The sequence below is a fragment of the Schistocerca gregaria genome, chromosome 3 (genome assembly GCF_023897955.1).
Source record: "Schistocerca gregaria isolate iqSchGreg1 chromosome 3, iqSchGreg1.2, whole genome shotgun sequence".
Classification (NCBI taxonomy): domain Eukaryota; kingdom Metazoa; phylum Arthropoda; class Insecta; order Orthoptera; family Acrididae; genus Schistocerca; species Schistocerca gregaria.
Window position 1 is genome coordinate 848769325 of NC_064922.1, and position 231241 is coordinate 849000565.

Below are 231241 nucleotides of genomic sequence, written 5' to 3' on the forward strand. Positions count from 1 at the left end.
CTTGAAGTAGCTCATAAGACTGGCATGGAGTGTTCAAGGGATAAATACATTCAAAACACAGTTGTACATATGTGTAGGCAGATCACAATCACTCCATGTTCTATCAAACAAATTAAGAATCTAATTAACACCTTCAAAATCAGAAGAAACTGTCAAGGAGTTGATAATACCTGAAGCACTAAAATCCTGTTCTTCACATATATGTAATGTTTTCAGTAACATGCGTAATTCATCACTATTGTAGGGGATGCTTCCAGACAGACTGAAATACACTATTGTCAGGCTCCTGTACAAGAAAGGCAGAAAGACAGATATTAATAATTACCAACCAGTTTCACTATTTGCTTACTTCTCAAAGGTACAAGAAATGATTGTGCATGCAAGAATCAAAATGCACCTCTTTCAAAATAAGATACTTTGTCAGTTTCAATTTGGGTTTCAAAAGATTTCTTCCACAGAATACACAAATTTGCAATTCATGAATCAGATTATATGCAATTTAAATGATAAAATATTGGCAACTAGTATTTTCTGTGACTTGAGGAAACCTCTGATTGTTCAATTCACAGTATTCTCGCTGAAGATCCCAAATATTATGGTATCAAATATCTTACTGGTAATTGCTCTGTATACATTTAGTATTCGTATGTTTGCTTTTAAAGTCCTGTGTCACATATTCACATTCACGGCACACAATGCACATTTTAAGTAGTGACTAATGCAATATGATGGCTTAAACCATTTTAACCCTTCATCTGTGAAGACAGTCCAAGATCGAAACCGGTAGAGGTTTGGGTGTAAAATAAAAACAGTTGATGGTTCAAACATACATTTTACAATCATACTAAAAGGATGCACAGTGCCGCATTAAGAACCCCAAGAAGTGTGCACAATGGAAGAGCACCTTCAGAATGAGGAGTAGTAACTACAAGTGTACCATAGAGATCAATATTGGATCTGCTCTTTTCTTGTATACAAATAACATCAAACAAGCAGAAATAGTTTCCTTTGCTGATGATGCAACTATTATAAACAAGCTTAAAGGAATAACTTCCCCTTAAAATGTAAATAAGCAATGAAAAATTCAAGATAGAATGTAATAATATTACAAGAAGGAAAGTTGCTACTCACCATAGAGTGGAGATGTTGAGTCACAGATAGGCACAACACAAAGACTCTCACAATTAAAGCTTTTTGCTATTAAGGCCTTTGTCAACATTAGACAAACATATGCAAACACACACACTCAGTCAAACGCAACTCTCTCTCACACACACACACACACACACACACACACACACACACACACACGCACACGCACACGCACACACAGTCTCAGGCAACTGAAACCACACTGCGAGCCACAACACCAGTTCATGATAGGGGTGGTGATTGGGTGGAGGTGAGGAGGAGTCTGGGGTGGGGAGAGGGAGGGATAGTATGGTGGAGGGCAGGAGATAGTGGAGGGGTGGGTGGGAAGTAGCGGAAGGTGAGGGAAATAAAAAGACTGGATGTGGTGGTGGAATGATGGCTGTGTAGTGCTGGAATGGGAACAGGGAAGGGGCTGGATGGGTGAGGACAGTGTCTAAGGGAGGATGAGGCCAGGAGGGTTACAGGAACTAGGATGTATTACATGGAAAGTTCCCACCTGCACAGTTCAGAAAAGCTGGTGTTGATGGTAAGAATTCATATGGCAAAGGCTGTGAAGCAGTCATTGAAGTGAAGGATATCATGTTTGGCAGCGTGTTCGGCAACAGGATGGTCCACTTGTTTCTTGGCCACAGTTTGTCGATGGCCATTCACACTGACAGACAGCTTGTTGGTTGTCATGTCTACATAGAATGCAGCACAGTGGTTGCAACTTAGCTTGTAGACCACAAGACTGGTTTCACTGACTGTGAATGAACATGATGTCCTTCATTTCAATGGCTGCTTCACATTCTGTGCCAGATGGATCCTTCCCACCAACACCAGCTTTTCTGAACTGCACAGATGGAAACCTTCTCTGCACTACATCCTATGTTTCCGTAACCCTCCTGGCCTCAACCTTCGTTAGTCACTGTCCTCACCCATCCGGTCTTTCCCTGTTCCCATTCCAGCACTACACGGCTGTCATTCCACCAACAAACCCAGTCTTTTTACTTCTCTCCTATTCTGCTATTTCCTGCCCCCCCCCCCTCCCCTCCCCGCCTCTCCTCTGCCCTCCGTCTGACCTGCAGCACTTCACTGTCCACCACCCCCACCATACTACCCTTCCCCCTCCCCACCCCCGCCTCCTCCTTACCCCCACCCTGTCGTCACTCTCATCATGCATTGGTGCTGCTGCTTGCAGTGTGGTTTCAGTTGGGTGAGACTGCAGTGTTGTGTACACTAGTTTGTTTGGGTGTGTGTGTGTGTGTGTGTGTGTGTGTGTGTGTGTTAATTGCCAAAAGCTTTAATTGTGAGAGTCTTTATGTTGTGCCTGTCTGCGACTCAGCACCTCTACTGTATGTTGAGTGGCAACTTTCCTTCTGCTAATACCGAAAAGATAACACACAATACATGAATTCTGTACTGCACAAAGCTGACTGTACCATTTGAAATAAAATGCAAGGGGTAAATCAATAAATGAAACAGAATATTCAAAATTCATGTGTGTTTATACTGATAAGAACTGGAACTGGAAATCAAATGTTACAGATCATCTTAAACATCTCAAGTTTGCAAGACTGGCCAGGCACAGTGAAAAAGCACTGCTAGATATTATAAAATACCAGACTAAGATAAAACAAAAACACACACACACACACACACGTTCATCCATTCATAATTCACACATACATGACAACTGTCATCTCTATGTGATAAAGCCTTATCGGTCTGTTTCCAGTGTGCTTGTCTGCCCCTCAGTACCTCCTTTATAAGATGAGGTGAACAGTGCAATGGAGTATCTGAGGCCAGTCTTTCAAAATAACTTCAGTAAAGTGGAAATGACACTCACTTCTCCCAAAAAAAGTAGCATCCGTCATGAAATCCTTATAATCTAAGTATTGTAGTGGGTATGATAACATACCAATGAAGTTAATCAAAGAGTGCTCTTGGACATCGAGTTCTATCTTAAGTTATTTATGTAATCACTCTCTTATCAGCAGAACATTTCCAGACTGCTAAAATATCATGAAGTTAAGCCTTTTTACAGGAAGGGGGATAAAGAGATACCGTCAAACCATCAACCAATTTCACTTTTGCTGGCTTTCTCACAAATATTTGAAAAGGTTGTGTTCAAGCATCTCCTTAAGCTGCTGACTGAAAATAATATATTGCCCAAGCCACAGTTTGCTTTTCTTAAGGGTTCTGATATGGAGAAAGCTATTTACACTTACAGCGAGAATGTACTTAATTCATTAGATAATAACTAGAGACTACTGGCATTTTCTGCAATCTGTCAAAAGCCTTTGACTGTGTGAACCACACCATTCCCTTAAGTAAATTAGAATATTATGGTGTCACTGGCAGTGCTTCGAAATGGTTTGAGTTTTATGTAACAGGAAACAAAGGGTGTCGTTGCAAAATAACGGGGCAGAAAGCAGTCAGTCTTCATCTGATTGGGAATTAATTACATGTGGTGTGCCTCAAGATTCCATCTTGGGTCCACTGTTTTATGTTGTGTACATTAATGACCTCTCATCTCTTACATTGCCAGATGCTAAGTTTGTTTTGTTTGCAGATAATACAAACATTGTAATAAGCAGCAAGTCAAATAAATATTTAGAAGTAGATGCTAATCAAATTTTCACTGGCATTAATAAAAGGTTTGAAGCTAATTCACTGTCATTAAACTTTGAAAAGACCCACATATGCAGTCCAGAACCTATAAGAGATTTTCTTCCAGCACTTGTATAACATATGAAGACCTGCAGATCAAAGAGGTTGCCAGTGTTAAATTTCTGGGATTAAAACTCGATAATAAATTCAGTTGGGAAGGGCATACCAGAGAACTGCTTAAGTGCCTAAACAAGTCTGTATTTGCAATCAGAATGATGTCAGATGTAGGAGATATAAATATAAAAAAAACTTGCGTACTTTGCTTACTTTCATTTTATTATGTCATTTGGGATTGTATGCTTGGATAAATCACGAGCAAAAATTTTTAGCATGCAAAAGTGAGTAATAAGAATTCTTTTGTAGTGTAAATCCAAGAACATAATGTAGAAACCTGTTCAAGGAACTTTGTATTCTAACCATTGCTTCTCAGTATATTTATTCCCTAATGAAATTTGTTGCAGGTAATACCAACTGATAGATCAACACATAGTATCAATACCAGGAATAAGAACAATCTACATAAATACCTAAAGTCTCTTACCTTTGTCTAAAAAGGGGTACAACATTCAGTAACACTCATTTTCAATAAATTGCCAGCAACCATTAAAAACTTGGCTTCAGATAAAGCACAGTTTTAGCAGAGTTTGAAAGATTTTTTGATAGGCAACTCATTCTACTCTATAGATGAGTATCTTAAAATATACTGTTGTTGTTGTTGTTGTTGCTGGTGGTGGTGGTGTTGGTGTCTTCAGTCCAGAGACTGGTCTGATGCAGCTCTCCATCTTACTCTGTCCTGTGCAACCTTCTTCATTTCAAGTACCTACTGCAAGCTACATCCTTTTGAATCTGTTTAGTGTATTCATCTCTTGGTCTCCCTCTATGATTTTTACCCTCCACACTGCCCTCCAATACTAAATTGGTGATCCCTTGATGCCTCGGAACATGTCCTACCAACCGATCCCTTCTTCTAGTCAATTTGTGCCACAAACTTCTCTCCTCCCCAATTCTATTCAATACCTCCTCATTAGTTATGTGATCTATCCGTCTAATCTTCAGCATTCTTCTGCAGCACCACATTTTGAAAGCTTCTATTCACTTCTTGTTCAAACTATTTATCGTCCATGTTTCACTTCCATACATGGTTACACTCCATACAAATACTTTCAGAAAAGACTTCCTGACACTTAAATCTATACTCAATGTTAACAAATTTCTCTTCTTCAGAAACGCTTTCCTTGGCATTGTCAGGCTACATTTTATATCCTCTCTACTTCGACCATCATCAGTTATTTTGCTCACCAAATAGCAAAACTCGTCTACTACTTTAAGTGCCTCATTTCCTAATCATTATTTTCATCATTGCAGCAACACCAGCAACTGTTACGAAACTTTTTTTGAATGAAAAACACATCACAGTTGCACTAATTATGTTTATACTAAATCTTACAAGCATAATTATGTTTATACTAAATCTTACAAGCATAATTAGTGCAACTGTGGGCTGTTTTTCATTCGGAAAAAAAAAAAAATCATTTCCTAATCTAATTCCCTCAGCATCACGTGATGTAATTCGACTACATTCCATTATCCTCGTTTTGCTTTTGTTGATGTTCATGTTATATCCTACTTTCAAGACAATGTCCATTCTGTGCAACTGCTCTTTCAGGTCCTTTACTGTCTCTGACAGAATTACAATGTCATTGGCAAACCTCAAAGTTTTTAATTTTTCCCCATGGATTTTAATTCCTACTCTGAATTTTTCTTTTTTTCCTTTACTGCTTGCTCAATATATAGATTGAACATCATCTGGGATAGGCTACAACCCTGTCTCACTCCCTTCCCAACCACTGCTTCCCTTTCATGTCCCTCAACTCCTATAACTGCCATCTGGTTTTTGTACAAATTGTAAATAGCCTTTTGCTTCCTGTATTTTACCCCTACCACCTTCAGAATTTGAAAGACAGTATTCCACTCAACATTGTCAAAAGCTTTCTCTAAGTCTACAAATGCTAGGAACATATTTTTGCCTTTCCTTAATCTATTTTCTAAGATAAGTCGTAAGCTCAGTATTGCCTCGCATGTTCCAACATTTCTACGAAATCCAAATTGATCTTTCCCAAGGTCGGGTTCTACCAGTTTTTCCATTCGTCTGCAAAGAATTTGCGTTAGTATTTTGCAGCTGTGACTTATTAACTTGATAGTTCAGTAATTTTCACACTTGTCAACACCTACTTTCTTTGGAATTGGAATTATTACATTCTTCTTGAAGTCTGAGGGCATTTTGCCCGTCTTGTACATCTTGCTCAGCAGATGGTATGTATCAGTAGTTCTAATGGAATGTTATCTCCTTCTGGGGCCTTGTTTCAACTTATGTCTTTCAGTGCTCTGTCAAATTCTTCATGCAGTATCATATATCCCATTTAATCGTCATCTACGTCCTCTTCCTTGAGTGAGAGAGAAAAAAATTGGCAGTCTGCATGCAAGAATGATCAATCATCAAAATGTGAGTGATTGGCACATACGTAACTTCCAAACTGGCTCTGGACTTCCATGCACGACTTCTATTTTGGAAAAGTCAATGGCACGAGTAAACTTCCTTGAAACATCACCATTTAATTTAAAACTCCCTGGGTGTACCCAGCACGTTTTCTTCAAAATTTATCTGTAGAACCTTCTGACTGAATTTCAAACTTGGACTGAAAGCTATGAATGCATTATGAACCTTTAAATTGTATATTTGTCTAGAAATGTATATATTCGTTGTAAATAACTGTCTAGCATTTTCATGTGTTATCATACAATAAATAAATAAATGTGCCTATCTGGCACTTGATGCCTTCTACATATACTGAGTAGCAATCTATCCTTTTCATATTGTTGAAAATAGAATTGGATACATAAAAATACTTAAACTCTCCAAGTGGTGGCAGGAGGAAACACATATAAAAGTTACAGAAATGTGCAAGCTTTTGGAGCCAGTGGCTCCTCCTTCTGGTAGAAGGGTTGAAGGAAAAGGGAGGTGGTCTCATCCCAAGTGGTAAGTCTCTTCTGGCCCAGGGTCCTAGGTGAGTTTCCATAACTCTACTGTTTCCTAAATCTCACCAGTCCTTTTTCCTTCATTCAACTTCCTTTCCCTTCTTCAGTCAGAAGAAGAAGCAACTGGCTCCAAAAGTGTGCACATTTTCATAACCTTTGTATGTATTTTCTACTGCAGCCACTTATTACACGTTTTTTATCTAACCAATAATAATTTCAAACTCTATTATTCCATCTCAGATTTTACACTGTTTGAATATTTGATATGAAATTTATTTAGAATAGTGTGGCCGCTAACACTGTTATTTACCTTGTACTCTGTATCTGTTTCTCTGTATTGTTTTGAGTTGCTATGAAACAATAGATTTAATATTATAATGAATTCAAAAGTACTGTAAATCTTATGACTATGAAAGTAGTTATAAACACAAAAACTGACTTTTTCCACGTCCTGGCAAGTTAAACACAGTAGAACTTATTGAATGTGAAATAAAAATAAATTATTTTGTTCGTATTCACACTGATATCTTAGCAAATAATGAAAGCACTGAAAAAGTTTTTGTGATCTATCCCACAGCAAATAAACTGTATAAGAGGTGTACTCTTTAGAGTTCAGAATGAGTTTTAAATTCTGATGCAAAATACTATAACATGCTGCTGGTAGACATGAGGCTGGAAACTGGAAATGCTCTGATAAATAAGAGAGTACTTTGTTAACCACTCCTTCTACAGTTTAACAAATGTTTGGACTCAGGCATGTAATTTCTAGTTAACACTAGTGTTCATATTAAACAGTTTTTAACTTCTCTGATATACAAAAAGCCAATGATGGTCTGTGAAATTGATGAAGTTACATCAGCGCTAGATACAGGGAGCTCAGCAAAGGAGTCAGTCATTTAAAAATTAAAACAATGGGGACTCCAAGTTGGAATATCAACAATATTAGTAAAAGGATAGATTGCTACTCACTGTAAGGATGATTCACTCAGTTGCAGACAGCACAATGAAAAGATTTTTTTGTTGTGCCTATCTGCAACTCAACGGGTCATCTTTATAGTGGGTAGCAATCTATCCTTTTCTTAATATTGTTGATTTCAGAATGAAATACTTCGAAAACTAAGATCAATATGCATGTGCAACAAACTGTTTGTTTACTGTGCAAGTTGAAAGAATTTTATACAGAAGTTTTAAAATATTTCAAAAAGCTGCCAGATGGTGCTATAATGACAATACATAGTTCTTATAAAAATTGTGCAGTAGCTCAGAGCAATCAGTTCCATCATTGAAACATGACAGGAGGTTAGCATACTGAATAAAGAGGTTGATGAAATCTTATATTCCACTAAACAATGTGTTTTTCTGGTAAATGGAATGCCACAGGTTACAACACAGTCCTAGGGCAACAAGGCACAATTTTCAAACATGATGTAATGTTCCAGAAGAACCAAATTCCAGCGGACAGGCCGTGTGGCTGATGATCCAATGGAAAGTGCTGGTCCCAAGACAAACTGTGGTTAATCCTGAAAATGTTAGCATGATTTCTGGAATTATTCAGCAAATTCCACGAAAATCCATCTGAAGAATTGCAGCAGAGGCTGGTCTGAAGCATTCCAGCAACCAGAAAATATTGAAACAGAGCCTAATGTTTCCATTCAAAATCCAAAGTCACCAGGCCATACTTGTACGAACTATGTGACAGAGACCTAACTTTGTGAAGCAGGTTTTCACAACTGTTGACAAAGGATTCGATGCTGGCTACATCTGGTTTACAGATGAGGCACACTTCCACCTGAATGGAGCCAGAATAAACAAAACTGGCAATTTTAGGGTAATGAAAATTCCCATTTGCGGCAAGCAAAACCACTGTATTCTCCCAAAGATACACTTTGGGCTGTGGTATACAGCAGAGGCATTACTGGCCCTTTTTCCAATGCGAGAAATGATCACTAGTGAACATTAACTTGAAATTTTGGAATACTTTGTCACCATTGGAGGATTAACAAGACAGAAAATGGTTCATACAAGTTTGGGGTAGATTACATAGCATTGAGCACGTGTTTCACTTTCTGAATGAGTCCTTTGGGAATAGAGTCATTGCATTGGCAGGGATCGATCGGCTTCCATATTCACCAGATCTAACTCATTGTGACTACTTATTTGGAGGACATTGAAAAACACTGTCTACCAGAGTCATCCAACTCTCCTGTTGAGACACTATGGGATGTAATGGCAAATTTCATTGTTTGCCTGCATCTACTCTGTACTGCAAGTGGTGGACATTACATTTTAAAAAGATTGTGATGTGACTGCAAAGTATGCTTGCAGAGCACGAGTTTAATTGCACGCACTGATACTATGCAAGCTACACAGCCTACACCAATATCTGTTAGCACTTTTTTTAAAACTATTTTGAAACTTCTGTATAAAATTCTTACAGCTTTCACAATAAACATACCTTTTGTTGCACTTGTCTATCAGTCTTAATTTTTGAGATATTTGATTTTGAAATCAGTGACAACCTCATTGAGATAGTAGATAAAACATCATAGAGCAGGAGGAAGGTAAGTGCATTTTCTAGAGCCACTGCCCCCTCCCCCTGCCCAGCCCACGCACACATCTTATACATATTTTAACTATTTGTATGAGTAAATTAGCTCTATTCATAATTTGATTTTACAGATATAGGACAAAGTGGTTGTTTCTGCCTGTTAATGTATAATATGACTGATTCCACATCCATGAGGGCTCTCCTTCATGATGGAATTTGTGGAACATGACATGTGAATGAATGAAATGAGATATAAATGAATGAAGGGCTTTCATAGATTAGAGAAGTGAACTCAAATGGGATGAGTGTTAACGGAAAAAAAGATCAAACAGGAACAGAAATCATATTTCAATGCACTGAAAAGGGGCAGGGGTGTCCTACTCAGAGGTGGTGTCTTCAGTGCGAAAGAATATGTAAGTCTCATTTTGAATAGTGTACTTCCAGGTAGCGTCAATACCAATATTACTCGATTATTGGTCATGAAGTGGAACCAAGAAGAGCAGTAAGCTCTTCAGGAAACTGTCATTTATTACAGTACATGGAAAATCATGATCAGATATCCTAAATGAAGATAATAATTGAACAAGAGGTAGAGTAAGTTCAAAGTAAAATCTAAATTCTACTCACAGAAAGTGGCTAAAAATGAATAGTCAGGTGTTTGAGATAATTTCAGTATAGAAGATGGCAGGACTGGGAGACCAGACATTGACATAATCATCATCATCATCATTGTCATCTTGAACAGGTTCCAACCCTAGGCTGAATCTGTTTGGAACATAAGCCTCACCAGGTAGTTCTGTTTTCCCATCACCTTTCTGCATTCACTCTGGTCCCGTACTAGCCTCTTTTTTTCAACACACTTATCCAAGCGTTTCTGCAATCTATCCCTTGGTCATTCTCTTCGCCTCTCTATTGCATGTATTTTATTGGGAATCGTCTTGTTTTTCACTTGCTTTAAGTGCCCACACTACTTCAGCCTTGATGTTTCTATCCTGCTCTGCAAGGGTTCCTCTTTCACTGTTTCCCTTGCCCTTTCATTCTTCATCCTATCTCTCATTATTATTCCCATTTGGCTTCTGACGGAATGTATTTCACATGCCTCTAATCTGCTCACATCACACTAATTTCTATATATTACTTTTTTGCTTTTTTGTGGGACGTCTTTGTTCCAAACCAGGCTGCTAACACTTTAAAGGAATGCTTTACCCATTTGCGATGTTCACTGATATCTTTCTCATTTCTGCCATTTCCCGCTACCATGCTTCCCAAGTACTTGACACTTCCCACTTCCTTCAATCGTCCATCTCCTATCCTTATTCAACTAGTTGGTCACGCTTGCTTTCTAGTTGTAACATGAATTTCAAATTTGTTTACATTACATTTTGTTCCATACTGTCTCTCAGTTTTTTCCCAAGCATCTAGCTGCTCCTGAATCTCATCCTCCCTGTCTCCCCAGATCATCAAGTCATCTGCAAACACCATTGCTTTCATCTTGTATTCTCCACTTTTTTCTGCCACCTTAGTCATAATCTCATAAAAGACCACAATGAAGAGAAAAGGTGACAAAGGACTGCGCTGTTTCATACCACTCGTTTGCTGGAATCAAGCTGTCCTTTCATTTCCCACTTTCACAAAACTCGGACTTCCACAGTATATCTCAAACACACTGCTTGTTGCCTCTTTTTCCACTCCTTTCTTTGTGTTGCTTCCCAGACCTTTCTTCTTTTTCTGTATCAAGAAAGGCCATCACCACATCTACACTATATTCATAGCGATGCTCCTGAGGCTGCTTCAATGTGTATACGAGGTCAACAGTTGACCTCCCAGGTCTGAAGCCATGTTGTTCCTCTCTCAATTTCTTCTTGAGACTTATTCAGTTTCTACTCTCCAGGATCTTTTCGTATTCCTAGGCAAAGTGCGAATCTCCTGTAGTTTCTACACTAGGGACTAGACGTTGTTTACAAAATAAATGTGTTTCAATATAACACAGTAACAGGGAGCATATCCTTGAGAAAAAGGGAGTAATGGATTGAAACATTTTGTGAAAAGAGTTTGTAAACCCTTGTTTGTAGCACTACACTGTTTCAAAAGGGGGATGGAATGCTGTGATGTGGAGGGTGTGCAAACATCAGTGAGTCATGCATTTATTGCTTATAATTTGTACATTTGGGAGTCAATAGCCGCTCACTGAACAAGATGGCACAGTGTGTAAGGAACTGGACTCACTCAGGAGGAATGAGATTCAAATCCCCAGACGATCACCTATATTTAAGTTGTCTGTGGTTGTCCCTTTCTTACGAACAAGATCATACTCAGTTTCATTCTTTCTGTATTCTCATTCAGTTCAAGCTTGTGACCTTCCACCACTTACCATATCACTACTGAAAAGTGCATGGCAGGGGGTACTTCCTAGTGTAACAAATATTACAAGGTCTTCCCATTCTACTCTCAAACACAGTGCAGGAACAATGTCTGCTTAAACACCTGTAATTAGTCCAATATCATTTACTCTGTTCATATGAGAGTGATATACCGGGGGATGAAATATAATTTTGGAATCTTCACTTAACACTGGTTGTCAAAACTTCACAAAGCAGGGTAGTTGACATCTATCTTCAAGCTTCTGCCATTATATAATAATAATAATAATAATAATAATAATAATAATAACAATAATAACAATTATTATTATTATTATTATTATTATTATTATTAAATTCCAACGTGATCAGTAAATATCAAAGTTTTTATTTCTTCTCCATGAACCCTAATACTCTCTCCAAATCTGTCCCTGGTTTCCTTCACAGTGTGATTGTTGTACAGACTGAACAGCATAAGAGAGAGTCTACAACCCTCACTCATTTTTCAACCACTGTTTCCCTTTCTTGTCATTTGACTCACAACTGCAGTCTGGTTTCTCTAAAGGTTGAAAATAACCTTTTGCTTCTTGCATTTTATCAATGACAATTTATTTCATTCCTCACTAAAAATGCACATAATTTTCTAAAAGAACTGTGATGATGATAATTACTGTTATTATCACAGGTCTTTGAGGAAATTATGTGCATTTTTAATGAGGAATGGAATAAATTATCATGATAAAATAGAGGGAGCAAAATGTTATTTGCAACTTTTGTAGGAACCAGACTGTAGTTGTGAGTCAAAGGACACAAAAGGGAAGCAGTAGTTGAGAAAGAAGTGAGAGTGTTGTAAACTATCTCTCATGTTATTCAATCTGTAAAATGATCAGACTGTGTAGGAAACCAAGGACAGATTTGGAGAAGGTACTAGTGTTCATCAAGAAAATGAAAACTTCGAGGTTTACTGATGACATTGAAATTCTCTCAAAGAAGCAAAGAACTTGGAAGAATAGTTTAATGGAATGGATAGTCTCTTGAAAAGATGTTGTGAGTACCAAGAAAAGGGAAAGAAAGGTAATGAAATGTAATGGAAATAAATCAGGCGATGCTGAGGGAATTGAATTAGAAGATGAGGACCCTGAGAGTAGTTGATGGGCTTTACTACTTGGGTAGGAAAACAATGGACGATGGCAAAGGTACAGAGCATGTGTAATATGTAAACTGGCTATAGCACGAAAAGCTTGCCTGCAATAGAGAAATATGCTAAAATTGAATACAAATTTAAGTGGTAGTAAGTCTGTTCTAAAAGTATTTATCTGAACTATAGCCTTGTATGGAAGTGAAATATGGCTGGTAAAGAGTAAGGATCAGAAGTGAAAGGGAACTTTTGAAATGTGGTAATACAGAGGAAAGTGAAAAACTAGATTGATAGATCAGATAACTATTGAAGAGGCACTGATAAAACTGGGGAGGAAAGACCTTTATGAAACAACTTGCTTTAAAGAAGTAGTAAGATGAGAGACCATATCCTCACTCATCAAACAATAGTTAATTTGGTGATGGACAGAAGTGTGGAAGAGTAAACATTGCAAAGAGCATACAGTTAGTAAACTCAAATACAATAGTTACATGGAGATAAACAGATTTACACTGGTTAGGATAATGGGAAGATCTAGTTCAAACCAGTCTTCATATTAACAACTTGGACAAATAAGGAAGAAAATATAAATATTGTTTCATTAACATGCACAGGGAAGAATGTTTGCTTTTGCTTTGTGCTCTTCCCATTGTCTATTATTATTTCAACTTTTAGATGTGGTATAAAAACTGGTGTTCCACATACAATTATGAACTTACCATTATTAAAATGAGAGATATATGACAGTTATAGATTATTCTGCGAATACAGAAATTTACTTCAAGGGATATGATACTGATCACTGTAAATTACAATAATGGCTTAAGTACTCTTTTTCTCTCAGTTTTCATTACTGGTAATAAATGTATATATCTTATAAATAGGTAACGACAGTTGAAAGTGGCAGTTTACATACAGCTTCATCTTCACACAAACCAACAAATCTACATCCAACAAATCTACATCCAACAATATTGTGAAAAGGACAGATTGCCACTCTCCATGTAGATGAGACACTGAGTCACAGACATGCACAATGAAGATCCTGCTACACATTTCAGCTTTTGGCAAAAAAGCCTTCTTCTGAAGTAGAAAACACGCACTGCTTCAGAAGAAAGCCTTTTGGCCAAAATCTAAAATGTATAGCAGTATTTATGTTGTGCTTGTCTGCAACTCAATGTCTCCTCTATACAGTAAGTAGCAATCTATCCTTTTCATGATGTTATTATTTCATCCTGAGTTTATGAAGGCAATATGATGTTGATTTGTCAGCAGACAAATTGCAGAAATTGAGCTGCAATTTTAACAAAGTAATGTAATAAAAATGGGCACTAGTCACTTGAGAAAACGCTCAGTTCTAGATTTGTTAAAATATTCCAGCTTGCGGTGACCAATTAGAAAGCAACAGAAGATATTTCTGTGCAAGAAAAAATGGTGGAAAAATGTGAACACCTTTAAAGCTTGCTTTCATGAGGTCACCTTTAATAAGAGTCAGTGTAAGATCTAGGCAGGGAGACCATGCAGCACAGCCTGTGGACATTAAAAACCATTTCTGTAAACTTTGTTTATGTAAACAAAACTGTTTCTCTCTCTTTTCTGTAATAATGCAATACAGTTCAAACTGTTTGCGAATGTCACTGTTATTTTGATCCTTAACAAAGTGCCAAAGATTTGTTGGTAAGTACTCAAGCTACCAGAACCAGGAAAGAGAAAAAAAATTATATTTCACAAATCTAAAAAATATTTTCAAACATGAAGGAAATATAGTGCTTCAGCTTTCATCATGATGCTTAGTAAATATTCATTATTAATTATTTAGACTGTAATTGAAACATAACTCGTAATTTATGTTTCTGAGCCCACTAAATTGAATTTCCAACCACTCTGTGAAGAAGCTTGTACAGTTTACAATAACAATCTGCACAGTAGATAAATGTGCAATACAAAATAATTTCATTACATACCACTCCAAAAGCTAGGAAGACTGAAGACATTACATGGCAAATTTAACAAAACACTCACTAGTACACACTACTTAATTACTAAAACAGTAATACTACAATATGCTAAATTATCTTGAAATAGATAACTTGAAAACTATGGATCAGGTCCCTGCAAATATATAACTGTTATCAGACCACCTATGTAAATACAATTATCAGAGAACATATGGATAAACTGGAAAGTTTAATTATTTCTATATTAATAATATGAATATTCTATTCTTTGTACGTATATGAAATGGAGACCAACATATCCCATCCTGACTGGCTTCAGCGATAAGTGTAGTTAAACTTGTCAAATTAGGCTGAAACAGTGAGCTCTGTATCAAACCCAAACAAGTGTTCTGTTACTATGGTAACAAACTCTGTAAATATTGTGTTGATAGAGAGAAAATTCTCTCATGTTTCACATACATGTGTGTATTCATTCTTTTTTAATAGGTAACAGATATTGGTTTCATGTATTAATTCAAACAATAAAACTGTTGTGATTATGCCAGTTATAAAAGTTGAAATAAGAACATAACAATTTTTACTGTCATGCTCAGTATTTTATATTTATTCTGGTTTAAATACACTTGTATTGAGCAACTGTTACTAAATTACACTGCAAGATGTATTGTTAGATTTTGGCAAAAGATAAATGCAAAAAACAAATCTTTTGAATGCTGTTTCCTCAAATTATACCTATAAATACTTTACTCAGTTACAAATGAAGTGAAAACAGATTGACAACTACTGCTGCAGTGTTGATAAATAATCCAGCAAGTTGTAAGTCACTATTTCTATATTTGTACAAAGGAAGTTAACTTGTTATTAATTCTCTAAGGACACATACTGCAACCCAACAAGTATTCAAATCATTTGGTGTGCATTTACTGGAAATACTTCATAAACAATCATAAAAACCTACATTTATTTTATTACTAAAAAAAATTGCATATTTGCTAATTGAGAGGTGTATATTATATTATGTTAATGAATACTGTATGCATCCCTCCACTTCTCATTTTAGTTAATCTTGAATATAATCTCTTTCTTCACATTTTGTGTAAATCACATGAAGAATGTTAGTCTTGCAAACTTTGCAGGAGAGCTTCTGTGATGTTTTGAAGGTAGGAGATAAGGAAAAAGTGGCAGTAGAGGTGTGAGAACACATTGTGAGTCATACTCGGGTAGTTGAGTCGTAGAACATTGCCCACGAAAAGCAAAGGTTCTGAGTTCGAGTCTCAAGCCGCATACAGTTTTAATCTGACAGGAAGTTTCGATAATCATGTTGTTCACAAGTTAAACAATGGAAACTCCAGGGAGGAACATCAACAATGTAAGAAGCTTGCTACTCACCATGAAGATGACATGTCACGTTGCAACCAGGCATACTTAAGACAGTTGTGCCTATCTGCAAATTAACGCTCTTTTATTACATAGTTCACAAGCTAATACATTTAGTTTACTTGGAAGACTTTGCCTGCTTGTACGGGATTTATATAGCTTATATAGTGCAATGCAAAAAATTCAACAGGGGCCCCTGTAGGCATAAGGCTACAAACTGACAATCGCTGCAAATTAATGGGAAAACAAATATCACTTACTAGCCATCCTTCTAAGCATTACATGTTTATCTACAGTCAACAATAGAAATGCTTTGTCAAAAGCAAGAAAAATAATCATTTTCACTGTTTTCATCATATTGTTCCACAAAAATCAAGTAAGTAGGGATATAAAGAACAATATATTTGGTTTAACTGATGAAGCAGCAGCTTTCCTCACAAGTTTATAGGTTCAGTTATATGTTACATAAGTGCAGACAGATTGCACCAGTCAAATGATGATAAATTGTTAATACAATCTACAGAATTAATACGAGAGTTGCCCCTCTCTGTTATACTATACCTTGACTTGTTCCACAACCCTGAAATTCTTCTTCATGAAGAGATCTACAGGTTGCCATAAATGAAGTGTCAGGGACTGTCAATTTTAGAGTTTTGTTTCCTTTTTTTTTAATGCACTCTCTCTCTCTCTCTCTCTCTCTCTCTCTCTCTCTCTCTGTGTGTGTGTGTGTGTGTGTGTGTGTGTGTGTGTGTGTGTGTGGCCTAACTGTGGTAAGTAAGGTTGATTGTGGTGACAGTAGTAGTAGTAGTAGTAGTAGTAGTAGTGTGGGGACAGGAGGGGGTAGCAGGGTGGGATATGCAACACCTGCTTTCTTTGGGATTGGAATTATTATATTTTTCTTGAAGTCTGAGGGTATTTCGCCTGTCTCATACATCTTGCTCACCAGATGGTAGAGTTTTGTCAGGACTGGCTCTCCCAATGCCGTCAGTTGTTCCAATGGAATGTTGTCTACTACCAGGGCCTTGTTTCGATTCAGGTCTTTCAATGCTCTGTCAAACTCTTCACGCAGTATCATATCTCCCATTTCATCTTTATCTACATCCTCTTCCATTTCCATAATATTGTCCTCAAGTACATCGCCCTTGTATAGACCCTCTATATACTCCTTCCACCTTTCTGCTTTCCCTTCCTTGCTTAGAACTGGGTTTCCATCTGAGCTCTTAATATTCATACAAGTGGTTCTCTTTTCTCCAAAGGTCTCTTTAATTTTCCTGTAGGCAGTATCTATCTTACTTTCAGAAATGACTTTCTGACACTTAAATCTATACTCGATGTTAACAAATTTCTCTTCTTCAGAAATGCTTTCCTTGCCATTGCCAGTCTACATTTTACATCCTCTCTACTTCGATCATCATCAGTTTTTTTGCTCCCCAAATAGCAAAACTCCTTTATTACTTTAAGTGTCTCATTTCCTAATCTAATACCCTCAGCATCGCACGACTTAATTCAACTACATTTCATTATCCTCGTTTTGCTTTTGTTGATGTTCATCTTATATCCTCCTTTCAAGACCCTATCCATTCTGTTCAACTGCTCTTCCAAGTCCTCTGCTGTCTCTGACAGAATTACAATGTCATCGGCGAACCTCAACGTTTTTATTTCTTCTCCATGGATTTTAATACCTACTCCGAATTTTTCTTTCGTTTCCTTCACTGCTTGCTCAATATACACATTGAATAACCTCGGAGAGAGGCTACAACCCTGTCTCACTCTCTTCCCAAGCACTGCTTCCTTTTTATCAATTAAATTCAATATTTCTTCTGTTACCCAAGGATTTCTACTAGCCCTCGTCTTTTTACCTACTTGATCCTCTGCTGCCTTCACTATTTCATCCCTCAAAACTACCCATTCTTCTTCTACTGTATTTCTTTCCCCCATTCCTGCCATTTGTTCCCTTACGCTCTCCCTGAAACTCTGCACAAACTCTGGTTTAGTCAGTTTATCGAGGTCCCATCTCCTTAAATTCCCACCTTTTTGCAGTTTCTTCTGTTTTAATCTACAGTTCATAACCAATAGATTGTGGTCAGAGTCCACATCTGCCCCTGGAAATGTCTTACAATTTAAAACCTGGTTCCTAAATCTCTGTCTTACCATTATATAATCTATCTGAAATCTGTCAGTATCTCCAGGCTTCTTCCATGTATACAACCTTCTTTTATGATTCTTGAAGCTAGTTGGCATGTAAACTTGTACTACTGTAGTAGGCGTGGGCTTCGTGTCTATCTTGTCCACAACAATGCGTTCACTATACTGTTTGTAGTAGCTTACCTGCACTCCTATTTTTTTTTTATTCGTTATTAAACCGACTCCTGCGTTACCCCTATTTGATTTTGTATTTATAACCCTGTATGCACCTGACCAAATGTCTTTTTCCTCCTGCATTCGAACTTCACTAATTCCCACTATATCTAACTTTTACCTATCCATTTCCCTTTTTAAATTTTCTAACCTACCTAGCCGATTAAGGGATCTGACATTCCACGCTCCGATCCGTAGAACACCAGTTTTCTTTCTCCTGATAACGATGTCCTCCTCAGTAGTCCCTGCCCGGAGATTCGAATGGGGGACTATTTTACCTCCGGAATATTTTACCCAAGAGGACACCATCATCATTTAACCATAAAGTAAAGCTGCATGCCCTCGGGAAAAATTACGGCTGTAGTTTCCCCTTACTTTCAACCGTTCGCAGTACCAGCACAGCGAGGCTGTTTTGGTTAGTGAAACAAGGCCAGATCAGTTCAGTCAGTCATCCCGACTGTTGCCCCTGCAACTACTGAAAAGGCTGCTATCCCTCTTCAGGAATAATTATCCCCTCCAAAAAATAAACACATGAACAGACAAATAGACACAATTTAATTTGTACTTTACTTACTATTTTTTCACTGAAGGTATCTCATGTGCATATGGGTTCGATATTCTGCACAGGATGCTTGCACAATAGGCCTTACTTTTGTTATTTCTCTTTCACGTAATCCTTTTTCTTTTCTACACTCTTTCTTCTCCAGATCTCCTCAGGGTGTGGTTTTGTTGTTGTACATGTAAAAGAATTCTTAGATGTTCTTAGTACCAATATTAACAAGAAGTTCATTGCAATTGCTACCCAAGTGAAGCTAACAAGTTTTGTTTGATGTATGAAACTTAGGAGCAGCATATTATTGTGTGTCATATACCAACTGAGGATACATACTGTTTGAAATCTGCAACAAGCACAAACAAATAAATCAATATTTGATTGATCAACTCTGCTCCTCACTAAGACACCACTTCTGCCTGTAGGCCACATATTCTTGTCCTTCCCTCTTAATATATTCTTCCCATGTGGAAGTTTCTTTCCTTATATTAAAAACAAAGATTCCAAGACTTACCAAGCGGGAAAGCGCTGGTAGATAGGCACAATAAATAAAACACACAAACACACACACAGAATTTCGAGCTTTCGCAACCTGCGGCTGCTTCGTCAGGAAAGAGGGAAGGAAAAGGAAAGATGAAAGGATGTGGGTTTTAAGGGAGAGGGTAAGGAGTCATTCCAATCCCGGGAGCGGAAAGACTTACCTTAGGGGGAAAAAAAGGATAAGTATATACTCGCGCGCGCACACACACACACACACACACACACACACACACACACACACACACACACACACACACATATCCATCCATCCATACATACATACACAGACACAAGCAGACATATTTAGAGGCAAAGAGTATGGGCAGAGATGTAAATCGAGGCGGAAGTGTGGAGGCAAAGATGATGTTGAATGACAGGTGAGGTATGAGTGGCGGGCAACTTGAAATTAGTGGAGATTGAGGCCTGGTGGATAACGAGAAGAGAGGATATACGAAGCAACCGCCAGTTGCGAAAGCTCGAATTTTGTGTGTATGTTTGTGTGTCTATCGAACTGCCAGCGCTTTTGTTTGGTAAGTTACATACTGCCAGCGCTTTTGTTTGGTAAGTTACATACTCTTTGTGTGTGTGTGTGTGTGTGTGTGTGTGTGTGTGTGTGTGTGTATATATATATATATATATATATATTCCACATGGGAATGGTGCGTAGCGTTCCCGCTTCCCACGCCCGGGTTCGGTCCCGGCGGGTTCAGGGATTTTCTCTGCCTCATGATGACTGGATGTTGTGTGATGTCCTTAAGTTAGTTAGGTTTAAGTAGTTCTAAGTTCTAGGGGTCTGATGACCATAGATTTTAAGTCCCTTAGTGCTCAGGGCCATATATATCATCCAGAATTAAATAATCAGAAACTCTCAAGAACACTGCACCTCCCTAATTAACAACAAAAGGAGCTTATTTCGTGAGAATGGGAAGCAAATCATTTCAAATTTAATAAGTTGACCGTTAAGCCATTACAGGTTCTCACGAACACTTGTGGAATTTCCAACTCTGCTCTGAAATGATGTTGTAGACAAATTTAAAAGTATTTTATGGGAGTATTATGCAAGTTAATATTACATGAAATATTAGTGAAAATATCTTTTAATAATGTTTATTTAACATAAAATAGACTATTAAAATGTAACATATAACAAGACTTCTTAGTTTCTATCCCAATTATAAAAAGCTTATAATAATTTTGAAATATTTTTCTCACATAAATATACCAGTTAATCACAGAATACATCTCCTGTCACCTCAAATTTGTCTGTAGAAAATGTCACAGAATATTGCTTTTCCAGATTTGTCTGAGGCACTAATGACACTGCTGGCACCCTCTTCGAGCCACCTTTAGATATGCAGCACCTTCTGTGTGGTAGGAGTTTTCATGTATAGATCCACTGTATATTATTGAACAAATAATAACGAACTAGATCTGTTGTATTGACTGGTTCTCTATGAGACTTCCACATTTAAAAAAAAAAAAAAAAAAAAGACCTACAACTGCAATGTCACATGATTTAACATAGATAAGTACACTTACCACACTAATAATGCCTCACTGTGCGAATAACACATTTACAAAGCAGCCACATGACAAACAACAATAACTCACTTCCCTATAAATGAGTCTTACAACCTTTATAATGAATTACAAAATTACAATACGTCTATTACACGGCCCACGTTCTTAGTGCTATAGATGATGACACATTGATTCTTATCACATTTTCATTTTGATAAAAAGAGTGAACAAATGATCTATGGAACAAACTAATCAATGAGACAGCAAACATGAGACACAAGAAGAGTCTTCTTGCATTCAAAATGGCCTATCATCATCATCATCATCATCATCATCATTTATTGCACATACAGATAAACAGGCCATTTAGGCCAACGGTAGAAGGCAAAATATACAAATACATAAACATAAAGCATAACAAAATGATCAATGCATCCAGTCCACAAATCATGAGTAAATACTCACAGAACAGTAAAATCACAAAAATTGATTACATATACTTGCCCATTTGATTTCAAAGAATTATTTCATTTTTTGTTAGGTGACTGCAATTACTATCTAAATTCCTGATGATATATCAATAAAAGCAACTAGTTTTTGAAAATGTATTGTAATTGGTTAGATAAAAAAATCTACTCAGGAAGTGGCAGCAGGAGAACACATATACAAAGGTATTAAAGTTCAATCCTTTATACGTGTGTTCTCTTGCCACTGTTTGGTGAGCAGACTTTTTATCTATCCAATTGCATTATAAATTCCTAGGGAAATATATGTGAAGAAAATACTGTGTGATGATATCTGCTTCAGTTCCAAGAAGTCTACACATTAGAGTCTGACGCCATAGAATGTATCATGCTTACATAAGAACAGCATAAAATAAAACACACAGATAATTATCCGACAAGTAATACTGATGACAAATGGTATTGTTTGCTACAACTAAGAACCTTTAAGCTTCTACAATTGTTTCACAAGGCACGTATATTTTTTTCCATACAGTGTATGTAATTCTGATGATAAACTGTTGAGCAAATGCATTTATCATTATACATCAGAGTAACAGTTTGAATGAAGAATAAACATTAATAGCATATGAGATAGGAAAGTTCAAGCAGACACTGTTGGAAAAGGGTTGATATAAATTAATATAACTTTCCAACTCTTTTACTTCACACAATTGACTAATTATTTCATCGATTCTGCCACCTCACCATGGGTGTTTTGGCATGAGCATAGTTATATAACCAAAAACCAGTCACCAAGTAGAAATAAATAATGATTTTACCTGTTTTAAGATAATGTTTTGATTATCAGTTACTGAAAGTTCAAATCCAAAGACTGTGTGTTGCTCAAGTATTTCCTCTGGTCACTAACCAACCTTTGTTATCTAACAATACTGTACGACATTACTACCAACTGATAAATACTGTATTTCATTTACCTTTGTTGTGTTCAAACTGTATGTGCTAGAATGAGTGCTGGAGCAGAACAAGATCCTTCTGATAGCACTTATGACTCCTCTTAGGAGAACAAATTCACAGTGCACATTGTCCATAGGAAAATAGCAAGAAAATTGTAGCTAGGAAAGGGGTGGGGGGTGGACATCTGTTTGAATTGTAGAGGAAGAACAAGATTTGCCTGCAGTCAGATGGATGTAAGTTGCAGTAATTATGCAAAGGTGAACACTGCTTAGGACAGGCTAGCACAGAGCTTATTCCCTCTGTCACACTCCTCTTTCTGTAGTAGTTCAGAGTTTATTGTTAAATCAATTTCAGAGTATATGGTGATACATGTGTTCAGAAGTAGATGTAATGTGGAGTTCACATGAAGTTTAGAGATATCTGTTTATACCTATCAATTGATAATGGTCATAGAGAACAAAATCTGTTGTTTATGTTAAGCCACACACAGAATGTCCCAGGAGGAATGGTCATTGTTCAAGAACATGAAACGAACGATTATTCAAAGTGCAAAAGCCTAGTAAACACTGACTTTAAAATGCATACCTTAAGAGCTATGATCACTTGTCTTTCACATTAGCAGAGATGAACATCTCTTCTACTGAATAAGTGCCCATAAGTCTTAAGGTATGCACTTTAGAGCCCATGTCTACTGGACTTTTTTTTACTTCGATGATCTCCCCTCTCATATCCTGAAGTACTGACATTTCCTCTTCGTACACCCTGTAGACATCTGTCTAATAACTGAACTCTAATAAAGAATGTCTGCACAAAAATGTGACTGCAGTTACACAAGTGAAGGACATAAAAAGAAGTAGTAGCTAAGAAGACGACCATCGTAAACGAATTTGGCGGCGACCTGGGGAGAGGTCCCATTCTTACAATATTCTGGAGAGCCACAGCGGTGTTACTCCTGGTGTCAAGGTGTGGGAAGCCAATGCGTATCACTTCAGGTCATGGCTGGTAATGATTGTGGAAACTCTGATGGAGACCATAGATTACTGGTGGGATAATGGAAAATGAATCAGTGTGTGAAAAATAGGAAACAAAAGAAAATGGTGATGATACAGGATTAGAAACTGAAGGAGAGAAAGTGCTGAGAAGTATGGAGAATTAATCACACAAAAATTTCCAAAAGAAGTTTTCTGCAATGTAGAAAAAGAATGGAGTTTATTGAAAGAGACTACTCGAAGCAACACAAAATGTATGTGGTAGAACATCTGGAAAGGAAAACTTAAGACAGGCAAGTTGGTGGGATGATACCACAATCCAAGCAGTTAAAAGAAAAAACTGGAGCATGGAGAAAGTGGTGGAAAATTAAAAATGACAAGGACCATAAAAGATATATAGAGAAAAAGAAGACGTACAAAGAAATAGTGGAAACAGCAAGGAAAAAGGCAAAGAAAGAGTTTACAAAAAAATTGAAGAAGATGTAAACAGCAATAAGAAAATGTTCTATAAAATGATGAAAAGTAAAAGGAAGGCTTCTGAAGTACCAGTAAAGATGGAATCAGAGGATGGTACTGCAATTGAAGATCCGGGGAATATAACAGATCTCTGGAGAGAACCTTTTAAGAAACTGTTAAACGCTGAGAAGCAGGTACACGAGGAAACAACAAATAGTGGTGAAATTGAGAGAAGTTGGGAAGCGGAAGTAGGACAAATTACTCGGGATAAAATGCAAATAGCTGTGAAAAAGATGAATGGGGGAAAAGCCCCAGGATCTGATCAAGTATCAGTGGACAAGATAAGAGCAGCAGGTCCAATGGTAATGCAGTGGCTGCAAAGAGTACTGCCAGGTGACGATTGGCAAACAGGAGACATGTTCCCATCTTCAAAAAAGGCAATAAAAGACTATGTAAAAACTACAGAGGAATAACCCTAGTGAGTCATACAGCCAATATTTTTCAAAGAATTTTACTAAATTGAATAAGTGAAAAGATAGAAAAGGACCTGAGTGAAGAACAGCATGGGTTTAGGATAGGAAGAAGCATGATCTACCTGATATTTTCTATCCGTCAACTGATGAAAAAAGTTGGGAGTATAAAAAAAGGGTGATAATGGTTTTTATAGACACAGAAAAGGTGTATGAATCAGTTAACAGGGAAAGACTCTGGGAAGAAATGAATAAGATAGGTGAAGAAGATAGATACATTAAAGACAATATACAGAGGACACAACTGTAGAATTAGAACATCACTGGGGAACTCTGAATACTTCTAAATAAGACAAGGACTTAAACAAGGAAGTATTCTATCCCCTGCACTTTTTAGTGTTGTGATGAATGGAATGAATAGGGCAGTTAAAGATATAGTAACAGAAAAAGGCAAGTAGATGATTTTTGCAGACGGCATGGTGATATGGGGTGATAAAAGAGGTAGATGTACAGTTACAAGTTGATGTGTGGAAGGTAATAATGAAAAGATATGGATTAAAAATAAGATAAGAGTGAAGTAATGGTATTTGGAAGAGACAAAGGGATAAACAGGAATATTACTTTGAATGGAGAACCCCCCAAAGTGGTAGACAGTTTCACTTATTTAGGGAGTGAAATGTCTAGTGATGGAAAAATAACCAACGAAATTAATGGGAGGTTACGGAAGGGAGGCAATTTCTACTGTCGGCCGCTGTGGTTGAGAGGTTCTAGGCGCTTCGGTCCGGAACCGCGCTACTGCTATGGTCACAGGGTTGAATCCTGCCTTGGGCATGGATGTGTGTGATGTCCTTAGGTTCGTTAGGTTTAAGTAGTTCTAAGTCTACGGGACAGATGACCTCAGATGTTAAGTCCCATAGTGCTCAGAGCCAGTTTCTACTAAACAATGAAACACCTGATTTGGAATAAGGAAGTTTCAGAAAAAGCAGAACTCCTTATGTATAATAGTTATTATTTCCCCATTGTCACCTATGGAGGAGAAACCTGGACAATGACAGAAAGGGACTAAAGCAGACTGCAAGCAGGGGAAATGAAATTTCTCAGGGCAGTTAAGGGAAAAAACAAGTATGGCCAGAGTAAGGAATGTAAATATTAGAAAGGACCATAAACAAGAAAGTATGAGAAAAAAGAGATTAAGATGGCACACGCATATTAACAGGATTTGTGGGCAGAGACTTCCCAAAATTATGGAAGAACTAAAGATGGGTGGAAAAAGACCAAGAACACAGTGGAAAAAGGGAATGAGAATATCTGTGGAAAGGAGAGGTGTGACCTGACAGCAAGTGGAGGAAGAAACATGGTTGGGGGACTGAGCCAAATGGAGAGGACTCGTCAGCACCCAGACCCGGCAGTAGCTGGATAAAAACAAACAACAGGTATCCAGGATGTCAAGCACCAGTTCACCAACTGAGAGGCAGCTTTGCACAGGAGAGAATACAACGGCATTACAACACCCTTCCCAATTGAATCAGTGCATTCATCCAGGCCAGAAGGGGTGCAATGTCATATTGATAAGTAGGCTCATGCTGACAAGTTCTTAGTAAACTAGAATTGATTTTATAATCACTGAAATAAAATCACATATCCTCTCAAGCCACAGAGTTATTTCTTTTCCTCCTCCCCTTCTGGTTGATTCACTTCTTTCGTCAGGTAGGATGCAACTAAGTTAAAAGGGGACAGAATAGGAAGGGAAATCCCCTTACTGCCGACTGATACACATGAGAACTACCTCAGTTTTCACAACTGCTAAGTTGTTTCCTTATGGAGGATTAGAAAGGAATGCTAGAATTACTCAAACCCTAGGATGAAAAGGCGCTACCGTCTGTGACGTTGAGACGAGACAGTTGAGAGGAAGGTATCAGAGATTTGGATAACATTGAAGACAATGTTGTTTTTGTCCGAGTTAACCACGCACAACTCAAGACATGCCCTCATGGCTTCAATTCTGCCAAAACCATTTTCCTACTTTTCATACATCACAGACGCTCCTATACAGTAGAGCTCTGCTGGATTAGCAACTGCTGAAGAAAGCATATTGTGGAGAAGTGGCTTACTGTTAGACACAGCCAATGCATTGTTTCCAGTATGTATCTTTCAGTCTGCAGTCAATTGGGTGCTAGGTATGTTTTCTCTCTTACATAATGCAAATGATTTTGCTTAATAACGACAAGCCTTTAATTAGCACTTTTTGCCTTCTTTACTGATCTGAAAAAGATTGCTAACAATTGAAACTGGTTATTAGGCTTATAGTAGTCATTGTTATGATTAATAATTAAAATTATTATAAAATAAATAAAGGATATACCAAGGAGTGTGTTACACAACAATATTGAAGACAGCACGACCAATTGACAAAGTAGAGACCATGAACACTAAGGTGTACCACAGGACTTAAGTATTTTACACCCTCTAGGTGCTGAAGGTCTACTGAAAACCAAAGCAAACGTGAAAGTAATTCCAAGGGATTACAGTACAATGCAATCAAATTTTGGACTACAATGAAGTCATTTAAAAGACAAGTAGTGACAAAGAAAGAATAAATATAGGAGTCTGTGTGTAAGGCATACAATATGCTCCACAGATAAATTTTAAGAAGAGAGTTTTTGAAGAAAAAGTTAGTATTTTTAATCTTAGTAAATAAAACCTGTCTGTTTCATTACTTTTGTCTCAATCTTGTGCTGCAGGACACAACAATATACAGACTGATACTATAAATTCTCTTTTAAGAAATGTGTTTACTAAAGTTAGATATACATTCTGAATGTTCACAATGTAAATGTTCACAATCTAAATGTTCACTGGAGAAATGATAGTTTTATGGATCATGAAAGTCTTTAACAAATGCTGTTAAAAGAGAAAATGGCTACACAACATGAGCAAATTATTCTATTTGTTCTGGAATGAATACTGATTCCTTTCAGTGTTTTAACTTGAGGGTATACAAGTCTTTAAGACAGCGTAACAATAATCCCAAAATTGTATTCTAAATTCTTAACCTGGAACCAAAAATAAGTCAGGCATCAGAGGGCCATCGTTTAGTATTAATAATATAAGTGACATCCTGGACAAGAAATAAGAGCTCTTATATTGCTTTTTAGTGTATTTACAGGACATGGAAAAATATTTTGAAAAAGGAAAAAACAGCAGAAAAATCTATGATGACTTGCACAGAATTTGGATTTTTGTAACAATGACCCTTATTTTAACTGCTGATAAAATGGAGACAATGCACATAATGTAGTTACAGTATGTGAAATAATGAAGATGAAAGGCAACCCAAATTTCTCAATACTGAGTTAGATTCAGCTTTCTCGAAAGTTTCCCGAAAATATTTTGCAGAAAAGTTATGTAATGCATATAAAATGTTTGAGAACATCCTTATTTTAATGTAAATAATGAATTCAGGATGTAAGCTTAAAATCTGAATGAGAATGGTACAGAGTGGCTAGACAATAACGGTGGAGGATGAATGTAAATTATAATCACCACCATAATAAAGTATTGTGAGAAAAAAGTTACCCTCAAAATATTTTGTGCCTGCACCTTCCCATCTCACTTGGAAAACAAGTATAATATCACAAACACTGAAGCACATTTTTTTCTGTCAGTGGACTTCATACTCTTTAATACATTTCTGTAAACACTTCTTCTGTCCAGAAATAATGTGTTGTACATTAAATTTTTTACCTGAATTCCTTTTTGGCACACTTTTCACCTCTCCAAGAACATGTAACAAGATAAAATAGTTTATATGCTGGAACTTGAGGTTAACTTATTTTGAATAGTTTAAACACAAGAACATGAAGTACATACAGAACGAGAGTACAAACACTGAAACTGCAAACTCACAAATCAAATTAACTTTCACTTTTAGAAGTATTTACAATGTCTTCTCATTTCATCGAAACCTTTATCACGAGCCCTCATCTACTTAAACACAACACAAATGGAATGTTTTTATTTTCAGCAGCAAGGCAAATGTTATCAACACGGGCCTATCAGAGACAACATTTCTGTCAGAAGCATAACCTGCAGTATTCCATACTACGAGTTCTTGAAAATAACCGTATCAAGATATGCCTGCATGATCCACTGCATTGTACAAAGCTTTATCCTCTTCTGAGTATACACATACAGCCTCCTACTTCCTCAGATGCCATTATGTCACTGGCGGGACTGCAGCAGCTGCTCCTCTGGGTCCAGTAGGCTGAGTGCAGCCCCTACCAGGTGCAGGGATCCCGTGACCAGCACGTGGCACGGACCCAGAGTCCTCACGTGGGACAGCGCGTCCTGCATGCAGTCCAGCCGGCACACACCTGTCGTGCACAGTGAGAGCCACGCCTCGCAGTTGTGATCGCAGCGCTCCAGTTGCTGTGCCAGTGTAGTCATCAAATTAGCTTGGTCTAAAACAAGGAAACGACAGTCAGAAGCTGATGCATAAGGTAGAGTTCACTGAAAATACAATTGGATCCCAAATGGGGACATTTATGCACTGAGCAGTAAAATGAAATTTTCTGAAGGGTAAAAACTGGACAGGTTTGATTGTGGTTGAGTCAAGAAATACTGCTACTGCTGTTAGAATAGTATTTATCACATCAAGATCATCTAATTGCTACAATATACACCTTACCAGATTTGACAATTTGTTGCCATCTCCAGTTGTGATAGTTAACCCACAAACAACTTCATCATTACGAGCAAAAACTCAAGTTACATGCATTCTGAACATTGTGAAATGGCATAAAAGATGTCAATAAATTATACATTGTGTTGTTAAATGGTACAAATAGATATGATGTATAATTCATTGACATATTTTGTGCCATTTTATGAGATTCAGAATGCATATAACTTGAGTGTACACAATATGGCAAAGCTGTTTGTGGATTAATTATCACTCCTGAAGATGGGAATATACAGCAGAAACCGATGATACGAATATTGTAATACTTAGACTGTCCTGATGTATCAAATTACTATATAAACAATGATCTACTTTTTTTCTAAATGCGAGCATTAATCCACGAAGTGATGTTATGAAAGCTTCAGTTTGTAAATATATTCCTGATGTGGACCCATAATACATTTCAACCTTCATATCATGTATCTGCAACAATACAAACGGAGACACAAATGCTTAAGTTCTTATTAAAATGCCTACTTCGCCCACAATGGACCACAAACTGTCCGCATATAAACAAAAACTGACAGCATAACATCACAGTATATCTAATGCCAAAAGGATGGCAGTGTTTTGAACAGGACGCAAGATAATGCTCAGCTGAAAGTCTTCAGACTACTCACAGTCCAACAATCAAGTGATTTAGAAACAGTAAGTAAGTTTGCACTCTTTAACTTAAGGCATAGACGAAGCAAATATCTCAAGTGAGAAGACTGGTATGGAGGTAGTGCATGAGCAATTATCCTCACTGTAGGCAGTGAGCTCTCTTTACTGAGTCATTGTAGGTAGCACCTTCGATGGACCAAAAACTACTTCGTCATTCATTCTGGCATACATACAACCCAAAGACAGAATCTTTACTCAACCCACAGCCCAAAACATTATTTTAAGATAACCACTATACAGAACTGGTGCAATCTTTCTAAAGTGCTACGTGGAGGGTTTTCTGTTAGTCTTTACTTGAGGAAAAGTTAATTTCCTGTGCCTGAAGTGAGCCAGGAATGTCATTTTATGGAAGATTAGTGTAACACAAAAGAGTGAGATGGTGTCAAAACTGCTGCAGTTTTCCTCGTGAAGGAAGGAAGGAAAGACAGAAGAAAGGGAATTGGGGGTTTAATTTTTTGTCAGTTACAGGTGGAGCACAAGTTCAGGGAGGACAGGAATAGGTGAGGAAATTGGCTGTACAATTTTTCAAATAAACCCTTCCAGCACACAATTCAGTGAAACAATGGAAGATCTAAAGAAATATCTCTATTTACAATCAATGATATGAAATAAACGCCTAAGTGTGAATTTCAGTCAGCAGTGACCACCTTCAAATCTGAATACAAGCACAAAGCAACGAGATGAAACATGGATATGCCAGCATAATCATGTAAGGTAACAACATATGCACAGTGCGATGATGATAAAAATCATGTGTGTTCTAGGACTGTTACAAGCATACGAGATCTGTTCGAAAAATTCCTGAACTTTACCTGCAAAATTTTCTATGCTTACCTTTTACTTTTTGTGCACTGTTTCCTTCGAAATACTCTCTTTGACAATTGATACTCTGCTCCCAATGCTGTTTCCACTTCTGGAAGCAGTATCAGTATGCCTATTGCTTTATCTCATTTGTTGCTGCAAATCTTCATCCTTTCAACAGGGTTTTCCAACTCTGGAAATAAAAAAGTCCACCGGGGCCAGGGCTGGAGAGTACGGAGGATGAGGCAGCACAGTGATTTCATGTTTTGTGCAATAATCATGCATGACTCACGAGCCATGAGACGAACTTGGCGGTAACGTGATGTATTCCATGATACTGTGTCAGGATTTCATGAATGATCCAACTGAAATGTTACATTCTTCTGTAATCTCTCGGACAGTCATTCTTTGATTGGCCCACACAATTTTGTTGATGTTCCTGATATGAATGTCATCAGTAGACGTCAAAGGGCATCCTGAATGAGGGTCATCTTTAACTTTAGTCCGACCATTTCCAAACCATGTGAACCATTCGTAACACCGAGTACAGCTTAAGCACTCTTCACCGTATGCTTCCTCTGTCATTTGGTGTGTCTCTGTAAAGGTTTTCTTGAGTTTTGTGCAGAGTTTAATGCAGATGTGTTGCTGCTCTAACTCTGCCATCTCGAAATTCGCAAACTGTGTAACGCAACATTCACTCAATACAGCAGTGAACAATAACTAACAGACATACAACAATGAAACTTTTGACAGTTACACATTAAATACAGGTGTGTGCAGGTATGCCATTCACATTCTGCTCCAACACACCACTGATACAAAATTACGAATGTGTCAGAATTTTTTGAACAGACCTCGTACATTACAGAGGCTACCTGCAATTCTAAAATGTTACTTAGTTAAATGTGTCATAGATCATTTGAACGATTCTTTTATCAAAATGATATTGAACATGTTAGTTTACAGGATACATACACATGATTAGTATTAACATCAATGAACACATTATTTGTAGTTCTTGTCGGGCAACTGGATACTAGTTTAAAAGTCAATGGAATAGAAAGTGTTCTCCAGTAGAAATGATTTTAACACTTGTTTCGCACTCTGTCAGACATGTTATGTTAATGGGCAAATGCACAGAAGTGAGAATGTGCTGTAAAATCTTCAGTGTACACAATGATCAATATTTTTACAATACTAGAACAGTGACTTAGACACTTCCATGATTTAACACATTTATGCGCCTCAGCAACTAACCTGATGATGAATCTACTGTTTTGCAGACAAGATTGGGGCAGAATATACACAAATCAAAGTTGCACTCTGTTAATGGTGCCAACAGTTGCCCTGCATCTCTATCACCAGTTGCATTGAAAATTAGAACCCGTTTTGATGCATCACTGAAACAAAGAATTAGTTTTTAGAAAATCTGACAGTAACAGACTGGGAACAGAATTACATTAACTGTAGCACAATAAATAAATGACATACAATAGTGACAAGTGGACAGTACTAACTGAATTAAAGGCAAATTAAACGACCAAGTGGGTTGGGAAATGGCAGATAGAAAGGGAGAAAATTATATAGTGTCAAGCTGTTTTCTGGAGATCAGTTCACAGAAATGAAATTAGAAATTTTAGTCACTCAACCCCAGCATAGTTGCTGATCTACTTTCGGAAGCCAAGGCATCATTTTTGTGGTTACACTTGTCAGCTACAGAAACACCAAAATTTCAACAGAATTCTAAAATCTAAATAGCACTAAAATTTCATACTGTGCATGAATCTGCTTTACCGTGCTGATACAATAACACAACAGGCAAAAAAGAGCTTTGGAATGAAGTGCCTTGAGAGAACAGATGGACACATAATGTGGTATAACATGCTGATAAAATTTAACTTATTTTCATTGGAAGCACGCCTTAGTAAACTATCTCCTTACTTCAATTTAGTAACTTCCCATTCCAGTGTGAAAATAACAGTGGCATTCTTATTTTCATTGAAAAACTATATTAAACTAGAGTACACAATTAAGGAAAATCTATAAAGCATCTGTCGAAACAAGAACAAGACAAAAATTAACACACACCTAAAGGATTTCAAGCTTGTAGAAATCACAAATGGTAAAGATAGAAAACAGATGAAAACAAGGTTATGATTATGATGAATTTTGCAGGTGGTTCATTAACAACAACAAGAAGGAAAGGATAGGTTGCTACTTGCCACATAGAGGAGGCACTGAGTAGCAGACAGACACAATGAAAAAGAATCCTTGAAATGTTCAGTTTTCAAACTACATCCCCCATGAGAAGTAAAAAACACACATCCACACAAGCACAACTCTCTCTCTCTCTCTCTCTCTCTCTCTCTCTCTCTCTCTCTCTCACACACACACACACACACACACACACACACATATTGCTATTGTCATCTCCAGGTGCTAAGGCACGACTGCAACTGTATCTGAGGTGAGCAGCAACCTTGCTGTGGTAGGTGGCACAGCCTCACCTATCAACCCTATCCTATCCCACCATATCCCTGCATGCTCCCACAGGCACCACTATCATCTCCCCCACCTCCCACCCTATTATCCTTCCTCCTTCCCACCACACACCTCTTCCATGCCTCCACTACCAACAACAACTAGATTAGTGCTGACTTCAGTCACAGTTGCTTTGGGCCTTAGCGCCTATAGACTGTGGCCACGTGAGTGTGAGAGTTGTGCTTGTGTGAAGGTGGGTGTGTTTCCTACCTCTGATGAAGGACGTAATCTAAAAGCTAAACATTTCTAGCATTCTTTTTCATTGTGCTTGTCTGCTACTCAATGATTAGTAGCAACCTATCCTTTTCATATTGTTATTCCCATATGAACTTTCCATAGGTGGTTCAATGCTAGAGAATACTAAATCTCCTTCGTTCCTTTATCATTTAAAATAAATGCGTGGGCAATTCTGTGGGTAGGAAAATATAGGGTTCTTTGGCAATGTACCACTCTTGAGTTTATCTGTATCATGATGAGGATAGTATGCATGATCTTGTGTTTACACTTGGTTATGCATGAACATCTATCAACTTAACAATGACAACAGCAATATGATGCAAACAGTTTCTAAGTAATGTAAATTAAGTTCGTCACTTATTAATATACTGTTTTCTGGACGCATCACTTCTGTACAGTGGCTATCATAGAAAGAAGATTCTATGGGGAGGGGGTTGAGTCAATGCAAACATTAAAACAGAAGTAGATTAACACTGTGTTTTGGGCTGGAGCTTGAATCTTTTGCACCCAAGAGTTCTACTGATTGAGCTATCCAAGTATGATTCACAACCTGCCCTTACAGCCTTAGTTCCATCAGTGTCCAGAGATGACAGTGGCCGTGTGTGTGTGTGTGTGTGTGTGTGTGTGTGTGTGTGTGTGCCCCTCGAGAGAATAATAATTCTCAAAGATAGGATACAGAAAACAAATGACTTAGCCATGGTCTAGGAGATTTTTTCCTGAAAATGTTTTCACTTCACAGCAAAGTGTGCACTGTTTGAGACACAGCTTGCACACAGTTCCAATCTTCTACTGTCTTGATTCATACCTTCACTCACACCCATATTCCAAAAAATCCTTCTTTCTAAGACTGACACAATGAGCAGAACTTGTGCATCCATAAAACAATGTGTAAACAAATGATGAACTTAATTCGTATTTCCTAGGAAATGTGTGTATCATATTATTGTTATCATTATTATGTTAGCTTTTCATACTTGTAGAAAGTTGTAAAACTGTTAGCTTTCAGGGTCGCAGGTTGCTTCACACACAGGAGAGGAAAGGGTAGGATGAAGAGGGATAGTAATGCTCAAGGCCACAAGACAAATCACCCAGGATCCCGATGATGATGACGACGACATTTTCAAGGCACTCAATGGCACAGTTATCAGCATCCTTGCAGAATATGAGATAAATGCTTAGTGAGAATAAAGTCTTTCCTCAAAAGCAATCTTCTTGGTATAATTGTCCATTGGACATGCCAAGAAACTTCAAGACTCTGGTAATGGCAAAAGATGCTTACTAATATATTACAATGGATAGTAAATATCATGCACGAGAGTGTGAATGTGTATCTGTTGATTTATTCCCTATCCTAACAGTTAGGATATAATCATACTCCATAAAATGACAATTAGCAGAAAAAAATGCTGCAAGTTATTTCCTGGGTACAAATGTCTTGCTGACTACTAATAAAAACTGAGAAAGATCCAGGTACTCAGAGAACAAGTAAATTTTGTATAAGTTAAATACCAGGCTATTACAAGGGCTTCAATAAAAGCCTGAAACTCAGTTAATAATGTATATCAAAAGAGAAATCAACAAACAGACAATCAAAATTGTAAAACTCTGATTCACATAATCACAGCTAGTTTGGTTACTGAAAAAGAAAGAGTGAGCCAGTCACTCAGAGATACATTAGCTTACCCAATTGGGACAGAACTCCATACAACACAAAAAACCTTAAACATTATTTTCCACACCTGTCTCATTGTTATTTAAACAGTAGACAAATTGTTATCAAGAAAACTGCAGCCTTCTTGGCAGATTACAAAATGCGATCAAGTAAGCTGTGGCATACCGACAGCAGTATACAACAAGCACTGCACTCCGGTGGTTTTTCCTGCCAGAGGTAATGCATGTATGAAAGAGGACTGTGCCCTATTTGCAGTTGTTTCCAAGTCACTTCTTTCCATTTGTGTGGCTGGAACAATGTTCACCATGGCAAAACTTCAGGCCTCACCTGGCCTTAATTTGTTATTTTATATCTGTAAGCACACTTTCTCCCACCATGGCTACTGAGTCAACTGCCATTAAGGGATCCTGGTTGCAAACTCTAGATTTTAAATTTGTCCACATTTTCAATCAACTACCATTTGGTGAACAGTGCGTCTTCTAGTTACATTATGTGTATTTTCAATTCTGAGAAGACGTTAATTAAATGTCAAATTTCAAAAGATACAAATAATTATCTAATTCCAACACAGATCATGACATTATACTTTAAAAGCACACTTGAGGCTTTTCCCTGCATCATTTCACCATTTAATTTTAGCTACACATGATAATCCTTTTGTTTTCATCCAAGTTTACCACATTTTCAAAATCTTTCACCAATTGCCAAAAGTAATAACATTTTAAGAAACTAGCAAACTGTTTTAGAAATCTGATTACTGTCTGTATAGCAAGCCTGTCAGGGTGTTTCAAACATACTTTTATGATCTTTGGGCACAAGCTCCTTACATCAAAACGAGAAAAAAATTTCATATAAACCCATATCCAAAAATCCTGAATGTCAGAGTTATTAACGAGAGTTGACTTTCATCACCTTCCACGGAAATTTCTTTACATTCGTCTGTCTTCAATGTGTCCATTGTGCACCTGTAATAGTGAGTTAACTGCCTTTGGTGTTGTGTACTGTTGCACTGCCGAGACAGGACCTGTAGCATCACAGACTATGGATCAAGGAATACAGTGCGTTGCTCATACACCTGACTGGGAAGTTCTATGGGCTGCTGAAGAAGAGTCAAGTATTAGTGCGAGAAAAATAGTGCTAGCATATGCTACATCTCCCAGTTCAGCACGGAGAATACTTCAGGAGCATCTCACGTATCCGTGTGGCCTGCAACATATGCAGGGCCTTCAGCCTGGGAATAAACAAATTTCCAAACCAACACATGTGGACCAATTGCAATCCTCATGCTACAGTACAGGTTAGACATCAACATCGTTAAAGATTAATGTGTGGGGTAGAACTGCAGGTGACTGGTAAGGTCACATGTTTTCCCAGCACTTCTTATAGAACTTTTCTCTGGGGACAACTTAAACAACTGGTCTATGTGGCACACAACAAAGATACAGAAACTTAATGACATCTCACGGAAGTTGCAGTATCAGCCCTTATCGGGTCAGCCGCACTTACTAATATGTTCGCCACGAGTTCCACCACCGCATTTCCTACAGCCACCCCCGTGGCACGAGGATGCTGACACACACAATTGTGCCACTGATGAGGAGATGCAAGTGTCCCTTCTTTGAAGCTTCGGCAACAGGTGTACTCGAGTCTGAACATTCATGCACTGTGCCCATTTTGTGTGTTTGCCAGTCGAATAACATTTACAGACTTTCATAGTGACCGCAGCTTGATATCTTCTGAATAGACATTGCATTGAAAGAGTGACAGTTTTATTAATATTTTTATCCGTGTATATTTCTACATTCAAATCTACTGTTCACAACTGACGCTGCAAATACAGCAACAAAATTATGCATTATTTTTTCTATTTGATATTAGACATAGCATAAATTAATATCCAAATTCTTTGATCATGAATGGCATCCACATGCAACAAGATATTTGTCAATTTACACAGTAGTATGTCACGTAAAAGGTTAAACTTCTCCAAATTTTCACTCAAAAAGAATATCTTATCACTAAAGAAGAAGTGGACTGTGGCAAGAAGAAAGACTGCAGCCCTACTGAGAGCTGGCTTGGTCACCTGACTACGTACAGTGCCATCCATTTAAAGCAGGGCATGTTGTTACAAGGCTGCTGCTAATAACATTAACTTTACTGGCTTTGCTTTCACCTTTATTAGGTTGGTTACAAAATAGATAACAAAGAGATAAATATTGATTTAATTAATATACAACATGTGTATATGAATTTATTTATTATGTTATGATTTACAACATTTAGAGTGATACTTACCATATGAACACTGGTAACAGAAATTGTTCTTGCACCTTGAACATTGTATGGACAATTTCTAATAAAATGAAGGGGAGAACATATGTCATCAACATTCCACAATATTGGTTTCCCTATCTTAATTTTGCAGCAAAAAAAGCAGAATCTAATGAAGTCAATGGTCTTTTGTCGCACACACAGTTAATTTCTTGGAGGGGGGGAGGCCAGTATGACACTATACAAACTGAAATATCTAACCACTGCTAATCGTGTGTCTGTTTTAATGGATTGTACAAGAACTTCTCTTGTCCAATTTTGGAGGATGGTCTCTCCTGTATGAAGACACATCAGTGTGAATAGCTTTAGTGAGAGACAGCTGGCTCCTAAAGTTACATCACTATTCAGTCTGTTCTCTGATCTCAATCCCTGAACAACCTGTTGTTAGAGAAACTGTTCTCTTCGTGAAAGATTTTTTTTAAAAAATGTGCCAGAATGAACAATTTATTATGTATAAAAGAGATGATACAGTTCAATAAAAAAGGCAAACTACAGTAGATCTATACAAAAACATGAGGCACCAGAATTATGATGGATAGTGTCACAGGTGCCAGTGCACCACCTGTAAGGAGAATGAGTGTATGCTGTCACTGCCTCCTCTCATTTCTTGAGCATAAACACAACAATGCTACCACTCAAGTCTGCTTTTCCGAGTAATAGGTACACTACGTGATCAAAAGTATCCGGACACCTGGCTGAAAATGACTTACAAGTTCGTGGCATCTTCCACCGGTAATGGTGGAATTCAATACGGTGTTGACCCACCCTTAGCCTTGATGACATCTGCCACTCTCGCAGGCATACATTCAATCAGGTGCTGGAAGGTTTCTTGGGGAATGGCAGCCCATTCTTCAAAGAGTGCTGCACTGAGGAGAGGTATCGATATTGATCAGTGAGGCATGGCACGAAGTCGATGTTCCAAAACATCCCGAAAGTTTTCTATAGGATTCAGATTAGGACTCTGTGCAGGTCAGTCCATTACAAGGACGTTATTGTCGTGTAACCACTCCGCCACAGGCCGTGTATTAGGAACAGCTGCTCGATCATGTTGAGAGATGCAATTTCGATCCCCAAATTGCTCTTCAACAGTGGGAACCAAGAAGGTGCTTAAAACATCAATGTAGGCCTGTGCTGTGATAGTGCCATGCAAAACAACGGGTGCATGCCCCCTCCATGAAAAACACGACCACACAATAACACTACCGCCTCTGAACTTTGTAACATTACGTTGGTTTCTGCCAGAAGGTGACTAGCTCCACTGTATGTTGTTCTTGGTGTACTCACTTTTAATTCATGTGATGGCAGATTAATCTGATCACTAGATCCCTCACATACTGCTGAAGAACCAGTATCAGATGTAAATTTTAGAGACACTCCTATGTGTGTAAGCTGTTGCTTTCCTGCTGTTCATGAATGCTTTCTCTTCAAAATGAGCACCACACAGGTGTCTGTTGTGCAACTATTCTGGGTTCATATCCAGCAGTCTGACACAGCCTGTAATGACAACTGTCTACCAGAAAAATCAAAATATAGTTTAAATTTCATTAATAACTTTAAAAGCTCAAGCAGTGTTAGCTTCATGAAAAGAAATCTTTATCATGAATTTTCTAAGAGTTCTTTATTTTCAAGCCTTATTGTACTAATTTGAATACTTTGATTCCCAGATCATTACATAATTCAAAACACATTCTTCAAGAGACTGTTGTACATTACATTTCAGTCTTTCACTTCTGGAAATGTTATCTCTACTGCAAGAATATTTTAAGCCTGGTTAATAGTAAATGCTGATTGCCTTCTGTCATGTGTAAAAGGTATGCAGGTGTTAGCAAACTACATTCAGTTCACTTGCTATCTACCATTCATCTGACGTTTCTGCAAGTGATTCCTAACCTCTTCTTGTATGTGACAGTACTTACTTCATAGTGAAACAAATTCTGTTTACAACATGTTTTCCCTTTAGTTCTTACTTGTTTCTTAGTGGGAAAGAGTCCAGTAGCTAATGCATAATCTCAATGTTCGCAAGCATTTGCGCGATGAAATTCTCATTTTGTTGTGTACCCTTCCCTTCACTGGAACAGACACCAAGTAATAGATAAAAATGGCAGAAAACACTAACAAATTGGTCAATTTGAACAAACAAGCATCAGTGAATCAGAATTCTATCAGGTACGTGAAGTGGGTGAGCGTTAGAAAATACTCCTTCATGTCTGGTACTCATTCACTGCTGTTCACTCGTCTGCAGCTGGTTGTTGGCCTTTTCATGTAGCTTCAAAGAAAGCTGCTTTGACACTGCAATCACAAAAAGTAGTCTTCTGTTGCAAACTAATTAATTTTCACTGTGAGTAATTAATGCTCTGTTTTTAAATTTCCTCCTCAACTATAATGAGGAGCCAGTGGAAGGCATCAACTGAAAAATGTATAAAGTTTTGGAATGATGCTAAAGAAGGTTACAGCTGCAATTCAATTTTAAGTGTATTATTTTGATGTGTTTCACAATTATGTAGGAATTCAGAAATGTACATACCTATTTTCCTATTCCATTTAGCTTTCTTCATCAAAACACCCGGCAAAATAAATCTATCTCAACATCAAAGATTTACATTGTAGCTACAACTAGTGCTGCTATCATGTGAAATTTATGTGATGATTATTACCAGTGGGGGAATGGGTGGGGGGAATTTGCAGCATCAGTAGAGTTAGCACGCTATGCTCATTCCTTCATGTTCTCCTCCCATCCATCTAGAGTGGACACTTGTCCACAAGTACAAATGACTGCTAGTGAACACTGGCAAATTGTAAATGGTTGTTCACTTGTGTTTACATCCATTGGCTGGGCTGTAAATGAGGCTGTACACTAGTTCAGTCAAGTTCACTCCAGCATACACTAGGCTTTACAACATGGAAATGATGTCATATAATGATTTTTCCTTGGCTGGGTCCCATAACCATTACCTACTTTTTAAATGAAATCATTGCTGCCATTTGACAGTGACTTTTATTATTCATTTATTTCACTATCACAATTTTACCTGTAGAGCTATTTTCAAGTGCAATGTGACAACTCAAGTACTGCTCCTTAAATGTTATAACATTATGCCTTGCACTTAGTTACACATATGTTTTACAGGTTTCAGTTCTCACCTTGTACCTGAAAATGGCTCTACAGCCAAAATTGCAATAGTGAAATAAATAAATAAATTCAAATTACAGCAATGCTTTCAGATTAAAATGCAAGATAGTTCTTGTGCAGGTAGTGTAATTGCTGCAATAGTTCAACATGTAAGCTCAACATAAGACAGAATTGAGTGTGTATGGCTCTTTATTAATTCTTACTTGTAACTAATTTATTTATTCACCTGAATTCCCAATCCACTTACATAACCTTTCTTCATGTTTGACAAGACATCAGAAATTTTTACTCTTGACTTGTCCGTCTGCTCCTTCTACAAGTGTGCGATGCTGTCGCCACCTCGAGGCTTTCACCGCTGAGGGTTGTCTGTCAGAATAGGTGCTCAATCAATCTGTTTATTACCTGATCTGGGGTGTCATAAATCAACATGTGTTTTAAGGAAATTTAAGTTTCAATAACAATAAAAAATACATAGAAGTTCGCAATTACATTTGTAACATGCTATACAACAAGCATAAAGCACAGGCCCGACTTCTCTTGCTGGCATGACTAGAAGACCAATATGGCACTTATACCTTCTATGCCTCACCAGCTGCTACAAATACCTACCTGACAGAAAATGTGAAGCACCCAAAAGACATGGTTAGACATCAGCGTAAATTCACACACATACAAATCATCATATCTAAATGAATATAGCTGTCATTCTCTCTGCCAGGCAGAATGGTTGCCAGTGTGAGTTCGTACTGTTCATGTTTGGTGTTGTTTCCAGGCCTGGTAGGGTATACAAGGAATATCCATAGTATTACATGATGTGTGATCACTGTGAAGGACACACGTTGCCACATACTTGTGTGAGGCAGCATTATCAGCTTCTGACAAGAGTTTTACAGAATCCTCACTGTGGATCTCCTTTTAGCCAGCTGGTTGAAATATGCAATATATAGATTTGTGGGGCATTCAGATGCAACAGTGGCCCGAAGTTGGACCATGTGGTAATGTGTCGGCAAGCATACTCATTGTCAAGGCTCTGGTCGACCACGTCTGACCACAAGGAAGGATAGGCATATTGTGTACCAAGCACATCATAACCCTTTCAAAACTCTGCTTGCCACCTGGGAACAAGTAATGGAGTCTCTACAAACATACTGTGTCGTCCTGCACCTTTGGTTGGAGACTGGCAGTAGACGGATTATGAAATTACCGTCACATGCTTAGACTAGCATTTACAACACAAACAGCTGCATTTGGAATGGTGCCATCACCAGGAAGCACGGACTGTTGATGAACAGCATCACACTGTGTACAGCGGTGAATCGCGTTCTGCACTACCCTGGATGACCGCAGCAACATTGGGAGATGTCCCATTCTTCCAACATTTTGGAGAGGCACCTTCGTGTTACTCCTTGTATCATGGTGTGACTCAGGTCACGGCTAGCAGTGACTGAGGGAACTTTTGACAGCACAACAGAATGTCTATTACCTAACACGCTACAATAACGTGGACCATTTCGCCCACACATGACACCTGCCTTGGTGAACTGTGCATCATGTTGAGGTATTCCCCTGGCCAGTAAGATCACCAGAAATGTCCCCATAGAACACATGAAGGACGACCTTGGACATCAACTGTGCCCCAATGCCAGTGTCCAGAATATCAAGGATCAACTACAACAGTTGTAGGACAGCTGGACTCAGGAGAGGATACAACAACCTTATGACACCATTCTGAAATGAATCTTTGGATGTATCGAGGACGGAGGGGGTGCTATGTTATACTGATAAATCGGCTCATAGAGTCAAGTTCTTTGTAAGTTTGACATGACACTGTAATCCCTGCAATAACATCACACTCCCTCTCAATGTGTGAAATTTCATTTCGGATTCTCCTCCTCTTGTGGATGCTTTTCAATTTTTTTGTCATGTAGAGAAACTAGGAAGCTGCAGCAAGTTGTGCACCTCCTCATACATTTTGAAAGCTTTTCGCTGTTTCAAAATAGCAATCTAAATATGAATGGAAGAGGAAAGGAAACGACTGATAGTGGTACAAGATAGGCTACGCCCACCGCACATGGTGGTTGGTGGAGTATGTATGTAGACGGAGATTTCAGTAATTTCATAAATTTCAAAACTTCAATGAACTTTTCTTACCTATTTGAACAATAATGACCTCAAGTTATGCCTTCTACTTGGTACGCTTAAATAAATATCATTGTTTCAAAAAATATCTGGCTGAGGTGGCTTTTGTAACTGGGCCATCTTCATGCTGCACCTCTGAACAGTAGGTTCCTTTCTTGCCTACGAGTCATCAACTCACATGCACTAAGAAACAAATTGCCTATTACAGCAGCAGTACCCCTAACTTCACTGTCTGCTAGTTCTCCATGACATGGCTCGCCCCACAACCAACAGTTTAATTTAGTCCTTTCATAAATGAACCTTATGGTGCAGTCAGAAACATAAGTAATTAGGTGTTTACAAGTAGCCAATAATCACAACAGTCTATCTAAACAACTAGTAAAAGTTAAAACTGTGCACTTTCTCAGAAAATAAGCTGCTAGCTGCTCAATTTGTAGCATACTGCCCATGAAAGTCGCACATCCTGGTTTGAGTCCTATTCTGGCACACAATATTAACTTATAGGGACCAGAAAAATGTTTTTATTTTTTGGGCAAAATCTATGTCATTTTTTGCTCAATTTGGTGTAATTGTTTCACAGTTTTAGTATTATTTTCTAAAGACTTGTATTCCAAGTATGTTCTTTATTTCTGTCTTATTTATACCTAACTGTCACATTATATTAAAAATAAAGATTCCAAGACTTACCAAGCGGGAAAGCGCCGGCAGACAGGCACATGAACAAAACACACAAACACACACACAGAATTACAAGCTTTCGCAACTGGCAGTTGCTTCGTCAGGAAGGAAGGAAGGAGAGGGAAAAATGAAAGGGTGTGGGTTTTAAGGGAGAGGGTAAGGAGTCATTCCAATCCCGGGAGCGGAAAGACTTCCCTTAGGGGAAAAAAGGACAGGTGTACACTCGCACACACACACACACACATATCCATCCGCACATACACAGACACAAGCAGACATATTTAAAGGCAAAGAGTTAAGGGCAGAGATGTCAGTCGAGGCGGAAGTACAGAGGCAAAGAAGTTGTTGAAGACAGGTGAGGTATGAGCGGCGGCAACTTGAAATTAGCGGAGGTTGAGGCCTGGCGGATATCGAGAAGAGAGGATATACTTATTGGCATCACTATCTCATTTATTTCCATTATTGTAAAAGGAAACCATGTTAAACCTTTCAAATACAATCCATTGAAGAATAGTAACTCTGCCACCAGACAAAGCTGAAATTTTTTTGAAAGAAAGTATTGTCATAACGCCCAAGTTCTCTTGTGAGAGACAAAGCCAGCAACCCATGAACACTTCACTATAAAGTGAAAAATGCCACTCTGAGCCTACATTTACACATAGAAGCCTCCATCACAGAAGTAGACATTTGAAGTGTCCACAATAATGACCACATCTAAAGCTGGCATGGAAAACCGCTTTTCCACTAGATTCCGAGTTAAACTGTCACATTGGATGGTTTTTGTATTTATACTTGCATTTAACAAAAATCTGCAGTTTCTCTGATGCACAACAGTAAAGATCAGCTGCAACTAGCGACTTAGTATTGAAGCCAGCTTACTCTCCTTCAAATATTATTCCACTGTTCCACATCACTCTGCACTCAACACAACACAACACAACACTGAACAATCAAGCCCAGATTTTAATTTCAACTCAAGTTGTTTATTGCTCACCATACATTAATATAGAATTACTCACTACAAATAGCAAATATCACACACTTTTAAGCTGCTCCCTACAACAATGCATAAGTGTTGAAGGTGCGAGAAGTCAAAAATACTCTCTCGACTTAGCTACAGAAATTTTATAAAACCACACAACATGATGTTAGGTTGCTGCATTAGCTTGTGATGGTCCTCATATGTTTAACAAACACAACAGATACACATAAATAGAGACTTTAGTCATCAATAACATATTCTCCTTCACTATTTACAACAGCCTGCCAATGCAGGGGTAACTTTTCTATTCCACAACGGTAGAAATCATGAGGTTTTGTGGCGAAGAACTCTTAGAGCTATGTTCAGGTCACATTTTCATCTGGAAAGAAGTTCCTTGAAGGGTATTCGATAGATAGTGGAAAAGGTGAAAGTCTGATGGCACAAGATCAGGTGAAATATGGTGGGTGCAGAATGACTTCCCAACCTAACTCCTATATAGTGTTTTTCATCAATATAGCAGAAAGTGGGTGGGCATTAATATAGAACAGCATCATTCACATAGTGTTTCTACCCATTGTTCTTTGACTGCGACTGCATGATGTCTCAGTTGTTGACACCTCGATGAAACAATTCATTGTACAGCACATTGTTACTCTTCCACCAGATGCATAACATTATCTTTTGTGGATGTGCGCAGATCTTTGTATGGGGAGTTACTGCTTTTTTTAGGCTCAACTATTCCTTTATTATCCTTATGTTAGCATAAAGACACCATTTCTTATCACCAGCAATGAGGAATAGTCGGTGTGGTTCACAAGCGAATTGATGACGAGCAAGCAGACACACACACAAGACCACACTCTGATTTTCATGATTTCGGCTTTGAGCATGCGGTGCCCATGCACCCAGTTTTTGAACCTTCCCCACTGCACGCAAATGGTTCATAATGGTGGAATGATCACAGTTCATCACATTTCCCAGTTCTCTACTACACTGACATGGATCATTGACAATAATTAATGTGATTAAATGATCTCCATCAAGCCCCACAGGTATTCCTGAATATGGAGAGTCACTAATGTCAAAACTATTCTCCTTAAAACAAGCGAACCATTTATTGCTGTGTGTATTATCCCCACACATAGCGCAAATCTTTCTGGCTGCCTCCACTGCTGGCATCCCTCTCTTGAAATCAAACAGAAGAGGGTTCTGATTTCTCCACCTAGCACTCCCATTTTCTGGCATCAACAGCTCCACTCACTATTTCAAAATGACAAAATGTAAACTCAAATAGTAGTAGTGAACCACAAATAAAAAATGACAATGATAAATAAACCCATTAGCAATTGGAATAACACTAAGCAAAACAAAATCTCTACAAACTTATGCACCAACCTAATAGTATAGTAACATTACCTGCAAAGATTCATACTGTGGGTAGGCACTTGTGTTGTTTCAAGGTGACTGGTTGCCTTTCCCTAATTTTATGTATTGTTCTATCCTGGAATTTCCTACATATTGTTCCATCCAGGAATCTCCACTATTGCTGATCTTTACATACACTACGTACGGCTACCTACAGCTCAGAATGGAGTTCCATATTCTAATTGAAATACCTACAACACGTTTCCTGTAGACGTAAGGGCGAAAACTGAAAAGCTCTAAAAACGAAGTAAAGTCATACATCTTATTGACAATTGTACCTATAGTTTACCAGACTGTTTAGACACAGTACTGTAAGTTACAGTAAATCCTAACTTTCATGTTTTACTTTTCATTTTTACAGGTTGAATCCAATCCCTACAAACAAAATTTTGGAGACTGTTCAGGGATACTTTCACATAAGTAACCAGCTGTCTCTGGTAGCTCATCACAAAGTAATTGCATTTAATTTGATTTCTTACACAGCCATGCAAATGTTGGCAGTATGCACTGTGTGTCATGTTTGGGAACAAACATGTTTCTTTCACTCACAGTACTTGATGTTGTCCTCAAGTTTTCATTCAGTAATGCCCAGTTCTATCTAAGGTTTGTGTTTCTGGCAGTGTTAGTTGTGTGTTGACAGTGATACGCTACAGTATGGGTAGTTTTACTGATGAAGTATTGGCCAATATGCATCTTGTGTCTGGGTTCACCAAATGCAATGGAAGAGGAGAACAACAACCCCAAACTGAGAAGTTCCCACAGGGGCGGCAACTGAATCAGAATACTTCCCAAGTGCAACGTTTCATCAGTAAACCTATCCTTATTATTGTCAATGACTGTTAACATACAACTAACACAGGTGGAAAGGCAGTACTGAGCAGTACTGAATAGAATTTGAAAGCAAAGAGTGAAGTGGGCATAACTGTTGTCACTGTCAAATGGAGAAAGTTTCCTTACAAAATCTGCAATGCAAACAACCGACATTTGCACTGTTGTGCAGATATTTCCACTACAATACAGATATCAAGATAAATGAGGAGCAAGATATTAAATGAGATACAATTACTCTGTAATAGCGAATACTACATATCAAAATATTCAGGAAATCTCTCTGAACAACCTCCAGAATTTTGTCGGTGGAGTTTGGATTCACCCTGTGTAAACATTTACAGTGGTCTCTGAAATCAGTACAGCTGCATAAATGTTTCATTCGGTGTGTCAGATAAAAACAGCATCTGAAAGTGGCACCGGCTTTTTTGAAAGTATCTGCTTGTGTTCAAATCTTTAACTATTCACGTAACTTTACTTGTTCTACACAGGCTCTTCTTCGTGACGGGAGTTACAGAACATAAAGTATGAAACAATAATGAAAGGAGTAGAAATTTTCTATCTTGTCCACTAGTAAATTGCTAATGTTGCATTAATCAACTTTGTTACTGCTTTTCACTTACTAATCTGGCTCCTTGGGTGAAACATTTCGGAACCACTGGGAGCAGAGAGCCATGCTTTCAGCTGTGTGGGCTCCATCCAGGAAGAAGGAGATAGGGGGCACCCTCAGTACCTGCATCCTGCCCGGCCACTGACACTGCGTTAGACCCCGCTCGGTGCTGCAGGAGATGGCAAACGTTGGAGCGACTGGCAGCATTGTTGACTGCAGGATGGCTGCAAGCAACCGAGCAAACGAGTAATGTACAACGTGGCTGAGTGCACCAAACTGCAGAGTTTTATTATAATTTTTTATACTCATTACAAGCAATTTGTTTTTGGCACATTGAAGAGTACACAAGACAGGTTTTTCACCTTCACTCAATCTAGTCTGTTCTGAGGAAACAACAACAACAACAACAACAACAACAACAACAACAATAAAAAATAGAACAAAATTATCAATCAAACTTTTCCTGCACGTATCACAGAAATAAAAATGACAAGACATGGATAGAAACTTTCCGTTCAAAGGAAAGATGAAACCTTAGCAACAAAAATGTGAAAAACCAACTACTCTAATTAGTTCTAATGGACCAAGAGATCAGAATGAACCTTCACCTCCCATGAATTGCAAAGAGTTCAAACACAACATCAACTAAGAATCAATAAGCCTGTTGGATCCTATAATAGGAAAAATCATGGAATTTGCGCATGAAGAAGCAAAGACCTACACAACACAATAATAAACAGTCTCTTCATTGTTCCTGCCTACACCTCAACATGTCATTTTTACAGTGAGTACTAATCTATTCTTTTCCTAATATTGATGATATTCCAACCTGGATTTTTCATTATTTGAAATGGAATTTCAATGATGCCTGGGTCCACAACCTTAGTGCAGTTACTGAATCAAGCTGTTGAAAGTACTTATTACAATTGTAAATCGGCGTTTTGCCACAGTCAAGCATTCTGGGACATTAACCCCTTGCTACAGATGTCTTTGCCGCATTCTGTAACGAGTGCTGCTCTGTTGTCAGCTGACAATGCTACCTGCACTGAGAGACCACGTGTGGGCCACTCCTGTAACTGGTTTTCCTGCACAGCCTGGCTCTCCCTTGCTGAATATTTTTGGTGCTGGGTTTGACAAATTTGTTTGCTGATCTGGGTTTCGCCACTATTGAAACAAAAAAAATACAGTTACCCTGACAGTGAATGTTTTTCATTTAAATGCTCCTCTAGAAATCCAATACTGCAGAGATAAACACAAAGGTAAGTAAATATTGTTCCCTGCCTCAACATTACATTTTTCCCGTAATTTTTAGCAGAATTTTAGTAGCTTGTTATAATAGCAATGTGTTGCTTCAGAGTAACTTCAGTAATTTAGTGTTCTTGCTTAGTTTCTCTTCCATGATAACTGCTTTCCTCTAAATATCCCTCACTCTAATAACCCAAGGGAAGGAGGAATCTATCTGTGATATTGCTCTAATACAATGGCAGTCACTGCGAACAAAATAATGACTTTTTTACTTCACTTTCGTTGATTGCATTTCACAAGCCGTCTTTGACAATTTCACGTACAATTTCTTCCATGTATGATAATAAATAAAATGCTTTTGTCACAGGAGGAGGACAAATTGGCTGCCTGTAGTGCAACCACTGTGTTTACAGTACGACTGTAGCACATCTCCTACTGTCCAGTTTAACAGCCAATCAGACAGTTCCTATAATTTCAATTTACTTTTTGTGCATCAAAAATGGATGACTATCTTCAACTGAGCTTTCTCTGATGCAGTGCTCTGTAACTCTTAGATTTTTGATGGGAAGTCTTGAAATAAACACTGTAAAAGTGGAAAATTCAAACGTTTCCTGTTTGTCTGTGCTAATGCAACAGTACTCCAAGCAACTATTGGGGAACACATGTTTCTGTACTGGAGAATTCTTTGTACATTAAGAACATAAACCCAACAAAATTTCTCTAGGCAACCTCCAAAACCATATGTTTCCAAATACTTTCTACTGGTGTCCGAATAATAGTTGCATATTGGGTATAGGCTGTCATATATATATTTTTTACATTTAATTTTTGTACTTTGTGCACTAAATAGATATTACGGCATCTGGAACCTATGATGGTTTTTGTGAGCATAGTAATTCACCTGGAGAGAAGTTCTGAAGTCAGGCTATGTAAGTGTTCAGGGATTTTTCATGCCTTCTGTATATACGAGGGTGAGTCAAATGAAAACCTTAAATTTTTAAAAAAATATTATTAATTGTGCAGAAGTGGTACAAATCTGTATCACTTTTCAACATAATCTCCCCCATGCTCAATGCAAGTCCTCCAGCACTTACAAAGTGCATAAATTCCTATAGAAAAAAATTCTTTTGGTAGTCTGTGCAACCACTCATGAACTGCATGGCGTACCTCTTCATCGGAACGGAACTTCTTCCCTCCCATTGCATCTTTGAATGGTCCAAACGTATGGAAATCACTTGGGGCAACGTCTGGTGAGTATGGTGGATGAGAAAGACACTCAAAATGGAGATCTGTGATTGTTGCAACTGTTGTGCGGGCAGTGTGGGGCCTTGCATTGTCATGTTGTAAAAGGACACCTGCTAACAGCAATCCACGTCACTTTGATTTGATTGCAGGCCGCAGATGAGTTTTTAGGAGATCTGTGTATGATTCACTGGTGACAGTGGTCCCTCTAGGCATGTAATGGTCCAAAATGATGCCTTTTTCATCCCATGAGAGGGTCAGAATAACCTTCCTTGTAGATTTTTCTATTCAAAACTTCTTTGGTTTTGGTGATGAGGAATGGCACCATTCCTTGCTTGCTCCCTTTGTTTCCAGTTGGTGGAAGTGAACCCAAGTTCCGTCCCCAGTAACGATTCTTGCAAGGAAGCCATCACCTTCTCGTTCAAAGCACTGAAGAAGTTCTTCACAAGCATCAACACGTCATTCTCTATATTCAAGAGTCAGTTGCCATGGCACCCATCTTGTAGACACTTTGTGAAACTGGAGCACATCATATACAATGTGGTGTGCTGACCCATGACTAATATGTAAACATGCTGCAGTGTTCTGTGGAGTCACAACTCATTGGACCTAATATGGACGAGGAGTATCTTCCACTGAAATCACACCACTTGCAGACTTCCTACTCCATTTGTAGACTTGCTGCTGTGACAAACATGCATCACTGTACTGAACCTTCATTCGTCGATGAGCTTCCATAGGTTTCACACCTTCACTACGCAAAAACCGAATAACAGAATGCTGTTCTTCCTTGCAAGTTGCAAGTGGGGCAGCTATCTTTATACTGATACTGTGACACTATGTGTGCACCTGCACTATGCTGCCACCTACAGGCCATTCTGCACGCTGTTTGTAGCACACTTACCAACTTAGAGGATAACGGCGCAAAATTTCGATTTGTTATTACAAATTTAAGGATCCTCCTTTTGGATCCAGGATTTGAATCAGCACTAGAAGTTAAAAATATATTTTTATTTTGTTTTTGTTTTCATTTATTTTTAAGCACATTTTACTCTAATGTCATTTTTCCTGTGCTATAATCACGGTTAATAATTTTTTTTTGTACGATGGCACAACATGCAATGGTATACTGCATGTTCTGCATTCATTCATAGCACATTACTCGAAGCACTTTCTGTTTGGAGCAAACAGCACATATAAGCATTGACATACTCTTCTTTGGAAGTTCACTCTCAATAATATTTCGAAAATGCCTCCCAGTAGACTGTAGGGGATTACCATCATTAAAGCACTTTTATTGAACAACTTTCCTCCTTTCTGTGGGATAAGCTTCAACAATATCTCTTACCAGAGATTGACGTTTTTTGCCCTGTTACTACGTGATGGAGAGCACGAGTATTTAAAATGCACAAGGTGAGCAAGTGCAAAAATAGCTTTTTATACCACTTCGCCATCTTCCACATTGATCTGAGTGAACTCAGTAATATATCAGTATAGTTAATTGTCCCCATCGTCTAGTTATAATGTGTAACTCACTGCAGTTTTTTGATTCTTACATCTGTCTTTCTTTTAGTCTTTTCCGTCTGAAATATTTCTATAGTATTACAGGTGGTCAATATCCATGTTTCTCTTTTTGTCACACCTTTTCAGGTCAAGAATTATACCAGTGGACATAAACTGGATGTCTCCTCATTTCAGCTGTGTTGCGCTAATGCCACAAACTTTCCCCAAATTCTGGAAGCCAATTTCTGCAGTTAGACCTGTAAATGCAATAAAATCCAGAACATAACCAGTCCAACAGTCACACAGCGCAAATATTTTTATTCAAAATCTACTGCTTTTGGACAAAATACACTGTTTGAAAGATAATCACCCTTTACATAGCAATAAGCTTTCATCAATGCAGAGCTTCTGATATGGATGAAACGCACTCTGGAATGTTGTGTGAACTTTACCCTTAATGTTTCTAATATTGAATAACCTGTCTCCTTCATTGTTGGTAAAGTTTTCACTATAATGAAGCATTTAAAAAATTAAAATAAAATGGTCTCTGAACACAATTTTGCCGAATACCAGTGTGTTCAAGAGTATGTCCTTGTACCAACAGTCACTAATTTTCAGCTTTTTCATATGAGCCATAGGCAGATAAAGAGCAATGAAGGACTAGAGTTCCACAAATTCCATTTCTTTCCATCTTGAGAGATGAAAATGCACGAAGCATAATTGCATTGGTTTATCAGTAAAATCTGCTGGTTTCAATTGCAAAAGATTTCATCAGACCTTCTGCTAACTATGTGGGGGAAAGTGTCATAATACTGGAATTTTGAGCTAATCCAAACTTGTGCCCTGGCACTGAATTGCCAAACGCGTGCACAAATGGATGAAAATCACTTTTCTTCCAGTCAAACGTGTCGCTAAAATGTTCTCTTTTTCCACACATTTTGTTCCCACAACCAGAAAACTTCAGGTTCTGAAGAATTTTCATGTCTTGTAGGGACAGACGGACACGTTGGTCAGCAGATTTACTTTGCTCACGACTGTTACTTCGAGACTCTGTAGAAGAGTCATCTTTCAAAGATTTCACTCTCACTGTTGCTTCCCATTAGAATCTCCACAATTTCTTCCTCCATATAATCACGACAGTGTACCATTTTCTCAATCCAAAATGAAGACGAAAACAGCAACACAAATAAGATAACAACAGCTAATGCACTACACAGACTAAACATTGGAAAGCTACCGAGGACTTGGGCAGAAAATGCAGCTACTTGGCCACTCTACCCAGCCATTGGGTGCTTTGCACACTAATGTGTCTGGAGCAAACAGACCTTAGCAGCAGCCCATCTCAACAAATCGGGAGCAGAAAGGTATTGGCAAGTTGGCGTGTGTACACACCTTCTAAAGCACCTGACGGGAGGAACAATGGCACACGAAAACACGTTCAGAGTATCTGGGGACAGCAGCAGTGGCACATGTTAGCAGATCTAGAGCAGTCAAAGGTTAACCCAGATCTAGAACATTATAACCTGTTGGAAAACAGTTCACAGCAATCAAACCACATATGAATGGTGGTATAAGTATACTCACTGTTCCACATACCATGTGGGCATGAGCCATGTCATGCTACATGGTTTCATGCTACATGGTTTATGTCAAGATGAAAAAAAGTGCAATATAATTCAATGAACTGCTTCTAGCTTTTAGATGGGAAAAATTTAGACGAGAAAAAAATCACATTCGATGCCATTTATGGTAACATCTCAGTCCCTCACATGGTGTTTGGGACTGTGGGTATATTTATAAAACCATATGTATTTGGTTTCAGACTTCTCCAGCACCTCGTCTGAACTGCCCCAGCATGTAACAACTATATGTTGTAGAGTAGGCTTGAACATCCCACAATGCTTGATAATAACAAAATGTCAAAACTGTAGTTGCAGTAAATATTTTTAACAGCAATTTGTAGAGTGACTTCATTCAATAAAGAAATGGATCACAGGTAAAAGACATCTGATTAAGTGCAGGAAGGGAGGGTGATGTCATCACTGAGACACTATTTTGAAGAGTTTGACAATTTCTATTTTTGGAGACATTAAAAATTGCCTGAAACACTGGGAAACACTGACGAAAAGAAATCAGAACACTAAGGAGGAGTTGAGGAAAATAAATGAAAGTTGGTACGCATATTCCTACATCTGAAAGATGTCTATTCAAATTTTGATTCATATAACAACGAAAACAATCAATTATTGATAAAATTATTTACCTGGATAGATAAAAAATCTACTCATCAAGCTGCGGCAGAACACACAAATAAAAGACTGTTGTGATTGGCAAGCTTTTGGATGCAGTGGCTCCTTCTGCAGGCAGAAGGGTTGAAGGGGAAAGAAGAAAGGTGAAGGAAATGGACTGGTGAGGTCTAGGAAAAGGGGTAGATTTTGGGAAAGTCACCCAGAACCGTGGGTCTGCGGAGACTTACCGTATGAGTTGAGAAGGAAAGACTGACTGTTGGGGAATGCATTGGACAAGATTTGAAAACCTGAGAGCTTAAAGGTGTATGACAGGGTAATATACAGGGCAGAGATTACTACTAAAACACCCTGCTCGAGTTAATAATAGTGAGAAGCTAAGTGCACTGTATGTAACAGAGGTGGGAGGGGGGCGGTGAAAAATTAACGGAAAAGACAATGGACGATGTACGAAATTAAAATGGAGTGAAGCAAAGAGTAGTTACAGTGAAGGAAAGCTTTTCTTCTCATCCCATATGGCAAGTCTCCCCTTGACCCGTGGTTCTGGGCGACTTTCTCAAAATCTACCCCGTTTCCTAGACCCCTCCAGTCCTTTTCTTTCACACTTCTTCCTTCCCCTTCAACCCTTCTGACTGAAGTAGAAGCCACTGGCTTCAAAAAGCGTGCCAGTCACAACAGTCTTTTATTTGTATGTTCTGCTGCCACTTGGTGAGTATTTTTTATCTAACAAATTCCGCTTAAGTCACATAAGAGTGGTGCTAGTAGTGCCACTATGAGGATGCAAGTCAGGTTTGCTTTAAAAACACACTGTAACGATTGTGACCCTCAGGCTACATCCTACGTAAGCAATGGAAGCAACCAACAGTGCGCAACAGCTTCAGATGACAAAATACAACTGCAAGTACGGTTACAGAAGGGTCCTAGGTGAGTGACGTCCGTGGTGCTGCCTGTCCTCTGCTACACCTTGTGATGTTTGAATTTACTGCAGCACGCACGACAATGAGAGCGACAGCTACGGGTCTTCTCGGCAAAGTACTGGATCAGATATGCTAGCTGCTATGAAATACTTATCATCCAATTTTAAGAAAACTATTTGCCAAAAGAATTTGATTCTTCTGCATCTTACACATTGCTAATTGAAGGACAGAATTTATTTTCATTATTCATCATAGTAACTGTACTGCATGAAGCTAAGTAAATGACCGCATGAAATTTTTAAGACTGCACAGGCCATACATTATTGCATATGAAATGTAGCCAACATATCGAAACTGTACTTAAAAGGTGAGAGAGGAATAATCTCTTAGATATTGGTTGTTACATCCACAGATGGGGCGCCCACAATATATCCGAATTGCTTCATGTGCATCAGGAATTGTTTCCTGTGCTTTGGGAACCAAGTGATCGTAGAAATTGTGATATTTCATAAATGGTTCAAGATACTGAAACGAGATTTTTTGACAAAGCCAGCACACAGAAATGACTTATTCTGTTGTATGATTAACACGCGAATAGTTTTGGTGAAACGATCAAGCAGAGAAACAAGACTCCCTATAAACTACGCAATGAGTATTTGTCCGAATTTACATAGCCAAATAAACAGAGTGGAATGGACAAGTGGAGTATCAAAGTGACCAGTGTGAGGTCTAATATTGAAAGAAAATATTTAATTGCTTGAAAGTAATCAGGATAATTAAGGAAATATTAATTGGCAATTTGAGAAAAACAAGTATTTCATGAACAGCTGCTGCTAGCTATGTAAATGAAGAGTCAAAAAGTTCATGTCTTCAAGGTCTAGCTATCTTGTGTAAGAAGATAAATTGTTGTGATATTTAACTGTCAAAAAGGCTTCCTTTGAATTAAGTGCTAAATTTAGGAATTTCGAGAAGAAGTCAGGAAGGCAAATGAAGCATCAGTAAGATCATGCTTTCTGAATGAAACATGAAAATATAAAAAGAAAGAAAGCAGTCAAATATTTTTTGAAATGATTCTTCTAAAAGGAAACAGATCTGAGAAATATTTGATGTGCCTTTGAATGATGCTCAAAATCATGTACAGAAAATGAGGCGCAATAAATATTTCTCTCATGAGTGGTATTTCTTACTTTTAAACAAAACATTTGACTTTATTTTCAAAAAAATTGTATGCTTCATCTATGCAGACTGTTCAGATTAATTGAAACGCTTGGCCTTAACACTGATTCCTGATGAATTATGTTTCGAACAGTCAACTATCAATAATAGTTTATGGTTGTTCACAGTGTTTCATTTGGAATTTAATGTGTATGATGTTCTGGGATGGGTGTGAACACACTTAAAGATAAAGTACTTTGGGAAGACCTTAAAATATACATTGAGATGCAATGTAAACAGTACAAATAAAACTTAGTAAACAGCATTGGTGACAGGATTGTAACAGAGTCAGTTAAAATGTGAGTTGGGGGCAGGATTGAACCTGGGTCCCAACAATGATCCTGACTGCTAACATATGATGCTACCGTCACACCATGCTTATCTTGTACTAAAGGTCACTCATTCTTCCATATTTACCCTAGATAGTCACACTTCCGCATTTATCGGCTGTTAAAAGTTCTCAGTCATGTAAGAAACATTTGTTTTTAATTTCTTGATGAGACAGTCAATGTCTCTCTGCTCATCCATGTATTTTCAAATAATCTGTCTGGTGATCTTTGTAGTTGATGAAATAAATTATGAAATCCTCTGAAGATCCTCCCTTCATAAATAGAGCTCCATTATTGCCTTATTTTCCTAAGCATAGCTTACTCTCAAGCTACAATATTCTACATTTTAGGGCACTGTTTTAGAGAAATGCCTGGTTGACTCTCGTAGCCGTCTTGTACCGGGAGATCATCGCGCACATGCAGAACACCCGAGCATATTGCCCAATGCTGCCCCTTGTTGCTGGAGTGTCATGTATCCAGGCGTCACCTGCTGTCAGATGGTGGCCACAAGAATGTACGGTTTCAAGAATACAGGACTCTAGTTGGCTAAGTGGCACTACTAAGAGGAAAGACCATCACGTTTGGTGTACTGCTCTGGTGCGTCATACTGCATCTGCAGCAGCAATATCAGCAGCAGTTGGCACCACAGTGACAACAGACAGTTGCAAATTGCTCACTAGTTAATACAACATTAGATGAAATTACCATTTTTTCTACTCTTTTTGGACAAGCTTAATTTCTCTCAACAGGTCATCCTACCCTTCCTGGTATCACTGAGTTCAGAAGAAGAAATAGGTGATATGTTTCCAGATGTTATTCTCTCGGTAACCTTTCGATCTATAATTTCTCGAAATTGTTCCTTCAAACTAATTACAGTTATAATATCAGAGTTAGCTATTTTCTCTTCGAAATTTCTTTCCATATTATCTACCAGTGTATTGACACCTGTAATTTGCAATTGAATGACTGGAATTAATTCATTCTGCTTATCTACACTCTCCTTCGAAGTATTCACCCCTGCCTTACATCATAATACTTAACATTGTACACGTTTTCAAAAGACCCTAACTTTTCAATAAGTTCGGATTCTACATTATTACATTTGTTCTCAATGTTAAGTTCTAACCTTTTCAATAAATCTTGAAAAGTGTCCCCCTGTTTCTGACTAAGATCAGTAAACATATGATTTATATGAGTGGTCAAAGAATGTGTCAAGTCGTTCTTTAAATCTACTTTTAAATTCTCTACTTTATTCTATTTTGTCTAAAACTGACATGGTGAGACCATGGCTGTATACAATTAATGTAGGTTGATTCTTACAAAGAAGAAAACAGCAACCAGCCACTATTAATACTGCTATTTATTTAAGTAAATAGCGCCGTAACCGGTTTCGAACTGAAAAGTTCATCTTCAGACGGCTGTTCACAATATTTATAAGACGCACTTTACATAATTATCAGTTTTTGATATTTACGCTTCCACTGCAGCGAAATATTCTTGGTGTGTTGGTGCCCTACAGTAGAAAACAGTGTTATAAGCATCCTATGTGAACATACTAACCTCCAAACGATGAAATGCAGAGTAAACAAATATGTGAGGTTAAGTGGTTACAGTACTCACATCGAAAATTCCGCGAAATTTTTTTGCGAAGTTGCAGGATTGCATTTTTCAAATTCTACTTTATTACTTACAGAATCAAACTAAGTCTTCAAAGCACCCATGCCTTCACATAGATTACTAAATTCTTTGCTTTGAGAGTCAACTTAAGCATTTAACAAACCTAAATTTGTCGTTTGAATATTTACAGTTTCACTCTATGCATTTAAAGCTTCACTCTGGGTATTTAATTGAGAACTTAATGAGTTTAACTTAAGACTCTGAGCTTTGATTAAATTTATCAACTCAGCCTAGTCAGGCTATTCTTTGTCAATTTTCATGGCCATAGCCGGTCCCTGAGTTTTCCCAACTTCTTGTAAATTTTTCATACTTTTAAATGCTTTAGCTCTTGTAAGCATTTAAAACTAACTTTAAATATGATAATTACACAATAAAAGTTCACTCAACAGTATCTTGTACCACTTCATACTAAAGTAATCCAGTTTTGTTTCACGCTTCACCCGGCATACAATTCGCGTTGCGTAGGTGAGTGGATGTGGAGGCAAGTCAGCACAAGGGAACAGCAGCTGGTGCTGGTGGCGTACGATGTGTGTTGGTTTCCGAGTCTGCATCCCCCGTGATATGGGTGAGAGCTGTATACTCTCCACACTGGATCTTCTTGGTCGAAGCATTCTATGCATACTTCTTCTTAGACAAATACATCAAAATCTTCTTTGCTGTTTTTGCGTTGTCAATTTTTCAGTTCTTCACCGTATTTCCATTTAATTTTGCTCCATTGGATACTTGAACATATTCCAATTTTCATCAAGTTACCTTCCATTCAGAAAGCTGTTGCACTCAGCGACTGTTATATTGATTTGTAAATTATAGATTGCACTGATCAGTCATCCTTTTTAAATTTTATTGTGCAGATCTAGATTTTGGCTAGAAGCTATCCATTCTCAATGCACTATTGTTTTCATTCAATGCGTTGAGAGAGAAAAATAGTGCATTGAGAATGGCTAGCTTCTAGCTGAAATCTAGATCTGCACAATAAAATTTAAAAAGGATGACTGAATGCTGCAATCTATAACTTACAAGTCAATATTGTAATTTCTCAGAGTAATTTCCTTGTCTTATTATGTCTGGTTGCTACGGCAACACGAAACCACTTCTTCTCTCATTTTTGACTTAAAATTCCTGTTTTCTCGGTCCTTTCACACAGGTCACCACGTTCTAATGACTTAAAGTGTGAGTGTGAATCTGGGTTATATCAGTTTATTCACCAAACCATCTTCCACTTCCTTACGAGGTGACTTACTTGGAACTTGCAGCCACTCTTCTTTACTGGTTAGCTGGCTGCTGGAAACCCTCTTGACTTCTTCTCCGTCGAATAACGCTAGGTACAGGAATTTTTTGACTCTTTCTACTTATGAAATAAGTAGACAAAAAACTTTACTTTTTGTCTATTAACGATGTATTTGCCCTCCATACACAATAAAACTCTCAATTTCCACATAAATATGTGAATTCCTGTAAGTTTCTCATACAGCCAAATGTCAGAAATAAACTGATTTACAGTTAAAAGAAAGTTGGCTTAGATACCATAACTTTTCTTAACATGAATCAGGAAATAAGTCGTGCCTACAGCACAGCAACCTTACGTAAAGAGTTTTCAAGAGTTCTTTTTCAAATGTCTTTGTTTTAATAACAATAGTCAGACACAATAAGCACAGAGCTGCATATAAACTCCAGGGTTCTTCCTTACACACTCACTAAAACATCTATGCACTGCCTGACAGATACTTGGCGGTGCCGTTTGTTCTCCGCATCTACTTTCTTCCTGTAACTTATTTTAAACCTGCACACACAGACATGTGACAAGTAACATCCCACACTCATATCCAGAACATCGTGTGTTCGAGATGGTAGAAGTCTGAGTGATTCTAGAATTTACACAGAAATTCTCAAATCATTACACACCCTGTGACTTCTGAGATGTCAAGTTAGAGCTCATCGGATAACAATGTGGAGGTCTGTCGTGTTTCCTGATGAAAGCTGGTTCTGCCACAGTGCCGGTGATGGCTTGTGTGGTGGTTAGGAGGAAGCCAACTGATGGCCTGCAACCAACCTGCCTGCAAGGTAGACACACTAGACCTACACCTGGAGTTACAGTTTGGGGTTTAATTTTGTATGACAGCAGGCGCACTCTCGTGGTTATCCCACGCATCCTGACTGCCAACCTGTATCTCAATCTGGTGATATCAGTGCATATCGAACAGGTAACTATAGTGAAAACTAATTTGTTAAATGAAAATAACTGCTTCATTCCTAATACACATTCATGCTGAACCATTCTCATAAGACACAGGATATATAGAAATATCATACAACATTACTAATTAAAGGACAATTACTATAACAAAACATAACAATTTATTTCTGAACATGTACCTTTACAATGTGAAACATTCTGAGAGTTTGCCAAAAAACTAAAATCTCAAGTCAAAGACTCACGTGTTCACATACCTGTGGCTGGTGGTTTGGTAACCATTCCCAGACAGATTGCTGTCAGCTGCAAGGCAAGGGAGGCATTAAGCTTTTGCACATCCACACTCAGGTCTGGCACCTTACCACATGGCCAATTGTATGCTTCCAGTGGAGGTGCTTCGAACAGTAGACACTGTCATCAAAAAAATAAAAAATCATGGTAAGTTAGATATTCTGAATGCATTACATGGAACAATCTGAAACAGTCATTTCATTACTGTAACTACTTTAAAAAGAAAAATATTGAAGTGTAATCAGCAATTAAAGTCATAGTTATTTTTACTGGCCTCAACTCGGTCTATGATAAAGCATGAATTGAGTGATTTCTAGCCAAGCCCACAAGGGCAATCAAATGTAAGCAAACATATACTTTATTCAAAAGTGTACCAACTGAAGGAAAAGCTTAAGTTACACTTACTGAGGAAGTTAAAAAGAGAATAATGATGAATAACGGTTTACTGCAAGGATCAACACTGTGCCCTCTTGTTTAATTTATAAATACCAGATATGATGAAAGTGTCATCTCATAAATACATATTGTTTGTCCACGTTAAGCTGACGACTGGAACAGTGGCTTTTAGGAACGCCCATGCCCCCACATTACGGCTGCCAAACGGAGAGGAGTGGTGGTGGAGGGGGGGGTTCAGCATTGGCTGCCTCCAGTGCTGGCACAACTACCGTGCGTGACATGAAATCGGAGGTAGCACTTGCGGAAATATTGCCCACTTAAATGACACTTCCGTTGGATCAGAAATCACCTAGTGTGCTGACATACTCCTTGCTCGAGAGTTTTACCTATAACTTATGTGTTATTTATTTACTGCAAATAATGAAACATGAAAGTAGATGAATGTACAACTTATGACACTGTCAACTGAAAGTTAAGAACTGATTTTTGGAATCTGTTTGCACATTGCATTTATTTAACACAGTGCAACAGTAATGTTTACAAAGTGAAATTAACTGTGCTTGAAAGAACTGTCAAAATGATGTTAACTAAAGAATATGGTCATTTGTGTTTGGTTCAAGACCATCACTGTTTGATTCCAGATGATCATTATCATCATAGCTTGAGGGCATGGCATTCATGAGAACTTAATCAATGACAATTTCCATTACTCCATCTTGTGTCCAATACTCTTGCACCAGCTGCTGCACTTTCCTACAGTAACCTTGCCAGTCCTGTGCAGTAACTGAAAGGAAAGCAGCATTAATAAGAGTCTGCAATTTTCCTTCCACATGTCACCAGTGACATTGTGTTTTATTTTGGCCCATGCCAATTCTATCGGATTTAGATCACAGTTGTAGGACAGTAAACACATTATTCTGTGGCTTCAGCTCTCAGCAATTTTATTCATGGTTTGTTTTCCTTTCTAGGTAACGGTTCAGTGTTGTTGCAGTTTATTTTTCCTATATTTCAACTACTATAACACTGCAATCCTGAAATCATATTTATAAGGCATTCTGTCAAACGTTTTGCTGTGATATGGCACATTATCCAGACAATAGCAGAACTGGGTGGAATATAGGAACCAACATATCTGCAAACAGCCCCCCCTCCTCCATCTACACATCCAGTAGTTTCATCAACTTCAAGAAATTTGCAAGTTAGTGAAAACAATTTCTTGCATGAAATTTCTTGACAGACTATAACTATGTGCCAAGTTGGGTTTTCCACATTCGAGTCCCACCTTGGCACACAGTTTTAATTTGTCACAAAGTTTCAAATCAGCACAAATTCCGCTTCAAGGCGAAAATTCGTTCTAGTTTCTTGCATCTTGCAGAAAGTACTTGCTGAATTTTTCATTTGTGGAAGTTTTTCCCAAACTTACGGAAGTTGTGTGTGTTCAGTGGCAATGCAAAAATGTCAGTATTGAAAATGAGAATGGCACAAAGACAGATGGGCCAAAACAAATGTACCATTGGAACCCCTAAACACACACAATTGGCACCACCAGTCAAGGAAGTGTGAAATGAGTTTACCAATCAATTTGTTGCACCATAAGTGAAAGCAGAATGGCAGTATAGATGTCTTTTAATTTTAGCTGATTTTGTAATGTTAGCGTAAACATAAATGCATTTCACATATTGATAAAAGTAGTAAATACTGCTTGCAAAAATTGAAGGGTAATTAAAGGGCAGTCTCTTGGTTGAGATACCACTCATCATTTTGGTTTCCTATTATCAAATATTTAATTATACAGTAGACAATGGATATTCAAGATTTGCGTATGACATCCTCAAATTTTTTAATCTAAGCAAAATGTTCTGACTTTAGTTAACTGAACAGTGATTCTTGGTAACATCATTATGTACTCCTCTAACACTTTTTCCTACTCTCTTATTTTTGTGTTTCATGATTTTTATTCATTTATAATAATAAGACAACAGTAAAGACTGCTTTGGTTTTTAAGAATAACTGCACTTCTGCAACAAGTACTTGCTGAAAGTTCCTGAAATAAACTTGCCAAGTGACTTCAACAAGTAAACTTGAGTAAGATTTTGTTGTACTGTAAACACAGTAAGTGCTTACATAAGTTACTTGCTAGTAAACTCAAGCCTCTTGGAATACTTCGTGTCTAGGGGCAGCTTGATGTTGGCAGCAGACAAATGAATATCTTTCAACTGGTGCTGATTTTCTCCTATGATTGTCGATATGGAAAATAATCAGTACTAACATAGGTAGCAATGGCGCATTTCACAGTCCTACATAATGATGGCGCAATTCATAGGCCTAACAATTTGCATCGGGGCAGAGAGAAAATGGAAATCTGCATGTTACTTGTCGTAAGCCACCTCTGTTTGACTTTTCCATGATTATTCATGTAACAATAACTAAAGAGATAAATCATCACTGACAATACAGAAAGAAGCACTACAGGTCGTATTTCCTCTGTGAGAATACTAATGAAGAAAAGCTAGAAATCGAACCTCATTAGGATATTTATTGACACAGAAACATATAAATTGACCACAGACAGCAGATCTGGAAATGCTTGGAAAATATACATGTACCAATCTTTCTGATCAATAAGGCGACAATGTTATTCCAGAGATGCTAAAGTGGTGTTCAGAAAGCAGATGGAGGATCTGAGTGGTTTCAAACACAGAGAGGATTTCAACAAGGAAACATTTTATCACCACTATTTATCACAGTTTGAGACAGAACAATAACTTCAGTTTCACAGAAAGCAGGTGCTGGCAAGTGTAAATATTGCTGAATTATCAGTTTAATATGTCATTTGCAATACACTAACACAAATTCTTTACGGAAGAAGAATGAAAAAACTGGTAGCTAACCTCAGGGAAGATCAGTATGGATGATAGAGAATTGTAGAAACACGAGACAACAATGACCCTACAACTTCTCTTAGAAGATAGGTTAAGGAAAGGCAAAGTTACATTTATATCATCTGTAGATTTACAGAAAGCTTTTGACAATGTTGACTGGAATACTCTCTTTGAAATTGAGAAGGTAACAGGGCTAAAATACAAGGAGCGAAAGGTTATTTACAACTTGTACAGAAACTGTATGTCTGTTACAAGAGTCGATAACAGAGTAAGCCTTAATTAATTTACACTGAAAAATTTGGAATATAGATACAACCATCAATGACACCTGCCATCACGCAACTGCCCATTTGGGTCACCACACTTGGTGAAGCCCTGTGCACCATCAACTGCACACCACGCAATTCGTGATTCAAGGAAGCATGAGTTAGTATGATATCATCACATCACTGAAGGACATAGGCCTTGTCAGACAGATTAATGGATGAAACTAAGTCATATGATATAAAATAAATAGGTAACACTATTCTTTAACAATTTAAGCTAATTAAAGATGGATTGATTTTTTATGTTATACAAAAAGTAATTACAACTTCACCGGCTAGTTTGAGGTGTGGATGGTGGGTCATGTAGGACTGGAAGAGATGAAGCCGAACAGAATAGGTTTACATCCAACAATAATGAAAGTATGCTGTTCTAGAAAGGATAGCTGCTATTAACTTCTAATTTGTTTTTTATTCACTTAGCGGCCCTGAAGCAACAATGCTTGGATCAAAATATTACTAGCCTACTTATATTAAACTTAAAGGGGCAAAACAGGAGGTCAAACAAATACTATTACAATCCAGATGATTCCTCTGATGCTTTGCTGTTTAAAATACTTGAGAATCTCAGTGATGAAGACAGTATCTGCAGTGAAGTAGAATGAGAAGATGAGCTGGATTTAGTCCTCGTTCCATCATGTGATGGAAATGATTCTGATTGTGATGATGCTCCTAGTAAGGACAAAAGACTTGTTATTTCAGTGATATTGATAAAAGAGTTCATTTGCAGCCAATGGAAGTACAAGCCATTTCAGAAGGAAACAGAAATGATGTTGTGAAGCCTGTGGCAGAAAGCAACAATGGGAATAACAACACACCAGAACAATCTAAGAAATCTAAAACAATACCACGAAAGTGGATATCAAAGGAACTGAATACCCTGAAAGTTGGCAGTCAAGTTTATTTCTTGGATAATATATCAGAGCCTTTTCTTGTGGCTGACATGAAACAGTCTCATAAGATGCCTGCAGATATATTCACAGAAGTTTCAATGAAAAATTTGTGAAATCCATTTGTAAAGAGACAGTGAAATATGCTGCTCTGAAAGGATATTTATAAATTCAAGTTTCAGTTGATGAGATATACAAATATCTGGAATTCTTATTCTTTCCGGTTACAACCAAGTCACATTTAAAAGAATGCATTGGGAGACCTGTAAGTAATTCATTCAGCAGAAACAGGTTTGAATAAATCCATCGCTTTCTGCATTTCAATGATTACACAACTATAGATCCAAGTAATAAAGCTTACAAAATTGATCCTGAATTGTAATGCCTCAACACCATATTTTTGTAACTTTTTCAGCCATTAGGATGTCTGTTCTCTTTAGATGAAGCTATGGAGCCCTACTGTGGGCATAACAGGGTGAAACAAATTCAGGGAAAAACATAATTGTTACAGGTACAAATTATGGTGCCTTGCAACATATGAGAGCTTTCGTTGTGAAGTTCAGTCCACATACTGATGCTGGTGACAAGGAAGAAGAAAAAACATAGGGAATTTCAATTAGAGAAAAATTCTGTGCCATTTTTCTTCTTCCTCATGCTGCTGTCAGTGTTGACAACTCTCTACAACTCTTGAAACCACTGTTCATGCATGAATTTCACTGCATTGGCACTATCCTAAGACGCAGGATTGGGAAAGCACCACTGAAGGGTATCTACAGAATCAGGTACCGGTCCAAGAAATAGTACTGGGTGCTTTTTAGATTCTGCCTTAATGGTAACCTTGTCAGTATGTGGATGCTGTATAGAAAGGTGAAGAACATACATTTGTTGAAGTATTGTAACGTAGCTATTTACGTAGCTAGGAATGGATAAACCTCAACAGCCCATGTCAAGATCCAGAAAAGGTGTATCAAATTATATCCCCAGAGAGAATGCTGGGCACCTAGTGGACAAAATTCTCACTCAAAGGAGATATGAAAATTGTGGAAAATGCACTCAATTTCATTGTATAAAATGAATATCTCAGGTAAAAATTGTGCAAACCTTAGAAAATTTTGCTGATATAATGTGATGTTGGGCTTCATTCAGATTCCCCCCCCAATACCATTAGTGGCTGAATTACAAATGGGGAAATCAGTAACATGTCAGTCCTCTATGAATAAAGTAAGATTTAACATTGTTTTCTTGGTACACAAAAAATTACAATGTGCTACTAAATTGTAAATGTTAATGTTTGGTGTATGTTTTACCACATACAAAATAAATCTGTGTACAAATTAAAAAAGTAATATTTTAGTCACTGATACACACTGCTACTCTCAAATGAACTACTTTGACCTAACTTCATCATAATCAAGAACAAGAAAGTAGTTTTGGGGATTGATGGGTTAAGCAATACCTTTTACATGACCCATCTGTCACAGGATCTCTTAGGTTCTGATGTGCCTACACAAAAGATCCCAAACCTGGATTTACAGTAGCTACTGCCAGGCTTTCTACTCTGCACACCTCGTCAAACCTATCAAGTTTAAAGGTGTTGCTTCGACAACCCCAGTTTTCATCATTATGTCCGGCAAAGGGATGATAGACCTTATTATGTGACAAATTTCTGCTTGACATATCTACCTATCCCTGAGAAACAGGGTTCTTAACAAATGGACAGTCACGATTCTTGATTAACAGGGGGTACCCTATAAGTTTCAATGAGCAAGTTTGCGAGCATCAAAATATGTATCACCAGTATCTTTTGATTTCATTAATGTAAAAGCTTAAATTTTCTATACCACAACGGGGCTGCAGAGCTAATAATATGACATAAATTTTAATTTCATACCCCTACCAGTTCCTGAGAAAAAGGAGTCTCACACACACACACACACACACACACACACACACACACACACACACACACACACACAGAGAGAGAGAGAGAGAGAGAGAGAGAGAGAGAGAGAGAGAGAGAGAGAGAGAGAGAGAGAGAGAGAGAGAGAGAGAGAGAGAACAAAGTGGACTTCCATTTCTAGAGCAAAGTGAAATCTACTGAAGGATAAAGTATCCAATGAAGTTAAAGTAACCATGTTATGACCTATGGGCTAGTACACATGTACCTTCATAGCCACAGAAAAGAAATTCATCAGCCCCACCAATTCAGAAGACTGAGAAAGACAGGAGGAAAAATGAAATAAAGGGGAATGCATTTCTTATTAATTAAGCTTGCGAGGATAAGGACCTTTATGAAAATAGAGACATGTAGAACAGCAATTAAATATTTCGACACATTAAGTACAAGTGAAAAGACCAAAAAGGAAGGCAATGAAACTGTGACTTAAGGCAGTGAATTTATGTTAGGTAAAAATGAGCTAAAACCGAGATGAAATTATGGACCAAAAATTATATAATAATATGAAGAAATGTTAAGCATTTGTGCACCACCCCTGAGAAGCTGGAGTTGGGAAGTGATGTTGACATAGTATTTTGCAATCTACACTACATACTGATGTATTTAGTTTCTCAATAGTGTCTTGTTTTCCAGCAAACAACATTCGCTGATAGTTTCAATTTCTACTTGACACAGCCATTTTAGCATTGTAACATGACCATGAACACAACAATACAATAAATGAGTTATAATTACAGTCAAACAGTGGAGCTGGTAAATAAAAATGATCACTAATGGAAGAAATAGTTCTGGGTAGTATCCAACCACTTAACCAAAGAACTTATTCCAAAAGCAAGCCAATTTCTTCTCTCTTTTGTGTGTGCCTGTCGACAACAGACTACTTCTGCTATTCAGCGAATGGTCTCCTTTACTCATAATAATAAAATGTAATATGATAAGCTATTTTACAGTCATATCCACTACTACAGTAGCAACTGTCTTCTCAACATCAGGTTCTGCAGTGGTGGTGCCTCCACAGTGATCACGTGACGCAAAAATGAAATGATTGTATGGCATTGTTGGCCAGGATATCCCAGTAGGGTTCAGCTGCCAAGTGCAAGCATTTTTTGACCTTGAGGACCCTGCCTTAGCTTGGGGAGAGAGGAAGCTGAAAAACCGCAAAGTTGTGACATTTTTCAGTGTTTTGTCTATAGCTTTTCTCCATGCTTTGCACAACAAAAAGCATTTAGACCTTTCTTGTTACTGTAAAATTTTCTATAATTTACATTGGTTAATTACAATCTTATAACAAATACTTACAAAGAGAGAGAGAGAGAGAGCTTTGAAGGAACAGTACACTTCCAAAAATTGCAAGAAGAAGTCAGTGTGATGATAATGAACATCACTATCCCATACACTGCTGCATATGATTGTGTTGCCATCACAGATGAAGACATACATATCCCAGTATTGCCGATGGTTTTAGCCTCTTCCCAATATAACACCTATTTCCAAAAGAGTGGGAAGAATGCCCAATTTGACTCCCAGCATTCTGTACTTGTTCGTGTTCACATATCAAGCTAGTGTGACACTAGTAGAATTCCCTGTAGACAAGAGAATACAAAAGTTGGCACCATTTATGACAAAAACCTTACCCTGCCTGTCTTTGTACTTTCGAATAGTCTGACCCAACATCGTGCCACATTTTTGAAGCAGGAGAAAGGCTTCTTGTGACCTTGTAGGGTGGAGATATGAACAGAGATACACTGGACAATTTTCTAAATCTGGAGCTAAAACCGAAATTCCAATTTGTGAGACTGATGCCTACTTGAACTGTGCAAAGTATATCGTTCTTTTCATACCTATCTGCAATGAAGAATTCCATCAGTTCATGACTGGACACTAACAAGAGAAGGGTGATCACCATAACAAAATGCAACTTCAGATTCCTTACTGAACATCATTTCTTGAGAAAGGATGTAGAACAGGCAATCGTAACTGCAAAAAAGCAGGACTCCGGTACTCGGCAATTGGCAAACATTGTTGTGGCCACGCATTCGAGAATTCTCCCATGCCGGACATTTATGAGGAGGATACAGAGAGGGATTATAATGAAGGGGAAACCCTAGTTGACAGCATCATCACTGAGGAAGAAACTGATGGCTAATTTGACTTTGCATGTGGGCCAATGAGGTCAAAGCATAAATTTTGTGAGCTTCTGTACGCAATTACATATTATTTTCATTTGTAATACTTTTCATTTTTGAAATATGCTATCAGCTGGTGTTCTTGGGATTGTTAAACTTTGACCATTAGAAGCGTCTACCACAAAAAAACCTGTGTTTTGTGACTTTTTTGGACAGATTTACAGAAATGAGTATCCCACTAGGGTTAGGTCTTCATGTTAAACACTGACCATTGCAGAGACCTACCACTATCTTTTTTTTAAAAAAAAAAAGTTCTAATATTAAAATTATAAATCTAAAACCTGTCCTTTTTGCTTAAGTTTATGATAACCTGAGCATTCTGCCATTCCTTTGAAGCATGATATTCTTGGTAGCATAGTGTAAACATGCATTTGACTGGTGCAAATAGCAGAAAAATTATATGCTCTACAAGAAATGTCTGAATGTTTGTTGTTGTAAGACGTAAGGCAAAAAATTTATAGAGAAAAACTGGAAAAATTCCCATCTGATAAGGTGGCTTGGTCATTTGTCAAACTATAGTACACATGAAGGATACTGTCCAACTGGTTGGTGACCCTAAAGCAATTCTTCATATAGGTCTGCCAGTAAATAGAATGGAGATGCCAAGACAACAGAATACGGAAACTACAAGTGTGCTAACTTACTCGCTTCTCCTCTGCCCGGGACTGCAACACCCTTATGGTTTCCTGTGGTTGCCCAGGCACCGTCACAGCAACCGCACCTTCTTTCATAATTCCTGCCTTTTGCCAAGCAATCTTCTCTAGAGTATCTCCCAACAGGCTTGTATGATCAAGACCGAGAGAAGTAATACCTACTGCTTGGACCTTCCTGAAAATAATGAATTACGGTTGGTGGATTGTAATTGTGATGCAAAACTGATATTGTACGACAACACTGTTTCAATGTTATGCACAAGTTAGCTCTAATATTTCAAATTCAGATTTACCAGACAACAGAACAATTTTTCCTTTTTTGAGTTTAAAATGGATATGGCCATTAGGCGATCTATTCTAAGGGTGATGATTAAACTTGCAAATACATAAGCAAGTAGGAAATCTTAAAATGGTTATGTCGTTAAGGAAAAACAAGACACTAACAAAGAAATGAATTTAATTTCATTGGGTCCACTGTGAGTGAGACATCCATATGGGAATTTTCCAGCTACTGTTTAATTTATTCCAGTAAAAAGGTCAATTTTTTCATTCAGCTGTATCACACAAGACAACAAATTGAACACCAAATAAACTGTGGGGTACGGCAGTATGGAGGATCTGAATTTGTTGCTGAAATAAAAGAAGTAAATGGTACATAACAACAAGTAACTGAATAGTGCAGCAGTATTTCATTAGATAATTGCCCACAGGGAACTTTTGACAATGTCCACTGAAAACCAGCAATAATGAAACTGATAATACAACAGTACAAATTGTAATTTATGAGGACAAGTCAGTAAGTAAAGCCATTTTTTCTGCTCCACAGTGTCACAGGAGTGACTCAACAGTAACATGCATTAAGCTCACTTTTGTATTGACGTGTTAGGTGTCTTGGTACAGAGACTAGTTCTACCCATAGTGATTTCAGAACATGTTATTGTAAGTGCCCCATTGCCTATAAATACCAAGGAAGAAACCTACATCTACATATATACTTCGTAAGCCACATTACAATGCACGGTGGAGGGTAGCTTGTCCCACTACTAGTGGTTACCTTTCGTGATCCACTTGCAGATACAGAGAGGGGAAAATGACACTATACGTCTCTATGCAAGCCCTAATTTCTCTTATCTTGTTTTTTGTGGTCTGTACGTGAAATGTTCCATGGCAGCAGTAGGATCATTCTGTGTCAGAATGCCAGTTCTCTAAATTTCTCAATAGTGTTTTGCAAAAAGGATGTCATTTTCATACTGGGTATTCTCATTTGGACTCACAAAGCATCTCTAATACTCATATGTTGACCAAACCTGCCAATAACAATTCAAGCAGTACACCTCTGAATTGCTTCAGTGTGTTTCTTTAATCAAACCTGGAAAGGATCCCAAGCACTCTAGCAGAATTCAGGAATGGGTCACACTCGTTTTCTATATGCGGTCTCTGTTACATTGTCCTAAAATTTTCCCAATAAACTGAAGTCGAACATTCATCCTCCTACAGCCAACCCCAACTACTTGCCCCATTTCATGTCACTTTGCAACGTTACACCAAATAAAACGTTTATCCATTATGCATGTGGAACACTGCGACTGTGATGAATAAAGATTTCCAGAAATGTCTACTACCAATTGCATTTTTTAATTCTTAAACTTCTCAATATTTTTTTCTTCCAATTTTTATTTACTATTCTCATACTATTTGTCATCTCATTTATGTATATAGAAAACAAAAGTGGTGTTATCACACTTCCCTGGTGCACTCCTGATGATACCCTTGTCTCTGATGAACACTTGTCAGTCAAGTACACTGTACTGGGTTCTGTTACTTATGAAGTCTCCGAGCCATTCAAATACATGGGAACCTAATCTGTATGCTCAAACCTTCGTTAACAGTCTGCAATTGGGCACTGTGCCAGACACTTTCCTTGAATCTAGGAATATTGACTCGGCCTGTTACCTTCGTCCATGATTTGCAGGACAATGTGTAAGAAAAGGTAAAGCTAAGTCTTGCACAAACGATGCTTCCTAAATCTGAGCTGATATGCACACAAGCTTTTCCACTTAAGGATATTTATTATATCCAGACTTTGAATATGCTCAAGAACTCTGCAGCAAATCAATGGCAAGTATATTCCGTAATTTTACGGGTCCTTTCTTATACCCTTCTTGTGTGCAGGAGTCACCTGTGATTTTTTCCAGTTACTTGAAACTCTGCACTGGGAGGGAGATTTGTGATGAAAGAAAGTCAATTAAGGGGCCAATGTCGAAGAGTGACCTCCATAAGAGTAAATTAGGATCCCATCCAGACCTAGCGACTTATTTCTTTCCAACTCTTTCAACTGATTCTCAACACCAGGGATTCCTATGTCCTCGATATGAAATTCTGTATGACAGTCCAACAACGGTATGTCCATATGATACCACTGTATGTATTTTTTTTATGTAAATTTTGAAACTTTGCCTCTGCTTTGGCAGCCTTCTATTGTCACAGCAGACTGGTCAACAAATTAGTGAGTAGAAGCCTTTGACCCATTTAATGACTATGTAGGACTAGAATTTTCTCAGGTTCTCACCAGGATCTATCGCTTAAGTACGGAGGTGCACCAATATTTTTATAGAGACACAAGTTGCTACTAACTTTTGCCTGTAGACATTTCAGCATCCTTTTTGAACCAGGAATGCAACAATCTCAGATTCCTCAGAATTTTCCGAATTTTGTTATTAGCCATGGAGGCCCTTTTCCATCCTTAATATACTTACTTGGAACGTACTTCTCAAGAGCTGATTTACAATCACTTTAAACTTTGCCCGTAAGTCCTCTGCATCCAGCATATTTAAATTAAATGATGTTCTTTCACAATCTAAGTAGGGAATTAACAACTACTTCTTGACTTTTTCGAGCATAAAAGCTCTTCTAGCCCTCCCAATAGATTTATAAACTTCAGTAATCATTGTCTTTTGGATTTGGCATGATTAATTTAAGGGGTGGCCAGATGCCATTCCTGTCACCACCCCATTAACCACCACCCGCGGCCCCCACCTCACTCCGCCCCCATTCACAGGATCAAATATCTATATCCCAAATGTTTGGATATAGTGTTATTCAAGTGTAAGAGAGAGAATGTTTTCTAAATGTCACTGAATTGTGTAAGCGAGGGGGGCCTTGGGTGCCAGTTCAGTATTCATATAGTCAGATGTGGGGAAACTGCTTCAAAGCCACATACAAGCTGACCAGCACACCAGCCCTCGTCGTTAGTGCAATGGGGTGATTTGATGCAGTGCCGGTGTACCTGCCTATTGTGCTAATATACATATAGCTATCCAGGTGGGTTACATCATTATCACCAATCTCTCTCTTTATACTGACAGTGTCAATATGACTGGACTGATTGATTTTCTGTACTCTGAAAGGACTAAAGAAGCAGATTGTTTGCAGAATGGGACTGTAGATTGGTGATAGCTGTCTTAGTGAACAAAACATTTACTAGTGACTACACCGCTTTAACAATTAAAGTATCTGTTTGGAATGAAAAGCTTTCAGATGAGTCATCCATTTCGAAAATGGTCAGGAACACTGAACTGACATACCTAAGCGAATGATTAGTGATGTCCATTGTGCCAGAACTGATGATATTGCACATTAACTGAACATTACCCACAGTACAGTATTTTCACTCACCCAACAATTTCGGAACTATTGAAAAATTTGTGTGCATTTGCTACCACTTTGACAGACAAGCACAAACAAACAGGAATGTAATTTTGCCACTTTCAACATGCTCTGAAGAGAAATAAGTCTTTCTCATTCACATAGTCACCACTGATGAGACATGGGTCTATCACTGTGAACTACAGAGTAACTGGCAGAGCATGGTATGAAATCATCCATTTTCAACTAATGCAATCTGATCATTTCATCAATCTTCACCTAAAGAAAAAAGTTCTAAGGCCAAACTTCTGCAGGAAAGTTGATCACAATGTTTCAGGTTATGAAAGGTTCAGTTATGATACATTACACTCTCAAAGGTCAGTTAGTGATTGGTAACAGCTACTGTAAACTACTGCGAGATCTGAGAAGCAAAATCAAAATGAAGAAAAGAGGGGAAACTTTCAGATGGTGTGACTTTGCCTCAGGATGATTCACGTTCTCATACAGGTGGAAAAACAACCCAGGGCATTTAAAATCTTGGTTGTGAGGTGCTGTATCACCAACAGTACAGCCCTGACCTCACTCCAAGTGATATGCACCTTTCTGGTTTCATGGAGGATTACTTGTATGAACCTTTGTGTGAATCCAAGTTGCTGAGGTTGTGGAGGTGGTACATGAGTGGATACACACAATGGCACAGAACTTCTGCCAGTGCAGAATTAGGAAGCTTGTCAAAAGATGGACCATTGCAATGTAGGTTTTAAAAAAATCCAAATACCTTGCCTTCACTTTTTTACTTGTCACATATTTGTTTTTCAAAGTAGTTTCAGTTACACAATGTTTCAGTCAATCATTGTCCAATGTTCCCTTTGAAACACTCCAAGTGGTCCTTTCAAATCCAGGTCTCATATCCTCAGCAATTTCTTCAGTTTTAATCTCAGTTCATGAGCAATAAATTATAGTCAGTGTCTACATCTGCTCCTGTAAGTGTTTAGCAGTTTAAAATCAGCTTCAGAAATCTCTATCTCAGCATTACATAAAACATCTGATATTTCCTGGTCCCCCTAGGTATTTTCTAGATATACAACCTTCTTTTATAATTCTTGACCCAAGTGCTAGCTACACCCTGTGCATAATTCTGTCGTGTGGCTGCCCCTTTCATACCTCCTTCCACACACAGCCTTGTTGTTCTACCACTTCTCCTCCTGCTATCAAAATGCAGTCCCTCACCCCAATTATATGGTTCTCTCCCTTATTTTACTGAATAATTTCTTTCATTTCACAACATATTTGTTCAATATCTCTACTCTCTACATGGTGGAGTTGGCTCCATGTCTACCTTTGCTATGATAATTCAGTTATTATGCTATTCAGTATAGTTCATCCATTTACCGGTTTCCTTATTCATTATTAGACCGGCTTCTGCATTACCCCTATATGATTTGATGCTGATAACCCAGTACTCAACAGCCTTAATGAATTTTATTCCTGCCACCACACTTCACTAACTCCCACTATATTCAACTTCAACTGGTCCATTTTTCTTTTTCAAATTCTCAACTTACCTAACTCATTGGGGGATCTAACATACACCACTTTCACAAGCAGATCATCAGATTTGTCTTAAGATAAGTAAAAAGACAACCTAAAGAGGAGGAGGAATGGGAAAAAAAAGTAGGAAGAAACTGTAGGGGCTGTGACGGAGGTGACTAATGCAAGTTGAATCCAGAAGGTGGGCACAGAGAGATTTGAATGTCTCCTATATCACATCAGGATTTTTTTCCTTTCTTTCTTTCTTTCTTTTCTCTTTTTTTTTTTAATTGCGAACATTTTAGGTTAGGCTTTACTGTGATTGTTGTTGACATTAAATGAAACAACAAGAATACTATTACCAGTCACTGTTTATTTATCTCCACGATGTGTTTCAAAGGTTTAAACCTCCATCATCAGGTGGATTTACATTTGTTAGTATGACATTTGTGTGTGTGTTGTGTTACAGTTTTTTGGAGAAACTTATGGCACTGTCTAGTGGAGAAACAAAATACTATTTCAGAACATGGTTTTGGGTTTCTTTTGTCAAAAACATATAACGGTAAACAGTGGTCACAGGTACCTTTCACTGTCTTAAAACACCACAAGTATACTGTCATATTTTGTAAGCAAATGTAGCATATGGAAACAATTGGGAGCAAGGATTGTATAGCAAAAGTGAAAACATTATAACAAAGAGCAAAGAATATACATCATTACAGAATAAATTTTAAAGAATTTGGAAGTGTTTGTTTTGAGGTGCCGAATACATGCGTTGGAATAAATATTTCAGGTGGTATATAAATCTGATTTTGACAACTCAGAACAGCTTAAACTTCATACTCGTTTATACAATCAGGTTAAATGTTACAAACTTTAAGTACAATAAGCATATTGGCTAAAGTGGTAAGATTATACACAAATAAAAATTTTGGTTGGGATTCATATATAGATATGAAAGGCTAGAGACAATACCAGAGAAAGAAAGTTGCTACTCATCATATAGCGGAGATGCTGAGTCACGATAAGCGCAATAAAAAGATTCACACAATTACAGCTTTTGGCCATTAAGGCGTTTGTCAGCAGTACACACACACACACACACACACACACACACACACACACACACACACACACACACACACAAATCCAACTTGCACACGCATCTGCAGTCTCAGAGCTGAGACCACACTGAGAACAGCAGCACCGGTGCATGATGGGAGTGGCGGACAGTCAAGTGCTGCAGTTTAGATGGAGGGCAGGAGAGAAGGTGCGAAGCGGGAGGCGGTAAGTAGCGGAAAGGAGAGAAATAAAAGAAATTAAAAGACTGGGTGTGGTGGTGAAATGACGGCTGTGTAGTGCTGGAATGGGAACAGGGAGGGGGCTGGATGGGTGAGGACAGTGACTAATGAAGGTTGAGGCCAGGAGGGTTAAAAGAACGTAGGGTGTCTTGCAGGGAAAGTTTTCACCTGCACAATTCAGAAAAGCTGGTGTTGGTGGAAAGGATCCATATGGCACAGGCTGTGAAGCAGTCTTTGATGGGATTGATGATGTCAGTAACTGGACTGGAGTAGGTGGTGGTAGGAGGATGTATGGGACAGGTCTTGCGTCTAGATCTATTACAGGGGTATGAGCCATGAAGTAAGGGATTGGGGGAGAGCCAGAGGGAGAAAAAGAGAAAGTGAGAGGGAGAGAGGGTGGAAAGAGTGATTGTATGAGAGCAAACTTTACAAAGCAAGGGGTCTTAAGATTGCATCTGTTACATGTAATAACTGCCTAAAGGTTGGGCTAATACATTGGTTAATGCTTTAAAATATGCAGATGGTGTACAATTTGTGCCAGTAGTTGATGTACATATAGTTTCAAACTGACAAGGGGTACAAGCTGTTGGTGTGATGATATATCTATAAATAAGGTCAATCTCTTGTACACTCGGCGGCTGTCATGGTAACATAACTAAATATTTATGGTAAATATTAATGTGTGTGTGTGTGTGTGTGTGTGTGTGTGTGTGTGTGTGTGTGTGTGTGTGTGTGTGTGCACTGCAATTTTAATCACATAGGTAGTTGTAGTCGAATTAAGTCGGGTGATGCTGAGGGAATTAGATTAGGAAACGAGACACTTAAAGTAGTAAAGGAGTTTTGCTATTTGGGGAGCATAATAACTGATGATGGTCGAAGTAGAGAGTATATAAAAGGTAGACTGGCAATGGCAAGGAAAGCGCTTCTGAAGAAGAGAAATTTGTTAACATCGAGTATAGATTTAAGTGTCAGGAAGTCGTTTCTGAAAGTATTTGTATGGAGTGTAGCCATGTATGGAAGTGAAACATGGACAATAAATAGTTTGGACACGAAGGGAATAGAAGCTTTTGAAATGTGGTGCTACAGAAGAATGTTGAAGATTAGGTGGGTAGATCACATAACTAATGAGGAGGTATTGAATAGGATTGGGGAGAAGAGAAGTTTCTGGCACAACTTGACTAGAAGAAGGGATCGGTTGGTAGGACATGTTCTGAGGCATCAAGGGATCACCAATTTAGTAATGGAGGGCAGCGTGGAGGGAGACCAAGAGATGAATACATTTAGCAGGTTCAGAAGGATGTAGGCTGCAGTAGATACTGCGAGATGAAGAAGCTTGCATAGGATAGAGTAGCATGGAGAGCTGCATCAAACCAGTCTCAGGACTGAAGACCAAAACAACAACAACAAGGTAGTTGCTAAAAACAGAGATGATAGTATTGTAAATATTGTAATAAATTGTTCACATTTAGGGTTAATCTGCCCAGTCAGGCAATCAAGGCTATTTTTGAGTAGCAAAACAGTGCAGGAAGCCTCGACACAGCATATTCTTTTCAATAGAAACTGTCTAAAAAATAACGTCATTCCAAATTGTGTCAAGACTGACGTCAAAACAAACACAACATTGTTGCATTGGAAAATGCACGAAAACTCGGAGTGAAAAACGAACTGAAAGAGCTTTTTATTAAAAAACAAAATGTTCAACACACAGCTTTACAATGCAGATTGGATTGCTGCCTAGTATTAACTGAACGAAAGCTGCTAATTGTTAGCTATAAGCTGATATTGTTAACAAGAAACAACATTAAAGAATATATTATATATATATATATATATATATATATATATATATACATATATATATATATATATATGCCCAGCGGATTAGTGTCGAGGTCCAGTGTGCCGACCAGTCTGGGGATGGTTTTTAAGGTGGTTTTCCACCTGCCTCACTGAAACGGGCTGGTTGCCCTTATTCCTCCTCAGTTACACTTTGTCAGCCATTGCTGCGCAAACACTTTCTCCCTGTACACGTACAACATAATTACTCTACCATGCAAACATGGGAAGAGTTACCAAAAATATAATACGATACATCATATGCTAATGAAAATAAGCAAAATAGACTACTTTTCATGACGAACTGTCACTTACTTCAAAAACTCCTTGTATAGCAAAAATGGCAGCAATAAGTCTTTTCACAAGATCCTGAATGGGGCTTTCCATGACAGTTTACTATCAATCCGAACACCTAGAAATTAGAACTGTTCCGTTTCAGTAATCATATACCCACTCCGTGAAATTAAAATGTCGGATTTTGTTGAATTTTGTGTTAGAAACTGTAAAAACTGAGTCTTGCTGTGCTTCAGCTTTAGTTTATTTTCCACAAGCCATGAACTTATGACATGAACTGCACTATTTGAAACAGTCCCAATATTGCACACAACATCCTTTACTACCAAGTTAATGTCACCAGCAAGCAGAAATATTTTAGAATCACCTGTAATACTAGAGAGCTTATCATTTATATAAGTAACAGCAGACTGGCAACTGTGCCTTCAGCTGCCAGAAACTGCAGTCATGTGTGATAGTTTGCACGTGTGTGTGTGTGTGGAGGGGGGGGGGGGGTTCTACTTTTGGCAAAGGCTTTGTTGGCCGAAAGCTTATTCTGTGACAGGCTTTTTGTTGTGCCTATCTGCGACTCAGGATCTCCGCTATATGTGTGTAGCAACAATCCTCCTCATAATACTGCTAGAGAAAAGAAATATTTGCAACTAGTAGGACTTACCTTAACACATTAGTACAATCATATTCACCACCTATACCGACTTCAACAATTGCTACATCCACCTTTTCATGTAGAAACACATTAAATGCCATTATTGTCAGGAATTTGAAGTAGGGTGGCATATCAGTATCACTTTCCTGAAAACATTCATACATTTAGTTCAAAATGTGCAGTCACAGTGTTATATATGTTTATTACTTAGTGACACATTTGCATTAGACAAACAAGGCTCTTCAAACATTCACTTACAGGAGACCTGATATTTTGTTTCTAGTGTAACCTCACATATATGCATTTCTGAGAGTTGCTGAATACACAAGGTAACGAAAAGGAATTCAAAAATTTTATATAATAAAACAGTCCCAACCACATAAAAATGTTTATGAATTTTCTAGTGTCCGAATTCGATCACTGTTTTAATTATCATCTGACTGCTTATTCTGTGATGAGATTAACATGAATGAACTTAGAGGAATGTAAACTACAAGCACAAAAATAAAAAAAATAGCAGATAGGCAGCTGTGCCCATGGGAGTCTGCTAGATGGCATATAACCACTGTTGCATGACAAGAAATTTACATCGCTTAAATGGTGGAAGCTCTGCCCAGAGTCTCCAGCCTACATCACTGTCAGTCATTGGCCATAAAACACATTAAATAAAGTCTAAATACAATTATTTGTGGACAATATTTACTTCCAGACCATACGTATATCAAAAATACAAATGTGTCTTATCAAACCATAACATAAAACTTAAAACTGAGAAAAAAGAAAAAGAAAAGAAAATAAGCTATTAATGTATAAGAATATGCACGAGGCCTTCTATGGGCTTTGTGTGTAACAACCATTAGGCAAAAATGTTTAGCAGGAATCCCACAAAATAACCATGGTAACATTCTGAAGAGCTATGTATTACAACTACACATCAAAGATACAATCTTTGGCCTACAATCTTTGGATCACCAGTAATCAAGGTTCCATCATCAACATCAATATGTTGCTGCTACCAATCAGAAAACAAAATAGTTATTCTACTTTGAAAATTATTTCTGTCACAATTATACTCAAAAATTAATGTGGCCTTTAACTACTAATAGGAGTTACAAGCAAACAATAGCGAGATATAAAACATTAGTGCCCTTCTATAGGGACAACTGCATAATGTATTTCAGGTACAGATGTGAGAAAATATTACTTATACTCGTGGTAATCATATGAAGATTCATATATTCCTATTCTTAGTATTATGTACAACATTAGATGTGAGGTATTAATTATCCCCAGAATTTACAATTATGTTTAAGACATTAAAAACATTCAAGAACATTAGTCGAATAATACAAAAATAAACTGAAATAAACCTTACACGTTAACATCAAATGTCCACAATGGCAACTTAAACATACATTTGGCAATGATGATTAGGAAAATGCACCACCAGAACTCCAGCAACATCATTATACCCTCATAATACACTAAACGCTCACCTGCTATTCCATCTTTGTTTATGCAAATGTTACACTATGATTTGTAAAACGAAAATAAATAGTGTTGCATCAAATGTAATAGGAGTGAACTAGTCCTTTTGTCAAAATTAATATTTCTGAATAAACAATGCCTTCAGAATGCTAACATTGGCATGCAACGGTATTTCAACATTCCAATCAGTATTTAGACATTAGTCACTAAAACTTTGATTTAAATTGTAATTAGCTATAGCACAAAAATGCGAATATAGAGTAATAAAGTGGTCTATTAGTGAACCTATACCTCAACTTAACACAGTTGTTTATTGAAGTTATGTCAGTCTCATGATATTAAATAAACAAAAAAAAGGTCAGTAATTAAAGTGCTCAGGACGTTGGCTATTAAAACCATTACCAAATACAACAAGGATATATTCACACGGCACTTTTGCCACAATAAAATATCAAACCTATATTAAAACAGACGAGCAAGGAAACCTAGAGTAAATCCTCAAAGAGATTGAAAAATAATTTTTCTCTGAAATCTAACTGTTTTATTAAGTAATGATAGTCTTTTTCTTTTATGATGAACACAAATTTCTAGTTTTTCTTTGACACTATAGTAGATAGACCAAGTGAAAAAGTTTATAAATAAGTGCAAAGTTCATATAGTGTAGGCTTAGTTCTTTGTTTACTTTTGTTTCATCACAAACAATACAAACTTAATTGTTTCTATTTCTATTGAAGTTATGAATTAGTATCCAAACTTTAGGTCTGAACTTTCTAAGAAATTTAAGATTTTGAGTAGACCAGGAAGTTAGTCTTGTTTACTTTAGACTAAAGCTGAAATTTGTTTGGCATGAGTGAGAAGTGTATGATTTGCATAGCACTGTTAGTTCTGGGGTGTGGTGGGAGGGTTGTTGCAGTTTCTTTCATGTGGGTGACTGTAGTGGTGTGGGAATTAGAGAGATAAACAAGGCTTATAGGTTTTGTAGGATTTGCTATAGAGATAGGCAGATAGTGGAACAGGAGGAGGAGACTGCCGGTCTTCAGGTGGAACTAGATAAGGCTGGAAAGGTTAATGGGGGGGAAGAGAAAAGAGATGGGAAGTGACAACAGGTTATAGAAGAAATAGGAATAGGACATTCTCAGACAGTTTTGTTGTTAATGTGAAAAACATGTTTGATCTGTTGCCACAGTTGGAAACTGATGAGCCCCAAGTAGATGTAGGAGTAGACAAGATGCAACAAACTTTTGAAAAGTGAGAAATAAAAAATCAGAAAAAGATATGAAAAAAAAGAAAGTTTTGTTGTTAGGTAATTCGGATGGTATAGATGTTGGCCAACTGTTGCAGGGTGACCTGGGGTCAGCTTACCATGTCACAAGTTTTTTTTTAAACCCAGAACAAGTCTGGGTCAGGTGATAGAGGATGCAGGTTCACTTTGCAAAGACTTCACAAAGGAAGTTGCCATGGTAATAGTGTATGGGGCGGACAACAGCTCAGACAGGAACACTAGGTATTAGACTGAAAGTGACCTAGTAAAGATACCTTCAGCAACAAGACACACTGGTGTTGGCCTTGTATCTGTTCTGAGGAACCATGACCAGCCTCATTTAAACTCTTCTGTTAGGAGAATTAATTTAGAGGTGGAATAGCTGCTTGGATCAGATATGGTGTCTCATATCGGTGTGGTTCCTGTTGACCGACTATCAGTAGTTTTGATGATATTAGGCATGGCCTTCACCTCAACAGGAAAGAGACGGGAAAACTGTCTTGGCAAATAGCAAATAACTTAAGGTGGGGAGGGTGGGGGGCACTAGCTTATGTGGTAAAGAAACAGTGGTTACAAGTGACAGAACAGCATATATTTCAGGGTATGAAGGGCAGGACCAAAAGATGTTCAGAGACATGTTGAAAACGACATACACATTGTTAAAACAGGCAGCCAGAAAGCAAATTTTAATGTACACAATTCATGAAAGCAGCTCCTAACCAAAACTGGAAATGTTCAGAAATTGACAGAAAAATTAGGTTTATCCAGTTGTAATTCAGCCAGTGCACAAAATTAGTTACCCTTATTGCATCAGAATATCTGAGGACTGAGGGGTAAGCTTAATGAGTTGCTTACCATGATTTGTATTGAAGAATTAGAGTTGAGCAAACCAGTTTAATATACTCTGCCTCTCTGAACAGTATGTGACCACTGGTGCAGATATGTTAAATGTTAGAAGTTAGCCTCTTACTTCTGTAGAGAAAACATGGAGAAAGGAGGAGCTGCCACATCTGTCAGAAACCATTTTACTTTCAAGAATATTGATATTATTAAATTTTGCTCACAGCAGCACTTAGAAGCTTGTGCAACAGAAGCAGTATTTCACAATAAGTCCTGCATAACAGTAGGTATATACAGAGCACTTTCAGGAAACTTTAACCTCTTCATAAAAAATCTGGAAGCTCTGTCATCACACCTTACAGTAAAAAACAAGGAAATATTGGTTGCTCGTGATTTTAATGTGAATTTATTGAAATTTCTGTCAATGAATATTCATTGCAATTAATCACACTATCATTTGATTTAATGCCTGCTGTTAACTTTGCAACCAGGATATGTAAATGCTCAAAGACTGCTACTGATAATATCTTTGTAGACAAATTTAGGGAAAAAGTAGTTATATTACGAAACAACTATGAAAGTTACTTCCTCACTTGAAAATTGTTTTCTCTCACAGATAACTTAAATCAAACAGATGCATACAAATAAACCACTGATTACACAAAGAACAGAGATATCATTTGAGACAAAAAGGAGACTGTATCTACTGTCTAAGAACAGCTCTGATGTCAACATTGTAACACATTACAAAGAATATTGCAAAATATTGAAGCAAGTAATCAAGAAATCTAAGCAGCTTCATTATGAGAAAAAACTAATTACATCAGACAACATGACAAAAACTACATGGAATCTAGTGAAGACAGAGACAGGTGGGCCAGAAAGAAAGAGGAACAGACACCTCTAAAAATAAACGAGACATTCTTAACAAATGCATATAGCGCTGTAAACCTCTTAAACAAATACTTTGTCTCCATAGCTGACAGTTTGGGCTTATCAGGTTCAGTGCACAGTGCAGTGGAATATCAGAGACCAGTCCCTACAAATAACTTCTGTGAAATGGAAATGACACTAACCACTCCCAAAGAAATAGCATCCACCGTAAAATCCTTAAAATCAAAGTTATGATATCGTGTGAATGAAGTTAATCAAAAAGTGTTCATGTCGATTGAGTTCTATGTTACGTTATTTGTGTAATCAATCTTGTATCAGCACAACATTTCCAGACTGACTAAAATATGCTGAAGTTAAGCCTTTTTACAAGGAGGAGGATAGCAAAATACCTTTGAACTACTGACCAATTTCACTTTTGCTTGCTTTTTGAAAAAAATATTTGAAAAGGTTGTGTTCAGGCTCATCTGACTGCAAATAATATACTATCAAAGTGGGTTCCTTAAGGGCTCTGATATTGAAAAAGCTATATACACATACAATGAGAATGTACTTAACTCATTAGAGGCTACTGGCATTTTCTGCATAGGCCTTTGACTGTGTCAATCACAGCATTCTCTTCAGTAAATTATAATATTACGGTGTCACCGGCAGTGTTGCAAAATGGTTCGACTCCTACCTAACAATAGAAAACAAAGGGTGTCATCATGAAATACCTGTGGAGTAAGCACTTAGTCTTCATCTCACTGGGAATTAATTACATGTGGTGTTCCTCAAGGTTCCATCTTGGGTCTGTTGCTTTTTCTTGTGTACAATAATGATCACTTATCAGTTATAGAGCCAGATGCTAAGTTTGTTTTGTTTGCAGATGATACAAACATTGCAATTCTTGGCAAATCAAGTACAGATTTAGAAATGGCTGTTGATCAAATTTTTAACATCATTAATAAATGGTTTAAAGCTAATTCACTTTAATTAAACTTTGAAAGACCCGCTACATGCAGTTCACAACGTGTAAGAGATTTCCTTTTAGCATGTATGTAACATATCAAGACATGCAGATAGAAGAGGCTGACTGTGTAAAATTTCTGGGATTACAACTCAATAATAAATTAATTTGGGAAGGGCATACCACAGAATTGCTGAAGCACCTAAACAAGTCTGCACTTGCAGTGAGAATGGTGTCAGATGTAGGAAATATAAAAAAATTCATACTTTGCTTACTTTCATTTATTATTTCATATTGGATCATATTTCGGGCTAACTTGTCAAAGTGAAAAAAGTTTTTAAGAGTGCAAAAACATATATAATGAGACCCATCTGTAGTGTAAATTTAAGAACATCATTCAGAAACGTGTTCAAGAAACAGCGTATTCTAACCACTGCTTCTCAGCATACTCCTCAATGAAATTTGTTGCAAATAATATGTCCCCAAGACCTAAAATCACTTACCTTGGACCAAAACGGGGTCCAATATTCAGGAACACATGTTTTCAATAAATTGCCAGCAACCATTAAAAACTTGGTTGCAGGTAAAACAGAGTTTGAAAGACTTTTTGGCATGCAACTCCTTCCACTATATAGATGAATACCTTAACAGGGTCTGTAAGACCAATTTACGTAAAAATGTCTGCTAGATTTCAGTTTTGTCAGCATTTGACCACAACAGTCAAAATTAGGTATTTTGTGTATGATGAATTTATTAAAAGTGCATAACTATGTTTCATTCTGACAGTGTATTAATTCTGCAAATACTAGCAGTTCCCATTTACTGTAATAAATCTACATATTTTGACAATCTCCTGACAAATGATCACGGAAGTGAGTATTATGTTCGAATAATCTATGTCTTATGTCATACTTTCTGACACGGTCCACACTTGTGAGAAACATCTCATTTTTGGGTCTACAAAACAAAAACTGAATGTAATCTAATTCCTAATGTTTCTATTTTCTTCTTGTCTGTTCACCACCATGCTCTGTTAACTGCTCATCACTATTCGCAACACCACTATTCCATCACTGTTAGTTTTCTGACACTCAAAGCGAATGCCTTGGAGTGTTCTCAACCTCTGATAACCCTCCAACATCCAACTGTTGGCATTGTTGGGGCTGAGAGGGTTGGCTCTCCTCACAAATCTGGCGCAAAGAGATGGTCTTCTTTGTTCTCTGAAGTGTTGGTGGTACTGGAGGGTCTCTGAAAATGAGCTAGTGTGCTTCAATGCAACTCTGTGACAGTAAGACTGCTTGTGGATAATGACTTTGTTTGTTTCCTGAATTCATATAGTCAAGAATGGTGCCGATAATCATGCCCTCGAATGCCCTAAAATCAACATAGTCCTTGGCATATGAGTTTCAAGTAAAAAGAGAAATAATTGAGGGAAACATAAATTGGTTGCTATGAGTTGCTCAAGTAAATTCCACAGTAGTATTGTGCAAAACTATAATACCAAAACCAGCTAGGAATTCTTTTTATAACTCTAGCACTTAATAAACTTGCTCTCTTATAAAAGGTATGCCATGAACAGAACAGGGTACAGCCAACTGCAAGTGGTGGCTGATGTTGGTACTAACGATGTCTGTCACTTTGTATTGGAAGAGATTCTCTCTGGTTTCGGGGGATAGCTAAAGTGGTAGGGGGATAGCTAAAGTGGTAAAGACTTGCTTGCAAGATGAAGGTGGAGTTAACCATCTGAAGCATCATCAGCAGAACCGACAGTGGTCCTTTGGTAAGGACGTAGAGGATTTCAGGAAATCACAGAAAGGGTGTCAGTCCAAAAGGGCACCCAGCAAACAAAGTACAAAGAAGATCTAGCAGCAATTTGTATCTACATTGATACTCTGCAAGCCAATATACAGTGCGTTACAGAGGGTACCCTATACCACTACTACTCATTACCTTTCCAGTTCCACTTGAAAATAGAGTGAGTGAAAAACGACTGTCTATATTCCTCTATAAGGGCTCTAATTTCTCATATCTTATCTTCATGGTCCTTACACGGAATGTATATTGGCATTAGTAGAATCATTCAGCAGTCACCTTCAAATGTCGATTCTCTAAATATATCAATAGTGTTCCTCGAAAAGAATGTCATTGGTACTACAGTTGTAAATTGTCACAGCTATGTTCGGAAAGAACCAGACCTCCAAGCACTGACAGAAAGCATTAAAGCTCAAATGATTATAGGTATGGAAATAAGTTCAGCGGAAATTTTTACAAAAGGTCTAACCGTGTTCAGAAAACATAGATTAAATTCAGTTGGTCATGGAGTGTTTATTGCTGCCAGAAGCAATGAAATTGAGGTAGATAGTTACTGTAAGTTAGTATAGGTCGAGGTTATGCTTGGCAACCAGAATAAATTAATAATTTGTTCCTTTTACGAACCTCCAGGCTCATACAATACATCTGCTGAAGATTTCAGAGGAAACTATAGTGCCATTTCAAATAGGCACCCCACTCAAACAATTACAGTTGGTGCTGACTTTTAATTCACTTTTGATATGTTGGCAAAATATATGTTTAAAGTGGGTGATAGGAATAAAACATAGTCCATAGTACCGATTTCTTTCTCACAGAATTATTTTGATGAACTAGTTCAGGAGTCCACTTGGATTGCGAAAACATAGTTCACTTCTTAGCAACAAATATGTTGTTGTTGTTGTTGTTGTTGTTGTGGTCTTCAGTCCCGAGACTGGTTTGATGCAGCTCTCCATGCTACTCTATCCTGTGCAAGCTGCTTCATCTCCCAGTACCTACTGCAGCCTACATCCTTCTGAACCTGCTATGTGTATTCATCTCTTGGTCTCCCTCCACGCTGCCCTCCATTACTAAATTGGTGATCCCTTGATGCCTCAGAACATGTCCTAGCAACTGATCCCTTCTTCTAGTCAAGTTGTGCCACAGACTCCTGTTCTCCCCAATTATATTCAATACCTCCTCATTAGTTATGTGATCTACCCATCGAATCTCCAGCATTCTTCTGTAGCACCACATTTCAAAAGCTTCTATTCTCTTCTTGTCTAAACTATTTATCGTCCATGTTTCACTTCCATACATGACCACACTCCATAAAAATGCTTTCAGAAACAACTGCCCGACACTTAAATCTATACTTGACCTTAACAAATTTCTCTTTTTCAGAAACGCTTTCCTTGCCATTGCCAGTCTACATTTTACATCCTCTCTAATTTGACCATCATCAGTTATTTTGCTCCCCAAATAGCAAAACTCCTTTACTACTTTAAGTGTCTTATTTCATAATCTAATTCCCTCAGCATCACCCGACTTAATTTGACTACATTCCATTATCCTTGTTTTCCTTTCAAGACACTGTCCATTCTGGCCTACTCCAAACTTTTCTTTTGTTTCCTTTACTGCTTGCTCAATACACAGATTGAATAGAGTCGGGGAGAGGCTACAACCCTGTCTCGCTCCCTTCTCAACCACTGCTTCCCTTTCATGCCCTCAACTCTTATAACTGCCATCTGGTTTCTATAAAAATTGTAAATAGCCTTTCGCTCCCTGTATTTTACCCCTGCCACCTTTAGAATTTGAGAGAATTTCAGTCAACATTGTCAAAAGCTTTCTCCAAGTCTACAAATGCTAGAAACGAAGGTTTGCCTTTCCTTAATCTTTCTTCTGAGATAAGTCATAGGGTCAGTATTGCCTCACATCTTCCAACACGTCTACGGAATCCAAAATGATTATCCCTGAAGTCGGCTTCTACCAGTTTTTCGATTCATCTGTAAAGAATTCGTGTTAGTATTTTGCAGCTGTGACTGATAGTTTGGTAATTTCACATCTGTCAACACCTGCTTTCTTTGGAACTGGAATTATTATATTCTTCTTGAAGTCTGAGGGAATTTTGCCTGTCTCGTACATCTTGCTCACCAGATGGTAGAGTTCTGTCAGGACTGGCTCTCCCAAGGCTGTCAGTAGTTCTAATGGAATGTGGTCTACTCCCGGCACCTTGTTTTGACTTAGGTCTTTCAGTGCTCTGTCAAACTCTTCACGCAGTATTGTATCTCCCATTTCATCTTCATCTACATCCTCTTCCATTTCCATAATATTGCCCTCCAGAACATTGCACCTGTATAGACCCTCTATATACTCCTTCCACCTTTCTGCTTTCCCTTCTTCACTTAGAAATGGGTTTCCATCTGAGCTCTTGATATTCATGGAAGTGGTTCTCTTTTCTCCAAAGGTATCTTTAATTTTCCTGTAGGCAGTATCTATCTTACCCCTCATGAGATAAGCCTCTACATCCTTACATTTGTACTCTAGCCATCCCAGCTTAGCCATTTTGCACTTCCTGTCGATCTCATTTTTGAGACGTTTGTATTCCTTTTTGCCTGCTTCATTTACTGCATTTTTGGATTTTCTCCTTTCATCAATTAAATGCAGTATCTCTTCTGTTACCCAAGGATTTCTACTAGCCCTCATCTTTTTACCTACTTGATCCTCTGCTGCCTTCACTATTTCATCCCTCAAAGCTACCCATTCTTCTTCTACTGTATTTCTTTCCCCCATTCCTGTCAATTGTTCCCCCATGCTCTCCCTGGGGTGCAAAATTCTACCAGGTGGCTTCCTCTTTCATTTCTTAGCCCTAATCCATATTCACCTACTACATTTCCTTACTTTTCCTACTGTTGAATTCCAATCACCCATGACTATTAAATTTGTGTCTCCCTTCACTATTTGAATAATTTCTTTTATCTCATCATACATTTCATCAATTTCTTCATCACCTGCAGAGCTAGTTGGCATATAAACTTGTACTATTTTAGGAGGCATGGGCTTCGTATCTATCTTGGCCACAATAATGTGATCACTATGCTGTTTGTAGTAGCTTACCTGAATTCCTATTTTTTTATTCATTATTAAACCTACTCCTGCATTACCCCTATTTGATTTTGTATTTATAGCCCTGTATTCACCTGACCAAAAGTCTTGTTCCTCCTGCCACCGAACTTCACTAATTCCCACTATATCTAACTTTAACCTATCCATTTCACTCTTTAATTTTTCTAACCTACCTGCTCGATTAAGGGATCTGACATTCCACGCACCGATCCGTAGAACGCCAGTTTTCTTTCTCCTGATAACGACGTCCTACTGAGTAGTTCCCGCCCGGAGATCCGAATGGGGGACTATTTTACCTCCAGAATATTTTACCCAAGAGGACGCCATCATTTAATCATACAGCAAAGCTGCACGCCCTCCGGAAAAATCACAGCTGTAGTTTCCCCTTGCTTTCAGCCGTTCGCACTACCACAACAGCAAGCCCGTTTTGGTTAGCGTTACAAGGCCAGATCAGTCAATCATCCAGACTGTTGCCCCTGCAACTGCTGAAAAGGCCGCCTCCCCTCTTCAGGAACCACACATTTGTCTGGCCTCGCAACAGATACCCCTCCATTGTGGTTGCACCTACGGTACGGCTATCTGTATCGTTGAGGCATGCAAGCCTCCCCACCAACGACAAGGTCCATGGTTCATGAGGGGGAACAACACATAACCATGACCAAATAGGGATCACCACCACAGATATAGGGATTAGTGACCATGAGTTGGTTGTAGCAAGACTGAACATTGTAACACCCAAACCGCAAAAATTCACACAAAATACATCTAATTACAAAAAAGCAGATAAAAATTCTCTCGAAACCTTCCGAAGAGACAGTCTCTAATTCTTCCAATCTGACTATGTAAGCATAGTCCAGATGTGGTTTGAATTCAAAGAAATAGTTTTTACTGCAATTAGAGATGTACACAAAATAAATTAATAAGAGATGCCACTGATTACCCATGGTACACTGAACAGATCAGAACAGAACACTGGAAAAAAGCATCCCAAATTTAAAATAACACACAATACCAAGATTGGCAAAGTTTTACAGAAATTAGAAATTTAGTATGAACTTCAATGTGAGATGCTTTTAATAGCTTCCTCAATGAAACTGTCTTGAAATCTGACAGAACAATCAAAGAGATTCTGCTCATACCTAAAAAACACCAGCAGCAAGAGGCAATCAGTATCTTCCTTGCACAATAACAATGATGATGTTACTGATAGCAGTGTCACTAAAGCAGACTCATTCCATACTCTTTTCCAAAATTCCTTCATTAAAGATGATGAAGTAAGTACTCCAATTCGAATAAAAAACAACTGCCAACATGAGTAACTTTGAAGCAGAGATCTTGGGCAAGGCCTCTGGTCCAGATTGTATACCAGTCAGCCTCCTTTCAGAGTAAACTGGTACAATTGCCCCATACTTAATGATCATATACAGCTGTTTGCTCATGAAAAGTTCTGTACCTAATGACTGATAAGTTTCACCAGTCACAACAACAGCAAAGAAAGGAAATACCAGTAATCCACTGAATTACATATCTATATCGCTAATATCTATATGCAGTAGGATTTTGAAACAGTCTGTGTTTGAACATTATGGTGTACCTTGAAGAAAATGATTTACTAACAAGTAGCCAACACGGTTTCAGAAAATATCGATCATGTGAAACAGAACTCTCTCTTTATTAAGTAATGAGGGCTATCAACAGGGGGAAGTCAAATTGATTCCATATTCTTAGATTTCCACAAGCTTTTGGACATCATTCTTCACAAGCAACTTCTAATCAAATTGTGTATCTAAGACGTATCATCTCAGTTGTGCGACTGTATTAGTAATTTCCTGTCAGACAGAACATAGTAATCAATGAAAAGTCATTGAGCAGAACAGAAGTGATACCTGGAATTCCCCAAGGAAGTGACACAGGCGCTCTGCTGTTCCTGATCTACAAAAACAATTTAGGAGATAATGTGAGCATCCTTCAGATTGTTTGTAGGTGGTGCTGTCATCTATTGTCTTGTAAAGTCATCAGATGCTCAAAACCAATAGCAAAATGATTTAGTTGAGATATCTGTACGGTGTAAACAGTGGCAATTGACTAAATAATGAAAAGTGTGAAATCACCCACATGAATAGTAAAAGTAATCAATTTAATTTTGATTGTACGATAAATCACACAAACCTAAAGCCTGAAAGTTCAGCTAATTACTTGGGGATTACGATTATGAATAACTTAAATTTGAACGAACACATAGATAATGTTTTGGGGATGACAAACCAAGACTCTGATCTTTTTGGCAGAACATTTACAAAATGTGACATGTCTACTAAAGAGACTGCTTACACTGTGCTTGTTTGCTCTCTTCTGGAGTATTGTTGTGTGGTGTGGGATCTGCAACAGAGAGGATTGACAGAGGACACCAAAAAAGTTTGGGGGCAGCTTGGTTTTGTATTATCGCAAAGTAAGCAAGAGAGAGCAACAGATCAGATACGCAAACTGGGATGGTAATCATTAAAATAAAGGTGTTTTTTGTTGCGGCAGGATCTTCTCGTGAAATTTCGATCACCAGCTTTCTCCCCAAAGTTTGAAAATATTTTGCTGGCACCCACCTACAGAGGGAGAAACCTCTGCCAAGTACTTAACTGTGAAACACAGAGTAATCATGTAGATGTTGATGTAAATAATAATACATAATGGAGACAACTTCTAAACACTTTTATTTCCATTCTCATAGTATCATTACTGTTGTGGCCTTCAGTTCAAAGACTGGTTTGATGCACTTCTCCCCATTAGTAAGCCTCTTCACCTCAGTATATCTACTAAAACCTACATTAATTTGAACCTGCTTACTGTATTTACAGCTTGATCTGGTTTAGGGGAAATATTGTAAAATTTAACTAAACGAAGAGATAGGACTCATCCTGACACACCGAGAAATGGTTAATTTGGAAATGGAAGGAAGTGTGGGAGGTAGAAATAGTAGGAGATCAAGGTAATTAATAAAATTCACAGTGAATGTAAGCAAAGCCAAGAGATGAAAGACTGAATATCACTTATTATTAATGTACCTGGCTGCTCACTTGGTAAGAAAATTGGGTGAGACAGCCACTCTGCTACACATTGATATTTCCTCTTAACACCTCAGTGAGGAGGCTATGGTTATCAACAGTGCAAGTTTCAGCTTGCCCAAGCTGGCTCACCTGGCAAGCTGAGTTCCACAGGCAGAGGGCTAGCAGGAGAGCCTACTGCACTGTGCCCTTCCATCACACCATCAAGCACTCTAACCAATTACCTGTGTTGCGTCTCACTATGCGTCTTGTCTGCAACTGTCCAAAACTTACGGATAGAAAATATGACTTTGGTGTTATGTTCTATTTGATTCCTACTGTGCATCAATGGATTATTGCATTGTGATTATCAGTGGTTTCATCCTATAAGATGGCAATTATATTAATTCTGTCATCGTATGCTTCATTTTCACTATTTGGAAGTAAAAAAAAGAAATATTCATATTAATGATTTATAATTCTGATTGCTGCCATATACCCATATAATGTCTGGAACGAATAAAATATGAATACACTGGGGCTACACTGAAGCATGGAGGCTCTAACATTCACTGAACCCATTGCCAACCTGCCCCTGCATAGTTATGGAAAATAAAAAAATAAAAAAAGGATATGTAAGGACTTTGTAGAGTGATGTGGTGAGTGACCAACTCAGCGAGTTCATACAGGCCAGCTAAGCAAGTCAACGTGGCCAGACTGCCCAGTGAGTTGCACTTGACTGCAGAGTCTTCAGAACCACACGCATGGGCCTGTGAACATACACACTGGGCATGTGGAAATCAGCACCATGTATAACTTTGGAGGGGCCACAACAAAAAGGCTGTTCCATTCCCAACAAATAAAACCTGCCTAGTAACAATTCTAGGTATACATGTTGCACTGCACACATTGCATGCTGGTTGGTATTCCTGTGTAATACTTTGGAGATCGAGCCCGAGCGTAGCTCCGACCACAACTTTGTGTTACAAAGATCGTGCCCGAGTTTAGGTCAGGCCACAATTTTCTCAATGCGCGAGCCACTTACTTCATAAAAACTGGACTGATTTAATATGAAAACAGTGTACAGATATCTTGCAAACTGTCCCTTGAGTGTTGCTGCCTGCTGTTGTCAATTTCTAGAATTATTTCGAGAGAAACAGAAGGGAGCATAACAGCTGCTGTCATGAATGGCAGAGCCAACTGTGATCACGATGATGTAATTTCGTGTGCGTACTCATTCAGTTTCTCAATTTACTGTAATTCTGCTATAAATATGTCGTGTATGTTGAGTGAACGAGAAATTTTTGGAAGCTCAAGAGGAAGAACCTGCTCAATAACCAACCTTGAAGCTTTTTCTTGGGAGGATAGTTATACTTTCTATCAGTATTTTACAGTTTATAATCTATCAAAGAACTAAAGTAAATATGAAAAAAGGAAACTTGAACTCTGATGGTTTTTTCAGTATGTGTTACTCTTAAATTACCTATGTGCCAGCAATGTTTTTAAATAACAGCAAAAATGGCCAGTTTCCTAGGCCCAATATTCTTCTAAGTGGCTGGTCTCCAAAGCGTTAAAACAGAAGCTTTGGGTCATGAAGCAGTGGCCTATTCTGTGTGTGCTGAGCACCACTTACTTCCATCTACACTGTGGGAGCTTGTGAAACTAAGGTTATATTACTCATAATTTCCCCCCTTCTTCTGTGACAGGGAATGTAAAACAATTGAATGAAACAACAGTATCTTCAGAACACAATAATGAACTTAGTTTCGTCACTTTAAGTAGATACTGCGATAACTATTTTACATCATTACTACATATAAAAATTAGGATATGCAAAAATTTCAAAGAAAATAATCAAGATGAGGCCATTTTAACTTACCTTCTGGAGATGCAGTTTATTATAGACATTCCAGAAGTGTTGCGTAAAGTCTTCTTGACTGAGGGGCTTTCCATTAATTCTAATCCTCTCCCGCACCGCCACCAGATGAGGCGATGAGAAGAAGCCAGTTTTAAGTCCATACTGCCTGAGAAGTGAATCACAAAAGGCACAAACAGACCCCTTCCCCTTTGTACCAGCCACATGGATTGCTTTAAGCGTATCTAGCTGTTCCAAAGTCACACCAGACCTGTAAAGATCAGAGTAACTGGTCACAACAAGTTTAATATACATTTAAAGTAATGCCAAAACATTGTCTTAGAGAGAAAAGTGTCATCATTGGTGACAACTTCAAGAAATCTTGATTTTAGCATATGGTCTCTCTCTCTCTCTCTCTCTCTATCTCTCTCTCTCCCTCCCTCCCCCCCCCCCTCAATCTTTCATTTACTGCCTCTCACTAAGCTACAGATCGTAATTTTGTTTAATTCCATTGCTTCTTGTTTTTTGCATATTTGTGTTTCTCTCTCTTTTCATCCACCATCCTCCTCTACCTCTTACTAGCCCACAGATCATACTTTTTTTTCCAATTTTTGTTGTGTTTTGCATATTTTTCTTCTTGGTGAAGCATACATCATGCTTCATGCAGCACGTCATGCCTACTAATGAAAATCATATTTCTTGTAAGTACTGTTCTGGAGCAATCAACAACCATAAGCAGTTTCAAGGAGTGCCTCGGAGCAGTGGGAGATTGCATGGATGATGATGATGATGATGACGATGATGATGATGATGATGATAAAGAGTAGCATGTAAAAGATGAATGTAAGATCTTAGTTTATAATTGGCCATGGTAACGATTTGCATCACAAAGCTTGAAATTATTATCCAGCTGTTTTGCTGTATAATGTTCTCCATAAGTAACAGTTGTACAGTGGATTAAGTCCAGATACATTAATCAATATCCACTGAAGATTCTATTCCATTTCCTGTAAGTACATTTTATCATCCCTAAAATCAATCTGTAGAAGGTGTACATTGCTGAAAAGAGGAAATCTGGAGATATCCAATTCAGCTGTAGGAGAAAACAACATTAATTCCTTGGAGCCATTATAGAATGGGAGAAGATATTCAAACACTTTTCAATATAAAATGTACCAAGATGTCAATGTACCAAGATGTGGTGATGTGTAACTCCTGTAATCGTTTTCTTGTGATACCTGCAATATCATGGTAGCTGGCAAGTTCACTTTCAATACATTCACATGGAACACCCAATTAGTTCATGTAAAGGTCCATGGGTGTCACTCACTACCAATATAATTTGTCAACACTGTCAAAAGCACTGTGGATTTCCAAACATGAAGCCCGACATTCTGGCAAAAGCTGTAACGGCAAACTATAGTTGCTGTGGTTGTTACTTAGAAGCGTGAAATGGCAAAGCCCACAAGCTCCACAGACTTACCTCAGCACAAATCAAACCAATGAGTTTACGAAAACCCTTATGCCAAAAAATATATAGGTTTTAAGATATAAGCTCAAATTTCAAGAGTAAGCCCTTGAAATCCTTACATTAACTGAGACAAAAGAAAAATTCAGTTGAGAAAACTACTAAAGTACAAAGGGACACAAAACTCCAAGTACTGCAAATAAAAACACCTAAAACTATAAAGAACAACAATATAGGGAAAAAGATAGATTGCTATTTACCATGAAGAAGGCAAGTTAAGTTGCAAACAGGCACAATTAAAAGACACTTACACATCAATTTTCGGTCACAATCTTACCAGAAAAAGGAAGAGAAATACACACCCATTCATTCACACAAGCAAACACACCTCACGCACACATGAGCACCATCTCCGACAACTCAGACCAGAATGAAAGTGTTGTGTGGAACGGAAGCAGCAATCTGGAGGTGGTGGGGAAAAGGAAGGGATAGCAGTGTACAGGTGGAGGGAGAGAAGAGCACTGTGTGGTGGAGTGTGCAGCGACTTTAGTCTCAACAGGTGCAGCATTGGGAGGCTGTGGGGCAGGGAGGTGGAGATGGGGGAGGGGTGGACTGAAAAAGGAGAGGAGTGAGGAAACATGGATGGATGTGTCGGCAACGTGTGGCACACAAGGAGGGTAGAAATTTAGAACAGGGAGGAGATGATAGGACAGAGGTGGTGGGAACTGTTGGGTAGAGAGTGTGCTGTGTGCTTATCTGTGTGAATGAATGTGTGCGTGTTTCTCTTTCTTCTTCTGACAAAGATTGTGGCTGAAAGCTAATGTGTAAGTGTCTTAACTGTGCCTGTCTCCAACTTGACGTGCCACCTTTAGACTAAGTACACAAACACACACACACACACACACACACACACACACACACAGCCACTGTCGTTTCTTAGTGCTACTTTCTCTCTCCTCTCCCCTTTCACACCACCACCTCTCCCCCTCCTCCCCAGCACAGCTTGCCAATGCTGCATCTACCCGTCCCTATCACATCCCTGTGCACCACTCCAACAGGCAGCATTAACGTTTTTCCATCCCCTAGCCCAACCCCTATCCTGCTACCTTTCCCCCTCCCCATCCCATGCCTCCTCCACAGCCCCACACTACCCCCATTCCAGTTATGACTGCTGCTCACCTCAGACACGATTGCAGTTGGGCCTTGGTGCCTGTAAAAGGCCATTGACACACAGTCAACACAGATTTCGAAAACATCTTTATTGTAAAACACAATTAGCTCTTTGCTCGCATAAAGTGTTGAGTCCTACTGACAAGGGATTTCAAATTGATTCCACATTTCTAGATGGCTTTGGACACTATACCACACAAGCAGCTTTTAGTGAAATTGCATGCTGTCTCAGTTATGTGACTGGATTCGTGATTTCTTGTCAGAGTGGTCACAGTTCTCGTAACTGACAGAAAGTCATCAAATAAAACAGAAGTGATTTCTGGCATTCCCTACGGTAGTTTTATAGGCTCTTTGCTGTTCATTACCTATGTAAATGATTTGCAAGACAATCTGAGCAGCTGTCTTAGGTTGTTTGGAGATGACACTGCCATTTATCAACAAGTAAAGTCATCAGAAGATCAAAACAAATTGCAAAACGATTCAGAAAAGACATCAGCATGATGCGAAAATTGGCAATTGACCCTAAGTAACAAAAAGTGTGAGGTCATCCACATGAGTGCTAAAAGGAATCTGATAAATCAGTCAAATCCAAAGGCTGTAAATTCAACTAAATACCTAGGAATTACATTTATGTAAAACTTAAATTGGAAGTAACACACAGAAAATGCTGTGGGGAAGGCTAATCAAAGACTGCATTTTATTGGCAGGACAGATCTACTAACAATACAGCCTACACTACACCTGTCCGTACTCTTTTAGAACACTGCTGCGTGGTGTGGTATCCTTACCAGATAGGATTGACGGAGTACATTGAAGAAGTTCAAATAAGGGCAGCATGTTTCGTATTATCGCAAAATAAGGGAGAGAGTGTCACTGAAATGATACAGGATTTGGAGTGGACATCATTAACGCAAAATCGTTTTTTGTCATGGCAGAATCTCCTCATGAAATTTCAATCACCAACTTTATCATCTGACTGCAAACATGTTTTGTTGATGCCGACCTACATAGGGAGAAATGATCACCACAATAAAATAAGGGAAATCAGAGCTCGCATGGAAATATATAGGTGTTCATTTTTTTTTTCTGCGCGCAGTACGAGACTGGAATAATAGAGAATTGTGAAGGTGATTTGATGAACCCTCTGCCAGGCACTTAAATGTGATTTGTAGAGTATTAATGTAGATGTAGATGACACGACAGTGGCCATGTGTGTGAGAGTTGTGATGACAAGAATTTTTTTACAAACAATGAAGAACGAAGTCCCAAACCCGAATGTTTCTAGCATTCTTTTTCATCATGCCTGTATGTGATTCAACATCTCCTTATGTGGTGAGTAGCACTCTATCCTTTCATTGTTTTTGTTTTACTATTTTAATTGCTTCTGGCTGCAATACACCAAATTTTGCTTTTGAAAGTAAGTACTGGCCAATTACACGGATTCTTTGTAATTTCTCAATACATATTATGGAAGTCATACCTGAAACTATTTAGAAACTTACTTTATGAGGGAATCCTTCAAATGAAATCATTTCTCCATGTACTTAGGAATAAAATCAATCTTCCCAACATGATCTTCATCCCATTGAGTCTGAGGAGCAGATTTGAGTACTGGCATTGAGCTTCACAGAGAAAAACAAAGGTATCTTTATGGAGAGCTGTGACCCACTTTACAAGTTATTAATTCCCTGCAACATACCTGTTTCCAATTAATCACAATTTGTGGGTAACTAACATACCCCTTAATATGATATTCACAAGGGATGCACAAGTTAAAAATATTTTTGTCATTACTATGTACGTGATATATAATTTATTTCTGAATGCCAAGGCGTGAATCAGCTCCTTTGTATACTGTTAGGTATATAGCTATTAACACATTTCTTACTTAAAGGAAGCAAAAAGCAGACGCATAATACCTCAATGTCGCAAAAACTAATCAAGTTCATCACTTAAGAGATCTACAATGACAAAGTCTTAATGGTCTTTGGCTGCTCTTGCACGGCATTGCCCACCTGGCTGAATACCTGTAGGAGGAATTAAACAAACTTATGATTTAATATCCTGCTGATTACACTTAGAGATGAAGCACAAGTTCCAAGTCGAGATACAAACTGGTCATGGCCTTTCAAAAGAATCATCCCGATATATGCTGTAAGCGATGCAGGAAAATTGTGGAAAATCTAAAAGATGATGGTCAGGTAGGCTTTAGAGCTACTGTCCTTCCAAATATCAAAGAGCATTTTAGTTAAAGAGAACACTACATTGCCTTACTGGGGCACCTCCCATTGTCACTGCTGCTTCGTTCATGTCTCCTCAGGTTAGCAGATAATATTCATAAATTCTTCCTCTCTATCCTAACCACTCAGTCTCTAACAGTTTTTTTTCCCTCTCTGCATGCTGCTCTCTCATTTTTTCCCAGAACAACTCCCACTTTTGAAAGCAATAAGATTGTGCTCAGTGGCATTTCTCTCACCTTTTATTGAATTATGAGGGCATCATAAAAATATATTCAAGGGGCAAGGGCGGCAGCATTTTGAAATTGCCATTTTACACATAGGTGAGTCAATAAGAGAAGATATCTCACACCCCAAAAACAAAATTTTACAGCATACAAAAGAATCTCATTACATATCAAACAATTTATAGTTACCCACTCAATATTGGTGATACAGGTAGGTTACTACAATACCTGAAAGGTAGAGATGTATTTCACTAAATTTCCTTTTTATAATATTAATTTCATTATTGATGTCATTTTTTCAACTGCAGTATTTTAAGTTATTTGCTCATATGACTAAACATAGAAAGTAGCCAAAAAATGGTAAAATTAGAAAATGAAGATACATACAACCACAGAGGATATTTTTATTCATATATTTTCAATGATGTCAGGTTCAAACTAAAAATTAAAAATCTGAAATAAATAATCATCAGAGCAGCTACAAAAATAGTGATTAACATTATTAGAAATTAATAGTCACAAAATGCCATATGTTAACTCTTCTCAACAGGGTGAAAAAAGCTATCTAAGCAGTGTTTCTGAAAATACTTTGAACAGGTATTCATTGCACCAAAACAAAAGGAGATCAGATAACCAAATGCCAAAAATTTCTCCATTGCTGAGTCACAATGAACATTTCAGACTAGACCAAGGTCAAAATTCAAAAACAGAAACTTGCAAAAAATAAATAAACTTCATGTTGACACAATATCAATATAAGTCAATCTGCTGATGCACATATTTGCTGTATCCTAGATGACAAATTGCTGTTATGTAGAAATAATAATATTTAACATTCACGTATGTTTGAAATTAGTTTATCTTTTAACAAGTCATGCATCTAAATGAAACACGTAATGCACTTTTACTAACTACTGTTGGCTATTCATTTTTTGTGTAAAGTTATATGAATGGCAATTAGCATGAGATTGTATCAAAATTCATTTCATGATAAAAGACAGCCACTTCTATTTATCATCATGTTGCTGAGGTAGCATCTGTTACACAATAAATGAAGATCTGTACCAGCAAAAACTGCTTGTATACCTGACCACAAAAAACGTATACTAAGAGGAGCCAGGTACCAGTACATGCCACACCGCCATACCATTTGATACACATCTTAGTAAACATTAATAAAAAGCATTACAGCTGTAATTCAGGTATGTTTAATACATCACAAACTGGTTTTGTTCTAACTGAATATCTTCAGGAGATTACAAATTCACCAACAGTCTTTGTAACTAGTTCCCACAAAGTGGCAAAAATGTGCTAGTATCATGCCTATAAATGTCTGATCACCAAATTCAATGCTAAATCGGATATTGTGGAATATGATGAGCACATTGTGTTGTGTTGTGTAAGTAACAAACATACCTAGTGCAGAAAGACCTGGTGAAATTACCATGGACAAAAGCATTTGACACAATTTAGAAGTGTTGGGAGAGCTGTATGTTTCTGCCTAAGCAAGCAGAGGATATTTTGGGTATTTGGTATCAGTTGTTGATCTGCAAACTTTTAAGTGTGTCTTTCATTAGTAACAAATGATGGAAACATGTTCATAAATGACATTACGTTTGGGAGAGAGAAGACCTTTGTAAAGCTTTAGAAATCTACAAATTTACACTGCTTAACAGCACTACATCACATTATCACCATCCATTTGGCAGCCATGGTATTAAGAAAACCATTTGTCGCTATTGTTATTATTATTATTATTATTTTTCTTTCTTTTCTCAGATGTTATGTCTGGTCAAAAATGGAAAGTGACGCGGACCTTGATCAAGCGTGACTTCCTTTTAACTGTAGGGAATATGTTACATTGCATTTAGGAACTTTCGGGTAATTGAACATGTATCAATAATTACAGATTTCTGTAGTTGTATACATAAGTTTGGATGTAGCTGTATTGTGTTGATGTACTGGTGGATATTGTGTGGTATGACTCCTGTAGTTGATAGTATAATTGGAATAATGTCAACTTTATCCTGTATATTTGTTATATTATTATTATTATTATTATTATTATATCATCATCATCATCATCATCATCATTACCAATACTACCACCATTGTGGAAAATATGAAGGAGAGAAATGTGTAGCTGCCTACACAGTTTCCTTGTTTACTATGTACAGGCCATCACAAAACAAGACCTGTACCAGATAAAATGTTAACCCAGAAAATAACATGTATTCCAGCACATAACTTAAGGTATTTTATCAAATCATACATTCCAAATTCAAAATATTGAAAAGTAATATCATAGCATCTAGCAAGAATTTTGTACCTTTCTCACCTTATTAAATACTTTTTCGTGTCTTCAATGTTCTGTCTCTGTTCAGAATGAGTTCGTGGACCTTTCTTTCTGTACTCCTGAAGTAATGCTGCACTTGTCTGCAGAGAATTTAGGGTCTTCACAGCTTCCTGTGCAGGAAATTCAAGTCCAATAACATAAAAACAATACCACTTATTATTAAAACAGAAACAAAGAAAGACACCAAGAGCATAAATCTTACATCAAACCTATTCCGTACGTTGTGAGATGCCTCTGTTTCTTGTCTGCACACCATTATAAGGCAAATGAAAGAAATAAAAGCATCATATCACTGATTCAAAGTACAGCACTCGGAGGAAAAAACGTCACTGATATCAACAGTTGTGTAATTGATGCCCACAGCTCCGTCAAATATCTTATCATGTATGACATAATAACAACTGACAATGAGTGATCACACGGACTGGGATTTACATGAAAGTAATTTTAGATAGAAGCCAGCAAAAAATGCACACAGTGACTACAGTAATACGTTACATATTTTTGCAGAGTCATGTAAATAACTATCAACCTCTGCTCACTTTTAGCATTTAGAGCTGCAACAACAGTAACTTTGCACAATGTATATGCTGAGGCTAGTTGTCACTAATATGTAGAGTGTGTTATTAGCTTTCACAGGCTGTTTTAAAATAAAAAATTCTCCGCTTACACAATAAAAGCCAAGTGAATTATTTCAAGTCAGTTTCAACATAAACTGAGATGTCAGTTTACTATTTATTCAACATAGAAAATTATGTAAATCATCCAAATTTGGTTTGAGCTGGGAACAACCATTGAAATATACATGGTACTAACACTATAGTCTATATAACTTTGTCAACTTTCGAGTTACCTAACACAGTTAAACCAGATTATTACTTGAGTCACTGTGTTTCCACTGTCACTAATTTTGACCTTTTTCTCATTGTAAATCAACAAGTATTTTCAAAATCTGACGGTTAGCCACATGCTCATCTGTAAGTAGAACCATTAGGCATTTATTTCAGCAGTCTGTCTTTAGTCATCAATATGTTAACATCTCTGCTCAAAGTCTTGCATCTCCATGTTGTTACCAATCGTTCAGGTTGGACAAGAGTCCTCACCTAGCGCCAAGCTCAGGAACACCTATGTGCAAACGTCTTAAAGAATCTGTGGTTAGTGTTTACTCACTTAACAACTCTGGACCAAATGTTTTACTAAAACTTTAGTGGCACACTCTATGAGCAGTTAAAAATTGGCAATCATCATTTAATTGTGTTTGTGGGCATTTAAATGTGTGATTTTAAGTTCTATATTGAGATTGTTTAATAAGTACTTAGCCCCTGTTTAAATTTGTTAAATGCAGCTGCTAGCCTGTGTTTTCCCAACACAATACAAAATCAGAAGAATGGTCATTCCATGGTAACTCTTGTTACAAAGTGGTGTTTATATTGTAAGTTTTGGACAATTAACAGAAGGAAATGTTTCTATTAAATATTTTTTATACCTCAAAACATACTTTATACAGAATGCTCTGTAAACCTATATCACATTAATTGTTACATTACTATATTTGTAAAACCAAATCTCACAATTATTCTTGGAAACTCACATTACATTTCCAAGAAAAGGCTTTTGCATGTGATAAAGAAAATACAAAAGTATGCTCTGTTTTATGTGAACATTTCTTGTAAGTTTTCCACACAATACCAGACGATCTTATAAGTATTTTAACAAAGTTCCAAACATTTAATCTCCAATAAAATAAATATTGAAACATAATGAACAGATAACATGCATTACAATAGACTGTAACTCACGTTACATTGTCATAGATCAGTCAGACTTGAAATAACCATGGGAATTTAAAACACTGGGAGGGTTCACTTTTCTGACAAGCTTATCTTTCATTCAATATATCTCATCTTTAATTTCAGGCCACTTCCAAAACTTCCCATCTTTCATCATAACATCAGCTTTAAACTCACCATTTTCAATTTTAGTAACATTACCAGGAAAATATAAATTGTCATATTTTACCACCATCCAGTCATCTACTTGTATATCTAGTGATTTTTCTGTTCTGTTAGTGTTTTCCTCTGCAGCTGACGAAGTAGTGTGTCCTACAACTTCAGTATTACAGAGTTCCGAGTGAGGAATTTTAGAAATGTTCAAGAAAGGCTTGCAGTTTTTGATTACGGCTGAGAGATGTAGTTTCTTGCTTCTTTGGCTAAAGTCTTCTTCACCCATAAGAACTGCTGTCACATTAGAAGAATAATTCATCAATGCTTTTACAAAATCTGATGCATTGCTTACAACACATTTCCTGTTTTTCACACGAGACCAAACTTGGCATTTGACAGCCCCACCAATTCCATTCACTGGCCCCTTCCCATGAGAAGTTGCAAAGTACTTCCATGTAATTATTTTGGCACAACTCTTACTTAGAACTTTTATAGCCTCTGCAATATATCTGTTTTTAAACTGGGAAGCAGGACCATCTGACCAAATTGTAACTTCACAAATACTTTTTGATAGTTCAGGAAATCTATCAGTGTAGGGAATGACAGTGTTTTTTGTGTGTTCCAGATTATCAGATACGAACTTGTAGGGATGAGAAGTGCCAGAATGCAAAATCATGACAGTAAAAATACTAATTTAATTCTGCTGCCAATGTGCACTTTGCATTTCATCTTGACTTACACATGTAAAATTTTCAGAAAAATCAGTTTGCATCACGGCAGTTAGCATCACACAAGGCAGTGATTTCTTATCATTCTGATAGTACTTTAATTGTTCTCTCTTAAAGAAGAAGTGCTCTAAAAATTTAGGTCCCATGGTAAGAATATGATCAATAGGATTCTGAAATGTACCTTCTTCCTCTGCTTTCAAAATTCTGCCATCGCTCTCCTGCCACACAAACCATTTCATTATGTACTCGCACGCGCGCGCACACGCACGCGCGCGCACACGCACGCGCGCGCACACGCACGCACACACACACACACACACACACACACACACACACACACTCACACATAGTATGTAGAGGGGAGGCCTCAATCTCCGCTAATTTCAAATTGCCGCCACTCATACCTCACCTGTCATTCAACATCATCTTTGCCTTTGCACTTTCGCCTCGACTGACATCTCTTCCCAAACTCTTTACCTTTAAATATGTCTGCTTGTGTCTGTATATGTATGGATGGATGGATGTGTGTGTGTGTGTGTGTGTGTGTGTGTGTGTGTGTGTGTGTGTGTGTGTGTGTGTGTGTGTGGGCGCGCGCGAATATATACCTATCTTTTTTTTTCTCCCTAAGGTAAGTCTTTCCGCTCCCGGGATTGGAATGACTCCTTACCCTCTCCCTTAAAACCCACATCCTTTCGTCTCTCCCTCCTTCCCTCTTTCCTGAAGAAGCAACCGTTGGTTGCGAAAGCTAGAAATTCTGTGTGTGTTTTATTTATTGTGCCTATCTACCCGCACTTTCCAGCTTGGTAAGTCTTGGAATCTTTGTTTTTAATATATTTTTCCCACGTGGCAGTTTCTTTCCATTTTATTTAGTACATAAATCAAGACGTTTAACTGCCAATAAATCTTTACATTTCATGCACTTTCTGAACCAACAATCGGCTATAGGCTCTGCACATAGAAAAAATTCTGGCCAGTTCTGGTGTACTCAGATATTTGAGGTACTATGTTATGAAGAGAGTTAATAGCACAGATGAAATTCTCGTGATATCTGCAGACATATGTTGTTTGGAAGTTTATTGGCAAGCATGACATGTAATGTACTTTTACCAATCACTTTGCCATTTCCTTCACAAAACACTGCATGGGCTTCTTTCAAAGAAAATATCAAGTGTCATACTTGCAACTTACCCTTATCTTTCTCATCTTTTACAGTCACAACATCTTTGCATCCAGAGGCCTGTCTGCTGATGTCATCCCTTTCATAGAATTTTCTCATTGCACTTATTATTTCATCACTTATTTTTTGTTTCGAGATTCTTTCTGCTTCTAAAGGTTCAATAAATGTATGATACAACATTCTAATAACACAATTTAGTTTTCTGGGTGATGCTGGGAGTGCACATTACACTTTTGATATGGCTTTTCCCAATTAAGACCGATTTTTATATGGTGGAGAGGCAGAACTACTTGATGTAGCTGAAGGTGCTTCCTTTAGCCGCTTCCTGTACTTGGCAACTCTTTCGATAACATTCCATTTCCTGTCTGCAGCAATCCTTTCTTGTTCTCTTTTGCTCCAACATTTTTCCTTTTCGTTTTTCTTTTTCCTGAATTTTTTCATAGTTTCCTTGTGTTTGATTTTATACTCTTCATATGTGCCTTCGTCTTTCAATTTCTGCCTTCTTCTTCTTCTTCTTCTTCTTCTTCTTCTTATCTTTTCAGCTGCACTTAAAGGCATTCTGCAAGAATTGCAAATTGTTGTAAAGTAAAAAAACTATTCCCTATGGGATTTTATGTGGCATATGGAGATAAATATACATTAAATGTGTTGAAATGACAGGGAAGTTATCTGGGAAAAAGTTGGCAATGAGTAATAATTTCACGTGCCCTGCATTCACTGGGAAGATTAAAAGAGTTCAGAAAAGGAAGTTATGGAGAATTGCCTACATTCAGAAACACATTTAACACTAATCAGTACAATTCTCTCCTCCCAGAAAAAAAGCACTAATTCAAAGGCTTCTGTAATCTCTCTTCCATAGTTAATAAATATTCCTTAATGTTGACACATTTTCTGCCAAAAAGCCACTTTGACAAATGTGCTCTAATAGACTTGAATCAACTATTTCTTCACATAGAAACATCAAGGAACACACATGCTATGGATAGTTATGAAAATTTTCCCAGAAGCAAGAGTTTATTGAAAGACACGTTGGAAAAAAGAGCAGCTAATCTTGAAACTTCAGCATCAAAGAGTTATCACAATCCTGAGCGGCTATTTACATCACATTGCGGGTCATAATTTAATTACAATACAGAGTAACATTCACCACTAAGGCTCTGTGTGTCAGAGGAGATAGGCAAGGTACACATTTCACTATGAGACAGTCAAGACACTTGAATGTGGAGTGTGGGTGCACACCTACTCAGCCAGCAACCAATGATACATCCAAGGGAAGCAGTCACATAATTCATTGATGTCAATCTTCCCACACACAGATGCAACTTGACAACGATCCACAGTGCCACCAGACAGTATCCCGGGCATCAATAGAGGTTGCTGGCCCCATGGACCTATTTTCCTCTATAGGCCACATGACAAAATGGTGCCTACAGTATCCTGGCACCCGGACAGTTTTTAGAGTGGCTTTTGAGCCCCAACGGGCAGTTCAATCCGAGTGGGCTTCCTGGACCAGAGCCGTATGCAGTAGCATTCTATTAATCAGGAACTCACAATGGAGCTGCCGCATCGATGTCTTCAGTTCCTGAGCCAGTGATCACCTAGTGGACTTGCAAGAATTTAGATATTTTTTTCTATTAGTGCTACGCTGGATTTTCTGTGTTCCGTCATACTGAAATTCTGATCCTGGTGTGTCCTTCAGGGACAAATTCACAACTATCACAATACTCTTTGGACTGTCCCATCAGGACCTGAATTTTTGCTAGTAGTGCGCTGTGTATTTACTAATTAGTGACATTTTCAAGTAGTAGTTATGTTCTAAAGACTTTCAGTCTTCAGTCAATACTCATGTTTATTCTTTATCCAAGATGTGACTGTTTCGTTTAGGCCTTCAGCCTCCATAGAACTGCTGCTGTTATTTCCATATTCATGAAGGGACTTTCTTTTAAATACTGTTTGTGCATATTTGAGAAGAAATCGTCTTTCTAAATTAATTACTCCTTAAGTGGTACTCAACACACATCAGATAAATTGTATTCTTTCTTGTTAATTAAATTTGTTCTACCAAATCTTAATGAACATTTCTTGTCTGTCAAACCAGGCAGATACAACAGGTCACTTCACCCTTGAGCTACAGTAGAAGCACCCACACAAATCCAGCAGAATTATGCATAAATTCTAGTGATAACAATTACTAAATAAGTTATTAAAAACCAAGGTGAGCAAACAGCAACGCTTTACTCATACTGAGTTTTCATATTTGTAATACTATTTACTACAGAGAACTTTTGGAAGATAAACAAATGAGTCAAATTAATGTAACGAATGTCAATGGAGGTGGCCAATCTTCTACAAACGTGCTCTATGTAACCTAGTGAGAAACTGTTCGGTGTGGTCATTAAACAGCATAGCTGAGGACTCGATGCTGTTAAGCCATAACTTGTTATCGAATTACAGTTTTGTACTTAAAAGTAAAATAAATGTTAAGATTGCCTCACGTGACATTTGATGAAATATTATACAACTATCATGAAGATATAGTGATTCTACATACAAAAGTTGCAGTGTTCAATATACTCATAGTGATTAGGCACTATAACCATAGCACTGACTTACAGATTGGTCTCACACGACACTAATTTTGCCATATAGTCAGACAGATGTGTTTGTTTAACACAGGTGGACAAATAAGATAGCTCATACTTTTCTTATATAAAAACTTAGCATATTATTGTAGTGGCAATAATAGCGATCCCATTTACTTTCATTGTAGAAAGTAGTTATGTTATAAGCTGCAACCTTAAAAGAAGAATTACAGTGGGAAAAACAAGACAGCTTTTGGAGATTTAAGCTGAGCAGCTCTCTCTTCCTACATCAGCAAAACCACTGAGTACAGATTTTTTGGGATTTACTCTCACATTTAATCCGTCACAACCCTTCATAAGCAACTTAATGTAGGAAAGAACTTATGGAATTAGCATATTCATATGCAGTAACGTATCACAGCAGGAATATCCCATTCTGTTTAAAAGTCCAGGAAACACAATAACTAGATGAGAAGATTGGATTGCAATCAGGCCTTCCCAGTAGTGAAAATACACTATGTGATCAAAAGTATCTGGACACCCCCAAAAACATTGGTTTTTCATATTAGGTACAATATGCTGCCACCTACTGCCAAGTACTCCATATCAGCGACCTCAGTAGTCACTAGACATCGTGAGAGAGCAGAATGGGGCACTCCGTGGGACTCACACATTTCGAATGTGGTCAGGTGATTGGGTGTCACTTGTGTCATACGTCTGATTGTGAGATTTCCACACTCTTAAACATTCCTAGGTCCACTGTTTCTGGTGTGATAGTGAAGCAAACCGAGGATAATGGCATGTAGTCGAATTAAGTCAGGCGATGCTGAGGGAATTAGATTAGGAAATGAGACACTTAAAGTAGTAAAGGAGTTTTGCTATTTGGTGAGCAAATTAACTGATGATGGTCGAAGTAGAGAGGATATAAAATGTAGACTGGCAATGGCAAGAAAAGCGTTCCTGAAGAAGAGAAATTTGTTAACATCGAGTATAGATTTAAGTGTCAGGTAGTCGTTTCTGAAAGTATTTGTATGGAGAGTAGCCATGTATGGAATTGAAACATGGATGATAAATAGTTTGGACAATAAGAGAAGATAAGCTTTCGAAATGTGGTGCTACAGAAAAATGCTGAAGATTGGGTAGATCACACAACTAATTAGGAGGTATTGAACAGAATTGGAGAAAAGAGAAATTTATGGCACAACTTAACTAGAAGAAGGGATCGGTTGGTAGGACATGTTCTGAGGCATCAAGGGATCACCAATTTAGTACTGGAGGGCAGAATGGAGGGTAAAAATTGTAGGATACCAAAAGATGAATACACAAAAGCAGATTCAGAAGGATGCAGGTTGCAGTAGGTCCTGGGAGATGAAGAAGCTTGCACAGGATAGAGTAGGATGGAGAGTTGCATCAAACCAGTTTCTGGACTGGAGACTACCACAACAACAACAAAAACAACAACAGTGAAGTGGAAACATGACGGGACATGTACAGCATAAAAGCGTACAGGCCAAACTCGTCTGTTGACTGACAGACACCGCCGACAGTTGAAGAAGGTCGTAATGTGTAATAGGTAGACATCTAGCTAGACCATCACACAGGAATTCCAAACTGCATCAGGATCCGCTGCAAGTACTATGACAGTTAGGCAGGAGGTGATAAAACTTGGATTTCATTGTCGAGCGGCTGCTCATAAGCCACACATCGCGCCGGTAAATGTCAAACGATGCCTTGCTTGTTGTAAGGGGTGTAAACATTGAACGATTGAATAGTGGAAAAATATTGTGTGGAGTGAAGAATCACGGTACACAATGTGGCAATCCGATGGAAGGGTTTGGATGTGGCTAATGCCCGGTGAACATCATCTGCCAGCATGCGTTGTGCCAAAAGTAAAATTCAGAGGCAGTGGTGTTATGGTGTGGTTGTGTTTTTCCTGGAGGGAGCTTGCACCCGTTGTTGTTTTGTGTGGCACTATCACAGCACAGGCCTACACTGATGTTTTAAGCACCTTCTTGCTTCCCATTGTTGAAGAGCAATTGGGGATGGCAATTGCATCTTTCAACACGATCAAGCACCTGTTCATAATGCACAGCCTGTGGTGGATTGGTTACACAACAATAACATCGTTGTAATGGACTGGCCTGCACAGAGTCCTGACCTGAATTCTATAGCACACCTTTAGGATGTGTTGGAACACCGACTTCGTGCCAGGCCTCACCGACCGACATTGATACCTCTCCTCAGTCCGGCACTCCATGAAGAATGAGCTGCCATTCCCCAAGAAACCTACCAGCACCTGACTGAACGTATGCTTGCAAGAGTGGAAGCTGTCATCAAGGCTAAGGGTGAGCCAACACCATATTGAATTCCAGCATTACCGACAGAGAGCGCCCAGAACTTTTAAGTCGTTTTCAGCCAGGTGTCCGGATACTATTTACCACACAGTGTATTTATGAGATTACACCAAACATGAAAATACATTCAGAAGCATCCTGAAAGTAAAGGTGATCTTATTAGTGAGCATGTGCCATATTCAGATACAGAAGGATGTACAGGGTGTTTCAAAAATGACCGGTATATTTGAAACGGCAATACAAACTAAACGAGCAGCGATAGAAATACACCGTTTGTTGCAATATGCTTGGGACAACAGTACATTTTTAGGCAGACAAACTTTCGAAATTACAGTAGTTACAATTGTCAACAACAGATGGCGCTGCAGTCTGGGAAACTCTATAGTACGATATTTTCCACATATCCACCATACGTAGCAATAATATGGCGTAGTCTCTGAATGAAATTACCCGAAACCTTTGACGTGTCTGGCGGAATGGCTTCACATGCAGATGAGATGTACTGCTTCAGCTGTTCAATTGTTTCTGGATTCTGGCGGTACACCTGGTCTTTCAAGTGTCCCCACAGAAAGAATTCACAGGGGTTCATGTCTGGCGAATAGGGAGGCCAATCCACGCCACCTCCTGTATGTTTCGGATAGCCCAAAGCAATCACACGATCATCGAAATTTTCATTCAGGAAATTAAAGACGTCGGCCGTGCGATGTGGCCAGGCACCATCTTGCATAAACCACAAGGTGTTCGCAGTCTCGTCTAAGGCAGTCTGTACCACCACAAATTCACGAAGCATGTCCAGATAGCGTGATGCAGTAATCGTTTCGGATCTGAAAAATGGGCCAATGATTCCTTTGGAAGAAATGGCGGCCCAGACCAGTACTTTTTGAGGATGCAGGGACGATGGGACTGCAACATGAGGCTTTTCGGTTCCCCATATGCACCAGTTCTGTTTACTGACAAAGCCATCCAGGTAAAAATAAGCTACGTCAGTAAACCAAATGCTGCCCACATGCACATCGCCGTCATCTATCCTGTGCACTATATCGTTAGCGAATGTCTCTCGTGCAGCAATGGTAGCGGCACTGAGGGGTTGCCGCGTTTGAATTTTGTATGGATAGAGGTGTAAACTCTGGCACACGAGACGATACGTGGACGTTGGCGTCATTTGGACCGCAGCTGCAACACGGCAAACGGAAACCCGAGGCCGCTGTTGAATCACCTGCTGCACTAGCTGCGCGTTGCCCTCTGTGGTTGCCGTACGCGGTCGCTCTACCTTTCCAGCACGTTCATCCGTCACATTCCCAGTCCGTTGAAATTTTTCAAACAGATCCTTTATTGTATCGCTTTTCGGTCCTTTGGTTACATTAAACCTCCGTTGAAAACTTCGTCTTGTTGCAACAACACTTTGTTCTAGGCGGTGGAATTCCAACACCAGAAAAATCCTCTGTTCTAAGGAATAAACCATGTTGTCCACAGCACACTTGCACGTTGTGAACAGCACATGCTTACAGCAGAAAGACGACGTACAGAATGGCGCACCCACAGACTGCGTTGTCTTCTATATCTTTCACATCACTTGCAGTGCCATCTGTTGTTGAAAATTGTAACTACAGTAATTTCGAAAGTTTGTCCGCCTGAAAATTTACTGTTGTCCCAAGCATATTGCAACAAACGGCGTATTTCTATCGCTGCTCGTTTAGTTTTTATTGCCGTTTCAAATATACCGGTCATTTTTGAAACACCCTGTAGGTTGCAGTAGGTACTGGGAGATGAAGAAGCTTGCACAGGATAGAGTAGCATGGAGAGCTGCATCAAACCAATCTCAGGACTGAAGACCACAACAACGACTACGTGCCATATTCATGCAAAAGGACTTTCAAAATTGGCACAGATCTCTTGGGGCTTCACCTGGTCCTCATCCCAAGAAGCCACCTTTCTCATGTTGGCCTCCATTTTAAGGATGGCGATGTCAGTACCTATGTGCCCTAAAATGAGAAATATCCACCCCACTTTTCCCTCAGTGGTGTTCTGGTGCCCTCCCAACCTAAGCAATATCCCTGCCCGTCGCTACTCCATCTCTGCTTCCAGCCCCTTGCTCCATGGCTCATATCCCGCCGGCAATAGCCCTTGATGAACCTCCCCACCCACCCACCCACTCCGGTACGATCACAGGCATCTCTTACCCCATCAAAGCTAGGGCTACATGTCGAAGCGGCCCATATATAACCTACCAACTAAACTCCAGCGACTGGGTTCCATTATACATGGGCATGACAAATAACAAGCTGTTTGTCCATATGAATGGCCACTGACCAATCGTGGCTGAGAGAAAGCTGGACCAGCCAGCTGCAGATTATGTTGCCCAACACAATGTGTTTCCTTTCAATGACTGCTTCACAGCCTGCATCATCTGGATCCCTGCCACCAACACCAGCTCTCCTGAACTGTGCAGGTGAGAACTCTTCCTATGACAAATCCTTTGTTCCTGTAAACCCCTGGCCTCAACCTTAACTAGTCAGTGTCCTCTATCTACTTTCCCCATTCCAAATTCTCACTGCAGCCCTACACATCTTCAGTCTCATCTGTTCACCTGTACAGTCCTTTCTCCTTTTCTGTTTCTCTCACCTTTCTGTGAAGACAATGTGCTGAGTCATTGTAAACGCCATATCTGGGCTGGTATTCTAACAATCTTACTGATTTAAGGATTTTCATTCTAATACCCCTAAAAACTTGTGGCGTTATCTGTGAAGTAGTAACAACATGAATCATCATTTTTTTGACCACCTACAAATAGCTATGTGATTTGAGGCTTTCCCGGAGAATATGCCGCTTCAATGGTTTGCGAGTGTACTGCTGGATCGGATCATCAGATGTCCACAATATTATGGAGGACAAGCTTTTCCCCATCATCAGATGATGGTGATGGAATGAAATGTCTGCTGCGAGTTCACGATATTTATACCTGCCAGTCCAAATCTCAAGCGTAGCCAACCACGCCACATGTTCAGTGGTTGGAGTGTGTGAATCTGTGACAATGGAGGGGAAAGTCTCAGTTACCTTCCAGATGCCATCCCTGTTGCAGCTTGTGTCGAGGTGTCACAGTTTGCTTCAATGGAGCTTAGTATAGGCTACCACGCCTTGCTGAATTGGAAGCCAATGACCCTGTTGATTAAACTGTTAGCCACAAGAATTTCAATTGCTTCTTTGAAAATGTAGTCTCAAAATTTATCAGTGGTGGCCAGGACTTTCACTTGCTGATACTTCATTTGATGTCCAATTGCAATGTGGCATTTTGCTACTGCACACCTGTGTATATCTTAAGCCAATGCAGACAACTCTATATCTCCATGCTTCCTGCTGCCACCATCCCTCGCATAATAAAGCAAACACTTAGTACACGAGCCAGAATCCATCTCATGTGAACAAAGTTGGACGATGCAGCTGCGGCACCCGATATTCCTCTTCCACAAGAATGACTACAGCAACTGACAAATTCAGACAACTCTGTGATGAACAAGCCCCAAGAACGACACGGAAGACAAAAACACGGAAGAAGAAGATGACAAGACTGCTTTCATATGTTTGGCAAAAACACCACATGATACCAGTTTTCTGTCCACCAGCAAAAACATGAGCTTTGTTAGGGACAGCGAGAGATGACTTAAGTCTTAAGAAAGTGGGGATGTACGAAAATATGTATGAATGTAGAGAAACTTATACAGGAGAAATGGTCCACAGAGCTGAAGACTGGTGTATAGAACATGGGCGCCATGCCTAATTACTGCAGCCCAACAAGCCTGCAATAGCAGAACACTGCATTCAAAATGGACATAAAATGAATTACCAGCAAACGAAAGACGTGGCTACCACCAGTAAATTTTGTGATTGCATTTTCGAAGAAGCAACTGAAATTCATATGACTGATAATTTAGACAACAAGTACACTAACTTCCAATTGAGCAAGGCATGAGAGCCAATACCATGCTTCATCAAAACATAGCATCACACCCTAAGCGAGACGCATGGCATGTGGAAAGCAACTGGGACTATCTCCCCCCCCCCCCCCCCTCCCACCCCCACTGTTGCAGCTGCGCAGACCCCCACCAAGAGCACAGTGAGATCTGAGACATGGACTTTCAACGACCAGATTCGGCATTACACCCAAGAACCCTGGAAGCACAACAAATAACTAATTTTTATTTTCTAGTATTTTCCTTCTAATAGCTGGAAGGAACTTTGTTGGCATAAAGTTTTTCTGCCATACAACATTAAAGAAATTCTCATTTATGTAAAACCAAGATATTAATTTTGTGTGTTTGTGTGTGTGTGGAGGGGGGGGGGGGGGGGGGAGGAGGGTAAGGAAGGTTATGTTTTAATACCCCAACATTGGTGGAAAATGTCAGCAGAGTCCTTTTCCTTAATCTATTTAGTGAAATCAAGGGAAACCTAAATCAGGGGTTTAAATCTTGCTAGCCAATATGCTAACACCCTTGGTATACATTCAAGAACAAGGATGAGATGACAAATAACATCAAATATCTGGTTGCATTAAATTTAGAGACTTAAGTGGTGATACTTGTATTTGCATCACACAGTGGTGCACACATGTTATAAGTTTGCTGACTCTATACAGGTCAATATTTGTTCTGCTTGCTCCAAATACAACAGGCAAGAGTAATGGTCAGAACCTTACCTGTTAAAACACCCAAGCACCACAGCGGACAGATGAGATTGTTGCCATTTGGAACCTTAGTAGGTTACAACATTACTACCTGCCAATGACAACTCATCTTTTATCTTTTTTCTCTCTCTTGAATGAACTAACAATTCTGAATGTTTTAATTATTATTGTTTACTGGCAGTTCTTGGAATTTATTCTCCTGAAGTAAGTGCTCACCAGCCATTATGTTTTTTTTTTCAGTTGAATTTTCCTTTTTGTCAGATAATGTTTACTGTATTTTGCTCTAATTACTTGAGTGTCACACATCGCAATGTTCCAGCAAATTCTTCTTGCTCATTTCTCCTCTAGCACTAAGATGCATTTTGTACAATGTCTGTTATTGTGGCATATAAAACTCTAGTCCTCATGACAAAATGTGTTCTGCAGAAAATTCGTTCACAGAATTAACGCAAGACAAATAAAAGAAAACAGAATCCGAACTGCTACAACAGAGGCTCAGGATGAGCTCTGCCAAAGATTCTTCAGTACTTCTGAATCTCATCGTATTACATATTTACCATGCATAGAATTTATTTACTACTATCTATAAATCTTCATAGTTTTCATGAAAATTCATGTATTTGTTCCTGTCCTACAGCTGGGAGAAGTAGGTTATTTATTGCCTTGAATTCCAGAACAAATTTGTTTAAAAATAAGGTACGTGGATGGATGAGAACATTAAAAGGACTAAATGCCAACAGAAGCAGATGGTCAAACAGTGATAACACTAAGCAGTTATATGTTAGTAATAAACTGCATGGAAAAAGAGGAATAACTATGATGGTTAGGAAGCACAGAACTAACACTATTAATGACTTGATTTAAATGTTTAAAAGCGATTATAATGTAAAAAAACGGATATCAAACAATGGAAAACTACTAACTAAAAAACAACACACACAAACTTGCATGCAATTTAACAGAAAGAAAGAGTTCTAGCATTAACTATGTGAGTTAACATCTACAAAAACCACACAAGTGTACTAGTCACTGTAAAACATTAACTTCGTAAATGGCTAGTTTGAGTTTGACATGCTTCTTACTCATTAGTACTCGTAATTTATTCCCCATGTGTGGATTGGTGTACACCCGTAACACGTCGTGCTGGTTTATGGAAGTAGATCTTTGCAGGTTCTGTTAATTGGAATAAAAAGAGAAATAAATTTATGTACGAAGTGAATAATATGTAATTTACTCTCTGACATGCTTGACATTACATGTCTTCTTGACACTATATTTCAACAATGTAATTACTCCTCCTCTTCCTCCTCCTCACCATCACCACCACTCCCACCAACACCACCATCAGGTGCCTCCTGACATACACTGGAAAGTGTTCTCCCCTTAGTATGTGCTTATTAACTGTTTGAGCAAAGTTACGAAGAACCCACAGGTAGGCTGCTTTCTCCAGTGGCAACAAATCTATTTATGGAGCACTTTGAGGACAAAGGTTTGCAGCTGTCCACATGTAAATCTAGTAATTTTTATTCCACTATGTGGATAATACTTTTGTCACATGGCTACATGGAATGGAGAAATTAATTGGGTTCCTGCAACACTTCCACTCATATGGTACCAATATACTTTTCACTGTGGAACTAAAGAAGGAAAGACAGCTATCTTTCTCAGGTGTCCTTGTCAGATTGGACAGTTCACTTGGCCACAGCCTACTTCACAAGCCTATGCACAGTGACCTATGCCTTCATGCAATGAGCTGTCATCTTCCGTAACAGAAGAACAATGTTCCTTGAGCTTTGGTCCACAAAGCACACAAACCTATAAATCAATGAGATACTGAATTATAACATCTACAGGAGGGTTTTTCAAAATAATGAGTATTCCGCTCATCTAGTCAAATGAGCACTTTGGCATGATGTTACCAAAAAGGGGACAACAAACAAGGAAATCCAAAGACAGAGATATAGCTCCCCTACAGGGGTGTGATTTCAATGAAAATCACTGGAATTCTGAATAAGTATGGCATTAGGCACACAGCTTGCCCACTGAATAAGACAAGCAATTTACTGGGAAGTGCAAAAGATGACACAGGATTACACAAGCCTGGAAAGCATTCTGTGTCCATGTGTTGTGTCATGAATCAGCCAAACTACCTGGAAAAATGGAGACCCAATGTCTGGAGCAAAAACACCACACACATTTCCTGCAACCAAGCAAAAAAACACTTCTAAAGATTCCAAGATCCTGGAATGGTCTTATCACAGAGGCAACTGAAATGAGATTAGCCACAAGTTCAGCACAGCCCAAGATCCCACCATACAATCAAAAGAAGAGTGGAAGTGGACTCATATGAGCTCAAGAACATGAGAACTGGCTCCTATCAATCCATTTGAATATCAATAACCATTCATAGGAACACACTGATGGACCACAAACACTTGAGAACAGTCTTCTTAGGGAATGCCAGTGGGTGTTAGGGAAGCAAAAAGGCAAAAGAAGGAGGGAATCAGTGGATATAAAGGGGACAGCAGCTTCCTCGGATGAGCCAATACCTCAGGCAGCATCTAATGATAATCATGAGTTACACTGTTGAAATGTTGTGCCAAAAGGACATGACATCCTGGCTGCATAACTGATAGACACTTATGTATCGTCAATGGCAGCAGAACAAGGAAACTTACAAAAAACACTATACTCTTCTGTCATACATAGAGATTTCACTCTGTGAGACTTCTTTTATTTTAAATGTGACATAGCAAAAGACGGAACATCTCATTCCATACAATAAAATTCATTTTTAGTGTAGACTAAATATTTCCTGGTGCCCCTTTCCTTGTTCTGTTTGTCAAAGATAAGTAAAGCTACAAGTTATGTCACTTGCGAGAGAGAGAGAGAGAGAGAGAGAGAGAGAGAGAGAGAGAGAGAGAGAGAATTTAAGTGTTAGGATGCCTTTTCGAAGGTATCTGTCTTGAGTATAGCCTGTCATAGTAGTGAAATGCATATGATAAACATTTCATTTAGGAACAGAATGGTAGCTTTTTTAAATGTTGTGCTACAGACAAAAGATGAGGATAAGATGGACAGACTACGTAAATAACTGTTAAAGTGGATAGCACTTTCTTTGCTGATGATGCAACCATCATAATCAAGACCAAAAGACCTTCAACAACAGAATGAGCAGTAAATCAAATATTCAGATGTATACTCAATTAGTTGGCAGTACATGGCCAGTCACTTGGAAAAAAAATAGTGTTATTCTGTTCTATAGAAGGCGAAGTACACAGTCAACAATGATAACTGAACATGAGAGAAATGAAATATTTAAACTTGACTGTGCATGATTTCTAAGTGTGTATTTTGAGCATTGTTTAAATTGTAAATCACATATTACAGATTTTCACAAAATTTGCTCTGTGTGAATTGTTGATTTTAGAGTTGAAAGGATTACTAAATTATCTTACTTAGCATACTTACATTCATTGATGTTATCTATACTAATAATAAATCTGTAAAACTGCCATGTCTGCCTGTCTCTTTGAACAAGCTAATCTTCAAAACTACTAGACGAACTTTCATGGGGTTTTTGCAGGTATCTTGAGTGTAGCTTTGGGCACCATACAGGCTTTATTTCATCAAAATTGGATCATGCAAAAAGATGTCCATACATATTATAAAACTGTATATATGTGTGTATGTATGTTCCACATCACATCTGAAAGCACTGTCTGAAAGTATTAGACAGGTTGCAACCAAACTTGGTGGGCATATCACTTACTGCCCATAAAGAATTGCTGTGGGGGTAAGAATCACCTACCTGTCAAGGGGTGGTGAGAGGAGGCAGAGGCAGGGGTGAAAAAGAAGTGTAGACCATGATGTGTAAATACTAAGATTTTATTCATCCACATGGATCTCTGAAAATCACATTTATCGAATCAACTTCAGAATAATTCTTTATTATTCCACTTTCTAACAGTGCCCACAAACAACAAACACCTATATCTTTCTGTGCGAGATATGATTTTCCTTATGATTGTTTCTCCCTATATAGGTCAGTGTCAACAAAATATTTTCACATTCGGAGGAGAAAGTTGCCGATTGAAATTTCGTGAGAAGATACTGCTGCAGCAAAAAACGTCTATCTTAAAAATGTGCACCCCAAATCGTGTACCATGTCCTGATACCCTCCCCCCTATGTCGCGATAATACAAAACGTGCTCCCCTTCTTTGAACTTTCTCAATGTACTTCATTAACCCTATCTCATAAGGATCACACTCCTTGAGCAATACTCCAAAAGAGAACTGAGACAGGTAGTCTGTTTAGTAGACCTGTTGCATCTTCTAAGTATTCTGCCATTAAAACGCACTCCCTTGTTCGCTTTCCCCACAACATTTTCCATGTGTTCTTTCCAATTAAAGTTTTTCTTAGTTGTAATCCCTAGGTATTTGGTTGAATTTATGGCCTTTAGATCTGATTGATTTATCATGTATCCAAAGTTTAACGGACTGTTTTTAATACTCGTGGATTACCTCACACTTTTCATCATTTAGGGTCAACAGCCAATTTTTGCATCATACTGATATCTTTTCTGAATCTTTTTGCATTTTTTTTATTTTCTGATGACTTTACTAGACATTAAATGACATTATCATCTGCAAACAACCTAAGACAGCTGCTCAGATTGTGTCCTAAATCGTTTATATAGGTAAGTATTTGAGAGCAAGAGCACTTAATTGCCTTGCAACTAACTTTACACGTAATTTCGAACCTTTATGAATCTTTTATTTCACTGTCACTCCCCACATAATGATGAAAGGAAATTTTTTTCACTTACTGCATTTTCGCATCAGTCATGATGTTTTAATTTATTACCTCTTTACCACTGACTGTATTAGTGAGACATTTTGCAGACAGTGTTCATATATATCACTGAATGTACAAGCAAAATTATATCATTTTACAGCACACAGTTCAGGATATATGATGTCATAAACACTGTTGCATGAAAAATTGTTGTATCATGCACAACATTTAAATTTATCATTACTAACCCAATTAACCGATTTCATTGAAATTTGGCAAGGAGATACCTTGAACCCTGAGAAAGAACACAGGCTACTTTAGAAAGTGTGTAGTACAAGATGCTTAGTGATTTGAAGAATATTATACAAATTAGGGAAAAAATATTTACTCTCTCGACTTTTCAACTTCATCATATTTGTGGAAATGCTTTTAGTGGTTGATATATGGTAAGGGATGTGGTTCAAAGTAATAAATACAATGGTTATACAAACTTCAACGTGTTTAATCCATATTCCCACACTACTTTAATAGCATGAATCATACATGCGCACTCCTGCCCATGCCCCTCTGTATGCAGGGGGGAGAGCGAGGACCACATCACGAGCTATGCTTACCCAAACAGAAACATGAGGGCAGCTGATGTTATTGCACATACAGTGGTTCACTTACTCACCATTACTCATCATAACAAAACTACTGGTATGTGAACGCAGCTGCCGATAACAGCTAGTATGGAATAATTTTCTGGGCCAATCCAACATGTAGACACAAAGTATTCATGGCATATGAATGTTTTGCAAGGATAATAAGTTTTGTGTACATGCTCAAACTTCACGTAGGCAGCTGTTTAAAAAATTACCACAACAACAGGCTAACTACAGATTTACTCTCTTATGTGGTTTGCTGTGAAGAATTGGGGACAAATTGAAAATAACGGATGCACTAATAAATAAAACACTAGAAACAAAAATGGCCTCCACTACCCACAACTTAAACTTACTCTTGCATGGAATGGAGCAAAATATGCACCCATAAAATATTCGATCACTTCTCTTGGGTGTTAAGTGTGTTATGAAATAAAGTTTTAAAAACAAATTTAAACTCTTTGTACTCGATGACAATGACAACAACAAGAACAACAGAGAGACAGACAATACTATGAAAATGAGAGATGGCTGTTCACCATATAGAGGAAACATTGAGTTGGAGACAGGCACAACGAAAAGACAGCTATACATTAAGCTTTTGAATGAAAAGTCTTCTTCTATAGTAGAAAACACACATAGGTGCGTGCATGCATTTTGTGCTTGTATGAATGTGTGATTGTTTCCTACTTGAAACGAAGGCTTTTGGTCATAAGCTTAATGCATAGCTGTCTTACCGTTGTGCCTGTCTCCAACTCAACATCTCATCTATATGGTGAGTAGCTGTCTTTATTCCATCCAGCACTTTTCATTGCTAGGTATGTTGACAGACTTCTTGTTTCATCATGTCTCCACACTGAGATCATTCTCAAAGTTTCAGGATATGTCATCAGAGCTATTTAAACAAACTTGCTGCATGTAGTTCAGAGCCTGCAAGAGGTTCACACTCAGCATACAAGGAAAATATGAGGATGCGCAGATATAAGAGGCTAAAAGTAAAATTCTTGATATTAAAGCCTTATAATATGGCAAGGAAAGTGTTTCTGAAAAAGAGAAATTTGTTAACATCGTGTATAGATTTAAGTGTCAGGAAGTAGTTTCTGAAACTATTTGTATGGAGTTTAACCATGTATGGAAGTGAAACATGGACAATAAATAGTTTGGACAAGAAGAGAATATAAGCTTTCGAAATGTGGTGCTAAAGAAGAATGCTCGAGACTAGATGGATAGATCACATAACTAATGAGGAGGTACTGAATAGAACTGGAGAGAAGAGAAATTTGTAGCACAACTTGACTAGAAGAAGGGATCGTTTGGTAGGACATGTGTTGAGGCATCAAGGCATCACCAATTTAGTACTGGAGGGCAGTGTGGAAGGTAAAAATCATAGAGGGAGACCAAGAGGTGAATACACTAAGCAGATTCAGAAGGATGTAGGCTGCAGTAGGTACTGGGAGATGACGAAGCTTGCACAGGATAGAGTAACAGGGAGAGCTGCTTCAAACCAGTCTCTGGACTGAAGACCACAACAACAATGACAATGGATTCACCGCTACTTGCATACAACAGAACTGCTGAAATAGCTATACAACTTGACATGAATGTTGTCAAGACACAGGTGCTTCAACAATAAAAAGCTTTATACGTCATTTATATTCGTTCCAAGTGTTGTAAGTTATCATACTTTGGGATAGCTCAATCAGCCAAGCAAGTACAACAAATTATTTTTAGTCTGAATTCAATAACATTTAGCACAAGCCTGTTCAGAGACCTGAATAAAGTAGCTACTGATCCTTACTACATTTAGTCCTAAGTGAAAACTGTCACAAGCAGCATTTATGCTTCAAATCAACAGCTCAGTTCACAGACTCAATACCAGGAATACAAACAATCTTCATATCAACAAAGCCACTCACTTTTGTTCATAAAAGTGTCCATTAGTCAAGAAGATTGAATTTAAATAATTTCCCAGATGCAATCTATATAGTTTGCCACCAATCATCAGCACTTAAGCTACTAACAAAATACATTTTAATGCTACTAACAAAGAACATTTTAAGAGGAGCATAAGGAATTTACTGGTTGCCAACTTAATCTATTCAGTGATAAATTTCTTAGAAAAACTGATATGTTTTGTAGTAAATAACAATACACTTAACATGAAATTACGCAATACCTGACTTCGGCACAGCACCTGTGCAATAAAGCAATTTGCATAATTAAGCCTTTAAACTGTTTTTAGTTTTGGTAGTCATTGGCTACAATGGTCTAGGAATATCTGGTGCCCTTTATTGTTGTTATTGTGATCTTCAGTCTGAAGACTCGTTCGGAACAGCTCTCCATGCTACTCTATCCTGTTCATCTCCAAATAACTACTGCAACTTACATCCTATTGAATACTCTTACTGTATTCACCTCTTTACCCCCTCTACAACTTTTAACCCCCCACCACCAATACTAACCTGGTGATCCCTTGTCTCAGAATGTGTCCTGTCAACCAATCCACTCTAGTCAGGTTGTGCCCCTCCCCAATTCTGTTCAGTTCCTCCCCATTACTTACATGATATACCCACCTAATTTTCAGGATTTTTCAGTAGAACTACATTTAAAAAGCTTCCTTCCATTTCTATAATATTTCCTGCAAGTTCATCTCCTCGAATAGACTGTCAACATACTTCTTCCAACTACCCCTTCTTTGCTTACGACTTTTTTTCCATCTGAGCTCTTGATATTCACACAGCTACTTCTCTTTTTTCCAAAAGCCTCTTTAATTTTCTTGTATGCAGTATCTATCTTTCCCTAGAGAATTAGTCTTCTAAATCCTTGCCTTGGTCCTCCAGCCATTCCTGCTTAACCATTTTGCATTTCCTGGCGATCTCATTTTTTAGACGTTTGTGTTCCCTTTCATCTGCTTCATTTGCTGCATTTTTATATTTTCTCCTTTCATCAATCAAATTCAATATCTGCTATTTTATCCAAGGATTTCTATTAGGTCTTGTCTTTTTAACTGTTTAGTACTCTGCTGCCTTCACTATCTCCTCTTTCACAGCAACCCAGTCATCATCTACCATAATCCTTTCCCCTCTTCTACTCAACCATTGCCTATTGCTTCCAATAAAACACTAAACAACCTCTCGTTCTATCAACATAACCATGTCCCATCTCCTTAATTTCCTAACTTTTTTCAATTTCTTTAGTTCCAATCTACAGTATATTACCAATAAATTGGGGTCAGAGCCCACATCTGCTCATGGAAACATCTTACAATTAAAATTTGGTTCCCAAATCTCTGTCTTAGCATTATATAATCAATCTGAAATTATGCTCTGTGCAAAATTCTAAGAGGCAGCTTCCTATTTCATTCCTTTCCCACACTCCATATACACTTACAACTTTTTCTTCTTTTCCTATTCCTAATATCTAGCAGCAGTCACCTGTCACAACTAAATTTTCAACTCCATTAACTATCTGAATAATTTATTTTACCTCATCACACATTTCTTCAATCCTATGTCATCTGCAGAGCTAGTGGTATGTGTTGGCTTTGTATCTATCATGGCTACAATATTGCATTTATTATGCTGCTCATAGTAACTTAGCCATATTCCTATTATATTATTAATTATTAAACCTAATCCTGCATTACCCCTATTTGATTTTGTATTTATACTCTTGTATAACCTGACCGGAACTCCTGTTCCTCCTGCCACTGCACTTCACTAATTCACACTATATCTAACTTTAACCCATCCATTTCCCTTCCTACGTTTTCTAACCCACCTGCCCAATTATGGGATCGAACATTCCACATTCCGATCTGCAGAACACCAGTTTTGTTTCTCCTGATGATGACATTCTCCTGAGTAGCCCCTGCCTGGAGATCTGAATAGGGGACTATTTTATCTCTGGAATATTTATCCAAGAGGCTGCCATCATCATTTAACCATACAGGAGAGTTGCATTGTCTCATGAAAAATTACAGCTGTAGTTTCCTCTTGCTTTCAACTGTTTGCACTACCAGCACAAGCAAGGCTGTTTCGGCTGACGTTACAGAGCCAAATTGATCATCCAGACTTTTGCCCCTGCAACTATTGCAAAGGCTGGTGACCCTCTTCAGGAACCACACATTATATGGGCTCTCAACAGATAACCTCCTGTCGTCGTTCCAACTGCTGTACAGCTATCTGTACTACGGTGGCACGGAAGCCATCTCAACAGTGGCAAGGTCCATGGTTTAGCATGTATAGATCTAAGTGTTAGTAGTAAGCTTTTTGATTACCGTGTAGGTTAATTTTCTTACTCAGTACCCTTGAGTGCTGTCTCATTTAAAATGTGTGGAAAGAATATTAGTGTATCAGCTGTTTTGCAAATATGTATTACATGTTTTTGTTTTTCTGACATGTTGCACATCCTCAATGATGCCAACTACATTGAGCACTGAAACTGTAATGACAAGCAGGTGGAAATTTAAGGAGACGGGACCTGATAAAACTGAAAGAACCAAAGGTTGTAGAGTGTTTCAGAAAGAGCATTACAAAACAATTGACAAGAACAGGGGAAAAAATACAGTACAAGAAGAATGGGTAGCTTTGAGATGAAATAGTGAAAGCAGCAGACGATCAAGTAGGTACAACTGTGAGGGCTGGTGGAAATCCTTGGGTAACAGAAGAGAGATTGAATTTAACTGATGAAAGGAGAAAATATAAAGGTGCGGTAGATGAAGCACACAAAAAGGGATACAAACATCTCAAAAATGAGATCGGCAGGAAGTGCAAAATGACTAAGCAGAGATGGCTAGAGGGCAAATGTAAGAATGTAGAGGCACATATCACTTGGGGTAAGATAGATACTGTCTACAGGAAAATTAAAGATACCTTGAGAGAAAAGAGAACCACTCGTATGATCATGAGCTCAGATGGAAAACCCATCCTAAGCAAATAGGGGAAGGCAGAAAGGTGGAAGGAGTATACGGAGGGTCTGCACAAGGGAAATGTACTTGAGGGCAATATTACTGAAATGAAAGAGGACATCAATGAAGATGAGATTGGAGATAAGATACTGCATAAAAAAATTGACAGAGCAATGAAAGACCTAAGTCGAAACAAGGCCCCGGGAGTAGACAACATTCCATTAGAACTACTGATAGACTTGGGAGACCCAGCCCTGGCAAAACTCTACCATCTGATGAGCAAGATGTATGAGACAGGCAAAATACCTTCAGACTTTAAGAAGAATATAATAATTCCAATCCCAAAGAAAGCATGTGTTGACAAGTGTGAAAATTACTGAACTAACAGTGTAATAAGTCATGGTTGCAGTAGAAATATTGGAACACACAAAACAACACTGACCCTATGACTGAGCTCAGAAGATAGGTTAAGAAAAGGCAAACATACATTTCTAGAAGTATGTAGACTCAGAAAAAGCTTTTGACAACGTTGACTAGAATATTCTTTTCAAATTCTGAAGATGGGAGAGGTCAAATACAGGAAGAAAAAGCTATTTAGTATTTGTACAGAAACCAGATGGCAGTTATAGAGTCGAGGGGCACGAAACGAAAGAAGGGGGTGAGCCTATCTCCGATGTTATTCAATCTGTATATTGAGCAAGCAGTAAAGGAAACGAAAGAAAAATTTGGATAGGAATTAGAAATCCATGGAGAAGAAATAAAAACCTTGAGGTTTTCTGACGACATTGTAATTCTGTCAGAGACAGCAAAGGACCTGGAAGAGCAGTTGAACAGAATGGACAGTGTCTTGAAAGGAGGATATAAGATGAATATCAAAAAAAGGAAAACGGGGATAATGGAATGTAGTCAAATTAAATCAGGTGATGCAGAGGTAATTAGATTATGAAATGAGAAACTTTAAGTAGTAGGTAAGTTTTGCTATTTGGGAAGCAAAATGACTGATGATGGTCAAAGTAGTGAGGATATAAAATCAAGACACAATTGCAAGGGAAGCATTTCTGCAGAAAAGAAATTTGTTAATATCGAGTATAGATTTAAGTGTCAGGTAGTCTTTTCTAATAGTGTTTATATGTATTTACTGTCGATGTAGAGTTTGTTCATTATTTTTTTTTGTATTTATGCTCATACAATTTAGTATGTAATGAAGGTCTGTATTGAGTAATCATCGTATTCTAAGTTTATAAGGGAATTATTTCTTGTATAAATACCCATGGTGGTGTTCCTTGGAAAGGAGACACTTTTTGTGATTATACTGAATGCGACATTGCAACTGCCAGAGACTGACAAAGTGAAACAAACCACATCTCCAGCTACGTCAGAGACACTGACACTAATTGGCGAAACACGTATTCCATGACTTGTTTTAGTCATGTCAAACTTCCACCTTCATGGTATAATCACCCACTGATGCGGTTTATGTACATAAAGTGCACCTTTAAAAACATTTCATGATGAGCAGCTAGATAACAGATGCCCATCTCAAATCTTCGTAAGTTACCAGCTGGTATTTGCACAGTCATGGTAACACATCAAGATTTGTCATTGCAGACACTGCCAGAAATGGCTGATGAAGTACTGAAGCACCAGTAGGTGCTAAAATTGGGAGTACGACTGATAATGGCCACGGAACAAGTGTTGAAGTAGCAAGCATCAACACTACCACTGAAATGCGTATCATGAGTGCTGCTGTGGCAAGAAAGGAGGAAGGAGTGAAACAGTTAGAAGATCAAATCATACACTTGGACTGGAAGCAACCAGCACAGCTATGAGCATGCTCCTGAGCGTGGACAGAGCACTGGAAAGATGAACGGCATAGATTTGATACAACTACTGACCAACAGCTCTGATATAAAAGACATTTAGGAGATGCGGCCCACCATAACAACAGTATCTGCTGTTACCGAAACGCCGTACACATACGTTAGAAGACACTGACGTTTGTCATCAACAATGTGTGTGTCCGCAAATGAAGGACGAGAGACACCGTATAAATGCAACACTGTCGGCACTGCACTGGTGACCGAGGTTACTTGTGTACAATAGCATCTCCAGAAATATTTCCTTGTAGATTCGGGTCTGAACAGAGTGTCTACCCCAAATAGCTGAGAGTTGTGCATGCTACACCGACACAGCATATCCTCACCAATGCAAACAATCCATGGATGACACTGGATTTGGGCCTTCAATATGAGCCTACCTGGATATTTATTATACCAATGTCACTGGCACCAAACTCGGAGTAGATCTTTTGGCTCATTTTCATCTATCAACGGATTTAGTCAACCATAATTTAATTACAGTGAGCTGCAGTGCCAATCTGTCAACTGTGTCATCTGTGATGGTAAATGAGGAGCCAACTCTGGCTGTACACCAGTGCACATGATGCTGACCACAGGTCAAAACGTTTTCTAGCCGACAGAAACCATTATTACAATAAATGATGGCAATCATTCTGTCCACATACTTCAAGAATTTGCACCACTCATCGATCTGACCACATCTGGTGGGAAGTGTCACCAGTCGACAGTGCACCATATCCGTACATCACCTAGACAACCTGTTGCAACTAGTCTGCCACAAACAGGGCTCAAGGAGCTTTTGAAAACAGGTACTGTGACTAGATCTGATAGTTCTTGGGCATCCCCATTCCACATGTTGTGCAAAAAACAACAGCTCCTGATGACTATATGGGGAATACATGGAACTCAATGCATCTACATCTACATCTACATCCGTACTCCGCAAGCCACCTGACGGTGTGTGGCGGAGGGTACCCTGAGTACCTCTATCGGTTCTCCTTTCTATTCCAGTCTCGTATTGTACGTGGAAAGAAGGATTGTCGGTATGCTTCTGTGTGGGCTCTAATCTCTCTGATTTTATCCTCATGGTCTCTTCGCAAGATATACGTAGGAGGGAGCAATATACTGCTTGACTCTTCGGTGAAGGTATGTTCTCGAAACTTTAACAAAAGCCCGTACCGAGCTACTGAGCGTCTCTCCTGCAGAGTCTTCCACTGGAGTTTATCTATCATCTCCGTAACGCTTTCGCAATTACTAAATGATCCTGTAACGAAGCGCGCTGCTCTCCGTTGGATCTTCTCTATCTCTTCTATCAACCCTACCTGGTGCGGATCCCACACTGCTGAGCAGTATTCAAGCATTGGGCGAACAAGCGTACTGTAACCTACTTCCTTTGTTGTCGGATTGCATTTCCTTAGGTTTCTTCCAATGAATCTCAGTCTGGCATCTGCTTTACCGACGATCAACTTCATATGATCATTCCATTTTAAATCACTCCTAATGCGTACTCCCAGATAATTTATGGAATTAACTGCTTCCAGTTGCTGACCTGCTATTTTGTAGCTAAATGATAAGGGACCTATCTTTCTATGTATTCGCATCACATTACACTTCGCTACATTGAGATTCAATTGCCATTCCGTGCACCATGCGTCAATTCGCTGCAGATCCTCCTGCATTTCAGTACAATTTTCCATTGTTGCAAACCTCTCGATAGACCACAGCATCATCTGCAAAAAGCCTCAGTGAACTTCCGATGTCATCCACCAGGTCATTTATGTATATTGTGAATAGCAACGGTCCTATGACACTCCCCTGCGGCACACCTGAAATCACTCTTACTTCGGAAGACTTCTCTCCATTGAGAATGACGTGCTGCGTTCTGTTATCTAGGAACTCCTCAATCCAATCACACAATTGATCTGATAGTCCGTATGCTCTTACTTTGTTCATTAAACGACTGTGGGGAACTGTGTCAAACGCCTTGCGGAAGTCAAGAAACACGGCATCTACCTGTGAACCCGTGTCTAAGGCCCTCTGAGTCTCGTGGACGAATAGCGCGAGCTGGGTTTCACACGATCGTCTTTTTCGAAACCCATGCTGATTCCTACAGAGTAGATTTCTAGTCTCCAGAAAAGACATTATACTCTAACATAATACGTGTTCCAAAATTCTACAACTGATCGACGTTAGAGATATAGGTCTATAGTTCTGCACATCTGTTCGACGTCCCTTCTTGAGAACGGGGATGACCTGTGCCCTTTTCCAATCCTTTGGAACGCACTGCAGGCACAACTTCTGATCGTTACCCTGCACCTAACGTTACTGACTTTAATAGTGCCACTGCTCATGCTCAGGTGTTTAGTGTGGTCAATTGTACAAAGGCATTTTTGCAAATTCTGGTGGTGCCGGAGGACACTAAGAAAACTGCTGTAATAATGCTTTTTGGGCTTTACCTACACAAATGTATGCCTTTTGGATAGAGAAATATCATGTACACATTCTTGTTCTGTTACATGGATGATATCCTCATATTTTCACCTTCTGTTGAGTAGCATGTGGTCTTATGTGATGTGACTCACTTTTGGCAGCTTTTCCAGTGCCTGCAAGAGTATGGCATAGTGATTAACACCACAAACAGTGCTTTCGGCAAATGAGAGGTGCAGTTTGTGCGATATGTAGTCTCGTCAGCCAGTCTGTCACCCCTTCCTGGACATGTGGCAGCAGTGCAAGGTATGGTTGGTTGGTTGACTGATTTGGGGGAGGGGACCAATGTGCGAGGTCATTGGTCCCACAGTATTAGGGACGGATGGCAAAGGAAGATAGCCATGCCCTTTCAAAGGAACCAGAAGCGATTTAGGGAAACCACAGAAAACATAAATCAGGATGGGCAGATGCAGATTTAAACTGTCGTCCTCCCAAATGTGAGTTGAGTGTCCTACCCACTGTCGTCCTCCCAAATGTGAGTTGAGTGTCCTACCCACTGTGCCACCTCCTCGGTTGCAAGGTATGTCTTTGCCGACAACCTACAAACAATTGTGCAGATCATGTTACATTACTATCAGCTACACTTTCCAGGGCTGGAAAGTGAGCAGGAACCACTTAACCACGCCACTCTCAGGCAAGCAATTGGAAGAACTTTGACAAGTGAAGCAGCATTTCGGAAAGTCAACCAGTTTGGCACAAGCAGCACAGCTGGGTCTCCTGCAAATTAGTGTCCTTTTGGCTCTAATGGTAGATGCGAGCCAAAATGCAATTGATACAGCACTGCGACAGAGTGTGGATGGTCAATGACAACTGCTCACCTTTTATTCACAGAACCTTACACCGCAGCAGAAGAAACTGGGTTCAATCAACAGGGAATTTCTGGTGTTCTACACTGCCATTAAACAATTTTTACATGTAGGGTACTGTTCAGTTTTTCGCACATTCAAAGGATCATATTTGTGACAACTCGCGATGATGTGGAACATGTCAGGCAAGTGACAGATGACCTCAGCAGTTTGGTCCCACAGGAACTTACTACTACGTCAGAAAACAGAGCTTGTACTGCAAGCTCCAAATAAAAACCTTGTTTTCAAGGAGTACTGAATCAAAGATATTCCAGTTGAACAGTAATGCCAATCCACGTGTAGTGCAGTCATTACAGTGGTGAACCCACATTTGTGTCGCACAACAATTACTTACATAAAAACATTTTTTAGCATCATCTGCCTGTATTAAATATTTTACATTTGAGGGATTTACCATTTGGCAGCAAGTGTGCAGCCATCCAAAGCCACTCAACCAAAACAACAGCACAATAAAAATCAATGTGATGAATCCATTTTTACACGCTCCTAAAAAAACATCAAGGAATGTTGCCACATTCAACAGCTGTGCCACTGGCACATTAATGGTGGTGAAGAGTAACTTGAATCACCAGAACTCAATGGGCCCCAGGGCCCAATTAAGTTCCTGTCTCTCAATCTGCAAGTGAGACTTACGAATTATTTGGGAATAAAGGGGATGACTCACCAAAAGGAAGAAGTGCTGCATCTTCAATAAGCACAGAAGCAAAAGGTGCAGAGCATTGCCAGCTTTCGTAATGAACTTCCTTTTTCAAGCTTGTAGTAAAAACATGCATGCACACGCACGCACCGCCCCCCCCCCCCCCCCCCCCCCCCACACACACACACACACTACTGAGAGGGAATGTCAAGCCAGTGAGTTAGCTTAGGCTTAGGCCAGGAAGGTTATGGGAGCAAAGGATGTGCTGTAAGGATAGTTCCCATCTGTACAGTCCAGAAAATCTGGTGGTGGTGGGGAGGATCCAGATGGCATGGGTTGTGAAGCAGCCACTGCAATCTCATATGTTGTGCTCTACTGCATGTCATGCCACTGGGTGGTTCACCTTGTTTTCAGCAACAGTCTGGCAGTGGCCATTCATTCTGGTTGACAGCTGGTTGGTTGTCATATCAATGTAAAACGCTGTGCAGTGATTGCAGCAGAGCTGGTGCATAACATGGCTGATTTCCCAGGCGGCACAGCCTCTGATGGGATAGGATAAGCCTGTGACGTGGTTGGAGTAGGTGGTGCTGCATGGGTGGAATGGGCAGGTCTAGCATCCTAGTCTTCCACAGGGGTATGACGCCCATGTCAGGTGACTGAGGGTGGGAGTGGCACAGGAATGGACTAGGATATTGTGGAGGTTGTTAGATGGGCAGCGGGACGCCACTTTTGGAGGGGACGGAAGTATCTTTGATAGGCTGTCCCTCATTTCAGGACATGATGATAGATAATCAAAGCCCTGACAAAGGATGTGGTTCAGTTATTCCAGTACCGGGGGGTATTGGGTGACAAGAGGGGCACTTCTTTGCAGTTGATTCTTGGGATGGATGTGAGGATCAGGTGTGTGTGTGTGTGTGTGTGTGTGTGTGTGTGTGTGTGTGTGTGTGTGTGTGTGTGTTTGGAGAGAAAGCTGTTTGTGAATTAGGTCTGGAGGGTATTGCCTGTCTGCAAAGGCCTTTGTGAGACCTTCAGCATACTGGGCGAGGGAGTTCTCAACACTGCAGATGCACCTACCATGAGTGGCCAGCTTTTATGGTACAGATTTTTTGGTGTAGAAGGGGTGGCAGCTGTCAAAGTGCAGGTACTGTTGGTGACTGGTGCGTTTGATGTGGAGTGAGGTGTGGGTAGAGCCATCTGAGAGGAGGATATTGACATCTAGGAAGGAGGCACAGTGGGTGGAGGAGGACTATAGTGAAGTGGGTGAGAGAAGGTGATTAGGTTGTGGAGGAATGAGGATAAGGTGTCCTGGTCGTGGGTCCAGATTATAAAGATGTCATCAATAAACCTGAACATAGTTATTGATTTGGATGTAGTTGGTTAGTCGTATGAGGAATGAAGTGGTGGGTTTGGAATCTGCATAGCATTGGGGGAAGTAGCATACAATCGTGGCAAGGCCATGGCCATGAGGGGTGTTGCTGTATAGGGAGGCTGCATCAACAGTGACAAGTAGGGATGCATGAAGTAAGGATATGGGGATGGTGAAGAGTCAGTGCAGGAAGTGGTTGGTATCTTTAATGTGAGAGGCTAAGTTTTGGACAAATGGTTGGTTATGTTTATCAACGAGGTCCGAGATTCTTTCAGTGGGGGCATTGTAACCAACCACAATGGGGCACCCAGGATTGTTAGGTTTGTGGATTCTGGGGAGCAAGTAGAAGGTGGGTGTGCAGGCTGCTGTTAGGGTGAGAAAGAAGATTTATTCAGGGGAAATGTTCTGGAAAGGGCCTAAAGATTTCAGCAGTGATTGGAGGTTACGTTGGGCTTCTGGGATGGGGTCATTTTGACAGAGCTTGTAGGTGGAGGTGTCGGACAACTGGTGAAGGCCTTCTGCCAGGAAGTCACTCCAGTTCACAACAATGGTGGAACCTTTGTCTGCTGGGAGGATAAGGTCAGGACACATTTCTAGGTTGTGTAGGGCAGTGATTTCTTCTGTTGAAAGGTGGTTTCTCTTAGGGAGAGACCTGGGGAAGCATGGTGAGGCCAGATTGGAAGTTACAAATTCCTGGAAGGTTACCACGGGATTCTTAGATGGGACTGTGGGAGCGTAACACTTGGATGGTGTTATGAACTGGGACAGGCAGAGTTCAAAGTTGGGATCAGATTGGCTTTGGTTGGAGGAACTGGTGGCAAAGAAGTGTTTTCACTGTAGGGAGGGGGAGAAGGAGAGTGGGTCTTTCACAAGTCCAACATGATTAAACCTGGGAGCAGTGCTGAATGTGAAGTCTTTGGAGAGGACAAACTTCTGTTGGAGCTAAGGATTTTTGTGGGGAGGTTAACAACAGCGTTCTGGGACTATTTCAGCTCTGGATTTTGTGGAGTATTGGTAGGGTATTACAGAGGATGCGGTAGCTTGAAAAGATCAACTTGGCACGGTCTGGATGCTATGAGGGGTTGGGACAAGGAGGAACACTGTGTGTAGGATGGGGGTTGGATAGAGGTGCCCCAAAGCGGGAGAAGCATATCAGCAGGCTGGGTAAATTGCGGAGGTGGTGTCTGGAATATTCTTCCAGTTGTTGGGGAGTCATGATTTCAATTTTGATGATGGGTTGTAGGTAATGGGGATTGCATAGTATTCTGCGGAGGCAGTTCAGGGATGCTCGTGCCATGGAGATGTGTTTTTTGTAGAACCAGGTGTGTGAGGGAAAGGAACTGGCAGAATCTGAAAAGATGAAGGCTGTTGCGGAAGGAGGAGTGGGATCCACATGTAGGGATTTTTATGGTTGGGCCATTGGGGGAGAGGGGATGGGGAATTCCATGGCTTAGACACACTTTAAGGAACACAATATGGGACACAGTTTTGGCTAGGGATTGGGGATACTTTCCTGAAACAGTGCAGATAAATAGAACAGGGGTTTATTGTGGATGGATGGAGGGGTGCGATTTGGGGGGGGGGGGGAGAGGGAGAGATGGGGGAGAGGGAGGGATAGTGCTGAGGTAAGAAGTTGAGTTTCGAAACAGCGAGTAAAGATGTCAGGTGGGTATTGCGGAGGGGGGGGGGTTAATAATGTTGATGAGTGTAAGGAATGAAAAGCATTGTTCTGGGAGCCGGGGGTGGTACTGTGACTGGGGCATATCCAATTGCACATGATGTACCATCACACAAGTGAAATAAATATGATTGCACATGATTTGTCATCACACATAAGAAATAAAAAGGAAACAAGGACAAGCAAATCGGGAGCAATACCTGTGAGTGAACTAACTCTGCTCTCGGTCATAACTTATCATATGTCCTTTCAGCAGAGATATCTCTTATGAGTGGAAAAGATGACAGAGCCACTCACATGCAAAAGAAGACACTAAAAGTCATCCACAGAACTACTATTCTCTATCACAGACACAATTGCAGGGAGTACTGGAAGATATTAAGAGTTCAAATACATTAAAACCTACATAGAATAAAATAACCTTCTCCACAAAAACAAGTATAGGTTTCAAAAACACTTATCATGTGAAAAACTCAATTCTCTCTTCACATGTGATACCCTCAGAGTGAGGTTAATTCAGTACTTGTAAGCTTTCACACAGCATTTGATTCAATACAACTCCTGAAAAACTATGTTCCTATGGGATGTCTGGATCAGAAAATTCTTGATAGGCAGGGCATAGCATTTTATCCTGGGTGAGATTCTCCGACAGACACTACAGTAACATCAGGTGCACCCCTGAGGAGCATAGGACGACTCCTGCTGTTCTTGTTACACATTAATGACAATGGATAGTATTAGGTGAAGTTTAAGGCTTCTCATGGATGACGCAATTATCTATGTGGAAACTCCATCTAATAATAACTGTGGTAATATGCAGTTAGATCTCAACAAAATATGACTAATCACTGGCAATTAGCTCTCAATCTGGAGAAATGAACAACTTGAGAGGTTCCATGCCCTCTTTGCATGTCTCCTCTCATTTTCATCAATTTTATTAATGTTCTATGTCATTGCACGGTAGTAACAGACTGAATAAGGCTACTGTAATGAGAGCATTTGTACTGAGAGCTCAAAAAAATACTTTTCACTCAATTCCTAAACATGTCAGGTTACTTCCCTGGATGGCCTGTACGAGGCGAGCACTGGAGGACGTGGCACACTGCGTTTCCGGTTGGGGGCTGCAATTCCCTGTATTATGAGGGGTTCATACAATAGGCTCCAGAGCCTGGCAGAACAACTGGCGTCGGACGAGTTTTGCCTATTGTATGCAGGGCAGAACGACCTGCAAGACATCTGACTGTCAGAGCAGTTTATATGTTTACCGTTCTGGCGCATCCAGAACGAAGATTCCTGGCACCGACTGACTGCATTGTCCCCTTGATTCTGAGAATACTTGTGGACTGTGCCCTTCTGGGTGCGACTGTCTGGCGCCGGATGGCTGGTGGTGATTTTCGTAGCCGGTCAAATGGCAAGTTCAGTGCCCTCAGCTGAACCGCAGAGGCATGATTAATTAACTTAAACTGAGGCTAGTTGACATCATAAAGCCCTGCTCAAAATTGGAGGGATCAGTAGCTATTGGAGCGAATGATGTTCTGAGAAGGTGTTGGAGAATTTTGCAATCAGAACTGAATGCCGATTCACAGTTTTTTGAGGAGAGTAGGGAGTAGATCAATGTTGGCTTCACTCTTGCGTTGCGCGCGGGCAGTGGATTCGGGATCTGATGTTCCTCAGAGTCAGATGGTCCTGCGACTTGGTGACTCATTTTCGGAATAACTTAGAATTCTCAGATAGCCTTCGCGGCCAGGGGTTGACACAGAGTTGCTGCACGACAGAAGTCGGCGCCTGCATCATCTTTCCCCAGATTACGGCCTCTCGGGACTGTGTGGCCTTTGCAGCTGTCCACTGGTGAAACCAGGGACCCGAGGAGGAGAAGATGGATGATGCACCCTCACCCCCACCATCCCCGCTTCATGACCCGAAGCATGTGCAGAGGGGTGGGGATCTTATGGGCGACAGGGGTGGGGTGGGGGAATTTTGGGCGACAGATGTGGGGGGGTATGGGCGAGAGGGGTGGGGTGGGGGGGATATGGGCGACAGGTGTGGGGGGGTATGTGCGAGAGGGGTGGGGTGGGGGAATTTATGGGCGACAGATGTGGGGGGGGGTATGGGCGAGAGGGGTGGGGTGGGGGGGATATGGGCGACAGGTGTGGGGGGGTATGTGCGAGAGGGGTGGGGTGGGGGGGATATGGGCGACAGGTGTGGGGGGGGGTATGTGCGAGAGGGGTGGGGGGGATATGGGCGAGAGGGATGGGGGGTTATGGGCGAGAGGGGTGGGGTGGGGGGATATGGGCGAGAGGGGTGGGGTGGGGGGATATGGGCGAGAGGGGGGGTTATGGGCGTGAGGGGTGGGGGGTTATGGGCGAGAGGGGTGGAGGTGGGGGGTTATGGGCGAGAGGGGTGGGGGTGGGGGGTTATGGGCGAGAGGGGTGGGGGTGAGGGGTTATGGGCGAGAGGGGTGGGTGTGGGGGGGTTATGGGCGAGAGGTGGTGTTGGGGGGGTTATGGGCGAGACGGGTGGGGTTAGGGGGGTTATGGGCGAGAGGGGTGGGTGTGGGGGTTATGGGTGAGAGGGGTGGGGGTGTGGGAGGGTTATGGGCGAGAGTGGTGGGGGTAGGGGGGTTATGGGCGAGAGGGGTGGGGGTAGGGGGGTTATGGGCGAGAGGGGTGGGGGTAGGGGGGTTATGAGCGAGAGGGGTGGGGGTAGGGAGGTTATGGGCGAGAGGGGTGGGGGGTTATGGGCGAGAGGGGGTGTTATGGGCGTGAGGGGTGGGGTGGTTATGGGCGAGAGGGGTGGGGGGGTTACGGGCGAGAGGTGTGGGGTGGGGGGTTACGGGCGAGAGGTGTGGGGGTGGGGGTTACGGGCGAGAGGGGTGGGGGTGGGGGGTTACAGGCGAGAGGGGTTGGTGGTTATGGGCGAGAGGGGTGGGGGGTTACGGGCGAGAGGGGTGGGGTGGGGGGTTACGGGCGAGAGGGGTCGGGGTGGGGCGTTACGGGCGAGAGGGGTGGGGGTGGGGGGTTACGGGCGAGAGGGGTGGGTGTGGGGGGGTTACGGGCGAGAGGGGTGGGTGGGGGGGGGTTACGGGCGAGAGTGGTGGGTGGGGGGGGGTTACGAGCGAGAGGGGTGGGTGTGGGGGGGTTACGGGCGAGAGGGGTGGGTGTGGGGGGTTACGGGCGAGAGGGGTGGGTGTGGGGGGTTACGGGCGATAGGGGTGGGTGTGGGGGGTTACGGGCGATAGGGGTGGGTGTGGGGGGTTACGGGCGAGAGGGGTGGGTGTGGAGGGTTACGGGCGAGAGGGGTGGGTGTGGGGGGTTACGGGCGAGAGGGGTGGGGGTGGGGGCTTACGGGCGAGAGGGGTGGGGGTGGGGGCTTACGGGCGAGAGGGGTGGGGTGCGGGCTTACGGGCGAGAGGGGTGGGGGTGGGGGCTTACGGGCGAGAGGGGTGGGGGTGGGGGCTTACGGGCGAGAGGGGTGGGGGTGGGGGCTTACGGGCGAGAGGGGTGGGAGGGTTATTGGCGAGAGGGGTGGGGCGTTATGGGCGTGAGGGGTGGGGCGTTATGGGCGTGAGGGGTGGGGGGGTTATGGGCGAGAGGGGTGGGGGTTTGTGGGCGAGAGGGGTGGGGAGTTGTGGGCGAGAGGGGGGATTATGGGCGAGAGAGGTGGGGAGTTGTGGGCGAGAGGGGGGATTATGGGCGAGAGGGGGGGATTATGGGCGAGAGGGGCGGTTATGGGCGAGAGGGGCGGTTATGGGCGAGAGGGGCGGTTATGGGCGAGAGGGGCGGTTATGGGCGAGAGGGGCGGTTATGGGCGAGAGGGGCGGTTATGGGCGAGAGGGGCGGTTATGGGCGAGAGGGGCGGTTATGGGCGAGAGGGGGGGTTATGGGCGAGAGGGGGGGTTATGGGCGAGAGGGGTGGGAGTAGGGGCGTTACGGGCGAGAGGGGTAGGGGGTGAGCGGTTACGGGCGAGAGGGGTGGGTGTGGGGGGTTACGGGCGAGAGGGGTGGGTGTGGGGGGTTACGGGCGAGAGGGGTGGGTGTGGGGGGTTAAGGGCGAGAGGGGTGGGTGTGGGGGGGTTACGGGCGAGAGGGGTGGGTGTGGGGGGTTACGGGCGAGAGGGGTGGGGGGTGGGGGCTTACGGGCGAGAGGGGTGGGGGGTGGGGGCTTACGGGCGAGAGGGGTGGGTGTGGGGGGTTAAGGGCGAGAGGGGTGGGTGTGGGGGGTTACGGGCGAGAGGGGTGGGTGTGGGGGGTTACGGGCGAGAGGGGTGGGGTGTGGGGGGTTACGGGCGAGAGGGGTGGGGGTGGGGGCTTACGGGTGAGAGGGGTGGGGGTGGGGGGTTACGGGCGAGAGGGGTTACGGGCGAGGGGGGTGGGGGGTGGGGGGTGGGGGGTTACGGGCGAGGGGGGTGGGGGGTGGGGTGTTATGGGCGAGAGGGGTGGGGGGTTGGGGGTTATGGGCGAGAGAGGTGGGGGTTGGGCGTTATGGGCGAGAGGGGTGGGGGTGGGGGGTTATGGGCGAGAGGGGTGGGGGTTATGGGCGAGAGGGGGTGGGGGTGGGGGGTTATGGGCGAGAGGGGTGGGGGTGGGGGGTTATGGGCGAGAGGGGGGTGTTATGGGCGAGAGGGGGGGTTATGGGCGAAAGGGGGGGTTATGGGCGAGAGGGGGGGTTATGGGCGAGAGGGGGGTTATGGGCGAGAGGGGGGTTATGGGCGAGAGGGGGGTTATGGGCGAGAGGGGGGGTTATGGGCGAGAGGGGGGCTTATGGGCGAGAGGGGGGCGTTATGGGCGAGAGGGGGGGTTATGGGCGAGAGGGGGGGTTATGGGCGAGAGGGGGGGTTATGGGCGAGAGGGGGGGTTATGGGCGAGAGGGGGGGTTATGGGCGAGAGGGGGGGTTATGGGCGAGAGGGGGGGTTATGGGCGAGAGGGGGGGTTATGGGCGAGAGGGGGGTTATGGGTGAGAGGGGGGTGAGGCTAGAGAAGCATAAGATAATGTTACACAGTAACTTGACAAGAGCAGAATTATTAGAAGTTGTCTCAGAACACACACCAAAGAATCCAGTTAACAATGTGGACATAAAGCAGACTGCCTCCCACCATTGCAACTTAAATGCATCAGAACTGATTTGGGCTCAGTTTAAACACCATATTGTTGCAGAAAATGAAAAAAATTACATTGACCAAAATGCAATGGCTTTTGAAAGAAGCAGTTAAGCAAATGACACCACAAGACTAGCAAAAGGTAGTGAACTGTGTGAAAAGAGTGATACAGGAAGCATGGAACAATTACGTGTGTTACAACAGTGTGTCAAATTCTTGTAATACCTGTCACTATGAGTAGTGACACTGAAAGTTACACTGGCACTGACTCTTAATTGAGCAGTGTCTTCCCACTGTCTGTGGAGTTTAGTGTATGTTAATGAATATCTTACTTCCATTAAAGCTTGCATTTGTGACTATTATGATCAATTCCTCTTTCCTTTTATGAATGAAAAATTTTAATCTGTTTGAAACAAATTAACGTAACTACTACCATAATTAAAATTAAGAACAGTTTTTCAACATGCTAGAGACACCATAGAGGTCTACATTTTATGTGAATTTTAGATTTCTTTTACTTGATTTTTGCAAAAAATAGACTTTAAAGTGATTCTCTATTGCTGAAGAGAGCAGTGTGCTGTGGCGGCTGCCTGCTGACAGTACTAGACATGACAATATTACAACTCTGGAGCTTGAACGTCAAGTGGTCACCGCTTTAAAACCAGTTTAGATGTGTCTTGTACACAGAGGATTTTATTGAAGCATGTTACCATGAAAGACTCCAAGGAAACATATGATAAGAGTTATCTGGAGAAAACTGCCTGTAAACCAAAGAACATTGTACAACACAGGCCAACCGAATGAGGCAGTGAAGTCAAGACACAGACCTCATATTCTAGAAGTTAATGATCGAAAAGTCCACGAGTGTACTGCTGGTCCACAGTATCAAATGGGCATTATGCATAGTGACCATTGGACACTGAGGATTGGCAGTACACCTATGGACAGTTCAATCGACAAATATGCTGTCTATAATTGTGAAAGTGTAATCAATGAAGGATTTTGTGCACGAACTAACCTCTCGATTATGTCCCATAAATGTTCAATGGGATTGATGCCAGATGCTCAATGTTCTTCAAACCAGTCATAAACAATTTTGGTCTGGTGATATGGTGTATTCTCATTCATAAAAATTCCATCTTTGTTTGGGAACATGATGTCCAGGAATGGCTTCAAATGGGCTCCAGGTAGCTGAACATAACCATTTCCAGTCAATGATCGGTTCAGTTGGACCAGAGGACCCAGTCCACTTCAAGTAAACACAGCCCACACCACAATAGAGCCACCACCAGCTGGCACCGCACCTTGCCGACAACCTAGGTCTATGGCTTTGTGGGGTCTGCACCACACTGTAACCCTACCATCAGCTTTTACCAACTGAAATTGGGACTATTTTGACCAGGCCACAGTTTTCCAGTCCTCTAGGGTCAAACCAATACGGTTCAGAACCCAGGAGAGGCACTGTAGGCGATGTCATGCTGTTAGCAAAGGCAGTCACGTTGGTCATCTGAAGCTATAGCTCATTAATGCAAAATTTTGCAACACAGTCCTAATGGATACATTTGTCGTATGCCCCACATTGATTTCTGTGGCTATTTCACGCAGAGTTGCTTATCTGTTAGAACTGACAACTGTATGCGAACGCTGCTGCTCTTGGTCGTTAAGTGAAGGCCATCAGCCACTGTGTTGCTCACAGTGAGAGGAAATGTCTGAAACTTGGTATTCTTGGCACACACTTGGTACTGGATCTCGGGACATTGAAGTACCTAACAATTTCCAAAATGAAACATCCCATGTGCTTAGCTCCAGCTAGCATTCCGCCTTCAAAGTTGTCAACTCCTATCGCGCGGCCATAACCACGTCAGCAGCCTTTTCACATGAATTCCGCCCCCCCCCCCCCCCCCCCAGAGTACAAATGACAGCTCCGCCACAGCAATGTCCTTTTATACGCTGTGTACACAATAATACAACCATTTGTATATGTGCATATTGCTATCCCTCTACTTTTCACCTCAGTCAACATATTCTGTGTGTGTACATTTTTGAGCTATTTATTTTCAATGTATTATGTGACAAATCCAGTACATTGTAAGATGACCCATGGATGGATGGATGGATGAATGAATGAGTGGATAAATAAATAAATGTATCTATCAGAGTAGTGACATTTCTCCAAGAGGTAAGTATTCGCCTCACAACTTTAAATTTTTCTCAAAAAAATTATCTCAGGTATACAATAAATATTATCTGGAACACTCTAAGAAAGACTCTGTAAACTTCATGAGAACCTGCTTATAAAACTCAGTGAGTGGAGAAACCACACATATGTTTCAGTTCTTTACTTATCCATACAGTGAAGATTTGAAAATTATATACAATCTGTTACAGTTGTTACTAGCTGTCTTTGATTTTCTTAAAATAAAAAATTAATTTGCCCAGTCATTGGCTTCTACAGACGTTTATCTGCTCGTTTATAGCTGAGTAAGTTGGTCCGTCACAGTCGCAATGGGCTGGGCATGGCAGCATCGCGGGCGAAACTCGACCAATAACGTAATTTGTTTTAGTGAACTACTCTATGACAATGCCTCAGAGTTGTCACAGAACTATAGATGGCTAATGTTTTCACCTGCAGCCATTAGTGCATTGCAGCTGAAAGCTGGCAACAGTGCTAGCAGCTGTCAGGGATCTCCTCGTGCTGTCTCTATTATAGTTATTTCTGTACTGTATGGAATTCACCACAATGCTTTTCACTATATGTGAACATGCAACTTTTCAGTTGAAAATATCCAGCGTTTTTACATTCTACAATTGAAAACAAAGTCAAATGGATGTTAGAATCAAACTGTAGCTTTATGTATGTTAAAGGCAAATTACAGTGAAGTGTAGAATTTGTTTTGCAGATAATTCTACATTTCACTTGACAACATTCACATCTCTATTGAAGTGAATTATGTCATGCTGAAGTTTCACAACTATGGACTTATCACAAAGCACTGCTTTTAGATAAACTTCTACAGACATTCTGTTGTAATCCTTTTGGTCTAAAGGACTATTATGTGAGATCAGCTTATAGGATGTTACTTTGGAAACAGTTGATCAGCTGAAAACTATGACCAAGAACAACGTTAAATCTGGTTAGAAAGTTACAACAGAATTCACCTTCATCATCATCAGAAGATGAAGCAGAAGAAATAATCCATCGGAACCACTCAACACCATCTCAACTGTTTATTGGGATCTCTTCTCTGAAATTACAATGTGTGTTAATGAGGAATGCCAGAATGGTAGTAGTGCACTTACAGGGTACCCAGGATTTTCTGTTGTGTTAGTTGATAACTGTTTGCATAATGAGTGATGGCAAGCGAACACAATGAATCAGGAGGTGGATGATTAGACAATATCATAGAAATTAGTGTTTGATAACAACTGTCATGAAGCCAAATGAATGATGTTACCTACTGGGAAAATGGAATATAATGTGCAGAATTCTGTCATATAAAACAGAGCATTCCGTAACATTTAAACTGTACTCTTCGGCTCCTACCAAAACACTACCTCTGAAATTAGAACATTCTGAAAATACGCGATAATGTTTTTGGAACGATCCTCAGGCTATGCTACTGATCAATCCATCAACACAGTCAATTTTCCTCCAATCACAACTGCTCGCTTCATCATCTCCCAACCAGTCTATAATACTGGAATACGAAATAATAATGCTAGGAATCCTGTCATATTCTGAGAACATATACAAGAAATTAATATGTAAACCTGCAACCAACCTTATAATCCATAACAGCCAGATCAATAGCCACCAGTCTCACACTCTCCATATCTAAAACAAAAGTAATCAATTTTTATCTTTTGCTGCAGCAAGTCGTTAGAGTCCATGAATCTCAGTGATTACTGTATACGATCACCCAACTGGCTACAAACAACAGCAACAAATTGCCAACATCAGTGTGCAAAAGAAGAGCGGCAGTACACAGTAAGCACACACTTCAGCCACCAAGCGATTGCACACACCATGCTACTGCTGGTCAAAAAGATTTCCAAGCACCTAGTACAAGTACAGCATGGCATTAGAGGTTATTAGATGGCAGGCAGCTGATTAAAGAACTGAAAGAAAAATTGCAGCTTCCAAGGGAGATAGAAAAAGTGCAGATTTTGTCATCACCACCTCAAAGTTAAACTACAGAAGATGTGATGCAAGGATTTTGCCTCAGAAAGAATGGTAAAATATTGGCACATAACATGCAGAATTATCTGCAAAACAAATGCTACATTACAATTAAATCTTGCCTTGTGCATACACAGAGCTACAATTTGAATCTAATGTCCACTTGCCTGTTTTCAAATTTTAATCATACAATTGCTGCATATTTTCAACTAAAGAGTTTCATGTTCACAGATGGTGAATTCCAGGACAGCAAAGAAAAAACCTAAAACAGATAAATATTTTTCAAAGTTAAAGGCTGAGCAACTTACTTTTTGAAACTTTCTGGCAGTTTAAAGCTGTGTTTGCCTTTCAGAAGCAAGTGCTCTACCAAATGAGCTACATGAGCAAGACTCATATCCCCTCTCACATGTTACACAGGAGAAGTGTGAAGTTTGGAAGACAAGAGACAAGGTACTGGCAAAAGTAAAGCTGCAAAGATGCGACATGTCGTGTTCAGGTAGGTCAGCTGGTAGGGGAACTTAATCACCAAACGTAAAGGCCCCCGCTCAAGTTCAAGCTTTAATCTGCCAGGGAGTTTCATATCAACCCACACTCCGCTGCATAGGGAAAATTCAGTCTGAACATTAATTTTTTATTTTAAGAAAATAAAAAAATTATAACAACTTCAACAGATTTTACATCATTTTGAAATGTGCATATTCAAAAAGATCATACATTCTTTGCCCATAGTAGCAGGCAGAGCACATTCTTTAACATCCTTATAGCTTTTGAACTGGTCTGTCTCAAGAATTAAGCAAAATTTTCCTGATCAAACAAATTGAGGTATAGAAAAATGAAATCTGACAGAACTCTTTTGAGATACAACCTTTTGGAATTCAGACTAACTGATGAATATTTTTTTTTAATCAACTACCTTTATCCTTGATAACTCAGAAATTATATAAGTAAGCGAGATCCCATTTGCACAGTCTTATGACATGCTGGCTGGCTGGCTGAAAGTCAGGGGGGAAAAAGTCAGCACCAGGAAGTTATACTAGCATTAGATAAAAGCTGCTAAAACATGATCCAAATTTGCCACGACAAGATTTGCGAGCTACTTTGATGGCAAATTTGATTATTATTTTTCTGGCCAAATAGCAAAACTGACTGATAACTTTTCATATATCACTTCCTAATCTACTCCCCTCTGCATCACCTGATTTATTTCAATGAAATTCCATTATCCTCATTTTATTTTTATAAATTTTGCCATCTCTGACGACTTTGCAAATTCATCGTCAAAGGCTGAAGTTTTAATTTGTTCTCCCTGAGCTCTAATTCCCTTCACTGCTTGCTCAATGTACAGACTGAATAGCATTGTGGATTGAGTGCAACCTACTCTCACTCCCTTCTCAGCAACTGCTTCCATTTCACCTTCTTCGACTCTTCCAACTACTATTATATCGTCATACGTGTTCAACAGTGCTAATGAGTCCAGTCTTGAAATTTATTGTTTGCTTGTAAAATAAGTTTGCAGATTGGGTCACTTTCAAGTCTCTTGCTTCACCATAAATACACAGTGGAGCCAATGAGCTCTGAGCTGTGTGCTCTACAGAGGCTGCTCACATAGTGACAGGGCTCTTCGTAGCACAAAGTGTTTCTGTGACATGTGCTTACACACACACAGTCCACAGACCACATTGCACATCCGTGGAGCACTAGTCGACCCTCATCGTTGGGAATGTACAAGTTTCTAGCAGCTGCTGTGGTTGGTATGAAAATGGTACAATCTGAGGGGATTCATCAAAACATTCTTGATACAAGTGTTGTTCAGTTCTACCATTACGAACCATTCCATGAAGCAGGAGATTTGACAGTGATCTAAAATTGAAATTTATTTTATTTTCAAATCATACGCTTCCAGACATGGGTTCTTTATCAAAACTTATCCATTAAGTTCCCTCTACAGCCCCTAAGAGGCCTTTACTATGAGTTGTGAAACACCATTTACATTCCTTCCATGTTCCAGCCTTCCTTCTTCACTTAGTACTGGTTTGCCATTTGAGCTCTTGATATTAATACAGCTGCTTTTCTTTTCTCAAAATATTTCTTTAATTTTTCTATAGATTGCATAAATCTTTCCTGCAGTCATGCATGCTTCTACAGCTCCATATTTCTCCTCTAACCATTCCCAAGTTGCCACTTTGCACTTACTGTCAACCTCATATTTTATATATGTCTGTTGCCTATTTCCTTTGGCCTGCTTCACTTGCTATGTTACATTTTCTCCTTTCATCAATTAAATTCAATACCTCATGTGTTATTAAATGATTTCTACTACAACTTTTATTTTTGTGTAGTTGTTCCTCTGTTACCTTCACTATTCCATCCCTCAAAGCTACCTGCTCGTCTTCTATAGTGTCCCTCAGCCTCGTTTTAATCAAAAGTTGTCTTTATGCTTCCTTAGAAACTCCACAACTTCTGGATCTTTCAATTCATCTGTATTCCATCTCCCTAGTATCCTACTCCTCTCCTCTCCTGTTTCTTCATTTTCAATGTGCACTTCATAAACAAATAATTATGGCCCAAATCCTGCCACTGGAAATGTACTGCAGTTCACAAACTGGATTTGAAATCTGAAACATATCTGGAACCATCTAGAATCTCCAGGTCTCTTCCATGTATGCAACCTTCTTTCACTATTTTTAAAGTATAACCGATAATTTAACTCTGTGCTGGGCAAAATTCTTTCATTCATTTCCACCATTCATTCTCCAACTATATTTTCTTTTATTTCTCTTTTACTATTGAATACCACATTTTTATCTCCCTTAAAGATCTGAATCATTTCTTTCATCTCCTGATATGATTATTCAATCTCATCAACATTTGCAGATTAAGTGGGATACAGAGTATGTGTGAGACTTTTCAGAAATAAAACTCTGGAAATGTTGACCACAGCTAGCAAAAGAATAAATGGTGTATCTAAAATAGCAGAACCAATTGCAGGATGCCAGACACAAACAATAGCACAGCAGCCATCACCAGCAGCTGCTACTTCAGCAGAACCAACACCAGTGTCAGCTAAATCAGCATCAACAAAAACAAATCTATTATCAGAAGCAGCTATAACAAACGAAAAAGCAATGTTATCATCACCCCAGTCAACAGCAAAACCACAATCACCACTGGCAACAGCAGCAGCATCCCCAGGATCATTATCATCAGAAACACTGTCAAAAAGAGAAGAATCGACACCAATAACAGAAAATGCATCATCAACATTGGCAGAAGTAATAGGAGCCACTCATCCCCTTAACAAGATCAGAATTTCACCACCATTCCATCTGAAGGAGCAGTCAACATTGGAAAACTCATCACATGGTCATATACTGCAGAAGAGGAAAGCAGCAGTTCCATTCCAACCCAATGATTTTTTGCTGCAGGGCTACAGGAGAACCACAGCAATATAAGTACAAGTGTAATGTTCTTACATATTAATGTGCAGTCTCTTAAGAGCAAACTTAATGAACTTTAGTATTGGCTGGAAAACTTAAACTGCACTGTGATTTCAATACATTAACACTGGCTTAGCAATGAGGAACTAACATTAAGGGTACCATTGGGATACGAATTGGCAACCAACTACTGTAGAACAAGTATTAAACAGGGTGGTGTATATGTGTATTTCAAGAATAGTGCAAGCCTAATCTATGAAGTTTTAGATGTAAGTGGCATGTGTATAGAAGCAAAATTTGAAGCTGCAGCCATAATGTTGGAAAAACAGGAAATTATAATAGCTTCAGTATACGCCCCCCCCCCCCCCCCCCCCCAGAACACAATGAAGATCTGTTTTGGAGCTTCTGGAGAAATTGATATTCTTGCTAATCAAATACAAAGATTACAGAATACTAATATTTGGTGATATAAATATAGACATTTGGTTTAAGAGTAGAAATGCTGATCAATACTGAATACATTAAGGTCCCTTAACTTCAGTTGCGTAAATGACAAACCCACAAGACAGGAAGCATGTCTAGATAACATAATATGTAATTTTCATCTAAACAAAACAGAATTCGACACAATCATGCTAGGCATTTCAGACTATGACAGACTCTGCCTCAGACAAACTCTTAACAGTAAAGCAACTGAAATATTCACAGACTGCACTAAAATTTTAAGACCAATTAATGAATCAATGCTACACAAGTTGATAAGTAAATTGAATTTAATAAAATGGGATAAAATAATAACCACTGTGGGTGCACATGAATCTACAAACAATTATTTACATCTGTTAACTGAAAATTTTGAAGCACATTGTCCTAAACTTTGCAAGAAAATATCACAGCAAAATTGTTACACCAGACCAATAAATCTATAAAGCTGGTACACCCCACATATAAGTAGAATAAGAACCATAATGCTACTCTACCATGATAGGTCTTAGCACAATAATGCTGAAAAGGAAATGTATATGAAAGTGAAAAAGATTTACAGGTCTGAAATCAAGGCAGTTAAGTGCAAAGCAAATGATGCATATATATACTGAACTCCGTGAATAAATGCAAAGCTGCATGGGAAATTATTAAAAATGAAATAAACTGGGATGATAAAGTATAACAGACACCAATTCTACCTGATATTCTAAATGCACATTTTGTCAGTCCTCAGACAGACAGAAGCACAATGGGGGATGTGAGTAAGGCAGAGGCAGTGCTGCCGGCAATGAACAGTAAGCAGACAGACAGCTTTCAATGACCTCATGAAACTGAGAAGATGGTTAATAAATCAATAGCTAACCTCAGTAATTCTAGAGCAGAGGATTACTATGGTCTCTCAAATTATGTTATTAAATATATCAGAAATCAAATTGTAACAACACTGACTAAAATAATCAACAAAATTTTAAATGATGGTAATTATCTGGAATGTTTAAAAAATATCTGCAGTTAAAACAGAACATAAGGAACGAGATATAGCATCTCCGTATAACTGTCAACCAATACCACTTACACTCACAGTATCAAAAATAATAGAATTCTGCATGCATAAACAAAGGAATCAATATTTTGAACATAATGATAAACTTATCTCCTCACAGTATGGTTTCAGAGCCAGCCTTTCTACAGTCAAAGCAGTTGAGAGTATGGTATCAAAAATATAAAATTGTTTTGAAAATAAAGATATTATCTGAGTAACACTGTTGGACCTCAGGGAAGCTTTTGATGTGGTATACAGTACTCTTATGAAAAAGCTCTACCACTACGAAGTGAGAGAGAATGCTCTATGCCTAATGCAGGCTTACTTGGACTATAAAAAACAGTTAGTTAAGGTAAATAATCAAATGTCAGGATGTCTCCCAGTTATACAGGGTATACTTCAAAGATCTGTTCTTGGACCTTTCCTTTTCATTATTTACATAAATGATTTAACTGCATTTGTACCATGCAATGCAGTGCTATAAGCTGATGACACAACATTCATCACATTTGATACCAACCTTGAACATGTGCAACAAAGATCGCACTGCCAATGGAGAGATGCACTACTTGGTTTGTGGCAAATGTACTGCATAAGAATGATAGTAAAACTGAAGCCATTGTATTCAATCTGAATGCTCCCAGTCATGATAACAAAACAGTAAAATTATTAAGATTTCATATAGGGCCTAGATCAAAAACACAGCTGGGATACCCAAACAGGGAAGTTGTGTGGCAAACTGGCACGTGTCATCTATCTGCTGTACAAGCTGAGGACCAGTGTCAGCACGGAACTTTTATTATATGCATACTTTACATTCTTCCATTCCCATCTGAGTTACAGAATACTGTTATGGGGCAATTCTGAATGCCCAAAATTAGTTTTTAAATGACAAAAGGAAGCCATAATGTGCATAGCAGGACTTAGCCCATATGAATAAAGTCGAGATTATTGTACGAAACTAAATATAACGAAAGTGCCTGGCCTGTATATTTACAGCTGCCTTGTTTTCGATGAATAAATTTGACTTAAGGAGGACGGTTCATGACCATAACATAAGAAGTGGACATAGAAGTAATATGCCATATGTTGGGCTTGCAAACACACACATCAGTTACAAATTTCTTGGTCCTGTCTACTTCAACAAATAACCTGAAAATGCCTATACCATGCCAGTAAATAAACTTAAAACTAGTCTTTCGGAAAGGATGAAAAGTAAAGTAATTTACTCTGCTCAAGAGTTCCTCGTGTATGTGACAAATGACCCACTTTCCTTATGAAAACGAACAATAAATTAACTAAATGTATCATGTACTTATTGTTAATTATCTGTTTGATTATTTATTTGTCATTTTCTGAACTATGTAGTTTATTTATCTTGTAATTGGTTTGTTAGGAAACTTTTTGTTGTCTTGACATTTGCATAGGTATGTATTGCATCCATCTTTGATTATTATATTGTAGTTAATGACAGTTGTCCACTTTATTATTATTATTATTATTGTGTTAACACTGATGACACCAATTGAATGTAAACATGCTCCAAGGTGGAATAAAACATTTGTAGTTGTAAAACATTTGTATTTGTGTGTATAAACATGGTGGGAGTTGCCTTTGTGCCTATGATAATGCACTCATTAGGCTGTTCACAGCAGCTCATCTACATATCTCTTTTATTCTTGCTTAGTATCAGATTTACTCCTGCATTACTCTTATCAATTTTGTGTTGATAACGTCATATTAACCTGACAATTCCATATATAAATTCAACCTAACCATTTATCTTTTTGAATTCTCAAATATTCTTGCCCAATTAAGGGATCATTTGATGCTCCAGCCTGCAGAACTCCAGATTAGTTTGTCCCCAAGATGACGTACTATTACGTAGTCCGCACCTGGGCATCCGAACTGGGAGCCTCCAGCATATGACACGAAAGTGGATTCCATCATCATTAAAGTATACTGAGAAGAGGTGCATGCTCAAACAGCTGTCGTTCTCCCCTGCCTTCAGCCATTCACAGTATCAACGTAACAAGACAAATTGCTTAATGTGTTACAAGGCCAATCGGGCAATCATCCAATTGGTGTAGGCCAATCAGGCAATCATCCACTTGGTTGTCTGCCTCTCTATAGCTGCGTGGTCAGTGCAGCAGAATGCCATGCAAGGGGCTCGGGTTCGATTCCCAGCCAGGTTGAAGATTTTTCTCCACTCAGGGACTGGCTGTTGTGTTGTCTTCATCATCATTTCATCCTCATCCACACACAAGTCGCCAATGAATCAAATAAAATGACTTGCACCAGGTGGCCAGTCTCCACACAGTATGGCTCCCGGCCTAAATACATATATCATCATTATCCACTTGGTTGACCCTGCAAAAACTGGAAAGACTCTTGACCCTCTTTAGGAACATTATGTTAGCCTGACCCCTGCAATGACAAACACTGAATGTTATCACACCTATAGAATGGCTACCTGTATTGCACAATTCACAACACAGCAGCGATCTCCACCGCTCGTGGTGGTCTCTTAAAGGTAACAATTATATTAAGCTTACCTGTTTCAGTTTTCCATGTTATTGATATGTGCTATACTTAAAAACGGCGTAATAAAGTTAAATTATATCTGACAAGTGGTTAAACAAAAACCGTGACAGATAATGTTTACTGCAGTCTACGCATGCAAATAAAGAATTTGGAGCAATAGGATAGTAATCTAAATTTTACTACAGTAAGAGTTTACTGTACAATAGTCTCGATCACATATCTGTTACAAATTATTTTGGAATACTCTACATGGGAGCTACAATGTGAATTGTACCTTTAAAGCTATATATTAAGATATCTATAGTGCTGGAATTTTATTTAAGAAATAAATAGTACGTAGTAATTGGTGTTATTTCAAGACTGTGTTATTATTTGTACACCCATATTAGTGTTTCATAACACTATGCTCAGGGCACTTGTATTTCTATTACTTTTAATGTGTCACTGATGTTGCTTACCCACCTCGTATTTATAAGAGCTCTGCGTGACCGATCGCCAACGTTTACATGAGAAATATAGACTGTCTTTTACCATCTTTGAACGCTGGAGTATAATACACATGTGCAAATCTACAACAACCTTGAGGATTTAATTCAAATCACAAGCGCTTATACAACCACTCCACAGATGTACGAAACGTGCAGTGTGGCCAACACAAATTCTACATCCATCTACTTCAATAGTCTGCAAACCATTGCGAAGTGTATACAGAGGGTACTTCCTAATCTCCTCGTTCCATACGACGCGCGGGAAGAATAACTGTTTAAATGCGTCTGTGCGTGCTGCAATTAATCTAATCTCGTCCTAACGATGTCTACGGAGTGATGCGTACGGGTAGTAGGATATTCCTAGAGCCATCTTTTAAGTCTAACAGGTTTTCTCTAGGTAGTTGGCGTCTATCTTCAAGTGCCTGCCAGTTCAGCATCTCTGTTACTTTCTACCACGGCTCTAACAAACCTGAAACCATTGACCCTGCTCTTCTGTCTATAATTTCCATATCCTGTCGCTGTATACGTTCAATATCCCCAGCTAGTCCTATTTGGTATGAGTCCCACATACGTGAGCAACATTCTGCGATGGATAGCAGGAGAAATTTGTAAGCAATGTCCTTTGTAAACTGATGGCATTTTCGTAGTATTCTGCCAATAAATCGAAGTCTGCCACCTGCTTTCCTACGACTAGGCGTATGAGATCGTTCCATTTTTATATTTCTACAAAGTGTTATCAGCCAGGTACTTGTGTGATATGATCGATTCCAACTGTGACTCCTCGATACTGTAGACATAAGATACTACGTTTTTTTCGTGAAGTACACAATTTTACATTTCTGAACATCTAAACAAGTTTGCTAAAGTTGTAGGGGCAACTCAGTGGATGATTACCTGATAGGCATTGTAACATTAGCCAATATTGTCTTGCTTTGGAATGTTATCAAGATCTGACCGAATATTTGTGCAGCTCTTTTACAGGTAGTTCTTGATTATAGATAAATGCATCATCTGCAAAAATCTGAGGTTACTATTAATATTGCCTAGAAAAGCGTTAATAAACAACACGAACGGCAAGAGTCCCAAAGCATTTCCCTGGGCACACTCGAAGTTACTTCTAATCTGTCGATGTCTCTCCGTCCAAGATGTTGTGGCCTCTCTAACAAAAAAAACCACAATCCAGTCACAAATTTCGCGTGATGCCCCATACGATCGTGGTTTTGATAATGAACGTAAATGTGGTACTGCGTCAAATGCTTTTCGTAAGTTAAGAAATACCCCATCTACTTAATCTATGATTTTCGGGATGTAGAGTGAGAAAAGCGCGAGTTGGGTTTCATTTGAGGGGCGTTTCCGGAATCTATGCTAGTTGGGATGGAGGGCGTCATTCCTTTCGAGATAATCCATTACGTTTGGGCTCAGAAAATGTTCTAAGATTCTACAATAAATGGACGTCAAGGATATTGGACGGCAGTTTTGTGGATCGCTTCTACTACCCCTCTTGTAGATGGGTGTGACCTGTGCTTTCTTCTAACTACTGGACACAACTTTCTGTTCGAGGGATCTGCAGTAGGCTATAGTTAAAAAAGGTGCTAACTCAGCTGCATAGTCGGCACAGAATCTGATAGGGATTACGTTAACTCCTGGAGTTTTGTTCAGTTTTTTAAGATTTCAGTTGTTTCGCAACACCACTGACACTATTTAATGTCTATTTCACTCATCTTTAAACTGGCACAATACTCATGTATTTTCATTTGTAAAGGAACATTTGTAAATCGAATTCAACACTTTTCTTTTAGTTTGCTACCCTCAATTTCTTATGAATGAATTTCCGAAAGATCGCAGTTATCAATTCATTTCTTCATTACCGAAATGGAGGCAACCTATAGTAGCTGTGGGTACATAAGAATACGAACCAAGAGGTATCATGTTTGTGTCATGACCTCAGAAGGAGCCGTATTATATTAACTTGGAATACATTCAAAACATTTGTGGGCGCCCTTCGTCCATGTTGATGAATAGCATTTCGCATGGGAAGAAGCTATAATTCCATATCCGAGGCTAAATATTTGCTTTAGTAGGCATCAGAGTGATGCCGAATTGAACACTTTTCAAAAAATTCGTAAGAAATGAATGCCTCTCGCTCCCACTACCCATGGCGATTAGAATACAATCTACATCCATACTTTGGAAAACTCTAAGAAGTACATGGCAAAGGATACTTCCTCTCATACCATTCATTGCGGCTTCTGCCCTTTCCAATAGTGTGTGGAGCAGAGAAGACTGACTGCCCAAATGCTTCTGTGCACGCCATAATTAGTATGTTATTGACTTCATAGTTATCCAGACAGTGATATGTAGGAGGCTGTAGTACATTCCTAGATTGTTCACTTATTACTGGTTCTGATAACTTGGAAAGTATATTTTCATGGGTAGTTGGAGACCATCGTTTACCATTTGTCAGCGCAGGTTATTCAGCGTTCCCATGACACTCTGCTGTGGGTCAAACGAACCTTGGACTATTTTCTAGTCTCATTGTGGTTAACTTCCATAATGGATTTTAGGAGGGTCTGGTTTCAAAAGCCAAATGGTAGCCACCCCTGTTAATTATTCTGGCTTTTTCACACTCATCCTAATAGATTAATGCTGATACACGGTGAAACAACACTCTTGTGGGCGGTTTGTGGGTTTGAATAGCCTCCGGGTATGACCATGCAGTGCTTTTGTCCTGCGGTCATAGCATGGTGGCACTGGCAGCAGCCCACATATGCAGAGGTGTGTTGGTGCATGTCAGAGTATGGTGCATCGAATAAGTGGTCAGACCTTTCCAGACGTGCTAATGGTGACTGTGTGTTGGAAATGGCTCAAAGAACACATATTGGTGACATTATGAGGGGTAGCATACTAGGGCTACTGGAGGCTGGTCAAACACAGCAGGACGTAGTACGGCCCCTCCATGTGCCACAAAGTGTGATCTCAAGGTTATGGCAAAGATTCCAACAGACAGGAAATGTGTCCAGGCGCTACAGTATGGGAAGTCCACAGTGTACAACACCACAAGAAGACCAATATCTCACAATCAGTGCACACAGATGGCCACCACGGTGTACTACAGATAGCCTTGCTCGGGTCCTTACTGCAGCCATTGGAACAGTTGTCTCCAGACACACAGTCTACAGACGACTGAACTGACATGAGTTATTCGCCCGGAGACCTGCAAGGTGCATTCCACTGACCCCTGGTCACAGGAGAACCCGTAAAGCCTGGTGTCAAGAACACAGTACGTTGTCATTAGAACAGTGGTCCCAGGTTATGTTCACGGACGAGTCCAGGTATAGTCTGAACAGTGATTATCGTAGGGTTTTCATCTGGCGTGAAGCAGGAACCATGTAACAATCCCTTAATGTCCTTGAAAGGGACCTGTATGGATGTCGTGGTTTGATGGTATGGGGTGGGATTATGATTGGTGCACGTACACCCCTACATGTCTTTGACAGAGGAACTGTAACAGGTCGGTGTATCGAGACATCATTTTGTACCAGTATGTTCACCTTTTCTGGGGTGCAGTGCGTGCCACCTTCCTCCTGATGGATGATAACACACGGCCCCACCGAGCTGCCATCGTGGAAGAGTACCTTGAAACAGAAGATATCAAGAGAATGGAGTGGCCTGCCAATTCTCCAGACCTAAACCCCATCGAGCATGTCTCATATGCTCTCGGTCAATGTATCGCTGCACGTCTTAAAACTCCTATTACACTTCAGCATCTCCTACAGGCACTGGTGCAAGAATGGAAGGCTATACCCCCGTAGCTGTTCTACCACCTCATCCAGAGTATGCGATCCCGTTGTGCGGCCTGTGTACGTGTGCATGGTGATCATATCTCATATTGATGTCAGGGTACATGCTCAGGAAACAGTGGCGTTTTGTAGCTCATGTGTCTCGGGACGGTTTTCTCAGCTTATCACCAACCCTGTGCACTTACAGATACGTGTCGTGTGTGTTTCCTATGTGACTATGCTATTAGCGCCAGTTTTGTGTAGCGCCATGTTGTGTGGCACCACATTCTGCAATTATTCTTAATTTATGAGCACGAGTGTAATATGAAGTTGTGCAAGGCCTTTCTCTATTTCCTTGATGCAGTGGATTTGTCGTTGTTGGCTACACGGAAGATATTATGGGATAACCTACAGGGTGCAGTCTGTACAAGTGGCCCTATTAAGCTGGGTGTCTTCTTCTAACTGCATTGGTGAGGTTTTCTTGGTGTTGCTAAAGAATTCACAATTATATCTGTACCACAGTCTGGTATGAGTCTTGGTCCAATTACCTTTCATGTAATTTGAAGATCTTAATGGGATCTCATTGGTTAGGCATAGACACTCTGCTGTGTAGAGGAGTTATAGTATCTTAGTTTGATACTCAGTTATAGACATTTTGAGGCCCAAGTTTTTCTACAAGCATAGCATGTCTTACATTGATTCTTTGATCGAGAACTGTTGTTTCACTGACATCTCCAGCGTTCTTTACAGTTTCAGTTCTCTTGACAAGTTTAGTTGTGCTGATTCTCATCATTCAAAAGGCATTTTTTATGTTGTTGTTATGGTTTTCAGTCTGAAGATAGGTTTGATGCAGCTCTTCACACAACTTTATCCTTTGCAAGCCTCTTCAGCCCTGAATAACTACAGAAACTCACATCTATTTGAACCTGTTTGCTGCACTCCTGCTACAGTCGCAGGTTCGAATCCTGCCTCGGGCATGGATGTGTGTGATGTCCTTAGGTTAGTTAGGTTTAAGTAGTTCTAAGTCTAGGTGACTGATGACCTCAGATGTTAAGTCCCATAGTGCTTAGACCCATTTGAACCATCTTCACCCTCTAGCTGGTGAAGCACCTGGATATGATATTCCATCTTTTTAAGGGTCTAGTGAAGCATTTTCCACACTGTGGATTTCGGCATGGATAGTTTACGACTCAGCCGGCGGGTAGATTCCGATGGACTTCTTTCGATAGCTTCCCTCAAACGATGCGCAGATGGTGGTCGCCCAGCGCGTCTCCCATCAGGTACAGATCCTGTACGCCGGAATTTGTTGACGACCGTCCGAATGGCAAGTCTTGTAGGGGCATACTTCCAACACTTTCTTTCAAACAACCTCTGGACCACAGCATAGGTTTCGCCACATAAACGATGTTCCAGAATTGTGATTCTTTCGGCAATTGTAAACACTGTGATGTCTCTTCACGGTACCTGTAACAGAAATAATCCACGTGTATGTTTTCCGCAAAATGGATACTTACTTTATGGGCACCCTGTACAGTACAATCAGAAACAACAAATAACACATCTTTCAAATGTCATTTTTTTTCCTCTACTAACGGCGTTGTATTACAATAGCCTAATTCACATTTGTATTCCTTGCTACAAGCAAGTAAGCTCACACATTTGAAGATGAAAATCAGTGTAATGCGCTTTCATAAATCCATGTTATTTAGGTCTGTAGTATTTACCATAAGCATCTAATCGGTAAGAGATGCTCACGACTGTGAGTTGTCATCAGTGGAAGACAAACGATAAAATTCCCGTTTTCACGACCCCTCCCCCTCAGCGACCAATCTATTAACAACATAGTTTATAAACAACTTAGACTGGTTAAGGCGCCACCATATTTGTTGTTAACTAAGTACCTCCATACAATCTACTTTCCCTCTGCACTCTAAACACCATGGAGGTAACACGAACCGTCAATTTTTCAGGCGCTAATTCAAAAAGAATTATATCGTAAACAATAAGACTATCGATAGTTAAACAAGACTACCGATAGTGACGATAGTGCAGATACTATTGATTAATCGATAGTTTATCGATGTTTAAGGAAGACTGGGTCTGGAAGTCTTGGAACCGAGGTGATGAAACCTTTTTTGATGTGTGTATTTGAAAATAGTGTTCCATCTGGTGTGCCAGGTTCCTTGGAAATTCATGGCAATGGAGGAAAGGAAAATGGGGAACATGAAGGTCAACGAAAGAAGAAAGTGAAGGCAATTATCATTTCTAATTGAACAACAGAAGACGCGACTGACTCTAAAACCTATCCTGATACAGCAGAAACTGAACAGCGAAAATCCAATTTGGTGGCAGCACTAAAAGGAAAATCTTCTGTTGAGTGCTTTGAAGACTTTTTTGATGAACAGGCATTGAACTTGATTGTCAGTGAAAGTATCCGATTTGCTACACAGAACAATAATCACAGCTATGAGTTATCTAGTGGGTGCATAAAAAAGTTCATAGATATACTACTCTTCACTGGATACCATGCTCTTCCATGGGAAAAGCTATACTGGAATCAAGATGAGGCGTTCGACATACGATGTGTATGACAGTGTATGAGTTGCAAGAGATATCTGGAAATAAAGCGCCACCTTCATTTCCATGATAACCCACGTCTGAACAGAATCCCACCCGACGAAAGGGATAAACTTTTTTTAATTTGTCCATTGATGGATTTGCTGAATAATAATTTCATGAACTTTCAAGTTTTTCCCGACATCCCGATGAGCAAATGGTACGATATTATGGACACCATTACCTGAAACAATTCATTCACGGGGAAACCAGTGAGATCTGGATTCAAATAGTGGGCCATATGCTGTTCTCAAAGCGGTTTCTGCTACCATATATCAGCCTATGAAGGAAAATCGAAGACTCCTGAACTACACAAAAATATTTTGATAACTTTTTCACTACTTTCTGTTTGATGAAAGGGCTCTCAAAAAGGAGAGTAAGGGCAACTGGAACTGTCCATTTGAACCGAATGAATAACTGTCCAATAGAATCTGAGAACAGCATGAAGAAGAAACGAAGAGGAGGGTATGACCATAGGTTTGACAAGAATACGGAGATAATGGCGGTAATGTGGAAGGATAAAAATTGTGTAAAGGTCTTGTCAAACCATGAGACAGTGCATTTAGTAAGCCAAGTAAAGATATGGAACAAAGCTGAGAACAAAGAAGCGCAAGTTTTGCAGCCAAGAATGATTGCAGAATGTAGCAATCATATGGGATGTGTGGACAAACTGTGCTGAAATGTGCAGCAATATTGTGTAAGAATTCGATGTAAGAAGTGGTCTTCCCATTGTTCAGAAATGCATTAGATGTAGCGTTGGTCAACGCGCACATCTACTACCTCTTGAATGAAAATGTTCCACTGTTTCAATTCCGGAGGATGGTGGCATATCTTATTCAATCATTTGCTGCTTCTGATCTGAAAAGGGCAGGACGTCCATCACAACCACAATCATCCCTTCCATATGTTGCAATTGAACTCAAGACTTCTGGGAACAGACCTGTCATTGAACCTGCAACACCGGGGAAACAAAGAAAATGTGCAATTTGCAAGAAAAATGTGAGGAAACAGTGTCGTGTATGAACGTGGGACTCTATATTGATTGTTTTGTTGTATGGCACAAAAACAAAAGAAAATGTAAAAAGAGACTGGCATGTGACATGGGCCCCATTTGGGGATCGATTAAAATAAATCATTTATTTGAAGGTTATTGCAGTTTTTATTTTATATTCCTTTTCAGCATATCTGTGTCAATCAGACAACACAGAAATAAATGTAGATCGAAGGAAAAACATTTGGTACTTAATGGGTTAAGTGATGATACTCCACGATAACACCTGCTCACATTCTGCTAGACTGACAAAAAGCACTATACAGGAGTTGGGATTGTGAAGTTGTTCCTTACCCATCTTATTCTCCTGATCTTGTGCCTTCAAATTTCCAACTTTTCCACTCTCAATCGAATAACCTTCAAGGAACTTCCTTTCCGGATGAAAATGCGGTCCAAACAAGGCTCGACGAGCTGTATTCCTCAAAATCACATGATTTCTACAGTCGCAGAATCGAAAAGTTACTCCAGCATTCACAGATCGTTGTAAACAGTGAAAGTAACTACATTATCGACGACTAAAGTCTGTGTTGTGTGTCTGTTGTGTTTAACTAATGGAAAACGTTACGAACTTATGTGCCAACCTAATACGAGGATCCCCCACAAAATAAGTTCTGTTTGCATTTCTATCCGCGGGAGCGCTACGATCGCAGTCCCGAGCATGCGCGGCAGTCACTCTGACTCAATGGGAAGACATGTACGCCATTTTCAGATCGCTGCTGCCATCATGTGCTTCGTAGTGCTTCTTTATAATGTCAGTCGTAACTGAAAATGTCACCGCATGTGAAATCAGATTTGTGATTCGTTTTCTAAATGTAAAGAAAGTTAAACCAAAGGACATTCATCGGCAAATCTGTGAGGTTTACGGACAAAATGCTATGAGTGATTCAATGGTTAGAAAACGGGTTAGACTGTTCAATGAGGGACGTGATCAAGTCCACGATGAAGAACTGCTTCATACAATTGAAGAGAAGATCAGGTACAACTGTAAGTTTACACTTAGTGCCCTTGCTCTGGAAGTTGCACAAATCTCACGATCAGTAATTCATGAAATTGTTAGTGAAAAGCTGAAATTTCGAAAACTTTGCTCACATTGGGTACCCAAAATACTTACTGAACAACACAAAAAACAATGGATGAGCAGTACACTTCAGTTTTTGACATGCTACAATGAAGAAGGCGACGGTTTTCTTTCTCGGATAGTCACAGGGGATGAAACTTAGGTAACGTACAACTCCCCTGAAGCAAAACTACCATCAGTGGAATGGAGGCACACTTCCTCCCCAACAAAGGTTAAGCCTAAGCAAATCTTGACGCCTCGAAAAGTCATGTGCACCGTTTTTTGGGACGAAAAATGCATTTTGATGATTAATTTCATACCACGAGGCCAAAAAAATCAATGCACATGGTTTCTGCGACCCCTTTAAGAAATTGCGCCGCGCAATACAGAACAAGCGCCAAGGATTACTGTCAAAAGGTGGTGTTTTTTTCCACGATAATGCCCAACCTCACACGGCGAATGTGACCAAACAACTCTTACAGGAATTTCACTGGGACGCGTCTGATCATCCTCCGTACACCCCGGTCATCTCTTCTTACATCTAAAATTTGTCCTTGGTGGACAGCACTTCAATGATGATGACAAGCTGAAAGAACATGTTAACCACATTTTTGAATACACAGGCGGCAACCTTCTATGAAGAAGGCATACAAAAACTTGTGCCACACTATGACAAGTGCCTACAAAATTTCGGAAGCTATGTACAAAATCAGTTTAATAGTTGTAGATTTTTGTACAATAAATATTTTTTTCTGTATCTGTACACATTTGTTTTATATAACCAAACGGTACTTACCTTGTGGACATACCATGTATATTCCTGTACAGGGGAGACATTTTAATTGAAAGTCGCTTGCCCACAGTCGGCAGATAACTACGACACTTGTTGTTCAGAAGTACTATGCATTGTGGAGACTACAGCCGTTGTGAAATAAATTCGCAGATGCGAATATGGACAACCATCGGCTCTGTAATGATGACAGTGACAATTCTGCGGTGTCGGGAATCGAACCTGGATCGCCTATCATGAGCAGTCGCTTCACACTTAGGCTGTCTGAGCACGAATCATGGCCAGACAAACTTCCATATGATGTCAGCCATGTGTCTAGCCTAATGGTAAGGCGACTGCTAGTGATAAGCGGGATATCCGAGTTTCAGTCCCAGTCCAGCACAAATGTTCATTGTGATCATTCCAATATATATTCGCTAATGCGAATATATTTCGAGTACATGAATGGTAAGTCAGGTGACATATTCTAATATCTTACAGAGAATTGCTTTTGGTGTCTCACACCACCAGATTAGGGGATGTGAGGTCACAAAAATGACAAATAAATATGTACTTCATTGTAGAAGTAAGTTAACTTCTAACAAATAATATTTTATTTTATAATGCTCTTAACACAAAAGAGACTGTGACTTGCAAATTAAGTTGGATGGAATGTGTCCGAAGGTGGTTATCACAATATTTCACGAATTTGCAGCATGCTGATCTAATTACAGGTCTGCAATTTCTGTTAATCAGTGCAACGGAAAACCAGCCAAAGTTGAAAATTTCATTTTTTTAATTTACTGGATGTGTTAACTGTATGCATTGTAACTGTTCATTGGCACTTTATAACACATATATATTTGTCTTGGCGCGGATCTTGCTGTTGCTTTTTTTTTTAAATACCATTTTGACGACCTGGATGATTTGGAAACAGGTCTTGGCGTGAAACTAGTCATCAAGTAAATAAAAAAGTGAAATTTGCAACTTCGACTGATTTTCCGTTTGACTGAACATTATTTCAGTCACATGTTCATCCGGACTTTCACAAGCATGAATTTCTTACAGGTGCATCCCCCTACCACTATCCTTACATGCACATTAGAGTTTCCACACGCGAGTTTTGAAATGCTATTTATGCAGTCTTCGAGATGGCGACAAGTGAAATTATTCGTATAGGAGTTGTGCAGGTTTTAGTTTAAGAGCTTACAGTGACGTTGATGAAGAAAAAACGGATCCACAGATGTTGGTTATGCTAATGGGCATATCGAAGGAATCATTTGGGAACATGAAATACGTTAATAAGGCCAAGGACGACGTTTCGTTCGGAAATCACTTTTAAACAAGTAAATTCAATTTAGAAATATTTTTAGCCATATTTGGCTCTAAACAAAAGTTAACATCGATACTCATATGCTAGATACTGTCCAGCTCGCATTAAATTAAAGGTACCAATGGAATACAAGCATCGAATTTCAAACAGTATGTTAGTTGCAATGTATCGAAGGTCTATTGGAAAGTAAAGTTTTTCCTAATAGTTCAACTTATTTTGTCTTTAGAGTTAGTCCAGGTTCTGATTGCTCACAGGCAGGGCCATATTCAGGCAGGTGCAACATGTGCAACTGGACAGGGTGGCAAAATATTGGGGTGGAAAAATGTTGCTACAGAAAAAAAGTATTATTTTAGTGTTCATTGCATCAGCACTCACACATACAACAATTTATTGGCAGAGTGTTGACAGATATTTGTACCTGTCATTAAACTCGTATTTTACTAGTATTCCACCCGTATAACGTCTACCATATACCAGCACATTAAAGTTCTGTCAAACAAGGAGAGCGCAACCTGTGCGGGCACACGCCGTTGTTCCTGTGTTTCACGCTACGCTGTGGTGTTGTCCCGGTCAAACAGGCCTCTGACCGCGCTTGGCTAAGGTGTGATTCTTGCTGGCTGTGATTTTGTACAAAGTCTGTGGCGAGCAATTGTGCGCAAGATGGCGGCAGAAACGGTAGGACTGACTGAGTTGGTGCGAGCAAATGTACTTTTGTACGATGTACGACGTCGTAATTATAAAAATGTGATGAAAAAGACGGCAACAAGGAAGAAAACTGATGCAAGTGTGTATCAAACAGATGTTTCCTTTGATTATAAACAAATGCGAAGTTACACTGTAGTACCAGATGAATATTGTAGTGCGCAACACCGTTCAGTTGAAATAATGATGTGCTGGCACAAACTTGTGATGCCTTTGTAATGCAATTTAAGCTACAAATACACAGTTAGACAACAGCTTCTGCAATATCTATTGTTGAATCTATAGGCCTTAAAAAGACTTCCTCACACTCGATCGAGTATACACTAGCCATTTTCCACCACACGACGTCCCCTGCGTATTTATTTATTGAAAATTGCTCGTGAAGGGTCTTGCAAGGCCGCTGATTTGGGAAAAGGGGTCATCAAATAGATTTGTAAGTTAAATCCCTCATCACTTCTCAGCACACGAGGGACGGGCATGTTTGAGCCCAATAACGATTTCTGCGGCAGAATTCATCTTCCTCTTATGAATTCGTGAAAAAATGCAGAGTTTTCAAAACCTGTGCTATCACAGTGTCTGGCAGAGCTGCCTACGTTGTTTACCACATAGTTGTAACTGTGATCAGTAACTGAAAGTAGGACAATTGAAAACAAGTTTTTGTAACAAAAATAATTTGAACCACTGTTTTTAGGATGCTTCATTCTAACATGCTCCCCATCTATGCTGCCAGTCCAGTTAGGGAATTGCCACCGTTCCATCAATCCCATCTCAATTTTCCTCCAGATTTCCTCTGCTGGTTGTGTTTGTAAAACGTTGTAATGTTCTTGACACAGCCGGCCGGAGTGGACGAGCGGTTCTAGGCGCTTCAGTCTGGAACCGCGCGACCGCTACGGTCTTAGGTTCGAATCCTGCCTCGGGCATGAATGTGTGTGATGTCCTTGCGTTAGTTAGGTTTAAGTAGTTCTAAGTTTTAGGGGACCGATGACCTCAGACGTTAAGTCCCATAGTGCTCAAAGCCATTTGAACCATTTTTTGTTCCCAACACATGTATTTGATTAAGCTGGCGACAGTTGTCCATCCCATGTGGAATTAAAAAGTGACGGTGTGTTATGGATCACCAGTGGCCAAATATCTGGAACAAACTGTACTATTTGTCATAAATGCGTCATATGAAATAAAATATTTTGCGTACACTTGACTGACAGGTGAGACTGTTCGAACAAAACGGAAGAATCAATGAAACACCTACTGAAAATACCTAAAACTGACAGAGAGAGGCACAGGTTCAGCCAAGGAGTATCAGAATTGGCCATGGGCAGGTCATCTGGCGTTTCGTCTTGACACAATGTTGCCGTGTTATACATAATCAAATTTTGAAGAATCAAATGTTGGATTGTTTTGGGGGAGGAGACCAAACAGCGAGGTCATCGGTATTATCGGATTAGGGAAGGATGGGGAAGGAAGTTGGCCGTGTCCTTTTCAAAGGAACCATCCAGGTATCTGCCTGAAGAGATTTAGGGAAATAACGGAAAACCTAAATCAGGATGGCCGGACGTCGGTTTCAAACGTCGTCCTCCAGAATGGGAGTCCAGCGTGCTAACCACTGCACCACTTCGCTCGGTGAGGAGCCACAGGAACAATTTCCTGACGAAGGAGGTTGAGAGGAAGAGGCATAATTGAATCAGTGGTGTCTGTTCATTCAGCGAAAAAACAAAAGGAAAATAAATAAATGAACATGTAGCTGCAGCCACACATCATCAACACACCAGAGACAGTAACAGAAAAGAGAAGTGGGAGCTCGACCACATGGCAACTCATTGTTGAGTTGTGCACAGTCGTTCAAGATATTCCAATCTCAAATATAAACTCATTTAAAGTGCAACTGGCACAGTATTCGGAGAGATTGAACTTGAGATATTAAACACTGAAACAGCGCCGTATCTTCCCTCACAGTCCTCGCATCACTCAGCTCAGCAGTGTCACAGTGCATCATACAATGCAGTCACTAATGGAATTTTGGAACCAGGAAAGTCTTCCATAGGCTCTTCTAGCTCTAGAGAAATGTATGAGAAGGTAAAAGTTCGTTTCGGTGTAAATGATGACGATCGACCTGTAGCTTGCACTTGTGTGCCCACAGTGATGGCAAGTTTTTCAGTTTAAAAAAATGGTTCAAATGGCTCTGAGCACTATGGGACTTGACATCTGAGATCATCAGTGTCCTAGAACTTAGAACTACTTAAACCTAACTAACCTAAGGACATCACACACATCCATGCCCGAGGCAGGATTCGAACCTCCGAAGGCAGCAGCAGCGCGGTACCGGACTCAATTGTCTAGTACCGGCTTTTTCAGTTTATATTTCATTTATAACGTTCCATATTTTACGATTATTACTGTTTTTGAAAACATAAAGTTAAAGTAAATAACAAAATAAAGTAAGTGGTTTCTGCTATAGATAATGTTATTTCATAAATAACGTTCTACTAAGCAGCGACAGAAGACTAAGTTAACATCATAAATAATGTGCTTGCCTCAAATAAACTGACAAGTCTTTCCTCTGAACCCGTGGACTTTCTATAGTTCATTTCAGTTTTTGGGAGGTTCGGTTAAATAACTTGTGTAACGTTACAAGTGTTTGCGAGACATTCGAAAATAACTGAAGAAGCGGTCTTCACAGGATCACAGTTCCTGTGCATCTACATCTACATCTACATCTACATCTATACTCTGCAAACCACTGTGCCCGCATCTCGTGGTCGTGCCGTAGCGTTCTCGCTTCCCACGCCCGGGTTCCCGGGTTCGATTCCCGGCGGGGTCAGGGATTTTCTCTGCCTCATGATGGCTGGGTGTTGTGTGATGTCCTTAGGTTAGTCAGGTTTAAGTAGTTCAAAGTTCTAGAGGAACGATGACCTACGATGTCAAGTCCCATAGTGCTCAGAGCCATTTGAACCATTCTTTTTGCAAACCACTGTGAGGTGCATGGCAGAGTGTACACCCCAGTGCGCCATTTATTAGGGTTTCTTTCTGTTTCATTCACGTATGGAGCAGGAGAGGAATGATTGTTTGAATGCCTCTGTGCGTGAAGTAATTATGAGGTAATTATTCTTATTTTGTCGTTATGCTCCCTACGTGAGAATACGTAGGATGCTGTAGTATATTCCTAGAGAAATTATTTAAAGCCAGCTCTTGAAACTTTATTAATAGACTTTCTCGGGACAATTTACGCCTATCTTTGAGAGCCTTCCAGTTCAGTTCAACAGTAAACAAACCTGTGACAATCCATGCCACCCTTCTCTGTACAGTTCAATATCCCCTGTTAGTTCTATGTGGTACAGGTCCCACATACTTGAGCAATATTCTAGAACCAGTTGCACAAGTAATTTGTAAGCAATTTCCTTTGTAGACCGACTGCACTTTACCAGTATTCGACCAATAAACCGAAGTCTGCCATCTGTTTTACCGATGATTGAAACTATGTGATCATTCCATTTCATCTCTCTGCAAATTATTACACCCAGGTAATTGCATGGGTTAGCCGACTCCAACGGTGACTCATTGATATTATAATTACAGGGAATTATAATCGCAGGATTTGTGAAATGCAGGATTTTACATTTCTGAACATTTAAAGCAATCTTTGCACCTCTTTGAAATCTTATAAAGATCTGACTGAACCTTATTTATGAATTGTTCCCTTACTTCTCGGTAGAATAATTCTCTTAAATATCGCTGAATATTTATGCAGTTCTTTCAGATAGTACTTCATTGTAGATAACTTCATCGCCTGCCACAAGTCTGATATTAATATTAATATTGTCTGCAAGGTCATTAATATACAACACGAACAGCAAGGGTCCCAAAACACTTCCCTGGGGCACACCCGAAATTACTTTACAACTGACGATAACTCTCCATGCAAGATAACATGCTGTGACCTCCCAACCAAAAAGTCCTCAAACCTGTCACAAATTTCTCTTGATGCCCCCATACGATCATACTTTTGACAATAAGCATTCATGTGGTACTGAGTCCAATGCTTCTCAGAAATCAGGAAAGACTCCGTCTACCTGAGTGCCTTGGTCCAAAGCATGTCATGTGAAAAAAGTGTGAGTTGGGTTTTACACGATCGATTCCTTCGAAACCCACGCCGGTTGGCACTAAGAAGGTCATTCTGTTCAAGATACCACGAACTGGGCTTGTTTTTATGTTCGAGGGATCTATAATATACTCCTGGAAATTGAAATAAGAACACCGTGAATTCATTGTCCCAGGAAGGGGAAACTTTATTGACACATTCCTGGGGTCAGATACATCACATGATCACACTGACAGAACCACAGGCACATAGACACAGGCAACAGAGCATGCACAATGTCGGCACTAGTACAGCGTATATCCACCTTTCGCAGCAATGCAGGCTGCTATTCTCCCATGGAGACGATCGTAGAGATGCTGGATGTAGTCCTGTGGAACGGCTTGCCATGCCATTTCCACCTGGCGCCTCAGTTGGACCAGCGTTTGTGCTGGACATGCGGACCGCGTGAGACGACGCTTCATCCAGTCCCAAACATGCTCAATGGGGGACAGATCGAGAGATCTTGCTGGTCAGGGTAGTTGACTTACACCTTCTAGAGCACGTTGGGTGGCACGGGATACATGCGAACGTGCATTGTCCTGTTGGAACAGCAAGTTCCCTTGCCGGTCTATGAATGGTAGAACGATGGGTTCGATGACGGTTTGGATGTACCGTGCACTATTCAGTGTACCCTCGACGATCACAAGAGGTGTACGGCCAGTGTAGGAGATCGCTCCCCACACCATGATGCCGGGTGTTGACCCTGTGTGTCTCGGCCGTATGCAGTCCTGATTGTGGCGCTCACCTGCCCGGCGCCAAACATGCATACGATCATCATTGGCACCAAGGCAGAAGGGACTCTCATCGCTGAAGACGACACGTCTCCATTCATCCCTCCATTCACGCCTGTCGCGACACCACTGGAGGCGGGCTGCACAATGTTGGGGCGTGAGCGGAATACGGCCTAACGGTGTGCGGGACCGTAGCCCAGCTTCATGGAGACGGTTGCGAATGGTCCTCGCCGATACCCCAGGAGCAACAGTGTCCCTAATTTGCTGGGAAGTGGCGGTGCGGTGCCCTACGGCACTGCGTAGGATCCTACGGTCTTGGCGTGCATCCGTGCGTCGCTGCGGTCCGGTCCCAGGTCGACGGGCACGTGCACCTTCCGCCGACCACTGGCGACAACATCGATGTACTGTGGAGACCTCACGCCCCACGTGTTGAGCAATTCGGCGGTACGTCCACCCGGCCTCCCGCATGCCCTCTATACGCCCTCGCTCAAAGTCCGTCAACTGCACATACGGTTCACGTCCACGCTGTCGCGGCATGCTACCAGTGTTAAAGACTGCGATGGAGCTCCGTATGCCACGGCAAACTGGCTGACACTGACGGCGGCGGTGCACAAATGCTGCGCAGCTAGCGCCATTCGACGGCCAACACCGCGGTTCCTGGTGTGTCCGCTGTGCCGTGCGTGTGATCATTGCTTGTACAGCCCTCTCGCAGTGTCCGGAGCAAGTATGGTCGGTCTGACACACCGGTGTCAATGTGTTCTTTTTTCCATTTCCAGGAGTGTAGATTATAGTTAGAAGAGGGGCTAACTCAGCAGCAAATTCAGTATGGAAACCGATAGGGATTCCATCGCGTCATGTAGCTTTGTTCAATTTTAACTATTTTAGTTGTTTCCTAGCATTACTTACTCTAATACATATTTCATTCATCTTTTCAGTAGTATGCGGATTAAACAGGGGAAATACTCCTGAGTCTTGCTTTGTAAAGGACCATTGAAAACGGAGTTAAGCATTTCGGCTTTTGTTTTCCTGCCCTCAATTTTAGTTCCTGTCTCATTTGCTAGGAACTGGACACTAACTTTGGTGCCACTTTCAGCCTTTACAGATGAACAGAATTTCTTTGGATTTTGTGAAATGTCATTTGACAATATTGTGCTATGGTAGCTGTTGAAGGCATCAAGCATTGCTCTCTTGACAGCCATATTTGTTTCCTTTAGCACCTCTCTATCAAGAGCCCTATGCTTTGTTTTATACCTACTATGTCCTAATCTCTGTTTCTTTAGAAGTTTCTTTACAATGATTGGACACCATGGAGGTTCCCTCACATTATGAACCGTTCTACTGAGTACATATTATCCAGTGCATGGTCAACTATTCTTTTAAATCTGACCCAGAATTCCTCTACATGCTCCTGACCTGTGCTGAAAGTTTCAAGTTTCCCATTGAGCTGTGACACTACTGATTTTTAATCTAGTTTACTGAAAAATTTATCTTTCTGCTTGTTTTAGATGTGCTTTACAGTTTGGTAGTCATTGTTGTCACAACCACACATGGTCACTGATACTATTTGAGATGTGGACATCCTCCAACAGCGAAGGTCTATTTGTTGCCATTAGATCCAGTATGAATCCATCATGAGTGGGGTTTCTATCTATCTATTAGAGGTAGTTTTCAGATATGGCATTTAGTATTGTTTCACAGGATGTCTTATTACAGCCATGACTTATAAACCTGTAATTTTCTCAATTAGTTGTTGGATGGTGAAACTCTCCACGAATGATTACAGGTTCATCTAGGAACTTACATAAAACTGAACTGAGGTTTTCTCTAAAGTTTTCTGTTACATCAGGAGATGAATCTGGTGGGTGACAGATGGGTCCAATCATCATTTCGTGCCTACATCTGGTACTAAGTTTTACTGAAGCAGTCTCACATGCAGCTTCAATTTCTATATTGGTGGGTTTGTGTTTCTTGTCTACTGCAACTTCCTAATTGAGATATGACACTACTGCTTTTTTAAATCTTGTTTACTGAACATATTTACTGCTCCTTTTCCCATTCACCTATCTTTTCGACATACTCTTAATTTTCCCCAAAATGACAATGTTATCATTTCCAGGTTCCAACAAACTTTCTGTACCTATTATTATGAGAGCTTCACTGATTTTCATGAGCGCTTCAAACACTGTCACCTTGTTGTAAATGCTTCAGCGATTTACCTCACTCACACGCGGGATTTATTTCGATCTTACACTGATACGTCTGGGTTTGCTACACCTATCGTTACCTGGATTGGATGGAGAGTCGCCTTATCTAAAAAAAAAAAAAAACTTGTGTGAGCCCCACACTCTGTCAGCTACCTGGTTAGCAGCCTCTGATGTGTAGTACACACCTGACCTATTAGGTGGAGCCTACAGTTCTCAACCTTATGGCGCAATTCCAGAAAGTCGTAGCTTAGTTTACACAGAACCTTCAAATTCTCTGGTTCAGTCCCTCCACTCGACGCAGAACCAAAGGGCCACAATCATTTGTGGGGACAATGCTGCAAATTGTGAGCTTCATTGAAACTCCACACACAAGGCTGCTCATCTCAACCTTCTCTGCCTGTCGCTGGAATGACCCAAGAATGACCTCGTAGTCCAGATGACAGGCATCATTTGTTCCAACGAGCATGACAATCTGCAGCTGGTTGCACCCTGTTCCCTCAATGGCTGCCAGGATAGCCTCTTCAACATGTTGAATGAGGTCCTCAGGTATATACACTGAATGCACCTGGTGTCCTTTCATGTCCCTAGCTGCCATTTCCCTTAGGGGTTTCATCATTCGCCATACACTTGAACTGCTGACGATTGATAGACCCTGCCCCTTTGCGTTTGCCTCCTCTTGACACCAGACAGAACAAGTTTCCCCAAAACAGTTGAAGTGAGTCCCACTGGCTCAGTTTCAGTTTCAGTGAAAAACAACACCTCAAGCTTGTTGGTTAGCGGGATCAGTCCAACAACCTGAGTCCTCCCTGGTCCCCGTCCACCTAGTACAGGACCCCTAGATCTACCACTGACATGCCACTCACAGTCAACTGGATGAGTAATAATAGATCCTGTACATTCTACAGAGGAGGCAGGATACACAGGAGAGGATAGTACCACAAGTAGTTCTGGTACAGGTATTACAGGAAAACGACTCTCGGGAGCTCTTCAAACACGCCGATTTACAGTAGCTACCAATCGTTAGACAGCAGTCATTGTGATTTCCAGGTGCTTGCAAACTTAAACAACGCATCTCGTGACTGATAACAACATTCACAGTGGGGCTACATTTTGGGTGTCGCAATGTATTGCAAGGTAGAAAATAAATTACTTTAAATTAAGTCCACTGATTACCTTTTAGTCTGTTGAGCCAAAAGTTGCTAATTCCCTCTGAGAATTGAAGCAGATGCACGAAACGGAATTTCAATTAAGGCGTCACAAAAACATGTGGCAAAAATTACTAGTTTCCTAAACCGTTTTGATGTTTATTATAGTTGTTAGAAAACTCGAAAGCGGCATTAATTTACGATGAATGCAGGTAATATGTAGGGCTACTTCTCTAGAAGGGAAAACTAGGTGTAACACAATATGTTAGAAAATCTGGTGCAGTAACTAAATCACAAATGCTGATTTGCTAAAAGGTGCTCGTAGATAATGCAGAGGACAACGGTAGCTTCCAAAAATTCTCAAAAACGTACTTACATTTGCGTTGTATACAGTGAAATACAGGAGCGATGTATTCTTTAGTTGAGCTGTGAATCACAAACGCTAATTTGTTACGAAATAAATTACGTATCCAAAACATTCGTATTGGTAACTTGCGAAAATATAGTTTTGTAAGCATCCGAAAATACTCAAACTAACCTATTTCTCAAGTAATTGAACAACGAAATTAGAGAACGATCGTAGTCAGCGAGGATAGGCCTACAGTTCTTAAAAATTTTAAAAGAGCACGGTTTAGTTTAAGCCTGCAATTGAAGATAATAGTACCAATTTATCGCAGCATTTAACAATAGATCACAATTTAAGTGGGTATTGATACACTCAATGAAAGATTACGCAGAAGCGACGCAAACAGTAAAATATGCTAATCTAGAACTCTAAATTGGCACACGATCTTGTACACGCGTTCTGGCACAAGTGAAAATTCCTAAGTCGGCTTTTATATATAAACAAACGCGCGTATTGCACGGATTTTTCACTTAGCTAATTCTGTGGACTCTTTTACACTGGGGTGCCGAAGAACAACCCTACAGTCTACGTTTATCTCGATCAAAGGCGCTGAAATGTACAGCACCAACAAAGCACGTCTCCTGCCAGTTCCTTGCAAAGACGGTGAAATTCCCCATCATCTTCTCATTTAGTGTTAATTTCAAATTTCCACGTTTTTTTTTTTTTTTTTTGTTTCTTCGAAGCGAGAGCAAATAAAGTTGACAGTCATGAGGAATGCTACTCGTGTTTACCGGACAGTAGTAGTCTCGCTCGCAACGAGCGCCATTTGACAACTGGATCTCTGCCTTGTGCCCGCTTTCTGTTTGCCAAAGCCTTTTACTCTCTACGTAATCACGTTGCCTACGAGATCTCATGTGTGCTGTGTTGCTCAAATCTTCATCCGTTCATGGTTATGTTGCGTCATACAATGCACGACGTTTCCCGTGGTTCTCAAAATTAAGGTACTAACTGATCATAGTGAAGGTGGTTCTGTTGTATTCAATATAATCAAAGCACAGTGGACTCTCGACTATCTGTCTAGTGACTATCCGGACTTCAGAATATCCAATCGATTTAATTAATATAATAATAATAATTCTCCTTAATAAAATAAGGATCACCATCACTGCATCAAATTGAATAATACATTGGTCAGCTGAAAAACAATATGCAAGTGCCAAATGAAGATGGCATAATAGCTGAGTTGTGGAAACTGGGAGCGAAGTGGGCAGCTGAAACCATTTATGAGGTTATTAAAGATTGCTGGAGGAGAAAAGAATATCGGACGCCTCGAAACAAGCCATAACCCATCCGCTACATAAGAAGTCTGACAGGAGAGACACAAACAATTAATCGAGGCATACCTCTGCTTCCAGTCACCTATAAAATTATGTCCAAAGCTCCACTGAGTAAGATAAAAAATCAAAATCAAGCAGAACACACAGTTGGCGAGTACCAAGGAGGGTAAAAAAAAAGGATCATGCCCAGAGCAAATTTTTAACTTCAAAACTATCCTCAGGATCAGAACCTTAACATATCCGTTACATTCACTGATTTCAAAAAAGCATACGATTCTGTAGATAGACAGGCAGTACTCCTAACACTGGAAGAAGCAGGTATCGACGAAACCACCAGACAATTAGTCGAACAGACATTCACAGACACAACTTCAAAAATTAAATTTCTAGGACAAGTTTCTGAACCGTTTAGAATTAAAACAGGTGTTCGGCAGATCTGGTCTTAGACAAGGTCATGAGGGAGTGGGTTAAAGAACTACAAGAGAAAAAAATAGAAGGAAAGCATCTAGGATAAGAAAGAGGAAGACTTGAGGTGAAATGTCTCGCTTTTGATGATGCTATTGTAGTAATTCGTAAGGACAAAACAGATACAAAAATAATAACAGAAACATTTCACAAAACTGCAGCTAAAACTGGATTACTAATATCATATCAGAAAACGTAATACATTGATCATAAACACAACTGAGAGAAATATGTACAACCGCAACACAGAAACATCAAAAGAGTTGATAAATTCAAGTACTTGGGAGAATGGATACAATAAAATGGGTTAGATAACACCACACATAAGCAAAGATCAAAGAAAATGGAATTAGCATACAAACTCACCAAAAACCGAAATAATAGAGGATCAGTATCATTCCAGGCAAAAATTAAACACAACGCAACCGTAATTAAACCGGAAGCACTTAATGGATTGCAATGCCTAACACTGAATAAAAGAGGTGAACAAGAAGAACTGGAAAAGAAGGAAAGGAAAATACTCAGGGCCACAAAAGAACTAAGATAACAGCTGGACGAAGAGGAGAAATGAAGATCTATATAGGAACAATCCCAGACACGATAAGAAAGAAGAGATTAAAATTTTACAGTCTTACGTACGGAATGAATGACAATAAGCTAACGAAAAAAGTTTGTAACTTCATAAATTAAAAAAAAAAACACTACGGGATGGGTAGAAGAGACAAGAAAGAACTTGAGAAAACTTAGCACCGCAGAAAACACCATACACAACAGTGGAAGTTTCGGGCTACTGATCAATACCGCAAAATTTCCTGTCGAACAACGAAATTCACAACACAGGAGGGTGATATCAAATGAACAAGGGCAGGCCATCAGCCAATGCTTGAAGAAGTCCTGGGAAGAATAAAAGTAAAAGATCATACCTTTGTCTTAGGTTCTAAGCTGTTTATAATTGGCCAAATTCTGTAACAAAAAAAATAATATTAATTTATTTTACGTATTGCACTCCCATTAGGTCGGATAGTCAGAAGTCTATTTTATGTTCAGTTTCCAGTATTCGACATCGCCAGTTTTTTTTCTTCATTTCGCGGTAGTGATATGGATGGACGACTTAGGTTAAATGGTGTTGCATATCAAAGGAAAACTGAAGAAAAAAAGACAGAGGGGTAGTAAACTTTTACTGAAAATATCGCGACTGGACTCAAATTTTCGTGGTAAAAAAGAAAGTGCAGCTTGTGGCTCAACATTCAGGTAAGTTTCGGTTCGAAACAGTAAAAACGAAGAGAGTATTCTGGAAGTGCTGTCTAAGTTAGAGTTCTAAACGGTAAACAGATTGCAGAAATTCAAAGTTTCGGAGTTCCGGAAGTATGTCAATAATCCACACACTCTAAAGCAGATGACTTTCCTGTTCCCAGTAAGGACCCGTTTGATTGGGAAAACAATGACTTCACACAGGATTATTTGGTAAGAAATGGTATTAATCAAAATGAAATTGCTGATTTTTCTTTGTTCTTACGGCCATTCATTTTGTTTTTCCGCCACGACTTCGAGGTCTGTGTGAGGTCTAAACTGACATTTACACGTTTTGATCCGCAGCCTCTCACAGAAAACTAGGCCTCCTACTGTGACGCGATTGACGTCATTCAAGAGGGCTGCTGTGGCGTCAGCAGATGACGCGATTGACGTCATTCAAGATGGCTGCATAAAATACGTATATATTGATGGAATATAAATCGAAATGCGGGGAAATTGAGGAAGTACTTACGTGTCTTCTGCTTGGCTCAGAACAATTTGTGCATGGCAACAAGCATGCGACAGCAAGAGGTATCCGAGAAAACATAGACATGTAAGCGAAGGGAACCAGAGAAACAGTCACTTTTTTCCGTCGAGGTAGCATTCTACTGCATCTCCATTGAGGTAACAGTGATACACGCGGGCTAACTACTGTATTTGACACTTTTCAGGAGGGCATAGAACCATCTGCCTCTAAACTTAATTACATCTGCGTTAAAGGATTACAAATGTAAGGATGTAGAGTCATATCTTACTAGGTTTAAGGTAGATACTGCGTGCAAGAAAATTAAAGAGAGCTTTGGAGAGAGGAGAACTATTTGCATGAATATCAAGAGCTATGAAGGAAACCCAGTTCTAAGCAAAGAAGGGAAAGCAGAAAGGTGGAAGGAGTATACAGAGGGTCTATACAAGGACGATGTACTAGATGACAATATTACGGAAATGGAAGAGGATGTAGATGAAGATGAAATGGGAGATGTGATTCTGCGTGAAGAATTTGACAGAGCACTGAAAGACCTGAGTCGAAACAAAGCCCCCGGAGTAGACAACATTCCATTAGAACTACTGACAGCTTTGGGAGAGCCAGTCCTGACAAAACTCTACCATCTGGTGAGCACGGTGTATGAGACAGGCGAAATACCCTCAGACTTCAAGAAGAATATAATAATTCCAATCGTAAAGAAAGCACGTGTTGACAGATGTGAAAATTACCGAACTATCAGTTTAATAAGTCACAGCTCCAAAATACTAAAGCGAATTCTTTACAGACGAGTGGAAAAACTGATAGAAGCCGACGTCGGAGAAGATGAGTTTGGATTCCGTAGAAATGGTGGATCACTTGAGGCAATACTGACCCTACGACATATCTTAGAAGAAAGATTAAGGAAAGGCAAACCTACGTTTCTAGCATTTGTAGAATTAGAGAAAGCTTTTGACAACGTTGACTGGAATACTCTCTTTCAAATTAAAAAGGTGGCGGGGGTAAAATACAGGGAGCGAAAGGCTATTTAGAATTTGTACAGAAAGCAGATGGCAGTTATAAGAGTCGGGGGGTATGAAAGGGAAGCAGTGGTTGGGAAGGGAGTGAGACAGGGTTGTAACTATCCCCTATGTTATTCAATCTGTATATTGAGCAACCAATAAAGGAAACAAAGGAAAAGTTCGGAGTAGGTATTAAAATCCATGGAGAAGAAATAAAAACTTTGAGTTTCGCCGATGACATTGTAATTCTGTCAGAGACAGCATAGGACTTGGAAGAGCATTTGAACGGAATGGATAGTGTCTTGAAAGGAGGGTATAAGATGAACACCAACAAAAGCAAAACGAGGATAATGAAATGTAGTCGAATTAAGTTGGGGGATGCTGAGGGAATTAGATTAGGAAACGAGATACTTAAAGTAGTAAAGGAGTTTTTCTATTTGGGGCGGAAAATACTGTAACTGATGATGGTAGAAGTAGAGAGGATATAAAATGTAGACTGTCAATGGCAAGGAAAGCGTTTCTGAAGAAGAAAAAGTTGTTAATATCGAGCGTAGATTTAAATGTCAGAAGTCGTTTCTGAAAGTATTTGTATGGAGTGTAGCCATGTATGGAAGTGAAACGTGGACGATAAATAGTTTAGACAAGAAGAGAATAGAAGCTTTCGAAATGTGGTGCTACAGAAGAATGCTGAAGATTAGATGGGTAGATCACATAACTAATGAGGAGGTATTGAACAGATTTGGGGAGAAGAGGAGCTTGTGGCACAACTTGACTAGAAGAAGGGATCTGTTGGTAGGACATGTTCTGAGACATCGAGGGATCACCAATTTAGTATTGGAGGGCAGCGTGGAGGGTAAAAATCGTAGAGGGAGACAGGAGATGAATACACTAAGCAAATTCAGAAGGATGTAGGCTGCAGTATATACTGGGAGATGAAGTAGCTTGCACAAGATAGAGTAGCATGGAGAGCTGCATCAAACCAGTCTCAGGGCTGAAGACCACAACAACAACAACGATGATGCATTCTAGAGAGATAGAGGGGGAGGGAGAAGTTTCTGCAGGTCATTTGACCATTTTCTTCCCTTGATGTTCCGTCAGGATGCATCAGTTGTGTGGCATAGCCTACGTTCGATTTGTATACAACCGCTTGTTCTGTGTGGGTCTTACAGCAGTGTCTACTTGGGATCGTGAACAGTAAACCTCTCGGTTATATGAGGACTTCCATCTCACGTGTGATGAAACGTGACACATTCCTCTAAACGAACGAAGATTTATGCAATGTACTTCATTCCCCTGTCGCATGTTAAGTGTAAAATCGATACTTTAATTTCATTACTAAGTTAGCAATAGGTGTTTGTGTATACATCGGCTTGAGAAATGTGCTGTTTACAGAGTTAGTGTAGGCATAACTTGTAATTTCACATGTTGGATACTGTTACTATGCGTTTATCTGTTTCCTTGTAAGAGGTATTCTCTGTTACTAACGATCATTTTATATATTTTTCTGAACCCATCATCGGATGTGGACAGTGGATGCTATAGATCTCTGGAAAGCTATATTGTACTCGTATCACACAGAGCCAATGTTTCAAGGAAGTAGTTTTCTCGTTTTACTGTTCGAAACCATAGTTCATCGTACAGAAACCTGCAAGAAGGATGTATGTAATGCGCTGGAAATATATTTCTTACATTGGAATATTAACAGCGCTGCACTCCACATGACTGATGGGTTGGAAACTCAAGCTATCTTATATTATAACCTTTTTTTTAGTGCAGAACGCTGTAGCCCTAGTAGTACGTGTGTTTATGTTCTCTCTTACCAATACCTTCCAGGTACTGATCCTAGACTCTAGAACCATACTTTAGAGTTGATAGCGTTTTTGATTGACATAAAACACTTTGAACTCCATCCATCTGGAGCTCCATCATACATAAAAAATTACCCATCTCTTGTTCTTCTTAACCATCTGCTATTACATCACAACACTTTCAAATCTGTTACTGAACACCGACAAGGGGTGCTAACCTCCTAGACATGGGAGCATCTGGAGAAATCTTGTGTACTTGGATGGACGAGATAGCTCCATTCATTCACGAGATGCGGAATGTAGTGGTCTACTTCTGATCAGCTGCAGATTAAATCAGTAACGGTGCTGTAGGGCGGGCTGGTCAAAGGATGTGCGGCATTTTAGTCTCTAATTTTATCCTAAGACTGCGAGAATGCTCTGTGACTCTTATCTGTATAGAGACAGATGGTAAATTATGCACTATGCTCGAGGTCCTAGAAATATTTAGAATACTGTCTGGTATACTTTGATGATGTATGTGTTCGACAATTAACAATTAATGGACATACTGCACAGTCATCTATCTACATTCGCAATGATACTCGCAAAATGGAGAAGGGGTGGTTTAGCTATGCTACTGAAATTGGGAAACATGCCATCACATTATCGGTCGGTGCTGAAATTACAGTAAAATTGCTGAAATTGTTCACACTGCCAACTGTAATGCTTATTATTTCTGTACTTCGTCGGTGTCTTTTCCATCCTATCCGTCCACTGACACACTGTTGCTTACCACTTAATGATTGACTGATAACGCTTGTTTGAGTTGGAGAAAGTGTTTTGTGGATGAGTGACACTTTCTGGGGATGGCTAGAACACAGAGCCATAAGCTATTCCGTCACTGTTACAGATGAGTTTAAATGTAGAGGTAGCCCAGTTGACCTATCTTCCCTCCAAAATTCAAACTTTCCACCAACGGGGCTTGGCAGGGGGGGGGTGACACTTTCCCGTCATCTTGAGTAACAGTACTCGCGTCATCAGCTGACGTCACAGCAGCCATCTTGTATGACGTCAATCGCGTCATCAGCTGACGTCACAGCAGCCCTCTCGAATGACGTCCGTCGTGTCACAGTGTGAGATCTAGTTTTCTGGGAGAGGCCATGGATAAGAAAGTGTTAATGTCAGTTTAGAACCTGACACAGACCTCCAATTCGTGGCGGAAAAACAAAATATATGGCAGTGTGTAAAGTGTGTAAGAACAGAAAAAAAACAATGTTTCAAACAACGACACAGGGTCACGGAGAGTGTCTCTTGCGATTTACCGAATAGTCTGTGGGGTACGGTCATCCTCCTATTGTACAGGCGATGAAAGTTTAAACTGCTCTGTGCAGTTGATCAATGCCTGTATATTTAATAGGATTGTCACATGTGCTCGAGGCTGACATGCAGATGGTATTTTTTTTCTATATATGGGAGGAGAGAGATGCGATAAAAGTCTTATCGAGTTCTATATCAGATGAAGTTAGTGGAGCTTTTACATTTCGTAATTTTTCTCTGTTGGATTGTACAGAATAAAGATGAAGCATGTTGGGCTGGTAGACGTGAATGGGACCTGATGAACGTGGATATGCTTCAGACTGTAGTATCTGTATATAGTTTGGGGACACGCCATAATGCACCTATTTCCACCAAATGGTCAAAAAACAGTCCTATCACACTATCTCAGGTAGCTCTGTTTCTACATGTGTTGCGGAAGGTGGTGGATATGGCTTTCCCTGACTTCTACCCAGTTCTGACTTGAACTGGAACAATCACATGTGCCAAGCTGTGGAAATGGCAGCAGTTGCAAGATGCGTAGGGACTGACTAAAATCACGTTGGAATTTTACAATAGCAGACAGGTTCGAGAAAGGTGACTCGTTTCAAGATATGAGAGTGCCAGAACTAGGATTCACTTGTGGCTGTAATCACTAGAGGACTTCTCCTTAGGATCCAGCGCAGGTATGTGGTTGAATGGAAAGACTTGATTCCATATCATGGACATCATTTCTAGCAGACAGCGTTACACTAGAGATCTGAAAAGCTAGTGTAAATTTCTTATGGCCACAATCAGCACATCATCTATTACTGTTTGTGATCCTTCTCAGTCGTCATCGCCTATAACTCTGTGGATATATCGCAGAACCCCTGACATGTTATTGAGACAAAATATGTTACAAATACTGGAGAAATATCTAGTGGTGGCGGCGTGAGGGGCTTGCAAATAGCGGTTTCATACCACGTTCCTTAGCCGAATCACTTTCAAAATTCAGTGATTTTATGACGGGTTTGAATCATGGGCTACGTGTAACCAGACTGCTGGTCTGATAATATACACTCCTACAACCACCATCTCGGTATTTGGCTGGAAAAACCACGTGATTTGTAGATAATGTCGTACCTCGATTTGTAAAGCCGATATAGCTTTTAACATGGATACTTGTGTGCACATGTAGAACCAAGAACGCTTGTGACGTAACATACAGTAGTTGTTGGGATCCGGTTTTTTAATATCTGCCCGCTTGTAAGACGATTATACCTCTCTTTCTAAGACAGAGTGGTAGCACTCACAAGATAAATTATTAGACATCTCCACCCATCGTTGATTTTCAGTCAGTATTATTTCGTACTGCTGGCAATCAGCTACTGACGAAGTATTAGACTCAGTAGTAGGGGATGAGTGATACATTCGCCTTGAGCATCAGGCTTATAAAATATGTGGTTGTGTTCCGACATGTGCAAAGGAAGGTATCGATTCGACATCGAGTACTGTACATATAGCAAAGGAAGGCGTACGTCAATTCATAAGAATGATAGAGATATTTCTATTTCCAGAGCCACTGCAGTCAGCAGGGTGCATTTGCGATATTTTGCTCATTGTCGAATGTCATTCAACTGAAACGGATATCCTAACATTTAATTCTAAGTATAGCGATCAAATATATATGTGACCAATTTCATAGGAAGATGAATCCACCTGTGCGTGCTTGGTGTGCAGCGCCGGTGACTTGTGCGGGAATGATTCACGTCTCCCGTTAACGGCAGGAGCTGTCTGAATGGAGAGGCCAGTTGGACTGTAGGGATGTAGATGACTTAACTGTGTTGTACTTTAGACGACCGAATAGCGAACTAATACTTAGTATGTGTTGCATAGCTTTCGTGATCGCCTGGAAATTTGAGAAGAATGAATATCGAGGTGTGTTTGCGCTGGACCATTATTCCCTCCCATGTAAATTGTTCGGTTGACTGCTTCTGCGCATTTCCCGCCTTTATTTAGTTCAGAGAAGATCGATTGTGGGGTGTGCATCTAGCATGTGGAAGACACATTTGCCAGTTCTCTAGACGTAAGAAACACCTTAGTTGCCTTGTAAACTATAGGGAGAATTTGGAATCTGCTACATCACCAACATTGGCATTCGCAAGTGACAGTATCAGTTTTTTTCTATTATTTTCAAGTTTCCACGTAAATGTCTTTGCAGACGTGACAAGTCTCTAGTTAGTCAGTGGTTGACAGCACCCCCCCCCCCCCCTTGCTTAAATTTCAGGTTTGTAGAGAAATGATTTCCAATCTATATCTTAGGAAATATGTTGCGCGAGTGATCGGTAGGATCCTGCTGTGTGTTTCATGTCGAGAAATACTGCGAAAATGGTATAATATTATGGCAAACCATGTGAAAATACACGTGTTCTTGTAATCCCAGAGTCTGGAGAAGGATGTAGAAAAAGCAAGCAAGTAAGCAGGTCCAGACCTGAAAGAGTAACGCGTTTGTGCTGAGGAGGAACTAGCCCTAATTTGTAGAACAGTTCTGAGAGTGAGTTCGGTCTGCTGAGGGTGCTCTGGTCCCCCGTCAGGGATGGATGTCCACTGACCTTGTAGGGAAATATCTAGTGCTGCAAGGAGTGTATACGGTCTTGTCTATCTTCATGGTATATGTAGAAATGATGTAAAAGGGATGATTTTGTATGGTGCAGGATACTAATTATAGGTTTACTACATCGGCACAGTACACAGAGATATGTAGCTGGGTGAGAGATCTGTTTCTTGCTCTAATATTCAAGCTCCTGTCCTCAGAGAGAGAGCAGTGTAATTGAGTGAGAGTCTTTCCGTATTGGACGAACTGTAGGCCACTTTACAGGGTTTAATTGTTGGTGCAATATGGTGATCTGCACAAAATACAATGATAATGCGCTATTTATTCACAAGACATCCTTTGTGCCAGGATGTAGGAGCGTCTACAAACTGATTCAAACAAGATGGAGACAAGGTATGTATGACAAGTTGTAAGAATGCAAGTGTTCAAAGACAAGCTGAGGCATACCATCCATCTCTGGCGGGGATCCGGTCACTCATCCGCCACTGTAGCATTAGGACATCTCCAGAACTGTAGCTGTTGTTGTTGTTGTCGTCTTCAGTCCTGAGACTGGTTTGATGCAGCTCTCCATGCCACTCTATCCTGTGCAAGCTTCTTCATCTCCCAATACCTACTGCAACCTACATCCTTCTGAAGCTGCTTATTGTATTCATCTCTTGGTCTCCCTCTACGAGTTTTACTCCCCATGCTGTCCTCCAATACTAAATTGGTGATCCCTTGATGCCTCAGAACATGTCCTACCAACCGATTCCTTCTTCTAGTCAAGTTGTGCCACAAACTTCTCTTCTCCCCAATCCTGTTCAATACTTCCTTATTAGTTATGTGATCTACGCACCTAATCTTCAGCATTCTTCTGTAGCACCACATTTCGAAAGCTTCTATTCTCTTCTTGTCCAAACTATTTATCGTCCATGTTTCATTTCCATACATGGCTACACTCCATAATATACTTTCAGAAAAGATTTCCTGACACTTAAATCTATACTCGATGTTAACAAATTTCTCTTCTTCAGAAACGCTTTCCTTGCCATTACCAGCCTACATTTTACATCCTCTCTACTTCGACCATCATCAGTTATTTTGCTCCCCAAATATCAAAACTCTTTTACTACTTTAAGTGTCTCATTTCCTAATTTAATTCCCTCAGCATCACCCGACTTAGTTCGACTACATTCCATTATCCTCGTTACGCTTTTGTTGATGTTCATCTTATATACTCCTCTCAAGACACTGTCCATTCCATTCAACTGCTCTTCCAAGTCCTTTGCTGTCTCAGACAGAATTACAATGTCATCGGCGAACCTCAAAGTTTTTATTTCTTCTCCATGGATTTTAATACATACTCCGATTTTTCTTTTGTTTCCTTTACTGCTTGCTCAATATACAGATTGAATAACATCGGGGAGAGGCTGCAACCCTGTCTTACCTTTAGAATTTGAAAGAAAGTATTCCAGTCAACATTGTCAAAAGCTTTCTCTAAGTCTACAAATGCTAGAAACGTAGGTTTTCCTTTCCTTAATCTTTCTTCTAAGATAAGTCGTAAGGTCAGTATTGCCTCGCGTGTTCCAGTATTTCTACGGAATCCAAACTGATCTATCCCGAAGTCGGCTTCTACCAGTTTTTTCATTCGTCTGTAAAGAATTCGTGTTAGTATTTTGCAGCTATGGCTTATTAAACTGATTGTTCGGTAATTTTCACATCTGTCAACACCTGCTTTCTTTGGGATTGGAATTATTATATTCTTCTTGAAGTCTGAGGGTATTTTGGCTGTTTCATACATCTTGCTCACCAGATGGTAGAGTTTTGTCAGGACTGGCTCTCCCAAGGCCGTCAGTAGTTCTAATGGAATGTTGTCTACTCCGGGGGCCTTGTTTCGAGCCGGCCGGAGTGGCCGAGAGGTTCTATGCGCTACAGTCTGGAACAGCACGACCGCTACGGTCGCATGTTCGAATCCTGCCTCGGGCATGGATGTGTGTGATGTCCTTAGGTTAGTTAGTTTTAAGTAGTTCTAAGTTCTAGGGGACTGATGACCTCAGAAGTTAAGTCCCATGGTGCTCAGAGCCATTTGAACCTTGTTTCGACTCAGGTCTTCCAGTGCTCTGTCAAACTCTTCACGCAGTATCGTATATTGTCCTCAAGTACATCGCCATTGTATAGACCCTCTATATACTCCTTCCACCTTTCTGGTTTCCCTTCTTTTGCTTAGAACTGGGTTTCCATCTGAGCTCTTGACTTTCATACAAGTGGTTCTCTTATCTCCAAAGGTCTCTTTAATTTTCCTGTAGGCAGTACCTATCTTACCCCTCGTAAGATAAGCCTCTACATCCTTACATTTCTCCTCTAGCCATCACTGCTTAGCCATTTTGCACTTCCTGTCGATCTCATTTTTGAGACGTTTGTATTCCCTTTTGTCTGCTTCATTTATTGCATTTTTATATTTTCTCCTTTGATCAATTAAATTCAATATTTCGTCTGTTACCCAAGGATTTCTACTACCCCTCGTCTTTTTACCTACTTGAACCTCTGCTGCCTTCACTACTTCATCCCTCAAAGCTACCCATTCTTCTTCTACTGTATTTCTCTCCCCCATTCCTGTCAGTTGTTCCCTTATGCTCTCCCTGAAACTCTGTACAACCTCTGGTTCTTTTAGTTTATCCAGGTCCCATCTCCTTAAATTCCCACCTTTTTGCAGTTTATTCAGTTTTAATCTACAGGTCATAAACAATAGATTGTGGTCAGAGTCCACATCTGCCCCTGGAAATGTCTTACAATTTAAAACCTGGTTCCTAAATCTCTGTCTTACCATTGTATAATCTATCTGATACCTTTTAGTATCTCCAGGATTCTTCCATGTATACAACCTTCTTTCATGATTCTTAAACCAAGTGTTAGCTATGATTAAGTTGTGCTCTGTGCAAAATTCTACAAGGTGGTTTCCTCTTTCATTTCTTATCCCCAATCCATATCCACCTACTACGTTTCCTTCTCTCCCTTTTCCTACACTCGAATTCCAGCCACCCATGACTATTAAATTTTCATCTCCCTTCACTATCTGAATAATTTCTTTTATTTCATCATACATTTCTTCAATTTCGTGGTCATCTGCAGAGCTAGTTGGCATATAAACTTGTACTACTGTAGTAGGTGTTTGCTTCGTATCTATCTTGGCCACAATAATGCGTTCACTATGCTGTTTTCAGTAGCTTACCCGCATTCCTATTTTCCTATTCATTATTAAACCTACTTCTGCATTACCCCTATTTGATTTTGTGTTTATAACCCTGTAGTCACCTGACCAGAAGTCTTGTTCCTCCTGCCATCGAACGTCACTAATCCCCACTATATCTAACTTTAACCTATCTATTTCCCTTTTTAAATTTTCTAACCTGCCTGCCCGATTAAGGGATCTGACATTCCACGCTCTGATCCGTAGAACGCCAGTTTTCTTTCTCCTGATAACGACATCCTCTTGAGTAGTCCCCGCCCGGAGATCCGAATGGAGGACTATTTTACCTCCGGAATATTTTACCCAAGAGGACGCCATCATCATTTAATCATATAGTAAAGCTGCTTTCAGCCGTTCGCAGTACCATCACAGCAAGGCCGTTTTGGTTATTGTTACAAGGCCAGATCAGTCAATCATTGAGACTGTTGCCCTTGCAACTACTGAAAAGGCTGCTGCCCCTCTTCAGGAACCACACGTTTGTCTGGCCTCTCAACAGATACTTCTCCGCTGTGGTTGTACCTACGGTACAGCTATCTGTATCGCTGAGGCACGCAAGCCTCCCCACCAACGGCAAGGTCCATGGTTCATGGGGGTAGGCCTGTAGCTGTAGGATGCCGAAAATTCCAGCCACTTTTTTTTTCTCTTCTGTAAGACAGTGCTTCGAATCCTGTTTGTGTAATTGTTCTTATTTCCCCCAATCTGTGCTTAGAGAGTGCTCCCTTTCCAAACAACAAGAATGCTTTTATGATTAAAGGTGTTTTCGTGAGTATGCACAGGCTTTTAGCGGTGAGAACGTTTAACGTTTCTGAGACATATATTGATAGTAGGACAAACATTTTGCATGATTCGTCAGCCATGCTGGGTATGCGTGCATGGGTAGACATAGCTCTCATGTCCCATTAGGATTGCAAGGAGTAATGCACCCTGTGCTATTCTGTGATGTCAGTATCCCTGGGTATGGCATGAGCAACGCTAAACACACATGCTGCCCAGAGGCGTCTCGCATATGAAACTGATGTGAACATGCCTTGGAGTTCTGTGACATCAGTATAACACTCGAAGAACTCTAACTATATACCTGAAAACAGACCCAACTTTCAACTTTTCACTGTAGGCAGCAGTGGCGCGAGAGCGATGGCTCACGCAGGCTTGCGTCTGGCCATGGCTCACAGTGGCGTCGACACATACGAACCCTTGGAGCGTATGCACTCTGCAAATAGGTCTTTGCTCCCGTCTGGTCGTGTCAGCAACAGTGCCTAGGTGATCATATATTTCGTTAGAAATTTCTCAGGTGTCAAGTATGAAAGGGGTACTACCGCCTCATGCTTGAGGAATCCAAATGGGCACCTGTGCGTGGCTTGGCAGCTCACGGCCATGTCACTTTGCGGGGGCTGCTGGTGCATCCCAACTTCTGGGAGTGTGTGCGGTAGCCTCCTTTGCGGTCCAGTGGACAGCAGGTGGCGTGTGGTGCCTGTGCACGTTGTTTGCGTGTCTGTTGCATTATTTTGCGAACCTGGCTGTAGGCTGTGCTATGCGTTATTGGGACAGTTTATGAGTTAATTTCGTGTCTGCATATCTGTGTATTGCATTATTTAGGAGGAGTATGCATGTCTGTGTACTGAAATTATTTCGGTAATTTAGGAGTTGTTTGCGTGTCTGCAGAGTGTTATTTCAGTAATTTAGGAGTAGTTTACAGGTCTGTAGGCTGTGTGGTGACCCCAAGCATGTCAGAGGGTGTGTTTTGTATCAGTGTGATAAACATACTATCTAAAATACATCCCTAAAAAATTGTTCCAAAATAAATACACTCCTTCCTCTCTCCAGCAGCCCAGTGCAGGCTGGGTCATTTTGCCCTCCAGAAAGCCATTTTGGTGTACATCACAGAATGGATGACAGCGCTCTCTGGTGGCAGTACTGTGAACTAGTTCAGCTGGACTCCAGACCCCATGGCGACCACACTGTTTCCCGTCATTTCCCCACCCCAGACCGCCATATCGGATTACATCGTGGAATGGACGACAATGCACTCTGGTGACAGTACTGTGTACTAGGTCAGTTGGACTCCAGACCCCGTGGCGGCTACACTTGAGGTGGTACTGTCTCTAATTGTTTAAATAAATAGTAAATGCAAAATAAAAACTTATGTCCAGCAAAGATCGAGTCCTCTTCCTGCCCTTTCCTAGGACAAGGTGGCGGTCCGATGACTTAGGTTAATGGAGGTAACCCAACTACTCTTTCTTTCCTGCCATTTTCTTGCATTAGTAGAGATAGCCCAATTGACCTATCTTCCCTCCAAAATTCTAACTTCCCGCCAGTTACTAGGAAGAGGTGGCGGTCATATCACTTAGGTTAGTGGAGGTAGCCCAAGTGACCTTTTTTCCCGCCATTTTCTTACATTAGTAGAAGTGTGTTGGATTGTAATGATGGAATTTGAACTTACGGCCATTTTCTGGGGGAGGAGAGAGGAGGTGGGGTTAGGTTAGTTGACGTAGCCCAACTGCCCTTTCTTTCATGCCATTTTTTTTTTAGGTTAGTAGAGGTTTGATGCATTGTCCTGATGGAATTTTAGCTTCCCACCAGATCCTAGGAAGAGGTGGCGGTCGGACGACTTAGGTTATTCGACCTAGCTTCCCGCCAAAATCCGCCATCTAGAATGACGTCACGGCCGCCATCTTCGATGACATCATGCGCTGTTGCCAAGTCTATAGGCCGCCGTCTTGGATGATGTCATCGCCTCCATCTTGAATGCATTCGGCAACAATGAAGGGTATAGTGGCACCCCCACCCCCTTTGTTCCACTACTACTGTGTTGTGAGACAGAAACATTTTGCATCCAATTGAAAGGGTCACAACAGTTCAGCACAGAGATCTTTTTTGGTCATCTGCTACAGGAGTTTCCATCACTTAGCCATTAGGCCGCCATTTACCAGAAGAGATATCACACAAAAGTGCACCACATTCACACTTCACTGGGCCAATCCATGGCTGCTCGGCAGAGAAGACTTCTCCCTCACAAGGTCCTGGAAGCACAAGCAGGTTTCAAATAGATACTGAAAGCAGTTATTGTGAACAGTCTAATAGTTCTTGGGCAACCCCACTCCACATGGTGTGCAAAAGGGACAGATAACGGCGACGTGTAGGGATTGCAGGACCTTAACATCTGTACAATTGCCGATCGTTATCCCCTGCCTCTGGTGACTGACTTTAAGTACATTATCGCTCAAACTCAGGTATTTAAGAGTATTTTACTGTAAAATGGCATATTTACAAACTGGTTAGCGCTAGAGGAAGTGAAGAAATAGCGGTAATAACATCTTTCGATATTCTCCAACGCAACTTCATGCATTTTCGGTTGCGAAACGCTGCTCGTTGTGACGCAGTTGGAGACATGGTCGGCTGTACCTAACTTCTATTTCTGTCGAATGCAGTGGCTTCTGTCACTATCGTTTACGGAAAAAAATTCCATTCCCTATCTCTTCTTTAGTGAACCACATCAGGGTCACCATCATGTGTAATTGCGCTGCAGATTAAATAACTGCCACATAACACACATATGTGTGCAATTGTTTATTGTAAATTAAATCGTAACTAGCATAACGTCTAAGGAATAACAACATAAATTTTAAATTGCTAGTAAATACTCCTTGCTCAACAAAAGAATCTTTCGCCGTCCCTTGCAGAGGGGTGTAATAAGGGAAGAAGCTGTCATGATGTCACAAACTTGAAGCTGATGTCTGCCATGTTAGTAGAGCTAATTATTAACTCCTGGTGGAAGTGTTTTGATAAAAAATGCCGGCTTGCATCATTTGCAGGTGTACTAGACCTTCTGATTATAGTCTAAAGTGTAAAGGAATCACATATTACTCGTAAGTGGCCTCATTCAAATGATATTTTTTGTTTATGCAGTTGAATTTCGGTTGCGCTGTTTAGTTTTTGTGTACCATTTTTTTCTCTCATCTGACTTTAGATTGCATTTCAATACAACTCCAAAAGCACTCTAGTTGAACACTGAGAGAAAAATGTACTGCAAACCGTCCAGACGTAGTTAAGTATGTTCTAAGCATTTTGCGAAGAGGACACGGACAAAACATGTTTCGTCATTCCGTATTAAGAAAAATGCTGGGTTATGACTGCTGCCTGTTCACATTACATACTTCTCTTCTTGGTATTCGAAACGTATAACAAAAAGGAAGTTACTTTAACAAGGTGAAATGCTCTTTATTACTGGCTCAAATAACCGGCCGTTGTGGCCGTGCGGTTCTAGCCGCTTCAGTCTGGAACCGCGCGACCGCTACGGTTGCAGGTTCGAATCCTGCCTCGGGCATGGCTGTCTGTGATGTCCTTTGGTTAGTTAGGTTTAAGTAGTTCTAAGTTCTAGGGGACTGATGACCTCAGATGTTAAGTCCCACAGTGCTCAGAGCCATTTGAACCATTTTGAATTGGCTCAAATAGGCACTCAAGACCAGAAAATCGTCTGAAAATGCCTTCATAACTCTGTGTTACTCCAAAAGCACTGGCATATTTACTCTTTACACTAACAGTTGCGTGCACACGACAGAAATGAAGATCTAGAAGCAACTGCCTGCTGATGTGGACAAATTAACTTGGCGGCGCCGGCCTCAAAGCAACGTACATGGGAAGCCCTCCGCGCCATCTTCCCTTATCATATCGCTATGGTAGGGGGGTGGGGAGGGGCGAGGGGGGGGGGGGGGAAGGGAAAGGGGGGTGATCGCACCGGGGTATCTGCCCCGGGCGGCAATTTCAGGGGGCGACAAATTCCTATTTTTGAAGAAAAAGACTTTGTTTCACAAAGCGCCTACCATAAAGCGCAGATTAGTGTATCGATTATTCGTATACTTTTGAAACGCATCCCTGCTACTTTTAGAACTTTTTTGAACACATTCTAAGTTATTTTTGAACGAGTCATAAGTTGATTTTTGAACGAATCATAAGTTGATTTTTGAATGTGTGCATAGTGTACGCAATGTGTCTGCCAGGAGAATCCCTGCAACATCTAGAAATAGAAAACGTTCCCGCACACAAAAGAGGACGGGGCTATATAAGCTGAGAGGAATAAATCCGAACGGGTGAACGCCAATCGCTGTTTGTTTATGTGGTTGATTGGATGCGTAATCAGCGTTGTTATAATTATTAGCGAAATCCTTAGATTCAGGCTGCCAGAGGGGATATAAACGACCAAGAAGAATAAAAGGTTGAAATATTACATGTTAATCTTCTCGGTGTATCCAAGAAAGTGAAATTTTGAAAGAAAATTTTTGCCAGATAGCTGCACTGTTATGGGCCATTTGTACAGTCTCCGATTAGCAGCCGCTGAAGTTCTATTCTCGGAATTGCGCGGAAAACGTGTTGTACGAACACATAACGACCCCTAACCGGAAAATAAACGTGGGATAAGTAAACTGGTATTTCTGGCGGGGTTAGTGAAGATAACTGGAGAATAAGTTTTGAGAATGGCAGGAATAGTTACAGAATTAGTGTTGACAAGATCGTTTGTTGAAAAAAAAGGGGACATCACATAAATTATGTGGAAGAATATGAAGACTCCATATTTATATAAAAATTTCGTAGTGCTACTTTTTAGTCTCATGCTTAAGAAACTGGAGCGTATGAATGAAATGTGAAACTATTTCCTAACATAAAACTTTTTGGTTGTAGTAGGCACAATAGGCATTTGATATTGGTACTTCGTAAATTATATTTTGTCGTGTTATTTTTGTAAATGATTCAGATAAAAATGACCATTTGTGCCGAACAGTTTCGCTTATTGGCGTGTGTTACACTTGCTGCAATATTAGAAAGGCCTAGATAGTTTTATCTAGCACACAGTGACAAAACAAACGCAGTCAATTCGAGAAACCACACCAACCTTTGGTACTATTCATGTTAAAAGCTTTTTCAGTATTAGACGACGGCATTTTGATTTTTCATGTAGCAAAACGACTGACGAACTTTTATGAGGTAATAGAACTTTCGCAGAAAGGAAAGCACACTGTGTAAATCTATAGCAAGATTAGAGAGAAAAAATGCTGAGACCTAAGGATTGAAGAAATGTGTACTGCCTTGCTTGTCTCTTCTCTTTATTCGCTTTATGTTCCCTACATTTAATTTCATGTCACACAAAAGATAAAGTTATTAGCTAATAGGAAATAAAAAGGGCATATTTTCTGAGGAGATCTTATTCTACTGGTTACAAAGGCTCCCACCCAGTATTAACGGTGAGTCTTCTTAAAGGGGCTGGGATTTCAAACCAGCTGACTGGGAGCAGGAGAGGCACCACAGGACATTTTATTGTCCACTGTCCTGAATATGGGTATGGTGGCTTCCATTACAAAATATATGCGTATGAATTCCACAGAGCGAAGTACAGTGACGTGTTATAGAAGAATGCTTGCTGTGTGAAGAGACGTGGCTGTGCACTTTGGCTCACTTCAGACCGAATAACATGTCTTACATTTCCTCGAACATGTATGTTTTACATATCGAACTCTTCAGAAAGATTTGCGCTACAAATGAATATACTTTTTGAAAATCATGTTTTTAATTTTGGACGTCCTCAAATTCTCCAGGGTGTGTTGGGGAGGGGGGGGGGGGGGAGGGAAGGGGGTGACTAATATTAAGTTTTTCCACGATTCGGAAACATTGTAGATATGGGGCTGCCTGTGCACATAATGACTGATGTTGTCACATCGAAAGCTACTTTTTATTTCAGTATAATGATTACAATTTTTGCTGTAGTTATTGACTGTAAATATTACAAAATGGTTCAAATGGTTCTGAGCACTATGGGACTTAACATCTGTGGTCATCAGTCCCCTAGAACTTAGAACTACTTAAACCTAACTAACCTAAGGACTTCACACACATACATGCCCGAGGCAGATTCGAACCTGCGACCGTAGCAGTCGCGCTGTTCCGGACTGTGCGCCTAGAACCGTCAGACCACCGCGGCCGCAAATATTATTGTGAAATAGAAATTTACTTCTGGCTTCAGAGATTTAAAACTTTTCCTGGCCCTTCTTAAAATTCTATGTAAACAAACTCTCTTGTTTGTAACAGATGAGTTTAATGGAGAGGTAGCCCAGTTGGCCTATCTTCTCTCCAAAATTCACACTTCCTGCCAGGGGGGCATGACAGGGGGAGCGTGGCACTTTCCCACCATCGTGGGTAACGGTACTCGCGTCATCTCGAATGATGCCAATCACGTTATCAGCTGACGTCACAGCAGCCCTCTTGAATGACGTCAAGCGCGTCACAGAGGGAGGTCTAGTTTTCTGTGAGTGGCCGTGATTAGATCGTGTTAATGTCAGTTTAGAACCTGACACAGATCTCCAATTCGTCTCAGAAAAACAAAATGTATGGCAATATACAGAGTGTGTTAGAGCATGAAATATAACTTTCTATTAATATTACTTGAAAGAATGTTAAATCTTGTTAAATAGAGAGAATATTTTATAATTGAGATGACTTCTATTGACAGTAACTAGTAACTTTTATAAGTCAAGTTAGCAATATGAGATTTACCTTCTGTAGTTTCTGTAGCAAAGTTCTGGAAGAAGTAATTCAGCGGTAAATATATCGTTTTTAGTTTGAATGATGGCTAGCTTTTAAAGAGCAGGGCAAAACTTTGCAAAGAAAAGTATTTTTTTCTTATTAGTGTCGAGAAGTGGGATCGCTAATGATAAATATAGAATATCTGAGACACTGGAAATCTAACTACTAAATATTTTTCTGAAAACACCTATTTTTACAATTCAGGTTATTATTTAGAAAAACTGTTTCGTACATTGACAAGTTTCAAGACAAACATCTTCTGCAAAGAAAACACAATGGAATTTGCCAACTTACAGCGAAAAATAGTTATCGTTAATAAAGTTTAATATTTCCCGCTTAGAAATTAGAATGCTCATCAGCAGAGCAAATCATTGTGGGAAATAATAATATCGCGGTAATTGCGATGAATAATACGTCATTAGACAAAAATAATAACTGTAATATTAAGTAATAGAGCTCACTAGAGCTAAAATGTCTGACAAGATAGAATGTTAGTTCGAGAGGCTAACATAAAAGCGCTAGAACAATAGAGAGCGGAAAACCGGTCACGCATCGTAATTTATCGTAGCAAAAGAGGTGTTAATACCGCGCCGATCACAGTAATCTTGGGATTACTCAATCAGAGTTACATGATCACTACAGTTAACGAAAAATATAGTTTTCCTTTGACATAAATAATTAATTATTTCTACCGGGTCACGGGAGGAGTTATTTCACATCGCTCCCCGGACTGGTATTTTAATATTATATTAGAAATTGAAATTTTAAAATAACATATCCTAGTATTGACGATTACAAATCTTTTTCGGGTTTACATGTCTTTAGTCACTTACACATACGAGCCTTCATTCGCTGCTGTCCTCATATTAACTTGCCGGTTTTGTTATGATGATGGGCTCACCCATTTGGCAGACGGGAAGCCAGGAAAACAAAAACGCTAGTTAAAATAGTTACAGAAGTATACGTGTCATATACAACGCTATACTTTCTGAACAAATCTAAATATTTTCCTATTGTTGATGATTCTTAGTTTGGTTAAAGCTGCCAATGCGAGTGAGTTAAATAATTTAAGTGTTTTATATCTTACAGACGAATCATATATACTTCACATTAGGATAGCGAATTGTTATTGCAAAAAGGAAAATCTTTATAGCAAATATTTCACTACATACAATTGTATAAGATGTTAAATACGTTTTTGTACTCGCTAATATCTCAGTTAAATCTGAAGAGAACTTAGGTAAATTTCTTAAGTATTTCATTTTAATACTGTTAAATAGTAATGCATGTGACAGTTTATCACGGCTTAAAAAATAAAATTTACATAATTCAGGTATTTCATACAATGCAAAAACATTATTAGCATCGCTGTTGCTGTCATACAAGATACTTGTTGCAGAAGTCAAATAAATGCGTTCGTGAATTTTACTGCGTGTGTACTGCATAATTTGCGTTAGGTGTTAGTTTACTTTACAGACAGATTTTTAGTTAGATGTGGTTTGATTTCAAGAATGACTCTATATAATGCAAACCATACTCGATGTCTTCATGGCGTTGGTTGATTGTAGGATGTTGATTGCAGTGCTGAAACAAAGGTTATTAAGCGTAGAATCGTCGTGCGGGGGCCTACATATAAAAGTACTGAAGATGGATTTGCCACCCGGATGAATCGGCTGCAATTCATCCTCGGCTCCCGGATGCAACCTTCCTTCCTTCGGAATGGACCGGAACTCTTGCACTTCTCTGCATCGCGGCCCATTAAGGTGGGATGGCAGCTTGGTGGCGATGTACATGAAATAGGTCGGGTACATATTATAAAAACAGAATTTTCAGACGTTAGTGCCCTGTAAGGTAAGTCAGGTGGTTAAACAAATCCAGAGTCCTGAATTTCGTCATCCTCGCGGTGCATTTTAAGTTACGCAGGGCGAGACAGAGACGTGACGCACAGAGCTGCACTACAAGCTGTTCGGTAAATATTAGTTTGCTCCGCGCACCGCGGCGGTAATTTGTCAATAATGGTTCTCCCGACGCAGATTGCGGCTGATATGTGAATGTTCATGCCGAAGCAAAAACGTTGACTCAGTGTTCCCGATGCACTTACGAAACACAGTCTTTCACAAGTAGATCGAAATTGCAGTTCCGGTACGGACTTTGTCCTACGATCATACTTGTCTTCGGTTCGTCACACTAACGTACATGGTTCAGAGATCAATATCTGCTTTTCACACAGTTTTTGCTCACTGAAACAAGCACTTCACACAGTTTACACGTAGCAGTGTTGTGGAGAAATGTCACCACACAAAACCACTGCTCACAAGTCTAAAACTCTTATAACACAAGACACAGTTGTGATAAACTTTGCCTTGTTGTAAAGTTGTCAGAGGATCACAACGTTTGTCCATAGGAGACCACGCCAACTTGTTTCATGATGGAAGTCTCTATTGACGCATTCACCGGAAATTGTCCCATATAAGCTCCACTGAAAGTTTAGTTAACACAGTTCACGTGAAAGTCCCTTCCTGTGCACAAAATTTACACACACGATGGAGGTCTCATCATTAAGTTTCACAGTAACAAATGCTGATCGTTACACCATCATTACTGTCCAGAATTAATATGAATTTCACACAAGAGGATCACAAAATTCACTCATTTCAGGATTACACTCATTTACATATTTACGCGTGAAAGCATAACTTTACTCACACAAGTGAAGTTTCTGTTGCTCAGCCAAGAGAGAAAAAAATCTCGCTGCTTTATACCTACTGGCGGAAAGTAAAATACAGAAAGGAAAAGGCAATTTGCTGTCATGTACGCATGTGAAGCATGTATATTCTGATAAGTAAAAAGGAAGCCATTTCCCTTGATTCTCCATAGCGACTTTCCTACGCTAAGACAAATATAAAACATACTTAGAACTATCCATCACCAGAAATTGAGAATCTACTTCTAAATGACTATAGAAAATGAAAACGTTCATCAGAGCCATCAAACTCTTTAAGAACTAATAACTGATTTTAAAAGAAAAGCAAAAGATCTATGAATTTCTTTCTTTAACTTAAAAGTTTACCTGTAAGAAAAACAGACAAGTAATGCCTATGCAAATCTCGTCAAGAAACTGAACAAAATGACTTGGCTTGTTAAATGATTAATCACTTCTCTTAGTAGTAAATATTTCACTCTATTCAAAAAATACAAATTTAAAATCTAAGTACTGAGAAATACACTACTGGCCATTAAAATTCCTACACCAAGAAAAAATGCAGATGATAAACAGGTATTCATTGGACAAAAATATTATACTAGAACTGACATGTGATTACATTTTCACGCAGTTTGGGTGCATAGATCCTGAGAAATCAGTACCCAGAACAACCACCTCGGCCGTAATAATACACCTGGGCACTGAGTCAAACAGAGCTTGGATGGCGTGTACAGGTACATCTGCCCATGCAGCTTTAACGTGATACCACAGTCCATCAAGAGTAGTGACTGCCGTATTGTGACGAGCCAGTTGCTCGGCCACCATTGACCAGACGTTTTCAATTGGTGAGAGATCTGGAGAATTTGCTCGCCAGGGCAGCACTCGAGCATTTTCTGTATCCAGAAAGGCCCGTGCATGCGGTCGTGCATTATCCTGCTGAAGTGTAGGGTTTTTCAGGGATCGAATGAAGGGTAGAGCCACGGCTCATAACACATCTGAAATGTAACGTCCACTGTTCAAAGTGCCGTCAATGCGAACAAGAAGTGACCGAGACGTGTAACCTATGGCACCCAATACCATCACGCCGGGTGGTACGCCAGTATGGCGATGACGAATACACGCTTCCAGTGTGCGTTCACCGCGATGTCGCCAAACACGGATGCGACAATCATGACGCTGTAAACAGAAACTGGATTCATCAGAGAAAACGACGTTTTGCCATTCGTGCACCCAGGTTCGTCGTTGAGTACACCACTGCAGGCGCTCCTGTCTGTGATGCAGCGTCAGGGGTAACCGCAGTCATGGTCTCCGAGCTGATAGTGCATGCTGCTGCAAACGTCGTCGAACTGTTCGTGCAGATGGTTCTTATCTTGCAAACGTCCCCATATGTTGACTCAGGGATCGAGACGTGGCTGCACAATCCTTTACAGCCATGCGGATAAGATGCCTGTCATGTCGACTGCTAGTGATACGAGGCCGTTGGGATCCAGCACGGCGATCCGTATTACCCTCCTGAACCCACCGATTTCATATTCTGCTAACAGTCATTGGATCTCGACCAACGCGAACAGCAATGTTGCGATACGATAAACCGCAATCGCTATAGGCTACAATCCGACGTTTATCAAAGTCGGAAACGTGATGGTACGCATTTCTCCTCCTTACACGAGGCATCACAACAACGTTTCACCAGGCAACGCCGGTCAACTGCTGTTTGTGTTTGAGAAATCGGTTGGAAACTTTCCTCATGTCAGCAAGTTGTAGGTGACGCCACCGGCGCCAACCTTGTGTGATTGCTCTGAAAAGCTAATCATTTGCATATCACAGCATCTGCTTCCTGTCGGTTAAATTTCGCGTCTGTAGCACGTCATCTTCGTGGTGTAGCAATTTTAATGGCCAGTAGTGTAGAATGCATTAATAACATACAGATCGTTAGCTATGTACGGTATATACACATCATAAAAATGAATCACATTTCAGTAATAAAGTTCACTTCACGAAGTGTAGGAAGTGTTTGTTTTCCTATGTACACCTTATCATTCATAGTACTTTCTCAAGTCTCTGTGGTTATATACATAAACCTTTAACTTTATTTGTAAATGGCACTTTTAACTAATAGCTAGCTCCGTGAGGCATCTCACTTATTATATAGGGTCCAATAAAAAGTCTTTACCAGCGTCCTTTTCAGTCCATGGTACGGCGTACGATGTATTGTAAAATGTCTCATGTGGGGCAACTTCCATATCATAGTCAAAGTTTTTTATTACGTAGGGTTTATCTGCAAAAACATTTGCGTACTCCTTTTGTATGTTTTCCTGATAGGTTGATCCTGATACTTTAGCTCTGATAGTGGCAAGATTACTGTGTATGGGTGCTTCTGAATCATTTGAGTGCAGGAATTCTGTTTTCCCAAATTGTTCCGCAATATGTAGTATGTGTGGACCTACTTAATTTACAACAACGTTACGACAGTATGTGTTGTGCACACTCGGCGTTTTAATGAGCTGCAGTGCAATCCTTTTACCATCATTTGTAATTACTCATTTTCGCGTCTGTAGCCCGATCATAGCGTCGCTACTGCACAGAAAATCCCAGCTAAGAATGCAGGAAACCGATAATTTTTTTATGTGTAAGAAGTGGTACTGTATGTGCTCGTCTTCTACTATCAAATCGGCCTGCACCTGTTGCTTCACACACTGTATACATGCGCCTAATGCCCCCGAAACGCGGCAGTCTTGCACAGGCAGAACAGGAAGTCTCCTTATGCGATTTACTTAGTTGAATCATGCGTAATTCATGACACTTAGTGTTGCTCCTGTGTCTATTATAGCTTCCACACTGACACCATTTATCAAGACTTTCGTTGCAGCTTGCACAACATAATCTTACGTGCATGTGTTCGGCTCTTGTAAAAGTTCTTCCCTGATATCCACACCGTCGTTGTACCTCAATGTGTTAAGGTCAGATTTGAAGTTGCCTCCACTTCGGAACACGACCGCACTAGGAAGGCTGTTTAGAGTGGTCGGTTCTAGTTTAACTGTTGTGCATTGGTATCCTGCTCTACGACTTTGCATACGCGATTCGATGCCACTGTTATTGCAACTGTTCGGGTTCGGAATAACAGGCATGGCTTACATCATGTTTTGCGTTGGATTCCCGAACCATAGAATTGGTTGCTGGTTAGGCCAATCATTTCCATGATTAAGATTTCGCTGACTACTTTTGTTCCTGTCATTTGGACCTTGCTGGATCGGTACATTACTGCTATTACTCCAGGAATTTCTCGATTGTTTTTTCCATGGTGTTTTCCTATCGTGGTTGGAATCATTGTAACCATTTCCGTTACCATCCTTCCGTTTTCTATTGGAACCATTTGCCGGGTTAGCGTTGTTATGATTCCACTTATTATTTCCGTAATTCGTGTTTGGTTCATTTTCTGAGTGGTTATTTTGACTATAGGCAGCCACGTTCACTTTTGCGTACCTGTTCTTTCCACTCTGGTGTTGTTTGTTATCGTCATTGTCGTTAGTGTTACCACTATTGTGATAGCTATTGCAGTTTCTGGAATCAGCCTGATACGACTTAGCATCTTCTTTGATGACATCGAGTGAGTCGATCATGGACAGAAACTGTTCCAAGTCCTCATCCGGTACATTAATCAACTTTTTATCTTAGGTGGGTAGGAAATTTTGCCTTCAGTGCGCAGAGCACTTCTTTCTGAAGGATTGGCTCCAACCAATACCTCATCTACGCAATATACCTATCGAAGTATTTCCACAAGCTTCCCTTATGCGAGTAGTGGGTCTAGGCCGATGTGGCCCCACTCTCCATTGTTGCCAGATGTATCCAATATGGCGGCGATGATCCGAAATGGAGACGTGTAGACTAGGCAACAGTGCATGATGTCATCAAAGACGGCGGACATGACGTCATCCAAGATGCGGATTTGGGCGGGAAGATAGGATAATTGGGCTACCTCCACTAACCTAATCTGCCTCCCCTCTTCTCCCTCAGAAAAATGGCGGGAAGTTCAAATTCCAACAGGATAATGCATCACACCATGATTACCTCTACTAACCTAAGAAAATCGTGGGAAGATAGGTCATTTGGGCTACCCCCACTAACCTTAATCACCTGACCGCCACCTCCTCCTAGGAACTGGCACCAAGTGGAGGTAAAGAAAGGTCACTTGGGGTTTCTCTACCAACCTAAGATTATTGCGGGTAACAAATCTCACCTCAACAAACCTAAGTCATCCAACCGCCACCTCTTCCTACAGATAGGTGGGAAAAGGACTGAGCCTGCACTGGGCTGATGGAGAGAGGAAGGAGTGTACTTTACTTATTTTGGAACAATTTATTTAGGGATGGAGTATATTTATCACAGTGATACAGAACACACACTCTGACATGCCATACAGCATACAGACTTGCTACCTACTCCTAAATAACTCGTGTATACTGCCCTACACATGTGCTTGCTAATTGTTAACTGTCAAAATAACGCATTGCATAGCCTACAGACCTGCAAAGCACTCGGAAATGGTTCTGAGCACTATGGGACTAAACAGCTATGGTCATCAGTAACCTAGAACTTAGAACTACTTAAATCTAACTAACCTAGGGTATCACACAACACCCAGTCATCACGAGGTAGAGAAAATCCCGGACCCCGCCGGAAATCGAACACGGGAACCAGGGCGCGGAGAGTGAGAACGCTACCACACGACCACGAGCTGCATCCAATCGTAAATAATGCAATACATTTACGTCCATAGAGGCAAACAACTCGTAAATTGTCAAAATAATAATCCATCTAAAAGACTCTGCAAACATGCTTGCTAATCGTCAACTGTGGAAATCATGCACCAGTCTTTATTTAAACAATTTAAGCCACTAGTGCCATCCTGTCCCCACTGCCCCATGAACCATGGACCTTGCCATTGGTGGGGAGGCTTGCGTGCCTCAACGATACAGATAGTAGGTGCAACCACAATGGAGGGGTATCTGTTGAGAGGCCAGACAAACGTGTGGTTCCTGAAGAGGGGCAGCAGCCTCTTCAGTAGTTGCAGGGGCAACAGTCTAGATGATTGACTGATCTGGCCTTGCTGTTCTGGTACTGCGAACGGCTTAAAGCAAGGGGGATCTACAGCCGTAATTTTTCCCGAGGGTATGCAGCTTTACTGTAATATTAAATGATGATGGTGTCCTCTTGGGTAAAATATTCCAGAGGTAAAATAGTCCCCCATTTGGATCTCCGGGCGGGGACTACTCAGGAGGACGTTGTTATCAGGAGAAAGAAAACTGGCGTTCTATGGGTCGGAGCATGGAATGTCAGATCCCTTAATCGAGCAGGAAGGTTAGAAAATTAAAAAAGGGAAATGGATAGGTTAACGTTAGATATAGTGGGAATTAGTTAAGTTCGGTGGCAGGAGGAAAAAGACTTCTGGTCAGGTGACTACAGGGTTATAAACACAAAATCAAATAGGGGTAATGCAGAAGTAGGTTTAATAATGAATAGGAAAATAGGAATGCGGGTAAGCTACTGAAAACAGCATAGTGAACGCATTATTGTGGCCAAGATAGATACGAAGCCCACACCTACTACAGTAGTACAAGTTTATATGCCAACTAGCTCTGCAGATGACCACGAAATTGAAGAAATGTATGATGAAATAAAAGAAATTATTCAGATAGTGAAGGGAGATGAAAATTTAATAGTCATGGGTGGCTGGAATTCGAGTGTAGGAAAAGGGAGAGAAGGAAACGTAGTAGGTGGATATGGATTGGGGCTAAGAAATGAAAGAGGAAACCACCTTGTAGAATTTTGCACAGAGCACAACTTAATCATAGCTAACACTTGGTTTAAGAATCATGAAAGAAGGTTGTATACATGGAAGAATCCTGGAGATACTAAAAGGTATCAGATAGATTATACAATGGTAAGACAGAGATTTAGGAACCAGGTTTTAAATTGTAAGACATTTCCAGGGGCAGATGTGGACTCTGACCACAATCTATTGGTTATGACCTGTAGATTAAAACTGAATAAACTGCAAAAAGGTGGGAATTTAAGGAGATGGGACCTGGATAAACTAAAAGAACCAGAGGTTGTACAGAGTTTCAGGGAGAGCATAAGGGAACAACTGACAGGAATGGGGGAGAGAAATACAGTAGAAGAAGAATGGGTAGCTTTGAGGGATGAAGTAGTGAAGGCAGCAGAGGATCAAGTAGGTAAAAAGACGAGGGGTACTAGAAATCCTTGGGTAACAGACGAAATATTGAATTTAATTGATCAAAGGAGAAAATATAAAAATGTAATAAATGAAGCAGACAAAAGGGAATACAAACGTCTCAAAAATGAGATCGACAGGAAGTGCAAAATGGCTAAGCAGGGATGGCTAGAGGAGAAATGTAAGGATGTAGAGGCTTATCTTACGAGGAGTAAGATAGATACTGCCTACAGGAAAATTAAAGAGACCTTTGGAGATAAGAGAACCACTTGTATGAACGTCAAGAGCTCAGTTGGAAACCCAGTTCTAAGCAAAAGAAGGGAAAGCAGAAAGGTGGAAGGAGTATATAGAGGGTCTATACAATGGCGATGTACTTGAGGACAGTATACGATACTGCGTGAAGAGTTTGACAGAGCACTGGAAGACCTGAGTCGAAACAAGGTTCAAATGGTTCTGAGCACCATGGGACTTAACTTCTGAGGTCATCAGTCCCCTAGAACTTAGAACTACTTAAAACTAACTAACCTAAGGACATCACACACATCCATGCCCGAGGCAGGATTCGAACATGCGACCGTAGCGGTCGCGCTGTTCCAGACTGTAGCGCATAGAACCTCTCGGCCACTCCGGCGGGCTCGAAACAAGGCCCCCGGAGTAGACAACATTCCATTAGAACTACTGACGGCCTTAGGAGAGCAAGTCCTGACAAAACTCTACCATCTGGTGAGCAAGATGTATGAAACAGCCAAAATACCCTCAGACTTCAAGAAGAATATAATAATTCTAATCCCAAAGAAAGCATGTGTACAGATGTGAAAATTACCGAACAATCAGTTTAATAAGCCATAGCTGCAAAATACTAACACGAATTCTTTACAAACGAGTGAAAACACTGGTAGAAGCCGACTTCGGGGTAGATCAGAAATAAAAGAAATTATTCAGATAGTGAAGGGAGATGAAAATTTAATAGTCATGGGTGGCTGGAATTCGAGTGTAGGAAAAGGGAGAGAAGGAAACGTAGTAGGTGAATATGGATTGGGGGAAGAAATGAAAGAGGAAGCCGCCTGATAGAAATTAGCACAGAGAATAACTTAATCATAGCTAACACTTGGTTTAAGAATCATAAAAGAAGGTTGTATACATGGAAGAATCCTGGAGTTACAGACAGGTTTCAGATAGATTATAGAATGGTAAGATACAGATTCAGGAACCAGGTTTTAAATTGTAAGACTTTCCCAGGGGCAGATGTGGACTCTGACCACTATCTATTTGTTATGAACTGTATATTAAAACTGAAGAAACTGCAAAAAGGTGGGAATTTAAGGAGATTGAACCTGGACAAACTGAAAGTCCTAGAGGTTGTAGAGAGCTTCAAGGAGAACATTAGGGAACGATAGACAAGAATGGGGGGACAAAATACAGTAGAAGAAGAATGGGTAGCTTTGAGAGACGAAATAGTGTAGGTAGCAGAGGTTCAAGTAGGTAAAAAGACGTTGGCTAATAGAAATCCTTGGGCAACAGAAGAGATATTGAATTTAATTGATGAAAGGAGAAAATATAAATATTCAGTAAATGAAGCAGGCAAAAGGGAATATAAACGTCTCAAAAATGAGATCGACAGGAAGTGCAAAATGGCTAAGCAGAGATGGCTAGAGGACAAATGCAAGGATGTAGAGGCTTATCTCACTAGGGGTAAGATAGATACTGCCTACAGGAAAATTAAAGAGACCTTTGGAGATAAGAGAACCACTTGCATGAATATCAAGAGCTTTGATGGAAACCCAGTTCTAAGCAAAGAAGGCAAAGCAGAAAGGTGGTAGGAGTATATAGAGTGAGTATACAAGGGCAATGTACTTCAGGACAATGTTATGGAAATGGAAGAGGATGTAGATGAAGATGAAATGGGAAATATGATATTACGTGAAGAGTTTGACAGAGCACTGAAAGACCTAAGTCAAAACAAGGCCCCAGGAGTAGACCACATTCCATTAGAACTACTGACAGCCTTGGGAGAGCCAGTCCTGACAGAACTCTACCATCTAGTGAGCAAGATGTACGAGACAGGCAAAATTCCCTCAGACTTCAAGAAGAATATAATAATTCCAGTTCCGAAGAAAGCAGGTGTTGACAGATGTGAAATTACCGAACTATCAGTCACAGCTGCAAAATACTAACACGAATTCTTTACAGATGAATCGAAAAACTGGTAGAAGCCGACTTCGGGGATGATCATTTTGGATTCCGTAGACGTGTTGGGAGACGTGAGGCAATACTGACCCTATGACTTATCTCAGAAGAAAGATTAAGGAAAGGCAAACCTTCGTTTCTAGCATTTGTAGACTTAGAGAAAGCTTTTGACAATGTTGACTGGAATACTCTCTTTCAAATTCTGAAGGTGGCAGGGCTAAAATACAGGGAGCTAAAGGCTATTTACAATTTGTACAGAAACCAGATGGCAGTTATAAGAGTCGAGGGTTTGAAAGGGAAGCAGTGGTTGGGAAGGGAGTGAGACAGGGTTGTAGCCTATCCCCAATGTTATTCGATCTGTACAATGAGCAAGCAATAAAGGAAACAAAAGAAAAGTTTGGAGTAGGTATTAAAATCCATGGAGAAGAAGTAAAAACTGTGTGATTCGTCGATGACATTGTAATTCTGTCAGAGACGGCAAAGGACTTGGAAGAGCAGTTGAATGGAATGGACAGTGTCTTGAAAGGAGGGTATAAGGTGAACATCAACAAAAGCAAAACGAGGATAATGGAATGTAGTCGAATTAAGTCGGATGATGTTGAGGGAATTAGATTAGGAAATGAGACACTTAAAGTAATAAAGGAGTTTTGCTATTTGGGGAGCATAATAACTGATTATGGTCGAAGTTGAGAGGATATAAAATGTAGACTGGCAACGGCAAGGAATGCATTTCTGAAGAAGAGAAATTTGTTAACATCGAGTAAAGATTTAAACGTCTGGAAGTCGTTTCTGAAAGTATTTGAATGGAGTGTGAAACATGGACAATAAATAGTTTAGACAAGAAGAGGATAGAAGCTTTCGAAATGTGGTGCTACAGAAGAATGCTGAAGATTAGATGGGTAGATCACATAAATAATGAGGAGGTATTGAATAGAAATGGTAAGGAGTTTGTGGCACAACTTGACTAGAAGAAGGGATCGGTTGATAGGACATGTTCTGAGACGTCGAGGGATCACCAATTTAGTATTGGAGGGCAGCGTGGAGGGTAAAAATCGTAGAGGGAGACCAAGAGATGAATACACTGAACAGATTTAGAAGGATGTAGGTTGCAGTAGGTACTGGGAGATGAAGAAGCTTGCACAGGATTGAGTAGCAAGGCGAGCTGCATCAAACCAGTCTCAGTTCTGAAGACCACAACAACAACAACAGTCCCATCTAGTGTGCTTGCCACGAGGTCCAGAGCCCAACTGGCCTAGTACACAGTACCACCACTAGAAGGTGCTGTTGTCCGTTCCATGACATAATCCCAGATGGCAGCCATGACTTCAGCTGATGACGCAAGTACCATTATCCAAGATGGCAGCAAACAGTGTGTTCACCATGAGGTCTGGACCTAGCACACAGTACTGCATCCAGAGGGTGCTCTCATCTATGATGTAATGCAAGTTGGCAGGGGAAAATGGCAGGAAATAGTGTCTCCACCAAGAGAACTAGAGTCCAACTGACCTAGTACACAGTACTGCCACCAGAGCATGCTGTCATCCCTACTGCGATGTAATCGAAGGTAGTGCTCTGGAGGGGGGAAATGGTACGAAAATGACTCAGCCTGCACTGGGCTGCTGGGGAGAGTAAGGAAGGAGTGTACTCTATTTATTTTGGAACACCTTATTTAGGGATGGAGTATATTTATCACACTGATACAAAACACACACTCTGGCATGCTTAGGGTCACGCCACACAGTCCACAGATCTGTAAACTACTCCTAAATAACGCTCTGCAGACACGCAAATAATTCGTAAATTACCTAAATAATTTCAGTGCAGACATGCAAACTCCTCCTAGATAATGCAGTACACATATGTGCATACACGAAATCATAAACTGTCCAAATAACGCATAGCGCAGCCTACAGACCTGCTCACAAAATAATGCAACAGACACGCAATCAACACGTGCAAGCACCCTCCGCCACCCCTTGTCACTAGACCGCACTGGAGGCTACAGACAGCCCCAGCGAAGAGCTGCGGATGTCAGCTGCCAAACCACACACAGCTGTTCCCCAAGCATGAGGCAGCGACATCCCCTTCATACTTGATACCTGAGAAATTCATCACGAAATACATGATCACCTATGCACCATTGATGACGAGAACGGGGCGAAGTGAAGACCTATTTCCAAAGCACGTACGCTCCACTGTGTGTAACTACATACCAGCGCAAGTGCATGTAGCAACATTCTCAATGTCATACTGATACCACATGACTATGTAAAATAAGAGCCAAGTCGACATCTCGAAAATTGTATAGTGTCCCAGACATAGCTAACAGTCTCTTTTGTAAGAACTTTTCCGATGTCTCGGATTGTATGCACGGAAATTCTTATCCTAACGGAACCTGGTTACGAGAACAGCGCATATGGGATGCACAAGAAAATTGGAAGCCGGGAAGATATTTACCAGTGTAACTACAATTAAATATTACGATTGCTGCTGCAGTCTGACACCGATCGATATACAAGTAATGTCTCCTCTTGACAACTGTGCTTCTGGAACGAATCTCAGTATCTGTAGCGCACATAATTTTCCACATAAAAAAATCTCTCTTATACCGTCGTGGTTATCAATGTGCTGAATCTATACGTCCCTCTCGACAGGACATACAGTCATCCTCTCTAGTCATGCTACAACAGAAACCACAGTAACTTTACAAAGCAATATATACACATTTTACACAACGTAAGCCACAATAACTTTACAATACAATATAGACACATTTTACACAAACACTGCAGTTACCTTTTATATCTGTACAGCACCTGAAAAAATCATGGTATACCTACACTCACACCAGCTATATGTCGCGATGCTCCTCAATCCTAGGGAAGCACCGTCAGCCTTTTCTTTCTTTCTACAGAAGTGACATTCAGCGGCAGTAAACTATTTTACACTGATCACCATATTGCACCGACAACTAAACCTCACAAAGTGCCATACATATCGTCATATATGGAAAGGCTCTTGCTTAATTACATTGCTCTCCCAGTGTGGACAGGAGCTTGAATATTAGAACATGAAACTGATCTTCAACCCAGCAATATATCACCGCATACCGTATCGATGTAGTAAACATACAATTCATAACCTCTCCTCGAACTATCAGTTTAATAAGCCACGGCTGCAAAATACTAACGCGAATTCTTTACAGACGAATGGAAAAACTGGTAGATGCAGACCTCGGGGAGGATCAGTTTGGATTCCGTCGAAATGTTGGAACACGTGAGGCAATACTGACCTTACGACTTATCTTAGAAGAAAGATTAAGAAAAGGCAAACCTACGTTTCTAGCATTTGTAGACTTAGAGAAAGCTTTTGACAATGTTGACTGGAATACTCTTTTTCAAATTCTAAAGGTGGCAGGGGTAAAATACAGGGAGCGAAAGGCTATTTAGAATTTGTACAGAAACCAGATGGCAGTAATAAGAGTCGAGGGGCATGAAAGGGAAGCAGTGGTTGGGAAATGAGTGAGACAGGGTTGTAGCCTCTCCCCGATGTTATTCAATCTGTATATTGAGCAAGCAGTAAAGGAAACAAAAGAAAAATTTGGAGTAGGTATTAAAATTCATGGAGACGAAGTAAAAACTTTGAGGTTCGCCGATGACATTGTAATTCTGTCAGAGACGGCAAAGGACTTAGAAGAGCAGTTGAACGGAATGGACAGTGTCTTGAAAGGAGGATATAAGATGAACATTAACAAAAGCAAAACGAGGATAATGGAATGTAGTCAAATTAAATCGGGTGATGCTGAGGGAATTAGATTAGGAAATGAGACACTTAAAGTAGTAAAGGAGTTTTGCTATTTAGGAAGTAAAATAACTGATGATGGTCGAAGTAGAGAGGATATAAAATGTAGACTGGCAATGGCAAGGAAAGCGTTTCTGAAGAAGAGAAATTTGTTAACATCGAATATAGATTTATGTATCAGGAAGTCGTTTCTGAAAGTATTTGTTTGGAGTGTAGCCATGTATGGAAGTGAAACATGGACGATTACTAGTTTGGACAAGAAGAGAATAGAAGCTTTCGAAATGTGGTGCTACAGAAGAATACTGAAGATAAGGTGGATAGATCACGTAACTAATGAGGAGGTATTGAATAGGATTGAGGAGAAGAGAAGTTTGTGGCACAACTTGACTAGAAGAAGGGATCGGTTGGTAGGACATGTTTTGAGGCATCAAGGGATCACAAATTTAGCATTGGAGGGCAGCGTGGAGGGTAAAAATCGTAGAGGGAGACCGAGAGATGAGTACACTACGCAGATTCAGAAGGATGTAGGTTGCAGTAGGTACTGGGAGATGAAGCAGCTTGCACAGGATAGAGTAGCATGGAGAGCTGCATCAAACCAGTCTCAGGACTGAAGACAACAACAACAACAACCATACAAAATCATCCCTTTTACACCAGAAGGCCGTCAATGGATCTAACTCACTCTCAGAACTGTTGTACAAAGACTGGCTCGTTTCCCCCTCCCCCCCCCCCCTCCCATGGTACAAACGCGTTACTGTTTTTGGTCCAGACCTGCCTGCTTGCTCGCGTTTCTACACCCATCTCTAGGCCCTGGGATTACAAGAATTAATTTCGCATGGTTCGCACACGGCAGTATCCCACCGATCGCTCATGCAAAATAATTCCAAAGATATAGACTGGGAATTATTTCTATACAAACCCGAAACTTTAGCTAGGCGTAGCGTGCTCTACACCACCGAGTAACTAAAAACAAACAGACGAAAAATGGTATTTCCACCCGCGAATAGCGATCTCGCTGATGTAACACATTCGAAATCATAACTGGCAAACATGTCTTCCATATGCTAGATGCACCCCCTACAATCAATCTTCTCTCAACTAAATCAGGCGTGAACTATGCAGAAGCAGTCAACCGAACAATTTACATTGGGGGGAATAATGATCCAGCACAAACGCACCTCCATATTCCTTCTCAAATTTCCACGCGATCATGAAAGCTATCCAACAAGTATTAGTTCGCTATTCGGTCGTCTATAGTACAACATAGTTAATTCATCTACATTCCTACACTCCAACAGGCCTCTCCATTTTGACAGCTTCTACCGTTAAAGGGAAACATGAATCACCCCCACACAGGTCACCGACACTGCAGACCGAGTACGCACAGGTAGAATCATCATCCTAAGGAATCGGTCACATATATATTTGACCGCTATACTTAGAATTAAACTTTAGGATATCTATTTCATTCGAACGACATTCGACAATGAGCAAAGTATTGGAAATACAACCTGTTGATGGCAATGGCTCTGGAAATAGAAATATCAGTATCTTTCTTATGACTTGACATACTTTTCCCTTTGCTGTCACAGGTGCTCAAGGTACTACAGATGCGTAAAAGTATCAATGTTAAAAGCTAAATTTTCACAAATCTCCTGACCAATTATTCAAACACTGTACACTCTCTTCTCAAAAACAAGACTCCTCTGAACTCCTTTTTCCTGTATCCTACAACTCCATGTGGATTGTAGGTATTATAAAAAAAATAGCGAAGATTCATTCTGCACTGCATGATATGATACCCTGTTTCTTACTTCATTAGTGCTCAGACTACATCAGTGGGCCCCTGTCAAATATCATAAATATCTCATTTATAGAGGGAATATTTCTGATCTGGCTAAACCTCGTTAAAATTATACCTCTCTACAAGAAGGATGAGAAAATTGACATAGCAAACTATAGGCCAATTCCTATGCTATTTGTTTTCTCAAAAATCTTTGTTTACTGTATGTCAATAAGATAAGAAATATTTTCAAATTCAGAAAACGTTATCTCAACTTCCCAATATGGATTTTGGAAAAGTAGCTCCACCACACATGCTTTATACGCATTTTTGGAAAAATGCTCAAGCTTTGTTGACTATAAATATTCTTCTGAAGGTATATTTCTTGATCAGTCAAAGGTATTTGAGATGGTCGACAACAAGCTGTTCCTTATGAAACTCCAGAGGTATGGGATTAGAGGTGTAGCCCACAATTGGTTCAGTAGCAACCTCAGTGAAAGAAAGCAATATGTAGAAATAAGAAATTCTAATACATCCAGGTATTGCAGGTCAGATATGTTACCAAAAAAAATGTTGGTGTCCCTCAGGTGTCTCTTCTTGGCCCTGTCCTTTTCATATTATTCATCAGTGACTTCCCTGAACACATATCAAAGGCTAACTCCTTTCAGTACACTGAGGACACAAATATTTTAATAACCAGTAGAGGTGACATGTTAAAGATGCAGCCAATGAAACTACTTGTCAATTACGATCTTGTTTTCAAACAAATAGACTATTCATAAGTACACAGAAAATTGTAAGTATAACTGCACAAGACAAAATACTGTCCCCTTCAATGTAGTTGTAGTTGGTGGCGAAAATAACATTACAAATAGGCAGGAGAACAAAATTTCTTGGACTTACCATCAGTAACACTCTAAACTGGAAACCACATATCGAGGAGTTGGCACATAAGCTTAACAAAAGCTGTTATTTATTAACATAATTAAAAGATGCAGCCAGTGTAGATATTTGGAAGCTGGTGTACCACATCCTGTTTGAGTCTGTCTTGAGCTATCACCTGATCTTTGGGTAAATAGCTCTGAATCTCTCATAATTTTCAAACTACAAAAACAAGTGGCAAGAATTATGACATTACAAAAAAGTACTGAGTAGTTTAAGCCATTGTTTAAACAGTTAAAAATCCTGCAACTACCATGTCTCTATACAATGGAATTGACTTGTTTTACAATACAGCACTTGAAATTCCTCCACAGAAATTTAGACTGCCACACACGACACCAGAAACAAAACCAAATCACAAATTATTGTACACACTACAAAATTATATGCTAATGGGATTAAATGAATGGGCATTAAAATATACAGTCACCTCCCAACAGACATCAAGCCAAGAAGAAATCAAAAAATAATGAGATTAAATTAAAGCAATTATTGCTAAGTCAGTGTTTCTAAGCTGTACACGAATTTCTTGATACAAAATGTTAAGTACTTCTTATTAGTTGTATTCTGTTTTAAATATAATGTGTGGCACATAATTCTTATCTGTGTGTGCATTATGTGAACAAAACTTCGTAATACAAATATAATCTCAAGTAGGCACCCGTCTGTATGAAATATTCTTGATAATGAGAACTATGCAAAACATGTGGATTATTTCTTAGTAATGTAAATTTTTATTTGTTTGCACTTGTATGTATTCTACTTAGTAATAATTTAAATTATTGTATCTTAAGCTATAGCTTTAGCTTTAAGTTTTGTTCTATAACTCTTACATGTATTCTGCTATGCGAAGTATGTACCACCACAATCTTACCATAATTTTTAATTGACTTGTCCTATATCATGATGTGCCTTACTGTACAAAATGGAATTGATGGCATTACCAATCGAGTACTAAAAGCTTGTTCCCAACAGGGAAGAAGGAGTGTCAGCCACATATGTAGTAGCTCACTGAAACAGGCAATTTTTACAGATACTGAAATATGCTGTTGTGAAACCATTGCATAAAAAAGTGGATAGGTCTGATGCTAACAACTATCACCCAATTCCCTGAATAACTGAACATCGCCCATTGGGATATTTTGTGATCTCTCAAAGTCTTTTGACTATGTGAATCATGAAATTCTTCTAGATAAGCGTAAGTATTGTGGTATGAGAGGAACAGTGCACAAATGTTTTAATTCATAATTAACTGGAAGATTGCAAAATGTTGAAATTAACAGTACAGAGAGACTGCAAAAATAAGCAGAGTACTTAAACTGGATAGGTAGCAAGACTGGTATCACAGAGGGTTCAGCTTTGGGTCTCTTATTATTCTTAATATATTTCAATGACTTGTCACTCTACATTCATGAATATGAAAAGCTAGTTCTTTTTGCTGATGATACAAGAATAGTAATCACACCTAACAAACAAGAATTAGCTGAGGAAATTGTGCATAGTGTCTTTCAGAATATTATTGAGTGGTTCTCAGCAAATGCACTTTCACTAAAGTTTGAGAAACCACAATATATACAATTGCATACAGTAAATGGCATATATCACCGATAAATATAGACTTTGAACAGAAATCTGTTGCTAAGATAGAATATTCGACATTTCTGTGTGTTTGTCTTGATGATAAATTAAATTGGAAGAAACACATTGTTATCTGCTAAAATTGTTAGGTTCAGCTACTGATGCTATTAGGGTTATTGCAAATTTTGGTGATAAACACGTCAGTAAATTAGCCTACTATGCCTATTTAAACTCATTACTTTCATATGGCATCATATTTTGGAGTAATTCATCATTAAGAGAAAAGGTGTTCATTGCACAAAAGCATGTAATCAGTATAAAAGCTGGTGACCAAGCAAGCCACCTTCCAGGCATTTATTTAAGGAACTCAGGATATTCACAGTACATCCACAATACATACACTCACTTACGAATTTTGTTATTAAGAACCCATCCCATTTCAAAAATAATACAGAAGTGCATAGCTACAACACTAGAAGAAAGGATGATCTTCACTATTCTGGGTTAAATCTGACTTTGGCCCAGAAAGGGTTGATTACTCTGCCACAAAAATCTTTGGTCATTTGCCAAATAGCATTAAATTTCTGACTGATAACCGACCAACATTTACAAATAAATTACAAGACTTTCTGAATGGTAACTCCTTCTACTCAATAGATAAATTTTTAGATATCAAGTAGTAGCTGCAAAAAGTAATTGTAATGTAATCTATGATCTACAGAACTAATAATAACTGAATAAACAGACTTGGTCCAATAATCGATAGTCGATTGCTTAAATTATATCGCAGCTGGCTTTTAGTGGCTTTAGATTAATCTTGTTCAGTCATAGGTAGTGATCAGAATCAGTGTCAGCTCCTGGAAACACCTTGACATATACAAGTCATCCAGTAGCTCTGTCCATCCTGTTGCTATGTATCCCATCTGGAACTCATCGAGTATGCTGTTTTGGCTGCACCAAATTTTGGTCTTCGCCAGTAGATGTATAAACACTGTGGACATCAAAAGTAGTCTATACTCGCTGAATAGGCTGATTAAGCGTTTGCAATTTTTGTTGCTTCTCTTGCTGGCAGGATATCTTCCAAAAATCTTCTGATATTTCTGTTTTATACAATCTGGGTGTTGAAATATTCTGGTAGTATAGTTATATGGTCATGCTGGGCCTTATACAGAACCACAAGACTAGTCTGTGGTCTTTGGATGTTTCCCATTGGAACTGTTGGTAAGAGTGTGGGAATTAACACAAGAGTATCCCATACTGTAAGACCTGAATGTTACTGTGGTTCTGTAGTTGGGTGAGAAGTCAAGAATGCTTGTAAACCACTTGTGATGCACTGCAAACTGAGTCGCCAGGAAGGGTACATTTTTCATAACTCTCTTACCAAAATTTCCTTTATGTGTCCTATATCCCTGAGATTCGATGGCTTCTTCGTTTGGGGATCTAGTAGTTTGGTGGGCGGATATACTGATGTTGTTCAGAAGTTCCAATGTATTTTAAAATTTACCTGTTTTGATGCGCGAATTTGTAATGATTGCAGCAATATTAGTGGAGTTCCTTTTACAGATACTCTTATTTATATTAGGGCCACTTGAATATGTATGCTATAATCGCTCTCCATCTGGTTGGTTTGTTGATTCAGGGGAGGGAACCAAACAGCGAGGTCATCGGTCCCATGAGATCCCCTTCAAAGGAACCATCCCAGCATTTGGCTGAAGGGAGTTAGAGAAATCACGGAAAACCTAAATCAGGATGCTTGGACGTGGGTTTAAACAGTCGTCCCCTTGAATGCGAGTCCAGTTGTGCTAAACACAGCGCCACCTTGCTCGGTCTCTCCCTCTGAATGCTGATTTGTCAAGTGTTGGTTGTACGGAATAAGATAAGCAAAAAAGAGAAAATTCGATTATATTGGTGACGGGATCAACCAGAATTGGTGCAGCATGTATTGGCAGCCCATCTTTAACATGATGATGCATGGCCTTGAAAAGATTGCTAAGAGTTTCTGTGTCTAGTAGAAGAGTGACTCTTCAAAATATTATTGGGCTTTGTGGGGTAAAATGTAAATGATTGCAGGTTCTAACTTTGATTGTGAAATTTGTACATAAAGCCATGGCAATGATGACTGATCAATTGTATCATTATATTAAGATGACCAAAGTAAACAATTATTTTTCTCAAAAACGTTTAAAAAAGCAGTTTATGATAAGGGATGTACCAAATGACAAACGACTGAAGTAAATATGCCGAGAAAAATTATTCATGATCAAATATTTGCTTTTTTCATAGCAGATGCTTCAAAACTGTTGTTGATCAGATGGCACTAAAATAGCTTTTGGGTCTAAAGGATCTAAGAAGCTGCCTGATCCAATAAGTGTTTTGTGTTAGTGAATTTAACTTTCGAGTTATAAACTACCATCCACACTGACACTTCTTGTTTAAAAGGGTGTGCAATAAAACAACTTGGCATTTCCAGAAATGAATGGTGAAAAGTGCAGAGCGTTGATCCAATATGTCAGCATGTGCTAGATGTTCATCATTCTGGCGGTTTAAATTCGCAGTCCCATCCAACTTATGGCGAACTTGGGTGACTCTCCTCTACATTGTGCCCTCTATGAGAGGCTTGGAGTAACATCTCCTGCTTGTGAGCTGCCAGTGTGGTGTACAGTAGTATGGCGTCATAGTACGGGGTGTTAAATGTTTTTCTTTTCGTTGATTGGTTGGTTGATTTGGGGGAGGGGACTAAGCAGAGAGGTCATCAGTCCCATCAGGTTATGGAAGGATGGGGAAGTAATTGGCCATTTCCTTTCAAAGGAACCATTCCAGCATTTACTTGAAGTGATTTAGGGAAATCGTGGGAAACCTAAATTGGGATGATCAGACGTGATTTTTTTTTTTTTTGGAACACAGCGTTGCCAGCCATAGTGAGCTTTGTATTCCACCTAGTTCTTTGAACTATACATCTAAATGAATTGTTTTATTATGACTGTGGTAGTGATAACCCAAAAGTGTGCATTATATGTGAAAGAAGATAGTTTCTTTAATGTTGTAGTTGACAGGTTATTTATAGTGTTTATCGGTGACAGGCGGTCGGATTTGGCCAGGCACCCCTTCTAAGGCGCTATTGCGTGATACATACAGAGGAATTAGTATGTTGTGATCTGTTACTGAGGCCTTTAGTTCCCATGTGTCTCTGAGCGTTCACATTTTATGTAGAATTGGGATTGGTAGTGCAAAATGGTCTTATTGTTCTACTGACAGCCAATGTTGAGAATTGCATAAACTGCTCGACAGAACAAATACTTCTGTATGCTACATGTTTTGTGCAGTACTGATTGATACAGAACAAGGTTAGTTTTGTGGTATGGTCCTTTTAGCTGTTCCTTTGTTGTTGTGTCACTTACTGCTACTGCTCTGGTTTTCTGAAGTAAAGAAAAGAGATAGTTTGCTCATTTTACCTATTTACTCACTACATTAAGGCTGGCAATGTTGTTGTACAGCATAAGATGGAAATGTGGTTATGCACATCTTCCCAGTAAGTGTTGTCTGTGCAAAAGGTTATCCAGTTTTGCTAAATTATTGAAACTTTTGTCTGTCCCTACGTTGGTGATGCAGCGAAAGTTTTCTCTGTAATTATAACATTGGTTAACGTGTTATATGCTATAAGGATTATAGGGATTAAACATTAAGGGAGCGATAGTGGTGTCCTGCATGATTCTAAGTAACACCGAGGTGTTAAGGTGCGGTATGCCAGTGTACTATCTCACTTCTGGTCAGTGTGTATTCAAATTCTAAAAAAGAACAGATCTAGAATCGCTGGTGCCTCAAAGGGCCACCTCTTTAAGCTTAGAAGTGGTGCACCATGGTAATTTAAGTTATTGTGTTTATTTTTGTTTTATTTAAGATAATGTTCATTAACTACTGTTCATTGTGGGTAAAGGATCTGGGAACATTTTAAGTACACCGTTGACTCATACCTGTCTTAGTTGCAGGTTGAGATCAGTGCTTATGACTGGAGAAACTGTGGTGTCCGTGGTGTCCCTCTGAGCTGATGGTCCTGTAACCGTGAAGCTGGTAGCCCAGTAGCCAGCCATGATTATTAGCTTCATGTAAGGGGTGTTTTATTAATAAATGGTATTCAACTCAGTCCCATCAGTTAATTACCCCAGCCCACCACTCCCACCTTCAAAGTACCCTGCACAGGCGATTCATAATGCAAACACAGTTCAGAGTCAATGACAGTAAATTTGCAGACAGGTCAAGCATGGACAATGTACAGGTATACCAGAGATCTTATGCAGCAAAGTACTGATTGAAACCCTCGATTTTATCCATGTAACGTATAGTATGGCAGGTGGTAGAAAACCACTGGACCTGCAAGTTAAATGTAGAGTAATACATGAAGGATTGCACACTTCGCGCTCAAAGAGCAAAACTCAATCACCAGCAGGTTCTTTGCAGAGACTATTGCATTTTAGTCAACTTTTTCAAATGACTGGCATGGATATCCTTGAACTCTTTAGGCAAATACTGGTGGGAAATCGCTATGCATTGGCCATCACTGATCACTTCCCATGTTGTTTGTCAGTGACTGCCATTCCTGACCAACAAGCCAAATCAGTGGTATACATGATGCTTAATAAATGAGCATTAAAATCTGGAGGCCATGAGGATCTTATAACAGACCAAGATGTCAATATTATGTTGGAACTGAGAAATCAGTTGCTCCCACTTCAGCCTGTTTGGAAGTTAGAAACAAGTGCTTGCATCCTCAAGTGAAACATAGAACAGAGCTGATTAAAGATCCATAAGCAATATACTAAGTCATTATGTGAGTACTCATCATAATGAATGGGACACTTCGTTACCATGTATTATAGCAACATACAAATCCAAAATACATGAGAGCATGGCACTTTCACTCTATAACATGCTCCATGAACAAACAATGCCTTCACCTTTTGAGATAATTAAACCACCTCCTTGGAGGAAGTTTCAGTTATCCCATGGACTTACAAGGAGGCTAAATGCCTTTTACCTGGGATTTTGATGGAGTACTATGAAGTAAGTGCGCACTACAAATATTCCACATTGGGTGATGGGTAATGCTAACTAGTCCATACTCTCCAAGATAGAAAATAAGGAAATTCCTCATTCGATATCAGGGTTCCTAACAGGCAGTAGAAAAGACATCTTCACTTAATGTAAAATTGCACGTTCTGATTTGGACAACTGTGGTACATGTGTAAGGCAATCGAAATTTCAGAGGCATACAAGAATCTACTGGCAGTCACTCTGAAAGGAAGTAGGAAAGTGGCATAGAGAAGACGAATGGCACAGTGAAGTGGGCAAACTTACTGTACTCCTATGCATGCCTCACCTTATGCTGTGTATGCCCTTCCAAGAGACAGGCCACCATAGATGTTAAAAGAGACTGACAGCAAATTTTGGACTTACCAGGGAGCACAACATTGAACACCAACCACCCTCTGGTTTCCTTGCCCGATCTTCCCTTTGAAAACTTATGTGCTAAAAATCTGACCTACGTTAATGCCAGCTACAACCTACTAGTCTTACTTCTCTTGACCCATTAATCGCTGCTCAGAAGAACCGAATCAGCATGGAAGAATTATTTCTGTATGTGCAACAATATTGTAAGGACTAAAACACCAAGCTGTTGTGCTGGGAAACTCTTCATTGGCCACCTTCTCAGTGATACTGGTTTCAAATGCTGCTTACTTCTGCCACAGATGAAAAGTTGTCCGAATTTCACCCCATTCTCAGTGTCTACAGCTCCATGATAACAACTCAGCACTCACAAAGACTCGGCAAGAAGAAGCAAGCAAACAGAAATACTTTATATAAACAGTTGGAAGGTGTGGGAGAAGTGTAAACAATGGTAAGAACTGGACTCCAAGTGCAACCTAGTCTCTGTTGCCAGCACATGTAGGCTATGTAGTCGTTGCAAACAGATAGGACGCTGAATTCAGGGAACGGATGTGCAGACTACTACTCTCACTCTCTCTGTTAGTGGCAATGGCTTTCATACACTATGACAAAACATTTGCCAATACTATGCACAAAGACAGTAAAGTGTCTTTACTTGCTCAAAACTATCCTAACCAATTCAAGTTGCCCCAGAATGTTAGAGAGCAACAGTTTCTCATGGATAATAACTCTACACTTTTTTCGAAAATGCCCATTATCTAGGTTGGTATGAAAAAAAGGTGATATTTTCCTCCTCCTTAAAGCAAATCATGCTTGTGCTTCATTACAGATCTTAAGAAAGAACTAATTACACCACTTCGATACACTAATTTAGTGGGTAGCATATGGTGCATGCAACTGACAAGCCATATACCTTATTAACAAAGGTCCACAAAAATTAAAATTATATTGCTCTCACGTATTTTAACAAATTACCATATCTAAATATACCTGCTCAGAGACTTTGAATAAATTATAAACAGTAGCAGAACGAGAAAAGCATGATGAATTTTGTATGGTGAAGGAATTTGAATAATGTTCAATACATTACTTTTTTATTTATGAACTGTGCAACTTGTAAATTGTAATATTTTATAAAACTTTAAACTAAACTCTATCTAAACAACCCTTAGAAGGCCCATTGGTACGGACTAATGTGCAGGGCATGGCTGAACCATTTTTTGTCTTACAGGGTGTTTCAAAAATGACCAGTATATTTGAAACGGCAATACAAACTAAACGAGCAGAGATTTAAATACACCATTTGTTGCAATATGCTTGGGACAACAGTACATTTTCAGGCAGACAAACTTTCGAAATTACAGTAGTTACAATTGTCAACAACAGATGGCGCTGCTGTCTGGGAAACTCTATAGTACGATATTTTCCACATATCCATCATGCGTAGCAATAATATGGCGTAGTCTCTGAATGAAATTACCCGAAACCTTTGACAACGTGTCTGGTGGAATGGCTTCACGTGCAGATGAGATGTACTGCTTCAGCTGTTCAATTGTTTCTGGATTCTGGCGGTACACCTGGTCTTTCAAGTGTCCCCACAGAAAGAAGTCACAGGGGTTCATGTCTGGCGAATAGGGAGGCCAATCCACGCCGCCTCCTGTATGTTTCGGATAGCCCAAAGCAATCACACGATCATCGAAATATTCATTCAGGAAATTAAAGACGTCGGCCGTGCGATGTGGCCAGGCACCATCTTGCATAAACCACGAGGTGTTCGCAGTGTCGTCTAAGGCAGTTTGTACCGCCACAAATTCACGATAAATGTCCAGATAGCGTGATGCAGTAATCGTTTCGGATCTGAAAAATGGGCCAATGATTCCTTTGGAAGAAATGGCGGCCCAGACCAGTACTTTTTGAGGATGCAGGGACAATGGGACTGCAACATGGGGCTTCTCGGTTCCCCATATGCGCCAGTTCTGTTTACTGACGAAGCCGTCCAGGTAAAAATAAGCTACATGAGTAAACCAAATGCTGCCCACATGCATATCGCCATCATCAATCCTGTGCACTATATCGTTAGCGAATGTCTCCCATGCAGCAATGGTAGCGGCGCTGAGGGGTTGCTGCATTTGAATTTTGTATGGATAGAGGTGTAAATTCTGGCGCATGAGACGATACGTGGACGTTGGCGTCATTTGGACCGCAGCTCCAACACGGCGAACGGAAACCCGAGGCCGCTGTTGGATCACCTGCTGCACTAGCTGCGCATTGCCTTCTGTGGTTGCCGTATGCAGTCGCTCTACCTTTCCAGCACGTTCATCCGTCACGTTCCCAGTCCGTTGAAATTTTTCAAACAGATCCTTTATTGTATCGCTTTTCGGTCCTTTCGTTACATTAAACCTATGTTGAAAACTTCGTCTTGTTGCAACAACACTGTGTTCTAGGCGGTGGAATTCCAACACCAGAAAAATCCTCTGTTCTAAGGAAGAAACCATGTTGTCCACTGTATTCCGTTCATACCGCGTTCTGCACACACCGCGGCTCCACTGCATTGCTTGCGCCGCAAGAGCGTCCCCTTTGTTTGGACAGATGAGTGACAAGCAGCTTTTCAAAAACTTAAAGATTGATTTCTCATTGATCGCTGCTTGGTTCCCTTCGACCCTGACAAACCAGTTATGTTGCAAGTTGACGCTTGCTCTTACAGAACTGATGCAGTGCTTTCGCACAGATTTGGTGATTAAGTCAGGCCTATTGCTTTCGCATCAATAGTGTTGTCCAAAGCTCAGTGTAACTATTCACAAATAGAGAAAGCATTGGGAATTGTCTGTTGAATCACCAAATCCACCACTATTTGTATGGCAGAAAATTCAACTTAGTAATGTACCACAAGCCACTGCATTCCTTGTTTCATACAATGAAGCCGGCTCCTGTACGAACTGCTCAAAAATTGCAAAGATGGGCTTTTTTGTTGTCGCAATACCAGTACAAGATTGTGTATCGTCTGACAGATCAACATGGTAATGCGGAGGCACTTTCACGTCTCCCGATTGGCCCTGATACAGCCTACGTATGCTTCAGCTGCATCTTTTTGTGACATCGATGCTCAGGATTCTCAGTTGTTTCAATCCTCTGAACTATAGAAAAATTGCACAAGCCAGATTTGAATATTTTGCTAAAATACATTCACACATCTTGGCCTCGCTCATTGCATGGCATAAAAAACTCTATAGTGCGTCGATCCTTTGCACGTCGGCATAGCCTCGCTATACAGCAAGGTGTGATTCTCGTTCAAAATGACAGTGGACAGTCAAATATGTTGATCCCCAAAACTTTGCAAAAACGAGTGTTGCAGTTACTTCACCAAGGACACTGGGGATTATTCGTAAGAAAGAGTGTGTCGACTCTATACTTGGCAGTATATACCAAATATAACAGATAATGTCACACACAGTGTCACGCATATTCGGAAAATCAGTCCGCTCCGCCACAAAAATCCAGCACTTGGCGTAAGTCGCAATCCCCATGGCAACTTGTGCACATAGACTTTGCGGGGCCTTTTTCGAACATTCGTTGGTTGATTGTGGTAGACTCTTTAGGAAGTTTCCTTTTGCTGTGCCAATGAACTCGACAACGTCACGTAGCACAGTTCAGGCTTTGTCCTCTATTTTTTGCCTCGAAGGTTTGCCTGAAGTCATAGTTTCGGACAACGGCCCTCAGTTCACATCAATGAATTTGAAACATATATAACTAGTGCACCTTTGCATCCAATATCAAACGGCGAGGTGGAACGTTTTTTAAAAACCTTCAAGCAGCAGATGGCCAAACTCCGCACCGCACACACAAGGGATGAAGCATTGCAACTGTTTCTCCCCTCCTATCGTTGGCATCCACTAGAATCAAGGCCGGCCAAACGCTGCACATGTGCGCACGTGTGCGACACCGAGCGACAGCGACATCTATTATTAGACATGTGTCCTAAATGAACGGCGGCGGCTCCACTTCCCTGTTCATGTGGTACAAGCAAGAGCACAACATAACCAGTCTCGTTTACCCCTGGTGACCGCAACCTTAACTATGAAGTACTGAGAAATGGCAGGAACTGTGAAAAAGCAATGGACGGGAGAGCTATGTTCTCTGTCGTTTAAAAATGACTGGGAAGTGCAATTCTTTTTTTGGAGTCGTTGGCGAAAACTCACAGTGTTTGCTGTGTCGCGGCAGTTATAGGTGGCCAGCGTAAATTTTCAATTGAAAGACACTACAATACATATCACAAAGACGAGTGTAGTGTACTCAACAATGAAGAACGGCAAGCAAAATTAAATGTCCTTAAGAAAATGGATGAGACACATCAACTCGATTTTACTGTACGTCAAAGTAACTGATACTTCTTGAACTCATAGTTTCTAGTGTTACATTTATATCTATTTTACTGTACGCTGTACAATGTAGTTTTCAATTTCCCAGAATGACAACCACACTAAATCTTCACTGTGAGCAAGTTAAAATCGCATTAAGAACTGCACAATCTGGGAAACTCTTTTCTAAAGGAGAGTTTGTGAAAGGGTGTCTGATTGATGCTGCAGAACTTGTGTGTCCACGAACGTTGCAGGTTTCAAGAAATCAGTCTATCCAAACAAACAGTGACAAGACGTATCAGTGCTATGGCCGGCGATGTGCACAGGCAGCTAATAAATATGGCTAAAGACTTTGTTGCTTTCATGTATCGCTCGATGAAGTGACATATCTTACAGATAAAGCCCAGGTTGTAATATACATACCAGGTGTCGATAATGCACTTTGTGTAACAGAGGACATTTTGGACTTATTACCTTTGAAAGGGACTACTACAAGTGCGAACTTACTACAAGCTGTCGGCCAAGCGATTGATGGTGTCGGTATGGACTGGAATCGGTTAGTCTCAGTGACCACTAATGGAGCACCATCACTGCAAGGCCATCAGAAAGGACTCATAGCACGGATGCGCAAAAAGGTAGGGCGCATAGACGAGACGTTGCATGGAATCTACTGCATTCTGCATCGAGAGGCGCTTTGTGCAAAATCAGTAACGTTAGCAAATGTCATGCAAATTGTTGTGCGTATTGTAAACTATCTGAAGACACATAGGCTTACGCATTGCCAGTTTCGGCGGTTCTTGGAGGAATTAGGAGCGGAGGACGGCGACATACCTTACTTTACCGAAGTACGCTGGCTCAGTCGAAGTAAAATGCTGAAAATATTTTTTGATTTACGTTTGGTCATAGTAACATTCCTACATGAGACGGGAAAAAGTGAATCTATGTTGGAAGACCCTTGTTGGATATCAGACCTTGCATTTCTCGTGTACATTACTTCTCACATAAACAGCCTGAACGTCAGTTTGCAAGGTGAAAATAATTTAATTTCTGACATGTTGGAAAAAAGTAAATACCTTTGAAAGGAAGCTTGCGCTTTGGGACAGAAAACACTTCACATTTCCCAACTCTTGGACTGGTCCATGAAAGTGCTAGATTTCAAGAATACGTCTCAATAATTGTAAAAATTAAGGATAAATTACGAGCACGATTTGCAGATGTTACAAGTTTGTCTCCTGTCATTCGCCTCTTTGCTCGACCGTTCTCGTCATCATTTGAAGATGCTCCGAATGATCTACTTATGGAACTGATCGACCTACAGTCCAATACAAGACTGAAGGACAAGTTCTTTGCAGTGCGAAGTACAAAAGAATTCAACGAAAAATTTTTACAACAATAATTTCCACGCCTGCACCGAGAAGCCGCGAGAGCTGTGCCCATGTTCGGGTCGACATATGTTTGTGAAAGATTTTTCTCGCTGATAAAAATGAATAAAACAAGGTTTCGATCAAGCATAAGTGATGAAAATCTGCGCAACTGCTTGCGTTTGTCAATGAGCCGATCTTTTGTGCCCGATATTAACTATATCATTTCCATGACCAGTGATAAACGTGTCTGGATTTATTCCTTTCATAATTAAAAATTATTGTTTACTAACTGTGCATTGTTGCCTCATTCTGCTCCATGTTACATTATTATCAGGAAAATTGGTCATTAAACCGATTGTTCCAATGTATACTTACATTTAGGGTTTTTTTATGTGTGAAAGGCAACGCTCAGCTGAAGTCGATAAAACATAACATTCATCTAATTGTAGGTTATTATGCAGATTTCAGACGGAACTGATTAAAGATATAGCAATAATGGTATTGAAATAACAGTTGATCATCGATAGGTCTGTGGTTATCACTCTGCTCAGAGGTCAGTGAGACAGAAATTATGTGGGTGTAACTGAGGGCACCGAGAATTAGTTATAGGAAATCTTGCATTAGTTTAATGTTATTTGAAATCATGAATGAGGTTCGTTGGAAGTCGCTTTTTTTTCCTTTATTGAATTTCGATTCCCTCCGAAGGGGGCGGGCTGGCAGCAGCTTATTATGCTGCTCTGCAGCCTACAGACTTTTTAAAATGTAGGGAGAAGTTAAGATACAATAAAAGCAGGCGATAAAACGGGCACTTAAATTGTTAAACGGCGGAAAATTGGGGAAAGTTAAAACATAAAGCAAAGGGTTGGCAAAGCGAATAAAAATACACAGGATGCAGACAGGTGACATAGTAGACAGACAATCAAAAAAACATGGCGACAGTCTGGTTTCGGTTCACTAGAGATATAAAATCGCATCCAGCGACAGTATGATGGCCGTTCACAATACTTCGTAAAAGACACACAACACTGAACACTGACTGTAAACATTGCACTAAAATGTTGGCACAAAGAGGACACACCATAGCCTATGGCAGATGGGGGGGGGGGGCGGACCTGGACAGATGAGGGGGAAAACAAGGAGGTAGGAGAGGAAAAACGAAGAGGGGGGGGAACCAAGGAGGGAGAGGACTCATAAGTGAAGGGGGGGGGGGGGCAGGGCAGACGCGAGAGGGAATGGGGAAAGCCAGAGGGGGGGGGGAAATGCGAAAGGACTCGGGGGAGACAAGGGGGGCGAAGTCGCTAAATGCACTCTTTCTTAAATACTAGTTCACAAACAATACGCGTATTTACGTGCCGTCAGTCAAGCTCCCTTAATAAAAACCCACGGTTGTTAACTGTATTACTTGTCTTACTGGGTTAAACTGTTAACATAAAAGTAGACGTCTCAATGAGTGCGACAGTATTTTAAATGTTTAATACGCGAAATACCTTCCCATGGTTGGCTTTCAAGCTATGGAAATAGCACTAGAATGCACCAGTATGGAGTATCCCAGCAAGTGGATAAAGCGACATCTGTGCGTAGAAACATGTACTACATGAACGCTGACGGCTGCGGCGTGCACGCTGTGACCCGGAAGTTGCACGTGTGCAGCAGCACCGCACGCGTGTGGAATTTCTGGACGACTAGATGGACCATTGCCAGCGCTATCGGACACTGGCCCACCCTCTTCAGTATGTGTTGCCGAAAGAAGGCCGCAGGTATCGCTCCGTGCCGCATGATATTGTGTTTTTCAGGTTTTTTAGTGGCAGCAGACCGTGTGTCCGAGGCTAGATCCTTCGTTGACTTGGCGCATGCAGGTATCTCATTTCAGACCCAGATGGATTGCAGCGTCGACATCATAATCAAATTCGCCACTGTCATGTGCACGGCAATCGTTCTGTGTCTCTTCCCCCAGCTTCACGGATCCTGAAGACAGCGCGTCCACAGCACCTGCCAGAGGGTGTAATCACGACAACGCAGGACGACCCCATGGAGACGGACCCTTCGCCTCCACCGCCCCCTCTCGTATTACCGATGGAGGTGGAACCGCCGACGCCGCAGCAGCCGTCGCCTTCTACATCTTACTGTGGACCTCAGGAGGTGGACGCATAACCTTCTGGGCGGTTTCTGGGGGACGTTTCCACCAGAGCGAAGGCCGAATGGCGGGTTATGACCGGAAGTCTGACGTCACCTGTAGCCACAGCTTCTGGTCCATCATTGCGTCCACACTCCTACCTTCCGCATTTCTCCTCCTTACACAACAACGTTTCACCAGACAACGCCGGTTAACTGCTGTTTGTCTATGAGAAATCGGTTGGAAACTTTCCTCATGTCAGCACGTTGTAGGTGTCGCCATCGGCGCCAACCTTGTGTGAATGCTCTGAAAAGCTAATCATTTGCATATCACAGCATCTTCTTCTTGTCGGTTACATTTCGCGTCTGTAGCACGTCATCTTCGTGGTGTAGCCATTTTAATGGCCAGTAGTGTAGTATTATCATTGTATGAAATGGCAAACCCTTACTGCAGGACTGCTTCAAGGGGTGGAGGATCATGCATTTATATCAGAAAAGGAACACAATTCATATTAAGACATGACCTCAGTACATGTGGCCGAGCGGTTCTAGGCGCTTCAATCTGAAACCACACTGCTGATACAGTCGCAGGTTCGAGTCCTGCCTCGGGCAAGGATGTGTGTGATGTCCTTAGGTTAGTTAGGTTTAGGTAGTTCTAAGTTCTAGGGGACTGATGACCACAGATGTTAAGTCCTGAGTGCTCAGAGCCATTTGGTTGGCTCTGAGCACTATGCGACTTAACTTCTGAGGTCATCAGTCGCCTACAACTTAGAACTAATTAAACCTATCTAACCTAAGGACATCACACACATCCATGCCCGAAGCAGGATTCGAAACTGCGACCGCAGCGGTCGCTCAGCTCCAGACTGTAGTGCCTAGAACCGCACGCCCACTCCAGCCATCTCAGAGCCATTTGAACCAGTTGAACCTCAGTACAGTAAGTGAAGACAAACGCTTTGAAATATCAGCTGTTGAATTAACAGGGCTTGATATCACCAAGAAATTAATCATTTTGTGTGTGTGTATTGATCTTACAGTAGTAGTGTGGACATTCTTTTCAATAAATGAACAGAAGTTCTAGATAAAGTCTCAATTACAAAGGTTAGAATAATTCTGTGTGGGGACATTAACATTAACACTAACATCATAAATGAATCCAGCAGCACCCTCATAAATGTCCTTCAAAGTTTTGGAATGTCCCTATTGGTCAATAGTGCAACAATGGTTACTACATTGACTGCTTCAGTAATTGACCATGTCGCCAAAAATATGGACAGGGAAAAATGTGATGTAGATGTAAAAGATCTCTGATCTCTGACAAATAACAACAGTAAAATCAGCAATCGAAGAATTCCCTAAACTACAATCCTACAAATGACATCTATCACAAATCAAAATAAAAGATTTTTCAGAAGAACCAGCAAAACAAAGCTGGGATTAAGCGTATAAGGAAACCAATGTGAATATGAAATTCTCTAAATTCTCCACATGAGTTAAATTGGACTTGGAAAAGGCATTTACAAATGTATGTATGTCTGTATCAAAATCTCACAAAAATAGGTGGATAACATCAGGTAATGAGTCCTTCCAAACACTTAAATACCTTAGTTCTGTGAAAAAGAGTTGCAATAATCAAGAATTCTTAAATTTCTATCATAGACACAAAAAGATCAATAGGACAGTGCTGATTGCTGCAAAAAAGTCATTTAATGACAAAATAATATATAATGCAGAGAATAAAAGCAAAGCAGTCTGTGATGTTATAAAAAAGAGAACGGGGAGAGGCAAACAAATGCAGAATAACATACTGCTAAGGGAGGGGGTAAGGTAGTAAATAATCCACAACACTTAGCAAACTATGTAAATGAGCATTTTTCAACTATTGCAGAGAAGTTACAGCAAAAATTCCCCAAAACAAATATAACACCTATAAGTAATGTTGCACTAAATACAATGATGTTACTTCCAATCACAGAGAATGAAGTCAATAAAACTGTTCAAAATCTAAAAAATAAAAAGTTAGATGGCTTAGATGAGTACCAATGTGTGTACTAAAACAATGTTTAGAGATTATACAAGACCCCTTAACAAATATAATAAATGAATCCTTCACATCAGGGACATTTGCAAGGCATTTAAAACAGACAAGAGTTGTACCTTTGCTTAAGAAAGTTAATGCTGAAGAGATAGAAAATTACTGGCCCATTTCCCTGCTATCACCATTCTCAAAATAATAGAAGCAATTATAAAAGACAATTTAATGAATTACCAGAATAAATAAAATCTTTAAGCGAATCACAGTTTGGTTTCTCAAGTGGCAAAAAAATGGTGTCAGCCATAGAAGAATTGATGCTCTTGTTAAAGATGAGTGTGTCACAGGCATATTTATGGATCTTTCTAAGGCCTTTGATACAGTCAGCCACAAGATTCTATTAAATATACTAGAAGCATTAGGAATAAGGGGGTAGTTAATGACTGGTATAGATCATACCTAGCAGTTAAAGTACAAAGAGTAGAGATAACACATACTTCAAATAGATCCAAACATTTAGTAAAACACTCATTAGAACCGAAATACATGAATATAAGGGTTCTGCAACGTAGCATACTAGGACCAATATTATTCCTGATGTACATAAGTGACTTTCCCAGTAGTGTTACTCATGATGAAAGAATTCTCCTCACTAATGACAGTAATACTCTAGTCACTGAGAAAACAAGAGAACTCCTCTCAGAGAAAGGAAGTGAAATTCTGAAGGAGGTTTAAAATTGGTCAATAAGGAACAAAGTGACACTGAACATAAAGAAAACTAATGCCACGAATTTCAGTTTGAAGAGGGAAAATGGCAATGTTAAATTAAATATAGATGGCACCTCTATAGACTGTGTAACAAATGAAAAATTTCTAGGAATGAATATTGACTATCGTCTGAAGTGGTGTGTACACAAAAAGCTACTTGCAAACATAATGTCATCAGCACCTTATGCCCTTAGAATCCTATCATCAGTGTGTAACATGCAGTGTCTTTTAGTTACATACTATTCATATGTCCACTCGATTCTTAGTTATGACATTCTCTTTTGGGGAACAAATGCACAAAATATGAACACAATTTTCAAACTTCAGAAAACTGTGACCTCCACTCTCCTTCTTTCTCTCTCTTCCTCCGTCATTGTCATTTTCTTCTTTTCTTCTTGGCTGTCCAAACCCTTTCCTTCCTCCTTCGTCGTATCGCGGCTATATCTCAGGGTTTCGACAAAAGGGAGGGAGAAGGGGCACATATGTGGTTGATCACGATGACGTAGTGCTATGTGTGGGTATCAACCTTATCTCCATTTTGGTAAAATTGATGACTAAAGCTGAAACATTCCTCTAAAAAGGTAAGTGCTCTCTTTTTCAAAAGGTGAAAATTGTAGTTTAGACTATAATGTTTATCGATCTACTAAATTGAAGGAACATGACACAGTTTATAAAGTTACAACTTCGGATGAAGTTTATTGATGCCAACGAGCTGAAACAAAACTCATGCATTCCAAATGTCATTCACAACGAGAGTAGTTAGTTTTCTGATGTCCATATAGTGGTCATCAATGACTGAAATGATCGTCCTGGTAATTCCATTACAATCTGCTTATTGGTTGCTAACCAACATATCAATCAGTCGACTATTCCATGACTAATATAAGTCGTATTCAAACAGGAAAAATCAAACCCCATTTACTGTAAGCATCAAGAACGAGTACTATAACCTCCAATAATTTTTTTAATAATTATTAATAAGTTACTGTCAAGAAATTACGGGGAGTATCAATTAATTCTTCACGCAACTATAACACGCGATAGACTACCGCGTATCTCAAACTTGGCACCGTTATTTCAAAGTCCACGTGCGATCTGTTTACAACAAAGTTTGACCGTGGCTCTCTAGACGGCTTTCCAAACCAACTCCAGATTATCAATTATCATTTATAGGTCAGTTCTTTAAAATTAAAGAGGACCCACACTCGATTACAACTTGGCTGCGCACTTGAGCAACTCAGAAGTTATCATCTTTTTTTAAAAAAAAAAATCTTGTGCAGTGCAGCATTGTAATCTGCTACTTCAAAAAATGTAATTACCTATTGATTTTTATACTGTGTCAATCGCTCAGCAAAGATTGCACTACAAAAAAATCTCACCTTGAGATGACATCACATGTTACTACCTCACTACTCTCACGTGACACAAAGTATATCTGACTTTAACGAACATCCCGACAATATTATTGCTCAAAGATTTCATGGACTACTCGGACATTTACCCATGCAATGCTACAGAATAATAACCAAAAATAGTAGTCGAGCTCATTGTAAAGATCTGTTCAAAACACTGGGGATTTTAACTGCAGCATGTGAATACATTTACCAGTCAGTTGTACAAATAAAAAATAACATTGGTAATTGCTGCACAAACACCTCTGTCCATTACCATGGAATAAGAGCTAGATTCAACTTAGATTTACCAAGAAAAAATAAACATAAAACACAAAACAGATATTTCTACCAAGGAATAAAACTGTAAAATAAATTACCAAAAGAGATTAATGAAATTTCAAAGTTACACTTATTTAAAAAGGCAGCTAAAAAGTACCTGTTATGCAATACATTTTACACATTGACAGATTACTTAGATAAAACAGAGTAGGGGTTTGGTTAAAAAAATGTTATGCAAATAAATAATAATAATAATTATTATAAGACATCCAGCATTCCATATAACAGCTTCACACTATTTTTTCCCTTCTTTTTTCCTTTTCTATAAATACTTACCCCAAGTTACGCATAGCACAAAATTAACACCTCTTCCTCTTTTTGAGCTCAACATATCACTCATTATAGAGGGATGCTGATCAGTTTTTGAGGATAGCAAATTTGAAGGTGTAGTACAGAAAAAGGCCCAGAGATCACCGGTGTGTGTGTGTGTGTGTGTGTGTGTGTGTGTGTGTGTGTGTGTGTGTGTGTGTGTAGTGAGTGATGCGTTATGAAACAATGTGTGTATAGTGTATGCAGTGATTGATAATGAGACATGAGTGAACAGTGTGGCATTACACTAATTAATAAGTTATTTGTAAAATAAGATATTGTGTACCAGGAGCAAATCTAATATTGACCCTAACTAGAAGTTCGAAAATATCTCTAGTTTTTGTTGTCAGGAGAGCAATGTGTGATGCCTACAGTGACTACTGTAGCAGAATATTGTGGAGTGACATATAACAAAACTCAAAGAAATTCTTGTCATACATAAAGGTTGTTAGTAGCACCGGAGATTATTTCCAGTCCCTAGTGAATGACACAGGGACTGAACTTGAGGGTAGCAAAGCAAAAGCTGAAATGCTTGTCTCCATTATCAAATGTTCCTTTACAAGGGAATATCCAGGAAGATTGCCCCAGTTTAATCCTCTTACCAATGAAAAGGTGAGTGAAACACGTGTTAGCACCAACAGTGCCGAGAAATAGCTGAAATAGTTGAAACTGAACATAGCTGCAGGGCCTAGTGGGATCTCTATCACATTCTGCACTGTATTTGTGGCTGTGTTAGCCCCTCTTATAATCATTATTACTAGTAGTACTATTTTATTCAGACATAAAAATCTTACACTGCATGGATTTCGCTAGAAAATAATAGTATATATATAAATTAAAAACAAAGATTCCAAGACTTACCAAGCGGGAAAGCGCCAGTAGACAGGCACAATAAAAAAACACACAAACACACACAAAAAATTTCGAGCTTTCGCAACTGGCGGTTGCTTCGTCAGGAAAGAGGGAAGGAGAAGGAAAGATAAAAGGATATGGATTTTAAGGGAGAGGGTAAGGAGTCATTCCAATCCCGGGAGCGGAAAGACTTACCTTAGGGAGAAAAAAGGATAGGTATGTACTCTCCACACACACACACACATATATCCATCTATACATATACAGACACAAGCAGACATATTTAAAGGCAAAGAGTTTGGGCAGAGATGTCAGTCGAGGCGGAAGTGCAGAGGCAAAGATGATGTTGAATGACAGGTGAGGTATGAGTGGCGGCAACTAGACATTAGCGGAGATTGAGGCCTGGTGGATAACGAGAAGAGAGGATATATTGAAGGTCAAGTTCCTATCTCCGGAGTTCGGATAGGTTGGTGTTGGTGGGAAGTATCCAGATAACCTGGACAGTGTAACACTGTGCCAAGATGTGCTGGCCGTGCACCAAGGCATGTTTAGCCACAGGGTGATCATCATTACCAACTAACACTGTCTGCCTGTGTCCATTCACGCGAATGGACGGTTTGTTGCTGGTCATTCCCACATAGAAAGCGTCATAGTGGAGGAAGGTCAGTTGGTAAATCACATGGGTGCTTTCACACGTGGCTCTGCCTCCATCACAGCGGGACCCACCTCTTCTT

At 39.9% G+C, this 231241-nt stretch overlaps 1 protein-coding gene across 3 annotated transcripts; it reads right to left on the bottom strand.

The window, feature by feature from the left end:
- Positions 1 to 20763: 20763 nt before the first annotated feature.
- On the bottom strand, positions 20764 to 151541 carry LOC126354764 (folylpolyglutamate synthase, mitochondrial-like). 3 transcript variants are annotated; one of them, XM_050004657.1, is made up of 10 exons: positions 151348 to 151541; positions 142979 to 143031; positions 101376 to 101503; positions 93960 to 94206; positions 78712 to 78848; positions 69442 to 69625; positions 60130 to 60283; positions 47321 to 47531; positions 31992 to 32134; positions 20764 to 28989 (listed from the first exon to the last, which is right to left on the bottom strand). In XM_050004657.1, exons 2-10 carry the CDS (start codon positions 143027 to 143029, stop codon positions 28751 to 28753), a joined length of 1494 nt encoding a protein of 497 aa, XP_049860614.1. In that variant the 5' UTR covers positions 143030 to 143031; positions 151348 to 151541; the 3' UTR covers positions 20764 to 28750. The 3 variants fall into 3 exon arrangements, with proteins under 3 accessions (XP_049860614.1, XP_049860611.1, XP_049860613.1); XM_050004654.1 differs by lacking the exon at positions 142979 to 143031; XM_050004656.1 differs by lacking the exons at positions 142979 to 143031; positions 151348 to 151541 and adding an exon at positions 101596 to 101690.
- Positions 151542 to 231241: the final 79700 nt, after the last annotated feature.

Excerpts from the sequence above, each read along its gene's own strand:
- LOC126354764 (XM_050004654.1), bottom strand. The coding sequence starts at position 151,446 with ATGTGTATTATACTCCAGCGTTCAAAGATGGTAAAAGACAGTCTATAT. Across the intron at positions 69,626-78,711 it reads GATTGTACTAATGTGTTAAG|GAAGGTCCAAGCAGTAGGTA; the intron begins GTAAGTCCTACT and ends CATTATTTTCAG. Across the intron at positions 60,284-69,441 it reads CCCGGGCAGAGGAGAAGCGA|TGTCTACTGTTCGAAGCACC; the intron begins GTAAGTTAGCAC and ends TTTTGATGACAG.